The 269,233-nt window shown below is 39.9% G+C and overlaps 5 protein-coding genes and 2 long non-coding RNA genes across 11 annotated transcripts; 4 read left to right on the top strand and 3 right to left on the bottom strand.

Annotated features, from left to right (window-relative positions):
- Positions 1-33,874: 33,874 nt before the first annotated feature.
- tiparp (TCDD inducible poly(ADP-ribose) polymerase) lies at positions 33,875-52,617 on the top strand. 2 transcript variants are annotated; one of them, XM_004075883.4, is made up of 7 exons: positions 33,875-34,183; positions 35,101-36,151; positions 42,876-43,065; positions 43,447-43,634; positions 47,374-47,676; positions 48,775-49,032; positions 51,330-52,617. In XM_004075883.4, exons 2-7 carry the CDS (start codon positions 35,127-35,129, stop codon positions 51,517-51,519), a joined length of 2,154 nt encoding a protein of 717 aa, XP_004075931.1. In that variant the 5' UTR covers positions 33,875-34,183; positions 35,101-35,126; the 3' UTR covers positions 51,520-52,617. The 2 variants fall into 2 exon arrangements, with proteins under 2 accessions (XP_004075931.1, XP_020564088.1); XM_020708429.2 differs by lacking the exon at positions 33,875-34,183 and adding an exon at positions 34,442-34,706.
- Positions 52,618-86,737: 34,120 nt separating this feature from the next.
- On the top strand, positions 86,738-173,666 carry lekr1 (leucine, glutamate and lysine rich 1). The gene is made up of 12 exons (XM_011482854.3): positions 86,738-87,573; positions 89,297-89,400; positions 111,711-112,174; positions 128,661-128,738; positions 130,693-130,856; positions 136,220-136,280; positions 144,535-144,612; positions 145,833-146,036; positions 157,279-157,354; positions 162,788-162,907; positions 164,146-164,346; positions 172,801-173,666. The coding sequence occupies exons 1-12, from the start codon at positions 87,570-87,572 to the stop codon at positions 173,245-173,247; spliced, it is 2,001 nt and encodes a 666-aa protein (XP_011481156.1). The 5' UTR covers positions 86,738-87,569; the 3' UTR covers positions 173,248-173,666.
- Positions 135,671-144,432, bottom strand: LOC105355498. Its single transcript, XR_909891.2, has 3 exons — positions 141,706-144,432; positions 138,422-138,543; positions 135,671-136,435 (listed from the first exon to the last, which is right to left on the bottom strand). It is a non-coding gene; the product is annotated as an uncharacterized LOC105355498 (long non-coding RNA).
- Positions 151,567-152,380, bottom strand: LOC110016250. The gene is made up of 3 exons (XR_002291566.2): positions 152,119-152,380; positions 151,953-152,049; positions 151,567-151,810 (listed from the first exon to the last, which is right to left on the bottom strand). It is a non-coding gene; the product is annotated as an uncharacterized LOC110016250 (long non-coding RNA).
- A 5,569-nt stretch (positions 173,667-179,235) lies between the features above and the next one.
- ccnl1 (cyclin L1) lies at positions 179,236-188,766 on the top strand. 3 transcript variants are annotated; one of them, XM_004075833.4, is made up of 10 exons: positions 179,248-179,553; positions 179,789-179,863; positions 180,678-180,787; positions 182,488-182,608; positions 182,754-182,818; positions 184,826-184,925; positions 185,017-185,121; positions 185,319-185,572; positions 186,579-186,677; positions 187,482-188,766. In XM_004075833.4, the coding sequence occupies exons 1-10, from the start codon at positions 179,314-179,316 to the stop codon at positions 187,936-187,938; spliced, it is 1,626 nt and encodes a 541-aa protein (XP_004075881.1). In that variant the 5' UTR covers positions 179,248-179,313; the 3' UTR covers positions 187,939-188,766. The 3 variants fall into 3 exon arrangements, with proteins under 3 accessions (XP_020564087.1, XP_011481155.1, XP_004075881.1); XM_020708428.1 differs by lacking the exon at positions 179,789-179,863 and having other exon boundaries at positions 179,236-179,553; XM_011482853.3 differs by lacking the exon at positions 186,579-186,677 and having other exon boundaries at positions 179,244-179,553.
- Positions 188,767-192,559: 3,793 nt separating this feature from the next.
- On the bottom strand, positions 192,560-265,656 carry veph1 (ventricular zone expressed PH domain containing 1). Of its 2 annotated transcripts, XM_023961681.1 has the most exons (15): positions 265,447-265,656; positions 258,310-258,504; positions 257,904-258,122; positions 248,332-248,506; positions 221,533-221,696; positions 220,787-220,996; positions 215,108-215,328; positions 213,341-213,559; positions 212,465-212,823; positions 209,904-210,043; positions 208,073-208,207; positions 203,042-203,159; positions 197,278-197,414; positions 194,723-194,776; positions 192,560-193,878 (listed from the first exon to the last, which is right to left on the bottom strand). In XM_023961681.1, the coding sequence occupies exons 2-15, from the start codon at positions 258,445-258,447 to the stop codon at positions 193,696-193,698; spliced, it is 2,472 nt and encodes an 823-aa protein (XP_023817449.1). In that variant the 5' UTR covers positions 258,448-258,504; positions 265,447-265,656; the 3' UTR covers positions 192,560-193,695. The 2 variants fall into 2 exon arrangements, with proteins under 2 accessions (XP_023817449.1, XP_020564086.1); XM_020708427.1 differs by lacking the exon at positions 265,447-265,656 and having other exon boundaries at positions 257,904-258,174; positions 258,310-258,421.
- On the top strand, positions 232,371-241,696 carry ptx3 (pentraxin 3). Its single transcript, XM_004075832.4, has 4 exons — positions 232,371-232,607; positions 234,527-234,686; positions 236,183-236,601; positions 240,033-241,696. Exons 1-4 carry the CDS (start codon positions 232,475-232,477, stop codon positions 240,668-240,670), a joined length of 1,350 nt encoding a protein of 449 aa, XP_004075880.1. The 5' UTR covers positions 232,371-232,474; the 3' UTR covers positions 240,671-241,696.
- Positions 265,657-269,233: the final 3,577 nt, after the last annotated feature.

Below are 269,233 nucleotides of genomic sequence, written 5' to 3'. Positions count from 1 at the left end.
AAGCTGGAGGTCAAATACATCTCTGCTTAACAACGGAGATTTCATTAACTATTTTACAAGAGAATGGGACATGTCCAGGAACAGTGCTGGGAATGGGGTGGGGGTTGTACCCCTATAGGGTCTCTGAGTTGGTGGTGTGGGGGTGGGGTGCGAGCGGGTGGGGGACCCTGCTCGGGCAGTGGCGTGCCCCTTGTCCGGGCGCCGGCATAGGTCTCGAGTGCTCGAGGCATTGGGCAGGGGCCCGGGACGGCTCCATGCCTTTGGCTCTGCGCGCTCTCTGTTCCTCCTACATTTCGGCCTGGGGGCTGCCTGGTCTTGGTCTCCAGCTCCGTCTCCATGGTGGAGGTCCAGTGCGTTTATACAAATATACACTCTATCTCAAGATCCATAAACCCCTATTGTAACAGTAAAATCTGTCTAACACAAGAGACCTTCAACTCTGATCTGCTTGCTCAGCTGCTGGACTGGAAAAGTAAAAGAAATTGTTGTTTGGGGTTCGCCCTTTAATACCTCTTTAATACCTATTTTTCCTGTTCGGTTGGATCCTCTGACTAGGGGGTTACAGACGTGTATGCTTGCAACAAAAGAATGATTTTTTTAAATAGAATGTGTGATGCAAATGCCGGCTCTCCGTGTTCACCGTGTTGCTGTGTGTTTCCTGCTGTGAGATCAAATCTCCACACAGCCATCTCCTGCTGTGAAATGCATGAGCAGCAACTGCGACACAAACAAAGACGCAACTGTTGACGATGTGGATAACTCCAATTCTGAAGAAATCCTTCAGTTTGCTTATATAATTGTCTTTTAGGGTTGGGAATGGGATCGATGTTGTCTGCTCGTTGAACTGAGTCAGAAAGTGAGATGTTTCCGGTCAGCCCACCGTCCTGCATTCATTTATGGTCTATGGTTATGGAGAGCAAGAAAACTAAAACTAGATTTATTTTGAAGGGCTGCTGGATTCTCTCTTAAAGATAAGACTTGGTCTTCTGGGAGAAGTTTTCAGTGAAATGTCTATTCTGATTAGAAGGACCCAGCTTTGGTGTTTCGGGCATCTGCTCATTTTGCCTCAGGATACCTTCTTGGTAAGATTTTCAGGGCATTTCCAAGAAAGCCCTTTGGTGGATCCAGGACACACATTTGAGATAAGATCTTTTGGCTGTCCTTTGAAGGACTCCGCATCCTCCCAAAGGAACTGTGGGAGGTCTAAACCGCTGCTTAAGAAGCACAGATGTCAACCCGAACACAGATAATTAAAAGTTAATGGGTAGATGATAGGTTAAGTGCTGTGCATGAAAGTACCACGGCAAATCCAGACAAACTCAACATGGAGTTAGGAAAAAAAGATCTCAGAGCTGTGGTTTGCAGTTTGAACTTTTATTTTTTTTTTTTTTACACAGTCTTAAATAATACAACTAACCAACTTTACGGTCCTGGCAAAAGTAAAGCTTCTACATTGGATTTGCACAACCTTTATTTTGAACATCAGCTTCCTGCTACGCTTTTTCCCAAAAAGCTTTAGGTTGGGAATGAAAGAGTTTAAACAAAAACAAAAAAACAATAGAAAATCAGTACTGAGAACAATAAATGAAGGATGTTAAGCCATCAATTTACAAAGATCAACTTTTTTGGCCGCTGTAAATTAATGCCACACAAAGTTGCTTTTGACACCTAAACCAGTAGATCCTTCAACCAGGAAGCTAGAAACAGAGACCAAGGCTGCGTGACACAATATCAGACATGTCGTCATTATCTAGATAAGATCAGTGAGTTTGGCTTTTATCAAATTCAAAGGCTGCAAAGTGCACTTTCTGGAATGCGGTGCTGCAGAAAAGGTGCAAAATAGACAAACCTAGCTGATGCCGCTGTGATGTCCTCCACCATGTTCCTCTCCTTCTCCCTGGGTTAGTAAAGAGTTATGAGGATGAACTAGCTTTGAAGTGCGCACCCATAGTCAAGCCCATTTGTTAACCACATTTGAAAGGAACAGCCTCAGTCGAGACTGAGGGTATGATGTAACCCATCCTTGAAACACACTTCAGAGGGTGCAACTCCTGCATTTGGACACAGCTTTCGTCTTGAACTGAGTTATGGGCAAAGAATAAAATGTAAAGGTTTTATGGAGTAGAAGAGAAGCTTCACTTGTTTCCTGGCTGGATTCAGCTCCTCTTATAGTTCACTAACACAAACACTAACACAGTATGTTTAGAAATAATTAAAATTAGTTAATTTACCATGATAATTAAAAAGAAAGACACTGAGCATCAGAAGGTTTGATAAGCAAAGGGTCACAAGAACAGGCAGACGGCTGGAACCAAATGCAGCAGGTTTATTAGCTCAGCTAAAAGTCTACAAAGCTAAATCAGGGTCAGGCAGGCAGGAGTTGATGAAAGGCATTAGATCGTCAGAGGAGAGACAGGGTAGTCAGAATCCAGGCGAGAGTCAGGGCAAGCAGCAGGCAAACACAGACAGATACAGGGTCATGAGACAGAATATCAGCCCCAAACATACCGCTCTGAAAGGAAGGCATAGTGACAAAGGAAGTATCCAGGAAGTGCACACTGGGATTGCTGGGAGATGAAGTGCATTCAGTACTCTAGAGATAGTTCCCGCTGGTGACCAGAGGGGGAGACAGAGTTCTGACTTTTGACACAAAGAAACTACCCAGGATTTGTTGAACTGTTCCATAGTCACAACTGCCCTTACAGGTGGATATGGGCTGTTGTTGGGTGAAAAATGGTCAAACCTGTATGGGGCACGCAGGTGGCCTGCACAAAATAACAAGTTTGAAGACTGCTTGCTGAACCAGTTGAGGGAAAATGTCAATGCACATTTTTCCAATGGGCATGCTGCGTGCAACAGGTTGCAGAGAATACTTAAGCAAGAGTGAATGAAGTAGGTGAGACGCAGGCATGTGGCACAGACTTTTCAATTGTGCTGTTCACGTGACAAGTGCATGCTCCTTACATGCAGCTTGACTGGTAGAGATTAGGATATCAGATAATCAGAGTGCAGTTTGTGTAGGGATTCAATGGCTGTCCTGCGGGGACCTACATATTATGTTCCGACCCCGTGCACGTGGTATTCGTGTGCGCTCAGTAAGGGGCCAATACACTCACCTTACTAATGACTTTAGCGTGTCGTAGGGCCCCCATACAACAGCATCACCCATTGTTATCCTTACAAATACTTCACAATACACTTACCACACACATGACAATGGTACTTTCCATTTTCGTGACGTCCCTTAATATGGCCGTACGAGCCTCAAGAGAACCGGTCAACCCTCTGTACGGGTGCATGTGACTGAAGGCTGAAGTAGTAGAAAAATGTGTTGAATTTATTCTCTCTAACAGAACATAAAAAGTATGATATAATTAATCCACAACATTTATGTTCAAGTTTCTGTACCTAACAGTGTATTGCTTATCATACCGTACAATATTACAAAAATATGGGAATCAAATTGTTAAGTAAAATAATACGTTTGTTAAGTTTGTGTTTTACTTGGTCTTTATGTCTATTCTTGTTTTAGCATTTTTATATGATCTCTATTTTATTGGACCATTATGACTGTTGTTGCTTTTTATTTGTTTGTATGGTTTTGTCATTTGGACCTTGAGTCCATACTAAAGTATTAATTCATTCAATAAGGAAGCAATTCAAAGTAGGTGGATCTTGTAAAGTCTGATATATATTACAATGGGAGATCTGCAAACTAAATGGAATGGTTAATGTCCTTAGACTTCCATGTTTGATAGAAAAGTCTTTAAAAAAAAAAGAATAGGCTTTTGTTGTCAAGATAGCTAAAGTATTTCACATTTTGTCTTTATTTTCCGCTCATAAACAGCACACGTGCTGATTTGTACACATCTACACAGACACACAAACGCAGACATCCTGTTACTGCTACAGCTGTATTCCAGATGGGCAGAAGCTCTCTAGTGAATCATACAATCTCTCTGACTTAACCGTTTCACATAGACAGTAGCCAGCAGCACATTTTCCATATTACCACCTCATCCCAAGGCCTGCTCCAGCACTGACCTTTGTCTGTTATTTCATGTATTTTCTTACCTTTTCTCTGCTTTGTCCATTTGTTGATATATGTTACTTTACCTACATCCATCTTTCTCTGCAGGCGTTTGTCTGTGGTGGTTTATTCATTAACCAAATATTTGTTTCCCTCACTACAGCAGCCAGAAGTGTTCGATAATATTATTTCCTCTCAACTTCATTTACTTTGAACCTGCTGTCCCCTCACTGGTGTTATAAACAGAGTGATTGCATATGTTGGGTGTATTCTTGTTTCTGGAAAGGCTCTAGTTAGATTGGATGGAGGCAAACAGGAAACAGAACACACTGTAAAGTGGGAAATTGACTTTTCGACCCAGGGCGCAAATGGTGTTGTTGGTTACTGTCACCTAGATGTTAACATAATTTACCCTTTGAAATCTGAACATTGCATCCTGTGTTTTCTGCCTCAGTCCCTGAAAGTTTTGCATTTGTCTCATATTCACTGTCTTTGTATATAATAAAACTGTGCAATGGGGTGTGGGCAGGAATAGTGGTTCTGTTAGGGGTAGGGATGCTACAATTCTCGGTTTAAAACCGAACCGTGTCTTACACCATTAAACCAAATCATGGGGGGAAATGGAATTGTTGCATCCCTACGCATACCAGTATGGTTACGCTGAAAGGGTCAAAGCACTGATTGTATATAGAGAAATTGACTGAGTGACCCCTCCCCCCTCATGTTCCAAATAGGAATACCCCGCTGGCTCCAAGAAGCTAAAATCCCATAGACTTCTATTGAGAAATAAAGAGCTATTACTCGGGTAATTCTATTAGTCAGAGTAACCGTTCTTGCCCTGAAACCTTTCTTTTAATGTCTTTTTGTTAATACTAATTTTTCCTTTTTTCTGTTTTTATGAAATTACATTAGACCTAAGGCAACTGAAGATTTTTCGCCATTGCTACTTGCTTATTTGCAAATTAAAAAATATTTTTTCTCAATATTTTGTTTTTTTGTTTTGTGAAACACACATCATGTTGAACCAAAGCAGAGCCATGACCAAAGAATCGAAGTTTGAACCAAATCGTGAGGAAAGTGGATCGTTCCATCCCTAGTTTAGACAGTGATCCCTGAATGTTTTACTTCGAGGAGCACTATCTGTGGTTCGTAAGCCTTGGTTTGGTAAATGTTAAACTTCCAGTGTCATAGTTGTCTCATTGTAGGACTATGATTGAAATGAATTAGAGATGGTCTATAGACTGGTGGACTAACAACAGTGGTTTTGCTGTTTCCTTTGCATTTCTCCTCCACACTCTTCCAATCAAGTGTAGAGGATTTTGTGTTTCCTCTGAAACTTATTATTTTTTCAACTTTATTGGTCTAATAAAGACATTTCCTAAATCTCTTTAAAATACATTAACTATAACTGTAGAAAGTGTTTAACCTAATTCTGACAAGTACACAATGAGTGAGGTACAGCTTACCCTGCTAACGGAAACATGTCAGACGGTGATGCTAAGGTTTTTACATTTGTCTAGGAATAGACAAGTTGGATTTTGCTGATAGATTGAATGAACAGTTCACAGCATGGATCCCACATTCCTACGCTTGAAGACAGTTTTTATGTAAAGAAAATAAAGCTTTTTTGTCAAGAATGGAAAGTACTTCTCATAAACAACCCAACCCAAAGGTTGAACAATGTCTTCCTAGAAAATAGCCCTTTTTGGTTAGGAAAAGTTATGGGACGTCGACTCAAATAGGTAAGGATTCAAGCAAGCCTTTTCCTTTACAATACGTTGTGGAGACTGGATGAAGGACAACTTGTTGGATATTCGAGCACCCTTATGACCACACTTCCTGAACGTTGTGCTACAAAAAGCCCATTGACACTCCTGTTTTTCCTCTATTGTCCTTTATCGGTCCAGCTCTCCTCTGCTTTGCTCTCCTCATCTCTCGCGCCACTGTTCCGTCTTGCCAGGAAACGAGGTGATTGATTTGGTTTTTAAACCCTGCAGCAAAACAAAGGCAACTGCTGCACACATGTTTCCTGTGCAAAAGCAAAGTTCAGACAGGGAGCGGGCTAGTGTCCTTACAACCGACACACACATATGCACCAGCGGTCATAAACGTGAAACATGCTTCCCCAATAAAACACAGAAGTGTTCATCTTTAAATCTATTTCACATAGTTTCTTCTCCACCGCCCTGTTGTTTTGTGGCATAATCATCGCGGCTGTTATGCAAAGGAGAACAAATGCAATATATGGAATAAAGTGCTGTGTTTCTTTTTTGTACATCACGAAACAGAGACAGCGAGGAAGCAATAAATGAATAATCCATCCTGGCACCAAGCTGTTTTCCTGTCAACATCTCTATGTATGTGTGTTTGTGACGCTCAGGCAGGTGACGTGAAGGACCATTCTTTTGTTATTCTTCACTACTGCCCCAGTTGTTAGGGGAAATGTCAATGCTAACAAACCACCTTTTGTTTCATTTTCCCATATTTTTTTTTGCCTTCTTCTCCTTACACAGTGCAGATGGTTTCATACCTGTTACTGGAATGGTGTTTGGTTTTAAAGGAAGGAGGAAGCAAAGAGATGAAATGATATGATCAGAAGAACAGAAACAAATAGATAAAGCTGTCAGTTATTTGTGATGAAAAAGAGCAAGGAAGGACATTTATATTGAAGACCCAAAAAGTTTGTGACGCATGTTTGGGGTGTTATATGTCGATGATCAAAGAAAGAAGGAGGTGCAGATTTGCAGCAGCACAATGTGATGACGCCCAAAGTGCCACCACAATGAATATTTGCATTGACAGTTTGAAAATAACATGCTGTAGTGTAATCACTGCCAGCAGAATGATCTCACAAGGAACAAACAACACTGTGTCCAGAGGAAACCTGTGTGTTATGTTGGGAAAGACTGGAGTCCAATGAGGTCAGTCAACATAGGGCGTTTGCAGAGAAGCAAACATTTTGCAGAGAAATTTGCCCAAATACAAAAGTATTTAACCCTTGTGTTATCTCAGATGACCCCACCCTTACATTGACGTGTTCTCCCTACCATGACAAAGGTGGATAAAGGTGGAAAGATTTCATGTAATCCATGGACACCAGTGAAGATCTCAAATCATTGAAGAAAAAGGTTCAGCGCACTGTCTAGTGGGTCTAGATGACCCAACTCTCAATGTTAAAGTGCCTAGGATAGCACAAGGGTTACAGTGAGACGGAATCCCTTTGTTTTAGTAGTACTGGGCAAGTGATTTTGGGCCCCCAAGAGGGCTTAATGATTTCCGGGTTATTAGTTTCTCTTACTGAAAAGCCACGTTCACACGACCACTTTCAATGAAAAGTCTATGTATAAGCGCGTTTCAGGCTTCACATTTAAAACACTCATTTTTACACGTAGGTAGGTTTTTAAGACTACACACAAAAAATGTTACGGGTTGAACTATGACTGATCAGGGACTAGATAAGGAATTTGGTAGTGACACACTGTATATAGGTAGTATCCCTTTAATGAAGTGGCAACCGTTAAAAAATTGATCATGGAGCAGAAATTAATAACTGTGGTTTGTGCCCCCGCTGGCACTCTATGACACCAAGTCTTTCATATATCAAAAGAGAGCTGTGAAAGAAAAAGCCTGGAGCAAGATTCACAAAATGTTCACCTCTTTGACATTTCGCACAAAGCCTCTTCCAACTGTAGGTTACTGATAGTATCAGGAAGCAACAGTCCAGTGTGAACACCGTGGGCTAAACACATGTTCAAAAATGGGCATTTAGTGTCACAGGGCCACTGTGAACGTAGCATTAAAGACTATCTATCTGTGCTCCTGTTTCATCAATTTTTTCTGAATGCATGGTTGGTTTATATTGGCTCATGCTTCCCTCAGGAAGCTTTAATATTAAACCTGTGGCAGTACAGTTTCAAGATTTTGCGCTTGTTGTCCTACTGTTGTCTAACTGAAAACTGGAAATGATAGGTGCCGAAGTGCCACAACTAACCTACAAGACATTTTTTGTTCTATAACCCCTTACCATGATTTTGTTCTTTGTTCTGTTTCCTACATGAGCACAGTTTCATTAGTTACTCCAAGGCAGAACCTCGGATAAGGGCAGAAGGCCATCCAAAAGTGAAACCCTGCAGATTGACTGCAGCACTTGTAGCACTGATAGTACCCGTGGCAACCACAGCAACCCGTACAGGTCAACCCTCATACAGGTACATGTGACCATACCTTACATTGCTCATCTGTGGTATAGTTGGCCCCCTGCATGGGAGTGCTGCCGTAATATTAGTGTGAATGGACAAGTAGGACCATGACTGTAAAGCGGTTTGAGCCATGAATAAGTGAATAAGAAAGTATATGCATGTGTAATGTAAAATCTAGCCACAGGGGTTGCAAGCCAGTAACTTCTGTGCCGGTCCCAAGCCCGGATAAATAGAGAGGGTTGCGTCAGGAAGGGCATCCGGCGTAAAAAAATTGCCAAAATAACCATGCGAATCATCCACAACACTTTAGACATACCGGATCGGTCGAGGCCCGGGTTAACAACGACCGCCACCGATGCTGTTAACCTACAGGGTGTCGGTGGAAATTTGACTACTGTTGGTGGAAGAAAGAGGGGAGGCAGAAGGGTCCGTGGCCAGAGAGAGAAGGGAAAAGGCAGGAACATAGGTTTGAGAATAGGGACTCTTAACGTTGGCACAATGACAGGGAAAGGCAGAGAGCTGGCAGACATGATGGAGAGAAGGAAGGTAGATGTACTGTGTGTGCAGGAGACAAGGTGGAAGGGCAGCAAGGCACGTAGTATTGGAGGAGGATACAAACTGTTCTATCATGGTGTTGATAGGAAGAGAAACGGGGTAGGAGTGATTCTGAAGGGGGAGTTTGTAAACAGTGTTCTAGAGGTGAAAAGAGTCTCAGACAGGATGATGAGCCTAAAGTTAGAAATTGAAGGGGTGATGGTGAATGTAGTCAGTGGGTATGCGCCACAGGTTGGCTGTGAGTTAGAAGTGAAGGAGAGATTCTGGAGTGAGTTGGATGAGGTCATAGAGAGTTTTCCCAGAGGAGAGAGAGTTGTTATTGGAGCAGACTTTAATGGGCATGTTGGTGAGGGCAACAGAGGTGATGAGGAGGTGATGGGCAGGTTTGGTGTGAAGGAAAGGAATCTGGAGGGACAGATGGTGGTGGACTTTGCGAAGAGGATGGAAATGGCTGTAGTCAACACTTACTTCCAGAAGAGAGAGGAACATAGAGTGACATACAGAAGTGGAGGTAGGAGTACTCAGGTGGACTACATCCTATGTAGACGAGGTCATTTGAGAGAGGTTAATGACTGCAAAGTGGTGGTAGGAGAGAGTGTAGCCAGACAGCACCGCATGGTGGTGTGTAAGATGACTCTGGAGGTCAGGAAGAAGAAGAGAGGGAAAACAGAAAAGAAGACCAAGTGGTGGAAGCTACAGAATGAAGAAACTTGTGAGGAATTTAGGCAGAAGTTGAGGCAGGTCCTGGGTGGTCAGGATGAGCTTCCAGAGGACTGGGAAACTACAGCAGAGATTATCAGGGAAACAGGTAGGAAGGTGCTAGGTGTGTCATCTGGAAAGAGGAAAGACGGTAAAGAGACTTGGTGGTGGAATGAGGAAGTACAGGAATGCGTCCAGAGGAAGAGGTTGGCTAAAAGGAAGTGGGATGTAGAAAGGACTGAGGAAGGTAGACAGGAGTACAAGGAAGCGCAGCGTAGAGTGAAGAGAGAGGTGGCAAAGGCCAAACAGAAAGCTTACGATGAGCTATATGACAGGTTAGACACAAAGGAAGGAGAGAAGGACTTGTACAGGCTAGCCAGACAGAGAGACAGAGATGGGAAGGACGTGCAACAGATAAGGGTGATTAAGGACAGAGATGGAAAGGTGCTAACAACCCAAGAGAGTGTACAGAAAAGATGGAAGGAGTATTTTGAGGAGCTGATGAACGAGGAAAATGACAGGGAAAGAAGGGAGGAAGATGTGGTTGTTGTGGAGCAGGAAGTAGCAGAGATTGGAAAGGATGAGGTTAGGAAGGCTCTGAAAAGGATGAAGAGCGGAAAGGCCGTTGGTCCTGATGACGTACCTGTGGAGGTATGGAAGTGCCTAGGAGAGACAGCAGTGGAATTTCTAACAAGGTTGTTCAATAGGATTTTAGAGAGTGAGAAGATGCCTGAGGAATGGAGGAGAAGCGTTCTGGTCCCAATCTTTAAGAACAAGGGTGACACGCAGAACTGCAGCAACTATAGAGGAATAAAGTTGATGAGCCACACAATGAAGCTGTGGGAAAGAGTAGTGGAAGCCAGGCTTAGGAAGAAGGTGGAGATTTGTGAGCAGCAGTATGGTTTCATGCCCCGTAAGAGCACCACTGATGCCATTTTTGCTTTGAGAATGTTGATGGAAAAGTACAGAGAAGGTCAGAAGGAGCTGCATTGTGTGTTCGTAGATTTAGAGAAGGCGTATGACAGGGTGCCGAGGGAGGAGCTGTGGTACTGTATGAGGTCGTCTGGAGTGGCAGAAAAGTATGTCAGAGTAGTTCAGGACATGTATGAGAGAAGTATGACGGTGGTGAGATGTGCTGTAGGTCAGACAGAGGAGTTCAAGGTGGAGGTGGGACTACACCAAGGATCAGCTTTGAGTCCTTTTTTGTTTGCTATGCTGATGGACAGGCTGACAGACGAGGTAAGACAGGAATCTCCCTGGACAATGATGTTTGCGGATGACATTGTAATTTGCAGTGAGAGTAGAGAGCAGGTGGAGGAACAGCTAGAGAGGTGGAGGTTTGCTCTGGAAAGAAGAGGTATGAAGGTCAGTCGTAGTAAGACAGAATACATGTGTCTGAACGAGAGGGATCAAGGTAGAAGCATTAGGTTACAGGGGACTGAGGTGAAGAAGGTGCAGGAGTTTAAGTACTTGGGGTCAACAGTTCAGTGTGATGGGGATTGTGGAAAAGAGGTGAAGAGGCGAGTGCAGGCAGGTTGGAGCGGTTGGAGGAAAGTGTCAGGAGTGTTGTGTGACAGAAGAGTGCCAGCAAGACTCAAAGGAAAGGTGTACAAGACAGTGGTGAGACCAGCTCTGCTCTATGGGTTAGAGACGGTAGCAGTGAGACAGAGACAAGAGGCTGATTTGGAGGTAGCAGAGATGAAGATGTTGAGGTTCTCCTTAGGAGTGACCAGGTTAGACAGGATAAGGAACGAGTACATCAGAGGGACGGCTCATGTTGCCTGTGTCAGCGACAAAGTCAGAGAAGCCAGACTGAGATGGTTTGGACATGTTCAGAGGAGGGATAGTGGATATATTGGTAGAAGGATGTTGGAGATGGAGCTGCCTGGCAGGAGGGCAAGAGGACGGCCAAAGAGGAGATACATGGATGTCTTAACAGAGGACATGAAGTTGGCTAATGTTAGGGTAGAAGATGTCCATGATAGAGTGAGGTGGAAAAGGATGATTCGCTGTGGCGACCCCTGATGGGAAAAGCCGAAAGAGAAAGAAGAATGCATGTGTAATGTAAGCATATGCCATTTTAGTGGCTGATTTTACCCAATTTCAGCTTTTAAGAAGTGCTCAGGGGACACCAAATTTCCCTCCACTTCACTAATTCCCATGGATTCATGGTTGAAAGCTCATTTTTTGAATAGAAAAGCTTAAGAACAAAATTTGTACCCAGATTAAATCACATCCACCGTGTGTGACAGCAGTCTTTTCCCTGCAGTCCAAAGCGTACTTAATAAATTATGTCGGAAAAATTAACACTAACCTAATGTACCATCTGCCTATCATAAGTGAGCAGAAGTGTTAGAATCTACACACAGCACACCATCTGTGATAAACTGTTCTGAAAACTTGACAGGGAGTCGACTTTTTGCCGCATCTTGCTGCACTTTAAGTAGTCCTTTATCGTTACCACTCAGGTTAGTACACAGGCTGGTACAGTTGCTAGCAATGTTTACTCTTTCCATCCATAAGGCACTTTACAGCTTACCTACAGAATGTCACCAATTATGTTTGTGGCCCAACTATGTTGAGTCAAGCAGACTTTACTTCAGCTCCCCTTTGTCATCATGTTTGTAAAATTTGTGTGGCAATCTGAATGGTCTGTTAGCCTATGTTTTCCCTTCACTTTGAACCTAGAGGTTACAGATGGGCTACAGTGTGTCCACATTGCTCTCACAGCACAATTGTACTGTCCGTGAGTCCAGGGAACAGGACCATAGCACACCTCTGCATGCAGGCAAAGCTGAAACAATTGTGATCACAGCAATCAAACAAAATGTACTTGGGGTCAAATGTACTATGAAACGAAATATAGGGTATTCTTTGAGTAGGACCGTAAACAAACAAGCTCTTTCTTAACATTAGAGACCTTATGATTCTGTCACCTACTTGGAGAACTCAGTTTTCAGTTTTCAGCTTTCTGGTTCAGCCAGACATGTAAAAGATGGAGAAATACAAATTCTACCAGTTGCGCCAGTACAGAAATAAAAGGGAAGAACTAATTATGCTGAATTTTCATATTTAGCTGACTCACCAGTTTCTTTATGCTAATAATTTCAAGTTAATGTTTTTTGTTACATTTTGACAACTACTTATTTTTTTTCTTGTTCCCTTTTCACTGGAAATGTCTGTAACTCTTATTTGGTTTTATACTGTACTGTTCTTTCATTAACAATTGTTTTTTAATTTAAGTTTATTTTTTATAGAAACAGACCCCAACAAAGTGAAAGCAAAATGGCTTGAAATAACCTTTTACACAGTAGTCCAACTAGGATCATTTTTTCTGTTCATTTTAAATTGTTTATGAGGGTAAATTGATTCAGAATACAATAACAATTTAGTCTTGCAGAGAATGAACTAGCTTCCTTAAATTCTCTGTAGTAAGCATGCGCATTACAAATCACAAATCAAAATCCTCCTCATCCCACACATGAAAAGAGCTAGTAACCAAGGAAACCATGTCAAATTATTTCAACATTTGCTCTGAACATGTTTTTTGTGATCTGTCAAATTAGGAATCTGCAGTATGTTTAACCTTCATAAACCAACACCTCCAGTTCTATCAGAGTTGCTCTTGTCTGGCAGTGTCTGAGATTTTTGTTAGTTGAGGGTACACAACTCCTGCTTCTTCTTTAAACACCTCCATTGTAACTTGTTGTGAGGAATCTGCTTGGACGGAAGCCCGGGCTGAGGTAAGCAGAAGACATGAAGCCTGACACTTAAAGCATGACCTTTTCAATCTAAATTTAATAACTGCTATTTAAACGCATGTGCATGAGTTTGATGAAGATCTGATGAGCTTGGGTGTAATACAGCGGAGAAACAAACAAGCCAGCAGGGTAGGGTAGTGATACTTGGGGACCAGGACTGAAACACACAGTATAACTTGTAGAATGCTGGCAGTGGATCCTGTTAGTCTATTTTCTTGCCTTTTGTGCAATGTCTTTGTTCTAGTTTGCCAGAAAAATCATTTGAAATCAGTTCATTCTGAGAAACCCATTCAACCTATTATGCCTGAACAAACATTGGGATCGGGAGAGTCATGATGACAAGGCTGAATCTATTGTCTAATCCCTCTGAATTCCCATTCGGAGAGCCCATCCAGTCAATGAAGGGCAAAGGCAGGGTACACCCTAAGCAATGTGGCAGTCCACTGCAGGGCAACACAGAGACATACAGCCATGCACACTCACAGCTATGGGACAATGTAAAACCACCTGTTAACCTACCAACCGATTAACAAAGCTTATACCATGGTGAATACTCGATTCTGATTGGCTGCTAGGTGTGCATTAAAAAGTGATAAACCACAGGATAACTGCACTGTGAAAAAAGAAGTTCCGGTCACCTAGCTTAAATGTTTTGTATCACTGCGCCAGCTTCTTTAAAAAGACCTTTTGCTTCATCATTTGGACAAAAACAAGTGGTAAGAGTTGAACTTTCTCTCTGAACTGATGCTATAGTTCAAATAGTCTCTGGACTATTTGTTATGTTACCACATAACATATAATTCGCTTTTTGTGAGAAAAGTGATCCAAATTGGAAAAAAACAATTAAAAACTGGTTACTATTTATTTATTTTATTTATTTTGTAAGTGACCATGGTATATAAGCGGGTTAATGGCCTTAACGCCTTCCATTAACGCCTTAATGGCCTTCGCGTTGGACGGTTCAGGCTTCCACAGCGTACGTCATAAAGTGATAATGCATTATTCGTCGGCCATTAACCCTTACATGTCTTCCTATGGCATATCTAGCAGGAACACCCAGAGAAAACCAAAGCATGTAGAAAAAGAACACACAAACTTCACACAGAATGCACCCAGCTGGGATTCAAACCAGGGTGATCGTGCTGATAGGCAAGAGTGCTAACTACTTCACCACCATGCTACATGCCACACGTATTAATTCCATCATTGCTTTTAGCAGTAGTCCTTATGTTTTTTTTAAGTTATGGACACAGCTTCAGAGACTGAGATGTGATTGTAGCTTTAATCTGAATAGAAAAAAAGAATGAATTTGGCAAACGGGTCATTAGGCATTGCATGAGGAACTAACAGGAAAAGTTATTCTTCAATGGTTTCACTTTTTTTTTAATAAGACAATGGATTTAAAGTCCTTCCTGCACTGTCATTTTAAGTGTTATCTGAACCTACCTGTCTTCCCGTTTTTTCAGCAAAAAGAATAAAAAAATCAGCATTGCCAAATCGCAAAAAGGCTTTTTTTAACTGTTTGAAAATGTTATTAAGATTAATGTAAATGTTTTTTTTCTATGTATAAATATATGTTTTGTGTATTTAATAAAAAAGCTTAAATTGTTTCATACCCTGACATTGGTGTTTCAAAACTACTTCAATAAATCCCAAATGTAGGTCACCTGTGTGGAAGAAAAAGCCTCAGTGCTGTCATCTTAGTGTATAAAAATGATGGGAGTGACACATGGGACAAGTTTGTACTCACATCGGTACTGTGTTATCGAGTAAACTACAAAGAGCAGAAACTCCAACCATCCTTCCTCCTCCCAAAACAAAGACCCTCACAAAAGAATACTCCCTTTTCTAGTGAAATGACAGCTTCACCATCACTGATTGACCAAAACAACAAAAGACCAGTAGATTCCTGGGAGTGAAATATAACCCGGTGTCTGACTGAGAAAGGAAAGCAGCAGAGTCACTCCATTTTAAGAGTGTGACACTTAGTCAGACAAGCTACACACATTCAAGTTAAGCTCAAGAGATAAGTTAAATAGGGAAAGGGAATGGCAACAAGTGGATTCTTGTAACTAGAAACTCAAACAAATACTTATCTTTTCAGAAAAGAAACAGGATCTTAGGATTGAAATATGTGGAGTTGCAAAAAATAAATGATAACAAAGGCAAACCGTCGAGTAAGAAGTCACACTCACACACAACTCTGTATCCGTCTGAAACCACAGGAATGCTGATTTGTCTGGTCACAGGGAATAGTTTCACTGTCTGAGGGTCCAAGAAAAATGCTTCAGAGTCTAGAGAAGTGAACTTAGCCTAAGGAAGAACCTCATGCTGCCTTTTTTGTAAAAGACATTTGTGACTTTACCTCAGTTTTTCACCAAATGTTTCAGGAAGTAATCATGTCAAGATTATACATTTTTGATTTTACACTAGCACAATTTGCTTGATAACACTCTGCTCATTACTTCAATCAGTAAGTAATACACCTCTAATGCAGACTTTCTCCAAAGAGCTTCTTTTTTTAACAATTCCAGTTCTCTACTATATACTACTATTTTTTGACAAACTGATCATCCTCTTTATTCAAAAAAAATCTACATTTGCCAATACACACTACAACTATAAATTCATATTCATTTCATTGCATCTGCAAACACAATTTGTGTGTCTGTAAAAAAAAACCAGTAATCATGTATTTTTAAATGCTGATTTATCCTGTCTGTCTGCTAAATGCTTGAGCACATTTTTAAAAAGGTGTAAAAACATTTTTGCACACTTGCAAAAAATGTTTTTTTGTGTTCAAAAACATTTTTCGGGACAAAAATCCAAAGTTGTAACTTGATTGTGCGTCTGTACAACTGCTCAAGACCACTAAAAAGCACTTATGCGTGAGACACAAGTGCGCAAAACATTTTTATAGCTTGTATATCTACATCTATTTAAACATGCCCAAACATATTTTGATGCCATAAATCGTTTTTGTTTAAAGGACAGCTCATTTTGCAGAAGCACATAATAATTATATATTTACAAATTCATTTTCAGATGTGCAGGCTTAATTTGATAACTGCAAAATACTTTTGATGGGAGTATAGCTCCATAACCCTTTCTCATTTAAAAAGCCATTATTCTATTAGCATTTGAAACGCTTTGTCTTAATTGTGGCCCTAAATCAAAAAATTTTCGAAAAGATAAATGATATGTCTAAATAGCAACAGTAAATGTGTTGTAAAGCAAAACTTAAGTTGACAAAAAAGGCAAGGAATTATCTCAGTTTGTGTTGTCAATGGTGTAATCAAATCTGCAATGAAAATAGAATTCCTTGTTTTTTATTTTTTAAAGTTTTTTGTTTCAACACCAGCTGGAAGGTGCAGGAGTTAACTGTTGCCCTCTCTTAAACCAGTGACGATAAGCAGCCGTTGCTCTCTGTGTGAGGTAAAGGAGGCGCCTAACATTCCACCCTCTGGACTTGCTGGGCTGGTTTCTGGGTCATTGACATTCCTCCTGTCTCACCCAATGCCACAGTTTCTCCCCAAGTGACAAGTTGGTTCACGTCCGCTTCTTTCCCTCCACCTCCTTACCTTACATTTGTTGTCTCCACAATATTTTTTGAGTCGATTCAAGAAATCCTGAGTTTTCCTTGGGTCCCTGTCAGTTTCACAGTAACACAACATTTTCTCACTGGGTCGGACTATTAAAGTTATTTCTCCCTTTTTCAAGTTTTGCCTGCAAATACCTAGTTTATTATAGACCTTTCACGTTTCAAATATTTTTTATTTATTAAATAGATCTTGATGGGTCAATCTCTGATTGGAGGATCACAGGTTCGGTTCCTGCCTTGCCCGTCCATGTGTCAAAGTCTCCCTGGGCAAGACGCTGAACCCCCACATTGATCCAGGTGGTTATAGGTTGGCACCACTGTTAGGCAGTAGAGCCGCCATCATTATGCAAATATCTCTGTGAATGGGTGAAGGGACAGGGATTATAAAGCCCTTTGGGCCTTCTAAGAAGGTAAGAAAGAGCTCCATACGCTATTTAACATTTTGGTGAAATGTTTTTAGCTCATTGTCACTCATTGTTTGTTTGTTTGTACTGAGCCTAGATACGGTGGCAGCAACGACCCAATTTCCCAAGCTGGAATCAATGAAGTATTTTTATTGTTTTTTTTAATAAACAAGATCTGAAGGGCATTTTCTGACTTTCAGCATTCTGAATATGACTTTTTAGCAGTTGTAACTATCCATGAAATTCCCAAATGAACTATTTTCTTTATTTATGATGTAGGACGTGATTTCAGAAGGATTTGAATTGCCTTCATTTCAAGAGGATGTTTATAAGTCCCAACATGAGCCAAAGAGGTGTGGTACAGCTAACCCTGGGCTTAATGCTTACCAAATGAAAACTGTCTAGAAGAAAAGCCACAACACTTTGGACACGTGTGCAAAACGTTTTTGGGTGTAAAGGCTAGAGCTTGCTATTGATTTGAAAGAATTTTTAAACCAAGCAGCAGTGGATGCAGTTTATGGACAGAAACACTAGTGTGGATGTTTTAAGTTGGTTAAGGGAAATATTTTAAAATAAAACTTTGTGCAAAGATGTACTGTACAAATAAAGGCAGTTATATGTTCTTAAAATTCATTTAATGATTCAAACATCAAAACTATTAAAACTCCAGTCACTTATTTTCCATAAAGCAATGCATCTGGTTCTCTCTGAATATGAATCAGGATTTAGAGTAAACTAGGATTTAGAGAAAACTAATCTGACAAAAAAAAGCCACGCAGAAAAAATCTTTTTATGACATTTTAGACAGCAGGTCAACAATTAAATAACAGAAAGGTTACGCAACTCTTAAAAAAAAACTTTGGGTTGTTGCAGTACTTATCCAAAAACTAAACATCACTACAAAACAACACTTTTAAAAAAATTCTATTCATTTTAAATGAAGTTAGAAGTGGTTGGGTTTGTAGGATTTTTAGGCTCCAGCTGTGATTATTTTACCTTAAAAGTCTGTGCTAAATGAGAGGTCGGTGAGAAGCTTGTTTTTTTTTTGCCCGCTTGAAAACAGGGGAAACTAGTGTATGATGGGAAAATTGCTTGAATATGTCATTAATTCTCTCATAAATTGAATTTGTCCTTTACTTCTGAGTTAAACAGGTTATGTAGCTGCATAAAACCCCTCCCTAGGTCTTTTGCTACTTTCCAGCCTGTTTATGAGTAACTCTGAAACCGGGACGTGCCCCAGTCTCCCAGACATTGATGAATGTTAGGATTTGGGGGAATGACTCGAAACCTACTGACCCACAACACACACAAACACACACATGAATCCCTCCTGGGCTTTTCCTTCTCATTTCTCCCCCACCACAGAAGTTAGAGCTTCTTTGATCAGTACATTGTCAAGACCCAAGAGTGAAAGAGCCTCAAGATTGCCGGGGGTGGGGGTTGTAGGTCCTAACCTGAAGTGCCGGATATTGTTCCACTACTTCCTGCCCTCTAAGCCTTGACCCAAGGAACAGCAGCCAAAGAGCCTTTTGTTTGGCTGACCTTCAACCTCTCTTCTGCCCCTCCCTATCTCTCCTTCCTCCACCTTCTTTCTTCTTGTGCCTCCCCCCCCCCTGTCTCCCCTTGAACCTCAAACATAGACTAATGCCAAACTCTTGGAATTGATCATCAAAGAGACCACCAGAGCACAGGTTTATACAAGCAGATGCATTCCAGCCGTGTTGCCATGGTAGCAGAGATCCCGGATGCCATGCTTTGAATCAGTGTTCAAGTAGGTCAGTCTCACCTTTAGGGGTCCACTCAGCCAGATTGCATGTGACTCTCAAACAGTTCCCTCAAATGTTAATATGTGGCTAAATCTGTCAGTACTGGAAGGAAACTGGACAAATTAGGATTTTGTTTTTCACACTTTGTAATTTAACCCTTTTGTTTAGACCTGTCCCGGACCTAATTACTTTAGGAGACTAATATGCAGGCTTTTCACAATCCTATCCAATAATCCAGGATACCACAATGAAGGGAAGAAATTCAACTTTTTGTAAGGATTGTCATCCACACAAAACTGTACTGAAACTACATGCAACAATTTTAGAAGGTCAACAAACCCCAAAATATCACAAGCAGTCTTAAGTGAAGTCCTCAAACATCACAATCAAAAGAAAGAAAACCGTACAGGATCTCAATAGAAAGCAGGAACTCTCCAGATCTCACAGAAATGAAAATAATAAAAACAGCACAAAAAGGTTTTTCCCTGCTTTGTAAACATTAGCGCTTTTAGAAAGGGAAAAGAATGCCCATTCAGAAATAACTCAACATTTTACAGATGAGAAAAACGCCTCTTTTTTTGCTCTTAGTGAAAAACCTAAATTTAAAAGTAAACAAATCATAACAGTTGATTCCGTTTACTGTGAAATACCAAAAATTGTAAACTAACTCAGTAAACAGAGATCAAACTGTGCTGAATCCCAATTCTATCAAGATAATTCCAAATGGATACAACACATTTAAACTACTAAAGAACGCCATAACTTTAGTAAAAAGCATCTTTTGTGGACACACATTCAGTCTGTTGTTCCATTCAAAAACTCCTCTTTGTTTACTTCTGCCTCTGCTGGTGCAGCTGCCACACCTCATGCAGTTCTGGTAGGTTTTAATCATTGACTGTATAAGAAGACTGGAGCAAGTAAGTGTGACGTCATTCATAGAAAATGGTTTACTTGCTGCTCCAATGAAATTAAGTCATTTCAGCTGCATTGAAATTACTCAATTTGGCTCTAATACTGTTGACATTGACGTTTCTTTGACAACTTGAATAACTCGCATTACAGAGAAAATATATGAAAAAAATAGGATTATCAAGAACATTTAGTAGAGGTAGTAGAGCAAGAATGGTTATACTGACAAATAGAATGACAGAGTAATAGCTGCTTTTTTCTCAATGGAAGTCTGTGGGATTTTGGCTTCTTGGAGCCAGCGTGTACTGCCTGCTTGGAACGCCAGGGGGGGGAGGAGTCACTCAGTCCAGCACTTATACACATTCAAAGGTCTTTAAAAATTACTCCGGCTGCTAACGGGTTGTTGCAGCTGTTAATCAAGAAATTTGACCAACAAGGAAGACAAGGTGTGCTTTTACTTTCAGTCCCCGTGGAGAAAGTGTGTGTCTGTTAGCCTGGGGGCAGTGCTGGCAGCGCAGTCTCTTCCTGGAAGGGGCGGTTCCTCACATATCTATGTCACAATGTGAGGACCCGCTCGTTTTGGTGGATTGGGAGGTGCCGGTGCTCAGAGAGCAGGGTTTTGGAGGAAAGCTCAGAAATATTTGAACAGATCAAAATACCGCTTTGGGGTTATTTATGGTGAGGAATTAACATTATAATACACCTAAAAGCTCAAAAAAGTTGTTTTTTCATGATACAACTAATGTTTATTGAACTGATTCATTAAAAACGAGCTTCTACCCTTCCAATCAGGGGTTGTTTTTTGCCAAAATAAGGAATTTGTTACAATACAATTCTTTGTATTGTATCATGTTCTAGGTCAATTTAAAAAGAAAATCCAAAATGTATCGTTTTTACAGATTATTGTTCACATCTTACTTTATTTATTGAATTTTTAGAAAAATGCTTTTTTTTGTTTTTGTTTTTTTACAGGTGCCAGAACGTACAGTGCACAGCCCAATTAATCATTAAAGTTAAAACAAATTGATCAAATTGAAAGACCTTAAGACCCATTATGTTAATAACAGTACTGACATTTAGGGTGTAAAACTTTGGATCAAACTTAAATTAGTTTGAAATAATGATTGTGATACCTGCAAATTAAAAAGGCATGATTACTGGTTTTCCAAGCAGAGAAAAGTTACAGTGATTTTACCTTTCACTGACTCCCAAGGCCTGAAAACCACATTCCTGCAGCAAACGGAGCTTTAATACACATGCTACCGCATCTGACCGAGCTCTAAAAATGTACAAGGGAATTTGGTTTGCTGTGTAAGAAAGTTCATTTCATGAGTAGCAACTGTGCAGTCAGCACACAAAAGAAAGTATGCACAAATAAATGACGCGCACAAACGCAGAAACAAATAAAGTTATGCGAGTTATTTTAAGTAACCTATTGCTGTCAAAGACAGAGAGAGTGATGCATTTGCAGGTACCCTGACTGGTTAGATCATAAAAAAATGTTGGTGTGCGTTTTGCATTTCTAAGTGACAAAGAATGGTGCGCAACACAATTCATGTGCAGAGTGATCCTGAGCCTTCCTGCAGAAAGAAGGTATAAAAGATGAGAGAAATTCCTGGTGCCACTTTACTCCAGCAGGAAGGGAAACACTGTAATGGGTCTCCCCCCACCTGGGTTCCCTCAAGCACTTTAAGAGCCATTAACAGCTGACTGAACCTTTTAGTTGTTCCTTTCGCTCTGTTTTCCAGTTTGTCTCTCAAATGTGGATCTTGGTTATGTAAATAACACTGATAACTGTCATTATCACATTACAGTTAAGCAGAAGAAGCAAAAAAAGGGAATACGATATTTTGGATCACCTTTTCACCTTTTTCTTGTTGATTGTTACTGCAGACAGGGAATTTTAGAAATGGCTGTTCATGTACGTGTGTCTTTTTAATTGGATGTTTGTCATTTTTTTGGTACTACCAACAAAGGTCAAACATACCTGTCTAAATATAGCTCCAACAAAACAGGAAGTATTATCGTGAGAAAAATTCTTTACAGATCTCAGACAGCAGTTCACTGATTTCAAGATCGTTCAAGTTATCCCTTGTGCTATCCTAGGCACTTTAACGTTGGGAGTTGGGTCAGCTAGACCCACTAGACAGTGCTCTGAACCTTTTTTCTTCAAACATTTGTGATCTTCACTGGTGTCCATGGATTACCTGAAATCTTTCCACCTTTATCCACCTTTGTCATGGTAGGGATAACACGTCAATGTAAGGGTGGGGTCATCTAAGCCAGCACAAGGGATAAGAAGACGTGTGGTTGTTTAAAAAGGTCTCTAAATCATCTTTGAAAATACAGGAAAAATACTTATTACATTAAAATCATTGACCATAAGTATTGTTCAGAAACTCACACTTCTTAACAATTGGTTGTTTTTGTTCACTCCCAGTCTTTGGTCTGAAGAGTAGTCAGTGAGCTTCCACACTAATAGCCAACTGCTTCAGCGTTCATCCACATTAGCATGATTTGATGCCTATCTCGACACATGGTGCTCAAATCAGTACATTAACGATTCCTCTAACATTTTTGCAATACGAAACAGCCCAATTCTTTTAGCTAAATGTATACAATCCTGTTGTATATTACAGTTTTGCCCCTGCGTATTCACATTTCACTATCCACAGATTTTTAATCCGTCACATGACTCCTCCTCCAACTCTAAACCCCTGTTTGAGACTTTTGCAAGAGGGCGAATTTCTGAAGAGGGGTGTGAAGAAAATGACTTTGCCGGCCCGTCTGCCTCTTTGTCGGCCGCTAAAGAATATTTCACAGTGAGTAATAGCTGGTTCCACTAGTCCCTGAATCGTTACCGGCCGAAGTTTGAGGCCCTGCATGGAGAAATGGTATCAGCTGACTCAGAAGCGGACGGAAAACTTCCTGATACGCTGAGGAAAATAATTGTAGAGAATAATTATCGTCCGGATGAATGAATGATGGATGAAACCGGCCTCTTCTGAAAGAAAAACACACAAAACATGCTGCTGCTGGACTGACGCGCCGTGCCCGATGCTCAAAATGCTCTGCAGAACCTCTCGCACAACTCAAATAGGAGAAGCACGGGCTGGGAGATGGAGTGACACTCCTAATGTGCGTAATAATGTGCGTAATAAATTGACTGTTTGCTCTGAATGAGTAAGGATCAGTAACGGACATTCTTTGGCCGCAGGGGTTGGTGGGGTTCTTCCTATTCACTGATTTTGTGGATTTGCGGGTGTCTCTGCCTCTGACCAACGTGAAAATGGGGGGAATACTGTATTCATTTGGCTTTTAAAATAATAAATGAAAAGTTTTTGTTTTTTTGTTTTTTTTACTTTACTGGCACTTTTCATTTTAATTCATGAAACCACAATGTCTTTGACACAACATCTTCAGACATAGATACCTGGATTTTGGCTTTAAGACTGTTTTGTTCTTTATGCTGAAAAAAATTGTGTCATTTTAATATATTCCGGCATTGTTGGCTGGATTGTTTTATTTTATCCTTGACTTATCCTGGTAAAACTCTTAGTTTTAAGATCTGGCTTTTTGACAGATCTTTTGAGATAAAAAAGTGAAAGGATATACAAAAGACACATTGACAGCAACAATCAGGACAAAAAAAGAGCAATAACACAAAACAAACACTGTTATTTTGTGTTTAGTGCACGCTTCCGACACTTGTGATTCAGACAATTGCGATTCAGCCAATTGTGATTGACCTGACATGGTAGAACCGAGCTTGTGATTGGACGTCTTTTTGTTTGCATCACATGTACATAAAAAAGCAGTAGAGAGAACATGAAATTAAACTGAAAATGTTTGCCAAAATTCGATTATTTACTCTCCTGTTGATTTTATACCTATTCACCAACATAATATTGTTTGTATCCGTGATTTTCAACTTGTGTGTCTGCATCTTTTACCTCCCTATCTGCAAGTGATTGGAGATCCATGTTGTCAAGAGGACCAGGGGTTACGTGTTTGGTTCACACCAGAGTGCAGGTGTATTTTTTGCTCACAAAGTTGCCTCGGAACTGAACCGTAACCAAACATGCCAGTTAGTAAATGTGCTGTTCCTGTTTGGCTAATTCCAACTAGCACACCAAGGCTTCCAAATACTGTATTCAAAAACATAACAGTGCAAATCATCAGGTTTAAATAACTCCTTAGGACCTGCGTGCACATGCGTGGACATCCCATTTTATGATATTTTACTGAAGTAGTTAATTCTGCTTAACTATAGCACTGTGACTACATGTTTAGAGGGTTAACTCGAATATTAGCTTGTGTCTTAACCCTTGTGCTAACCTATGACCCCACCCTTACATTGATGTGTTCTCCCTACCATGACAAAGGTGGATAAAGGCGGAAAGATATGAAATTCATGGACACCAGTGAAGATCACAAATCATTGAAGAAAAAAGGTGGGTCTAGATGACCCAACTCCCAATGTTAAAGTGCCTAGGATAGCACAAGGGTTACAAGGTTAATATAGTAATGGACCAAAACCATGATATGACCAGGTGGCTGTCCAAGCTTTGTGAAAAAACTTCCCCTTCCAGTGCTTTTAATTGGGCTTTACTGGATGGAAATTAACATAAAAGACAAAGTGATGATTCATCACAATTTTAACCCTAATCATGTTACCAGTGCATACTAAGTACAGCCAATCATTACATAAAAAAATGCACTTTAAAATCACCAAAGCGAGCCCATTTATTCATTTTTTTCTTCTTCTTTTTAGTCAGCAGGCTTCAAGCGGTACAGCAGTGACAGTACCTGTCTCACTTACAGGTTTGCTTGCATTCAAAAGTCATCAATTCTGACTGGTTGACAGGTGCTGCAGATATGGTTCACAGTGCATACAATGACAGGCAGGTGCTGTTTTTTTTTTTTTCCAAAGGGCAAACCACTGACCCGAAACTGTGTGCTTCAGATTAGACTCATCAGACAGCATGTGGGCTTTCTTTTGAAATACTTTGTGAGGCCCCTTCTTAATGTTGCAACCACTAATCTGTTCTGCTATCAGCAATAAACAATATTTCCAACGAATGTGTTCATAGCTAATAAGAAGGGAAAAAAATAAGAAGGAACAAGTCTTTACGTTTTTCTATTTGATTATACTTTCTTTGTTGTATTCGTTATCACATCAACACAAAGAAGCCTTGAGAAACTAAAAAGATCCTTGTTTCAAGAAAAATTATCTTATTTTCTGTCTTCCAAGAAAAAATATTTTATAAGAAAAAGTTTTTTTATGATGCTGTATTAGGGCCACCAAAAAAAGCTACTGTTAGGAGATTTGAAGTAGTAAATTTATGACTTTTTTTCTCTTAAATTATGATATTTGAAGTTGGAAATTTATGACTTTTTTGTCATAAATTTACGAGATTAAAGTGGAAGTGAGCAGCAAGTGAACGCCACGCAGCAGCAAAGCAGACCGACTTAACTTAGTTGAACAGGTAAGCTGAATGTTTATTGATAATGTTACAAATGTTTGGAAGCTCATTTGTTTGATTTACAACTCATTAATGTTTTGGTAGTACTAATATAAAATACTATTTTCGTTCATCTTTGGTGTTTTATGTTGAAACGAAATGTTTCATCTGGTGGAGGGGACGTATGTAACACTGGGGTCCTTCTGCTTTGGTGTTTCTTGTGTGCATGACAGGTTCATGACGTAAGGTGACAAATGGACTTCTGGGTATGTGAAGGAAAAAGGCAGAATAAAGGAGCGGTCCTCGACACCCAATCGTGTCTCTGACCTCCTTATTTTACACACGAAACTCCACTATGCACACACCAAGCCCCGGAAAGCCGGCTACACTGACAACAGCTTGGTTTTGAGTCCCCAGAAGGTTCTGAATGTCTTTGTTTTTGAAACCTATCTGGAAATAAAGCTTGAAAAACGCTCCACATCTTTCATATTCGAGCATGGTCTCAGATAAACAGACAACTTTGTTTTTTTTTTTCTTTTGTAAATTTATGACTTTTTTTCTTGTAAATTTAGGACTTTTAAGTTGTAATAAAAAAAACTGGCCCTAAAACTCTGGCAAAGTTTCAATAATCTCAGTTTAAGAAAACATGTCTCAGTAGCTAGGTATTTTCCTAAGACAAGAATTCTTGGTAAGAAAACTTTTTTTGCCCCACTGGCAAAATGTTTTTTGCTCTTTTTAAAGAAAGTTTTTTCTAATTTCAAGAATTTTTGACTTATTTCCAGAGGGCCTGTTTTTTGCAGTATAGCTACTGCAGCAATAACCTGCATGATGATGGACAATACAAAGTCTGACTTTTAAAACCCATAAAGAATTTAAAAGAAGAGAAAACAGACTGTTAATGAACTCAAGTCAAGCAGATCACCTTATCAGGCCAGATGTCACTTACAAAGTTATTGTTCATAAAGGTCGCAGCCAAGCCTATAGCTGCTTTTAAATCCAAGCAGATTAGGTTTCGATCAGAGAGTATGACTCATAAACTCGGGCTCTTGCCATCGGTACTGACGGTATCTGAAACATTAGTCACAATCAGGCTCAGGTCGTTGACACTGTAACATTCATTGATCTCAGAATCATTCATTTAACAGAATGTAAAACTCACAAAGATAATACCTTACAGGTGGCTGTTAGCAGTAAAAACTAACACAGACAGATAAGGACACCATTAGGTGTGTAATATGCAAAGAAATATGTGAGGAACAGGTTTTTTTTATATATTAAGGTGCAAATCAATAACCATGGAGTGCTTTTATTGTTTGACAAGAATTCATTATAATTTCACTTACAGTTTTGTACCTAAATAACGGTTGAAATCAGAGTACATGGTTTTTCCATCATATGCTTGATTTAGCTAAAGTCATTTGATCCCCTTTGGTGTTAGTGTTATAATCTTAGCAGTTTAAATGAATGTATGATCTGTAGAACTAAAAATAACTTTTTCACACAAAACAATTCCGCTAGAGTTTTGAAATGGATGAATACAAAACAGAACAGCTAGAATATTCTCTAGAAACTCTCTAGCAAATATTTTCTATGTTTTTAAAACTAATTATTGTTGTTGTTCCCTTAGGCTTTAGTCACAAATGCCCTTACGGGTGGGAACGGGCTGTCTGCAGACGAACAATGGGGTAACCAGCACAAGGCACACAGGTGGGCCTCACAAAATATTGAGGTCATAGACCGCTCGCTGAGCCCTTACACAGAAACTGTCCAGGCACCTTTTTACTCTACATGCATGCTGCGAGCAACAGGTCACAGCAATAACATATGCAATACGTAGTTCAGTTGCAGGCGTTTCATTTTTTTAATTACCCCACCTACTGCAGACTGCAAGGAACTCTCTGGTGAAGTTCACATAAGTGTGTATTTTTTGAGCATAGCCTGACTAGGGAATTGAACAAATAAAGAAATTAAACAATCAGAGCGTAGCTTATGTGGGCATACTGCAGACATTCTGTGTGCACTTAAGCATTACGTGCACACCAGGCCAGTGTGAAATTTGCGCATAGTCATTAAGGAGTAAGTACTTTCACCTTACCAATGACTAGAATGTGGCATAAGGGCACCGTACGACAGCATCACCTGTACGTCATAGGTGTGTGCAACTTACATCATCCTTGTTAAATCTCTTGTGTGGAAAACTGGTTGGTGTTTTAACTAACATTGGTTGCTAAGTTACTGAATTGAGGAGAATTCTCAGTATCATATATACATTTACCACATGCACAACAATGGTACGTTCCGTTTTCATGACCCGGGGTCCCTTTAAGATGTGGCCTCTCCTCTCTACGACCCTCCATGGGCCTGGACAAACCAAAAACCCGCAGATCACAATCGAGTCAACCCCCCATGTGGATGCTGGTTACTAAGGCTATAAATAACTTAATAACAAATGACAGAAAACTGGAGTTAGTTTTGCTGAGTCTGTCCAAGGCGGAAGATTCCCCAAAGTAGAATTTGATTCTTTAATGCAGCTTTTGTCCAGTATGTGTGTAAAGAAGACAGCATGTCTGAAGAAGAGTTTTACATTTCTAAACCAAAACAGGACCTAGAATTTTTTTACTTAAAAACACAATAAACTTAAATGTCATTAAACTTTACGTAACTCTGGGAGAATCTGCATTGAGTGTAACGCAAAGGCTCAACAATGAAAAAAACTGAGCTAGATAGACTCAAATGGCTTGTTAAAAACGAGAAGCACTTTTGTAGGTCTTTTTTGCATATTCCAGGTGTTAATCAGGTAAGAGGCTGAGAAGAAACAGAATCATAAGCACTGAATGAGATCTCATGAAGAAAATGGAACAAATTTAACGTGACTTTTAAGAAAGAACAATACCTGAAAATGTAATCAAAGTCATTTTAGTGTAATAATATCAGTGTGTTTGTGCTTTTGTCTTAAGTGTTTCTTGTTTTCATGCTGAGAAACCGTTGTGGGAGTTGGACGAGTTTGTCAAGCCCGCTGGTCTGTCTCTCGTTTGCCCAAACTGACTGTGCTGTGTGAAGGCTCGTAAAAAGGAAAATATTTGAACGATGGAGGTTAAAAGACGTCACCTGTACCTGTTGGTTTGTTGAACTGGTTTACAGCTCTTTTTATTGGGAGTTAGTCCTTGTAAAAACATAAATTAGGGTTGTGTTGCTGTTTCTGACTACATCCTTCTGCCTCCTCTGACCTTTTACCTCCATTTGAGGGAAACAGAGGAACAGAGACCGGTTTGACACCAACACAAGAATCCAAGCATGAGAATGAACCCATGTAAAGACATGGAGGGGAAAAAATGGTAAAATAAATAACACTGCATGCTGTTACACAACAAGAAATTATGTAATCTACAAAAAAATAATTAAAAAATACAAGGGGTAAACAATACAACCCCATGATTTAATTAGGTTCTGTTTAGTGGCCATTTTTCATTGTACATTAGAAAAATCAAGTGACTCTGTCAGCAATGAAGGAAATCTTTTGAGCGTTTTCGGTCAAGTAAATGTATTTTCTCTATGGATTATTCAACCAGTAGTGGTCATTAATTTCTCTTTTTATTCTTTTTTTCGAGTATGGTACCAATAGATAAGACTTTACGATTAGATTGGAGTCATGTTGATGCCCTTTTTTGGTTTTAATTTCAAATCACAAGTTATTTTAATCAATAGAAATCAGCTGGAGCAAAGAAAGTTACTTTACATTGTGTTCTTCTGCTTCTTAATAGTTCCAATGATGTGGTTTACACTGAGAATTTAGTGAATTTGAAAGTTTTTGATCTTGTGTCTCCATAAACCAACCAAATCTCTTTCACCAAAGTTTCTGTCTGGTGATGTTTGTGCTGCTATAATCAGCTTGGTTTGTCACCACTGCTTGAACCACACAATTTGGCCAGACATCACAACTTTGGTTTTGTCTGTCCAAACACCATTTATCCAGAAGTTGTGGCTTGTGCACTCATGCAACTTTGCCAACCTCAGCCATGATGCCTTGTCCTGTGTGCTGGCAGATGACATTTGCCATTTTTTCTATCAATTTATAAACTTTTATTTTCAATAAAAAAACGTGTTTCCATTTTTTTGAGGATTGCACGGAGGGATGTTGCTAAAAAGTTGTTTTTTTTACATCAACTCAACAAGGAAAACTAGACTCTTCGTCCATTTTTTCTTTAGATCATGTTATTTTGGTGACAATGGTTTAGTGGTGTCCCCCTTGGTTTATAACCCTTTACCTGCTTTTATAATAGCACTCCTCCCCGCGTACACGAAAGGATTATCCTGTTCTTTTTGTTTCGTGTGCTGAGATTACTCACTGATTTCTGTGAAACAACAAGCCACCTGGAGTTGGCAAGCAGGTATCTGTTTTACAGGGCGTCCTCTGAGACGTGTCCTAGCTTGAACAATGGGTCGTCGTTATGCATGTCAGCCAGGTAGGAATGCTCACGATCCATCGGTATGCAACCAGGCAAATACTCCTATGTACGTCAGAGATTCCGTGTTTCCAGCAGCCAGGTTGTGACTTCCCCTTTGCTAAGCTTCAGTCAAACCACTGCGGCAGTAGTTTGAAAAGGTGCTTGTGCATGCATTTCCCATCACTTCTAATCTATTGATCTATTATCTGTAGCCTCCATACATAACCAAATGAAAACTTACATTTGGAAACACAGCGCTTTGTTTCTTGTCACTAAAGTTAATGTGTTGTATGTTCGGAGATGAGAAAACATTTGAATATTCAAACAACTGAAATGCGATTCTTGCCCAGTGATTCCGCTTCTGGATGCCATCAGTTCCTTCAAAAAAGTTCTGTTGGGGAAAGGATAAAAAGTCATTGTTTCTGCCCAGAATGCATTCTTATTTTAACAAAAGGGATCTCCTTCATTTTATTTATTTTAAGACTTTTTCTGAATCAAGACAACTCTCTTCAAATTTTGCAAACTAAAATATTTTTCATGCTGTGGATGTTGTAATCTAACATCTGCAGCTGCAGGCCTGCTTTGAATATGACAACCAAAAATGAGCCCTTTTGACATATCTGTGTGAGATATGACCCCCTGAAACTGGAACCAGTTATGCTAAGCAGGCTCAATTGACGAAACTGAGGCCGGAAGGCAGCGCAATACAGCAGGTTCCTTAAAAAAAACAACTTCTTCTGGTAAAGCAGACAGGAGTGGGAAGCTGACTCAACACACAGTCAGTAAGCTGATGGAAATGTGCTTACTGCTCATGACAGAGTCAGGATTTAAAAATAATTCAATAATTAATGAAAATTGTGTGAGCATTTAACATAAGGTATATTTAACTTGAACAAACAAAAATTTACTGAAAAATCTTAATTTAAAAGCCTCTCCTTAGGAAAAATGCATGTATCTATGCACTGTAATGTAACTAAGCTTCATCAAAAATCAGAAACATATCATTTGGACATGGCTATGCTGGTACAAAAGTGAAATTGGTTTTAACACATTTTAACATGTGAAGCTTTTAAGGTAAATGTGATGAATTAGTCGGTGAATTCTGTGAAATCATTTTCGGTTTTTGTGAAATTGGTAAAATATATGTATTTTTTGCTTATGGACTCCAGGAAGACTAGCGACCACTCTGTGGAAGCTAATGGAGTTCCAAATAAATACACAAATAACTGGTGTGATCAGAGGTGAGACGTTGGGCCAGTACTTGAAGTATCTTTTTCTAAAACAAGAAGAAGAAAAGAAAAAACAGCCCCAGCGTTTGATACCAAGTGTCAAGTTTTGAGGTGGAGAGATAATACCTGATAACACCTGAGAGTTGTTTGACATTTATGCGTACACACGTAAAATCGATGTATGGTATCTAAGAAAGTGCGAAATCGGACTGGTTTAAAAATGAGTTCTTTTACCAATCCATGTGTCTTACATACACTGGTAAGCCAAATTTTGTAAGTAATTGCAAAAAAATGCAAATAACAAAACAAAGATAAAACAGAAAGATCATAATAAAAACATGAATTTAAGTTAATGCTGTTAAGATTGTTATTACGACCTTCTGGTAATAGGTTAGTTACATCACTGACATGGAAAATCTAGATACTCATTTGTGTTGGAGCTCTTAAACACCCACTTCAATGATAATATCTCATAATATGAGATATATTAAGAAGATTAAGATTTTAATTTCTAAGAAATTATTTTTTCAAATTGTTGTATATCTGGAGCAGACGTAAAAATGCAATTTGAAATAGCTTGTATTTGTTATATAGAAAATAAACTGGGCGGGCCACAAGGTCCCAGCTCCGCTCCGTTCTGATGCATCCACTCTTAGTAAGGACTGATGGGAAATGAGGGCAGGCTTCCTCTAGTACTAGTGACAACTAGTACCGCCCCACAACACAAATTTCCAAGTCCCACTTGAATCATCTTTTGATCTATTGTAAAAGCATTCCTAATGGTCTTTTAGTAATGATTTTGCCGTTTTTAGCCAAAAATTTTTTTTTAAAAAGTGTCGTTTTCTAGGATATAGTTTCTGCAGAGCGGCAGGAGTTCAGAAATTCACCTCTGAGTTGTGGGTGGAACTGTTGGCGCACAAGTAAGCCTGCGCTGATTTCCCATCATCCCTTAGTTTACACCCTCCCACTAGATTACAGCCTCTCACAACCTCAAGCTAACATTAGCGGTGCAAAGAAAATGCAGAGCAGTGTTGGAGCTATCCAGCCGGTTAATTTACAGCCAGAAGCCAGCTTCGATGCGGAAAGCAAAAACATGCATGGATCTAGTCGCCTATAAAGTGGATGCATCGGAATGGAGTAGAGCAGAAAGCTTGTACCTATGTCACTGCCACAAGCTTTTTTCAATAGTGTTTTTTGTCTGCCCCTGATTCACAATGATGCTCAGAAACCCAATTGTGAGCTTAATTTTCTATATCTCTTCTATCATTGTTAAAATACCACAAGAACATATTAAAAACAGCCGAAACACGATTTTTTTTTATTGGAGTGGAATTTTAAATGTATATGAATTAACTGCAAAAACTTGTAGGTTTTGTATTTCTTCACAAATAAATTTCCTTTTGCGGGTTTGATTCTTACGGAGCCCGTGTCCTGACATTAAAAAACTAAAATATATCTCGTTCCCACAGATTAATATCTTGTTTGCACGAAATAATATTCCGTTCCCACGAAATACTATTTCATTCACTCGCAATAATTAAGTTGTGAGAACGAAATAGTATCTTGTTCCCACAAAATAATATTCCGTTCCCACGCATTAATTAATTTGTGCGAACGAAGTAATTATTTACATCATAAGTCATTCATAAACATGGATTACTGCTTCGCCTACCGGACATAGCTCCTAGCTTCATAAATACGGATGTGAGAAATAGTTGCACAATGGGACACGTAGCATGTAGCCTTCTAGCCTTCGGGTGTAAAGTGACTTCTAACGAGTATGTTGCTTTTGTGCTTTTTAAAATAAATAAATGTGATCTCTAAACATCGTCCGTGTCTTCAATGCAATGTAATGAGACACACACAGACAGAATGTAAAGGTATCTGCTGTATATCCAAATATTGCTCACATCGGTGTTTATGAATGCCTTATGAAGTGAATAACAGGTTTATGATGGGCTAGGTAGCATGTAGCCTACTAGCCTTCAGATGTAAAGTGACTGCTAAAGAGTATGTTAATAAAAGACAAGTCCTGAATATTATTATTCCTATTCTACCCTAAACTACAATATCCCATGCCACACCTGGCTGGCAAGTAGACGGCCAGCCGTCCCGAATGCCGTCAAGACAAGCTAAAGAGCTCCGCATTGGAGCTAGGTGCTATGTCTGGAGAATCGCTGCAGAAACAGCAAGATTGGGCATCTTAAATATTATATTCAGTGAGACAATAATAAATTGATCATTCTTGTATTTCTTTTTCCTTTCTTGAATGTATGTGGGTCACAGAGACACTGAAGTTATCGCTGAAAGCGGCTATTGCGGCCGGATGGAAAGCATATCCGTGTTTATGAATGACTTATGACGTGAACAATTATTTCGTTCGCACAAATTAATTATTTAGAGGGAACGAAATAGTACTTCGTGGGAACGGACTATTATCTTGTGGGAAAGGAATATTAATTTATGCGAAGAAGATATTAATTTGTGGGAACATGATATTATTTGTGGGAACGAGACATATTTTATTTTTTTTTAATGTTAAGACATGGGCTCACTAGATTCTCCTTGCTTAGTCATTATGAGTACGAGAGGCGCTCTTCTGAAGCGTTTCCAGTATGGCCGCCCCTGCGCGCGCCCCACGCTCCAGTGCAGCTTCCTTCCATCACCGCCAGACGACTCTCTCTCTCTCTCTCTCTCTCTCTCTCTCTCTCTCTCTCTCTCTCTCTCTCTCTCTCTTTCTCTCTCTCTCTCTCTCTCTCTCTCTCTCTCTCCTGTTTAACCCGAAGCCCCGCCCCTGACAGGTTACGGGGGCGGGGCCTGGCAGTGCGGAGCCGGGAGTCGAGCAGCCCAGCTTTCCCGTCTTTGTCGTTTCGTGCTCCCTCCGTTGCGGCGCTTTCTTGTCCCGTACAAGAATACAAAGAGAGTCCTGACCAGTATGAACTAGAGACGGAGGATGAGAGCGGCGGGGGGAGCAGCGGGACACGAGCTGCCGAAGTGGACGAACCTGTAGCCCCCAACGGACTAAAAGACTGGAAACGAAGCTTCGCCGATGTACACACTGGATTCTACCCACCAAAGAGTGTCGAAATCTGTCGAAGAGGGGTGGCTTTTCTCGCTCAGGTAGGGGTTTTGTCATGAAGACAAAGCTGTTGGTCTGTTGATAGATCACAATTTAAGAGGCTGCGCTGTAAAAAAAGAAAAAAAACCCTGCTATTTGGGAACGTTTGAAGCCAACGAGCTCCCGTAGTTGTTTAAAAAAAATATCGTTGGGTTTAAGTGCGCGAGCCCCGTTTGTCTCTTCTCCCCCGCCGCTCAAGTGTGCGCGTGCCGTCGAGTGTGTCAACTGTAGCCTACGTGCAAACTTGCTCGAGCGGCGATGTGAGCGGCACGTAGACGGCGGGGGCTGCGTATCGGACTCCCGTGATCAAAATATAGTCCTGGGAGAGAGAGAGGTGGTGGCGGCGGAGAGGGGGGTTGTTACGCGGATGATCCTATCGCTACCGTGCGGATACGCAGCTGTAATTGCGGGCATGACGTTAGCAGAGACCAGAGAAGAAAAACAAAAAATACCCGACAAAGTGATATTACATGTCCTCCTAATATGATTAATCTGGAGGTTGTAACGTCTCTGCTGCAGGATTAGGTAATTGTTCTCCAACCTTCCCTTCTTCCCAGTTGGCGAAACAGGCTGTTCCTGTAATATTCCGACAAAGACTAATGTGTTTGTGGCAACAGATCGCTGTGGTGACTGCTGCTCCAGTTACTCCTGCAGGCCTGACCCTGGAGTCACACCAGTCTACCGTTCTCGCTGCTGGTGGGGGTGTTTCGTTTCAGCGCATAAGGACGGAGCAATGGTTTTTTTGTTTTCCTGGAAGGGAAAGGAGTGTTTTGATAGTGACTGTATGGCATAATAGCTTGCCTAGCAACATATTAATCACTGCTCTTTTTCGCCAGCGTGACTTCACTGTGGAAACAGATTATGGGATGCTAGCAGTTACCTTTTTATGACTACCTTTACTTTTGTTTTTGTTTTTCAGGATTGCGGGGCTTTAAAGGGGAGATCATGGATAAAACTTTGCACATACTCCAGAAATCCGCAGACAGTGTTACAACTGGGATCTCCCTGGATATGAGTTTAAACGTGGACGAAGGGGAAGATTTCCCGGAACAGCCGATCATGGGGTTACGAGACAAAATACCTCTGGTGAAACCTTATTTCAAGAAGAAACAGAGGAAATTGGATGCCAAATGCCTGCATCATGCTCTGGAGGATCCTATACTGTCCAGTTTGCTGAGCACGGACACGCTGGTCCCCGGAGACATGGTATTTGTTCCCCGGAGCCAGCCAGGCCGGACGCCTGGAAATCTGTGTGCGGCCGCTGTGGTGAAGCAGAGCTGTGTGGGGCAGGTGTGCCTGAAAGACCCAGGAGCTACTGAAGACGCCACAGCTGCAGCAGCAGTGACCGGCTTAATGAGTCAGGATGTTGATGTGGAAATAGCTGATACTACTGCAGAGCTGGAAGAGACGGAGCGGCGGGGAGAGCGTCCCAAGGTGGCCGATTCTACCGCCGACTGCTTTCAACTGAAACCCGGCCTTGGAGTGGTGGGTGCCACAGAGACAAATACACCCCCAGGAAGGAATATACCTCCCATAGTTGCACCCAAGGTTTCTCATCAAGAAGAATCCATCAAAAACAAAGAACTCTTAGCCTCTGTTGGTGGGAATCTTCCAGTCAAAGACTGCACTGGAATCCAGGACCCTCATCCGCTCCTCCTGCAACAGCCTGTCAAAGGAGCGCTATTTCAGGATAAAAGCGAGGAGGCCTCCCTGGACCTGGTTTTTGAGCTCCTCACTCAGCTCCAGTATCACACACACCAGGCAGACTCAGTGGACATTTGTGTGGATTTTCTTCAAGGACAGTGCGCTTATGGCAATGACTGTGCCCACCACCACACTGTCTTGCCATACCACTGGCAGATACGCAAGAGCAGCAGTCAGACATGGCAGAGCATAGCAGACGACTCCCAGGAACAACTGGAGAGACTGTATTGCAACCCGGACACTGAGCACGCTAGGCTTAAAACTCAGTAAGTACCTTCACTGTCATTAGTGTGCTGTCCAACAATGTCCGTGTGCGTGTCCATGGTTAAAACCAGCATCTGATTTTGATTCGTGCATTGTGTATGTAGGAAACGTCACTTTCAAATCCTTCGCCTTAAACAGGGAAATGAAACCACAATCTAGCAGTTTTATTTTCTCTGTATTAGCATTAATTGGAGTAGAACAAGTCTTACACAGCTGAGTAGGATGGGAAATGTGGCGTTGTGGTCAATTGAGATGCATACATGGTAACAAACGTGAAGTAAGGATCTTTGTTAGCCTCAGCCACCTTTAGTTTAGGGTGTTAATAAAAGGATATCTTAGGCCGAGTTCCCTTTTTTGTTTTCACCTCTCCTTACAAACTGAAAGCACAGGCTCTGCAGCTGTTCTGCACTTGCTGATGGCCGACCTATTAAGCCTGTTGTTTGTTTTCAAGAGCAGTGTGAGTGTGAATGCTGGGCCTGTTTGGCCTTCACGTGCCTTCTAGTTAATGTGCACACTCTTTGTTTGAGCAGCTTTCATGCCCTGGCACTCCATCTCCCAGTTCCGATATCTGTTATCTATTTCCTGTATTTCCCTGCTCCCAAACGCAGCCGTGTGATTGGCTGTGCCGTCAAGCGAAGCCGAATTTACAGCCCTCATGACCGAAAGCAGTGAACCTCCCTGACCCACCGTTGAGCTGTGTGGTCAGTGACACAGCCGCACTTGGCAGCTCTCCTCCCCTCAGTCGTAAACATGCACGGTTATGGTGTGCAGCTGCACGCACGCACGCACTTTGTCATGCAGACACTTGCACGAAAAGACTGCAGTAGGAAGCTAAGTGGCGTGCTGTGCTAACACGCACGCCTTTTAGGGACAGAGATAAACCTCCCTTTCACTATCTCGCAGTAGATGAACACACACTCATGCAAGCATTTGGAAAACCTCAATGGGTGGGGGGGGCGTGAAGGAGCATGTAGTGCTTCCTCTGAAACTGTCGCATGCAAGCATGTTTACACATGACCACTCGCACACAATGAGAGCGTTCAATTTTTATGACCTAAAATCTGAACACGGGTTGTGATATTCGATCAATATTCTCATTTACGGTACTTGCTGCTAAAACACTCCCCTCTTCAAAGCAATCTATGCAATTTCTGTCACTTTAATTTAAAAGGAAAGTTCAGGACAAACACAGCACTATGACATTATATCAGCTGCATCGACACCTTCAATTACACGTGTTGCCTTTGAGCCACAGTGTGTGTGTGTTTGTCGTTGTTTATGATTAAGTTGACGCACACAGGTTAGTCAGAGTATGGATGCGTCTGTTTGACTTGTTGGCTTGTATATTGAGCTGAAACTCAAAGTGCACATTGCTTCACAAACAGGATATGCACCTGGTGAGCCAACCCAGATTTTTCAGAAGCTTTTTGAGGGCAAATCTCACACAGTCAGGCTGGATCGGTTTGGAACCCGGAACCGAAAGTGCCATTGAAACTAGAAATGCCAGAAAACATTTCTCCTACCAAATTTGACCTTTATTGATTTTTTTGGAGTCACTGTCTTTATTTTGAATTGTTAGTTTGTGCTGCAGGAATTCTTGTTAGGTTTAGTTGTGCGCCTCAAATTTATAAGCCAAAAAATTAGATTGTATTGCTGATCAGTTACAAGAGTTGGGACTTTAAAAAAAAAAAGGTTTGGCTTCTCTCAGCTCCCCTTTTGTAAGCATTTTGTGTTTGTTTGGCATTGTGATATGCTGACACAGAGTTTTTAAACTTTTTATTTACTTCGGGCTTCCTTACAGCCTGTGGAATAAGCCAAACAAACCCTATCCTGGTTGTTCAGCTCCACAAAGCTTTGTGTTGTGCTGCTTGTGTGACAGCGCTCTCTTGATATTTCTCTTTAGAAACACAGCTTGTTTTTTCATGCATGCGAGACCACGAACGCGACATTAAAAAAGAAGGCATCACAGCAGTTACCATGACCCAAATGATGACAGCCTCAGTGATCTAAAGAGCAGCAGATGACTTAAGAGGCTCTGTTGTCGGTATGGCAACGGCCATGTTTGGTGTGCGGTGCAGGAAGAGTGGATAGAAAATAGTATCTGTATCTGATTATGCACTCCTGTATAGCAGAGCACACACATGAGTGTGAGCTCTCTCCATGTGTGTATGAGCCATAGCTCAGGTTAATCCTATCCATATGATAAGCCGGAATAGGAGTTTTACTAATCCATGTTAGTCATGAACTCAGCAGGAGGGAGAAGTGTCATACAGTCATATACTGTAGTAATCTTTTTCCAAGATGTTCTTTGTTAAACCAGTTTGTGTATTCTGTATGAATATATACCCTGTGGTTGGTTTCAGTACTTTATGATATATTTAATTTACGGTAATAAAACATTGTCAGTCATGTTGGTTTCCTCTTCAGAAGGGCTCGCTTTAGGACCTAGTTTTTATCTTTACATAGCTATGAGGGCACTCTCATAATTTGAATGTGCGGATTAGGGACAGATTCTTTTGTCAGCCATGCGATAAAAGCGTCGCTTGTCATTAACCGGCATAAAAAGTCACTAAGCTGTGAGTACCAAGGGCAGAGTGACCTGACACCTATGTGTGTGCCTTTGTGTTTATATCACAGGAGATTGTGTGCTACCTCGTTACCTAGAGCAAAATGAAAATATGCACGGTGTAGATTTCAGGAAGGCGTGCATCCTATGCAGCCTGGGTGTGTGCACGTAGTGTTTGTTGGGCTTATCACACAGCTCACGCTATGAACCAATGGAACAAGGTCCTGTCTGTAGTTTGACGTTCATCCCTCCTTTTTTCCTTAATCCTGTACTTACTAAATCCTTTTTATTGCTTTTTTCGCCTTCAATTGTATCTCATTCTGTTGTTTTTGCTGCACTCACTTTTAAAGTCCCACTCTGATCATCGTTTTACTTATCAAAGTGTTCTCATTGGTCTTTTAATGATGATGGCAGAGTTTTAGGCAAAAAATAAATAAATTGCTCCACTCCATTCTGATGCATCCACTTTTAGTAAGGATTGATGGGAAATGAGGGCAGGCTTACTCTGGGACAATGTGACCAATACTGGAGCCATCCAGCCGTACAGTTTTCAGCCAGATGCCATCTCAGATGAGGAAATAAAAACGTACATTGATGTAGTCGTCTGCAAGTGGATGCATCAGAATGAAGCAGAGTGGGGAGCGTCTGGTCCTTGTAGGTAACAACTACAAACTTTTTCAAACGGCATTCTTTCGTCTGCTTCTGATTCACAATGTTTTGAATAAAAAATACTCTTGAGAAAAATGCTATAAGAACATGTTGACAAAACAACTTTCATTGGAGTGGGTTCTTAATCCCTTAAATGTGTTGTAGTTCTTTTCATCTCTTGTTGTTTGTGGATTCAATGAGCAGAGAAGTGTAAATATGTGTTTAATTGTTCCTATGTGTTAATAATTTGTCGTTCCCTCTACTTGTTTATCTTTGCTTTGTGCTTTGTGTCCTTGTTTAATTTGTGCTGTCAGATTATCTTAACACGGGGTTAAAGGGTTCAGGGACGCGGTCCCCTGAGCTCCAAGCTTTATTACAAAGACGGGTAGAAACTTACAGGAACAGCTCGGGACATGCAAGAGTCAGCAGATCCTGTTTTCTGTTTATAAGATTTCTTTTTGACTATCGTTCTTCAGAGCCGCAGAACAAGATTCAGATGAGGAACACCAGAAAGTCAGCAAGGCCAACATGAGCAAATGGGGCTAGCCTATGACATCAATGAGGTGGAGTGTGAGAAAGGCCTTTGTCAGCAGATTTGGTTGACTGACTGACTGACTTATCAAGGCGTGGCTGGATACGTTTTTTCATGTGTGTACACGAATCTGCTCAAAGAATGTGTTTCTGCTTGTGTGTGACTGCCTCTAATCTTTTTTTTTTGTTTGTGACGTTTTCAGTGGCGTAGCTGATGAAGGAATGCGGGTTCTTGTTTGGTTGGCCATAGAAAAGCGAAAAGTCTATATCTATGTTTTGACATTATTTATAAGTAATTTTGACACTACTGTGACATTTTCTATTTTTATAAATCCATCTATCACATCTTTAAGGGTTTGTTTTTGTTTATGTGTATGCTGCTGTACTTAGGTCCATTTCTCCCAATCAGATTTGGAATTTGCTGTCTGAGCTTTTTCTGCAAATCCGTATATTTTTTAAAGAGTTCAACATTTCTAACATGTTCCCTGATCTTGCCAAACAGGAAGTTCTTGCATGCCTTTCCAACTTTTTGACTTGAAAACCCAGAATCTCCTTTTGCTTAATTTAACTGGTGGAATTTTATTTTTAGAACAGTGCCAATGTAGGTTGGGAAGCTTTGCAAGTCATTGTCTGAAAGGATTTTAATGGCATAGGGAAACCAAAGTGAGAGATACAGTAAAGATTATTACTCAGAGAGGCTTATTGTAACTTCCTCATATTAAAACGTGAATATTTGTGCATGCATCATAAGTCAGAGGAGAGTTTCACACACGCACACATAATCTTTTGTCGCCATAACAAGCTGTTGCTAGTAGAAACTGTTCTGCACTGAGAGAAGGGACTATGCAGGTGCACAACATGCACATTCCTCCCCACACAGAAAACACAGAACATAGATTTGTCGAGATAATGGAAGAAGCAATAAAACAAGAACCAGTGCAATGACATGACGGGAAAAATTGAGAGTAGACTCTATTGAACTACCAAGGATTTAAGTACCAGGTCATAAAAAATATTCCTTTTCTTATTAGTTCTCAAAGATCAGTAAATAAAACCTCATGTGAGCTCTACCTCATGATTATCCTGAGCTTTTATTACTCACAGCGAATAAAAGCTTTCAATTTGTAAACTAATTTGCTGCTAAAGGTGGTTGTTCTGAGGCCGGTTGTATTAGCTGTTCAGAAAAGATGACCCAGCCTAGTGTGTCATGTTTTATTGCTAATGTCAGTTTGTGTTCTCCTGATTTTCCAACCTGATAAAGACCAGGTGCTTTTGCCTTTTTTTTTTATCAGGTTTTGACTCATGAAGCCTTAGACCTGCGGAAGGGGTGTACGATTCTTTTTCTTATGACTCCAATTAAGCAAACACAGTGCACAGAAGAGAACGAGTTGTTCAGAGATAAAGCAGAAGAAGTTCTGTTTTTGCCAGTTAATTTGTTTTTACATTTTCTGTTTCCTGCATCCCTGCCATGCATCGTTTCTCTTCTGTTTTTCTCTTTTGTTGCTCACTTCACTTCAAATTTAATACTTGTGCTTTTTCTTCTCATGAAACCAGAACACCGGTTAGTTAGATACAGAACAGAAACTCCTGTAAACACGAGCATTTATCTACCTGCCTTGTTGTTCTGGTTTTCTGCTTAGCAGATAATAATCTGTAACTTATTCCTCAGTTACTGTTTTGTTTCTGCACGTGCTCAGTGAGCAAGCTCTCGTTTCACTTCCTCTTAGAGATACAGTCCTGCTATGACTTAGCAGAAACACTGACTGTAAATATAGTGTGAGAAAATACTATTCATAAGAGCATTTTTCTGTAAGGTTTTAAAATATGACTCAGGCGGTTTTAATTATCCTCCTGACAGTAGCCAACGTGTGCCGTCTTTGAATCTGTGAGCTTGCAACCTTAGTAACCGGCAATTACACTTACGGTACAGAAAGCTGAATTCTTGTTTACCGTGTACTCATTCTAAGACGAGGCGTCAGTGCTCCTCTAGCTTAGCGTCTCTCTGTTTTAGGTATTGAACGTCTTAAAACCTGCTTGTTTCATATTTACACCCAAGACAGAAGCTCCTTTGTAGACATCCAGCACGTGTCAGTTTGTGTTTGGGTCTGTTTTGTATTCTCTTTTGGAATTTGTGTGACTTGTGGGTGTCTTTGAGAGCCTAACCTACGCTTGACTTCCGTACATCAGCATGTCAGTGTATAGTGCATATGTTCACGTGTTATAGCTGACCCAGAAACGATTTCCCAGAGGCGGAATAGAGGAATGATGTGAAGAGTGATACATGATCTCACAGTCCTACATAAAATACATTTCTGAGGCACAACATGTTGAGACTGTTTGTACTTGATGATGGTATGCATCTTTTTTATTCATATAACAGATGGATCTGAAATCATCTGAAATATTAGTACATAGTACCACACCCAACTGCAGATTCTCTCATAATCGTCGGAAAGCAACCAATTCCCTCAATTTTATAATCTGTTTAATTGCCATACCTTCATGTTACACTGGGCGAACAAGAGAGGCAATACATTCTGTCGAAGTCCGCTTTTTATCCGATTAATTTACAAATCAGTGTAATCTCTTTGCCAGTGATCTGTTTTTGCTTTTGAAGAGCCATTTAGTCATTCTGGCTTTCTGTATGAACTTATTTCTCTTGTTTCCTTTTATTTTCATATTACATGTCTCATGAAAGTCATGTCTTTGTTTTTCATGGAAAGCTGTCATCCTGTATGAGTCATTCTGTTTGTGCAACTGGCGATTTGGTCGTCTTGCTCCAGGGCACATGGGTTGAATTAAGGTTCTATCAGCAGCCATATGCTTGGTCACATGGCTGCTGATTGAAATATAAATACCAGTTAACAAGGTCACCATGTCACAGCTGCATGTTAGCGGGATGTGAGCGAGATTGCCGTTCAACCGCTAACTGCAGCGTTTTGTCTTTCGGCTGATTCAATGACTTTACCTCTATCTTTCAGGGGCCGAGTGTTTACCCTAAACTTTGGGACAATGCAAGTGTGTGACCTCGAGTTTGACTGTGTTCGGCGGCTGACTACTCCCCCCAGCCCTCTCCCCGTGCCTGCAACAACCCCAAACCCCACACCCAGCTGTCACACAGTGTGGAAGTACTACTGCAGAGACAATTTTGGCTGGAGGGAATACTCCGAGGTGAGCCACTGTCTGCTTTCATGTGCTTGTGTTTGTTTGCATGGATGCCCAGGAAATGAGGCCAGACGCATTAACTTTGCCCACTCTGGTCAATTGTGTGGCCACTTTGATCGAATCATTTAGAGGCGCATAGTCACTTGTGAACATGATGTAATCCCCCTTTGCGAGTCAGCTTACTGCAACTGCAATTCATTTCACCAGAAAGGAAACCATTTAGCGACTTTAAATCTATGTGGCAATTTTATATGTTACAGTTTTCGTCCTGTTTTGGCTGCCATCAGCAACTGCACCACACCCCCTCTCTATCTGTAGAATAAGAATTCACTGGTCGTTTTCCTGGAAAACTTAACTTAACTTATTATATCTTCTTCTCATTTGCAGCCGGTGGTAAAACTCATAGAAGAGGCGAGTTCAAGAGGTCTTAAAGAAGTGCGATTCATTACTCTACAGAACCAGTACATCCTCAACATCATAGAGGGCTTCCAGCAGAACGCAGTCTTTGGATTCCGGCGTCAGATCAAGAAGCGGCCCATGTTCATGTCCTCTGTGATGCTTACACCACATCTACAGTGAGTACACAAAACTAATTCTCTATCCATTTTTACCGCTTGTTGATGGTTGGGAGTTGAACATTGTTGAGTGAGGGTCTAAAACAGTGTTTTTCAACCAGTGTGCCGCGGCACGGAGATGGTCAGGTTTGCCGTGGGAAATTGCCCTCATTAACTGATCTAACAATATTTCCCATCTCCAGGATTTCAGCTCTGTGTTCATCCAAACAGGCCCTAATAAAACACTGAGTTGTTAGGAATATGAAAGATCGTAAAATACTTTTTTCTTTGTGTTTATTTGATTCTATTAAAGACATTTTGATAAGAATGACGGTACCGCGATTTAGTGATTTTGCACTACATCTCCCATGATGCATTGGGTTAAAGTGACAGCGTCTCAGCGCACGAGTCGTCCTTGTTAACCGTCTTGAAACCACAACGAACACACATCAAACAGTTTTAAATCTTTTAACTTAACTTTTATTACATCTTTTAGAAAAAACAGCTGCAGCTTCCAGCTTTTTCTGCCACAATTATCACAAAAAATGCATGTGAGATTGTGGAGGGACTGTAGATCAATTCAGACGATGAGTTTCTCCTTTTTTTAAATTTTTGAATGCTGTCAAGGTTAAAGTGTGCCGTGGCTCAAAAAAGGTTGAAAAACACTGGTTTAGAACATGTTGTTGGTTGTGTCAGAGCTTTAGCATTACCAGCTGGTGTAGTGGCTTATGAAATAAGCTGTAGCCTTTCTCACTTGAAAGTGAACTTGGGAGAATTTATCAATCAAACCTTTCGAAAGTTGGACATAAGGGGTCAGCAGGCACTTCATACTTTTATTTAGGCATCTGATTGGCCAGTTTATAAATTAATTAACTTGTACTACAATAAAAATTATGGAAACATGTAGGATTGGCAAGTACATGTTAAAAATGGCAACACAGCAAGAATGCCTATTCCAACAGATAGAATGACTGAGGAATAGCTGTTTATTTCCCAATAGAAGTCTATGGGATTTTGGCTTCTTGGAACCTGTGGGTACTTCCTGTTTGGAATGCCAGGGGGAAGGGGTTACTCAGTCCAGGTCTCATTTACACTTAATAAGTTAAACTTTTCGTAACATAGAACTAGAAGATGGAGTATTTAACTTTTGAAAAACAAGATGATCTGGCTTAATTGAAGCTTGTCTTTTGACAATATAATAAACAAATGATATTGAAATCTTTCTGTGTTGATTGTCTTTCAGAAAGGCTTCAAAGGTAGAGGTTAGGTTAGGGCCAACCAATTATTTGATACATTTTCACATTAGTTGCTGACCTGCTGCACACTTGTTATAAAACAGGACATCATGCATCTCTCGATTATTAAAAATAGGCTTTGTGTTTCACCTGACTTATGGTTCCTGGCAACACTTCAATGAAACACACTCAAAAAGTTGGCTCTCCAGCACGTGACACTCTGTCTCCTCTCAGATCTGCCTGTTCTTTGCACATTTGTGTTTGGAGATATGCCGGCACACTGAGGCTGGTACAGGATGCCAATGTCACAGTCAGGGCTGAATACTCGAAAGCCTTCGAACACTACATCTACCTTTGATCCATTCAGCGCCGCTGCACACTGGCAGTTGGAGCTAAGCTTGAAAAGCACATTAACACTTTGCAGCTCAGATTGTTGGCGAGTCACACCGAGCTGCTGATACACAGGAGGTTGTCCTGTCTGAAATAAAGGCCGCTGGATACGAACAGGTGGAGGATGAGATAATGGGGCAAATGCAATAAGCCAAGAAAAAAAATGACAATGCCCCCAATGCACAGAATAGTATTTTTCTGAGATAAGCCTCTGTATGTGATTGAATTTGCTATTTTAGTCAGGGCCTTTCAACTTGCCCTAATAACAGTGGAGTGATCTGCCTTATAGCACTTTTAGGCTTTTACTTGAAACAAGTGGTAGCAGATTGGAAGTGAGTGGAGTCATTACACCCCACTTGCAGCTTTTCTTTTTCACTCCATGTGCCGAGCAGTCTGTTGCAGTATTGTCCTGCCAGTTTCCTCATGCAGAACTAATGCTAGAACGGGCCTGTTCCTACCCGACCAGGAGAGTCTAGTAAGCAAAATGGAGCCCGGAACACAGGAAGACTGGATGGAGACAACAAAACGCACAAGAAAAAAACCAAAGAGAGGGTGATGGGGAGAGCATCCGGGGAAGCCTAAATGGTTTCCAGACTCGGATTGCAGCACAGCCAAGCTGATGAGTGTGAACCATTACTGCAGGGAACTGGAGTTGCATGGAGGGTTTTGTTCATGGGGTGAATCACTTTATCTGATCACAGTTACATAACGGGAACAGAAAGTCAGACTCAGAGAGGGGAACCATAAAACCCTCCAGTTTGAGAGGCACGCTTGTTTTTCACTTTGTATTATACATGTCAATTATTACAGTGTTTAAAACGGTGTCCTTCTGGAACAATCTGTGCTTGACTTAGTGATTGAGGTCATTAGCTTGATTGGTACTTTCCTCTGCTCCCCCCAATGATTTTTTCAGCTGTTCCCCCCTCTTCTATCTTTGCTATCTTTCTCCTTTTCAGAATATTCTGCCCAACTCCATCACGCCTCTGTTATCGACACTTTTCTATTTCACATTTGTTTCCCACAGCAGACTTCTTGATCTTCTTAAAGCTCACAGGGAATAGAAGCATCGATTTGAAGGGTGGGGGGAGGCGACAAGATGAGACAAAGGGATAGAAAGAGATGAAAAGAAGTGTCACACAAACTCAAAACATCTTGATAACACCGGCAGACGCACACTTTGATACGGTTGATAGGGGTAACGGCATTTACACTTAGAGCGTGATAACTTGACAGCCAAACTACTGTTATTGACTCGTTTGCCAGACATGATCATTTTTTTTTCTGTCACTTCAGAGACAGCTCCACAATTGGCATTTAATTCCCCACCTTTCCCTCACTCTCTCTCTCCCGTCTCTGCCTCCCCCTTTCACCACCCCCCACCCCAGTGTCTCGTCTGATGTCTCGGTTTAATTTTCACATGCTACTTTTGTTGGGTCTGGTGTCTGACAGCTGCTGTTGAGCATCCTGCAGTGCAGGGCAGTCATGGGTGACAGTTGGTGAAATGTGACTTTTCTATCTTTTTTCCCCTTTTTTGCAGCACGGTTGAGCCTTTATTGCTACAGTTAGTCATGTTTGTTTCACATAGGAATCCTTTGAGTTTGTAACAAAGGGAGAAAAGCAATGAAAAGACGCCATACTAACTAATTAATTGTTGATATGAGAATTGGACTACTTGATCTAATTTAAAATGGAATTTTGAAATTAATTTAGATCATTTTTTGTTAAATCTGTTAAATCACTGGCCTATAAGTGGCACCACAATTAGAACCTTCCTGCATTTGCATTTATAGAAAAAGTTGTTTATTACAAAAACAGGCCCTCTAAAAATAAGTCAAAATTCCAACATTTTTAACAACATTCTTTAAATAAGCTAAATAAATTTGCCAACGAGGTAAGAAAAATGGTCTGACCAAGAATCGCTATTTAATAAATACATTCTATATTTTTTTAATGATATTTCTTCTTGATAAGACTATTTTTCTTGCAAGACAGAAAATAAGATATTTTTTTCTTGAAACAATGGTCTTCGTTTTTGCTGTGTTACACATTAAAGACAACAAACATTAGTAATTTAAGACCAATACCCTAAAATCTCTTACTAAATCAATGTCATTTTCTTTTGCCAATTCTTCCAGGACCTTGGGTGGCCTCTCTACGTCTCCTCTCGCCGCCCCCTCCTCCCTTTGTGCCTCCACGCCCATGGATACCTCGGCCTCGCAGCCTCTTTCACCAACAAGCACCAACCAACCCAGCCTTTTTCCAGAAACGTGGCTGCCCATGCCAGTGAGCCAGGACTTCCTGCGGGTGCCCGTGTCTCGGGAAGACCGCAGCTATAGGACCGTTTACAGCCTGTTCCACAAGACGGTGTCTGAGACCAAGTTCAGGATCATCAAGATCCAGCGAGTACAAAACCCATTTCTCTGGGAGAAGTACAAGAGGTGAGAGCGTGACAATGTAGAGGACTTTTATTTATTTTTTGGTTGGTGTGGGCTAATTTCTTCTACATGATCTGTGGTGCATGTGCTGTTTGACTTTGATGCTTTACAGAAAGTGTTTATGAATATAGACTCATTTAAATGAGCTGTAGCATTGTGTCATTCTTGTGTTTATAGTCAGGAGGTTCTGCCATATCTGAAGATAAGATAGTTGAATTCAGAGATGAATGTTTATTACAGTCAGTCATGGATTTGTTTACCATTACAAGGTAAAAAATCAGTAGTCTTGAAAGAAGGGAAATAGACTGAACATTAGCAGCTGTGCTGAGGTTCGTGAGAACAAGTGGATGGGAGTGTGTGAACTCAGCAGATGAAGAGATGTTTGGTGATGATGATGTTCCGCTTGTGAACGCTGCAGGCTTACCGCTGTGGTTGGCCCAGAACAGGTCCCATAAGCTGAAACAGTAAAACTCTACCACACCGACCAGTACCACACGGTTTCACAATGACTGTCTGTGTGTGTCTCTGTGCGTGCCTATCACCAACTCTGAAAGTGATACCCCCCTACCAATTGTCAGTCAGCTTCCCTTTCCCACACTTCAGCAGCGAGCGCAAAGCCCACAGCCTCTTTGCATGTCAGGGTTTGTGTGCATCTGCATGCAAGAGACTGTCAGTTATCGTGAAAGGAAGCTCAGCAGCTTGGCAATAAATGTAAGGGGTGTAGGAAATGAGTCGCATGTTTGCAAGTGGGTCATGTGTGATATCAGGTCACAAGTTGTTGAAGCAGGGAGGTTCATGTGTGGGTCACAGGCTTTGACACAAAACACTGTCCTCGCTGTGTCTTTAATTGATCTATACGCTTAGGTGGTGTGTTTGAGACGTTCAGGAGACTGATAAGCCCCAATAGTTCTATGCAGCTTTGAAGCAAACAAAGATGAATCAATAGAAACGCTACACTGGATGTAGAGTCCTCAGACAAGCTCTGGGGAACCGATCTGTGTTATCATACACCTTATGTACCTTCAGCATAAGTCTGCATAATGACTTGTGACCCCTTTTTAGTACACACTTCTGATCCAGTATCTCTGTCAAATCCAACAGGAAGAAGGAGTACATGTCAAGGCGTATGTCGGAAATGGACCGCCTGCTGAGCGAGCGCCACCTCTTCCACGGCACCTCAGCCGACGTGGTGGAGGGCATCTGCAAGCACAACTTCGACCCGCGCGTCTGCGGGAAACACGCCACCATGTTTGGCCAGGGTTCCTACTTTGCTCGCAAAGCGGTTTACTCCCACAATTTCTCCAAGCGCTCGCCCAAAGGAGTCCATTGCATGTTCCTGGCCAAAGTCCTCACTGGGAGGTATGTGCAGCTTTGAAAAATCACAAACATAGATCTTCCTGTCCACCATGCCACCCGAAATTCTAAATGTACTTTATTAAGACTAATCAATACAATGAATGAATGTACATTAGCAGGGCCTACTTATTAAAGTAGCCTTCACTTTGGTTGGTTTGAGGGATTTTCTCATTTCTTGTGATGAATTTTCTTTTATGGAGATATTTGTATATACCATTGACTGTGTAAGAGAACTGGACTGAGTGACCCCTCCCTTCACACATTCCAAACAGGAAGTACCCACAGCCTCCAAAAAGCCAAAATCCCATAGAATTCTATTGACGAAAAAACTGCTATTACCCAGTCATTTTATTTTGTCAGAATAACAATTCTTGCTCTGATAACTTTTAATATGTTCTTGATAGTCGTAATTTCTAGATTTTTTTTCTGTAGTCCAATTTATTCCAGATACAGTCAGGACCATAAATATTTGGACAGAGACACATGTTTCTGTACATTACCTCAGTGAATTTTAAATAAAACACTTACGAACCCATCAAATGAAGGGATTGTGTTTAAAAAATGCTTTATTTTTTCACATTTTTATGCAATCTTTTTGTTCAACCCATGGAATAGAAGCTAAAAGTCTGCACTTCAATGGCATCTGAGTTGTTTTATTTAAAATTCACTGTGGTAATGTACAGAAACAAAATGAGAAAGAATGTGTCTCTGTCCAAATATTTATGGTCCTGACTGTATATACTGGCAGATTTCATGTAACCTGCTTTAAAGTGGTAGGGGTGTGGACTTCCAAAAAACCTATTCCTGATTGGCGAGAGTGGTTACCATAGAAACCAGGGGTGTAACAATTCATTTAAACAATTTTTCTATTCGTGTCATACGTAATTTGTGGTTGATGATCCGCTTCATAGCCTATAGTGGTTCCTTTTGAACCATCCGATCCAATTCACTGACCTAAAATCGATCCATGACATCTTTAGCCAAAAAATCTCAACCATGGTGACTGCACTTCAGTGCAGGTGAAGTTTTCCAGATTTCTTCTATTTCTTGCAAGATAATAATATAATATAATAATAAGTAAATTAAATATGTGTACAAAGAAACAAGTAAAAAAGTGTTAATGTCAAACCCATTCACATTTTAAAACCATTTTAATATTGTTTAGGTCAATTCCATTTGATTTACAACTTGCCTCAAACAGACTGATCTGGTTGGATCATAAGAATAGTAATCAATTCATTGATTAATCGTTACACCGCTAATTGGCTCAGATTGACTCGGACCAATCCCTGCTTACTCACGTTTATAGGCTCTAACATGGTGGCGTCACTATCATGGAAAAAAGGCTACAGCCCATATGATAGCTGAACTGCACACGATATGAACTCAAAGTAAATTAAATTCACAATTTCAATTCAAATCTGTTAACTAACTCATGTCTGGCCACAACTCCACCTTTTCAACATTATGATTGGTGGGAAAACAGAGAAAAACTTCAAAAACTTCCCAGTTTTCATCCCCTTTATGAAACTCTTTTTTGATCCAATTCCACGTATGCGTCACATAGCTTAATCTAGATCAGATGTATGTTAGTTTGTGTTTTGTACGGGTTTAACGTATAGTTTGGTGTTTGACAGTTCTCTTCTCCCTGAACACATCCTTATAAACAACTCATTTCTTTGGGCCAATTTTCTGCAGGCTCCCTCCTTTTGGACTAAATTTACAAAACCCATCAACATTCATTTGGATTATGAAAATCCTGAGGTTCCTTTCCATAAACCATCTTTCAGCCATGCTATTCTTCAATGCAGCTCCCATCTCTTTAAGAGCGAGTCAAATCTGCAGCTGCATATGTAAAACAGCTGATTTGGCTGGACGCATCGTACATCACTACTTTTGTTCTGCTCTCCACACACACACACACACCCACACACACACACACACATAGCTACACGTCAAGCCTTTAAATGTGTTCCACAGGCATCAAGAAAAAGCCAGACTTCTACTCCAGCCTCTGCCTTTGTCTCTAATGGGCTCATTTTTGTGTTCTTTATTCATGATGCATGAGAAAAATGTTACTCAGGCTGATGGATCTTGAAGATGTGACATTAATTTTGAAGAGTTATGCTAACAGCATGGGATCATGGCATACACTCACAGCCTTTTGTCCGAATTAGTCCTTGAAATCACTCAAAGGATTGAACGTCACATTTCCTGAAATGTTGACTTAGAAGTTGCCATGCCTCCATGTGTTTCCACCAAGATAACAGAGGTTGTCTTTGCTGTGTTTTTTTATTCAGGTTCACAGTAGGAAATCCCTCCATGCGACGGCCTCCTCCCATCAACCCCCGTGACCCCTCTAGTGACCTTTATGACTCCTGTGTGGACAACTGGGTGGACCCCCAGATCTATGTCATCTTCAACGATGACCAGAGCTACCCTTACTTTATCATCCACTACGAGGAGGTTCCCAGCACAGTGGCCATCTAAGCTCTTCACCGGAACGCAGCTTCTTTACGTTGCAAAGGCTTAAGTTATAGTCTGTTTGTGGTCTGTCCAGGCGGTGGCCGGGTGGAGCAGACGTTTTGGAAATTGCTTAAGTGTAACCAGTTGGAACGGTTTCATCCACCCGTTTGCTGTAAACAGATGAAACTGGAGTGTGTTTGCAAACACGCCGTTCGGCTGGACTACATGGGAGAGCAGGACCGACTCCACTGGACAAAACTGGAAAGGACAACGCCTGTTTCATGAGTGGACCCTCTGATAACTGTTATAGCGATGGGGTCGTCTTAGGGCACAGGAGGATTAACATTATTTTAGAGACAAAAACAAACCTCATTAGCAGTTCAACTCAGCCGTGTGTCTGGACATGAACTTGTTTCCCCAACAAAACACTGTTCAAGGCAGTATCCTGCCAGTAATGTGAATGACCAGCTGGCTCTACGGTTAATCTTAGGAATCAGCAGTCTGGGGCCTGCATAGAGAAACCGGGTCATCGTTGACCCGCTTGTCATAAATTCCAGTGAGCGACCAGCTAGCTTCTGAGCAATACGTCATTTTAAAAAAAAAAAAAAAAACATCCTTCCCTCACTAATCTCTATGCTGCGTGTTTGAATCTCAAATTCTGTGGCCATTCATTTTTGGCCTCTTCACGCAGACGGTGGACGAGAGCCTCAGAGGGACATCTGCATACTGTAAACCTCCTGGCAGAGGATTCAAATGAAGCTGCTCTTTGCTGTTTTGTTCTTTTTTCTTCCATGTTTGCACCCTTCACTGCGGTTCCTCTTGAAGGTACTAAAAGGTGTGCGGATTGATGCTAAGACCCGGGACTGGAGGCGACGCCGCTGGCGGCGGCGGCGGCGGCAGCGCTGTCGCATTGTGTCAACACGTCAGCTGAAGCTCATCTCTTTGTGGAGCGTGCTCTTGTTCAGACAGTAGACTTTTGTTTTGTTCATCTGTTTTCTTTGAGACAAACTGTACAGGTGTTCGCTTTGTTTATAGTTGAGCTGTGTGCCTTTTGTTGATAAAAAATGTTTATTTATGTTAGTTTTAATGTAACGTTGATTAAATAAAGAATCGACTGAGGAACGGCTGTTGCATTTTTTCAAATGAGAAGAAGGCACAAAATGTTGCTTAATGACAAACATTTGTTGGATTTTAGCCCCATATTTGAGTAATCAGGAATCATTAGTAGTTAAATTGTGAAGTTTTTTAAACTCTTTCCAAGATGATCATTAAACTTGAGTTACGTGTGAAGAGTGCTGATGTGAAAGCTGAAGGTTTGGAACATGTAAGGCCGGGTTCTGGAGAGCTACCACCCTGCCCGTTTTCCAGTTCTCTGCACTGCTGATTAGCTGACTCAGCTGTCTCTTCATTCTGATTGACTCAACACATCTGAGGTAGAGAAGTGCAGGGGGGTAAATCTAGAGGATCATTGGGCAGCCCTGATGTAACGTCTGCTCTGAAACCATTTAAGTCTCACTCTGATCATCTTTTGATCTATTTTCAAAACGTTCCCAGTCGTCATTTTTTAAATTAGGATTAGGCCATTTCAAGACAAAAAAAACCTGTCATTTTCTTGGACATAGTTTCTGCAGTGCGGCAGGAGTTTCTCAGAAATTCCCCTCAGACTTACGGGCGGGACGTTGGTGAGGAGTAAGCCTGCCCTGTTTCCTATCATCCATGTTTACACACTCCTGCTAGCTTACAGCTCCTCACAACCCAACCTGACATTACCGGTGAGACAAAAATGGCGAGCAGTATTGCAGCTATGCAGCCGTACAGTTTTGATCCAGATTCCAGCTCAGACAAGGAAAACAAAGACGAACACGGATCCATTTGTCTGCAGGTGGATGCATCAGAACGAAGCGGAGCAGGAAGCTTGCAGCCTGCCCAGCATATTTTCTACTTAACTAAAATCGACTAAAAACAGTTTTCATCTGATTCAGATTCACAACGATTTGAAAAAAGAAATACTCTGAAACGCTATCGTAAGCTTGATTTTCTTTCTTAATTATCTTTGTGTTTGTTCTCCATTATCACACAAAAATTCCACAAGAACATGTTAAAAGGCCCCAGAAACACTTTTCTTTATCAGAGTGTGCATTTAATGCTGCTAGATTTCACAAATGCTGCATTCTTGTGTTCTCAGATCGAATGATTTCTTAGCCTTGTCTCAGCAGCAGTGCAGCAGAAATATGACTGAAGACGAGCTCACAGCTTCATTGATGAAGATCATTTCAAAGCTGATGGAATGAAGGGCAATTATTTCATCAGCACTGACAGACCGTCTGTCAGTCAGTCAGCTGTGGCATGGGGATTTTACTGATGACATAAAGTGAAGGGAATGCAGACTTGGGACTTCAGCGCCTGGATTTATTAGGAGCTGGACTGATGTGAGCGGGCGGCTTTGATGGATGAGAGGAAGCTCTGCCCACACTCACAGTGGACTGATGTTTAGACGGTGATGTGGATCAGCAAAAAAAAGGCAACTACATGCCAAAAAAGACTCCATATTGGGGTTATTTGTCATGAAAACAAAAAACGGGATTTTTTTTATAGAGTGAATTATGTTTTATGCGAAAAACTAAACCGTTTGTTCCAGGAATCTGTTACAGCTGAGCTTTTTTTTATCCATTTGGGTGAAAAATCAAGTGTTTGTTGTTTTATGCCTTCATCGGTGTGAAATCTTTTAAGATTTTTTTAACCGTTTGGTTTGAAATGTGGCTGCTTAGTATAAAATAGTCTGATCTCACAGGAGAGCTCTTTTTTCTGATCCTTTGTTCTCTTTTTGGTCCCGTGGGATGAAAACCAACATTTGAAATGATTTCTTCCATGTCAAGTCCTTGACATGTTAGCCATGTCTCAAGGCTCTCCTCTCTCCTCGCCTGCAGCAGTGAGTCTTTGGTATCTAAAGCTCTCCAGAGGGGTGGGGGGTCAGAGAGATCAACACCTTCATCCTGCTTGTTCCCTCCTCATTTCTTAGGAAATCAGCTGCCCTGGTGTTTTCTCAGAACTAATCGATCAAGGCAGGAATGGAGGATAACAGTTTGGAATTCAGAAACTCACCGAATTAAGTTTTTTTTTTTTTGAGGAAAAGGTTGCTGTTTTCATGGCCTGAAACACAAATGTGACCATAAGCAGATTGAATTTAATGTCATCTTCCGTGGTAGTTGTCCTTCTTCACCAACACTTGATCAGATTTGATCAAATTACTGACTTTCCAGCCGAGCTGGAAGACTTCTGTTTTCTATGAGCTTGATCAAATACCGCAGTTAAATGTGTTATTTCACATAGTTATGCATATTTTCTCCTGCATGCATAAGATTCATTTCAGACACGAGTGAATCTGTGGTCCAAGAAAACTTTCTGTGCTTGAATAACTATGAATTTGCATTTTGTCTTTTTTTGATACCATTTTGACTGAATTAGACCGAACTTACTAGCTTAAAGATTCAGGCCTTTTTTTTTTTGCAGATGTGGAGCCTGTAGTGACTCTTTGTTTTCATTATTACGATGCCATAACAATATAAATCTGAATTTAATAATATAAATCTGAAGAGATGCTGCAGCATGGAGGGGGTTACAGAGAGAATCTAAACTGCAGACTTTATTCAGCCTTTGATAAATCCAACTTTTAGTCATTTTGGTGTTATAAAGGCAATCAATAAATACATTTATGCATAAAAATCTTTTTAATTGCCAAAGGCACTGAGCACAGGCCGGCCTCAAACATCCCATCAACCTAAAGAAACACAATTTTTTGTTGACAAGAGTAAACTAATAAGAGGCAGCAATAAATAACAGTCTCCTGTTCTGACAATAAAGATAGAAAAAATGCCAACATGTTTTTGAGTTTAGCACAGACCTCTCAATGGCAGGATTCTCTGGTTTCTGTGCTCAAATTCAATCAGCAAACAAACTAACTTCCCATCATTTTCTAAAAGAAATCTGTCAAATCAGTTGATCAACTCATGGATCATTAAAAAATTACTAATTATTTGTATTTAAAGATCTATGTAAAAGTTGCACAAACTGTATTTAATACATGTGTTAATAATCTTTGATTATAAATATTTAACTACTTTATAATTTATTTTTAAAAGGGTATCAGGAGATTTTCTTTAAGGGTTGTGTGGTCTTTATAACAATAATAATAATGATAATAATTATATTTATTATAATTGTTATTATTATTATTATTATTATTATTATTATTATTATTTAACTTGCTGGTGACCTGTAAAGTGGGAAGAAATTCTTTAAATAATGTAAAATGTACAGAGGTTACACTCTTTGCACTTCCTTGGTGTAATTCAAAGGAAAGTTACATCCAATGTGTTTTTTGTCTCTTTAAGTCTGGAAGTCAAAGGAATCTCCAATAGTCAATATAAAGCTGAATTTAGCAGGAAAGAGAAAAGAAACTGAGTAAAAGATCCCCATTCTGATCATTTTGGTCCAATTTAAGTGTCTAAGCGTACCATGACGTCCTTTTTCTGGTGTGCTGTGGCCGACTGTGTCCCTTTGACTGACTGCCATCAATGCTGGAAGTCTCTTTAGAGCCTTTCTCCCCTCAGTGTTTGTTGTTTCTCTGCACGCAGCTGCAGCTCCAGATGACTCTCCTTTGGGCTGAAACCGTCAGGCCGAGCTTCACTTTTTGGAAGGGAATGCAAGACACTGAGAAAGGGGGGGGGGGGCGGGTTTGACAAGGTGATATAAGAAAAGGTATGAGAACACTACCTTTTTTCCTCATCCCTTCTGCTGAAAACTGTGCAGGTTGTCCTCTGTTTGCCCTCTTCTGTTTCTTTTTCACCCAAACTCACCACGCCTTTATCGTTGAATCAGTTTTTCCTTCCATGTTGCTTCTTCTATCTCCCCATTCCAGTGCACCCTCCTTCATCACTTCCTGACAGTTTGAAAGGCCTCATCTTAATGATTCTGCTCCCTCCGTCTATCTCCGTGAGTCATGCGGCGGGCACTGGCTGTGTTTGTTTGCCTGACCGCCCTCCAGGAACTGCCTCTGGCACGCAGACGGCCCTACTTGACCTGGTGGCTGAGGTTAGAAGAGGCGAGCAATGAAAGAAGCAGATAGGGGGTGGGGTGGGGGGGGATGGGGGCAACAGAGACAAGAGAAGCCGGGAGGGCTAAAAGAGGGGAGATGAGGCTGCAGAGAAGCACACGGGGCTGTGTCTGCAGGAGAAAGATAAACTATAGCCGTCATAGGAGCATCCAAGAGAGCTTAATTATTCAAAGGAGTGTGCTGTTGGATGCAAACAGTTGTGCAAGGGTGCTGTCACTCTGCTTGTCCTTTGAATGTCTGGAAATGTCCAGGCTATATGGCTTTGCATAAAACTCATGCAAATCAATCGTTTTTTATGGCTTGCTGCTAAAATGTTGCACCAACAGAACCAGAAACCCGGGTGTCTGAGGAACCTTTTGATTCAGTCTTACTGTTTGGTTTTTGAAAGGTTTCTCTATTCCACACCGTAGGCCTGATCAGACCCTTGAACCTTGAAATGTGCACAAAGACAAGAAAAATCCTTGTTTCTCTGGTGCATTGGACAGCTTTATAAACTTAGCAGTAGCTGAGGCAGTTGAGCAGGTCAGCGAATGATCAAAGGGTTGGCTTTTTGATCCCCGCTCCCCCAAGCCAACTGTCGTTGTGTCCTTGGGCAAGGCGCTTCACCCTCCCGGCCTCCAATTTACCACCACTGGTGTGTGAATGTCCAGGTGATGGTCAGAGGGGCTGTAGGCGTGAACTGGCAGCCACGCCTCTGTCAGTCTGCCCCAGGGAAGCTGTGGCTACAACCGTAACTAACCATCACCAATGAATGAGGAGTGAATGAATATTGGATACACATTGGAAGCACTTTGGAAATGCACAGATCCCCCCCACCCCCCCAAAAAAAGATAAATATTTTAAAAGACATAGATAATTTAACATTGTAGGAAATAGTTTGATGATACTACTTTAAAAGATATTAACGTTATTTTGTAATATTTAAGGTACATTTCTGGTTTCCTGGCCAGAAAGGAAAACTATTGGTAACTCCCATGTTCTTTTTCTGTAGAAAAAAGAAGCTAAAAAAAAAAATTTTCAACCCATTTTTCCCCCCCAAAATTATGGCTTTAGAAATATTTGAGATTTTCTTTGTAGAGTTTTATTTTGCCTGCAAAAGAATTTAATACTGTAAAAATCAGAGCTAGAGTTTTACAAGCCTAGAAATCAATGACAAAACAAGCAACTTCCTCTCTCTCTCTCTCTCTCTCTCTCTCTCTCTCACTCTCTCTCTCTCTCTCTCTCTCTCTCTCTATATATATATATATACAGTTCAGACCAAAGGTTTGGACACACCTTCTCATTCAAAGAGTTTTCTTTATTTCCATGACTATGAAAGTTGTAGATTCACACTGAAGGCATCAAAACTGTGAATGAACACATGTGAATTACATTCATAACCAAAAGTGTGAAACAACTGAAAATATGTCCTATTCTAGGTTCTTCAAAGTAGCCACCTTTTGCTTTGATTACTGCTTTGCACACTCTTGGCATTCTCTTGATGAGCTTCAGGAGGTAGTCACCTGATGTCATGGTTTGGGTTTCTTTGTATTGGCTCTTGCTTTCCGTTTTGTTTCTGTCATGTTCGAGTTCTGTTTCCTGTTTTATTTTGAAAGGTTTACTGTTATGTCATCATTTAGAGTTTTACTTCCGTGGTCCCAATCTCTCCTGATCGTTGTCACTTGTGACTTGTCGGTCCTGTCTGTATTTATGTCTTGTCTCTGCCTTCCTCTTGGGCTGCTCCATTAACGTCTCTTCCCTGACTCCCTTCTGCCATGTGTTCATGCTATGCCCACAGTAAGTTTAGTTTTGTTTTCCTGCTCTGCAGTGCTTTTAGTTGGTTGAATAAATCCCTTGGCCTGGAACCGCGTGCCTCCCTTCTCTGCATTTTGGGTCCTTCATGGTCACCAGCCCTCCCTACCTGACACCTGAAATGGCCAAATTTATAAAAGCTATTAAAAGAAGCAATTCTATATGTACAAACAACTGTTGGAATAGAATCCAATGTGAAACTATGCAGGTTTGAAATTGTGTTGAGGTTTTGAAGTCTGAAACTTTTAAAACACTACAGGTACATGTTAGTTTCTCAGACTGAGATGTTTTGTTGCTAAATGGTGTTAAAATTACACCCCTTTTAATTGTTGCTCAGCCTCGGTGACTCACCCCAAAAACCTGACACTGAAGTTTTTCAGTTTGCTGCTTTAAATTGACTGACTTGACCCTTTTTTTTTTTTTTTTCCTCTGAAAGCTGTCTGTCATTCACACTCTCTCGCTGGCATGCATGCACGAGCTCACATGCTTATTTTTGGGCTTGTTTTCTTCACACACACATGTCTGAAAATGTTCAAGCTTTGGTCTGCTTTAACCTAATATCTCATAAGTCCTCTCTCACACGCATGCACTGACTGGTAAACACACTCTGCATGCACACACACTTCCATACACAAAGATGCAGAGAAACACACCCACTTCCTGCTTCAGGCTTTGCTCTATATTGCTCCAGTGATGCCCAGCTGCATCCAATGAACATTCCTGTTGCTGTCTCTTTCCCTTCCTCCCTCTAGATCATTTCAAATTTCAGCTCTGAGCTTTAAAGAGTGTAAGTCTCCAAATATGGCTTGGCTCATGTCCTGAACTTTGTGCGACCCTCTAAAGCCGCAAAGAGATCATGACCTGAAAGACCCTGCTTAAGACTCAGCTTTGGGTGGGTTTTGCATGACGGAAGGAAATCAGATGACAAACCACCATCTTTGAAAAATCCCTAATTCTGCGAAATGATTTTCGAAGAATTTATTGGTACACTTCTACAAAAAAAATAGTTTTGTAGCGACCGAAGTTTAGCTGTGTTCTGTTCTGTGCCGCTATCCTCAGTTAGCGTTAAGTGATTCTGTTGTGTTCTGTTTACATTGGTGCTCAAGTCAGTTAGATGAATGTGATTGGATAAGTGGGGGTGGGGGCACGGAGTGCCGTGTTTGGCGTGGTTGCGGCCGACAGCAACCATTTAAGTGACATTAAAGGCTTCACATGTGGAAATGGCCGTCTCCAACTTTTCATCATGTCCAGCCGGACGTTACAGTAGTCAGCTCATACAAAGACGTAAGAATTCTGTCCCTCACAGACCTGTAGATTCTTATGTAAGAAACTCTTCTACCCTCCACTTCTTACCTGTATTAATGTCTTACCTGTATTAAGACCTGAACACGATTGGATTGAACCGACCTACAATAAAAAAGCAGCTTTATGAGACTGGATCAACTATTGCAGCAGTTATTAGAAAAATGCAAGATCTCACCTGGTAGAGAACACATGATTTTTAGAACGGTGAGGAAACAGCCCCAAGAACCACATGACGGGAACTTGTCAATGACCTGAAGGGAGCTGAGACCACACAACAAAGATTACTATAGTAACACAACATCATAGATTAAAATCCTGCAGAGCTCCAGAGGTCCTCCTGCTTAAACCAGCACATGTCCAGACCTGTCTGAAGTTCTACAGGAGCCATCTGGATGATCCAGAGGTGGAGTGAGGGAATGCTTTGTGGACAGAAAAGACCAAAATTGAACTCCTTGGTATAAACTTCACTTGCTGTGTTTGGAGGAGAAAGAATGCTAAGTTCCATCCAAAGAATTCTACTGTGAAGCATCAGAGTGGAAACATCGTGCTTTAGGGCTACTTTTCTGGAAAAGGAATATGGCAACAGATTTATATTAGGGAAAGGATCTATGGTGAGATTTTGGTCATTAATTCCTTCTATCATTGAGAGCATTGAGAATGAAACATACAATGACAATAATCCAAAACACACTACCTGGGAAATAAAGTAAAGGCTAGGAAAAAAGCATTTTTAAATTTCTTGAGTAGACTAGCCGGTCTCTAGACCTCAGTCCAATCTGTCTGGGTTGCTCCAAAACATCACAGCTCTTGAGAAGATCTGCATGGAAGAATGGACCATAATAGCAGCGACAGTGTATGCAAACCTCCTGAAGACCAACAGGAAACAATTGATCACCATCACTGCCAACCAGACAATTTTATTTTTGAACAAACTCTTATTTTCTGCTTCATAGCACAAATAAAGTCTCATAAAATTCTGCTATGTGATTTTTCTGGATTATTCTTTTAAATTCTGTCTCACAGTTGTAGTTTACCTATATTACAGACCTTTCTAATCTTTTTAAGTGCAACATTTTGCAGAGTTATTGATGGCCAAATACCCTTTCCCCCCACTGTAGAGGTATAAAAATATTTCTGCCACAATTTTATCATATGCTAATGTCACAACTGTGATACTTACAGTAGTATCCACTGGAATAAAATAAAGTTTTATTCAAAAGTATCTGACATTTTTAGACCTCATGTCTGTCTTTTTTAGTTCTCTCATTCTTCTGATCCATCTTGCTGGCTCTGATCCATCAACCCTTGTTTACCTAATTGGGATTCAGAGAGCTTGAGTCAAACAGGGAAAGGAAGACGGAGATAAGCAAGAGGTGAAGGAGCGAGACAAAAAGGGCTTTGGGTAAATTAAATTCTTTTTAATACACTAATTTACTGAAAGAGTGCAGGTCTGTGCTGCTGGGAATGTTTCAAGGTACCGGTAGATGACTTTCTGGAGCCAGGAACCTCTTCATGTTTGTTATTAAAGAACAACACATAATGTATAATGTTGTATGCTGTCATGATGTTTCTGGTTTAGCTTAATTTTGCATTGGGAACATTTAGAAATCTTATTAATTAAAAGGCCATACCCTCATTATCATTAGAATGCAACTTTGAAATCTTAAATTATGTAGGAAATAAAAATGAATTCATGTATTATCAATCCAACCACAGAGGAGAAAAAAATGGTTTTAAAACTGATGTGTGCCTATTAATGTGTTGAATTTATTTCATGTCACCAAGGCGTGTCTTTTGAAATTTGGTGAACTGGTTTAGATTCAAGTAGGTGGCTGGATGGGTTAGTTGGCTGCTTGTAGGACTAATGCATGGGAAACCAGTGTTTGATTCCCTGGTTTCATCCAGTCTGGGCCCTTAGGTAAGACCCTTCATGCTACTGTCTAACTATATAGCCACAAGTGGGTCCAGGTCTTGGTCTACCTGTGCCGGTCCTCAGCCCAGAGAAAACGCAGGCTTGTGTCAGGAAGTGCGTAAAAATCTCTGCCAAACCACCTGTGCGACTTAGTGGAAGCTGATCCGCTGTGGCGACCCCTGAAGGGATATGCAGAAAGGTGAAAAACAACATTTAGCTGCAGGTAATTTTGCTTTCGAACTTGGCTTGAGGCGTTGGCAACCCCCATTTGTTTTAAGTAGAAGAAGTTCCCAAAATAATTTTCAGAATTCAGTTTTGTTTTTGTTTGGTATTTTTGCAAGATTGAGCTCCTTGAGCAACCAGTCCAACCTTTAACTGCTGCACCCATCTTGAAAAACTATTTTTAAGAGAGCATTTTTATTCTATGCTGAGTCTGCCAGGAAGTTCTGGTCACTTTGACCATTTCTGAAAGCCCTGTGTCTTTCAAAGGACTTCTATCTAGTGCACCGCTGTACTTTGAAGAGGCATTTCAAAGCAAAGGAAATATGGTTTTTACCACTCCCAAAGACACAATCTCTTTTCTCCCCTTAGCAACAACAACTTTATGTGAAGTTGAGAGAAATGGGTGTGGCCTGCCTTTACCATTATAAGAGTGTAAACCTTTAAATGACTGAAACAGAAAGAAAATGCTAATGAACCCCTTTTTGGGATATGTGGCTTGTTAAAAACCAGAGGTTGTTTGATTATCTGTGTATGTTCAGGTGCATTTGCCAGTAGGAATATGTTTGAAGTTCAGAAGTTATAACTGTCCTTTGGAGGGTGTGAGCGCACAAAGCTGCACTTGTAATGTTCATTCAAGTAAAACTTGTCTGTTACTTGGAAAGTGTCTTCTTTTCTGACAAGTCACAAGTAGATGAGAGCTCCTATGTGTTTGGTCTGACTCCAATGTGCACCAGTTCCTCTGGTTCTGTAATCTTAGAGTCTTCTCTCGCCTGTCGTTTGTTTTTTAGGGTAGATCCGTGTGAAGCTTAAGGCTTCCAGCTTCTTAACTTCTAATCTGCTATAAGGAAAAAAAATCATTCTTTTGAAAGCTCTAAGCCTTTACAAAATGAATTTGGAGAGGTATCTGACTAGGCTCGACCTCACTTGGCATCATGACAACACCCCAAGCACCAGTCATGAGGAACTAAGGAGACAGCAGGCCTTACCTGCCAGGGGTGTTGCTTTAGAAGAACACGGCAGCCACACCTAACGCTGATATAGATTTTCTACTCTGCCATCAGAAAATAAATGATCACGAAAAGCCCCTCATCTTTAAATAACAGTACTGCACCTAAAAAAGCTCTGGACAAACAGGAACAGAGTGGCCCACTCGTCACTGAATCACCATGACCACCATCAGTCTAATTACATCTCCTTTCACGGAGGCCGAGTGACATTTGTGTGAAACCAAGGTACTGATGGTGTTTTTAGATTACCAGTGTATGGTTTTATGTTGGCGCTTATGTCAGAGTGTATTTCAGTTTTGATAAATGTCACATTTATTTCCTGTGGAGACACTGAGTCATGTACCTGCAGCGCCAGTCTGAAATTCCACAGTGTTAAAAAATGTCTCTCTTATGGCATCTCCAATCTGTAGGATTTCCCTTCAGCCACATGACCTTAGAAGATGAGAAAACCTCTTCGCAAATGAGACAGCTGGACCAAATCAAATAAATTATGTAAACCCGAGAACTGGGAATTAACAAACAAACAACAAAAAAAAAAACAACGGATCAAGCTGTAACAGTGAATTAATCAACTGACAAAAGAGAAGTTGTTGAAAAATGATGGAACTGGGTGAAAGCATAAAAGTTGATGGTTTTTGCTATGCTTTTTCCTCAGTTTTGTAAGATGACCTTGCTGATATTGGTTTGTCTTCCTGTTTTCTGTAGATTCATGTCTTGTTTGGTGTTTTATTTTGAAATGTTGTCTTTTTTACAGCGGTGGTACAGAGGTTGAGCGGTCAACCTCTTGACGGACGATGACAGGTTCAGTTCCTACCTTCCCTGCCCATGTGTCAAAGCGTGCTTGGGCAGGACCCTGAACCCAACACTGCTCCTGTTGCTTATAGGTTGGCGCCAGTGTTAATGTGTCTGACGGTGAATGGGACTGTAACTGTTAAGCTATGTTCACACCGCCCTCAGCAACACGCATTTGAGCGACTTTTATAAATAAGAAGTCTATGTAAACACGCTTATATGCATGTTTTGAGCTTCTTCGATTAAAACTCATGAGTTCATGCGTCGCCACGCACGTTTCTTTGACCGTTTTTGGGAGCAAACACGCGTCCATGGAAAGCACCTTGAAAATTAAATTAGATCAAGCTTTGACCAATGAAGGTCTCGGAATTGGTAGTGACGTATGGGTAGCGTCCTTTTTAATTCATTAAAGTACCAACCTTTTGAAAAATAATCATGAGAAGAAATCAATAATGGCTGTTTGTCCCCGACTGGAATTCTATGACACCAAGTCTTTCATTTATCATAATAGAGCTGTGAAATAAAAAGCCTGTAGTAACATTTGTACCACTTCAAATTTTAGCACCAAACCTCCTTTAACCGTAGAAGGTGGATATGTGTTATTATCGGGTACGGCAGTCCAGAGTGAACACCATGTGCTTAACGTGCGTTCAAAAACGCCCTTTTTTTTTTTAACCACATTTTCGGACACGTGTGACATGCTCGGTGTGAACGTAAAGCGCTTTGGGCATTCAAGGGAGCTAGGAAAGCAATGTATAATTATACTCAATTTACCATTTTACTTTCATGCATATTTAATGTTTTTCCTTTGGTATCTTGCTTTTACACAAGCTCCACTGGGGTACTTTTGACTCATAATTACAACAACATGCTGCTCCTACTTTGGTTAATATTTCTTGTACTTTTATGACTTGTTCCCACAACATCTTGGTATTTGTATAATTTGGAAAAAAACAATAAAAAAAACTATTTTTTAAAAATTAGAAACTGCTAAATGTAATTACTAATAAATTAAGGTCATTTCTGTATTGTTTGTCTCTCATAGCCCTGGTCTGACAAATGGTAAACCCAAAGTTCGCCTCTTTTGAGGACTACTTTCTTAATTTAATTCAGTTGCTTGTCTTTGTGTTACAGATATAACTCCTGCATGCATCGGAGAGAATGGAAATCCAACTGGGCTTTAGTTTTTTTTATTGGAATTAACATCAAACATTAGTTTGTGTGCGCGCGCACAGCTGGCAACACTTCAGCTCCACTCGCCGAGCCAACTCTCATTCCCATGGCAACATTATCAATAGTTCAGCAGCCATTTGGCAGCTGTCTTGTGTGTCCCAGCAAAATCGCCATTCAGATGTTGATTTGAATAAATACGCTCATCCCGTCCATTCACAGAAGGACATGTGGAGCCGCAGCTCAGAACACGGCGTGCCATGAGGAACAGCTAGAACAGAAGAGAGTGGCCTGGTCTCTTTGGGTTTCTTTTTTGGAAGGCCTGTATCTGGAGAATTGCAGTCAGAGAGGGGTGAAAGGGGGAAGAAGAGAGCCAGCATGGGCTTATTCCCAGTGAGTACAGGTGGTATTAATGGGAAGCAATAGAAAAATACTGAAAACATTTCCAGGGGTCTCAGGATAATAATTGTGAACACACACACTCGCTCTTCCCTCCGTCAGTTAAAATCGTCTTTGCTCATTATCTCTCAGGTGTTTGTTCATGGGAGCATGTTCAAACAAATGTTTGATTTTCCGTCTCACACACCCAGAACATAATAAACCTTCCCCACCCTTTTTTTTTTCTTTTTTCATACTTTGCAAATTTACAGTAACTGAATGATACAGAGACCAAACGTCAGCTGTTGCTCCATAGTGACTTTGATTCATCATGCCGTCTTTTATTGTCACTCGGATGAAAGGTGTCCAGCAGGCTAGACTGGGATTTTTAATCTGGCTTTCAGAAAGATGAACTATTCCTTTATCTGAAGGAAACAAAAGCATTAGTGAACAAGCTTTGTTTCCTGTTTAACCCTCTTGAAAAGCCAGCTTTGTCAGTTCACAGTCAGAAAAATTAATTCAAAAGGCAAATCATTTTAATGTTGTAATCAGGATTCTAGCAAAAAATCAATGTCTCAAAAAAGCTAGTCTAGATTACCCACTTTGAGCAACATAAGAAACTAATCCATTGAACATCCTGAGTGAGTAGACATTTTGGTAGTTCCGGTGGTTGGGCATCTGTTGAAGGACCGTTTCCACACTCGCCTTTATGGGAAGGGCCTTCTTGCAGACCTGAAACATGCTGAGATGATTGTCCATTCGATACCCTGACATCCTACGGAATGACCAAGAGGTGTGAAGAGGTCCTAGTAACTCTACTCAGTTAGAAACTAAAGAATCTTTTTAAACCCTTGAAAAATCAATTCTAACAACATTTTTAACTCCTTAACATGAGAACTACGGCTCTTGTGTTTACATTCTTTCAATCACCGTAACTCTTCAACCTTTACGCAATTGATGTCATTTCAGTGGATTCTGAAGCATAGAAAAGCAGCCTGGCACTGATATTCGCTATCTTTTCGCTGCGTCAGAATCCCCGATTTATGTTTGACACTTATAGTACTATTGTAATAATGTCTTCAGTGAAAACATTTGAAATGTGATTCTGCCTCAAAAAGAAACTCCATCTATGTCTGTGAAACATGTTTAAAACCAAACATGTTGGTTTTAAACATGTTTCCAAACTTTTAACACTAAATATATTACCCAAAAAAACAACAACAACAACCATACATGTACAAATATGTTGACATTTCAATCTACAGCTGTGGGTATTTGACATGTGGATATTTGACGTGCTAAACAAAGGTTCCTAAATGTGCACATAGCATAGTCTTTACATTGGACAGCCAGGGAGGGGCTTCCTTTTTATCTTTTTCTACTGTTTACTAGAACATGTCCACAGTTGGAAGTATCGTACTCCAGACTTTTTGTTTCACACCTCTTTTCCGATAAATAAAAGATTTGGTGTCTGTCATATTTCGTCTGGGCACAAACCGCAATTATTAATTTCTTCTCCATGATCAAATTTCAACGGTTGGCATTTTCGTGAATTAAACGGGACGCAATCCGACGTCACTACCAAATGTGGTTTAACTTTCTAGAGTTTTGTACGTTGAGCCCAAAACGGTCAATAATCTTGCGCAGCTATGCGTAAACACTAGGGTTTTCAATGCAGAAACCTGTTCACATGAACTTTTTATCGGAAGTGGCTGCTTAAACATGCGCTGCCGGGGGCAGTGTGAACGTAGTACAGGAGAAACGGTGAAAGGTTTCATATGAAGATGAAGTAGACCTAAAATATTAATCTCTGATGGCAGTGGAGCCTCCATCAGTGTGTAAATGTGTGTGCATGGGTGAACAAGACTGTCTTTCTGCAGCCACAGACTGTCTTTCACTCTTCTGAACAAGACTATCTGACGCTTTGGGGATTCAAGGAAGGTATTCATGGGAAGTGCTAAATATTTATACACCATTTGCCATTTATAAAAAAATTAAAAAAGGTCTCGTCTCATAGGCACCTCAGTTTCTTTTGCTCTTAATGTTATTATTATTTTATATTTTTGCAGGAAAATGTGTTCATAGTCAGACTTTAATATTATTGTATGCTTTTTTTCTTGGTGTTTACAGATTTTTGATGATAAAATATCAAATCGGTCCTTGAAAACAATAAATCTCAAGGCATCAAAAGAAACTGTATCAGTTTAAATTACGGACTTTAAATTCATGATTATGATACATTTACACACTTTAATAGGAATTACAAACATGTTAAACATGGTTTCAAAAGATGAGTAAAAACTGTGCATGTATTAAACTTTGTTAATCTGAATCTCTCTTAGTCTGCTTCTCCTTCACTGTCTCAAAAAGCTTCAAGCCAAATTATGCAACATAAGGCTGCAGGAAGGGAAAAAAAAATCAAGGGAGGATGGAAGACTGTAAACTTGGCTTATCTAAACGTTTTGTTCTCCTATCACCTCGGCTGGGATTGCATGTGGGTATAATGGGAAACAGCTCTGCCTATCTGACAGCAAAGAAAGAAAGAAAGATTATTATTTCCTGTCATGTGGACTTTTTTGGTGGAGGAGTGGGCACCATCTGCAGGAGGGGCATTGCTGAGAGGGGGGTGTAAACCTATGTGTACGTGCAGTGTGGTGTGTTCGGCTTGGTGGAGGTGGGGGCCGGAGAACAGGATGCACAGCCCTTGAGGAATGTGTACAGCTTGGTGGCACGTCTGCGAAAGTCATCCCTCCCTCCTTCCTCTGCTTTCTTTGCTCTGGTCTCTGACATCAGTCACAATGGCACCACGAGGGAGATGGGAAGGATTAGATTGTGAGGAAAATTAAAGGAGGGCGCTGATGGCTAGAAGGAACAGAGAAGGCCTTTGGGATGTGGTGTACAGAGGAAGCTAGCAGAGGTTAACCTGCCAAAGGGCCTGATGGCCTTGAAGATGGAAACCAGCATGTTGAACATTTGTCAAAGCTTCTGTAGCCTGACAACTCAGTATGTTGTTGCATTCCTTCAGAAACAAATTTTTCTGAATTACTCACATATACAAAGAAACATTTATTAAGCTGTTAAAGGCAACTAATAACAGTTCTGATGATCTCTTTGCAGCTGGTTCCTCTCATCTCTTACGCGGCTGAATAAACAAGAATTCACAAAAGTATGAAAGGAGTTTCCTTTTAATACCCACTCCGACGTAAATCGTGTTTTAACATGCTCTTGTGGCATTTTTCTGATGATATATTAAGAAACTTAAGTTCAAAATTGCATTTCTTCTGCTAGCTTGTAAGCTGAAAACAGAGAGCTCTCAGCAACGGGGAAGGGAAAGGGGTGGTGGTGTTGCTCCACGGTAACGGTCCTGCCCACAACTCAGAAGTGAATTTCAAATAAACTACTGCCGCTTTGCAGAAACTATGACCTAGAAAACAACACAAGCTTTTAGATTTTGGCCAAAAGCAGCATATTTATAATTAAAAGACCACTGGGGGCGGTTTCAAAATAGATCAAAAGATTAATGAAGTGGATCTTTAAGCAAAAAGCAACCTGTATTAAAATTGTTTCTATTCCACCTGTGCACCCCCTTAAAGTCAGCTGCTGTGCACCAAAGCAGATCCTTTATTTTATTTTTTGGCCTTAGGCATGTTCTCTTCCCATCCATTTTATCCACATTCTTTTGCCGTGTAAAAGTGCTGCATTCTCTCTTTCACACACACACACACACACACACACACCCACACACACACACACACACACACACACACATACCCCTTCCCCTTCCCTCTGCGTCTCTTCAACTCCACCTCCACCCCCTTCCCAAAAAAACAGCTGCTCTCCATTTGTCCTGATTATTCTTGAAACCAGAACAAAACACACCATGTAATAGAACAGCACGGACTGCACTTCATTCGCTGCACGCTGCTTGCTGTGACTCTGAACGGCAAACCAGCCACAGCAGGCCTGCATTCCAGCCTTCTCTAGCCATGCACTCTGCTCTGTGCCACACCGCAGTCTGGGGAACTAATCCACCTTCCACATATCCACCCTGTGACGTAGAAAACACATGCTCATCTTAGTTAGAATATCCCTATCAATCAACATCATTACTGTTTTATTTAACAGTTGCCGTGTGACTGGGATTTATCAGTGTTTGTTTTTTATTTGTGCTAATATAAAACATAAATATGATTTGAAGAAACCTATGAAACGTGACAAGTTAACTGGTTTAAGTCATTGCTGTTTAATAAAAGTCTTCAGGACATTTCTGTGCTACACGCCCAAACAGATCTGGCACCAACTTAAAGGGCAACAATGCACTGCAACTCTGTACGTTAAGAAAAAGATAAGAGCTGTGGTTGACAAGACAGCTGTCACAGTGCATTACACCGTGGGTTAAAGAGTTTGCTCTCAGCAGTTTATTAGCTGGAGCATACCTTAACCAACTTGACAGTGCAGCTCTGTGGCATTGTGTTGTTTTTTGTGTTGGGTTGGACGTCCTTGTGCGTGCCTGATGTTTGTGAAACCGATGCCTGCAAACTGACTAATTTCTGAATAAATTTCAAGCATTCATTAGAAGATTAAAAATGCCTTCTAGCCATCCCCGCTGGAATCAATACATGACAGTCAAAAGAAAGCTGAGTAAAGCAGCACATGATCTACAACATTGATGTCTATCTCTGGCTTAAAGCCGATGTCCTTTCATTTTTTGCTACGTCTGCCCTTGAAGTAGACCACACCTTATCCAGGTAAAAATTGGAATATGTCTGGAGGGGGGAACAGGGTGGGGTCACCATGGAGCTTCATGATGCACTCTTGCCGAGTATAACATCTTTTAGACCAGGGGTGTTTGACTCTAGGGCTTGAGGGCTGACATTGTGCTGGTTTGCCAGAAACCATTATCTATCTATCTGTCCGTCCATCCGTCCGTCTGTCTGTCCGTCCGTCTGCAAGCATGCAAGCAAGCAAGTAAGCTCGGGTCCTCTACCAGAGGCCTGGGAGCTTGAGGGTCCTGCAGTATCTTAGCTGTTCCTAGCACTGAGCTTTTCTCGACTGAGAGGTCTGAGGTCTTTCCAGGGATCTGTTGTAGCCACTCCTCCAGCTTGGGGGTTACTGCCCAGAGTGCTCCAATTACCACAGGCACCACTGTCACCTTCACTTTCCATGCTTTCTCCAGTTCTTCTCTGAGTTCTTGGTATTTAGACGGCTGGGTAGCTCGGTTGGTAAGGTGGGAAGCTACCACGCAGGAAACCAGGGTTCGATTTCCAGAGGGGAATGAACAATGGTACTGGAGGCAATTACCATATCAATGGCAATCAACATCGCACCCTTAACGCTACTGCGTTAAGGGTGCGCTGCACGGTTCGGCTGCAGCTCACTGCTCCCCCAGGGGATGGGTCAAATGTGGAGACGAATTTCCCTTCATGGGATAAGTGCAGTATAATAAAAATAAAAATTCAATTAACTAAATTAAATTAAAATTTCTCCAGTTTCTCATGATCCTTCTTCATGATCATTCTTCCTGATGTCTCCGTCACTTGGTACCGCCACATCCACTACAACAGCTATGTAAATTTATATATAGCTGTATGTATGTTTAACTTTATATATAAAAATATATTGTAACTATTTATTGTGCAGTTGAGGTAAATCTATGATGAAAATTACTGGTCTTGCAAAATTACCAGACATTACTGGAATATATGTGAGTGATCACCTATTTTATTGTAAGGTCTCCAGCATAAAGCTGCTCAGTTTTTCACTGCCATCAGATTTCCCCCCCCCAAAAAATGCAAAATTTGGAATTTTCAAGTTAAATTCCTTCCATTGCTGACTTATGATACCCATGTTACTGCTAATAGATAGTTTTATTCTATTATCGTATTAAGTTCTGCATTGAATTTTTGTCTCCGATTTGTCTCCGATATCATAGGTGTGCTGAATAATACCTGATAAAAGCATTATCACTGATAAACACTGTATTAGCAGCAATGATCAGTCATCTACTTTTACAAATATTGAATGTGCTGAATGGTTTATAAAATGAACAGATTTGTTCTGGGCTCAACGTTTTAAACAGAAAAATAGGCCAGTTGTGCCCATTTGTCTGTGATGTGAATGTTTAAATCGTGGTGTGATTTCCTTTGGTAACCCTGGCAATAGCCCTTAGGGGCGTCCTGCTTCCTAATCATCTGACATTGTTCTGGCAGTCACGATTCCTCGGTCTTACCTCATACATTGAACTGTAAATGTCCATCTGTGGACCCAAACTGCAGTTTGATATAAGCCTAAAGGCGTTGTTGTTTTTTTTTAGATGTTAGAGTGTGCAAGGCGGCAATGTCTGGTACTCTGCTCAATCTCTAGCACAGTTCAAAGAAAGGAGAAACGAGAGTGTTACTGTTTTCTGTTTCTAACTCCTTGCATCTCTTTTCAACTTATTTTTGGGTACAAGAAAAAAAAGATGTCTATATATGCTTACGCTGGAAAGTACAGCATGGATTGTCAGGTTGTAAGGACATTCATTCATTTTTAATTTTGTCTCTACACTGCAAAAACATAAAATGTCACCAGGTCTTTTGGTCTAATTTCTTAATACAATTGATATGAGGCAAAACTAACTCTTCAATAGGATTTGAGCCATTTTTTCGACAATGATTAAATCTTAAATATCTTGTTGAGTCAATTGATCTTGAAAACATCTCTTTGGAATGTTTTATTTTATTTGTAAATGGTGAGTGGTCTTGCTTCAAGAAACAGTCATGCTTGTTTTAGGGAAACTGGATTTGACTTGTAACACGATACAAATGCATTTAACAAGAGTGGGACAGAAGTTTGAAAGTAAACATACATTTATGCATAATTTTTAGGACAAATTCATTTAAAAACATGTAATTTCTGTCTCTCTTTAAGAGGATTATTGTCTAAAAATAAAAAAAAATAGTTAGACTGCTATAACACCTAAGATAGGATGTATTAAGGGGTGGGGGGTGTTTAAATATGCCTACTTGAAAAATGTTTAATTTTATTTTTTAGCAATAGACGCTTATTTTAAGACATATTTCCAATTATCAGAGCAATATCCCTAAATATAAGTGTTTGTTGCTACTTTCAAGATTTAATTTAGTCCTAAAAGGGCAGGACATCACGATTTATTTTAGGAAATCTTACAGAGACAAATTCTACTACTTCCTTTTCCCACTAGTTCCTTTTTCACATCTTCTATTCTATGTTTTCTAACTTACATTTTTCCAGTGTAGACCTCAGTCTTGACAGCCATAAATATACTGGTTAATCTAACGTTGTCCTTCCTAAATTATCTTGTTCTGAACTCTTTTCTGATTTCTACCTGTGGAACTTGGTGGGAATAAATGGCTCCAGAAAAACATGCCAAGTGCAGCAAACACATCCAGTTTGTAGCAACACTTTTGTTTCTTACTGATCATGACTTTCTTAAAACATTTTTTGCATTTATGCCTCTATGTCACCGTTACTAAATGTGGTTTACTGTGAATTTGATCTTCCTCGTCTCCTAATCTCTATAATTTATGCATAAAACAGATCATGCACGAAGTGTAAAAGCAGACAGATGACAGCAAACTGCTTTGCACTCCTCTTCTTTTTTTGTCTATAGAATATTTAGTGCTTTTATAAAGCCAAAAAAGGTACATAAAATCTTTAAAGGCAGCTTTGGTGCACCTTAAAGACGGACTGCTGCGTCCTGAACTCCTTTATTAGAAATGTTTCATGAAGCAATGCTTACAAAAAGAAACACAAAAAGTAGCTTTTTTTTGTTTTGTTTTTTAGCCTTGAAGCATGCATGCAACTTCTAGTACACCATGTACTCACATTAATGAGCACACTATTGATTTTTTTGTAAAGAAATAAAAAAAGACAGTGACCTAATTCCATCTCAACATACCCACCAACTTATTCAGAAAGTTGCAGTTCCTGTCTCACACATTTCAAAACATGCAACTATTTCTGCGAAGCATGGCTCACAGAGAGCGGTACGGGAGTTGGTTTGCAGCACAAAGATGAAGCATCCTGCTTTCTGCCTTCCCTGTGGAAACATCACCACAATCAGCCCACGTTTGTAGCATGACAGGTGAAAGCAGGTGGGAGAGCCGTGGGTGTTTGTTCGCTCAGAGAGGGAAATGAAAAAAGCCTGGGCCGGCGTCCTTCGCCGCCCTCACTCTGTTCCGAATTCTGCTCCTGCGGTGGTGTGAGTCCACTGTCTGCTCCGAGGGCAAACAAAAAGGGAAACTGCAGCGGGTTGTCATGGCAACACAGGACACCCCCGCCACCCTACAGTCCCTCAAACGCACACGCAGACAGGCAGGTACAGTGCGTGGTTTGCTGTTTATGAGTTGCTGCGTGTTCAGACACGTGTGCTGATCACGTCAATGAGCTTCTTTTTGCGGCGTGAGTGCGAATACGTAGGCTGGGACTGAGGAACCTTTCACGACTTCAGCAGATGAGTGGGCAGCAAAGGTTGGCAGAGTGTCACGAGCTCTATTTATGCCGCTTTAGACTCACTGCTGGTGTCCAATCCTAATGCAGGAAGGATGCACTAACCCCAGCTGCGTTCATATAAAAGATCCATTTTTAACCTTTAACTGTTTATCTCTAAAAGGGAATCTTTATATAAAAATAAGGATGCTTCTCCTTGATTTGGCAACTTTCCAGAGTTTAAATAATTTCCTTTGACTTTGTCCCCCCTGTTTCTTTTTTAATTTTGTGTGTCAATCATGTGTCAACCCCTCCAACCCCCCCCAAGAGCCCCAGGATGGTCTCAAGGGCTGGGCACGCTCGTGCCCCACAAGCAAATGTGGGAAAAGCAACTACAAGGCGAAATCAAGAGAAAAATACAAAACAAATGCTTAATTAGTAGCTGGGGATTTAAATAGAGCCAGCGGCACCGCAGAGGGAGAATCGGTTTGAGTGTGTGCCTGGGGGGAAGGAGGGGGGTGACATAAATGTCAGGTTTTAAAGATGTGTTAATGTGCACTTCTGTGGCACGGAAAAAGCATTCATGGCTTAAGACGATTTAGCGTGTGAGAGCGAGTGCTCTGCGCGAATGCGGTGTCAGCTCTTCCTTATGTGTGCGGCCGAGCTGTAAAGTGTTAATTAACTGCAAAATGAGGAGAGTATTATGAACGGGGAAATGGATATGGGAGCGCTCACCTTGCCTAGCCATGCAAGAGATCAAAGTGATACCGTCAAGTTGAGCTTTGTAGAATTAACCATCAAAGGGTTATTGATTTCAGATCGCAGCCCAGGGTTAATTAAAAGTTCTCATGCTCTGCAGTCATGTGTGGTAACTACCACAGAAGAATTGTCAGGCTTTACAGCGCTTCCTTTTTACAATTTTTGCATGAAGTAAATAAGTTGCATGCCTTTCTGTTGGGTGTCCCACCCAAATCTGCAACAGACAAAACAACATGGATAGCATAAAAATGAATACGTTTGTATACAAGGCCGGGGTAGATCCCTTTACGCCCTTCAAGATCCCAATGCTAATTAACTCTCCCGTGATCCGTGCCAAGTCTAATTTGCTCTTTCTGGTTGTGTGTCTGCACAGACGGATCTTGATTAAGACACACACCCTTTGAAAGGACCACGCCAACTCCTTATCTCACAAAAGGAAGTGAGAACAAACTATTGAAGCTCAGCTGGCAGCACAAGTCAAGCCGTGTTCGGTTTACGTAATTTCGCTTTGCCGCTGTGATGTCAACACTTTGCTGGACTTTTAGATTCTTATTTAAGAAGCAACAGAAAAAAAGTTTATCTAGCATAAAGTTTATTTAAAAAAAACAAAACATACATGCTTGTAATGTTTGCATAGAGCTTTAAAACTGGAAACCATGACTGTCAGTGTAAGCGTTTATTTTATATTGTCATTTAAGTGCCATAACTTTGAACTTTTTAACACCAGATATGTTGCTGGCGACACTTAGATAACACATGCTCTTTGACGTAGCATAAATTTACCTTCTCCATTTAGGTCCACAAAGACTACCCTGGCGCGATCAAATGTGAATCCGCTTATTCTGTTGCGGAGAAAAGCGACTTTGCCCCAGTATGCAACACTTTATATGAATGATGTGCTGTGTACTGAGATACAGTCAAAGCCACTTTTCTCTGCAAATCAGCTTATTCATTAAGGGTTAAAAAGGTACTGTGCTCATAGAAATGTAAACACTGGAGCTAAATTTCAGATGTTAAAGGGTTAACAGTTTTACAAATCTGAAAAGTTTTGTTAATATCAATTTTGAAAGAAATGAATTAAATTACTGTTTTTTTGCCCCATTTTAAGCTCATCTGTCACATAAAACATGTATTTATTCACATTTAGCTCATTTAGGAGGATTGTGTAAGTACTTTACTGTTAAAAAAAAGTGTTGCATATCAGTGGAAGGCTGATTTTCTCCCATTCAGAATCAGCTGGAATTATGCCAATTGCGTAAACGGTTGAAGAGTTAGTTGATAGAATGTACATACTGGTTCCGGTGTGACAGGGTTAAGGTTCTTCACACCAAGAAAGTCCCTCGCTTGGCCATCTTTGGTCCAGGTTGAATATGGACTACACTTTTTTTTTGGTATTCTAAAATTTGGAATGAAACTTGTCTTTGACTTTTCACTACACCTATTGGCCATAAACCACAAGAGTGGGGAAATGCACCATCAGAAATTCAGTCACTTGGTTTGATGTGCCGCACATGTTGGAGGGAAAACAAATCCACACATTTCTGAAAGTCATTTTGAATTTCAAAGTCTTTTCTCAACACACTTTGTTTTTTATTTTGCAACAAAAACACTGAAGTCTCATCTGTAGGGCTGTTGATCTCCAATCTCTACTGTGTTCACAGCTCCAGGTTTGTCCGAAGCTCCTGGCGTGACTTCAACAGCTTGTTTATCTCTTAATGCCTAGGTCTGTTAGGTCCAAAAAGGCTGATGGGGTTTAGATTTGGTCCGTATCGGTACTGGTACATGTTCACTCCTGAAGCTAAATGTCCAAACCAAACTATGCATGCGTGGATTAGAAAATGAGAACATGGTGAAACATGGGGGGGGGACTGTAAAAGTCACATTTTACCAGGACAGGATTATAAAGAAAACTGTCAGAAATTCCTTGTTTACTGGTTGTGTTGACGCAGCTCATGAAAATCAAAGCGCTATAGTTTCACTGCCTTTATGAAGTGAAACGAAGGGTTCACCATAGAAATTAATTATTTGGTTTCTGTTGTGTTTCCAGAAACCTACACAAAATACACACTTTTTTATTCCAGCCACCAAGATGTAAAGAAGTTGCACATGTGCAAAGTCAACTTTGGAGAAAAATTCTTCTATCTTTGCTGAATTTACTGTTTTTCCTGAAAAAAAACCACAGTCAGTGCATTATATTTTATGTAGTTGTGTCTGATTGTTTGCATTAGTTTGCTTTAAAATGTTTAGTCATCGTCTTTTTATTCTCGGGAAATCACAGAGGAAATGGTGTATATATACCAAACTGTCAAAAAACGTTGGTCAAAAAAGAGAATATTTGTGCATTTCGTCTCTTCTAACGGACGTTTTACTCCCATTAAGCAAAGCTATTGTGTGACGGCTTTCTGTAGAAAATCTAACTCTTTATAAATGAATTGTGCATTTCCCATCTAAAAAAAAGTAAATAGCCCTTTGGCTAAGGCTACTTCTTTATTCTTAAGCAGGTTGAGACTTCTATGCCTGTCTTCAAAAGTTCATCTAAAGAGGATTAAACATTTCTGTGGTTTGCCCAAGGGTTCAGTCTTCAACCTTTTCCTTCCTGCCTGTACATGCAGCCATTAAACCATATCATGCAGAAATTCAAAGCTCTCTCACACCCCAGGATTTCATATCATTTAGACGGCCTCTGAATAGGCTGTAAGTGACAGTTATGATAGGTCTGCCATAGCTGACATAGTTGACCAGTGAAACATGTCTGAATTAGCTCCAGTGAGTTGGGTATGATTGATGTTTTATTCTACAGTTTTGTGCCTTTCTAGGTGTTTGTTACTCATTTCTCTATGTAGTCTTGGTAAATATTTGACAAATGTGTAAATTTTAATCACAGAATGTAATGTAGCATGGTTTTATGCGTGTACAATGATTTTTGAGTCCATATTTTCAGGTTTCTGTTGGTATATCCTAAAGTCTAACATTGGGATTCTGTTCTTCAGTCCACATTACCAACTAAGACCACCTCCATGGCTCAGTCATGGGTGCGTTTAGTCCTTTAACACAGGAGCTTTAGCTCCAGTGTTGACATTCTTTCAGCTATAGTAACTCTTCAACTGTTTACGCAATTAACGTGACTCCAGCGGGTTCTGAAGTGAAGAAAAGCAACGTTGCACTGATATGCAACACAGTCATGAAATGCTTACACAACCAATGTAGATCAGCTGATTCTGTTCTGGCCGTTGCGCCATTATGCAACACTTTATGCTAGCAACGTGTTGCAAAGCCAATATGAGAAGCTGCTTTTCTGTGCATCAGAATCAGCCGTTTCACATCGATTGTGTTAAAGAGTTCAGGCTGATTTCCACTGGTCTGTCTGCAATGCGTCTCCGTTGCGTTGACAGAAAAAAATAAAATGTACATTGATCAATCAGACGTCTGACGTCTCTCTCTTTACAACACAACTCAAGCAGGAGTTCTTTTTCTAGTCGCGTCAATTTCACAGCAAAAAGCTGAAGAAACAAGTCTAGATTTCCAAATAAAAATTTCTATTGTATTAAAAAAAATCTACAATAAATGTTTTAAACGCACGTTGACCCTGCAGATAACACCATCCATTTTTGCCATGGATGACAAAAGGTTAATTTTAGAAGTGAAAAATCTATTTATGACATGTATTTTACAAGGACATCAGGACACCCTAGGCAGGAGGTCAATGATCGACTTCGTAGTTGTTTCAGGCGACCTTCGGCCCTGTGTCTTGGACACTCGGGTGAAGAGAGGGGCGGAGCTGTCCACCGATCACTACCTGGTGGTGAGTTGGATTCGCTGGCGGGGAAGGAGGGCGGAAAGACTTGGAAGACCCAAACGTACTGTGAGGGTCTTCTGGGAACGTCTGGCTGAGCCCTCCGTCAGGGAAGTCTTTAACTCCCACATCCGGGAGAACTTCAAACAGGTACCGAGGGAGGTTGGGGACATTGAGTCCGAGTGGACCATGTTTTCCGCCTCCATTGTCTCTGCTGCTGCTCAGAGCTGTGGTCGCAAGGTCTCTGGTGCCTGTCGCGGCGGTAACCCCCGAACCCGATGGTGGACACCGGAAGTAAGGGATGCCGTCAAGCTGAAGAAGGAGTCCTACCAGGCCTGGCTGGCCTGCGGGACTCCAGAGGCAGCTGACAGGTACCGGCAGTCTAAGCGAGCTGCGGCCCGGACTGTTGCGGAGGCGAAAACTCGGTCCTGGGAGGAGTTCGGTGAGGCCATGGAGAAGGACTATCGGTTGGCCTCGAAGAAATTCTGGCAAACCATCCGGCGACTCAGGAGGGGAAAGCAGTTCTCCACAGGCACCGTTTTCAGTGCAGGTGGGGAGCTGTTGACTTCGACTGGGGACATTGTCGGGCAGTGGAAGGAGTACTTCGAGGATCTCCTCAATCCCACTGACACGCCTTCTTTTGAAGGAGCGGAGAGTGAGGACATTGGAGTGGGGCTGTCTATTACCCGGGCTGAAGTCACTGAGGTAGTCAACGAGCTCCTCGGTGGCAAGGCCCCGGGGGTGGATGAAGTCCGCCCTGAGCACCTCAAGTCTCTGGATGCTGTGGGAGTGTCTTGGCTGACACGTCTTTGCAGCATCGCGTGGCGGTCGGGAACCATACCACTGGACTGGCAGACAGGGGTGGTGGTTCCCCTCTTTAAGAAGGGGGACCGGAGGGTGTGTTCCAACCATAGGGGAATTACACTCCTCAGCCTCCCTGGGAAAGTCTATGCCAGGGTACTGGAGAGGAGAGTCCGTCCGATAGTCGAACCTCGGATTCAGGAACAACAGTGCGGTTTCCGTCCTGGTCGTGGAACAGTGGACCAGCTCTACACCCTATCTAGGGTGCTGGAGGGATTGTGGGAGTTCGCTCATCCAGTCCATATGTGTTTTGTGGATTTGGAGAAGGCGTTCAACCGCGTCCCCCGTGGCATCCTGTGGGGGGTGCTCTGGGAGTATGGGGTCCGGGGAGCCTTACTGAGGGCTGTCCGGTCTCTGTATGACCGGAGTAGGAGCTTGGTTCGCATCGCCGGCAGTAAGTCAGACCTGTTTCCGGTCCACGTTGGACTCCGGCAGGGCTGCCCTTTATCACCGGTTCTGTTCATTGTTTTTATGGACAGAATTTCTAGGCGCAGCCAGGGGCCGGAATGGATCTGGTTTGGGGACCACAGGATTTCCTCTCTGCTTTTTACAGATGATGTTGTCCTGTTGGCTTCATCGAACCGGGACCTCCAGCGTGCATTGGGGCGGTTTGCGGCCGAGTGTGAAGCGGCTGGGATGAGGGTCAGCACCGCTAAATCTGAGGCCATGGTCCTTGACCGGAGAAAGGTAGTTTGCCATCTCTCGGTCGGTGGAGTGTCCTTGCCCCAGGTGGAGGAGTTTAAATACCTTGGGGTCTTGTTCACGAGTGAGGGAAGATCGGAGCATGAGATTGACAGGCGGATCGGAGCGGCGTCCGTAGTTATGCGGTCGCTCTATCGGTCCGTTGTGGTGAAGAGAGAGCTGAGCCGAAAAGCAAAGCTCTCAATTTACCGGTCGATCTACGTTCCAATACTCACCTATGGTCATGAGCTATGGGCCATGACCGAAAGAACGAGGTCCCGAATACAAGCGGCTGAAATGAGCTTCCTCCGTAGGGTGGCTGGGCGCTCCCTTAGAGATAGGGTGAGAAGCTCGGTCACCCGCGGGGAGCTCGGAGTAGAACCGCTTCTCCTCCACATCGAAAGGAGCCAGCTGAGGTGGCTCGGGCATCTAGTCCGGATGCCCCCTGGACGCCTCCCTGGAGAGGTGTTCCGGGCATGTCCCACTGGGCGGAGGCCCCGGGGAAGACCCAGGACACGCTGGAGAGACTACGTCTCTCGGCTGGCCTGGGAACGCCTCGGGGTCCCCCCAGAGGAGCTGGAGGAAGTGGCTGGGGTGAGGGAAGTCTGGGCATCTCTGCTCAGTCTGCTGCCCCCGCGACCCGGTCCCGGATAAGCGGAGGAAGATGGATGGATGGATGGATGGATTTTACAAGAACTCAGTGAGGAAGATTGCTTACCTTTTTTGATGAGCAAGGAGAGCGGGACAAACTACTCAATCCAGGGGAGGGAGGATAAACCACTCTTCCGGGAGCCGGGGGAGACGGAGCAGAAATGCAACGGAAACAGTGTAAATAAAGTGAGGGTTGTGAGATGGACTCCCCACGCAACGCAACGAAGATGCACCGCAGATGGACCAGTGTAAATCCAGGGTTACAGTGTGTCAAAGATTGTGTGTCATTTAGATGTTAAAAGTTTAAGAATCTGCAACATCCAGCTAAGAGTCGGAGAAAGCCTTTTTTTTCTGTTGCAGACCTTTTCATGCCGTTTTAAACGGTTGCTGTAGGCCACAAACGCGCCTGATGCAGTAGTAACAACTCTTGATGCTTTCATTCATTCATTCAGTCATTCACACTTTGCTTATCAACCCCCCCAACCTATATTTGCTTGTTCCTCGAGCCGCCATCCGCTCTCACCCAATCATAATGCCTCTCATAAACTGCACCAATCTGAACCCACAACACAACAGGATTCCAGATCACTAACAACACAGAACACAATAACACTAATACAACGCTGGTCGCTACAATACTTTGTCGATCAGTGGTGCTGATCGATAGCACATTTCTACTCTGTCATACTACTTATGAGTAAGCAGTTTGAAGAAATTGTATTTTGGTTGTCTGCAAACTATTAGAATTGAAACAGAGACTTATCTACCGGTAAATGGAGAAAACAAAGTAGAAAACGGAGAAGACTTCATGCAGTATAGGACAGTAAATCCTGTTTCCATGTTCAGTGGTCCCTAGCTATATCAAAGTTTACCTTTCACCGTCTCGCTGTTCACCATTTTCTACAGTCCAAGTCTGAATGCTTTTTTAAAAACATATTTTTACAACACTTTGTGTTCTGCGTCTAGACTGGCTGTTGACATCGTAGATCAATCTCCTCCGTACCGTGTCTCCTGTTCAAAGTTTGCCACATTTACACAAATGTTTGATCCCGATCAGATCTTTGTTTTCATTCTATAATACTAAACATACTTTTCTATGAAGGTTTGAACTTTGAGAGTTTAAACAAGAGAAAGAAGTGTGTTAAGAAAAGTGTATAAAGTGTGTAGTGAGGAGTTTAACCTATCGTAGGTTATTCTTTACAGCCTGCAATAAATGAGGGACCACTGTATATTAATCAAGTTTTGTTTGCCGTTTGTCTAATCTCTTTTAAAAACTCTGAATAACATTTAATCTTGTCTAAATAGCACTCAGGGGATATGTATCCTTGTAGAGCCACAGAGCCTGATACTTCTATATCTATTCAAGGATCCATCTTTTCATCCCTATTACCTTTTCTGCAGGTTCCACCTCTTAAAAGGTTTAAGCACCCTGGACCAAAAGGGTCTTAACTGCTTCCCAATCCACTTTGCACCAGACTCTAATGGTGCCTGAACCTTTGAGGGCACATACGGTTTTTACACCATCGACAATGGAAGATTCTGTACATCAAATATTAGGACTATTCCTCAGGATTCCTAACCCAATGAAGATGTCATGGTATCTCTTTGGTTTTGTTGCAGATAATTTTTCAAAAACCTATGATCTATGTTGGCTGTTGGAAAAATGGTTATAAAATCATCAATCCATGTGTAATGTATCAGTTACAGATGAGTTCTGTTGATTTTGTCTCAAACAAGAACATTGAAAATGAAAGCAAATACTGGTTCCCTTTGCCTATAAACACAACTCTGGTGGATGAAGATTTAGCTAAATTTATGAGAGATAAAAAAACAAGTTCATCGCTTCAAACCCATTTTTGGTTTTTATTTTATGACAGATTGCATTTTTTCGTATTTTTCTTTGTATGCGACAATAAATAAAAACTTTTACTGCTAAAATGTTGACATAAAGCAAACATGCAGCTTTCAGTTTTCTCACATTATGCTTCTTTCTTATGAAGCTTTGTTGGCCAGTGACCCACAGATGTGTCTCCATTTGCAAAAGTGTTTTTTAAGCCATGCTTTTGTGAAACAGGCTCCAGATGTTCAAAGAAAACATAATGACACGTTCCAGCCTTTCCCTGCTTCATGTGACTTTGCCTTGTCAAAGCAAATTTATTGAAGAAGCCTGGAGAAACCACAATCAACACTAAAGACGGCTCCAACATGTGTGCAGCGTGGGATGTTTGTGCCTGGATAAAAGGTGCCCTTTGTCTAATGATTCATCGCGGCGGCCTCGTGTCCCGTCATTGCTTCATACATGTAACTGTGCATGCTGCCGGGGCTTCATGAGCCGCAGTGCTGACAGACAGAACCGTGCAGTCCTGTCAGGAATATATGAGGACTAGATAACTAGTCCTCATATTTTTCGGTCCACAACACCTTCCTTGCGAGGATCCCTCCCAGCTACCAGTGAATTTGTGTGTGCGTTTGTGTGTGCTGTCAGTGGCTCTCCTTCCCAGAGGTCATTGTTTCTGGGTCCAGACGGCTCCCACTCAGGTTCTCAGTGTGGCTTCACTAATCTGCTGTAATTATGTCTCTCAGCCAGCTCTGTCGCAGTCACACACACATTCACCGGCTCCCTTTCCCTCCTCCTTTTTGTCTCTTTTATTTGGTCCCGGGGGAGCAAAGTTGTAGGGCGCCTCTGGGGATCTGGCTGTGCACGTGTGACACGCTGTTACCCATCCATTGAGAGTCCTGTCCTGCCAACACAAAGCTAGAAGAACTTCCCTTACTGATTAAGGGGAGAAAAAAAAAGAGGGAAATAAATTCCATTGTGACTGGTCACATATTGAAAAGGTCACTTGGAGCCAAAAATGCCCCTTCCCTTCCCCTTCAACCACTGTCATGCAGCTGTGATGCCTATTTTCAGTGTGTCATCAGCCATCACGCCTGCAGGCGTTTTGGTGAGGCACGTTCGCCGCTTTTGAGGGGATCGCCTCACATATGAAGGAGTTTCCCTTTAACATAAATAAAAATACAGTGACAAACCTCTTCAACAAGCAAATGAACTCCGACATCGTAAATGATAGAAATTGACATCTGTATCACATGTATCATCTGTTGCATTTTGCAGATTTGCCTTTTTACCAAGCTTACACAAATCATATTTGCACAACCATTCTATTTTAAACTACCCTGTTTGGAGAGCTTTTGTTTGTCGTGCATAAATTTGCCTCTTTTGCTCTTGTAACTACAAGTGATGTGCAAATGCTAAATCTGACTGAAAAGCCGGGGATAAATAATCTGGTAGCTGTCACGGCACTCATTTAACTCACAGGAGGAAACTAAGCCTTTTGTTGTTTAAGCTTTAATTCGACTTGAAAGGGTTTGATTTAATTCCAAGCTGAATTTCAAGCGAGGACTCAAGTAACTGCAGGATTTGGCACTTCTACAAACTGTGGCATTCATTCCCACAAGAGTTGCTACTTTAGTCTTCATTTTTGCTCCGGAAAAGCTGCTTGACTTCTACATCGGAAATTTTATTTTGCTGATAAAGTGGTAAATATGATCCAATTATCCCTTTTCTGGGACAACATGTAAAGTTTGTGACACTTAATTTAGCTTTGACTACAGTTTTTTTTTCTTCTAATCCTCAAATGTTTTGGCTCACCCATACACCACTCCCTACCCCTAAATACCACAAAAAAGTTTTTATTTTAGTTCTGCCACAAAACAAACATTTTTCATAGCACAATAAATCTAAAATAAGAATACGTAGTAACAGTACCACAGGCACAAAAACTGTAATCACACAGTATCATAATGGGCACTTTTCCCACCACTCAAAAAATGCGTGACAACACGTAGCATGCCAGCACAGATTTGAGGATTTGTTGAGCGGAGCAGACAACTTTCAAAAAAAGAACTTTTTTTTTTAAATCCAACGGAAGACATTTGATTATTTGTCCTGGTTTAACAAATATAAAGTGCTTTCAAATCAATATGATTTCTGATCAATAAAAGATTTAATGTAGCTTCTAGAAGTTTTGTCATTATTCATACATCAATGCATTAAAAACACACTTAAATGTATATATTTTGACTACAATATTTAAAAGGTTTGATCTGTAGTGGCAGTTAAATGTCAATTGAATCATGGCCACACAAATGAACCCTGTTTAACCTCACAACAGCGTTCATTATGAAAGAGGCAGGTTGGCCTTATAGCAGAAACCTGTTCCTCTTCAAAGGAGCTCTGTGGAGTGTCTGTGAGTGGATGTGTGTGAACCCCACCAGCTCATTAACTCCTAATATTCATGTCTTCCTCCCCACAAAACCTCACAAGATATTGCGTGCTCACTGACACACAACACTGCCCCCCTGCACACACAGATGCACATACAAAGCTTTGCAAAGCCTCCCACACCAAATGCTTGCCTAAACACACACACACTAGCACACCCACACACAAACACACAACTGCTGCACAGCTCTCTTATTTAAACTGATGTGAGGGCTGTCACGACATCCGACTAGTCCTATTTGTTCCACAGAAGCCTTGGCGTGAGAGAGCAGGGTCACCCCATTGGCTCCAATGCAAATCCATTCAGCGCTGTACATATGCACGCACACGCGCAAACACACACATGCAGACTTTAATAGTGCTGCAGATAAGAAAAAGACAGACAGAGACAAACGTTGAAGCAACCGGAGACGTTTAAAGAAAAGTAAGTAGCATATGGAAAAATAAAGACAGTGAGGACAGCAGTCAATAAAATGTTGACATTTTTATCTATTCCCAGCTATGTAACTAAATCATAAAAGTTACATGAATCATTGATGACCTTAAAAGGTAGAAAGAGGTACTTTTTAATAATAATAATATTCTTTAAATTAATAATTCTCTGCATCACATGAAGGTTCAATGTTAAATGATTGTTGTGTCCTCATTGTCATACATAAGGCACACCGACCTATAAGGCGCAATTAACAAGGCAAGATTCAGAGATAAGTCCGTCAGTTAGTCCGATTTTGTTAAATACATTTACAGTATCTTTTGTTTGTAAGATGCCACACGTTAGACGCGTTAGCCACGTTAGCTTAGTTAGCGTATTTACAATACCTGCAAATACCAACCTTGTTTGTAACACGTAAAAAATATAATGATGGCCTACCGCTAAGACAAACGTTACCGTGATGTAGCCAACTCTCAACTTTGTTGGTACTTTAAAAACACAGTCAAACACCGCTACATGTGAGCCGCGTTAATCCAAATGTAAGGTACTGCGCAATATTAAGGCACACTGTCACACTTGGGTTGTTAAAGTGCGGAAAATACGGTATCATGTTGTCTTGCTTTTCCATTTGTTCCAAATTTACTGTTGCTTTACACTTTAGCATATATAGTGTTTGCTTAAGGTTTCTTAAAACAGCAAAGTGTGCAAAGACAAACGTTGATTTAGAATTGTGGTGATGCTGCATAAAAATTCACTAATTTATTTGTTTATTTTTACTGTCAGGAAATAAGAATTTTGATATAAGCAGTACTGTTTTCAACATAAACCCATTTATGAACATTTGTAGTCAAGTGTTGTGTGTGTTATTGAGAAAGGGTATTTTTGACTTTTGTATCCTCTAAAGCCAAAATATGTCCTGCAAAGAATATGATCGTATCAAGCAAAACATAAATCTAGTGGGCCATGTTCCAGCCTCCACCCCTCTAAATTCTGCGCATGAATGAACACACACATACACACACACATGCACAGAATGATGCCCCTCCCCCAGTTTCCCCTTCTTTGCTCTCTAGTAGAAACTTGCACGCAAGCTTCCTCTCAGCATGCTTCATTATACACTTGTCCACATAGCATAGCGTGCCGGAAACAGATTCAATACATGCCAAGCTCCTGGTCCCTGCAGGCTCGATGCCCTTAAAACACTGGATGCACCTTCACAAATTAGGTTAATTTGCTTTTGCACCAGAGACTGTCCAAAAAAAAGTGCCCAAACGTCTGACAAACAAGTACCAGGAATGAACAAATTTATGGATTTTCTCTATGAACCCACTAATCAAATAAGCAACCAGGACATGCTGCCGGGAATGCTGAAGGTTAAAAGAATTAAAATGATGCATCGTTTTGATTTTGAATTCGGTGACATTTTAGACAGAAGATTAGGTGCGACACCCACAAAAGAAAAAAATTCCAGTTTTTTTTATTTGATTTTATTCAACAGCTCTATTTTATTGAGATAGTTTTAGCTTATATCTTTTCCAAAGGGATTTCCAGGATGTTCTGGTTTCTGAAGTGGAAAAAGACATATAGAGGTGATGGGAGTTTTTTCTTCCAGCACATTGACACCTACAGTTTCTCATTTTATGGTTTTTTCCTGTTTCCTTAAGTTCACAAACTTTCTGTGGATAGAGAAGCCGGGATTTGACTGACTACAATTCGCATCCAACTAAATGCTTCTAGCTGATTTATCCTCTGGCCCAGAGCATGCAATCGAGATGATCTACGTTAATACGCTCGCACTCACACGCACGCATGCATGCACACGCACACGCACACATACAACTGTCAGACACCTGTTACCGGGAAAGGTTTATCCTGAAAAGCCCCCCCAGCATGAATGGCTTGGGCGCATTTGACATTTGTTGTAAAGGTTTAAATGAGATGCATGGAATGGCGAGTGGCCTGTGCACCCAAGCTTTCAGAGATCAGATAGCGTGACTTGGTTTTATTTTAGAGGGCTTCGAAAGTCTGAACTTGCTTGAATGATAAATCTACAAATTAAATTAATGAAAGCATTTTGTTTCAGTAATTGATGTTCAGAAATCTGGTTATAGTTCTGCTTCTGCCATGAAAGTATAATAGAGAGATTTATTTTATGTTTTGTTATTGATGTTCTTAATAACTTTTAATAATTACCCATTTTTTGATCGCTTAATTTAAAAGAAGTCATTTAAAAATGAACAGAGACAACACAAACAAAGAAAAAAACAACTGGTTGCTTTCAAAACGTGCCAATGAACGGTTTTTAATCAAGACCTTTGATTGCTGAAGGAAGAAAAAAGGAAAAGCGTCTGTGACACTCCGTGACGTAACATTGTTTTGTCGTTGTCATAGCAACAACTGGGACAACCCCCTTCCTCGAGTTGCTGTGAATTGAGCCTTCTCGGATTCCTGCACTTTCTGTATCTACCTGATAATGGGTGAGTAAAAGTTTGTGTTCAGGTCTGTGAAAGTAAAACATGACAACTTGACAAATGTTACTTTAGCAAGCTCCTGATTTGTTTACTGAAACAAACTTCTGAATCGAAGCCCAATGTCACTATCAGTAGTTCAAAGAATTTATTTTAAGTATTTTTATTGTTATAAACTAAAATATTGTCATTACTTATTGATTAATTAATAGATTTGTTATGTATTTAGTATTTACAATTATTTTTCATTCAGTTAGAGCATGTGACACGGTATGTTTTTTCTTTTAAATTGAAATGTTTTCATTTTCCAGTTTTTCAAGTTTAGACAACAAATTCTGACAAAGTAACATACACAGATTAAACTTCTTTCTTGGTTTCTTTTTTTAATTAGTAACATGAACTTTGCTTTCTTCAATGCATCCATCTTTAGTAATGGGTTAACGTAGTGTCATCATGGTGCTGCCTTCTTTGTTGTGGTGGACAAGGATAGAGGGTCTCCTCAGTGTTTTAAATGCAGAGCCATGAGACCGCATGCAGAGAGGGCATGAAGTCTGTGTTTATTAGAAAATAGAAGCATATAGTGGGTGGTACCTGCTGGCCTTGTTTGTTTGCATGCATCAAGAAAAAGCTGGTTATTGTAAGGATGTGCAAATTCATTTATGTATCACTCCAAGTTATATGAAATTTTTTATGTATTTCCAAGTAGTGGTTAATCTCTGTGATGTTGCTAAGCACATGGGGGTGTAAGTAGGAGAATGAATGGCAGATTTCTCCTTGTTGGCAATGGGAATTTATTCAGAGTTCAAGTGTTGAGTTGATGTTCTGCATCCCGATGACCTCCGGTGAACAGATGGATCGATGTTCTCAGAATGTGTACACACAAACATACAGAGGTTGGATCTGCCCTGCATGACTTCAATTCAAAATCTCCTGGACATGGAGTCAGATCCATGACAGCACATCACACTGCAGATGTTAGATACCATAACTGGACATAACCAAGGATTGGGAAATTATTAGAGTATAACAATTAATTTTGTATCACTAAGCTGTAAACCTAAAATGACTTTTTCTTTTAATTGCAAAAAAAAAAAAACTCATTAATAAGCTATTCTATGATATTTAGCAGAAATCTGGACTACTATCTTTCTTTTCTCATTGATGCATCTGTTTGTTGTGTTTTCTGCACTATTTGTTTTTTTATGGTTGAATAGTATTAAACAGTTTTGCTTTTAATAAAAAAAACGCACACACACATATGCACACACACTCACACACACACAGGTGATCTTCGTTCCCAGCCTGTTTGCACTTCTTTGCTTTTGTAGTTCTTAATAATATAAAACTGAAAAACACAGAAAAGAAGTCATCGAAAAATCCCTTCAGTTTAATGTTTTTCTACAGATGAAAACATTGTAATGTTTTTATGTGAATGCAGTACGCCTCCATTCCAAGTGACCTGGAGGTTTAATTGTGACAACAAGTCAACTTTTGACAAATTTTGGATGCTTAACTTTGTTGCTCATTTTCTGTTCTTTTTTCATTCCTAGATTACTGTTCAGAGGAAGACATTTTGGTCCTCCAGCATAATTTAAAAAAAAAAGAAAAAAGACCATGGATTTGACAAAATTATGTCTTTTATGTTTACTACTAAATGAACAATAAATTGTAAGTCAAAAGCATTCGTAAAATCTAATGTGGACTATTTAAGAGCCAGTTTTGTGTTATTTAGGCGATGAAGAAAAATCTGTGGAAGCTGAGCGGATGGAAGAGGAAAATATCAAGGTGCTTCAGCACAGAGCTGCCATTCACCCGCTGCCAGAAGGGTTAGAAAAGGTACGTCTAAAAACAATGTTTTTCTGTTGTTGTTTTTTTAATGTAATCTTTAAAAGTTATTGAAATTTGAAGTCTTTCAACCGACTGTTGTGTAAAACTGTGAAACATAAAACGTGTTTCCTGCTGCTGCTGATTCTTCCTCTTCATGTGCTGCAATGATCCATATGATCGTAGGAAGAAACAGGAAAAGCCTCTTCTTATTTCTAGTCTGTTTTGGGAGAAAACACACAAAAGTACCATGGCAACAAAGCTGTGCTGACTCGTATCATTTCCAATAAAGGGTGGGAGTTTCATACTCCCATTAAACGTGTGGCATGTCTGTTTGCCATGTTGTATAAATAAACAGTGTCTTATCTCGTTCATTTAAAAGGGACTTCCTGGATGTTTTTAATCGTAGGACTTTTGGAAAAATCTTTGCATCCACTGAGTGACTGCTGCAAAGTTGTTGTTGTTGTCTTTTTTTTTGTGAGAACACTACGGTGGCCCAGAAGGGTCACAACACAACACGTTAGCTTTACACACAACGGCGGAGAAGTACTGATGTGAGCTTGTTTAGGTGCAACTGGTCCTGAGAGCCTTGTAGAGAGTGCAAAGTAAACTCAACCTTTCAATGTTTTTCAGTCAAATATGAGGTAATTTCTAAGATGAAGGTTACAAACACACCAGCAGTTTAGTGTTCTATTCACTCCCCCACACCTCAACCTTATTAAAATGCTGGAGAGGCTTCTAAGGAGAAATGTGCACACGAATGACTGTAAGTCTTAAAGACCCACTCCAATGGAAATTGTGTTTTTTTATATGCTATTGTGGCATCTTATTTTCATTAAAACTCAAACTCAAACTTTATTTATTTATATAGCGCCTTTCATTTCAGTTAAAAACACAAAGCGCTTAACATAAAAGCAGATAAAACAGTCAAAAAACCCGAAAATTGTTAAAAACAGCAAACTAAGGACAATCACACAAAGATGGGACCCCTCCCTCACCACCCCCCACGCCACCCACACCCACACCCCACCCACCCAGTTCCCCCGTAGAACCCTGAACAGAAACAAAGAACTGCAGCTAAAAGAAGGTCTGGCTTGGTTCTGCTGCGAGGAAACGATATCATGGGGATCCATTTATTCCAAGGCCCAGCCCGACCACAGGGGTCACTACCACAGCGCCCGCCCAGCACAGAGCAGCCCAGGGCCCACTCCATGGCTATTAGACCACAGAGCGGGACCCCAGCCCGCCCAACCAGAATGGGCACCGCAGCAATAGCACCCCCTACAGGTCAAGCCGGTGGTGCCCCAGAAAAATGGATCCCCAAGAAAATAATAAATAATAATAATAATAAAAAAATAAAGTGTCCTTGCCTGTTTAACAGCGTGGTTGTACGTTTTTAGTTGATCCTTTAAAAAGTCATAGTCGACTGTGGAGGATATTTATTCAGAAATAAGCCTTACTTTGCATTTCTGAGAATAGTTTTGTTCAAACTGTTATGAATCAGGAGCAGAAGAAAAAACGTCATTGGAAATAGTGCATTTGTGACACAGGAAATACAGTGAACAGGGCTCAAGCTCCCTGCTCCAAGCTTTTTGTAATGGGGAGGGGAAGGGGGGCGGGGTAGCTCTGCGTCAACAGTCCTGCCCACAACTCAATGACGAACTTCTACTAGAACCACTGCAGAATCTATGTCCTAGAAAATGACAGGTTTTTGGATTTTGTCTAAAGCCGGCATATTCATAGTTAAAAGACCACTGGGAATGCATTCAAGACACCTCCAAATTTGAGTTGGACTTTAATAGACTGTAGCACCATTATGCTGAACATGAACAGAAGTCTAAAACTTTTGGTTTACAGTATGAGCAATTGATGGTAAAGAAACCCAAGAAGTTTCAAGTTATTACCCCAACATGAAGCTCAGTTCTGTTGCAGTTTAATGCATTTTTCACATAATTTATCCCATTTTCCATTTATGATTGCTTCTTCTTCTTCTCCTTTAGTCTTTTCCCTTCAAGAGTTGCCCAAAATCCATTTCCTCCATCTAACCCTATCTTCTGCATCCTTTACTTTAAGACCAACTACCCTCATGTCTTCGTTTTCTGCATCAACAAACCTCCTCTTTGGTCTTCCTCCTGACTTCCTGGCTAGCAGCTCTAGACTCAGAATCCTTCTACCAAGATATTCACAGTCTCTCCTCTTGACATGTATGAACCATTTCAGTCTGGCCTCTCTGACTTCCCTGTACAGGTCCCCCCCCAGACAGTCCATATCCACCCATGAGGGCAGTTGTGACTAAACACACCGGGACGAATTTCGCTCGCGATATTCGCCGACGTTTAACGCCTCGTGACTAAACAAAGGGCACCAATGTGAGTGTGCACACCGACGCGAAAAAACCCCGCGCGTCAAAGCGTCACTTTTTAAAAAACGCTCCGGGTTCGTTTTTTTGGTTTTTGAATATTCGTCCCGGTGTGTACGGGCCTCAAGGCTGACTAGGCCTTTGTTTTTGGAGTCCACAGTAGCTAACAGCACTGTTTGCCTTTTTCATTATCAGTTGCTCACAAACACAAAGCAGGTTTGGCAGAGCACATCCCATGATGACAATGATCTCACAGGAACCACCCTGCGTGAAAGTCTTTCAACAGTTTGTTAACAGAAACATGACGTTTAGGGATGCTCCCTTGACGTGACTCAAAGAAATAATAATGAAAGAATTCCTTAGTGAACAAAATGAGGATTGGTAGCTCGGTCTGCTCAAAACTTGAATTTAGTCCAGAAAAATGGCTGTTTTTTTTTCTCTGATCTAAGGACTCTCTTCACGTTTGTTGTTTCATTTCCTCCGTCTGGTGCTCTCTAGTAATTTTTGGAATTTCTCATTGAGGCCAGACGAGGACTATAAATAATGCATGCCCTGGTTTTATGCTGTGTTGGCTAGTCTTTCCTCATGTGCAAGTATTGTCCACTAATCTTGCTGTAACAGTCTGTTTGGTGGCACACAACTAATACAAGTCCCACCAACTCGACTGTATGTTAACCTTTTAACACAGCACCACTGATACATTTAATTCGATATCCATTAGTAATTGACTTTCCTGGTACAAAAAGCTACTTTTGTTTTGTGTGTGATTGCCCCCAAACTCTAACTCTTGAAAAAATGAGACGTTATTACTAACAAATGAAGGAAGGAACCAAAATGCTGCTGTCTGTGTTTATTCTCAGGACCTCCGCAGGCATTTAACTTCATGTATCGTCTACTCAAATTCCAATAGGCCCCTAAAACAGTGGATGTTGTGGGCTTAGCCTCCTGCTGAGCTCACTTCAGCACCGTTTATTGGAGGAGGCTTAGGTAGCCGGGGTCGTGCAGGGAACACAAACCCAACAGAGGGATGTCTGCGTTGTGAGCATAACACTGTGGGCAGCGCCATGTGTAATGGCTGGCGTGGGAGGCGAAGAGGAGGCAGTGTACTAACAGGCCCATTTAAGTGCTGTTAATCCTGGTGTGCTGTGAGAGGGCTGGCACTGAGGTTTAGTGGTGGGCTGCTGTGAAGGAGTTCTGCGGTTACACACACAATGTTTTCCACCCACACACTCAGACTGCACTGAACCTTCAGGCCCGCAGATATTTATTGTGACTGTACACCGGGCCTGATGCAACACAATCAGGACACAAACATCACATTTTCTAATTTCGCCTCAGGGATTAATGAGGTATTTTTGAGTTGAAATGAATCTGAAAATGCAAAGAGAAAAGATTCACCCACAACTGGATGAGGTGGGATTTTTACAGACTAGATTTGCCCTCCTGTTGGCCATTAGAAATTCCGAGGCAGGGATGCTGTGACAAATGTGTCATTATGAACTAACTTGATCTGGATATCATGACATGATCTGCGTGTCATCTTCTTATGTCAGATTTCGATTTGGAATTATTTTATTAAGAACAAATTAATACTTCTTCAACTTTTTCAAGAAAAATTTCATGCTGATCTTAAAGCCAAAACAATCAATAAATCATTTCTACAGCATCTACCAACTGTTCCAATGTACTCAGATATTTTTACTCTTTCCTTTATTAATATTTTTTCATATTTATTTAAGTCCCATTTTGATCATCTCTTGATCTATTGTAAAAGCGTTCACAGCGGCCTTTTAATGATGAATACGCCTTCCTAGTTTTCAAGAACATAGTTCCAGATTAGAGTAGGGTACTTCATTAGAAATTCTCCTCTGAATTGCGTGTGAAACTGTCGGCATTTTTCTTAAGTTCCCATCATCCCTTTGTTTACATACCAGTTTACAGCCCCTCACTACCCGGACCTAACATTAGCGGTGCACGAAAAATAGGGAGCAACATCACAGCTATCCAGTTGTACAGTTTTAAGCCAGATCCTAGGCCAGACAAGGTGTGAAGGAATTTGTTTTATTATTATCATTGCTTAAATGTATTTGGTTAAATGTATGTTTAAATGTTAACTCAGATTGACCTTTTTACCTCTTCTGAAAACAGTTGTGTGTTTGTTCATCTGCTTCTCATCCCCCACCCAGGATGAGGGGTTTACGACACACTGTCCTCAGCTGATAAGGGATACTGTTTGAACTTAGAATCCAACCAAAAGGGTCATTTGACGACACCCCCTAATGAACTTTTTGTCTTTGTCTTGAATTGTTACCTCCCACTTGTGTTCTTAATAAAAGCAGCACAGGGAGAGGCAGACCTTTGAGAAGAGAAACGTGGTGGACCTTTACCAACACATTTGCTCCTCTCCCTCGTGCATGAGAAACTTGATTCTTGTTGTGGTTTGTTGTTTATAATTGTGTTTTTCTTTAATGTCTAGATGCATTTATCTGACACAAGGCGATTCTGAATCTAATCATATGTAAGTTGATGCATCTGAATGGAGCGGAGCAAAGGATTAGTGGCAGCAGACTGAAGCTTCTACATCGGTGCTACAATCTTTTTCTACTGCAAATTTATTTCTCCTCCTGATTCAACTACTATTGCTTTCTTTTCTTGTCACCATTCAACATCTTTAGTCCTTTACAATCTACACCAGGGGGGTCAAACTCATTTTGAGCGGGGGCCACATCAGCATAGTGGTTGTCCTCAAAGGGCCAGATAAAACTTATACATGTAACTAAATGTAATGAAAAATAAATGTAACTAGAGTGATCCCTTGCCATAACGCGGTTTACTTTTCACGGTTTCGCTACTTCACGGATTTGCATCGTGCATTGTGTTCTGCATTCTGATTGGCTGAAAAAAGTCATTCCGCTTCTTCTCTACCTGTGCGTCAATAACGTTGGAGTTTAATATGTACACGTACGTAAAACAGCATGCCAAATTTAAATTACATACGTGCAAATTCTCTAGCAATTTCGAGTTTCTCTAAAACCCATAGAAAAAGAGCGACAACAACTGCCTATCACTATGTTCTTCTCCCGACCAAACACAGCTGCACCGCGGGCTTCAAAAGAAGAAAACACTGCAGAGCGGAGTCAGGATGCAGCGGCTCAGTCTGTAGAGCAGTGAAATACACCTGAGTCACTATTTGTCCGACTTTTTTTATAATTATTTTAAATTTTCTCCCGTTTAATCCAATTACTCGGGTCTCGGTGGGTGGGGCTAATCTCTGCAATTTGAAGCCTTATGTTCACATCGATGATTAAAATTATTATTTGACAGTACAGTACAGAAGTTATTTGTTGAAAAAAACGTTTTTAAAGTACTTTGATTTGTGAAACAAATGCATGAGCCTGTAAAATGGTTTGTTCTTTCTTTTCAATGTATAATAGAGTATTTAATTGTATAATAATTGTAAAAAAAAAAAAAAAAAAAAAGGATTCTTCTTCACGGATTTTGCCTATCATTCTTTTTGGAACGTACCCCCCGCGAAAAACAAGGGTTAACTGTACTCCCTAATGTTAAATAACTCATTTATTTATTTACTATAACTTTTAAAGTGACAATAACAGTTGCATAGAAAACATATGTTTTCTTGTTACTCTAGCATAAATCTTTTTACATTTGATTCTGTCAGGTTAGGTTGTATGGAGAGTGTTTAAGTCCTAATGTAGTTGCCCAGTCCGATAGTTCAAGTCTGATTCTCCCTAGATATGAATAAATACACACCAATTTTTATTTTATTATTCTAAGAATTTAAAAACTTTCCTGCTCTTGCGGGCCACATCAAATGACATGGCGGGCCACATTTTGCCCGCGGGCCTTGAGTTTGACACATGTGATCTACACTCTACTCACTAGATGTGTTAATATAGCCATAAATTAAACATAAATCCTACATTTAATCCTCTAATATTGTTTTTATCAAAATAAAGAGATTAAATTAAAATGGAAACAGATGTTTAATGAGTAACTCCACTATAGGCACATTATTAACCCAGAATTTTATTTTAACTTCATTAATGTGTTTGAAATGCTCTAAAAATGTTTTTTTCTAATTTTATAATGTAAATGTGTGTCTGCAGTTGTTCTGATGTGTCTTTATTGATCCAGGGATTCTATCTTTTATTAAAGAAAAAGTCTAAATAATTTGCAAGGAGACAATAGATTTACTTTTTCTATTCTATTCTTTCTTTTTTCATCTCTTTTTTTTCTGTATTGTCTAGAGCATAAACCTGACTCCACATTAGGAAAAATAAAAACATTATTCAATGTACAGGATGTATTTTTGTTTTTTATCAATTTATATGACCAGACAAACAAGTTACTTCTATGTCCCAACAGTATAAGTATTTTTGAATTTAGCGCTTGTTAACGTGTACTTCTATCTGTCTGATCTGCACAGGCGGGAAACCGTAAAACCATTAATGTGTAAAGAAACCTGTACTAAATAATAGACTATGAATGAAAAACCATTAAATCCTGCACTTAGGCAGCTTGTTTGTTCTTGCAGGTTCTATTAGGAAAACGTGTGATTAAAGCAGACTATGTGCCAAAGCAGTAACAGAGAAATTACAGTGGTCTGAACATGAAGTTCATCTTGGTAATGTTGCTTCTTTGATTGATTTATTTTTGTTCCTTCTCAGTGTGATGGGTTTTTCCTTCTCTGAATTGTCAAAGTGACTTCAACTCGAAAGATGTGTTCTCCGTGTCCTGGCACAGTGTTCCGGTCTAAATAGTGCCGGGGGGCCCACCGCCAGCCCAGCACAGAACTTTTTCACGCCACAGCAGAGCACCTCTCGTTCTCCCCGAGATGCTGATGCAGCCCGTTTATTCGTCAAATGTCACAGACTGTCTCAGAAGTTCGAACACAGAGTGTAACAGGACAAGACGTTCACCATCCAAATGGAGAGGAAGCACGGCGTGAAAGAGACACGGGGAACTCACGGGAAAACGGGCGGAAGAAGGGACAGTTCTCGTGAATAACCTCTGACACAATCAGGTCTGGGAAGTTCAAGGAAGGACAGCTTATTGATAAAAAAATATATACTTTAAGCAACAACAAATGATGAAAAAACTTGTTATTTTTCATAGTTAAACCAGAGGAAATTTTCATTTAATCAACAATAGAAATGTTAATGAATGTAGATTAAGAGCACACAAAAAACTTCAGACACTACCTTCACTTAAATTAATTTACTTAAATGTCAATAAACATTTTCTAAGAGTAATTCTAAATTTACTATTTTATTGCAGGTATCTATTACAATAAATTGGGATTTTTTTGTTTTGTTCACAAACCTTTAAACTTAGCTTGATGACACTGTTTTGTCTGTGTTTCACTCAACACCACTGCCTAGTTAAGGTTAGATATTGAAAATTGACACTTTAACAGCGGAGATGTGACCATCAATAAGTAACACACGCTCTTTGACATGCCTCGCTCTAATGACTGTTCGTCCTTTCAACGTGATTCAGATGATTTTGACGTGGAGAAAAGTGGCTTCTCTTGTCAGCTTTGAATGAATATGCAACACAGTACCAACATAAAGTGTGGCATTGCATCCCAAAGCAAAGCTAATATGGAAAGCTGCTTTTCTCTGCCACTGAATCAGCTGATTTAGGTTGATGGCGCACACACTTCACTACTGTAAAGTGTTGCATGTCAACACAAAGCTGTTTGTCTCCGCTTTAGAAGTAGCTGATATTACATTAATTGCGTCAAAGTAAGGGTTGTCAAAACAATGTTGCTCCAGTGTGTAAAAAGGTTCAGATCAGAAAATCACGGCATTCGTTTAACTTTATTGATGAATCCTTTTCTGGATAAGTCCCCCCCCCCACCGCCCCCACACACACACACACACACACAAACACAAACACACAAACAATGACTCTTTCTTTCCCTGACACATGCACACAAATCGAAGCAAATTTTTCAGACGCCACCTGTCAGACTCTGGTTTCATTCATAATTCAGGTGAGTGTGGTAGATCATCTGGGATTCATTCCCAAGAATTACAAAATAATAATAAATTATGAAGGGTTCGTTTACATGCCATAAACGTCGACCTATGAACTTTCAAAATGCATTCCATTAATGCCTGCTGGTTCTCTTTGTAACTTTCCAAGAAGGTGACTTCTGGTAGTTTCCCATCTTTTTGCTAGTTGCTCAATGTTGTAGGCTTACACCATTTTTATCTTCTCCATCCCTCCTTTAGTCCATAACCACTACTTAAAAATGTGGCTCATTGCTTTAACAGGATTCAAAATGTCGGTTAGGTAGAGGGGTAGAATCAAATGTTGTATTACAGTTGCCTTGTTCTTGAAAGTTAGCTTTTATTTTGGCAATGACTCTTTCCCAAAATGTAATTTCTCAACTCATCCCTCATGTCAAATCTTTAAGCCTCTTGACCAGTGCCTAGAGTGTACCAACTGCTCATCGGAAAGTGGTTGAAAGTGGAGAATAAACCTTTTATATTTAGATTTTTGGTTTCCATCCATCTATCTTTCAATATTAGGATCATGAGCTGCTGGGGCCTATCCCCAGCTCCTATTTAGGGAAGGTGCGGTTCACCCTGGACAGGTTGGCAGATCTCTGGTTCCCTTGTTCTTTATTTTTTTTTTTTTTCGTATTTCTAACAAAGCCAAGACTTTTTCCATTAGCTGTCATCAGTCATATTTTTTCACAAAAAACTGTTTATAGGATTTTACAAAAGAAGCACAATGAAAATATGGAGCACATATTTGCAAAAAGCAAAAACAAAGAGATGATCTTGTACAGTTAACATTACAGGTGTTGTAAGGTGTCATCAGCGTAGCATAGAGTGACATTATCTCAGTGGTTTCTGTTTAGTTTGGATCAGTTTCTTTTATCTGTGTGGATAACTGCTTGACTGTGATACATTGAGACATTCTGCCACAACATAATGGCTTTTCTGAACAATTTGAGTGGTTTTTTTTTATTAACTGCTAATGTCACAGTCTTGGGAGTTTTTGGTTTTTGTTGTTGGAGGCTGCTGTGCCCTTGATTGGGTATTTAGGTGGCACTTACAATATCATTGGTGTTGGAATGTTCTGTTGGTTTTCTGTGTTAGGTATTCAAGCATGTGTGGAAACTGGCCTTCATGCATTTGAGTCCTTTGTGTTCATTGTGACATCTAAGCTGTACATTTATTTTAATTTTAATTACTGAAATGAACCTTGAAAAAAATATGATCCTTCTGTACTGGAAAAGTAGAAAACAGTCCATTGAGTTTCCTCCTTGTTTCATGGGTTTTCTGTAATCTACACTGCTGTCGTTTATGGAAGTCATTTGTAATTAGTCTGGCAAAGAATTATGAATATTTTTCAGTACTACAGTAAAATACAGTTTTTTTTTAAACCAACAACAGTAAAACAATACTTTGATTAACTTTATGACCTTTTTTTGCTTAGATATTTGGCTCTGATGAAACATTTTTGGATAGCTTAAAAATGTAACGCTTCAATTTTACTCTTATTTTAACTTTGTTTATTTACAAGGAACTGTTTACTACTTAGGAGACATTTGAAATATGAAAAGTAAATAAAGTATTTGGGGCTTTTCTCTTCAGAGGCATTACTAATAATCTTAGAGACACTGGCTGCTGTCTTGTTTTCCCCCGATGGAGGGAGTGCGGTTAAAGCTGCAAACAAAGGGACACCAAAGAAGAACAAATAAAAACTAATTCACAGGGTCATTGGCCTCAGCTGACAAAATAGAAAATACACAAACCCACACCGTTACCCACACCGTGCTGAGCTGTGTTGTGATGCTCGTTCTAGTGGGGCTAACGGAAGCACATGCACTGTCTGCTAACTCTGATTAATGTAACAGACTGAACCCCCACCCCATTGTCTCTAGTTTTTTTTTCTTTCTTCCTCCTTTCTTTCATTGGCTGTCCTGCTGCCCTGTTTTTACCTCCTCTGTCTGCACGGTGTCTGGCTTTCAAACCTAGGCCCAGAGAGGGGAATCATTAAATTATAATACAAGTAGTTCTCTTGCTGTGATGGCACTGTATATGGCTGACTGTCGTCTATGCTGTAAATAATGTAGAGGGGCTGTTTCAGTGCTGTCTATAGTTTTTGTTGGAGAGTTGCTTAAACATGATACACTCGCTTGAGGAACTTACTTGTGTTTCAGAAGCTTGTGTCAAAGCAGAGATTCACTACATTGGGTTACACCATTAAAAATTGAGCGTTGTTCTCTTCATTAAAGACTTTTACACATCTGTTGCTTAAAAGCAAAAAAAAAAAAAAGTTCTTGCAAAGGGAAATAAAAAGGAGTGAAGGAGAAATGGCACCAAAATGATGACATCCACAACATCTGCAACATCTGAATTTTTGCAAAGATGGATGTGCACATTGTGCATTTAAAAATGAAAGCGATCACCGCTAATTCCGCTGAGAAAGTGGGTGTGTGCATGTGTTAGCCTCTTCCTGGAAGGGGCTGTTCCTCACTAATCTGATAACCCACTTGTTTTCATGGACTGGGAGGGGCTGGTGCTCAGAGCGCAGGTTTTTAGAGGAATACTCTGAAGTGGGGTTGTTGTTTTTTTGTGAGGAATAAACATCATCATACACTTAAAAGCTCAAAAAAATTAGATTATGCATGATAGTACTGCACCACCGGGCTGCACGGTGGCGCAGTGGTTAGCACTCTTGCCTCACAGCAAGAAGGCCCCCGGTTCAAGTCCTGGCTGAGGGACCTGAAACAGAACATCAATGGGGGACCTTTCTGTGTGGAGTTTGCATGTTCTCCCCGTGCATGCATGGGTTTTCCACAGGATTTCTGGCTCCCTCCCACTGTCCAAAAACATGCTTCAGAGGTTAATTGGTTAATCTAAATTGTCCCTGGGTGGGAATGTAAGAGTAAATGGGTGTGTGTTTGAGGACATTCTACCCTGCGACAAACTGGCGACCTGTCCAGGATGTCCCCTGCCTTCACCCACAAGTGGCCAGGATAGGCTCCAGCAGCCCAGTGACCCTGAAAGGGAAAAACGGAATAGAAAATGAATGAATGATATAAGCCCTTTAAATACAGACAAATATTCAGAAACAAAATGATCTATAACCTTTGGAGGCTAGAAATGGGATAAACTCAGACCACAGATGGTGGTCAGGGGCCAAACCATGCTAATACATCGTTCCAGGTGGGGAATGAAAGGCTGTGAAATGCTCTGTATTAACCTTTTAACACCGGAGATATCGCCGGCGACACCTAACCATTCAGTGATTAACGTCATTCCAGCGGATTCTGACTCAAAAAAGCTGTTTTATATATTTTTGTAATTTATTTAACCTTTATTTACCTAGGAATTGTCCCACTGAGATTAAGAATCTCTTTTCAAGGGAGTCCTGGCTAGGGGGAAACAATAAAAATAGATTGGCTTTGCACTGACAGCACAAAGCTGCTTTTGTCTGCATCATCAGCTGATTTACATTGATTGTGTAAACACTTCACTACTGCAAAGTGTTGCATTTCAGAATCCAATGGAATTATGTTAATTACCTAAATGGTTAAAAAGTTACAGTGGTTGAATGTCAACACTGCAGCTACAGCTTTAGTGTTAAAGGGTTAAGGTAAAAAATTTGATGGTGATGGATTGAGGAAAAAAGGAAGACTGTTGGTTCATAATGAAGATGTAATGATGAGTGGTGAGTAGAGTGAAGGAACCCAAAGTTTCTGAAACTGAAGTAGTTCTTCCTTATTGAAGTTTGTGCTAAAAGCTTCTCTACATGACTAGGTCTAGCTGTTTCAGAGGATTTGTCACTCAGTGTGTCCTTCCTCCGACTATAGGGCAGTGTCAATCTTGATGAATAAACTCACCTGTAGAACTCTGATGTGGATGAAACAGTGACAGGTGGAGCTCTGTGAAAAGAAAAGCCTATACGTGTTCTCTTACTACATTACGGTTCACCTTACGCAGTCTCTGTGTTTTGCATAATTTGTTTGTTTGTTTTTTAAACAGACACTGCGTTCTGCGTCCTGATTGGCTGTTGACCTTGTCAATTAATCTCCTCCATGCTGCTGTACAAAATGCGTTATAATTCCAAATCTATATAGATTTTTTAGCTCGAGCAGATTTTTTTTTTCTATAATATAATAATAATATAATTCTATATAATACTGGACTTATTTTTTATGAAGGTTTGAACTTTGAGAATGTCAACAAAATAGAAAAGTGTGAAAATGTTATTGTGTGTAAATGGGTGACTGTAAAGCGCTTTGGGCCTAAGGAAGCAGCAGAGTGCTGTATAATTCGCCATTTACTATTTGTCCTTTACCTCAAAGCTTCAATCACATTTTGTTTCATTTAAGACAGTATATACCGGTACCTAAAGGTATTTGGAATTTTGCTTTGTCACCTTTAGCTTACCATTAAATTGGCAATTCAGGTTGTAGGCTAATTTAAAAATAAAAGAGAGAACATTTGGTAGTAATAGTATTTAACTCTTACTTAGTCAACAAATGCATATGGAAATCATTTAAATGTTTTGTATAGTGCATTGTTAAAAAACTGGGGGGGAATTTGCATGAATTTTAATGGATAAAAGGCAAACCTTGAGCCTAAACAGCATTGCATTATGATCCATCACACATCAAAAGCTGCTCTGGAGCATTTTATTTTTCAATAAAATGCTCCAGAGCAAAGATTAAAAAAGACCAACCAGCCCAAAATCAAAGAAATTGTTCATAACTGTTCAACACCGCAGGATTCAAGATGACATCAACTTCTGTTATCACATCAGTGCAAGGATGCAGCCTCAAAGAGTAAACAGTGCTGGACTGGCCTTTCTGCAGTCCCGATCTGTTCTCAATGAGGAATGGAATTTTTCATATGAGAAAGTTGACAACTCTGTGTTGTTTAAAACCTTTAGATGTCTGGTATGTGACAAAAAACATCAGAAAAGCACAAAACCTGGTATAGATTTGTTTGATTAAAAACAACTTTTAAAAATCAATCACAGGAATTAAAAGCTAGAACAGATGTATAGACTAAAAAAATGTATTAGAAAAATGTTTTATTAATAATAACACATTATTTGAGTTCATATAGTGTGCATTAAACAAACATGGTTTAATATTTGGGTCTTTTTATTGACTACAGAAGTGAAACCCTTGTGCAAAGGGCACCCAGTCAGACCTTTTCCTGATGCGGGTTCCCCAGGCTAGTTGTTTGTTTTTGTGTGTGTCATGCCGTGCCGTGCTGCGTCTCGCCCATTGTTTTCTGGGTGATGTCATGCGTGGCCGAGTGTTGGTCGGGGGAACCATAGGTGATTCTTTCCCTTCCACTGCCCTTTCCCTGCTTCCACGCACATGGGCGGACACGAAAAGGGAAGTGGGGGCAAGAAAAGATAAGATATGCAAACAGATGGCCAACGAGTCACGCGACAAGCATGCAACTCTGAATCCTGGTTTGCCATCCAACGCCACACCTTAGAACTCTCCTACCGTTTACAAACCCATTCCGACTCCTGACATATTTCAAACCTGAGTACTTTTCCTTTGTCTGCTGCCCTAATTCCGTCTTAACCCCTTAATAGTTTGTTGATCCCTTAAAAATCTTTTATTATACAGTATGTTTGTAAAAACATAGCAACTAGATATATTTTTTAGTCTATCTAGACAAACACAACCACAGATTTGGTCATATCCAACACTCTTTAAAGCTATTCAGTAAAACCAGAGCTGTCTGATCTCAACTACTTAAACACTTATGCCTTCTCTCTTGCACATCTGTGCATCCCTTGTGCCTTATACCCCCTCCCCTCCCGCCTTTCCATTCTTCCACTCACAACTATTCACTGAGGCACGCACACCCCCACACCCTCAGAAGCACAGACACGGGTGAAGACATCAGGGTGGTACAAGTTACACACATCTACACGCACACACTCACATGCATTCTTGCCGTGTAATGTGTGCTGTGCTGTGGGGTCCAGATGAGTGTCGGTTATCGCTACACTGAGCAACACAGTGGGGGTCACGAAATTCAACAAAGCCACAGATAAATAAAACACTCATCTATAACATATATTTTGTTTTGAAAAACCAAATCTGGGAAATGCCACTAATATCAATGATTAACAAGTTTTAGGGACAAAAGCATGGTTTAGTCTTTTAACTGCATGATCCCTCCTCAAATGCTTGCGGGATCCATCGGGTGTGTTACTGCGCAGGAAACGATTGAAGCAGGATGACGTACAGACAGAGAGAACAAAGCTTTTGTTCCATTCAAAGAGAAAGAGCTGAAAGAGTGACTGGAGTCAGGTATGGTGTGACGCAGCACTTGTGTCTTTTATGTCTGCAATCAATCCAGTGCCAGGCTTCATGTCAAAAGGCCCTCATGCACTTCATCCTTCAACCAGAAATCCTAAAAAGGCCACAAAGAATCCTGTTCATTCAGCACCCACCTCAGTGAAAATAGTATTTTTGCTGTTTTTAACAAGTTTCTTGTGGCATTTTTCTGATGATGGAGGACAAAGAAAACTGATCTCAAAAAGTGCATTTCTGAGTATTTCTTTATTCAAAATGTTGAGAATCGGGAGCAGATGAAAAATACAGTTTAAAAATGGGCGTATTTGTGACGTAGAAAATACGCTGGGCAGGCCACAAACTCCATAGCTAGAGCATCATCATCTACTAGCGGGGGAACATGTGAACAGAGAAATCTCACCAACATGGAAGGGAAGGGGGGCGGCGTTGCTCCCCACCAATATTCCTGCCCACCACTCAGAGGTGAATTTCTGTTGAACTACTGCCGCTCTGCAGAATCGATGTCTTAGAAAAGCTGCATAGTCATGCTAAATTTAATTAATTAATTTAGTGTGTTAATTTCTGATAACGCCATTAACCCGCCTATACCATGGTCACTCACAAAAGAAATACATATTAAATCAGTTTTTAGTATTTTATTCTTGTTAATTTTTTGGTTTAAATCGATTTTTCACAAAAACTGACAATTTGTTACGTGGTGCTGCCGCTTAGCCGGCTGAGCCGGCACCGACCTCGACTGCAGCGGCAAAGGAAAGCGATATCTATGCTGGTCGCCATGGTGGGTCAATAAAAGCGTCACTTCAGAGAAAAAGTTCTCCTTTTACCACTTGTTTCTGTCCAGATGATGAAGCAAAATTTTGTTTTAAAGAAGCCAGCACAGAGATATAAAACAATTAGATGTGACCGGAACGTCTTTTTGCATTTTCACCGTTAATTATCACTTTTTAAACCACACCCAGCAGCCAATCAGAATCAAGAATTCACATGGACCATAGTATAATGAAAAGTTATGGAGTTTTGCTCAGGTAACAATCCATGCCCTATTTTAGTCAATGATTTGGGTTAAAACATTGTGAATAAATGTTTGTAACATATTGGAAAGGATTTATTTTAAATTGTGGGGTTTTGTCATAAAGCCTAGCCAGGACTGCCTGTTCTGCCTTATTCAATGGCTGCTTGTTGAGTCAGGTTTGTTCAGGAGATGTGTTTTCACGTGTGCACGGCTTATGATAGTAGACTGCTCTGTATTTGAGAGTGGTGGGGGTGTTTTCATGTGTGTGTGCGCATATGTGTGGAAGGTCTGTGTTCGTGACAGTGACCCACTTCTGGGGTTTTTGATGAGCCATATGGATCACGGCAGCTGGAGCTGAGGAGGCAGAGGTGGATGAAGGAAAAGACAGGAGGATTTAGAGGACAGCGAGGGGGGGAAGGGGGCATTTTGGGGGAAGATCGGAAGGCTAAAAGGGAGAAAAAATGACTGGAGATAAATTTTTTTATGGAAAACCAAAAGAATATCATGGAAATGTAAAAATGAAGGGGTTGTTTAAACGCAGAAGTCAAAGTGTAAAAAATTGACACGCACAATATTTAAGAATCTGCAATTAAGATTTAGATGCATGTAACAGATTACATCTAACAAACCAAAGAGATAGAGATTTAAAAAATATTTTTTCAGTGTCATTTTTTGTTGTGTTTCTTGTCTGTAGACCATAACGTGTTTCCATTTTATCTGGAAAACGCTGAGTAAATCAGTGCTCAAAGATTTGGGGGCATTTAGTGCTGAGTTTTGTTCTGCTTAATATTTAATCTACAGCTGACTTGGAGAGCCTGTAGCTGCCACAACACCAGTAAGGAACATCAAAGAGGTACTTTGGAGGTCAGCTCTGCAGAAGGGACAAACTGTTAGGCGTTCAAACTTGTGTACATTCTTTTATATTAGCAGATCTGAAATTGTAATATCAGAGAAAAAAAAGTGTCCTGTCAATATTTGTTTAATCCACCAAAAACTGCATTTCCCAGAGCCCCACCCCTTCACATTTGGTATCACTCAAAACTTCCAAATGTCATCAGTAGTACGCAGTGGATGAGAGATGTTTAGGTTTTTTTCACATTTACATTCTGACAGTCAGGTACATGAGATGCAGAGGATAGACGTTAGAATGAAAAACATTAGAAAATTGTTCCCCTTTTATTTAGATCAACATAGTTTTCCCTGCTTTTCTCGAAAATGTAAAAGTGTCTTTTGCTCTCTAAACTATTCCTTTAGAAGCGTGATCACATGTGTGTTTTTGGGTGCATGTGTGCCAGCAAGAAGAAGGTTCAGCTTTGTGGTTTGAGGGTTAAGTAAACGCGTTGTGTCAGCAGGGCTGAGCTCAGTCTCAGGCTCACACGATCTATGAGCGGCGAGCAAATGTTCCCCCCTGAGGTGTGCACAAAAGTGTGTTTTAGGCCTGAGCAAGTATTTGAGTTATGCATCAGTCCTCATCAGTCTTGTTGGATCCTTGCTGTCTTGATTTTGTGACTACATCTTGCCCATGCACGCTCTTTCTCCCAAACGCACATAAAAATGTTCTTAAACAAGCATTTTTATACAAACCACAGTCATGCAATACACACTTGTGGACTTGCTGCATATTTGCTTGAAAGAACCATTAGAAAGTCTGTATAGTAAACACCTAAACCCCCGGGGGCTCAGTGCTACATTTTCCTCACTCGTTCATGCCGTCACCCTTACTGACTCTCTCTGTTATGCACACGATGTTTGTACAAACCCATGCACATACACACACATATCTAGAAAAAGATTATTTTATTGTCAGAAGTGCTATGTCTACACAGTTCAATATGTTGTCATCTTGTTGCAGAGCTTTTTTATTTTCTACTTTGTTTTGTTTATCTGTCGTCTTGTCATTTCTGCATATCTTTTAGAAGAAAGTTTTAATCCATTGTAAAACCGTATTATTTGCAAGTGGCTCCAGCTGTCCTCCAACAGCAAAATCAGCGCGAAGCTGCAGTAGTCCTGAGAAGCTGTGTAAAATCATTAGAAGTTCACAACCGTCACAAAGCCGTCTTCTCTGCTGCTAACACAGAGCTCCACTGCTCCTGGTGTGTCTGTGTCTCTTAGCAGCCGGACACATGGAGAAAGCAGTGACGTCATCGCCTTGCCTCCCCGCTGGAAATGCTTATTCGAATTGAGTAATGCGACAATGTTTGCAGGGTGGATGTTAAAATAAAAATGCAATCCCCTCTTTGAGTTTTCGTTTTAATTATGACACAGAATAAGCGGTTTTTAAGTAGAAATGAAAAAGCATTTTGAAGTATTGATTTTTCATTTGAATTTTGAGTCATTTGATGCAGTTACATTGTGAAAATGAAAAAAACATTTCAGTCAATGCATTATAAATGTCAAATTAGACATTTCTAAATGATTTTTGCTACACATTTCCCTGAGAACTTGTTGAAAATGAAATGTCAAATTCCATTTTCATTATCGTTTTAATTAAGTGACAGAGTAAGCGGTGTTGAAGTAGAAAATGAAAAAGCATTTTGGTGAATTGCTTTTTCATTTTAATTTTGAGTCAAAAAATGCAGCTTCGTTTTGAAAATGAAAAAGCAATTCTGGTTTTGACTTTTATTTTTAATTATGCTACAGAATCGCTTTCGTAGATTGTGGTTGTTTACACGCTCCACTAGGAGGGCGTGTAAACAGATGGATGTTGGAATAGGGGCGGGCTTACTTCCACGCCAACAGTCCCACCCACAAATCTGAATTTCTAATGAATTATTGCTGCCCTGCAGGAACTTTGTCATAGAAAACGACAAAGGCTTTTTGATTTTGGCTAAAAACACCACAATCATAATTAAAATATAATCACTTTCACAATATTTCAAAAGATGATTGGAGTGTGACTTTTATGTGAAAGCATATTTTGAAGAAAGGGACAGTTCAGTAACCTTAATACTCAGAAAATCCCAAGCCGAAATCCATCCTTAATCCATTATCCTCAGTCTGAAGGATCTCAAGTAAAGAATTTTAGTAAAGTAAATCAAAAATCTTAAGTTTAGCACTTTTACTTTAAACTTTGACAATATTCTGGTTATAGTATGTCTGCAGTCTGTCCTCCGGTCAGGCAATGCTGTTAAAAAAAGACTCCAGCAGTGTTGAAGACACAAGGCAGATGAGATTCTTACCATCACCTGACAGGGACAGACAAGATGCTGACATGGCGCAAGAAGGCCTTTGATAGGCCTTTGATAAGACATGAAATGCGTCCAGGAAGAAGACAGAGAGAAGCCTGTCTGCAGCCACCTGTCAGTCATTTGTCACACTAAAGGCACCACCAAAAGGCTCTTGGGGCTTTATCTGTTCACACTGTAGTAAGAAAAAATGTAAAAAAGGTTGAAACAAATGGATTGGTGGATGGTTAAATAGTGTTAAAGCATTGCATCTTTTTATGTTGGTCTAATTCCTTTTGCATATTTGGAGAGTTCTGACATAGACTCTGTCTACATGTCACCTACATATTGCGTCCTTGTTGCACATACAGGTATAGGGATGAAAGCTAGATTGAATTTCTTCCCTTTTAAGCCTAAAATAAATAAAAGCTGCTTGTCAAGGATAGAATGACAAAAAAGGAGAAAGCGAATATATGTAGAAGAGAAGAGCAATGCTGTAAGAAAATGTGTAATGGAAGGATTAGAGGATTTGTGTTCCTCTGCTTTGAACCCCTGAAAAATGATGTTCCTGAAAACAAGTAAATTAGAATTCTCATGCAAAGAGATTGTTTCAATGCTCAAAGAATAACCTTCAGAGAACTTCATGCTATTTTGGATAATGCGGAGGCTGTCTCCTGTCATCTTTTTACCAAAATAAGGGGAGAACTGCGTTCTATTAAAACGCAAAAGTTAATGCGCTGTCTTAGAACTGCATCAATGACTTTCACAGCTTGTTATCCATCCAGTTGTGAAGAAGTTGTGAATTCTTTGTTTTGAACTTTTGAAGCTTGCAGTACCCTTTACGTAAAAGAAAAAAATGTTTTTTCCCCCCACTAAACTCACAAGTACTATAAGATCTTCTAAAAAACAGAAGAACTTCTTTTAAGCCTTAATCACATGTGACCACATGGGGGGGGGTTGACCTGTACAGGTTCTACGGGTTTTTGGGTTGTCCAGGCCCGTGGAGGGTCGTATAGAGAAGCGATCACATCTTAAGGGGAGCGATGGTGTGTCTTGCAGTTCCTTTGAGCGTTGTATGGCCACCTTAAGAAACGTCGTAAAAATGGGACATATCATTCTGAGTGGGGTTAGAGTGATGGTGAAGTATTCCTGAGGCTGATGTGAGTTGCACACACTTTTAACGTATGGGTGATGCAGCACTGGTGAGGTGTGAGTAAATGCACTTAAGATGCCTGTAGGATGCCCACAAACTTCACTCTGTCTAATTTACTCATTTCTGATAGCCAGGCTGCTTGAAAAGAGCGTGCACAAATCAAGTAAACAAGACTTGTTGTGCAGTTCAAAGGATTCAAGGGGGTTTAAAAAAATAGATTTTTACATCCCTGCACCACCCCTTACTTACCTTGGCATTAAGATTTTTCTTGCGTAGTGACTCACAGAGCGGCCCACGATCCTGATATTTCCTGTTTGCAACCTGCGTGCCCCATTTAGGACACGTTTGTCCTTTTTCCAACTGTAAGGGTTTTATTTGCCTGCTTAAAAAATGGTAAAGCAACTTTTAAAAATGTTTTTTAAATATTGTGTATTTTTTACATCTACAGCAATAAGATGAAGAATGAAAAATGTTCATTCATTTTTTTGTTCTTGGTGCGGTTATTATCGGATTAATATTACAGCACAGTCCCACTGCCAGACCTTCTATTAGGATGTGATCACACTGAGTAAAGTCCTTTGACTTAGCTATCTAGTTTCCTGTCAGTGTACCCTTCATAACATTATGGCTTTGTCCGAATTCCTGCCCTACTCCCTAACTACTACAAAACTATATAGTGAAGCACTATGTAGTAGCCCTGGATTTTAAAAGCAATTCGGACACCATGCTGACTACTTTATTTTCTTAAACCGCAAATATGACGCCATTGAGTTCACAAAGTGAAAATCTAATCTATATGGGCATTTTGCGACAACCATTTATGAATGCACTGTGTTCTGAAGATGAAAATATTGATGGTTTATTAAAAATACATTTAAATACATTTTCTTTGCAAAAATTGTTTAAACACAATACATAATGGTATATATTCGCCAATCTAGAAAGCATTGATGAACACTGGTTTTTTGCAGAGACTTATGGGAAATTTCCAGGGCACTCGATTTTGGAATTGTAGATTCGGACAGCACTACAAAATGGCAAAAGGACTATATAGTGCACTATGTAGTGAATAAGGATGGAATTCGGACACAACCTTAGTCTTTTAACCACCAGTCCAACCGGTGATGCTTAACGTGAAACACTGAGTCCTTTTTCATTGTTTTTGAATTTGAATTGAACCCACATGCTCCCAGTCTCAGGGCGGGCACTCCTCCACTTCGCCATTAAGGCCCGTGCACACCGGGACGAATATTCGCTAGGCGTTATTCGCCAGCGTTTTTCGCCACGTTTTTTGTGTTCACACCCAGGCGATTTTCGTTGACAATGAGCCGAGCGAACATGCAATTTCATTCCCTGACATTAGATGGCGCTTAATGTAAACAGAAATACTCCTGTACACAAGGTGGCGCTGTGCAACTTTACGCTTCTTAAAGTCGCTTTTCACTCAGAAGAAGAAGGCAAGTATTTACGCGCTTGTCAGAATCATACAAAGAAAACATGAATATTTCAAGCACCAGTAGCTCCAATTGGTGCTTGGTTCGGGGATATTTTAGAATGTCTGTCTTTATTTCTTCGCGGCACTGTAGACGCTACTCGGCGTCTATCTTCTTCGCTGGTATGTGTGCTCAGCAAGGCAGTTTTGTGTTTGAGCGCCCCCAAGTGGTGTTTTACTGTAACTTCAGAAGCTCCAGACACGTGTGCAAAAGCGCCATTCTCATTGGTCGAATAGATCTCGACGCGAGGCGTCAAAAAAAAAAAACGAACCCGAGGCATTTTTTTTTAGACGCTTTGACGCGTGGCGTTTTTCGCGTCGGTGTGCACACTCTCATTGGTGCCCTTTGTTTAGTCACGAGGTGTTAAACGTCGGCGAAAATCGCCGGCGAAATTCGTCCCGGTGTGAACAGGCCTTTAGGCTGAAGAAAGATTAAAAACAAACCGAAAAAAAACACATATGGTATGTGGTTCCTTGTTTAAATAAAGAAAACCAAGATTTTTTTTTAGAATCCCATTTAGTTTAAAAATTGCGAACATTTCCCCTTTTAACCTGAATGCTTTAATTGTGCAAACATTTTTTTCAGCAGTTAAAAACAATGATAACTCAGATTTGTGATATGTATCATTCAGAAGCATAACATTTAAGTATGTAACTAAGTAAGCAACTTTTGAGCAGAAAATTCATATTTTTATGAAAATATTTCATTGCCAATATACTGTCATTTGACTGTGAAAAACGTATGCTGTTCTGACATAATATTTTGTAAAAATCCGACAAATTGTTTGTATTTTTCCCTCAGATGGAGTGCAGTGAGACAGTGTGTCGTTACTGCGGTGTGAGCTATCTAATTTTCCACGAGTTCCATCAGCTCCACAAACAGCTGGCACAGCTACAGGCCGAGCTTGAGGAACTCAGAGAGGTCGGCCAGAAGGAGAAGGAGCGTCGGAAGGCGCTGGAGGTGGACAAGGAGGAACGGGAAAGAGCCCTTCAACTTCAAATGAAGAGAGAAGCTGAAACCAATGAGAAAAACACCAGAGAAACCCTGGAAGAGATGAACCGAGACATGGAGAGAACTCTCAGAGAGGAGTTTGAGAAAGAAAGTGAGACAAGGAGGAGACACTTTGAAGAGGAGTGTCAGAAAACATTTGAGGAGAAGCTAGAAAAGAAAAGCCAGGAGATGGAGAAACTTTGGAGTGCTGTCCTTCAAAAGTCCCGTAAGGATTTAGAAGAGCTGAGAACTATTCTTCACCAGCTGGAGGAGAGGTAAGCCATACATGTCACTGCTCTTAAGCAGTTGTTGTTGTGTTGTTAACACCAAAACACAATCTATCCATGTTACACATTTTGCTTGGTCATTTTTAGACTGCAAACTGCAACTGCAGTTTATGAAGTTGTTTTTCCCCCCCAGATATTTGTGTGAATTCCTTTACAGAACTTGCACAAGCTGACAACAAAAACTTGATTTGCTGATTCTGACTGAAGACATATTTGCGAATCTTTTCATGTATTTAAAGTTTTGTTTTGCTACAAAGATTACTTACAACTAAGTTTTTTTGCACCTAGAAAACAGATAGAAGAGCTTTTCGAAGTAGGAAGAGTTTACATTGTGTGTGACTTCCTGTTGTTTTATAAACAAAGACGCTCACACATCTAGGTATTAGACGTTTTTGGACGTGCAAAACAGCAGATTAAATATTGTTCATACAGAGCAAGGTCATCAAGGAGCGATGATGACTCATGATTCTTAAACTGCTTTGTCATGTTGTAGAAAAACCAAATAATTTGTAAATATTAGGGAGATTTGTCTGACTATAAAACCATTTCATGATGCAAGGATCAAGTTAGGTTAACTTAACATTTGATATTCACAAACATTACATTTTCTATGTGTTTCTGCATTATGAAATATGGTTGCTTTGGAAGTGTGAGTATTTACTATACTGTGATCACACCTACATGTTCACACCAGCTGCTGAGGGTTTCTTTTGTGTCTCTACGTTCAGTCTATATGTCAACAAAGAACTTGTTTTCAGGGCAGGTGGGCTTTAAAATCCCACTTCGATCATCTTTTGATCGCTTTTTAAAGCCTTCCCAGTGGTCTTTCAATTAGGATTATGCCGTTTTTAGACAAAATTAAAAAACTAGTGTTGTTTTCTAGGACATATTTTTTTCCATATTTTTTTGGTAGTAGTTCATTGGGAATTCACCTCTGAGTTGTGGGCAGGACTGTTGGAGTGGAATAATCCCGCTCCCCTTCCTCTCCCTGTTGCTAAGAGATTCTTTTGAAGCATCAAAAATACACTTTGTTTTCCAATGGCATATTAGTATCTATGATTTTCCTAAAGAAAATATTAAAAAATGCAATTTTGAGCTTAATTTTTTCCCCTTACGTTTTCCATCATCAGAAAAACACCAAAAGACCAGGTCAAAAACATACACAGGTTTCATTGGAGTGGCTCTTCAAAGGTTGATCAGGAGGAAGTTGGCTGTGTAAGGTTTTCAGTTCTAACTGCTGACAGGGAATTGAGTTGCTAACTGCTTCTAAGGTGTGGTAAAAGTGTTAACCAGATGTTATGATAGCAGATGCAAATGTCAGGGGTCCAGTGCCTGTCTGTAGGGTTGGCTGATGTCTTGTTAGTTGCTGTGGCTCAGAGGTGGGAGCACTTCTTAGTTGTTCATTGTATCTAGGTGGAAGGTGTGACTAGAACACTAGTCTCTTGGGTAAAGTTGTCAAAACAGGACTGTACATGTAAGACAGCAACCTCTGCTGTGGGAAGGTTTCTCCGTTTTGGCTTATGCTTCCCGAAAGTCCACTGTCCTTCAGGTGAACTGCTGAGTCCTGCCCTGTGGCCCGTCTGTGCTTTAGAAGAGATTCTGATAACCGCTGCTGATTCCCCAGCGAACTGCAGAAGCTACATAGATGAACAAAAAAACATCTTCTAGATCTGCCTTTCACCCTTTAACATCAGAGATGTCGCCGGCGACACCCACATAACACAGGCTCTTTGACCTACTATAACTCTTTAACCGTTAACATGATCTACATGAAACAGCTGATTCTGAGAATTATGTTATTTGCGTAAAAACGGCAGAAGAATTTAGGTTTTCAAAAGATTGTTAACATTGGATCTAAGGCTCTGGTGTTAAAAGGTTCAGAGTAGAATCCTACGGGAACATGATATGGATCACAAACATAAACAAAGAACAGTAGCCTGTAAAAAAAAAGCAGCCATAAATGGCTCAGTTCAGGATGTTACCAAAAATGGAAAAAAAATGAAGTAGCTGTTTGCATGTCATAAATCCTGATCGTGCATAAGGCAAGGCAAGGCTAGGCAAGTTTATTTGTATAGCACAATTCGTACACAAAGTAATTCAAGGTGCTTCACAAAACAGAAAAATGCATTAAAATCACAATACATCATTGAAATCAACGTAAAATTTACTTTAAAAGAAAAGAAAAAATTTGAAAAATGATTTAAAAATAAAGGAAGGAAAGGAAAGAAAAGTGCAGATAGGACCTTTCAGTCATATACACGGCTAAACAGAAATGTTTTAAGTCTAGATTTGAACATGAATACAGAAGAGGCCTGTCTTACGACTTCAGGGAGGCTGTTCCAGATTTTAGCTGCAGAATATTGAAACACTGATTCCCCTTGTTTAGTTCTGACTCTGGGAATCAACAGGAGGCCGGCCCCTGAGGTCCTCAGAGTACGAGATGGTTCATATGGCACTAACATGTCAGAGATGTACTTTGGTGCTCGGCCATGGAGAGACTTGTACACAAGCAGAGCTGCTTTGAAGTCTATTCTTTGAGGTACAGGGAGCCAGTGCAGAGACCTGAGCACAGGCATAAATGGTCAACAATGTCAATCTAAGGACTCGCTTGTTGAAATGGAAAACACGGACGTTACTCCAGAGAGGGTTTGTCATGGTAAATGACACTGCATCCACACCTGCAGCAAAACACAACACTTCCTAGTGTGCAGTTCAAACAAAAAATGTTTTAGGAACAGAATAACAAGACTCCTATTCGCTCTCAGCTCTCTCCAGCCAACCTTCAGTGACTTCCAAAAAAAATAGTAACCTCATGAGGAAATGTGTTTTATCTTTGGAGCACCAGCTGCTTTTTGGAAAACTTTTGCCATTAAAAAGTAAGACAACAACAAAAAAACGTGATTTAAAAAAAAAGGCAACATCATTATTGTACAAAACTGTTAACACGGTGTAATTTACAGTTGAGGGTAAAAAAAGTTAAAGTAGCATACAGGCTATTAACTGACATAATCAAATGATGTTACTGTTGCTTACGTCACACAGCCACTACCTCGATTTTGTGCATATTGCACAGATGAAAAATTGGTCATACGTGAATAGACGTGGAAAAAGTGAGAAAAGTTGTGGCCTTTACGTGAAATCTTCACAGATGCAGATTAATGTACCAAATTAAAACTATGGATGAAGTAGGAATAAACCACACAAAGAACACGTAAAGCTACGTAGAGCATAAACCGTGCTTGATTATTGTGCTGTTTATATATAATTCATTAGTAATTAGTGAGTCAATGACATCATTTTAACGTGATATGTACGCCGTATATGCAATGTAAAAGTTATACATTGGTGGTACATGTGTGAAAAGTCCATCAGATATACGTGGAACGGTCACAGAAAGCCACAAAGGCGTTCATGCATCTCGTAAAAATCATGAACAGTCGCATAAGATTTACATAATAATTGCGTATAAAGTATGTAAACTATGCATAAACTGCACAATTCTCAACCGACCAAAAATTTAAACAGCTTAAATCTGAATTCCTGTATAGACCCATCGGCCGGAACTGCACACATCGACTAATGACGAACACACAACACTTATGAATTGCATGAATTACGCATGTATCACAAAAGGCCGAAATTAGATACGTGGAAAATGCGCAGAAATGTATGTAGTGGCTATGTGACATGGCCATAATGTTGCCTGTGAGAACATCAACTGCATTGAATTGCATCTGTCACAAACTGCTATAAATATGTTGAAGTAATATTCCAGCTCTGCCTGAATTGATTATTCACTTGAAGGATGTGGGCAGCATGTTTACATTAACAAAATAAGTCAACTGGATTCAGGGACCCAAAGTTTAAAGGGGGAAGTCAATGTACTAAGCTACTGAAATCCCAATGGATCAGTACCTGACAGTTATACAAGAACTTGAAGTCCCCCAAGAGCCTGGCTCCTCATATACATTTTGATTCCAGTTTTTCATACTTGTTGTCAATGCACAGAAGATGGCTCACATGTTCACGCTCTTAACTAAATTTTAGTCTCGGAGGAGAAGTTGTGCGGGAGACTGACTGTACAAGGTCTGTTGATTGAGGATTGTGTTAGCCCGCGAGAGAAATTGATAAATAATGAAATATGTTGTTTGGAGGGTATAGCTTCATTTAAGATTCCAGGCCACCTGTAAGGTCTAGGTGACCGATGTCCAACCATGATCCACAGAGGCAGCAGGTCAGATAAAATGATCTATAACTTGTTCACCATAACATCCAGCAGTACAACAAAAACATTGTTTTTATCAGTTTCGTCCGACATGTGACGTCTCCAACCAACATGGGGACGTAACTGCCAGTCTGTGCATACGTTCTATCTCCTTTATGGTTCCACAGATTTTCCAATGAGCTGCTCTTTGCAGAAAATTAGGATATCATCTGCAAATGTCAGCATTTCTATAGACACATCAAATGTCATGAGCTAGCTACACTTGAAATGTAGCCGTTTTAACTCTTAACTCTAGAGAGAAAAAAGTTAATACACTTCCAGTCTTTCCAGAAGTGTATGCCCTATAAGTTCAAACAAATGTCACATATTTGAACTTTACAATAAATTGCAAAAGATCAAGACATTGTTTTAGTACACATCAACATGCCTCAGTTGCTATGGTGATTGGTTAAAGCAATAGAATAAAAAGGTTGATAATTAAATAGGTTTTTAAAAAAATCTTCTGTTTATAAAAAATCTGATTGCCTGAATTTATAGTTGCATCTTAATAGGGTCCGATAATCAGAGAGGTCTGATATTTCAACAAAAACGATCAAAAATGTTCCCATAGTACTTAGAATGTGAGATAAAGGACATTAAGGACACTTTCAAGACCCACTCCAATTCTGGTGTTTTTAACATGCTCTTCTGCAAATTTTTCTCATGATGGAGGACATGTGGAAACGAAATTGAGCTTAAAATTGCATTTCTGAGTATTCCGGTATTCATATCATTGTGAATCAGAAACAGATGAAAAAATGCAGTTGGAAAAAACTTGTAGCAGTAACGTAGGTGCTACACTCAGTGGGCCAAACGCGGCCTGTTCTGCTCCATTCCGATGCATCCACTTACAACTAGATCCATGTACGTCCTTGTTTTCCTCGTCTGAGCTGTCATGTCACTCAAAACTGTACAGCTGGATAGCTCCGATATTACTTGCTATTTTTGTTGCACCCTCAATGTTAGGTGGGGGGTGTGAGGGGCTGTAAGCTCGCGTGAGAGTGTGTGAACAGATGGATGATGGGAAATGGGGGAAGGCTTACTCCATGCCAACCGTTCCTCTCACAACCCAGAGGTGAATTACTAATAAACTTCTGCCGTTCTGCAGACACTGTGTCCAATAAAATGACAGGTTTTTTGGGGGTTTTAGTTAAAAACAGCATCATCATAATTAAAAGACGACAAGGAACACTTTTAAAACAGATCAAAAGATGATCAGAGTGGAACTTTTAAGTATTTGTGTTATGCTTTTAAAATCAGGCATTTATATCATTGCTCAGTTTCTACTCTCTTTGCCGTATGAGGCACAAACGTCCCTCATGGTTTGGATTAATCTAAACATTTGGCCTTTTCTCTGTAGTGATTGTGTCATTATGGCAAACTCATCTGCTGAGCTGAGTTTTGGGCCGTCCGTATGGTGTCATGTGTACAGTAAACTCATAAGCCAGTACACTGACCTCATGTAAGCTGATTATCCTTCTTTATAACTTTACCTCTTCATTGCATCAACAGGATGTGCACATACACACACACAAGCACAGTGCACACAGGGCTGAGCGGCCCACAGGCCAAATGTTTGTCAGAGGTTGGAGTTCAGGTGGAGACGACGGAGCGGGACACAACAATGAATGGTAGAGCCTTATTTGCTCTAAAAACACAGAAATTGTTTTGGGCTTATTTATTGACCTCTACACAGTTTGACATATTTGACACATTTTAGACAAAAAGATGTGAAGAAAATACAGAATGCAATGCCCCTTGGGGGTCATGGGGTTGGCAGAGCCTGTCCTGGCTACTGTCGGGCGAAGGCAGGGTACACCCTGGAAAGGTCCCCAATTTTTTACAGGGCCACATAATTACACTCACACAGAGTTGCACACAGTTACACTTAGGGACATTTGAAAATTAATTTGCATTTAGGAAAATTTGATTTTTGAAAAAAGAGAAATTATTTATCATTTATCATACAACATTTATGCTAGCTTTAGTTTAAAATAATAAAATAATTAAAAAAAAAAACAAATAGTATAACCCCAGAAAAAACTGCCTAAAAATAATCTCCTTAATGGTAAAAAGAAAAAAAGAAAAACTGTTTACTGTACAGATGTGGGCAGAAAAGCTTCAGCATGTGGTTGCCAAACAACAAAGCTTTTTACCGCATGACATGGTGTAATATATCTAAATATAAAGCAGGATAAGGTTCCATGAAGAAATCATGCATGACCAATGTAATGATGCTCAGTGAAGCTTAGCATAATACACCATATGAAAAGATGCTTAACTTACATGCACAATGTACCATAACATGATTGGATTAAAACTGAAGACTACACACAACTGGAGACGTAAGAGCATGTAAAGTTTTTTTTGTTGTCAGCTCGTAAAACAATTGCATTTTTCATCCCACACGGACAAACATGAAAACCTATGCTTTGTGTTTAACACTAAGAACATAAAGAAATATAAAACAGTAAAACAGTGCTAGACTTGGAGGTTTGTTTTCTGTGATGCGAGAATTCATTTTCACCACAATTTGGTTCAAACCTTGATTTTTAGATCACCGTTTTGTTTCAGTTCAACAAATGATTCTTGTAATGATCATTGTACATTGACTGTATATGAGGACTCGACTGATTGAGTGTGACATCATCCATAGAAAATAATCTGTCCCCAGTTCCAGTGAAATGAAGTCAATTCATTTGATTTTTCTTTTTTTTGTAATTTGGACATCACTATGTCTTAACCGGAAATCATTAGTGAGGAGTGAATGATTGGAGTTTATCTGATTCAACGTTTCTATGGCAACCACTCTCACCAGTCCGGAGTGAGCTTGTTGGAAATCCACACCCCTTCCACTTGAAAGCGGGTCCAGGAGAATATGTCAAATGTTACCACATACTTTCATGGAGGCATCTGATTTGTCAGTTTATACCCTAAATAAATTGGACTACAGAAAAAAAAAGATCATGAAAAAATAATGCAGACTAGCAAGAACATGTTGAAAAAAGGTAACAGAGTGAGAATAGTTATTCTGATAAATAGAATGACTGAGTAACAAGTATTTATTTCTCAATAGAAGTCTAACTTTTTGGGGCCAACGGATATTTCTTATTTGGGCGTGGGGTGGGGGGCGTGGGGTCCAGTTCTCATTTACAGGCAACGATTATGAAACAACAACAAATCTAGAAATTCAGAATTTTTTTTCTTTTATTACATTTGCTAATAAGCAAGTAATAATGAAAAAAAAACATTTCAGTTGGCTCATACTGAGCCTCTTGTAATATAATATAACAATATCAGATTCATTGAATTTAGAACATTTAATGTTTTTGACCCTTTCAACATAAACATAGGCATACATTGAGTAGGGATGTAACGATTAACTTTCCCCACTATTTTGGTTCAATGGTGCCATGCTGTTTGGTTTTAAATCAAGAACTGCGGCGTTCCTACTTGCCCCATTCCTTCAGGAAAATCAAATATATGTTTTTAACATTGATCACTTATATAATCTGAGGATGAACAAAGGAAAAGGAGCAAGCTGCGTAATAAGCAGTAGGACATTAAAGCTGTCTATCTTTCATTGAGGTAGGTGCTGCCTTTCTGAGCGATGTTCGGTTGAAACATATCACGTAACCTCTGCGCACGCTTCCAGCTGCTAGAGAAATGTCTGGAAATTCAATACACTATCCGAGGTCCCCTCCCTGGTTGACCAGGTCCCGTTCCTGAGCCGAGGAGCCTCGGACTGAGTCTGTAAATGCTCAGAGGTTGGCCCTGCCTGCGTGGGCCGTGCGCTTGCCTTCGTGTCAGCGTGTGGGTGTGCACATGCTTGCATACGCTTGTGTACATCTGCAATGAATAGGTTAATCAAGCTTGAGCTTTGGAAATCAGACTTGGCTGTTGGGAAGGAGAGATCGTGAAAGAGTGGGAGAGCTCTCACAGACATGTGAACCCACCTGGGGCAGGTTTGTAAAGGTGATAAGAAGACTCACTGGTGGTGGAGCAAAGGTGAAGCAGAGACAGGAAAACAAATGTAAACACATCCATTTGCAACGAGGAAGTACCGAAACAACGAATATCCTAAAGCAACTTTATATCAGTACTTGGTTACTATTAGCAACCTAACAAACAAATACACAAATCGCTACCCTCCTCAGTTGTACAAGCTTGTTCCAGTTAGGCAACATGTCATCTGTCCTTCAAAGAAGCCAAATTATTAACCATTTGGTAAGGTATTAGAGACCCTATTCAAGTTCATATTACCACATCCAACGGACACTCCCTTTTACAGGCTCAAAAGCACTCCAGTGAACCCACGTTGTGTATTTTATGTGTCAGGCATAAAGTCTTTGTTCATCTGTGCGAGCTCAAATTTACAGTGGGGCTCATGACAACAAGACAAACACAACAACACTGTTGTGTGTGCGTCCGACCAGTTCCTCACACACATAAACAATCCATCCAAATGTATGTTGTAATCGAGTATGATGTTGTGAAGCAGCAGCATAGCAACCCATGCATACACAGAGAAACTATTGTATTTCAGAGTTTAACAAAAACAGACAAGTTGTTTGAAAAAATGTATAATTTAGCTTTCATAATTTGACTAGCTTCTGTGAATATTGAAATGAAAAATAATTGGATTTTATGTGAGATATTCTGTCTTTCCAGCTGAAGGTGTTTCTTTCTTTTGGTCAAAGTAGAACGTCCCTTTGTGCCTCTGATCAAAACGCTCTTTTAACTTTTAACTCTGGGAGGAGCAGGCGACACTTTTATGTGGCTGCTTTAATATCAGCTCCAGTGTGGACAGAAAATATCAACACAGACACAGATATTCTTCAGCTTTTGCAGGGCTGCTGTGAATAATCCTTTTACTCCTGAGCATCTGATCATCGAAATCCACTGCAACAGAATCCCCGCATGAACATCAGAGCCCTGATCGTGTTCTCTGTTAGCAGGGAGTTGCACTCACTTTAATTAATTTGTGTTTCATAAAACACAACATAAAATGTGTTGAAGTCCCACTACGATCATTTTTTGATCTGTTTTAAAACCGTTTTTAGACAAAATCAAAAAACCTGTCCCGCTTTCTAGGACAAAGTGTCTGCAGAGCGGCAGGAGTTCATTCGAAATTCACCTCTAAATTGTAGATGGGACTGTTGGCACAGAGTAAGCTCCGCCCCTTCCCCATCATCAATCTATTTATGTGCTCTCCCGCTGGCTTCTACACCCTCACACCCCCACCAATGTGAGGGAATGCACCGATATTACATCAGTAGTACAAAAGTGGCGAGCAATATTGTAGCTATCCACGCGTACAGTTGCCAGCTCAGACGAGGAAAATAAAGACTTTCATGGATCTAGTCGTCTATAAACGGATGCATCTGATTGGAGCACAGCAGGTAGTTTGTGGTTTGCTGTAGTAACTTGTTATTCACAATTACAAGCTTGCTTATTTTACTCATAGATGTTCTCTATCGCGAGAAAAATGCCACAAGAACATGTTGAAAACACCAAAAACACAATTTTCGTCAGAGTGGGTCTTTAAATACCTTTGAAAGAGCAGTAAAGTAGCAAAAATAAGAAGGGAATTGTGACATCATCTCAAGTTTTGCTTTAAAAATGTTTGACTTTACCACAAATCTGTGAAAACCTTAAACACACAGTCACCCGAAAATCTGAAAGCTTTTGACCAGGTCAGTCAGGGTCACACTGAGGCAGAGATTAGAGTTGTTGATGTGAGAGCCTCACTGTTGGTGTATGACGTATCCTGCCTTTGTGTGTGTGTGTGTGTGTTTATGACGTGCCCCGATGAGGCAGTTGATTTAAGCTGCTGGTAGGGGGTACTCTAATCTGACATGCACTCACTGGCACTGCAGTACCTAGTTATTCTACTGACAGACATTGCCCTGGGAGCAGGAGCTGCGGCTCACGCACGCAAGCAGAATCCACACACGCAACGCACCCCCCACACGCCGGGGAAACGTGTGCATTCTCGCAACAACCCTCCGAGGCAGCAATCTCCTGGTTTTGCTGTGGGACTGGTGGGGACAGATGGAGGAGCAGTGGGAGTCTGGTGTGCTATCACTGGAAAAAGGGGGAAGGCGTGCATCCACAAGCATTTCACACGGACGGGATCACAGACTCGGTCAGAAAGCGTCAAAACGTGGAGAGACAGCTTCAAATAATCACGGAGCACTCTCACTTGCGTGTCAGTGAGACCCACACAGGGATGGCACAGTCACGCATGCTCCAATACTCCTACAACTCTACCATGCATGGCTGTGGCTCCCACACTCACACAGGATTAGAGAACATATGTCCACTCTACCCATTTATACCTGTTCATGTCTTTCATTTAAAAGGATATGAGAGGAGGACCACATGTGAGTCCAACTGCCTCTGGGCTGCCATCTCCACAGCAGTGTTACTGGACTGCTACCTTGTGGCTGTGTGCGTGTCCACATTCCTGACCTTTGTGTGTTTGACATACCAGAGGTGAAGCCGCTGCCTTCTCTTCTATTTTCCTGTGGCAAAAGGTTGCTTACAAACATAAATATGCAACATGTTTTCAAACTATATATTGTTAGCAATATATTTATTTCTTTATGTTCTATCTATGATGAAAAGTGTATTCAGGCTAAGATCAGATCAATATCCAAACTGCCTTAGCTGCTTATTTTACCCAAAACTGCTTCCCTAACAAAAACAAGGTGCCTCTGCAACTTTTACTCTTTTGTTGCCAGTCACTCATAAATGCTTGTTAAAGGCATTCCGACATTAATTTCTGCGCTGCCCTTGAACTTTTTTGGGTGAAGGTGGCAACTTTGGCAGTCAAACTTATTTTAACATCGGGAATTCAGTACTTAAGGTTAAAAGAAAACAAGTTTTTTTACTTTTGAATAATTTGTTTCACACAACAAAAACTCTGCACTTTCACTGTACAGAACAGCTAGATCTCAACAGGTGTAAAAAAAAATGAATATGACCACTAAATGATACCATTTTTCTATTTGATTTAATGTTTTTCCATTGCAGCTGTAAAAACTGGAAGGAGGGAAGTGTTGAAAAAAGTTCAACAACCTGCCAGTTAAAATCTTTTTTTAAAATTTTAGAATTGCACAAAATAAATGACCAATTCTAGATGTAACTGGGTCACATTCCCTAAAACACTTTTCTTTGTGTTCTGGTGTTGATCAAATACGAGTATGAGTTGATGTCAATGGGTCTTTTCTTCTGTTTGACGCAAAATTGATATGGCCACCAGCTGTCCTGACTTCTGTCCCCTTTGTATCATTTTAATGGGCCTATATCATGCAAAATCAACATTTTTGAGCTTTTAAATGCATTATAATGTTAATTCCTCACTATAACAACCCCAAGGGGTATTTCGAACCATTCCTGCATTTCTGAGCATTCCTCTAAAAATCTGCTCTCTGACAACCAACCCCTCCCAATCAACATAAACGAATGGGTTCTCACGTTGTGACATTACAAAGAGAAGAACAACCCCTTAGAGCAGAGGTGGGCACTGAGGGCCGCATTCCTGCATGTTTTCCAGCATACCCTGCTCTGGCATGTTCTGATTGGCTGGACACACCTGAACCAGGTAATCAGCCACGAGTAGGGCAAGACTATCTGGAAATCATGCAGACACACCGGCCCTCGAGGCCTGGAATTGCCCACCCCTGCCTTAGAGGAAGAGTCTGCACTGCCAGGACCGCCCACAGGCTCACACACATGCCCAATGTCTCAGCAGAAGCGGTGGTGTGCATATATATAAGGAAAGCGTTTTTGCCAAAGTTAGGCGGGGCCTCAGAAAGGCGGGGCCTCAGAGATCGAGGAGTCTTACTTCCAGGTAGCAAATGGAGCTGCAAAACTAACTCATATTTTAATTTTAAAAATCGTTCTTTAATGTGCCAAAGATAATATATTATTATATATATTTCGATATTATTTACTCTGAAAAGTTTATTAAGAATAGCATAATATAGGCCTTTTAACAAAATTGAACTGCACAAAATAAAGAAGAATGAACATTAATGCGTGAACTTAAGCTAGTTTTCCTAAAACTGCAAATACCGGCTTAAAACGAGTGGCTAAGCAAAACTGAAACAGCATGCACTATATGGAACACACTAGTTTATAAAAAATACAATAGTAAGGGACAGACACAAAAACTAGCCCTTCTCCCCTCAGTCATAGCCGGCTTCAGTCTGCACGCATGCTCCTCGGCATGATACTACATGAATGCAGTGACCATCAGATAGACTGACAGACATACAAGTGTTGACTGTGCAGAATATATTTGGTTAAAATGAACCACTCAAAACAAAACATTTGTTATATCGACCTGTATTTTGGTCTTTCATCTTGGAAGTTACTCAAAGTCTGGAGATTATCCGTCATTCTCTACAGATCTGGGCTATGTCCGAATTCCCTCCCTACTCCCCAACTACTAAAAGACTGTCCAGAACCCTGTAACAGCAATGCGGACACCATGGTCAGTTATTCTTTTTTCTTTTTGGCAAATATGACGTCACCAATTTCACAAAGTAAAATTTAATAAATGGGAGCATTATACAACGACTGCTTATGAATCCACTGTGTTCTGATAATGAAAAGGTTGATGGTTTATATAAAAAAAAAAGCATTTAAATACTTTTTTTTTGTGCACAAATTGTTCAATTGCAATGCATTGTGGTCTGTATTCTCTGATCTAGTGAGCATCAATGCACACTTGCCGAGACTTCTGAGAATTTTCTAGGGCACTCAATTTTGGAATCGCAGATTTGGACAGCGCTACGTAATGGATCAAAGATTTCCAGATATGGACATCTGTAGCCAGTTCCTCTTGCAAATCGGGGATTTTTTCTATTTTGCTTATTAAAACTTTTAAAAATACTTTTATGAACTATTGGGTGTTTTTTGTTGTTAATTTTAGCAATTTTTTTAGCAACATTTTACATTTATATTGTTTTTTTTCTTTATCTGATTGTGTAAATTGAATGTGAAATTGTTCAAAAAAATGTTTTTTACAGATATGAGGGTATGTCATGGGAAATCTTTCATCTATAAATGAATTCCATTGATATAAAGACACATTCCTGGATTAGTTCAATCTGTAGATTAAACAGAAAGCAGTTCATGGATGATCTAAATTTACAGAAATCCCTTTTCATATCAGCAAGTCTGACTCAGTCCCTGTTTTGTTCATGCTACATGTCTCACTTTTAAATGTCTCTTTCCCGCTTGGTTGCTTTGTGCAAAAAGGAAAAAAAAAAGTCAGATGCAGGTGTTAGCCTGTGGCGCTGCAGTAAACTAGATGTAATCTGAAAAACTCTGCATAGAAAAACACGGATCTCTGAGACACTGTCAGTGTGGCTACCATTACATAATCAGAGCATGAAGGACATAAATCCGTTTGTGGCCTGACCTGACCTGCAGAGCCAGAAATAGCAACTGGAATCTATCATTAATAAATGAATGGTTCAGCTGAACATCTAGATAGCTCTAATTCCCTCTCATGTGTTCTGCACTCTTTAGTGCTGCAACATTTAGATTATATTAAAAAATATATTGGAGAATGATTTCCTATTGACAGTAAAGAGGATACGACTGCGTTTGTCTTTCTGTTGACTTTCAGTGTGTCCTTGATGTTACAGCCTGTCCACCTGATGTGGTTTCTGTAACTGAGTGAGCTAGATAGCACCATCTGTTTTGCTGCATGTGGCGTTTAGTGTCAGTTTGAAAATAAGAATGTACGTTGTGTTTTTTCTGCTTCTGCCTTTAGGCCCGCATGGAAAATATCTCGCCTCTATTTTGCTGCCTGTTTCAACATTTTAATTTTATTCAGCTAAATAAGAGAAACAAGGAAACGTCCACTTGTTAATTTATTTTTTATCAAATGCAGTTGATCTAAGATGCAGTTGGTCTAAGAAAAATGTTTATTACATTGCCAATGAACAAAATACACAACACAGATCTGTTAAACTGTACCACACTTCTGACTGAAACACATCTCAAATTCTTGGGAATCGTAAAAAAAAATTTGATACTTGTAAATGAACTCAGTGTGAGCTGCAAATTCTCCACTGATTACATCCCGGTTCACAGAGTCTGCGTGTTCTTTATTGATCAAAAATGATGTTATGCTAAAAACCGAGTTTTCTGCTTAGTTCAACCCCATTTTAACCTCCCAAGATGAGTCCACTTTAGCACACATTTACAGTATCCGTTGTTGTTATCATTTAATATTCACAATGAGCGAGTTTTAGGATTTTCTGCAGTGGTTGTCCTACTTCTCCATCTCGCAGCTCCATCTTTTTCTGTGGTGCAATTAATCTTGTGCTACTCACCTGATACCTCACCCCAATATTTGTCTCCAGGTGTCTTAGCACCTCTTTCTATTTTCCTGCTTGTTACAGTTTGTGTCCATGTTTGAAGACCACACTTCAATCCACGTTGGCTCTAAAGGCCGTGTCACACAGCCACCATGTTTATTTAGCGCATTTTCCACATATGAAATTTCGTTTTTTTGTGATGCATGTGTGATATACATGCTTTTTTTGCATTCGTCAGTCATTAGTGTCCGCAGATGACCGTCGAGGGTTTCGTGAATTTGGTTTTGAGTTGTTCAAAATATTTGTTCGGTTGAAAATGTTTTCATTTTTCACCTCAATTTTTTTATATTTTTTATATTAGTTGACCTCCTATCAAAATGTCCAACATTAAGTCTACCAATAAAATACAAGCATTCTACATAAGAAAATTTCAACACCTTAGAAATTTGTCAACATACTTTTAATTTACATTTTTCCAAATATAAAAATTGTATAAACAGATTTCTCACACGTGACTTATTCATATTGTGTTAATGTTGTTGGGTGGTTTTTACATTTTCAATTTGGAGCTTCACATGAGATTTTACTGTATAATTCAATCATGTATAATTAAAAATCTCAATGTTTGTCCTAAGTGAGTTATTGGCCATGTTTTGCATGCTGCAGTTAGGTGATTGATTATCCCATTAACCCATAAGAACCTATGGTGACATCAGCGTAACAGAAAAAATATCAGAAATTGATTCTGTGTTCCATTTGGTTTGTGGTAACATACACATAATTTCATTTTTAAGAAAAAATGGGTCTGGGTTCTTATAGGTTTAAATCCATAATTGAATGTTTGGAAGTTTTAATGGACCATTTTAGATTACTTGAGATATGGTCACAACAAAATTCAGGCTTTCACTGTGATTATTACTGATTATAAGTGGTTTTTCATTCATTCTGTTTTATTTTCTTTGTTGGTTCCTTTTTTCTGCTTCATTCTAAATGCCTGTAAATATCTGAGGGTCATAATAATATTATCATCTGATTCAAAAGATGGTCCCCTGATGAACCAAAAAGGCAGAACCCACCATTTCTAATCAATTTAAAATCTACTTTAAATTCAAATAAATATGTGTTTGTGTTTCAGAAACAATTGAAAGACATACGATAAGATTTGTTTGTTGGCTGCTTTTCATTAGGCTTTACCCCGCGTTCAAAGGGTAATGCGGGAAAACAGATGAACGTTAAAAGCTGGCTCAATGCCAAGACAGAAAGTCAAAGTTTCCTTTCATAAGCAAAGAGGTTCATGTGTCAGCTATTTGCTGTTCCCTGACATTTCACTGTAAGAGGACAATTGGTTGACTTTGCTCCTGTTTGCCTTCAAATCTTTGTCGATAAGCAGCAAATCCCTTTTCCATTTCATTATAAGTTATTCCATTTGCATTTCTGGATGAAACTGGATTATTATTCGTGGTGTTGATCTCAATGAGTGTCACTGTATCTGCTCTGAGGATCTTGTACTGCTCATCATGCCTCCATGTCTCACTGTCAATACTTATTTGTGGCATTACAAGAACAGGATGTGCTGTGGGATTTCTAAATGTCCCCGTCACACAACTGGAATATTGTTTGATGGCTGTGCAGAAATCTGTCGGGGATCTTAAGCAAAGACAAGAAAATTCAATGTCTTTGTATCTGTCATCCATAAAGGTCACTTACATGTTTTTGTCGTCTCATTCTAGGTCATCTCTATCATAAACCCATCTGTCTTTAAACTTAGATTGTCTCTTTTCTTCTTGAGAGAGTTTACTGCTTTTGCATTGTGTGTATTTATTTGATGGCTCCCATTCTTCAGTCTTTGCTCTTCTTCCTCTCATAGGCTGGTGACTGCTGCTGCTATGAAGGACGAGGCTGAGGAGAAGCTGGAAAAAGAAAGGCAGGTTGTTGAAACGCTCAGGTTAGGAAACGAATGCAAACACGAAAGAGAAACCTACATTATTAAAACAAAAACAAGTCAAAAATTACTAAAAGACCCACTTCGATCATCTTTTGATCTATTATAAAGGTGTTCCCAGTGGTCTTTTAATTATGATTATACCGTTTTTGGCCAAAAATAAAAATATCTGTGTCTTTTTCTTGGACGTGGTTTCTGCAGAGCAGCAGTTGTTCATCAAAATTTTGCCTCTGAGTTGCGTGTTGGACTGTTGGCATGGGGTAACCCCGCTCCCCTTTTCCTCCCTGATGCTGAGAGCTTTGTGTTTACATGTTCGCTTACCGCCCCACACCTCCAGCATAAAATTATCTGTGCGACAAAATAGGCAATCATTTTATTATTTTAGTTATCCAGCCATAGAGTTTTGATCCAGAGAAAAACATACATGGATCTGTTTGTTTGCAAATATGTTCTTTTTCCAGCAGCATTTTTTTTGTTTGCCCCTGATTCACAACAATTGAAATAAAGAAATCCTTAAAAATTCAATTTTAAACTTAATTTTCACAATAAATACTCTCCATCATCAGAAAAATGCCACAAAAACATGAACTTTTTTTTTTTATTAGGGTGGGTCTTTAAAACATCTGTTTTCTCTAATATTGAGACAAGAGCAGAAGATTAATAAAACAATTTAGGGTTGCGGTTCCTTGCTTGGCTGTCTAGTACTTTAACAGATGCGAGGCAGGAAGTCGGCGACTCAAAGGAAACACCTGTAAGAGGTGATGGAAGCAAGACAGTAAAAAAAAAAAAAGAGAGTGGAAAACACGGGGGAGAATTTACTCGCCTGACCCAGAGGTTAATTCATGGAGGGACAGCTGGAGAGACATGAGAAGTTCATGACTGTGGGAGCAGAGGAGAGAGGCACAGGTGAAATGAATGGGAGAGAGGCGATGAGATGTCGAGGGAAAAGTGGTTTTTAATCAACCGCTTGAAAGATTCAAAATAAGTTAACCAACAGGAGGGCAAATGCATGCAGTCTCTTTGTCTGTGTCTCCCTTTTTCATTGCTGTCTTTATCACAGATGACAGATCTGGCTCATATCTGTATTCCTCCATTTGGTGTTGTCAGCCCTGTGATTTATGACATGTGACATAAGAGAAGTGGCTGTCGTGACGAGGAGTGCCCGTGCTCCCCAGCCAGTCTGCACGCACGCACTCCGAAGCCCTCCAAACCAGGCAAAGCCTACCCGTCCATCCCTTTCTTTTTTTATTTTTCAAATGTTTTTGATCCCCTCAAGTAACAAAGCCTAGAATAAAATTATACCGACTACATCCTTTACCTCCAATAAGACCCAGCCATACAGGAAGTCAATGAAGTGCAAGTCTGGAGGCTTACAGCTGTCCACCCACCTTATTTTTTAAGCAACAAGTCTTGGTATGTCTTGCAATCAATTTCCATGTAGTTCATTTTGCAGTCATTATTGAAAAAACAAACTAGTTTAAAACTTAGGCCACTAAGATGACGTATGCGTCTGATATTTTTTTTTGTGCATCATAGCCCTTAAAAATGCAACTTTTTATGAGGCAAAGACGTAAAAAACCAGCTGCTCCTCGTTTCAAATTTGCCTGCTTATTCTTGCCCATCTGACATGAGGATAAATGTCACCAAATTAATTACAGCATCAGTTTTTATGTCCCTGATATGCTGCATAAATTAGGACTGTGTTTGCCAAGAGGAACATTTTCAAAAAAGTTTTAATTGGCTCAGAAAATGTTGCCAAACTGGAAAAAAAAAGTATCCTAAGATCATGTATGCGGTAAAAAGTCTGTTTGAGGAGGTTAAGACAAGTTTCTAGATCAATTAATGTTATTAGTTTACTGAGGAAAAATCAATCAAAATCCTCGCTAAAATGTTTTTGCTATCTTTCTGTGGTATTTAAACTGTTTCCTTGCAGTTTTTTTGTGTTTGTGTGTTTCAGAGGTGTGTGTGCACGGCAGCAGAAAGCCCTGGGTGCCACCCGTTCCCTGCTGCACCTCGCTGGCGACATGCTCGCCGATGTACAGGGTTTCCTCCGCCAGCTGACACCAGCTTGGCAGACCTTTAGATGTCAAATAGAGCAGCACAGCATGCAGGTGTTCTCAGGTAACAGACCTTTAACAAACACAGAAAAGGACTTTTTACAGGATAAAGCAGGGAATGTTTTCATGTAGAACTGGGGCTGAGATGAAAGGAAAGAGATGGAGGAAGTTGAACCAATAATCTATCAAGAATAAATATTAGTTTAACTGTGTGGGAGACTCTCCTTTTAGGTGTTTTGTGTAGTTTAACTTAATACTCAAAGTCCAGCAAAGAGGATTTACCAGAATCGAAAACATTGGTCGAGTCTGGTGAAGTTGTAGTAAAATTGAAACAATTTCGATTGTTTCAAAATGCCAACCAGACTTAACAATACTGCAATGTGCGTGAACATGTGCACGTGTGTGTGTGTGCGTGTTTGTGTGTGTTGGTGTTTAACTACTGACAGTAAATGCCTGGAGCAGTCTAACCTCAGGCTCACCTCTTGGGTGGGTCTTTCTCTCTGATGCATACTCCAAACAGCTGCCAAGTGGAGATGCGTGTTTTTGTGTGGGTGCGTGTGTGTGCGTGTGTGTGCGTGCTGAAGGGAAGAAAAAAGAAAATAAAAGAAAGAAGTTTATCTGTTTGCATCGATGTCATGTGAGCACGTGTTTGTTCAGAGGTCTGATGACAAAAAGCAGCCGCCTTGAGGACCAACTAATGGAAATGAATATGGACGGTCACTTTACTGCGCAATGAATCTCATGATCATGTGGTCTGTGTAAAGCACTTTCATTTCTTTCCTTCTAAACACAAACATAACACTTTTAGCTGTTTTTACACTTTTCCCAAAATACTGAAAAACATTTTTGTATTAGAAACCTTGTCAACATACAGTCTGTCTGTTAGGCCAAAAGCAGCTACAGCCTTAATAGCAACTGTCCTTACGGGTAAATACAGGCTGTCTGCAGGCAAAAAATGGGAAAACCTGTATGAAATATCAAGGTCGTAGTCTGTTTGATGAGCCCGCAGAGTGAAAATGTTTATTCATCTTTTTCTTTGGGCAGAATGCAGGCAACAGGTCGTAGCAAACCGTCAGACAACACGCAAGGATGAGTAAGGGGGGTGTTTCAGTCTGATTTTTCACACTGCCCAATGTGTTGTTGACATAATAAGCGAGGTATCTTTGTGTGCCATGCACAGGTTTGCCCATTTTGTGCCTGCAGAAAGCCCATATCTAGCTGAAAGGTCAGTTGTGACTATTGACTGTGTATGGGAACTGGACCAGGTAACTGTGACATCACCCATAGAAAATGGCTTACTTCTGGCTCCCAGGAAATCAAGTCAGTTCAGTCGACTTTTTTTTCACAATATGGGACCCAGAAATTGTCAGTAACCAGTGTTAGGTCCGTGTCAGTCGGAGTCAATGTTTCTATGGCAAGTACTCTCGCCAATCAAAAGTGATTGGTGGAAGTTCACACCCCGACCACTTGAAAGTGGGCTGAGGAGAATCTGTCCGTCAAAAGTTTGGAACATTGGATGTGGGGCCCAGCAGGAGACACATACTTTTTGTTGAGACATCTGATTGGCCAGTTTAGAACCTGAATAATATGCACCACAAAAAAATTTTATGAACAAAAAATTAGGATTAGTTGTTTATGTTTTTAACATTTACTTGTGGGGTTGTTTTTCATGATGGAGGGCGGACATTTAGAAAATTAAGTTCAAAATTGCATTGCAGGGTATTCCTTTAATCAAAGTGTGTATCAAGATCAGACAAGAAATGCAGTTTAAAAGGGAACATGAAAAATACACTAGACAGGCCAGGATTTTTAATTTTATTTTTGAGTCATTTGATGCAGTTACATTGTGAAAAGGAAAAACGCATTTCTGTTAATCCATTTTAATGGTCAAATTAGATTTTTGTAATTGAACTTTACTACACATTTAGTAGAGAACTTTTTGAAAACGAAATGTCAAATACCATTTTCTTTATCAGTTTAGTTAAGTGACAGAATCGGTGATGTTGAAGAAGAAAATGAAAAAGCGGTTTGGCAGATTGATATTTCATTTTAATTTTGAGTCAATGAATGCAGCTTCATTTTGAAAATGACAAAGCATTTCTGGTATTGACTTTTATTTTTAGTTATGCTACAGAATCGCTTCCATACTTTTACAATAGATCAGATGATGATTAGAGTGGGACTTTAAAAAACGTCTGTGTATCTGGTGCTGAAACATTTTAGCTGCCTGTCAGCCCTTAGTTTTGTGCCAAACACGTAACAAGGAATAAGTATAGTTGGTTGTATGATGAAGTGGGAAAAGAAAGACATCAGAAATGAAGAATGAGAGTGAATCCAGACAGACAAGATGAAAGCGATGACGCCCATTGAGCTTTTATCTTGTACAGATGTCAGCAAACAAGGTGGATGAAATCTTTTAAGGTTGGTTTATGGGAAAATCCGCGTCTTCACTGAAGGTGTTGGAGAGGTGATAACGGATAGAATGGCGGTAGCCACGCCCTAACGAAAAAAGGGGGTGTGTATGTTTGACCGATACATGAACCAAAGCCATCTGCCAACACAATGGGTTGTCGTTAGACGGCTGTATATGGGATCTTTTTCCCTCTAGCACACTTTTGTATACCTGTACGTCAATCCTAATGGCAGCAGTTTTAAACTGTTAAATATATTTGCACAATTTGTAAACAGTTTAGCAAGGAAATGTGCTTCCCTGTTCTTGTCTGCATCTGTGATTCTCCCTGTTTGTCTGACTCAGACAAAAAGAGAGATATGTGTGGAAATAATTGAGATAATATTACATAAACAGGATGCACTTGAAGAGGCAGAATCTAAACATCAGCACAAACTTATATTAGATTCTCTAGAATGATCTGAAGGATCAGTGATGTTAACCTGCACATCCAGACAAGCACACATCACTCAGTACTCAGCTCGCTTCACTGGCTCCATGTCAGTTTTAGAAATCATTGTAAACGTCAACCTCACTTTGTTTTTAAAGCTCTTTAAGGTCTTGCCCCTGCTTACTTAACAGGAGTTTGAACTGTTCACCTCCATTCTAGACTTTTAGGGTCTGCCAACCAGCATCTGATTCATGTGCAAAGGTCACACTAGAAACACAGCAGTGACCATGCTTTTTCTTTTTTTCCTCCTGAACTGTGCATAACCTTGGATCTTAACATCAACTAAGAATAGAATAGCTAGAATAGCTTTGAATTCTCAAAAAGCAACAGTGCTTTTTGGAAACTAAAATGTGAATGGATTTCCATTCATTCTTGTTTACTCGTTTGTTTGTACACATATTTAATTTACACTTGATTATCTTGCAAGACACACAAGGAATCTGGAAAACTTCACCTGCACTGTTCAGTACCACGTATTTATCTCTGAGTCACACTGGTTGAGGTTTTGGCCAAAGATGTCCTGAATCCATTGTAGGTCAGTGAATTGGATCATTTAAAATGAACGAAAATCAAGCAATGAATCGAATTTTTAAAATGAATCATTACACCCCTTGTAATAAGAACTTGACAGCTTCCATCCTGTGTGACTCAGTGTTTTTTTTTTAATAATGGCAATTAACTGCAAAACAAAGACTTAACAGTCAGACAGGCCGGTTTGCTTTCAGATCTAGCTTTTCCCGCTCTGTTTTTTGCTGCGGGGATGTCACTTAGATGTAATTATATCTGCAACCGTATCTGTGCATTCTTGTGTTTTTTTCTGCGCCTGAGTTTGAGTGAGTGATTGTGCATGCTGCTTTACCCTGGCAGACCTTGTCATGTCACGGTGACCAGAGAGCAATTATCAGTCTATTGCCGGTTTAAGAAGGACCTCCTATATCGCCGTCTTCCTGCAACGAGAGAGTGAGTGAGAGGCAGGCGAGTTGAGAGAGCGGACAGAGAGGGCGGGAGAGAAAAAGGAAATCAAAACCACAGAAAGAGAAGAAAAAGAGACTGAGAGAGGGGGGGATGAAGGAAGGGAAAACCTATGAGGGAGAGCAGGGGAAAACAAAGAGCTGCAGGAAGAAAATGTCAGCCTGACATTGCTGGATCATTTGAGAGCTCTCCAGGGCCATAGCCACTGTGCCCTGCTGCACCTCTAAAACCACCCTCGCAGACATCTCTCCCACTACATAAATATAACCACTTCTTCGGCATGAAAACACTTTGACTGGCTGAAATCTACATTTTTCGATCAGTTGTGTTAGCCCACCGGTGGGGACTATTTTTTAAAGATGCTTTGATTTAAAATTCACTTTGTTTAAAACTGTTAAGTAAAAAACACAGATTTAATATTTCAGTTCTATAGTTTCGTTTTTTAAATTGTTTAAAATTTACGGTTTTGCTTTAATAGTTTTCACAAAGTTAGAAAAATCTGAGTTTACCTTTTTAAAGTTTTGTTTAATAATAATAATAACAATAAATTTGATTTAGAATGTGCTTTACATTATAGGTAAAATCTCAAAGCGCTATATATTTACATGGACTTCAGGTGATCACTTTCTGAGTTCAGGACTTTATTTTGTTGAGTTTTTAAAGCTAATGTAGTTACTTTTAATTGCATCTTTTAAGTATTTCTTAAAAGAAAATCTTGGTTTCTAAACTTTCCATAACACAACTGACTTTTGTCAATTTTTGATGTAAGAACGATCTGCAATAGTAAACGCATAATAACAAAAAACCCAAATACTGACTTTATTATTAATAAATTAAGACTGGCGGCCGTGGTGCAGTGGTAGGGCGGTCGACCTCTGATCGGAAAATTGCAGGCTCGATTCCTGCCTTGCCCGTCCATGTGTCGAAGTGTCCTTGGGCAAGACACTGAACCCCGCCTTGCCGGTGGTGGCAGGTTGGCGCCAGTGTTCGGCAGCGGAGCCGCCACCAGTGTGTGAATGTGTGTGTGACCGACGCTACCATTCTGTCTTTTAGCAGAGCACTTAAGGAAAGCAGACCTGTTTAAGAACCACCATTTATTTTATAAATGAAAAATTTTATGATTGAATTTATTTTAACAACAACATAAAAGTGAGCATTGTAAGATCCTTTTTTTATTTGAAAAGGGATAAATAATAAAGAAGGCCTGTTTGCTCATCCCTAGCTGTAGGTCGTTGAAAAATGAAAGTTTATCTATTGAGCTCATTTTAGTTTTATTGTGTGTGTTTTTTTTCACCTAGACAATTATTTTTACATGCAGTGCAATGATTATCTGACTCTGGGATGGTTGTACAGTGATGTGTCTCAACTCTTTGAATGTGCATAACAAGAAACAGGGAGAACACAAAAAGTTATACATGCATGATTCTTAAATTGTAATGTTTCTGTATCGTCCTCCGAGTCCAAGCTTTGGATTGCCGGTGTGTGGACACCAGCGTTGCTGAACATTTGTCATGTCATCTTATCAATAAACTCTTTTTGTGTTTCTGTTGTACAGCGTTAAATGAGGAGTTTCACCAAATAAAAGAAGAAAAAGAACTTCTAGCTCAACAGTTGATGTAAGTATCGTACACCCACGCATGGAAAAACAGGTGCGCCAATGAAGAGGCAGGTGTACGACATCTGTGTTGGCTTAGGAACAGGACACTGCAGGCCTGGATGGAGGATTCGGTCACCTTGCTGACTTCAGGTGATCCAGGAAAGGCTCTTGTTCCTTAAACAAAATGAATACCAAATTATGCACATGATAAATGTGTGGGCTTAAAAAACTTCATAAAACATGATGAACCACTAAAACCTATTTAAGTACTCCCTAAATGGGTCGCCAGTTGGGTGTAGTTAACAATTTCATGTTTCAATGTTTACTTATCATATTATGCTAAAGCTAATCTATATGTTTTTCTCAGGTGAATTAAACCCTTACTATTCAGCTGCAGATCTGATACTGTCTTCTTGAAGGGTCTTATGGCAATGCTGCAAAATCTTCCAGAAATAGTTGAAAAACACAGAAAAAAACTTTTAGGCTTTCAAAGTATGTCTTATTGGGAAACAGGTCAATTCCAGTGGAGAGTTATTTTTCAGTTTTTGGTTTTGACATTTGTTTGTCCAAAGCAATGATGACCATTTTCAGTCTCTGTGTTTTCCTGTTCTGAGTTATGGTTTTGTTCTTAAGCACCAGGGATTATGACATTCAACGAATTAAAATGTCAGCCATTTCAAAAGTGCACTCAGAGATGCAAAAAAAGGGAGTAAATGTTAAATGAGTCCTCTGTCTGATAACAAACACCTTAAGGATCTACTTGACATGACAGACTGCAGATGAATCACATTTTTATTTTTACAAATGTCAAACCCTCCTCTATCATCCGCCAGTCTTTTATCCCCTCCTTTTTTCTTCTTAAAGGAATTTTGTTTTTATTTTATTTATTTTTTTACTTTTAAAAGCAGTTGCCTATAAGTTTTTATTCAGATCATGTAGCTCACATATGTGGAAATACACATGACCTGTTATTAAATGTGTTTTTGTTAAGTCTTATTTCCAGAAATCCTCGGGAGATGATGTTGATTACTGTTATGACCAATTTTTGTTTTTTTTGCGTGTTTTCCTTTTCAAGTCAAATTGACTAAGATTGTCTACTTTCTTTGTTTATCCTCTGCCTATTTCTATTTTTTGTTTTTTATACCTCATATTCAGCTTTTTGGTCAAATAGAGATAAAAAACCATCATGTTTTAAGCCTCTGTTACTTATTAGAACTATTTCATGGTCCATGCACATTTACAGCCCTGAGTACTAAACGTTTCTGTGTTATTCGTAATGCCTTCTGTATAAATTGAGAGAAATTCCCCCTTCAGTTAGACAGAATAATAATTTAAAAAAAAAAAAAATTGGTAACATTTTATATTAAGATTCCTTAACAAGCTTTGTTAACACATTACCAAGCATTATAATAGAAGTCTTTTAAGGTTTATTGAATTACTTAGTTGACACATTGGCAAGCATTATTGTTAGGATGTTTTTAAGATGCTAATGATACATTTATTGGCATTATAGATGTCTAAGAAATGTGTCAGTGTTAAAAAGCTTAATAAGATTTATTAACACCTTTGTTAACAAATTAAGAAGGATTATTATTGTTTGAGGTTCTAGTAAGACATTAGCATTATAGATGTCTCACACAAGCCTAAGTTTTAATAAGCTTAATAAGTTTTATTAACTAACTTAATAAGTAATAGGCATTATTAATGTGTAAGATGCTAGAAAGATATTTATTAGCATTATAGATGTCCTGAAAGTGTTAATAAAATTCATTAACATCTAAAGTCAGACCATTGTCTTCAAAGTCCATATTACTAAACTGCTTATAAGTTTAACAAGTGAATTAATTAACTTTGTTAAAAGTTTATTAATTGTTTTGCACCTAGATGTTTTGGCCAATTTTTAAAATATACAGGTTGCAGTAAAGGGTTTTATTGATCTTCCTAACTTTCCAGACGATATTCCAGGTATGGAAAAATCAATTATCAGATTTGTTAGGCCTCTTGACAGTGATTTGTATAAATGATTTGACTTTGGTTCTGTGTCCCTTCCGTTTATTGACAAATTCTTATGCATGAGAAACTACAGTTTGTGCCCCTAGGGATGCAAAGAGCTTCATCCAGTGTGGGTCCATAGGCAAGACCCTTCATGCTACCTCCTACCTATGTAGCTACAAGGGGGCCCAAGTCTGGATCTTTCTGTGATGGTCCCCAGGCCAGGTTGTGTCAGGAAGGGCATCTTGTGTAAAAATCTCTGGCAAACCACCTCTGCAAATCAGTGAAAGCTGTAATGTGAAAAGTCCATGTAATCATATTAGTGCAACAAACTGAACAAATATTACCCAATCATGATAAAAATTTTCATTTTACTTTTTAGCAAGAATATTAGCATGAGAAACAGCGGCATGAAAGATACTATAAACACCATGAGTTTAGCAGTATTGTAAAATAGGATGCTCTAATAGAAATGACTTGACCTATACTGATGATTTTCTTTTTGCAGCTGATATCAGACTGAGCTTCATGCTCCATGTGACAGCTGATCAGGCCTCCACTCCCTGTCTGTCTCTTGCTGATTGGTTGCCTGTTCAAACACTCAGTCCTTCTTTGTGCATCTGCATCAGTGTTCTCTTCACTCTCACCATGTATTACATCAGAACTTTCCCAACTTTGATTCTCTCCAAGAAGTGAAAAACAAAACATTTGTTTGTGTAAAAGAAGTGTTGCCATGACAACTCCCCAACCTTTGACCCCTCCCTCCCACCTCCGCTGAACACTAGTCTTCAACACCTGTTGTGTTTCTGTGGTGCCGGCCCGTTGCCTGGGAAATGCAAAACACAGAGGCGTATCTGTGAGACAGCTCGAGGACTGTGCGTGGCTGTGGAATTTTTCTGATGGTAGCACAATGTCTGCGATGCATTCAAGGACTGCACGTCTTTTTTTTTCTTATACATTGGCAGAAGCACTGTTCAGCTTTTTTTGAGTTGGTTTCCAGATTTCACAGTTCTTGCAAGTACTTGTTTGTGTTCACTGTATGCACACTTGGACTTTAATCTTGTACGGTTTACCTTGAGAAATATTGTGATCACATGACAAAAATGTGTTTATGAAGTTCCCTGTACAAATCTTTAGGTGGAAATTTTAAAGACCCATCCTGTTTTTAACTATGTCCTACAAAACAACAGTGGTTGTTTTATTTTAAAATATGATTGTATTATGATCAAAATTAAAATACCTTTAGGAATGTTTTTTACAATAGATCAAAGTTGATGATTGGAGTGAGACTTCGAAGCTGCCCTGGTATTGATGCCTAAATGCTTTATGGACTTCCCTGGAGGCAAACAGTGCCTGTAAGCTTCAAAGCACTTTAAGATTGGCACCAGGCGCTGAGTTTATAAAATCAAATAAAACTTTACTTATGAAGCACTTTTCATACACAATTAACACAAAGTACTTAACAGAATTAAAACATACTCCAAACTTCTTTTTTTTTTTTTTTTTTTTTTTTTTTTTTTTTTTTTTTATGTAACAGGACCACTGAATGTATCTGAGAACTGGCCAGAGGGAGTGTGACGTCACAATGTCTTACTTCCAGAAAGTTGAAAGTCAGTTTAGTCACCATTATTTTTGCGATATGTACGTTGCCATTTTGGAGCCAGACGTCATCAGTAAGCAGTGATTGGGTCGAGTCTATGTAAGTCAAGATTTCTATGGCAACCACTCTCACCAATCAGGAGTGAGCTTGGTGGAAGTCCACGCCCCTACCACTTAAAGCGGGCTACACAAAATCTGTCAATCAAACGTTTCGAACATTGGACGTGGGGGCCCGCAGGAAGCACCTACTGTTATTGAGGCCTCTGGTCAGTTTATTACTAGAATATCTTGCGCTATAGAAAAAAACTTCATGAAATAAATTAGGATTTACAAGAACATGTTCAGAAAAGGTGGTAGAGCAAGAGTTGTTATTCTAACAAACATAATGACTAAGTAACAGCAGTTTATTTCTCAGTAGAAGTCTATGGGATTTTAGCTTCTTGCAGCCAGATGGTACTTCCTGTTTGGAATGCCTGGGGGGAGGGCTCACTCAGTCCAGTTCTCTTACAGTCAATGCTTTAAACTTAAAAACCAACAGTAGATCAAAAACCTTCATATTTAAAAAAGAAAAAAAAAAAATTATCACAGAATGTCCTCAACCCTCCGACCCCCACACAACCAACATTATGAAACATCAATATAGATGACATTCAACATAAAAACAGAAATCTGGTTAAAACAGAAGTGAGGAAATAGTACAGTGGGTATTTATCCACACTATAGCGACCTCTCCGCCGATCATCCCAGAGGAGGTCACCGCAGCGTTCCTTCTGATCAAAGCAGGCAGCCTGACTCTGGAGATCCCACAGAAACCACCCTGTTCATGTATGATCACCAAAAATAAATGTAAACAATATTCTTAAGATGGGCAAGACATAAAAGCAAAGAATGAAGACATAAAATAATTTTAAAATGAATTAAATACACTTTTAAATTTCAACTAAAAGCCAGGTTTGAAAAAAGTTTGGCCATTTGTTCATCCTTTCATCAGCCACCACAGGCCTGGTTGAAAGCGTAGATGAAAGAACTGATGGATGAGCCGATTGAGAGAGGACAGATGAAAGATGTGATGGTGGAATGACTGAAGGTCAAGAGCAGAAGAGCAAAGGTTGGATGTGACTGATGTGAAACGACTTCATGAAGCGGATGCTGGCTGGTTGCTCTGTCTGTTACTCCATGCTAGTATGTTTTTAATTCTGCATACCTTCTTTAGTCAGCTGTTTATGTAGTTAAATGAGTCTTAGCCCCCTTTCCCTTTAGTCAGAAGCAATCCCACTCTTCCTCTTTCCTGCTCCTTCTGTTTTTGTTAGGTAACATTCAGCGAGTGAAGTTGTTCTGACATGCAGAGTGGACTGTATCAACAGAAAACTATGCAGACTCTTCTGTAAAGTTTTTGGAAGCAGTGATACACGCCAGCTTCATTTTTTATTCTTCGATTGATTGAAACATCTGATTACGCTGAAACCACATGTTGCCAGAGTGACAGAGGATTTATGCTTGAGTCTTATTAGCATTTTCAACCACAGCAGCTGATGAAGTTTTGGATGACAGATGAAGGCAGCAGGTATGCTTTCCATCTAGTCTGTAACTTGAGCGATCATCTGTGCCAAACCCACTGCAGCTCAAACTGGGCAACGTTTTCCCTCCTTTTCCTATAATTTGTCTTTCATCCTTTTGTGTCTAAATTTAAAGATACTTATTCAGAAAAATACATAAAAATCTGCCATTTCTTATGTAATATTATTATAAAATATATGCTTTTTTTCCCCAAAACCTGGCATTCACAGCTGTGATCAATGCCAGTTCCTGCAACATCTTTAAAGGCTTGAAAATGAAATTATTTATGCTCTTACCTTATTTCCATGTGCATGCCACATGACTGCTGCCTGTCGAATCCTCAAAGAGCTCAGCCATCCCTGCAGTGCATTGTGCTCTTGAAGTTATTTTGAACCCCAATCATTTCCCAGGGATACAAAAAAAACCTCATCCTGTTCTTATTCGTCTTTTACTCTGGAGACACAAAAGAGAAGAAAAAACAAAGCTTATTGTTAAGAATAAAATGCAGTGCTAAATAGACAGCTTTGCAAATTACTTGCAACTGTCACGTAATGGAAGACGATTAAAAAAGAGGTTGGAAACAAAAGGAAGAGAATTGGAGAAATGGTTTTGACGCTTTTGGGGCCTTTCTTTCACCAGACTTTGCTTGAAGGTGTTGTTTCTGATGTTTATCGGAAAAAGCCCAGGAATGTTGTTGTGCTAACAAATGAAAGCACCGGAGTGGCAACAGAGTCTGTTGTGATATGCTCTCACAGCAAATGACAAAGACGGTGATGAGCTGTATCGGCCGATTTACTGAATCCGCTTTTGGCGAACGCACCAATTCCGCACAGTTGTCAGAGAAAGCTGTGTGCTTGGAAGTGAGCTCAAATGCGCCGGCCTGCCCTCTCATGCTGTGTCCTCATTGCGTGCACTTGCAAGGTCACAGGGCTAGACAGTCCTCAACACACACACACGTTAACTGATCATTCCCTCGATGAGGGGATTAGGTTTAGAACTTGCACATGTTGGCGGAGTCAGGGGGAAAGTGATTGTGTGATTGTGTGCAAAAGATTAACCCTATAACCATTCATATCATATTTGATACATGCATGTCTGAGACCCCTATCTTATTAGCATGATTAAAACCTGTCTAAAAAGCTCACTGTATATAACTTGGTCGACGTTTTCTGTCCTGTAGTTCTTCATCATTCCACTAGAGGCAGTAGAAAGGACTTTTCCTGCCCTTTTCAAAATGGGTGCTTCAGTTCAGATGAATAATTGTGATCAGGGAAAGCAGATTTAAACAGATGGGTTTTCAGTCTGGATTTAAAAATTGAAAAGGAGTCAATGTTACGGAGGTCTGGGGGGAGAGAGTTCCAGAGTTTGGGAGCCGAGCAGCTGAAGGGAAGAAGAAGACCAGAGAGCGAGAGGGAGTGTTTATATGGAGGAGATTAGAAGTATAAGAGGGAGCCAGGTTATGGAGGGCTTTGAACGTGTAGAGAAGAAGTTTGAATTGAATCCTTACTGCTACTGGAAGCCAGTGCAGCTGCTGGAGAAAAGGAGTGATGTGATGGCAGGAAGGAGTTCTGGTCAAGATGAATTCGGGCAGCTGAATTCTGGACCCACTGAAGTCTATTAAGAGTTTTCTTGGGAAGACCAGAGAGAAATGCATTGCAATAGTCAATGCGAGAAGTGACCAGACGATGAACTAAAAATGGAGGCGGAGTGGACGGTGAGGGAGGGGCGGAGACGGTTAATATGGCGTAGATGAAAGTAGGCAGACCGAGTAATGAACGACCGTGGGAGAATTTCAGGCAGGCAACTCGAGCAGTGCGTTTACCTGGTTACTCCTCCCTGCGGGCGGTTCAGTCTAACCAACTCACCTGTTCAGCGTCCTACTTAAGTTCCAGGTATGCGGTCCAATCCCTCTTCTTCCTTTTCCGCGAGCTCTGCGTTCGTCATCCCACCTTCCTACCCGGCTTTCACCTGTGAACGCCATTAAGGGTAGTTTAATACCCAAAGTTTTCTATGGAGATCTTTGTTTTATGTATCTGAACGGAGCCTTATGCCAAACTAAAAGAAATATGGAAATGAATCTTTACTGCATGAGTTGTCTGACTGAAATGCTATTGATGTGAGATTGAAAGGATAATGTGCTGTCAAGGATGACACCCAGACTCTACCTGAGGGGTGGAGGAATCGATGGAAAGTTTCAAATTTGGAGCTTTGGAAAGGGAGGATTTGGAACCTACAAGGAGTAATTCGGTTTTATCGCTGTCAAGTTTGAGGACGTTTGAGGTGAACCAGGTTTTCATTTCAGACAGACGGGAAGGAGTAAAGGAAGGGAAGGTGGAAGAGAGGAGTTCGGTTTACTTGACAGATAGAGTTGAGTGTCATCCGGAAAACAATGAAAATCAATGCTGAATTTACGGAATATACTGCCAAGGGGTAGTAGGTAGGAAATGAAGAGGAGGGGACCGAGAACAGAACCTTGAGGAACACCAGAGAAAATAGGTGAGGGTTAAGATTTAAAAGAATTGAGTTGGATAAATTGAATGCGGCTTGAGAAGTATTAAAGTTTTCAAAACCATCTTAGTTTAAAAAATCTGTCAATTTTATTAAGTAACAGGCTTTACGGGGTTAAAATTAAAACTTTGACAAACTTTGTAAAAAATGAGGCACATCTTGCAAGCAAAAAAAAAAGAAACTCAAAGTTCAAAAGATGATTGGAGTGGGTCTTAAACGAATACATCCCACTCTAGCATTTCTTTGTTGAATAAAAGTTAGCAACGCATGAGAGTTGCACGGTTCAGGAAGCTTTTCTGAACTCTTGCTGATCCCAGAGGGAGGATCCATTGTTAAGCCGAGCTTCTTCCTCGTAGGGGTTGAAGTGTAGGAGGGCAGAATAGCAGTTGTATGGATTTAGTGTCTTCCTTAGCGACACTTGAGAACGTAAAAACACACTCAGGAAGAAAATATATTTCCTACAGACTGACAGTGAAATAAAGGTACAGAAAATGTAAACTCTAGCTAAAGGAAGACAGAAAGTTTATCTTTATGTTGAGCTATGTCTGCTTTTCTAATTATACATACATTGAGGGGAGGAAGGTGAGTACTGAGAGCCCCATATGCTGTGTCTCCAGGGAACAGAAGAGGCATCTGGATGAGCAGCTGTCTCAACAGGAAAACTCAGAGAAGGAGAACAGAGCAAAGCTATTCAGGTTTGTTGACCTCCGTTTTCTTATATTTTACTCACACAAGACATTAAAGTGACAAATTTCCATAACATCTTCAGCACAGTCCCCTTACTCATCCTCCTCATTCTCCCTGTAATCATCCACCCCTGCCCTATGGGTTGTCCAGATCTCCTGCCTCCCAAAGAGAAATAGGTATCTTAGCATTTCTTGGATCGGTTGAGGAGATCTTAGAGTCTGGAAAGTGCCAGTGACACTGCAGGAGTCTCCTGTGAGGCTTTTGCAGCAGATGGAAGCATTTCTTAGTTGGCGAGGAATCCTGTTTCTAACGCATATGCTCATCAGTGCACGAGGGTGCACACACAGCACAGACACTTTGAATAAAGTGCATCGCACCGCCGTGCGTGTCACGCACACACAAAGCTCTCGTGGGCACGCACAGACAGACATCAATGCAAACGGCCTCTTATCTACCCTTGAAGGCAAAGATGAGTTCAGGGTGTGCATTTTCTCACACTGTATCTGCTGGTATTCCTTTCTGACCCACTGGCAACCTGATGTGTTCAATTATACTGTCAATTTATTTCCCTTCCCACACAGCAGCCTCTGATCTATCCGACCCTTTGGCTCCTACACAACTCAGCATATCAAAGCACCAGGGGTGGATGCTATTTCAGAGGGGATGAGAGGCTGGGATTAGGGAACACAACAATTTACCAGATTTTCTGAAATAGAGACCACAGGTGCCAAATGATGGCATTTTTGAGGTAAACGCATTGGTTTTTGCAGAAAAAAAAATCCCTAAATGGTTTTAAAAGCTCAAAAATCTAACCAGAAGCAGAAAAGTAAATTGTAATTTTCACAAATTTTCCTACACCTTCTGATAACCTATGTAATTAACTAAAATAAGACATGTTTGCTGTCAAGGAAACCACTTAAGGGAAAAAAATCTGAACAACTATTTTCAAACTTTGAAAGGTTTTTTAGTGTTGTAGGTGTTTTTCAACATTTTCATTTAAATTAAATAAAGAAACAAAGGAAAAAGTGTTTAAAAACAGCTTTAGGCCTCAGTGTATGTCCAAGGTTTTCTTTTATTAACCAACTTTCTTTTATTAATCGCCTGTTGAGGTTTCAAGCCGTGTGTGCCCGAGCGCCTGGTAGAAACATGAACTCACATGTCTCTGATGGAAAGGACACTTCCACCTTTATGCCGTCATGACAGACAACCTCTGTGTTGTTTTCAACAGATTACAGGCTGAAACGGAGGAGAAACACAACAGGTGGTTGCTATGTCAACAAAACTGTGATGCCCTACAGAAGCAGCTGTTTTCCCAAGAACAGAAAGAGAAACAATTCAACCAAAAGTACAGCACGGCGGTGCAGGAAGTGGCAGACCTGATTAAAGACCTCAATGAGATCCAAGACGAAAAGAGGGAACTCACAAAAGAAAGGTGTGTTGTAATGTAACAAAGCACCGTATTCTCTGATGTTCTTGATCTTCACCATGGATCTCCAACTTTGTGTGACGTCACCCATAGAAAATAGTTTGCTTCTGGCTCCAACGAAATTAAAATCAATTCAGTCGCCTTTATTATTAATTTTTTTGCAATATGGCCGTCGCCATGTTGGAACCAGAAATCCTCAGAAAGCAGGGATTGGTCCACATTGGTCTGAGTAAATGTTTCTGTGGTAACCCCTCTCGCCAATCAGGAATGAGCTTGTTGGAAGTCAACACCCCTTTCCCTTGAAATCTCTCAATCAAACATTTTAAACGTTTAGCATGAGACCCCCTTCTTTTATTGGGGCGTCTAATTGGTCAGTATATAATTTGAATACAAAATATCTTGAAAAACTATGTCGGAATAGTAAGAATGATTATTCTCACAAATATGACTAAGTACCATATTTTTCAAACTGTAAGGAACACCTAAAAGCCTTAATTTTTTTCTATAATCTGGAGTTGATTAAAGGGCATATATCATGCTACTCTTAAGCATTTCAGAGTAAACTATATCCATATATATATATATATATAATCTTTGGCTAAAGGTAATATGATGACTCATATTGTGAAATATAAGTCCTTGTGGGTGCCGCCTATTTCATAACATCAACCTAGGGTAGGCCTCGGCAGATGGAGCGTTTAAAATAAAAGTGTTTCGCAAATCGCTGCTAGCTCCACGGAGAAAGTAAGTGTGTGAATGTGGGTGTGTGTGTTATCCTGGGGGCGGTGCTGGCAGTGCAGACTCTTCCTGGAAGGGGACGTTCCTCACTTTATGATTTCATAATGTGAAAACCCTCTCATTTTCATGGCGTGGGAGAGGCTGGTGCTCAAAGAGCAGGTTTTTAGAGAAATGCTCAGATATGTGTGAACGGATCAAAATACCACTTTGGGGTTGTTTTTTTGTGAGGGATGCAGAAGAAAAGGGAATTTTGAGAGGTATAAAGCTCTCTGGTCAAAATGTTTGGTTGGGTGTATGGACACGCCCCTTTCCCCAGCTGCAGGCAGAATTGCCGGGCAGTTGAACTGATTCATCTGACCTATGTGTTGCAGCCTATTTATTTAGCAGATGCTGTTCTGCTGCTCAGTGCCAGAAAGTTGCCTGCGCCCATGACGCCACAGCCAGAGTGAAGTTCCCTGTTCTTGCCTGTCCAAATTTTGCTGCCATTATTTTGTCCTCTGCCTTTGTTAGCCTCTCTGGTGAGACTGAATTTAAGTGACTTTGGATCCCAAGACCCTTGGGACCCCACTCAGTTCAGTCAATGGTCACTGTCTGTTTTCTGTGGCGATTATTCCCGTATGTATATGCAAACAAACGGATAAAAATGATGAGCCAGCACTTATGTGGACACAAGTTAGCTACGACTAAAAACTCAGCGGAATTGACGTCAGGTGATAATAGATGGTCTGATTTACAAGGGACCACTGTCAGTGCTTGGTGTTTGAAGCTCACTAAGAACCAAACCCACTGTTCGTCTTGGCTTGACTTTTCTCAACAGGGGGACTGCAGACTGGTGACCGTCTGTCATGATCTAATGCTAAATATTTTCAGCTCTTCTCTCGCTGGGAGGATGTGGGGTGTGGAACAGCTGAAACCAAACCCCAGGAGCTGGGATCTTTAGCTTGAGTGATAAGCAACTGTAGATCTTGGTGTTAAGGAGAATGCACAAATTGTTTTGCAAGGTGATAGTTCTCCCTTTATAGGGAACACGCGCTGCTCCAAAACCGAGCATGGATGTTTATCTGTTTTGCATCTTCTCCATGTCGCGCGTGGAACTGTACCAGATGGATTCAATCACACCAGTATCATACTGTAGACCACTATGTTCATGGCTGTCTAAGTTTTTGCTGAGCTTATTTAAAGTTTGAGTGAAAGCTAGTCTCCATTTCAGTTCTTGGAAAATGCAGAACATTTTAGGAGACTCCACAGCTGACAAACAAATGTTTCATCTTTAGCGCCTTCTGTGCGTACATGCTTATTTGTTCCTCCTCCAGTTGATTTATAGATTCTGCAGCATGTTAACAGCACGTCTGCACTCATGTATGGGCAATTCAATAAGCCTAGGATGCATGCGCTGGAATTTTAGGAACAAATCAGCTTCTCCAGAACAGATTCTCACCAAGATAAGGGGGCGGGCTCATATCACTCCAATTTTAAAATCCCTGCCCATACTTCAGGATTGAATTTAAGATACTTTTGTTGGTTTTTAAATGTCTTGATGGTCTTGCCCCTTCTTATCTATCAGATCTTTAGGTCAAATATGAACCCTCGAAGACCCTGAGATCCTCTGGCACTGGTCTTCTAACCATTTCAGCTGTAAAACCCAACACCCACCGAGAGGTATCTTTTCAGCACCATGGCCCTAATTTGTGGAACAGTCTGCCAGAGGACCTGAGAGCCACAGAGAGCATAGTTGCTTTTAAGAAAAGACTAAAGACGCACCTTTTTAACCTCGTTTTAAGCTAATTTTACTACTTTTATTATTTATTTATTTTATCTTGTTTTAGGAATTTACGCTAGATTATTAATCACTTGTTTTAATGTTCCTTACTTCAATATTTTATTGTTTATATCAGTATGTTTACTTTTTAATTCTCAATTTTATTTTAACTTTAATTTCCGGTTCTTCCTCAGTTGGATCTTCTCCCTCTGGGTCGCCTGCTGTTCAGCCGCTGCAGCTCTAATAAAGAAACAAAAAAATACATTTTGATCTGATTTAGATAGGGACCAGCCTCACCACTTAGCTGTGGTGAGGCTGGTCCCCGCCTCTGATGCTGCATTTGGCCGGTTATGCAGCTGTTCAGAGAGAGGCAGGACCCAAATATTAGCGTTTCCAAAAACCAACATTTTGTTTTCGTGCTCAGCCTATTTCTCATTGTCTATAGTATACCCATCAGTTATGGGGTGGGAGGTGTGAGAGGCGCAGGGGGTTGTGTGTAGGTCTGGGGAGGGGGCTCTTTTAATTTTCATACTCGTTTTTACTTTTTTGTTTTGTCTCTTTGTGTTATGTTTTCATAGGGAAAGTGCTATATAAATAAAGTTGGATTTGATGCAGAACATGCAAATTCATGTGAGTTTGCATGTTCTGACCTGCAGATTTCACTTTGGGGGATGCTTTACATCCCCACTTAAACAGATCCCCACTACTAATAGTTTGTAGTGATCTCTGAGTTCTAAGTACAATCAAATGCAGATTTTATTTTGTTACTTTAAATATATATGGTTGTCTGAATAGGACAAGGCTTTCAGGGTAACACTACCACACCAATAGCATAGTGGCATTTTTTTACTTTAACAAACTATGGCTGACCTTAAGTTGAGTTAGTGGGCTTGTTGTCCACTCTTGTGCATAATAAATAGTTCTAGTTTCTGCAGTCATTTCAATTTAAAAAGGTGTGAGTTGACCTTACATAGGAAAAAGTGAACTTCTTGCAGAAATTACTATCTATGATGTTCACTGATCCCTGACAGACGTTCTCTGCATAGAGCTGTTTGTTTTGCATTAAATTTGCATCACATTGACAATAACATGTTGTACTCTTTTTGCCAAAAACATTGGAGCTAAAGCTCTTTTGTTAAAGGGTTAAAACATATCTAAGTGGAAATTAGCCATAATGCTATAGCCTTGACGATAACCCCAAACAGCATGGAGACCTGGCAGTTATTCAGTTGACACTTTATACTCCTGTATACTGTTAGTCATAATATACTTCAGTAAAATTTTAAGGGGTATTTCCACTAACTAGGTAATGCCACCCACCTCATCACAAACATTGAAGGCAAATGGCCCAGTTCTGTTCATGCCAGCATTTTTAGGCATCCCAGTGCCCCAACATTCACCTGGGTGTAATTTGCATTGCTTCTTTTTTAATACAATGTCATGCATTTAATGTTATGTAAATGATATAAAATAACTGCCATTATTGGACATGTCAATGGCTACTTACTGGAGAACAGGGGGGTATCCTTGTCTGCCATTTCTGATTACCCCCCCCCCTACCCTGAACCTGGACCACAGGAACAATTGGACCTGGCTCACAGAACACTGGTCAGGGTGGAGATGACTATAGGCATTCTGTAAACACCATTTCAGCTCTTACGTGGGCTCAGCGTCACACCAGAGAGGGCATGTGACATTTCAGCTGCATGCGTTCTTCATAACATCGCCACCATGAGAAGTGAGAAGGGCCCGCCACCTAGAATACGGAGATTGACAGAGATTGCAGGGTGGTACGGGACATGATTAGCCTACATTACATCTAATAAAAAGCGTGACTCAAAGGCCGATTGTCCTCTTCATTTCTTTGTTTGCTGTAATAAAAAATAAGCATTTATTGCTTTAATACTACAAACAGATTAAATGTTCACATACAGTTTCTCACCTTAAACTGGTGCTCCAGCATTTCAATTTCAAGTCTTTTTGTAATTGAGTTGTATAAGGTCTCTCAATGTCACATCTTCTAATTTGGCTTAAAAGATAGACCTTATACAGCTCTGACAGGCAGCTACAAAGACAAAGTAATCCCACATAATTGGAATTTGACATTTGCAATACATACCACATATTAATGTGAGAAATTGTAGCTGCAGAAATGTACACTGCCAAGATTCATGGAGGTACACTGACCATCATCTGCAGTTACATCACCAGTAATATTCTGTTAAATTGCAATGACAATATGCATCCCGTTTAAAAAACGAATATAAAAAAGTGGCGGCCCATTATATACACCTCAATGGGTCTAGCCGTGTCAATTTCTATCACTGCAGAATTAGCCTCTTCATCTTCATCCTGCAGTGTAATTATGCAAAGATGATTGATCTACCAAACAGACTACTAAAGATCTAAAGACCTTAGTCACTTACAATTATGACAAACTGGTGATGCAGGAGGTTCCAGTAATACAAACTGACCATTAGCATCTGCAATACAATAAACTAGTAAGATACCCCATGTATATTCTCAAGCAAACACCTAATAAAGGAGGATCAGTATACGTTATATGCAGCAATATAAAAATCTAAAATAAAAATGCATGACACATTGAAGTAATGACTGTAAAATGCTTTCTAAATTTCTTCTTTTAATGGATAGTGTTGATTTTATTTATTGAACACTGATGCAGTGAAATCATCAATACATCATGACTTGTGTCATACAGCGACATTTGACTTAGCCACTTATGTTTGTAGCAGAGTCTGATGAACTACCCGCTGGAATCCCACCAATTACAGGTCGCCCTTTAAGAAGGGATTGTGCCAGCGACTCAGCCGGGGTGAGAGACCCCCACCAGTTTTACTGCCTTGGCCTATATTAAAATGCATGAAAATTCAGTTAGTTATCTTGATATTAATTATTAACTAATAACTTTACTAATTTTACTTTTATTACCTTGGAGAATTTTTTTATGTGTCATTTTGACTTGGCTCAGTTCTCATTTCAGATGCATTACACCAGATAAAACAGGAACCACACATGTTAATATATAAAAAATTAAATTTTTTCAAATAATCATTTTGTATAACAATGGAAATACGATTAAAAAAAACTCACTTGTTTACACCTTCTGTTATTTTTCACCAAGCAGACAAGTCTCTTGCTGATGCAGCCGTAATGCTTTTAGTTATGATAGCCTTATACTCTTCATAGGCCACCATTGAACCCTCCAACTCTGTCTCACTGAAGTATTGCATTCTTTTCTCGATGAGTTTCCATTGTGACTCTGGAAATCAGAAATCCATTGAAAATGCCCATTTGTACTCGAGCAGTAACCCAGGGTTACAGACAGGAGGTTACTCAAGCAAACTCAGCTCTGGTGTTTTGGAACCAACATACCCAGAGTAAGCAAGTTTAGGCTTACTTACGCAAGAGTTCAGGGTTAAAGTCAGGGCAGGTTAACTTCGCTTTCCGGAATACCCCTCCGGTGGTAATGGAAGATGATACTGCCAGATGCAGCGGAGTCTGTAACGGAAACAAGAGTGTTAGGGTTTGTCGGGTGCCAAGAACAATACTCAGGCGAAAGAACTCCACCTCCAGGAAATAGCCTTTTGCGTAGAGAGGCACACTGGAGACATCAACATGGGGAATTGGAGCACCAGAGAATCCATGTAAAATCCAGACCAGGGTTTGCACATGAAGTTCTATCCAAAACTAAGGCATACACCAACCAGAGGTAGACTTGACTCGATGTCCAAAAACAGGACTGGGATCAAACTCAGCAGGCAGAAACGTCAACTTGATAGGGCTTGCTCGAGGGTAGAGAACACAACAAACTGGAGTGCAGGTGAAGACTCGGAGCTTAAATACACCAGGATCCAGCTGCACTGAATGATCAATCAGTGAAGTCTGGAGGCTGAGCAGGTACGGCAAGTAATGAAAGCCAAAAAGGCCCTAGATCCTGACAGTGAACCAGAGTGTTCAACGGTTTTAATCTGGTTTTAATCCACCAGATGATGATGGTTTGTCATGCAGTAGGACAGAGTTGTGAGCCAGCAAAGCTAAAACGGAAAAGAAAATGTTGGTCCAGAACCCAAATGATATGGTTACATCAGCAAACACAATGTTTGACACTACTGTTTATTGAGTCGTACATTTTGTCTACACAGGAATAAGATTTATAACAATACAACACTATTTTTGTTTACCTAAATTTGTGTTTTCCACATATTAAAGACACACTAGGAGTTTAGTTTCACAGTTTTTTTGTGTGCATGTTTTGCCTTGAAACCAAACTGTGTTTAACTTTTTACAATGAAATATGCCTTGTGGTCAGAGCTAGACTGAAATGGATGAATTGCTAAGTAGAGAAAGAAATGGACAAAAGAAGAAGAGGCAGAAGCAGAGAGGATCATGATAAAGAAAAGAAGAAGGAGCAGAGGAAAGGAGTCTGCAGCCGTGGTTTCGGTGGTTACTTCACACACTGTCTGGCTCTCTCTCATGCACACGTGGTAACATTGGCCGCAAACGCTCACACACACACCCACACATGGGTCAAATGTGAGAATCTGCCTTTGATTCACTAAAACTGACGTGGAGCTATAAGCGGAGGGACAGAGCGAAGGAGTGAAAGCAGCAGAAAGTGGATAGAGTAAAAGATTTAAAAGTCAACAGAGGTCAGGAGTATCTTTGCTTCCTCGTCCAGCTGTTAAATGTGAAAGGACTTGCTTCAAGTGGTTTTAAGCTGCAGAGTTTTCGTGACAAAAATGATGATGGAAGCAGCTCTCCCGCCTGCCTGCTTCTCCACAGAGGAAGGGTTCTTAGGTCCTTCTGCAGACGAAAACCTCCAACAGTTGATGTACCATTTCTTTTCCACCACAGCCCAAAGAAATGTGAAATTTAAATGAAATTAAATGACATTTTTTATTAAATTAAGTTTTAAATGAAATAATAGGAACTTATGTTTTATCTAATTAGCTTCACTGTGGCTCAATTTACTGTTTTAATCCTACTTTTTAACCACAAACATTCATTCAAATTAAAATAATATTTTGTATTAGAAAAAAAAAACCTGAAAGTAACTTTTGTGGAATCTGTTGATACTTTCATACTTTTCTAAAGTGTCTTATCGACCCCTGGATGTTTGGTCCTGTTCTGTTAAAGTCCCACTCCGATAATCTTTTGATCAATTTTAAAAGCGTTCCCAGTGGTCTTTTAATTATGCTGTTTTTAGCCAAAATAATAAATAAAAACTATGTAATTTTCTAGGACATAGTTTATGCAGAGCAGCAGTAGTAGAAATCCCCCTCCCTTTCTGAGAGTTCTCTGGTTACATTATCTCCTACTATCTTACAGCCCCTCAAACCCTCTACTATTAGATCTATTTGTCTATAAGTGGATGCATCAGAATGGAGCGGAGCTGGGAGTTTGTGGTCTGCCCGGCATATTTTCTAGTTCACAAATATGCTTTTGTACAAACTGCATTGTTTTCATCTCCTCTTGATTGACAACCGTTTGAATAATGAAATACTCAGAAATACAATCCTCTTTGGCTCTGAACACAGGGGTCATTTCCTCAGAAAGCAAATGGGAGCAGGGACATAGCACTGGGTAAACGGCATATCTGGTATATAATTTATATCTGCGTCCAATGCTGTACTCTTAAATACTCTTAAATAACATTGTCAAACTTTGCTTTTTGATTTTTTTTTTGGGACAATCTGGAGATCCTCTCCACATCTTTGCTGCATTCAATTTCACCATTAAAGGAATTCTAACCCTCCATCGATATCCTAGCGGAAATTATTCCTAACTTGTTAAACTATTCCTAATTACCCCCATCCTAACCTTAATAGCTAATGGTATCAAATGAAATCAAACTGACAAAACAGAAAAGATCTTTTGCATTTCCTCAGTCTGATTGACTTAAATGGAAGAATCGTCGTATTTTTGATTTGCTTTTTTCATACTGTCCCATCTTCAACATTTTCCATGACCTAAATTCTTGGTGGAAAATATTAAATCATCTTTTTCTGGGACTTGGCTGTGTTATTCCGTTTTATTCACGGTCCACAAATTGCCAGTATAAAAATTTTTAGGCCTTTTTTTAATTTTATTATTTTATTTCTGCTTGGATTTTGATTAGATCCTGAGTGAATTTGAATTCATGATCTCCTATCCAGGTGGAGATGTTTGTCCCTTAGAGGAAGGCTGAGGAGCGTGTGGCGGTCAGCATTTCCAAGTATTGATGCACATTGTGACTCCTACGCACTAACAGCTCTTTAAAACTGCCCTTAAGCTCAGCCATCGTGCATTTGCTTGCGCACACAGATTATATCTGCAGACAGAGAGAATGTGCCTTTTGATGAGGGAGCAGCCACTTGCGCTGCACGCATACAAACTGGCGTGTGAGCAAATGAAAGAGTGTTCCCAGATTTTCCCATCATTCCTCCCTGTAATCCCACCAGACTTCCTTCTGCGGGCTGAATTTGCACGCTCTTGTGTGTGTGTGTGTGGGGGGGGTCACGTGCACAGGGCCGCTCGAGCCTAACACATGCACGTTACTCAGAGATGGTCTTAAAAGTGCCGCCGCGCTGTCTTTCCAGAGATCTTACTTTTTTGATAGTCCAAGGGGAATTACATCTGACAGGACTCTCGCACACGAGCACTCAAACACACCCACATGCAGACATATACAGACACTGCATGCATCAGCAGTTTGTTACATATTTTAAAGGGCTCCAGCTTTATAAATCTGCCAAATCCTCAATTCCTGCCTTTATTTAGTTATTTTTAATTGGCAACATCATCGAAAAAACTTTTCCCCTGAACGAAGTGTGCTTCAGAAATGCATTCCAAAAAACACAAATGATGCTTAATTTTATTCTTTATGGTCTGCACACTCCACTGCACCCCCTCCACGAAATGCCACTTCTTAACAATGCTGGAGTTTATTTAAATGGAAGTCAGATTTTGGCTCAAACTCCCCGAGAGAACCCATGCATGGATGTCTGGCTGCATCTATTTTCACTCCTCTCGCCTCGCCTATTTGCACGTGTGCATCGAGAAGGCTGACATAACCGGCCATCACCAGTGGAGTGAATCATATTGTGTCTTCCCCGATGAAGAGGAGGGGTTGGAATACGGCTGCTGTTTCTTATTATTCTGTAGGTTATCCAGTCCTTTATCAGATGTGAGTAAAGGCACACCTGTGCACACAAAGCGCCGCCTCACGCAGACATTTCTCTCATACAAATGGCTCAGCCTCCACATATTTCTGAAATGATGTAATAGTGAGGAAAACTTCAGTCTGACTTTCCACACTGCAAAAACTGACTTTTAAAAAAGTAAAGACTTTTGTTTAAAGGAAAATGGTCTTGTTTTCTGTCTTGCAAGAAAAAGTAGTCCAATAGAGAACGTTTTTTCTACTTAGGACCCAGAAAGGCCCATTCCAATAAAAATAGTGTTTTCGGTGTTTATCATGTTCTTGTAGTATTCATCTCATTGTCAGAAAACTAAAATTACAGTTGGATTTCTTAGTATTTCTTTATTCAAATCTTTTAAAATCAGGAGCAAACGAAAATATACAGTTTGTAAAAGAGCTTATTTGTGATGTAGAAAATATGCTAAGCTGGCCAAAAGCTCCCTGCTCAGCTCCATTCGGATGCATCTCGCAAAAAAATAGATCCATGTACGTCATTGTTTTCCTCGTCCAAGCTGATATCTGGATGGCTTCAATATCGCTTCCCATTTTTGTTGCACGATTTTTGTTGTGGGTTGTGATGGGCTGTAAGGTAGTGGGAGAGAGTGTAAATAAAGGAATGATGGGATACCAGCAGAGGGTTACTTCTGAACCAACAATATGAGACCTCGACTGAGTGAGTGTGACGTCACCCATAAAAGATGGTTTACATCCAGCTCCTATCAAATGAAGTCAATTCAGGCACAGTTTTTTACATATTCACACGAAGGAGGGTCTCAGGACAGGGATGCCCAGTTTAGTTTAGTCTGTTTAGTTTAGTTTAGCAATCAGATATTGAATTCTATGACTTTATTCTTTATGGTTCATGTTAATAACACAATTACCAGCATGAAGCCCATTGAAATGACTATTGTTGTAAATATTGGCTACCGGTATATAAATAAAATTGAATTGAATTGAATTGAATTGAATATTACGGTAGCGCCATGTTGGGCCCAGGTGACGTTAGTAAGCAGTGATTGTTTTGAGTCAATCTGAGTCATTGTCTTTATGGTAACCATTCTCACCAATCAGGAGTAAGCTTGTTGGAAGTCCACACCCCTCCCACTTCAGAGCGAACAACATGAAATCTGTCAATCAAACTGGAGGTGGTGGTGGGGGGGGGGGGGGATTACACTTCATTCTTTGTTTTTTGGGTCTTCTTGCATAAAGCAGCCGGCTCACTGACTCCAGACATTTCAGTTAGTTTTACAAGACAACATTAGGCCGAGTACAACTAACTTCCATATTTCCATATTTCCAATGGCCATCCATCAGATGGCCATTTTCTTCTGTTGCGTCAAGAGGGCTTTATGTGTTATTTAGCCGCTGCATTTGAATGCTGCAGTTGACCTGATGCGTTTGTTTCCCCCAGAATAGATTTCTTAAAGCAGCCAGTATTCATAAAAATTGAGAATAAATAGTCTTCGAATCTGGAACACTAAATGTCAACAAAAACCCATTTTCAAGTTCATTAAATATAACTAGTCAGTCTGTTATGTGTGTGTTTGCAGGGATCTTTCAAGAGAATCTCATCATGCAGCCCTAACCAAGATGAAGGCAGACTACGAAAAACAACTCGGCACAAAGGTAACTTCACTCTTTCACTCAGTGGCCTAGTGTTAGTGTCCACCCTAATATTGGAAGGTTCAAATCCAGGGTCAAGTCATACTAGGGCTGCGCGATATGGTCAAATAATAAAAATGTCAGATTTTTCCCTGCCAAATGTGATTTTTCACCCTCCTTTACTTTCTATAATTTTTTTTTACAAATGACTAAATAAATGTAACAAAAAGGATTTTATTTGTCCATCTCCTGTTGGCCGGAACACAAGGCGCAATTAAGAAAAAGCTGTAAAATGTTTGGAAACAAGGTGTGTGGGGTAAGACGACTGTCAATAAGAAACATATGCAGAAATACACAATTGTCCAAAAAAGGAATACTTTGTGTACAACTTGAAAAAAAAAATGTGAATACAACATTCAGTTTTACGTTTGACATGTCTGTTTTGAACACGATTTGTCTTTGTTTCAAATACGACTCTTGCTCGTCTTAAATAAGAAATTTCCCCGGTTAACAAAAAGTCCAAAATATATCACGGGGTCACAGGTATATACATCGAAACCTCGATTCAACTGAGTAAAGGCCCGTACACACCGGGACGAATTTAGCCCGCGATATTCGCGACGTTTAAGCCTCGTGACTAAACAAAGGGCACCAATGTGAGTGCGCACACCAACGCGAAAAAACGCCACGCGTCAAAGCGTCACTTTTTAAAAAACGCCTCGGGTTCATTTTTTTGGTTTGACGCGCCGCGTCAAACACTATACGACCAATGAGAATGGCGCTTTTGCACACGTGTCTAGAGCTTATGAAGTTACAGTAAAACACAACTTGGGGGCGCTCAAACATCAAACTGCCTTTCTGAGCACACATACCAGCGAAGAAGATAGACGCCAAGTAGCGTCGACACTGCCGCGAAGAAATAATGACGGACATTCTAAAATATCCCCGAACCCAAGCACCAGTTGGAGCTACTGGTGCTTGAAATATTCATGTTTTCTTTGTATGATTCTGACAATCGCGTAAATACTTGCTCTCTTCTTCTGAGTGAAAAGCGACTTTAAGAAGCCTAAAGTTGCGCAGCACCACCTTGTGTACAGGGGTATTTGCATTAAGTGCCATCTAATTTCAGGGAATGAAATTGCATGTTCACTCGGCTCATCGTCAGCGAAAATCGCCTGGGTGTGAACACAAAAAACGTGGCGAAAAAAGCTGGCGAATAACGCCTGGCGAATATTCGTCCCGGTGTGTACGGGCCTTAAGGATGCGCATTAAGACTCATTTATTAAACTAAAACAGAATAAAACTTTTTAAAATGCTATTGATCAGGGAAATTAGCTTGATACCATACCTCTGTTGAATAAAAAAAACAGATTATAACAGCGATGTCCTGCCACATATTTTGTCGCGAACAAAATATATCAACCAAAGCTGGTCTAATGAACAATGCACCGGACCCGGAAGTATTTTGAGTTTTTTAAGGATAATATGGCGAATTTTAAACAAGGAAAAATCAAAACACAAAGCAGTTTCACTTAAATAACAAAATTGAGAATCCCAAAAAACAAGATCAACACAAAGGAATTAGACATTCACAAATCACAGATGTAGAGACAGAATATTACTGCTAACTTGAGCATCTTGTAAAGAGAAACACTTTTTGCCTTCTACAGAATATCTGTTTTTTTGGTATTGAAAGAAATACTGTGTTTTCCCACTTTTGGCAGAATCTGCCTTCCGAACAATTTTGCAACAGAAGCCCAAAAAAACAGAGTGCTGGGAAAATAAAAGCCAGATAATCAACAAATTTGGATGAATTGATAAAACCGATTCATCGCCCAGCCCCAAGTCACACCAAATGGGGATCCAGCTCCCTGCCAGACACTCAGCAATAAGGGGTTGGTTAAAACACCAAATGTGACAACAATGGGACTTTCCCTTTAACTTTACGAGCTATTAACCCTTTCCAGGCTTATAGAATGTGAGAACTTGGTGGATCAGGTGGGACTTTTCATTTCATGGACTAAAATATGAATCCAAACTATGGGTTAACAAATGTGTCCCATGTGCTGCTTTAAAAGACACACATCAAAGAGAGAACACTTGAATCCAACATATTTAGATTTCTTGAAAAATTCTCAGGTATAAAATTACTGCCTCCCTTAAGGATTTGGGAAATACTAGAATTTTTAAATAAAGACTTAGTTGGATTTACAATATGCAGATATTGACGTCTCAGTGCGCTCGTGTTGATGTGATGCTTAAGACACAATGCTTTAATTATGTACCATGAACTTAAACAGATCAGAACCGGCCCTTTTGATTGCAGGAGTATCAGTTTACGACTGGAAGACGGCGGGCGCAAACAGCCGTTCGGGGTCCAAGTCGCTGTCACAGTTCAGAACGCTTTTGATGGGGAGAATCCTGACACGCCATGTAAATGAGGTTATGAGGTCCACGATCCACAAGTCTGTTTAACTCTAGACAAACACACACAAATGTCCACACGCATAAACACACAGCCACTCTGTGTTGCATTACGCAATTAGTGTTGCGATGGATGTTTCCCTCTGTCTGCAGGCAAACTGACGCAAACTGATTACGGTTTGGTTGGATGTTTCACTAAAGAGGACATTTCGCAATAACAAAGGGACATTTTGAAGATTTAAGTTTTCTTTTTTTTTTCAGTATTTCTTTTAATTTGACAAATAACTTGCCAAAGCTCGTTTGTGAAAAATGTTTTACTGCTTGGAGAAGTTAAACATATAACCGGTTGCAAAAAAACAAACAAAAAAATAAATAAATTGTGTCGATTTGATCATGACATTGTATTAAGACCTTAGTGATATCATGTGGTAAGTCTGACCACCAAAAAACCGGACTTCCTGTCTGCCGCTTGTGTCTTCTGAACTCTTTGACAGCAGAAGATTCAAATTCCTTTCAAAGTAAAAAAAACATCCTCGTCAAATAAGATCCTCCTGCTGCAGTAGATACTTGAAGTAAAAATGCAAGAAGACTAAGTCAAATATGAAATTTTCTTTCATAACATACTTGAGCGACATCATTATTTATTTCGTTTTAATATTGAATATCAACATGTCAACTTTGGCGTGGAATCCTTCTTTTATTTTAATTTATAGGGACTAACATGTTAATGCAAGGGGACTATGTTATAACACTAAACCTCTCTGACAGTAGACTAAACCTTTAATCATCATTTTTGATCAGTTATCTGATAATGTCAATGACAAACCTTAATTAACCGAAATACAATTGTCACCATTTTGCTTTCTTGGTATTTTTTTCTTTTAATTTTTCTACAAATGTCATCTCATGAACAACCTCAGCTGTGTGTGACACTTCTCTGGTGGGGATCTTATTATAACTTAAATCATTTTTGAGGTATTTCTTATTTGTGTTGCTGAAGTTTATCTGGTTTATGTGGGACTTCATATTTACAGTTGAGTCGGTCTGCACGCATGCGTACATTAGGCAGGATTGAAGGCCCTCCCCTTTTTCCTCATGCTCGGAGACAACTTCCTTTTGACCTCTAAATTAAAAAATATGTCTTTTTTTAAAACTTCTGCATTCCTTTAATCTTGGAGTAAGATTAGTTTTTTCCTCTAACTTCTCCCCCACTTTTTATTTTATTTTTGTTTTACCATTCATCTGTGTGTTATTCCAGAAAAAAGCCCCCTGACAGTTTCAGATTTGGTAAAATGTTGTAAATTTTTCTCTGTCTCTGTGCAAAAAGGAAATTACGTGGAAATCACTAAACAAGAAGCTCAGAAGTGACATCGTAGCAAATTTCTAAATGTACTTATATCTAAAAGAAATAGAAAAATCACACTACACTTGAAATTTAAATAATAATAAAAACATTTACAAGATATTTGGTGTGAAAAATCACTCTACCCTTTGTGTTCTGCCTATTTTCCCACACAAATGTTTAAAATAATGTTTTTCAAATCTACCCTTACGTGAAAGTTAAGTCCAAACCTGACTTTACTAACATCCTTTAAAGTTGAGAACTTTTTGCTAGTTTTATGAAATTACCACTGAAAATTTGGGTGCAACATGGGTTCGCTTGAAGGCACCTTAGCTTTAAGCGGGTCAAAGCAGCTGCGTGGTGAGAATGCTTCACTGAGCAGAACCACATCAAAAATCAGAAGAAGAAAAAAAACCATGGGGGTGGGGTGTAAATATTTGGCTTTATTTTCATATGAGTGCATAAATCAGTCAGTCTGTTCCTGGAAATGGCATCTCTACAGTAATGCATGTGTTCTTAAAGCGGAGGACATGCTTCTTTTTTTGTGCTTTTTTCAAAAGATTTTAATCTGATCTGGAACATTTGTCCTCAAACTTTTGCAGCTTTTAAACTAATTTCAAGTCAGGAATCAAAACACAAACAGAAGGCGTGGCTCAAGAGTTTTTGCACATTTGTTTATGCTTTAAGATGGCTAATTCACGAGCACACACACACTTATCTGAGCAGGTTATTGTTCCCTCCGGGGTTCCTGACCTTGCGGTAGTTTATACCTATGAAAAGAAAACGGTCACTCTGATTATCTTTTCAAATACAAACTGCAGCTGTGTACACATGCTGGCTCGCACACAAAAGGATATAGACACTCACACAAACCATGGTGCTCCTCACACGTACATTCGCCCAAGCTAAGAGGAAGTAGTGTTTTCTCATTTAATCTCCCACACGCAATCTTAGCCTCTCAAACCAAAACCATAACTCACACGCACGCACAGGGTCAAATATACACAACTTCACACGCCAATCTGACTCGTTTTTTTTTTCTAACACCCACATCCAGAAGTTTTTTTCACACTTGCAAGCACAAGAGCACGAAGGCACGCACATCAGCACACAATTACAATGGTCTCAGCCCACGGCGTTCACACTCAGCTCGACTGATCCCTGCCACTGGTAGAAAAAAGCAAGGTGGCCTTGACTGAGCATGACTAAAATGTGCTGCAGGCTGTGTGCCGTCTTGTATTTGTATACCAGACAAGTCTTTTTTTTCCATCGTGAGAATGTAATGACAAGCTGGCCCACATTTTTCTAACAATGCAGGAGACTTCAGCCAAACAACATGGTGAAGTCACACGGATGCACACTGGTATATATTTTAAGAAATCCTTAGCCAGCTGTTTGATGCAGCCATGTTTATTTCTGTCTATGTGTGACATGTTTGCTAGACTGACACGGCCTTGCGTCTCTTTCCTGTTTATATCACGAAAAAGTCAACAATTGGTGACCTCTTTAAACTCTGAAGCGGAGACAGGCATGGCAGAGTGAAACAACACACCATGTCAGTTTAGAAACTCAAGGAAAAGTCCTCATCGATCAATTGTGTCGAATGGGTCGTGTAATCAAAAACTACCTGACGCTTGACAGAGTGAACATCTAAACTGGAGTTTTGTGAAATCTTTGTTTGTCTCCTGTAGACAAGAGACATGAGGGAGGAGCTTCGTGAGGAGGCGGAGCTTCGTCTGGAAAAAGAGAAGGAAAAGAACCAGATGCTGCTCCAACAATGTCGACAAGAAACGTCACAGCTACAGCAGAAGGTGAACAAATCAGTTTGAACAAGATAAAATTTTATCGTTTTGTTTTTTTCCAAAATTTTATTTCAATATTTATGAAAAATTGTATTCACTATATATTTGGGAGTAGCTGGCGAATTGAGTGTGGGTCCTTGGGCAAGACACTATGTGCTACTGCATAACCATGTAGTCACAACGGGGGGCCAAGTCTGGGTCCCCCTGTGCTGGTCCCCACCCCAGATAAAATACAGGAAGGGCATCCCGCGTAAAAATCTCTACCAAACCACCTGTGCAAATTCGCTATGGCGACCCCCTGAAGGAGATGCTGAAAGCGAACAACATTTTCGGAAGTAGCTTAGTGAGATAGTTTGGAGTTTAATTTAAATCAATAAACCACAATAGATTTATTAATAATTAATAATTAATCATTCTTTTTTACAATCAGGGTCAAGCAAAGATCCCCCAGTGCTTTGTTAGCATGCGAGGGACCAAATGTTTGAAAACAGAATTCTTAATTGTGTGGTTGATGAGTGAGAGCTGTAAAAGACAGCTTTATCAGAAGAGAAATCCAGGCGGTGACACATGACACAACAGAAAACATCAGCATCTGGCAAACAGGCCCCATGTTGCCTCAAGTTTGCTCTTATAAGGCTCCATGAGTTTTTCTTTTTTTTTTTTTGGCTTACTTCATGAGCAAGAAGCTGTTGGAGGTTCAGCAAAACTTCAGATCTGTAATTTGACAAACAAGAATTTCCATTTAAGTTCCCAATTCTGGACCTTTTCTCCTTCAAAGCCCCACTCCAATCTTCTTTTGAACTACTTTCAAAGCGTTTCCAGTGGTCTTTTAATTATCTTTATGCCGTTTTTAGGCAAAATAAAAAAACTTTTATTTTTTCAGGACATAGTTTCATCAGGAGTCCATTCGAAATTCATCCCTGAGTTGTGGGTGCGACTGTTGGTGAGGAGCAACCCCGCCCCCCTTCCCCTCCTGTTGCTGAGAGCATGCAGGAGGCAGCTTGTAACAAATACAATTGTTTTTCAAACGTTTTTTTTATCTGCTTCTGATTCAACACAATTTGAATAAAAAAGAAATACTCAGAAATGCAATTGTGATTTTAATTTTTTTTATATGTCCTCTGTCATCACAAAAATGCCACAAGAACAGAATGTTCTTGTGGCGCAGCGCTAAATAAAACATCTGACAGCCCTTCTCATAACCTGTGAGTTTCTGTAAAGGATCATCTCTATTTCGCCTTGTGAAGTTTACAGAGAAATCGCTGGAGGTGCAGGACCTGCAGGAGGAGCTGCGGCGGGAAAGGAGGAGACAGAAAGAGGAGCAAGCCCAGGAAGAGGAGAGAAAGAGGCGAGAGGAGGAGTCCCACCAACAGGAGGCACGAGAGCTGACCCAGGCTAAAGCTGAACTCCAGCAGGCGAGTGAGAAGAATGCTGAACTAATAGAAGAGGTGTGTGTTCCTCCGCATGTGCTGCTGATGTTTCCGTGTTCAGCTGGATAATATTGACAGAATGCATAGGAGAACAAACACATACTTCCCTTAGGTGGTAGCACGGCATCTCTCTGCCAACACTGGGTGCACTGAATTTATCAAGTGTGCATTTTTATGAATGTATTTGCAGACAAATAACATTGAATGAGCTTTAAAGAAACAGAAAGACACACTGGTAGAGTAAATATTAGGCTTTTTATTAATTATTAGCAGGCACAGAGACGTACATCCCTGCCAGCACCACCAGAAACTGTGAAATAAAGATAAAAACATGGAAGTGGTTCATAAAGGAAGGAAGATGGTTCATGTTAGGAACCAGAGAGGAAGTGAGAATGAAGGAGAGTCACTGTGGATGTGTGTGGGAGTAAATGAAAGAGCGCAAACACTTTTTTATGAAGGATATAAAAAAAAAATAACAGGAAGGACAGCTTCCCTAAACCATGAGGAGTTTTGGTTTTCGGGAGACATTTGTTGTGGGGGTGTTTTCACAGTCTTTCCATCTGAGGGTTTTTCGTTTACAGACATGTTTGTGTTTGTTTGAAACGTTTTTTTAAGTTCAGAGAGGGCAAATAAGCGGGCACATCGACTAAAGGTGTGACTTCAGAAGTGTTTGAGTTCTTCAAAGGCCAGCACTCATGTCATTTTCTCAGCAGTATCATGCGGATCTCAGTTACTGCTCTGCTTTTTTACAGAACTGTCCTGACTACAGTACACCTCTATAACACTTCAGCAATTGCACTGCATTTAATTATGCAATAGCTCTCACACCAATAAGGTGTGTAATGACATTGATGGATTTGGTTTATTGTTAGCAATTTATGCAATAAAAACAAAGTAAGAAGACCACGAATATAAAATACATCGATGTATCAAATCCGTTTAGGATAACAATTTATGAAGAAACTGGTGTTATCTTTCTTGACATTGTAATTGGGCCAAATCATACACTAACATCTGCCTGAAGGTATTAATACTTTTTCAGTCCAGGTGCAGATGAATTATCAAGTAACAAAGATGAAGTGCTTGATTATTATCATGTTAAAATTGTTGTTTACATCATGGCTACCAAACACTAATGATCCAATGACAGTGATGGATTAGGTGAGGATGCAAGTCAATTAAGTTTGAATCTGAGTTTTCCTTTGACCTTGTTTGATTGTGGATTTACCCTGAGACAGTCCCATTCAATCTTAAACGTTTTTGTAGATTAGCTTTACTTTTTTGGTTAGTTTTCCAATTACTCTTCTTTTTGGAATCAAATTGGAATCAGATCAGGACCCAAGAAGCTGTTAGTCAGACAAGAACCCATTGAGATCAGGATCTCTTTTTTAAGGATGATCTAGACTAGAGGTCAGCAGCACACAACATTAATGCTAGGAAAGTTGATGAAAGGCAAGTTAAAATACAATTTAAAACATAAAAAATAAAATAGAAGCAAAAATATTCTAAGAAATTTCAGAGTATGATATTCAAGAAACAGAAGCTTAAGCACAGTTCAAAAGATTCATTTCTTTAAGATACTAAAATTAGACAGCTTTATCTTTGTTGTTCTCCTTTAGCATTAACAGGATTCTGCTTCTATCATCCAAAACATTCCTTTTTGTCTTTGTAAGATTTTGCAAACACCCACAACTTTTGATAAGCTTCTTATAAAAATTTAGGTTAACTTCTTTATTTATTTAACTTTTTTTCTTAATCAGGATGGCCGCAGATCCTTAAAAAGTCTTGAAAGGTCTTACATTTTATTTAACCAAAAGAAGACCTTAAAAAGCATTTACTTGTCCTAAATTCAGGTGAATTGGTCCTCATGTTTCTTATCAATCTGATGTGACTTCCTGTCACTAAAGAGAAACCTTTCCAGGATGCGCTGTGTCATAAAGCCGTGAAATAGTCGTAAATCGATCAGCTAGCTAATTAGCTCCTGGTCGGGGAAAATGGGAAGGTGCAAATTAATGGAGGAATGGCTTGAAAATATGCATCACTTGTTGTGGTTTAAACTGGGTAGTGAAAATCCTTGTGAAGCAAACTGCACAACTTGCTAAAAAAAAAGGTCTAAAATTGGGGATGAAGGTGGTCAAATCGCAGACTCCAACTGATTCATCTTCTTCGTACATTTTCTTTGTCCTAAAGTGGATTTTAAGTGTTCTTAAAAGGTCTTTAGATGCCTTAAATGTAAATCAGTTGATGCCTTTTTCTTTTTAATATAAACATCATTTTTCCTATTATCATCGTGTCAGAAACATTAAAATGTTGATTTTAAGAGCTTTTTAAACATCTTTACGTACTTTTAAGATTTTCCTACCCTCCACCTCTGTAGCTATTATTTGCAGTGGCAACAGAGCAGCAGTAGTCCATTAGAAACTCACCTAATGGTAAGCCTTCCCACACTTCCCATCATTCCTTTTTACGCTCTCCCTACAGCCAACATTATCGGTGCAACAACATTGGTGAGCAATATCTGAGCTATCCAGTCGTCCAGTTTTGAGCCAGATGCTAGCTCAGACGAGGAAAACGAAAACGTGAATCTATTTGTGTACAAGTGGATGCATCAGAATGGAGTGGAGCAGGGAGCTGTGCGTATTTTCTACAGCACAAATAAGCTCTTTTTCAAAAGACAATTTTTCATCTGCTCTTCATTCACAATGATTTGAATAAAGAAATACTCAGAAATGCAGTTTTGAGCTAATTTTTCTTTTTGTATTTGTCCTCTATCATCAGAAAAATGCCATAAGAACATGTTGAAAAAACCATAATCATTAAAGTGGATCTTTAAGCATTTTAGTATCAACAATAAAGCTACATAAACTTAGTTTTAACACAACCTTAAAAATAAGCTGAAACCTAGTGTGTATTAAAAAGTGAGTTTATTTCTCCATGACCTGATAGATTGAATAAACTTGACATTCTTCTATTTTTCAACTGATTCTGCCCCTAAAAACACATAGATTTAATTCTCCTCCTACTCATTTTGGCGGGTTTAGGAAGGGGTTACTGAAAGCTTCAGACAAAGCAACTAAGTTGCAAGGTGTGAAACAAAAAGAGCAAGATGAAAAATGCTGAGAGGCTCTCTGGAGGCTGAGGAGATCTCCACGTCAGGCAATTTATCTGCGTGAATGACATCTCACATCACAGGGACGGTGAATCTCTGTAAAATTCTATGTAAAATTATTCATCAGTGCAAAGGGAGAAAAAAAAAAGACTTCCATCAGCATGCATGGCTTAATAAGAAAGTGCATTGTGTTTGACATGTGGATCTGTCATCCTAACACAGAGTTCATCTGCAGTCTGCTGCCAGTAACACAAACAATGCCAGTGGAGTCATGCATGAGGGACCAAATGTGTCCAGGATTCATTTATTTTGCTCTTTACGTTTACAGTTTCCTCTATAGACCAATGATTGAATGAAACATAAAACAATCTTCAGTTCCTTTAAATTTCAAAAGTCATTTTCAGGTCAGAATGACTGAAATGTCCTCAATCCATCCTAATCTGTCAAGGTCATTAAGCCATTTCCTCTTATCCTTTTCTCATCATTTGTTCATCACCTCATGTGACCTCCTCCCCCTGTTCTTCCATTCATCCTGCTGAGCTTTGAGATGCTGCAGTCTGACAGCCCTCAAACAGCCCTTCATCTGCCTTTTTAACTGCCTCCCTTTCAGAGCGCCTGTCCAGATTGGTTCAGCCAGTTCAAGGTGCCCCGATGCCAATTTCACAGCTGACACGCTCTTTTATGTCAGCTGGACCCTCAGCATCACAGCTCCTTCCCCCACCCCTCTTTATCTTTCTTTTCCTTCTCGTCTCAATTAAAGTGACTATTTTTGTTGTTCTGTGACAATAGTTGAAGCAGATCAGTTTTTTGCAATGCTTTCAGATATGTTTTCTTTCTTTTTTCGTCTCTTTTCATATTTCATTTTGATCTTTCAGCTCGGTCTCTCATCATCTTTTTCTTTGGATCCAGTTCCATCCAAACCTTTAATGCATCGTTTTCTTTTGAAAACTTCCATTGATCTGTGAATGTTTATGTGTGCTGCTGTGAGATAACGAGACTCTGATCACAACCTTGAGATATCACTCTGTTGCTAAGAAACCGTGTCCGACCGTTTTAGCTCGAGCTCCTCATCGACCTTTCACCTGCTATTTTCAAGACAACATAGCGATAATCAGTATCTGCAGATCAATTCGCCATTTCAAGAACCCAAAACGAAAATGATGTCACAAACACTTCTCTTGTTTGTGTCTAAAAAAACTTGTTTTTTCTACAACAGCTGAGGAAATCTTTAGAGATTTCACATCCACTGTCCTTTAGCCACTGTTCAGGAGGAGAGCTATCAGAACCTCTCCTCCTGCGTCATCTACGCATCACAGACAGCAGCTGAGTCCCTTATTGGTTGGCATGACGCGTCTTTTTAGCCAAAGTTCAGATATTTCAACTCTGAAAACACCCTGCTGTGACACAACGCCCGAAACGTGCTGCTGCCAGAACGCTGCACGCGAAGCACAAAACGTGCCGCACGACCTCTAATTGTGTCTGAATATTGACTTAACATTGAAACTGCACAACCCTGACATGCAAATCGCATTTGGTTGGAACATAGCTAGAGGACTGCTCCCAGTTAGTGTGATGTCATCCATAGAAAGTGACTCACCTCCGGCACCAACTAAATGAAGTCAATTCAGTCGCCATTTTTTCCCCAATAAGGACACCGCCACGTTGGACCCAGGCGATGTCATTAAGCAGTGTTTGGTCCAATTCGATCTGAGCCTACATTTCTATACGCAACCACTCTTGCCAATCAGGAGAGAGCTTGTTGGAAGTCCACACCCCTACCACTGAAAACGGGCTCAGGAGAATCTGTATATCCGGTGTTTTCAAATTTTGAGGCATTTGATTGGCCAGTTTATAACTCTTGAATAAATTTGCACTACAGAAAAAGATATTTAAAAAAGTATCATGAATCAGCAAAAATGTGTTAAAAGAAGCAGAGCGAGAATATATTCTGACAAATAGAATGTCTGAGTACAGAAGTCTGGGATTTTGACTTCTTGGAACCAATTGCAACTGGCTGTTCTGAACACCAGGAGGGACAGGTCACTCAGTCCAACTGTCATATACAGTCTATACTTCTTGCCTAATTAAGAAGTCTGTTCATTTGTACTTATTTTAAATAATATTTTTATTGTTAAGGTTGACAGAATCGACAACGTTGCAGTGTTCTTTGTGGCAGTTCTGCAGTGATGTTGTACAGACAGAACTGTGCAAATGAGAACATATGCAAACACTCCTCACTGAGGCCAATTCTCCTGTTATGCATTCACTCACATCTCAGACTCCGTCCTTCTGCCTGTCACTCTGCCCCCTACTAGGATCTCTACCCACCCCCCACCCGTCTGACAGGAGCTTCATTGATGTCGACGAGTGCGTGTCTGGAGGAAAATATGCTTGACCTTTGATCTACTGCTGTGGATTGAGGTCAAAAAAATGCGTGTGGCGTTTGCGAGTCTGCGTGCGCTCCCATCGGAATGTGGTTTACAGTGTTAGATTAAAAGCGGAGGCTCTTTGAGTTTGTGTGAGGCTTTCATCTAATAGCCTTGTAATCCTGCTCTCACCATGGGCCCCTAATGATGGCTGCATCTCTGCGTGTTTAAACCGCCACGCACAACATATCACACACATACACACTCCAACACGTGCCAGCATATAAACTAGCAGGAAGGAGATTTACTCTCTTAAGTATTTCATGCAGGCACCTAGAGGAAGTGGATTAATGTGTGTGCGCCCCACACACGCTCCTGGAATAAAAAAACTTTTTAAAAAAAAGAAAACTGCTGAACGTGGCTTTTGTGTCTCATCCAATTACAGTTTTATTTATGTTGACGACAACACAACTTTTGTTTCATTGTACAAACACACATTGAGAATGTGTGCTTTTATCATAACTGACTCTTGTTGCTTATTTCAACTGCACAGTGGGAGGAGTTGTGGGCATACCAGTGCACAGGAACATCACAAACTTCTTTGAAATGACTTCCACTGATTAAACTTTCCTAACCAGCAGCAGCACTGACGTGTTGGGTGTCCTGTAAATTGTGTGCGTGTGCTGTGGTAAGATGAGGAATGTCAGCTACATTCCAGCGAAAGATTTTCCAAACAAGTCTATTTATTATGAGCTTGGAAGTTGTTGAAGATAGCAGAAGAAAAATGCTCGGAGTTTCTTCATTTTTAGCTGCATTATTTGTTTATTTTGTAATACTGGTATTAAGGTATTACAACTTTTTTTTGATAGGATCTACCTCTCACAAATTAGCCTGATTTCAGGTTGGTCTTTCTGAGCATTACTAAATATGTTAAACCATATGTGATAGTCAAGATTGGCAACCATTGGGCCACCTTAGTCACAACTGCCCTAATGGGTGGAAACAGGCTGTCTGCAGGTAAAATATGGGTAAACCTGTAAGGGGCACATTGGTGGCTCGGACAAAATGTTAAGGTCGTAGATCACTCTGTGAGTTAGTACAGCTAAAGTTTTCGTGCATGTTTTTCTACGGGCATGCTGCAGGCGACAGGTCATGGCCAACACCTAAACAATACAAATGCTACCGGGCATGTGACCCGCAGTCAAGACACGCTAAAAGTGCATTCAAGAACACGTGTTTAGCATTTGGTGTTCACACTGGACTATCGCGATACGAGCGGATGTCCACTATCTATCTGCAAGAAAATTTGTGCAAAATGTTAAAGCGGTCCAAATTCTGCAAATCTTGCTCCAGGCTTTCTTTTTCTCAGCTCTTTTCCTATTTACGAAAGAATTAAATTATCCTCCATGATCAATTTTGAAAAGGCTGGTGATTTGGTAAATGAAAAGGGACGCTATTCATCTGTCACTACCAAATGCGAGTCCCTGATTGTTCAAATTTTGACCTGGTTTAACTTTCGATGCACATAGAGCCCGAAAACGGTCGTGATAACTTGCATAGTGATTCCCGAACAGAAGAGTTCTGAATGTGGAAGCTCAAACCACTTATTCACAATACATCGACTTTTCAATAGAAGTGGCTGCTTGAACCCAAGTTGTTGAAGGCAGGGTGAACGTAGCTTGAGAGTAAGTAACCCCGAAAAACCTGAGCACTGCACAAAGGGGGAATTCAAGTGATTAGTGTGTCACTAGTCCTTGCGCACCTATTGCATGCTCCATGCTTGCAGCTTGAATGTAAGAAATTAGGAAATAAGACAACCAGATTGTAGTTTATGAAGGAATTGTACGGGTATCCAACAGGCACTTGCGTATCACCTGCAAAATGCGTGCAGCATTAGCGCGCAGTCAATAAGGAGCAACTGCACCAACCTTAATGACTACAGTTAAGCATAAGGACAATGTACGACTGCATACCCCTATGTTACAAGTGTGTGTAACTTATATTATCTTCATAAATACTTCACAATACACTTACCGGTTATCCATTCCATTATCATGATGTCCTTTAAGGTGGCCGCACAAGCCTCAATGGATCTGCCAGACACTTTAAATTGGGGCCGCTCCTCTCTCATCAACCCAAAACCCTGCAGCACCCGTACGGGTCAGCCCCCATAACGGTGCATGTGACTAAGGCCTTATCCCAATGTTCCCTATCTGCTAAATTGCAGCTTTGAGGAGTTTTCATTGTGGGATGCAAACAACACATGTCCGTTATCCAACGGCAGATGGTCTTAATAATGTAAACTCTTCAAAATGGCACATGTTTGTGATTAAATGAGCCACTGAGTAGTATTTCTGAGTGTGCAGCACGATGGAGGGGAACACATGTGAAATCCCGACGACAGCCATGACAGGCTTTTTTTTTAATTACAAAATTGGTTTTGGATATAACCCCCGCTCCCTCAGGCTTACAGTTTGTTTTAGTCATATTTCATCAAAAAAAGTTCCATGTATGCATCAACCTGGACTTGTAAACATTGTACTGTTTCCCACGTTTCATCAGACAGATTGCAGCCGCCGTTTGTTCCAAACTGCTCTGTGATTGCGGGGGAACAAACTTCTCATCTGTGCATTTATCAGTCAGCCTGCACACAGGTTTTCCTGCGTGTCTTTCAGCGCTTTTCTGCATGTGTGTTGAGCACTTTTGTTATGTGTTTTCTGTGCTGGAACAGCTCGCCTGATGGGTCTTTGTGCTTCAGTTTTTTTTTTGTTTTGTTTTTTTTCTAATGACAGTCCAGCTTCCTGCAGCACTATTCATTATTGACCAAACAGCAGTCTTTTCTGGCCTTCTGTTCTTAATTGGCTCCAAAAAAAAACACATTTAGTGTCTTTTTGTTCACTTCCTGTTGAAACTTTACTTGGATTTACAGCTGGGCTTTTGCCAGCGTTGCCCGTTCAGATGGTGCGGTTTTATGCTCGCTGTCTTGTCATTTTCCAGGTGAGGTTTCTCCAGGAGACCGTGAGGAGGGAGTGTGAAGAGAGAGAAGAGCTGACTGCTGCTTTGTGTCAAGCTCAGCAGGAGCTCTTTGGGCAGCGATCTGTAGCATCCCATCCAGGATCTCCCAAGCACGTTCCAGACGGAGTGGATCGACAACCACCCTCAGGGCACAAGAGGTTTGATCTCCAGCCACAGGTCAGAGTACCGGTACCTCTAACTCACTCTCCAACCAATCCAAACACATTCAGACCCTCGTCTGCCGACCCAGAAAAGGACAGAGGCCTGGGCCCAGACAAAGAAAGAGCAACGAGGAGGGTGGAGGCCAGAGGCAGATGGGTGGTGCTGGGTGGAGATGAAAGGCTTGAGCCGGTTCTTCCTCACGTAAAAGTAAGAACGTCCATGGGTGAAGTCAAAGATAAGTCCAATTTAAGGGGTAGGAGAAAATAGAACTATCCCAAATTTATGTTTTTAATTATTTTGCACCTTTTCAAGATAAAATACACCCTAATCAGTGGGCATCGACCTCCAACGTGATAATGCTATTATATTCCTGACTTAGATTTTATTACTAATTTTCTTTTATTTTCATTTAGCTGTGAGAATCCAGGTACACTTTTTTTATTTGTTTTCTTTTTAGTAACATGCTAATGTTTATCATTAAAAAGTGTAAATTAAAAAAGATTATATTCCTGATTTTGCAAAAAAAGAGAAGAACTAGGAGAAATTACAATATTATTAAACTAATGTTTAATATTTTGTTAAATGACAGTTTTAGAAGGCATTTAAAAAGGGAGATAAAAAAATGTAAACCTGTTCCATTCAGAAGAATGTCACCTATTATTTTTGTCATGTACTGCCAATAACATTTATCCATTCAAAAAATAATATATGTTGTACAAATATAATACAAACACATATAAATACATAAAATCCACATACATGCTCATGCTGTATACATGCACTTATTAACAAATAGTGACAAACATTTTCTTCTACTTTCGGGATTTTTATCATTCTTTTTAGAAATTGGTTTATATTTGAATATTGCTTTATGTTTGGTTGTAAACTATTCCAGTTTTGTTTTTTTTGTACATATTGTTTGTCATTGTTTTTAAGTTGTAAAATTACTCATGTCCCAAAAAATAAAAGCATTTCTATAAATGTGTGGTGAGTCTGGATTCATTTTAGCATGAAATCCTGTTTAGTGCTAAAATACTTAATAATGACATCAATGTGTTAAATGTTGCATGCAAACCAGCAAAATAAAGAACATTATCAGACTACTCAGGCAGTTACGTGAAGCTTCAGTTAGAGACAGTTTGGCATCTTTTTTATATTTCCATTCTCTTCAAAGCAAAGATGGAGATTGAGGTGAAGATCTAGCCTGAAGAGAGCAACAGTGAGCTAGAATCAAGTGAAGCTGGCGTTAGAAGTCGTGTGAAAGTTGTTTTGAAAAGCACTGAGGTGCAGGTTGACCCCAGCCTGTCGGATCATGCAGATTTCCAGCGTGAAATTTGGCGTGCAATTCAAAAAAAGAAAAAAAAATACGTACTGACACATTCCATTTCTGTGTTTAAGTCTTTGTGTAACATCTTGAAGCTGAAGGTAATAAGCGTATTTTCTTGTTCTTTGATAGCGTGCACAGCAAAAAAACTTCTTTCAGACCTCCATAAGAATTATGACACTTTTTTTTCTGGCTCGTTATCCTGCAATCCGACTCTGGATCTCTCATTGGACTGAGGGGCCTTGACAGCAGGTTTTGCCCCGCCTGTGCAAACAAACAAAAGAAACTGTACGCCCGTCGCCCCCCGTGCACACACAAACAGCGGTCGCTCAGCTCCCTCCCCTAGGGCTTGGAGTGTTACTGACATCACCCTCTCTCTGGAAGGTCTTTCCATCCATCCCGTCTTTTCCGCTCCTCTACATTTGGGATGAATTGGCATGATGGGAGAATGCATGAAGTGTGTGAGGCATGGAACTCATTTCCCAGCTTACTGGCACACATGCACACAAGATTTCACTCGGCCCTCCCCTCCTGCTGTCTATCTGTGAGACAATGCACTCTCCACTCACCCATTAAAGGTGAAAACCTCTGGCAACACTTCCTATTGCTTAAACACACACACACACACTTTGAAACCTTTGAGCAAACTAAAACGGCCATGAGAGACATCTATTTTATTATGTTAGAGTTGAATGACACAATAGCTGAGAGATTTCGCAAACGAATAATTTACAAACTTGTGTTTCACCAAAATAGTCCACTTTTTGCCATTCAAAAAGAGCCCTAGTAACCTGCATCCTAACCAGGTAACCTACACATTAACATATAACAATCTGATAGCTGCAATATCTAAGTTACACGTTTTGATTATGTACTTTATTTTGAAATAAACAAAATCAGTGTTTATATCTGGGTTGGCTCGTTTTGCATTAGTTGCAATGCTGTAATCGTTTCCACATCCCAGCAGTGATGAAAACATGACACCCAAAAGCACAATTACTACGATCTGCAAAAGCAGCGCCGACAATGGATGCTTTATGTTCCAGAAACTCAGACTGAGGCGTTAAAATTCTCAGAAGGAGGAGTTTGTTAACAGAAAAAGGTCCCAGCAGTCAGTCTGCCCAGCTTAGACCCTTTCTGGGATCATTTGGTGTTGGATTAGCTCCCAATGTCTACAGCATAAAAATTCTGTCAGTCTCGCAAAAGCCTGAAAGGTTGTGTAAAATTGTGTAACAGTTAGAGGCCTTTTGGAGCTTTTTATTTTTAAAATTATTCTTTAGAATTTCGTCTATTAAATTATGCTCAAAACTTGTTGTGACGATGCTGGATATCCATCTTTTTAGTAGAACTCCAGCTTCTTTTTACTACAGATATATATTTTTTATTAATATATTACAAAATATTTCCACAATGAACCTGAAACTGTCCAAAAATATATTTTGCCATGTTTTTACAAGACAAATAACAAAAATTGAGATCAAACTATTTTTACAAAAAATGGTCAGACTTGTAGAAACAAAATAAAAAATGTACAAGTTCATAACCAAAGCTAAGATAATGTCATAAATAAATAATGTCATAAATAAATAAGAAAAATGTCTAAAAAAATTCAGATGAAGTTTCGAGGAGTTCTTCCAGGGAGAATCTCATTTATGTGTCATAACTCCAGTTATGTTAGTCTTAAACTAAACGTTTCAAAGCTAAAAATCTTTTGAATCCTTCACATTATTTTTTGAATCACAACTTTACTATCGAGGGGGGGGGGGTCATTTCTACATCATTGTAAACAGCTGATGTGACTGGTGAGTTCAGGGACCACTTAGGGTTAAAGTTGGTGGCCTAAATCTGACAGTTTGATAATTAATCATGACTATTTCTCTGTTTTATTAAAGTTTTCTGTTTCATGTCTACTTCTGTTTGAGTTCAAATGTAGAGTTTTTGTGGTTGTTTTAGATACTCAAAGTGAGGTGGATTTTATTTCTTTGATTGGTCTTCGGGGTTTGTGTCTGGGGATTTAGAGTGACACCTTGTGGTTTCCTGCGGAAGTGCATTGAAAACTCAGTTTTGCAGTAAAGCAGCCAAAATAAAATCATAGTGAAATGACAACAAAAGGATAAAAAAAGGTTAGCACAACATGATGGATATGTACTGCTTTTTATATTGCTGAGGGTGAGAAACAGGTTCTCCTTATGTTATGGAAACAAACAAAAAAAAGCATAAAAACTCTCAATTTTCTACTTTTTCTACACACTTTGCTAAATTTGGGAAGTATCATTCTCTGTGACAGGCCTGCTGTCGTGTCCCTGGGGAGTCTGCATCAGCAGCTTGTAAACACACACACTAGAAAAAAAAAAAATTTAAAAAAAGGAGGGGGGGGGGGTTCCTGTGTGAATAACTAAAGCCTTGTTCGTCACTGGGTGTCCCTAAACACCTCTCTCCTGCGTGGTTATGGTCTTTTTGGAATTCTGCGCTCCCACAGCCCTCCCACACCCTACAATTAGTGTCACCCGGGGCAACTGGAGAAAGAATGCTCAACGTTCTTGTTGTCGTGGTAACTACGTAAGTGAGGGGTGGAGGTGCTGGTTGGAGGTATTGGTTGATGACGAGAACAGTAAGACTTTTTGGCAGAGCATTAGTCAAACGGAGGCCGGTCTGAACGAGTGGGCAGATCATTAAGAGAACTTCTATGAAGTTAAAAAGTTGGATGAACAAATTACCCTTTTGATAAGTTTAAATTTACACAACTATATGTAAACAATACAAATGCTGACCATAGGTTAGATGTGCTTTATTTAAGATTACTGTACACAGTTTTTGTTGATTTCTTGACGTATATAACTTTATAATGTTTTTTTTAATTTGCTTTATTTTTTGATGTATTTTTTAAGATGTTTGCTTTTTTTCATATTACAGTAGAAAATAATGCAGTTTTTTTGTTCATTAAAGACCCACCCAGATGAAAATTGGGTTTTTGGCGTTTTTAAAATGTTCTTGTGCGATATAAGTCTTTAGGTCTAATCTTTCATATCTGAGTACTTCTTTATTGAAATCATTGTGAATCTGGATCAGACGGGGGGAAAAGAATAACGTTTTAATTAATTTAACGTTCTGATTCATCTACTTGCAGACAAATAGACCCTTTTTCTTCATCTGAGCTGGAAACTGGCTCAAAACTGTACAGCTGTATAGCTCTGATATTGCTCTGTATTTTTGTTGTACTGCTCATTTTAGGCTGGGGGTGTGAGGGGCTTTAATCTAGTTGGAGTATATGTATGCAGATAGCTCTTAGTTCTGGGTGACAGGAAGAGGGGCGGGGTTCTTCTGCACCAACGGTTCTGTCTATAATTCAAAGGTAAATATCTAATGAACTCATGCCGCTCTGCAGAAACTATGTCCGAGGAAAACAACACATTTTGGCCAAATAAACGGCATAACCATAATTAAAGAGACAACTAGGAACTCTTTTATGATATCTCATTATACGTTTATGGATAGCTCAGTTGTCTGATTGTAGTACTTGCATGCTTACCAGGGTGTGCAGTGAGCTAAAAATCCAGCGTGGGTCCTTAGACAAGACTCTTTGCGCTGCTTTCCTGTCCCTTGAAAATACAAGCTTGAATCAGGAAGGGCATCTGGTGGAAAACCTTTCTGCCAAACTGTGGCGACCCCTGACGAGAAGTGCCAAAAGAGGAACAACTGTTTATAGTAAAACTTTTGGGGGGGAACAAATGGACTATGTTTCAATAAAAATTCTTGCCTTTATTTACCCTTGGAAAAAAAATCTCTAAATTACTTGATGACCCAAATGAATGGCAAGCTACTTTAAAATTAACTTTTAGGGTACTAAGATAATAAAAAAAACTCTGATACGAAACTAAGAATTATTCCGACATTTATAGATGCTGATAAGCCAAAGAAAAATGAATTTTATTTTTTGGGTGGAGATTTAGTTTAGGCCCAAGGTCAGACGGTTTCTTTTTAAAAAAAAACCTGTAAATCTCCAGCTTCACATTGCTTTACTTCTGGCAGTTTTTCCGGGACGATCCCAAACAGGTGGACTTGTACAGACCTCTGCTCACATTAAAAATGAACAATAAGCTTTGTGCCATGAAGTTGGGGGGAATTAAATGGGATTGTACAATTTGTCAAAACTGACCTTTTTGACACCAAAATGCAAACATTTTTTTTAAAAGAAAAGCGCAATGATTTTTTATTAATTTCATATTTTTTTATTTAAAACTTGATATGTATACTTTTAAAAATATTTTATTTTATCTTTTTTTATTTTATATTTTTATTTATTGTTTTATTTTTATTTTATCAATTGTTTTTAAACAGCGGATGGATATGTTCCAGTGATTGTGGTGAGACGTCCGAACTTTCCTGTAAAACACGTCACAGAAACTGTTCGCGGTGAGTAGTAATTTGCCAGTGTTGCCTTTTAGGAACGTCGGAATTTTTAGTTTTAATTTCTGTTATAAAGAAAAATTTACTAGAATTTTTTAAACAAGAATTTCCAATGTTTAGCTGCATAAATTAAAATACTTTTTTTCATCATTTTACTCTTGAAGCGTGTTTTTAATAGGACAAACCTTTTTTATCATAGATATCTACTTTTACATTTTGTTTTATACAATCAGTATTTTGCTGGTTGTAAGTTTTAAGAGTCCCTAAAATCATAGACGCTTAACGTTTTGTAAAACAAACAAAGAAACAAAAAACAAATAGGCGTTAATATAAAAAAGTACTGTACTGTTTGGTAAATTTGTCAGTAAAATATATAAAATTTAGTATTTAATGTGTTTATCTTTCATTTTTTTAACATTTATATGTTTGAATCGCATCGTTTATGTCTTTATTGTTTAAGTGGCGAAACTATTTTACCACCGCGGATGTGCACATACGCTTTGCGTCTGAACCTTGGGCGGTTGACGTCAGGCGCTTTGTTACGGTCTCCCTCTTCCGCCATCGTTCCGTCGAGGTCGGGCTCAGCCGTGTGTCTGTTGAAAATGGCCGCGGATCCACTCTCTGTTTCTTCTAACGCGTCCACAAACAATGAAGGTATTCTTATAGGTGACAAAGTATATTCGGAAGTGTTTCTTACCATCGACAACTCGCTTGTACCGGATGAAAGACTCGCGACGACACCGTCGATGCTCGATGGCCTCGACCTGAGCACGGAGACCGACCTCCGCATCCTTGGATGCGAACTGATTCAGTCAGCGGGTATCCTTCTTCGGTTACCTCAGGTACAGTATTCAGAGTTGTAATTAACACTTTAACAAGCTGTCTGTGAAAGTTTACGTATTTTTAAATTACATTCGATTTGTACCAGTCATTGAGCGGCCTGGTTAGCTGCAGGTGGCTAATGCTAGCTTCTAGACGTCGGCATGGTGGAGTCAAAATGGCTGCACTCCATTGTAAAGACAAGGCCGGCTTATGTAAGAGCTACCAACAAGTAACACCATCAATTTCTTCTGACAGGTGGCCATGGCAACAGGACAAGTACTTTTCCATCGGTTTTTCTATTCCAAATCCTTCGTGAAACACAGTTTCGAGGTACGTAGCGCGCGAGCTGCTACAAGTGACCAACGTTACAGCTACGTTCGCGGTAGCCATATTGTTTCGTCATCCGTAATTACAGGTTTCTGTTTTTCTAAATCAAAGTGTCATTCGATATAGAAAAAAATATGTTCTTGTTGAAAAATCCCGAGTCACATGATAATACTTGAGCCGTTTTGGGTTAATGGAAATAATGTTGCGTAAGCTTTATAAGCCCAGTGTGAATAATAAGGAAATATTTGTCATCAGTTATTTAGTCAGTGTTGTCAGGACCAACTATGATGCTTTGTTATTTTAGCAACAAGCTGATACAAAGAGAACTTGTGCATAGATACGAGTTGAGAAACCTGATCAGCAGACGCGTCATTCTTTTGTAGTCGCCACAACAGTTTCTAAATACATTTCAAATATGTGTTTGTAAAAGGAGCATAGTAACTCATGGGTAGGAGGGTGCTACACTTTAGCCCCAAATGCCCTTGTTTTGCGTCCTTCAATTCTATCAACTCATGTAGGTGTCAGTTGTGACAAGGATTATCTGACATGTTACCAGTGGCTTTTTGTGATCTTTGTTTACCAGAATTTAGGGTCATCCACAGCACTGGGGGGTTCTTGGTATTCCTTTTACTTAATATTAGATAATTTATTATATTAAAATGGGTAGTTTAATTGCTCTTTGAGTGGATCATCAATATGCAAAAGTGCTCAATAACAGACTAATCCATTTTTAGTTAGCTAGGTTGTATACATGCTATGTTGGTGTTTATGTCCTTTTTTTCAAACTCTTTGGGTTTCTTTTTCTTTCTGTTTTTAGATTGTTGCTATGGCTTCCATTTACCTCGCCTCAAAGATTGAAGAAGCGCCACGGCGAATACGAGACGTCATCAACGTTTTCCACCACCTGCGACAGCTTAGAGGCAAAAAGTAAGTTGTCTTGTTAAATCTGCACTTCTGTGGTTTCGTGTATTTCACATGTTGCATCACTTGTTAAGTATTTTATTCTGCCGATCTTATTTTTTTCTGTGAAAGTGCTGTTTTGCTTATCCATGCACTCTAAACTTTTCAGTTCCAGCTTCACTGGTAGTTTCCAAACTGTTAAACTTTTGTTTTGGCATATGACTGAAACTCCCAGAAAGAAATTTCTATATTCAATTCAATTTGAAGTTAAAGACGAGGCACATGTGCTTTGTGTGTGCCTGATGTCTTTATGACAGTATTGTAGTTCTTGATATTAACTTAGATTCTTTTTTCCCTTGCAACCAACTAACAGCGACCAGCTACATTTACCAAAGCCTGGGTGATGTGGAATGGTACGTAAGATGAAGCAGTCGGCATGACAACCATGAGACGAGGGGGTCTCTGTCGTCCCCCCAGGCCCAACCCACCCCCTCCTGTGGGAGACTCCCGTGGTCTGAGCCACCGCGGGCACTGGGAACGGGGATGACAGGTTGGCCGAAGGTCCTTGGCCCGTGGGGCGCCTTGAGGACTCCTGTGGTTCTTTCTTAAGCTTTGGGTATCTATCTGTCATTCTGCGGACTGTTGGGTAATGTAGATTTCTTCTGACTGCTCCTCACCATGCATTGTAATCGCGCAGTTTGCACACTAGTCCATTCGCTGGCTGTAGTTCATGGCTTTAAAAAGAAATCTGTCATTGTTGGGTTAATCTCTCATTTATCTAATCCTCATTTATTTTATTGTTCTTTTTTATTTTTTTGAGAATTTAGTTTTTATTGAGGATCAGTGCATGCATGCAGTGTTCAGTTCTTATTTTTTGAAGTCTAATTGTGGCCAAGTTTAAACATACTGTGTGTCACTTTAAGTTTTAGGTTGTTTTTGCCGTCCTTATTTTTGTATTTTGTTCCTTAATGTTTTTGAATGTGTTCATTTAATGGCATTAGACACACACATCAGATTTTCTAATGAGCATCGCTTATGCAGAGAATGGCTGATATGATAAGGACGGGGCTTTATTGCTCTTCATGCACACGGACACTTGTTTTTGTTAAGCAACACTAAGCTCTTACATAAATAGAGGTGATGGTTCATGTCAAATTGACTAAAGTCTGAGAATTTCTGTATTTAAAATGGGATTTGTTGTGAATTTCTTAGATTGAACTTTATATTTTAAGTCTGGTAGATATTTATTCAAATGTTTGTACATCTAAGCATTTTTTGTTACAGTTAGAAAACGTTCTGAATGGTTTGTTGATGGTAATGTCTTAAAGGAAGGTAAAACATTGGTTACATAATTTTTATAGCGTTGTTTGTTCTTGTAGACTTTAGTTTGTAACGTAGCACTGACCCATGCTAATTTTTACACTGCATTTAGGTTGTTAGTCATGGGGACAGCTTTTTTCCGGTCCTAGGTTTAACACAGGTTACATTTCTTTTAAAGCTGTGGATCAGGGCGATTGAGATGGGGGCAGTCTACAGATTCCTAAAGCTTTGTTTGAAACCACAGGAGTCCACAATCCCACCACACTGTCAGGCATGCAAACAGTGTACCTAGTTGCTTTGAGTTGGTTGGAAAGGGAACCAAGAGTGCAAGGATCCAAAAAAGCACTTTCTTCTCTTTGTTACAAAAAGACAAAACCCCTTTTTTATTTGAATTCTTTTAAAAATAGGACCCCAAGTCCATTGATACTTGATCAAAACTACATTAATACCAAAAACCAAGTGATCAAAGCGGAGCGACGGGTCCTTAAGGAGCTGGGCTTCTGTGTTCATGTCAAGCATCCACATAAGGTGAGCCAAAGCCACACTTTTACTTATAGCCTCATTTTAACCCATGCTAAGGCAGCTGCTCAGGACCATTTGTCATCATTCAGTTCTTAATAAATACACTTCTCTGCAAAGGGCTTTCTACTGACATGTTTGCTGTGTGTTCTAGATAATCGTCATGTACCTCCAAGTCCTGGAATGTGAGAAGAACCAGCCTCTAGTTCAGACGGCCTGGTAAGTTCTGGCTTTTTTATAATCTAGTTTTTTTTTCCAAGCACCCTCCATAATCATCCCCACAGCGACAGCCTTTATCATGTCTGCCAGACGTACCGCCAGACCTAGGCTTAATGCGGAGTTGAACAAGTTTCAAACAGTTGAATTCCTGGTGAGGACTTGATGACTCCTCAGGATCTTGTTACGGTGTCGCTCGTCACATTAAATATAGCAGTCGGACGTTACTCAGGTGCTCATACTGGAAGCTAGCATTTTGAAACGTGCTCTAAAACAGATTCACTCTGTCCTGACTGCAGCATTTTTCTAAACGACTGAAGCGTTTATGCAGCAAAGCCTTTTTTAACGTGTCTCACTCTCGTCTGCCCTTGCATAGCTTTCTGTGTAGTCTGTTTGATTTACCCAGAGAACTCGGTTTAACTTTGTCCTTTCTCTCTACTCTTTGATTAAAGGGTAGTCCATGCTGGTAAGTCACATAAAGAACCTCTGAACTCTGCCTCCTCCAACCACATGACCTCAGGAAGCTCCCCCCATTGGTTGGCTGCCCTTCTCCTGACAGCCATTCCCAATGCCGAGATTCACTGAAGGGGGCGGGCGAGCCTTTCCCTACAGCCAGCATCGTCTTGTTTTCTCTTGGGTGTCCAAAAGGATTTGTATTTTTTGGTCTTGCTCCAAGATCTCGGTTGTGATTCCTTTGTCCAAATAGCTGCAGATAGATTCGTATGCTGTCTTGTTTTTAGTTTACTTGCATTTAAAAATGAAGTAAACTTAGCCAGATTAAAATATATATTTATATATATTTTTTAACTTGCCCATTTTACCTGCCCAGTTTAACATTGAGAGTAGACTGAAATTTCTCATGCCCAACTTACATGGTGTGTAGACATGTCTGTCTTGCAGGCTGATCCAGTCCAAAGATTTTGGCTCCACGGATCTGTTCCAGCCGCGCAGCAGTCAGAATCCAATGGCCATGTTGTTTCTTGAGGCTTCAGCATGTCGTTTTGACTATGACCGGTTCTCTAGGCCATATTTCAATAACGTTTGAACTTAGAAAAAAAGATTCTGACTGGAACCATGTAAACACATAGGTATGACATGACACGCCAAACATGCTGCTTTCAATCAGGAAATGAAGCAACTTTTAGGATGTGGGCAAAGTCTCCAGAGTTTACAAAACACCAGCAGCGTTTTTTTCTCTTCACAAGTTAGGATTGTGATATTTTATAAATGATATCATCCCCCCCCATTTTTGTATTTATGACTTCTATGTTTCTGGAGAGCATAGACGATCCCATCACTGTTTAACTCACAGTCGTGCATTTTATGTTGTAGACTTCACCACTAGGGAATTCTTGGACACGCCATCTTTATGTTTATATCACTCACCTTAGGTAGTGAAGACGATTGTGTGACTGAACACACCACACACTGGGGATTGTTGCCTAACTCGATCTGTGGGGGCCAGTTTTAAGTGTGACATCGTGTTGATGTCCGGTCCATTCATTAGCTCATGCATGCTGACAAACATGCTCTTCATGTTTGTACCTATCAAACCCCAAATCTGGAACTGCTGGTAGCTGCTTTCTTTTCCTGCATTTTCCCCAAACTTACAAGGCATGTATCATCATTTGATTCCATCTCTGTGTCCTAAAGTTTCTTTTGTTTTTTTTATTCTTTGCTATTACATTTCCCGCATTTCTTTCTGTGACATGCTGTCTTCCTGTGGATGCCCGAGAGAGAAAAGGACAAAGTTAAACAGGATTCACTTTAAAAGGCTTAAGTGTGATGTTTGTATTGATGGATCAGGAAAACTCTTTATTTCTCCAACCCAAGAAAATTGAGCTTTGTTTTTTTTATTTTTTATTTTTTTACCAACACATTACTGAAGTAATTACTGATCATAAGACATTAATCCTGCAGTGCGTAGTTAGGGGCGGTTGTAGGAATGAAGGAGAAGTGGCTTTGGTTAGAGATGCTATGTTTTTGTTGGTCTGTTTTTTTCCATTACAGGAACTACATGAATGACAGTTTAAGGACCAATGTGTTTGTGAGATTCCAGCCGGAGACCATCGCTTGTGCCTGCATCTATCTAGCTGCCCGAGTTTTGCAGGTACCACCACCAGCCAATCACTTCAATGCGTTTTCATTTTATGGGTGCATCCCTGTGTGGTGAGTGTTTATTCATTTGTTTTCCTTCACAGATCCCCCTGCCATCCAAACCTTACTGGTACCTGCTTTTTGGGGCCAGTGAAGATGAAATCAAAGAAATCTGTGTGACGACGCTGAGACTGTACGCGAGGAAAAAAGTAAGTGTTGCCAATTTCCTGCCTTATCTGTAATAAATCCCACATAAATGTGCAGGGAATTTGGCTTTGTTCTCAATGTAATTTTCATCCAATATTAAGAAACGCGGAACAGGTGAAGTTTTTGATCATAAGTCTTGAAAGCAGCACAAACGTAGTCTTTAGTTTTCTTTGACTAAACGGTATTTTTCCTCTCCCAGCCCAACTATGAGCAGCTGGATAAAGAGGTGGAGCGGCGGAAAGTTTTCCTGGCAGAAGCTAAGCTGAAGGCCAAAGGCCTGAATCCTGATGGTACTCCTGCCCTGTCCACACTGGGGGGGTTCTCCCCCGCGTCCAAACCGTGCTCCCCGAATGTGGCCAAATCGGAAGAGAAGTCTCCAAATCCTCCCACAATCAAAGCGGTTAAAAAAGAGCAAGACAGCAGAACCCAAGTCAACAAAAGTCCACCCAACGGGTAAGAAACTAACATGACTGATCGAGTCATGCGTGTGCTGCAACACCAGACGATCACTCAGCTTTGATTTCAGTTTTGGACTTTTCCACGAGCTGATAATTATAAATAGGTGGTTAATATACGTTTATCCAGAAGCAGGAGGAATGGTCATTGTGGTGACGACTTCTAATGTGAACATTTATCATTTTTACAAACAAAAGTTACACATATAATCAGCTAAATTCTCAACAAACAAACCAAAACTTCTCTTGGTGGATATTTGACAAATGAAGCATTCTGATGTGATTCTAAATGAAGTCTAATAAATGCCTTTATTCTTAATCCATGACACCATTTATGGGGGAGCTGGATGGGTTGATGTTTCAGAAGAATAAAACATTTCATGATCCAAGCACAAATTTTGGCCTGCATGTCCCCTCTTTCAGAAAAAGACATTAGCCGCGAGAAAAATCCTAAATAGCAGCCGTTTGTAAAGTCGGCGGCCATAAACGTCATTGTTACCAAAAAATGTAGTGTCTTTTAGCCCCAGTCTCAACAATATGGGCTGTTTGTGCACCAGTGCAGCCTCTAAACTAGAGGAGTGTTTATTATCTATTTTGTTTTCTCGTGGCCACTATGCTTTTCTGAAAGAGGGGATCCTTCAGTGTGTTCATGCCAAATTTTGTGCCTGTACCACAATTACTTAAATAATTGCTCTACTATCAGAACGGAAACTATTATCCAAAGTTCCTTTCTTAGAGAAATGTTTCATTTTCTTAAAAGAACAGGACGAGAACTGTTTTTACTCTAGCCAGTCTGAGCTTAATATAAAACTTTTCTTAAAACTAGATCAGATTTTCCTCAGACCTGCAGTTTATGGATGAATAAATGCCCCATTTCAAACGTCTGAATGAATGTCTGAGTGCAGCTGTTTCAGAGGAGTTCACGTCGTCTGTTCTGATTTAACACTAAATATCAGGAACTAGCCTTAACAAACTTTAAGAGCTTCTGTTTGTGGTCTCTACAGTTTAAAAAAGGAGGCAAAGATTGGAAGGAACAGCAGAAGTGGAAGTCGTTCTCGATCAAGAACGCGATCGCGCTCAAGATCCCGCTCCCCTCGCAGACAGTAAGAAAAATTCCTGAAAGTTTTAACCGCACTCACCAGCTGGGATTGCTGTGCATCACTTTGCTAACCTAGACCAGTCCTCGTGTTCCTGTTCTTAACATGCTTCAGTCCAGCATTTTGTTTCTGTATGTTAACTATCATTGACCCCCCCCCCCCCCCCCCTATCTCTCCCGTCCATTTTTTTCGTTTTTTTTTTCTCTTGCAGCTGTCAGACTCATTTAACAACAGTTACAGTTCTTTATGACACTGTTGAAAAGGAAGCCACTCGAGTGGATTTAGGCTTTTGTTTCTTTAACCAGCTAATGATGCATGCAGAGCCGCCCCATGAAACTGCTTTATAAAGAAAAAAAACTCAGTAAAAGCAACAAGCTGGTCTGGATGGCTCTATAGATCTATATTTGGCATACGTACAATGAAATTAAAAGTGCCTTCTGGCTTTAAAAAAAAACACAAAACCTTCCACTAAAATAATACATAAAACTACATTAAAAAGTGCTTGAATATGTGTTAAAATAGTTAAAAACCAGAGAAATAATAATAAATATATTTATTATGAAAAGAGCTCCTAAACTATAATTTATGAGAAGAGATCCAGGTTTAGTGTTTGAAATGTTTATGACAGTTGGATAAAAACTGTTCTGGAATCTTTTTGTCCGTACTTGACCTGCAGCGTTTGCCTGAAGGCATCGGGTCAAGCGGGGACTGTCCGGGGTCTGAAGCGTCTTCACGCCGTTTGGTTCTGAACGTGTGTTGGAGGCGTACGCGCTGATGTGTGCACCATTTGCGTCTGTTTTTCTTCTGCAGTTATAACAGCAGAAGGAGCCACTCTGGGACTTACAGCTCGCGGTCCCGCTCCCACAGCCGCAGCCCGTCACCTCGCCGACATCAGCACTCGCCTCTCGTCCCCCCTCTCAAGTCCAAATCCAGCCACCATAGCAACAGTGACTCCAAGCTCAGTGGCCGCCACAGCATCAGCGGGGGCGGAGGCTCCGGGCACAAGAGGAAGCGCTCTCGCTCAAGATCCCGGACTCCTGTCAAAGTGGACCGAGAGCGCGAGAGGGAGCGCGAAAGAGACCGCGGCTCGTTTGAAGTCTCCTTAAAGAAACACAAACACGAGCGAGGAATGGGACACAGAGACCGGAGGGACAGGGAGAGGTCTCGCTCGTACGACAGGGACAGAGACAGGGAGCGGAGCCACAAAAGCAAACACCATAGCAGCAGCAGCGGCGGGCACTCAGGACACGGCCGCCACAGGCGCTGAGGCACAGCAACGGGCAGGTCTGGGGCTGATGCTCGCACCATTCGCGACACTCTCGGTCAATTTATTCTTTTTATCCATCAGGAAAATAAAAACACACTGCCTTAAGTTCAACAAGCTGTTGAGATTCCTAGACGTGTTGACGGCAGCTTTGTGCTGCAGGTTAATGTGATGAAAACAAGGCAGACTTTCTCCTCAATCATTTGATTAGAGTTGGTTCTCTGCTATCCATTACATCCCTGAAAAAGCAGATAGAAACATTCTGGTTATTTGATGGAAGCCCTGCAGAACTCACGTTAACCACGAGTGTCATGGCGTAGAGCAGCATCAGCCCCAGAGCGGCCTCCTTCCCACGCAGTTCTACTCTTCAAACACCTAAGAAACCATCAAGCCGCTTTTTGTGTTTCGGGGTCAAAGGTGTAAAGTTACCATTTTTTGGGGGAAAACAATTATTTACAGTGTAAACGATTGGTACCCACTGACTAAATATGAATGCTTTGATTTATAAAAGCGAACTCTTCAGTGGAAAGGTGGAATATGTTCAATGTTAAAAAACCTTCAGGAAAAGTCAACATGTTTGCACATGGAGGGCTGACAGTGTTTTTTGGTTCCTTTTGTTTGTTTATTTTGTACTGGACAGGTTTATGTTGCTTCAATAAGAAAACTGGTTATGCTTTAGTTATCTTTATATATATTTTTTCTCTTCCAGCAGGAAAACCGGACTTGATTTGGAAAAGAGAACTTTTAAGATTTGCTATTTGTAACACTGGTTTTTAGTCTGCACGTCTCTGCCCAATTTTTATTCATGAATAAAAGAGTAATGCCACTAAACTTTGACCTGTGCTGAATGTTAAGTCAGAGAAACAAAACTGAGTGAACCGTGACGGAGCAAGAGGAATAGGAGGCAGAACGACAGAAGTGCAGTTTAGTCTTTCTGTCACCAGATGGCGCTGTCGGTCTGCAGTCAACTGCTTTGTGCAGCAATTCAAACTTCACAGCGGTGGGTTTAAAAAAAATAGTTGAAGCAGAGATTAGCAGATGCATATACATTTAAAATGGCCTTCAATGCTGATTTAAAAAAATATATATATAGTATAAATAGTATGTAAACAAAAATAGTGTAATCTGGGATCACTGAGGTGACAGCTGTACAATCTGCAGGAGTAACTGACGAGATTGATGTATTTTCTGTGAGGATTTTATGAAAGGAGGCATTTTGCGTTTTGCTGGAAGAAAAAATCAGAACTATGTGACAATGTTGGTGTTATGACTGTTTATCAGAAAAAATGTGTCTCCAAAAATCCCCTTCTGCCATTTCTATTCAGATGAGTTTTAAAAAGCAGTTTTGGTTGAATCATTTGAAAAGTTCCTGAGTTTTGAAGATAAAACTGTCAGGCACCCTTCTCAATGTTCAAAAAGTTAAACATTTTAAAATTTGAACCAGTTAAATAGGTAAAGGTTCCAGATGTACAACAAAACAAAACCCAATAAAGGGTCACACAACGAGGCTTCTCCTTCAGTCTGCGCTTCCACACGGTTCATGGCTGCAGATCCGTGTTTTTCTGAACATTTGCTGCTGCAAACTGCTTTCAAAAGGAGCCGAAGAACGAGTTCATCCTTCAGATTTATTTGACGATCATCTCAGAAGAAAAGTAAACATGCAACAGGCCAGTGTTACAATCAAATTCAATTTCACATTAAATCAGAGAAGTGAAACACAAGTCCACACATGACAGCAATGTTGCAAAACAATAAATATAAAACAAATCACACGAATCCAGTGACGTAAGAGAAACATGTATAAATCAGATCTGATTTGTTTAGCTCAATCCCACCCGCTTCACACTGTTTTGATGGTCCAGCAGTCTTCCGGTTGGATGGTTTTGTGCTTCGGAGCAGGAGGAGGCGTTCACTGCCCTCCAGTGTCGGACACTCGGCTACAGTACGACAGCTGCTCCCTGAACGGCTCAGACGCAGAAAACCGTTCATGCCAGCAAGAACAGCCCTTCCAGCCCAACATGGCAGCTCCACATTCAAAACACAAGACCATCAACAGGAAAAGGATGCTGGGCAGAAAAAAAATGTTTTTCACATTATGAGTTGTAAGTATTGACCTAAAGACCTTTCAAGTGTTCAATGTGAGATCTTATTGCAAACATTCATGTTTATATCCCGTTTGGACTTGAGCCGCCCTCAAACGCTTGTGGGTCATAAATGAGAGGAATGAGGAGGGAATATAGGATGACAAATTGTGTATATGAGAACTGGACTGAGTGACTCCTCCCCCCTGGCGGTCCAAACAGGAAGTACCTGCTGGCTCATAAAAGCCAAAATCAGAAACTAACAGGTATTACTCTGTCATTCTGTTGGTCAGAAGAACCATTATTGCTCTTATGCCTTTTTTTTTAAACATTAAACATTGATAATCCAAACATTTTGTCATATTTATCTGTAGTAGTAATAATAACATTGATACATTTTATTAATTAGGCTTCTGGACACTCATTGCCTTCCAAAAGAAAAGAGTCAAAGAAAAAATAACTACAACAATTGCAATTAAAATACACGTTAAAAAGCAGAGTGGGTGGTAGAATCATGAGTCAGCTTTTGTAATTAGAGAGGTTTAGAGCGACTGACTGCTCTGCCCCCCGTGGTGACCATGCGACTGGTAGAAACAACCAGCTGGGGGGGGGGGGGGGGGCAGATGAGGAGTGCAAGCTATGCAAGTCATAAACTGACCAATCAGATGCCTCGATAATAAAGTAGATGGTGCCTGCTGCTGATCCCCCACGTCGAACGTTCAAAGTGTTTGATAAATTCTCCCAGTTCTCATATACCCCTTGTGCTATCCTATGGGGTCCAGATGACCCCACCCTTGCATTGACATGTTCTCCCTACTATGACAAAGGTGGATAAAGGTGGAAAGATTTCATGTAATCCACGGACACCAGTGAAGATCACAAATCATTGAAGAAAAAAGGTTCAGCGCACTGTCTAGTTGGGTCTAGATGACCCAACTCCCAATGTTAAAGTGCCTAAGATAGCAGAAGGGTTAAAGATCTCTGATCAGCTGAACGGGCTTACAGCGCTGCATGCCCTCTAAAGTAATAATGAAGCTTTCATTAAAACGGTATTTAATCGGAGGTAACTTCATCAGAAAATCCTGCAGAAATAATTTCATTTGTGAATTTATACGTACGTTTCTTTTTGGCTCAAAAAAAAAATAGAAAATGAAAAAAAAATAGAAATTCCTTTTCTGGCAAAAACTACAGCAGGTTCATTCAGTGATTTCGATTTTTAAAGATAGTTTGAGTCAATGAAATCATCATCATTTCTAATCATCATCACCCATCAGATCACAGATTTAATGGGCTTTCTTAAGTATAAACACAATCACAGATTTAACACTTGGAAACAAAACTTCTCAAAAGTGCAGTGTAAAACTTTAACATTACTAATATTTTTCCCAAAACATAAAAATAAATTAACGGATCGCTGAAGATGAAGCAAAAAACCCACTGAAAGTGAGGGGATTTTCACATGGAAACCATTATTTCTTTCCTTTTCTTTTTTAACTTTTTCATCAACTAAACAATTGGATAAGAGCATAAAACCTCAGATTTTAATGTAACAATAAGGGGTTATTTAGCTTCAGACACATCAGGTGCATATTTGTATAAACCCCTTTTGTATTTGAGGCCAAAATTTATTTTGAAAAATTTAATGTTATTTTACCCAAATGCGTCAGTCTGGACAATTAAATTACAATTTGAAGTTCTGTTAATCCCTAACCCTGGAAAAAGAATCTGTTATTTTAAAACAAAAAAGCCTACAGTTGTCTTAATTAATGAATTCACAGATTTATGTTACTGTTACTAAGCCATCAAACTCTCAATGACACTTTGGCGTTTCTTATTTTACTTTAGGTTTAACCTCCACATTGGGTAGGACTACTCTAAAAATTAGTTAAATTTACAAGTTTGACACGAAAACATGATCTAACAGAAATTAATTCACATTTTAGAACATTTTGTCTCTATTTTTATTGCCTCTGACTGAAGCAACGTTTTTACAGAGAATTGACACAAAAAACTTCTTAAATAACCTGGAAGTCTTCAGTTTTGCTGCTAATCGATTGTATTTCTCACTTTTTAGGTGTTTTTCTGTGAGTTCATGTTCAGTGTATCAGAATCTGGCGCCTCTGTCAGTGTTTCTCCTTTACTTCTACTGCAGAGGAAACAAAATAAAGTCTGCTGTATGGACCTTGGCACTATGAAAGGCTGCACTGTAAAACGGCTGGAGATGTTATACTAAACCACAGCTGAGAGTTGACCCAAATGTTTAACATGTCCCGTTTAGCTGTGAGCAGTTTGGTTCCTTAAAAAACTATTGGAGCAGTTTATTGCAGCTTTGCACCTATGGACTCATCCACTGAATTCACTGTGGTGTTGCTTAGGCTTGGCTGGGAATCTGTTTCTCCTTCAATGCATTTGCACAGTGCCATAAAAGGTGGAAGAGTCAAAGGTTGCATTCAGACTGGACACATTAGGTTTGCCTAAGGTGAACCAGAGTTTGTTTCCCCTGATAATCCGGAACAAATCCTCAGTCTGAATACAACCAAGTAGACCCTGGTCCGGGACCAGGAACCGCTCTCTGACCCATCTTTGGAGGTGGTCTTTGGTTGTTTCCAATCGGACTGAGCTTCGGTTCGCTCTGAGATTCCTCTGTCTGAATATGTTCCGTGCTCAGAGCGGAACAACTGAACCAAACCGGCCACCGTAGCCGGGCATTGTGGAACGTAAACAGGGTAGGAAGGCAGAAAGCATGAGCAGGAGACAAATGTGGAACAACTTTGAGACAGCGACTCATTGAAATGTGGTCGGATCAATGCAGGCTCATTAAAACGACTTTTAACGTGACAAACATTGCTTTTCACACGGTTTTCCCAACAATCTATGTGTCATAAACCCTTTCAGTGACCCTTATCGGCCTCCTTGCAGCATTCTTCTACTGAACCAAAGAAGCAATAAAGAGGGTTGTACTTGGGGTCAAAATCAGTCTGTGAGATGTACAGTTTGAACAAGTGAACTATCCCGACAAGGGCTGCAGAGCGCAGAACTTCCATTCATTTTTCCCTGGTTGCTTTGCCCCGCCCTCATAAATCCTGGCCAATGACTAAAGAGATCTTTAGTCAAGTGGTTTTGTTTACAAGCTTCAGGAATTGATCCGGATCAAATTAAGCAGACCTGGTCAGGACCAACTGACTTTCCCAGTGTCAATACACCCCAACTCTCGGTAACGAAGATAAAATCCCTTCTGTTGCACTAAAAGATTTCTTTACAAGCTTTCCTCCTAAAAACTAAACAAAGTGCCCCTCCTTATCTGATCATCACAAAACTTATTTTTGTTTCTCTTAAACCGACCAAAATCATGGGTTCTACAGAAACAGATCTCATCCTTCCAAGATTTCAGCTGTTGTTGTCAATGCCAGGTTTGAACATTTGCTGCTTCTGTTTGTGTGGAAATCCGAGAAAAACAAACTCCCATTTACTCAGTTTGACCGTCTAGTGAACCTTGCCGACTGTAACGCCGATCTCTGCTGCATAGATACTGAAAACCCTTGATACTTGTTGGGCTCGTCCATCCAGAGTCTTGGTTTCCAACCTGCATCTCTTCAGGATTGTTGCTTGGTTTAAACAATCCTGCTCCATCGTTGTTGAGCACCACAAAGGGGAGGAACTACCTGTGTGGACGTGGCTCTCACAGGTAGGTGGTAGCCTCTCTGTTCTCCCTCTCTTTGGCCTGAGCCACGGCCACATTGATGCACTGCAGCCACTCCTCTGTGTGCTTCTCGTCCTGCGCCTTCAGCACGTACGTCTTGCTGTCGGTGAAGATCTCGAAGGCCCGCGGCAAACCCCGATCCCTGCGCTTTTTTGTGACCACCTAAGATAAAAAAAAACACAACGTGAAGGCGATGGACTTATCTTCACTTTTGTGTCAGGATTTGGAAATATGATGATATGTCATTTCTCTTTTACTTGTGCTTGTTTTTGTGTGTTTTATTATGAGGGGTTTATTTAATGATTTTATTTCATATGTGGGGTTTGTTTTTATTGTATTCTTGTTTGTTTTATATGGAAAGCACCTTGAGCTGTCTGTTTGACATGAAAGGTGCTTTATAAATAAAATTAATTTGAATTTGAATTTGAAAACGACTAATCTTTGTAGACCAAGTTGACCATAAAGCAATAAGCTTTAATACTGCCAGATGTCTACATTAAATTGTTAAAACTAACATTTCTTTTATACAATAAAATTCAAACAAAGGATAGACAAAAAAAAGTTAAAACAAAAACAAAATAACAAGTAAGCCAGCATATTTAGCAATTAGGCCAGCATAATATATAGCAAATGTTTCATCATCAACATATCAGACTGTGCTTTACGCATATTAGAAAAGATGGCATTAACTGCCATAAATGGTTTCATACTAATTCTAAAACAATTTATTTAACAAATAACATGGAGTTTTTTAAGCATTTGACCAATCAAATGGAGCCCTGTTATGGTAGGCGCCAACCTCCTATGCTGACATGGTCATTTGGAGAATAATTTAAGTTATAATGACTTTTATTTAAACACAACTTGGAAATGATGTATTAGTTTTAGTGTTTTGCTATTTGTCTTATTATCTCATGTCATATCGTCATTGCAATATTGATTACTTTTCCTCATATCATGCAGCCCTTTTAGCAATAACTTCAAAAAAAAGGAGGATGTCAGTCACCTTGACACTCTGCACTTTGCTCAGCTCAATAGGAAAATCCTCCAGCTCGTCCTTCTGTGGGGAGAACAAAAACGCTTCACACCGAGCAGCAGAAGGCCCAAACCCCTCGAATTTGCATCTGGTCCCGTTTTGCACAATCGGAGCACAAAGAAAGATTTGTGTTCCTGATTACTCCATCACAGTCAGCATCCTTACATTGTTTCCAGGATGTCTAACCTCAACACAAACCAAAAGCGGAACGAACAATACAACCTTTTTGTTCTGTGGGTTTTTTTTGTTTTTTTTTGGGAAGGGGGGCAGTAAATTCAACAACACTAGTCTTGCCCTCCTCTGGTTTCTGTTGAGTGTTTGTTTTCTCAAACGTGGTTCTCTTTTTACCTCAGTTAGTAGTTCCAATCAAACATCCAGAGAAAGCTGCAGGACCCAGTGAAATGGTCCACATCCTTGCTGGGGTGTGTTTATGTGATTTCTGCGCGTTCACATGAAGCCCACTTAGTTCCAGCTGTGCTGAAGGTCTGTTTCCTACTAAAGTCTTATTGTGAAATTGTTGTTATGTGGAAACTACGGAACTTAAAGCTGTTGATCAGCTGACAGACTATAAAAAAAATCACAAGGACCTCATTTAAACTGTTGTGTTTTCTCAAAATTAAGAATTCGATTGAAGCAAAACCTTTTTAGAAACATGTTTTCCATAGACATTACAGACATTGCCACATTAAATATTATTGTGGGGGGAAACAACTAACTGATATACCAACAGGTCCTGTGCCGGCTGATTTTTGTCAGTCCCCCGTAAAAAGATCAGAGAGGTCTGTAATGTTCATCATTGATACACTTCAACTGTGAGAGACGGAATGTAAAACAGAATCCAGAAAATTACATTGTTTGTTTTTTAAAGAATTTATTGCTATAATGATGCACAACAAGAAAAAGAATTGTTCCACACAGACCTGTTAAGAAGCTCTTCTATCCTCCACTGGTTACCTATATTATTGCCACCTGTTGGTTCTCTGTTTAACCCTTGTGCTATCCTAGGCACTTTAACATTGGGAGTTGGGTCATCTAGACCCACTAGACAGTGCTCTGAACCTTTTTTCTTCAATGATTTGTGATCTTCACTGGTGTCCATGGATTACATGAAATCTTTCCACCTTTATCCACCTTTGTCATGGTAGGGAGAACACGTCAATGTAAGGGTGGGGTCATCTAAGATAGCACAAGGGTTAAATGTGCTGCAATATTGACTCCGTCACAAGAACAGGCAGACGGCTGGATCCAAATGCAGCAGGTTTATTAGCTCAGCTCAAAATCCACAAAGCTAGATCAGGGTCAGGCAGGGAGGAGTCAATAACAGGCATGACATCATCAAAGGAGAGACAGGGTAGTCAGGATCCTTACATGTGATCAGCTGAAGACAGCTGTAGTCCCAACTCTCTTCAGCTCACTGACCAGTTTTCCCCCATATAGTTCTGGGCTGCTTCCTCACCAGGTGAATTCTTGCATGGCGGAGAGAAAATTGTCAGTGATCTTGCATTTCTTCTATTTCCTAATAACTGATTCAACAGTTGATCTCTTCTCATTACTTGTCCCTGGTGTCCTTTGACAGCTCTCTGGTCTTGGTCATGGTAGAGAGGTTGCAATCTGACTGTTTAGGGTGTGGACAGGTGTCTCTTAACCCTTGTGCTATCTTAGATGACCCCACCCTTACATTGACGTGTTCTCCCTACCATGACAAAGGTGGATAAAGGTGGAAAGATTTCATGTAATCCATGGACACCAGTGAACATCACAAATCATTGAAGAAAAAAGATTCAGAGCACTGTCTAGTGGGTCTAGATGACCCAACTCCCAATGGTAAAGTGCCTAGGATAGCACAAGGGTTAAACACGTGGATAATGTGTCAGTGAGTGAAGTTAAGGGTTCCCAGCATGACTTGTCTTGTGAGTCAGTGGAAAATAGGAGTCAATTTGTAGTTTGATTTTGGGATGTTTTAAACTTTCCAGAATTTGGAAACAGTTAGAACTTTGGTAGCGAAATTCCCAAAAGAAAAAAAAAAAATCGTCTTTCCAAACAACAAAAGCTTTTGTCAATCAAAATAATATACTGACAAACCCTGAAAACATATTTTTGCACATGTCCAGAAAGTAATGATGGCTTTTTTTAAACCACATTTTAACTGCTAGAAACTAATGTGTTTGAGATATTGCGCCAAACTTTCCAGAGAAGTGACACCTCCAACACACTTCAGTGTGATTAAATCATGCTGTAGGCCAGAGAGCAGCTCACTCCTCCTTCCTTTACTCGTTCGAATGCGCAAAGATGAACCCTTTTTTTCTCTGCTTCCTAATTGTTCACATCCTTTTTGTTATTTAAGGGTGAGAATGACTTATTGTTGCAGCATCACTCTTTGGCTTGAGGACCCCCCCCCCTTAGACTTAGCAGAGCCAGAGTTTGCTCCAGCTAGTCCCACTGCATCCTCCAGAGGGAAATCAAACCTTTTCATGCTGTCATGGAGTTTCTTAATGTGGGAGGTTTCGCTTTCAGCGCCTACGTACCGATTTGCCCCGGCGGAAAAGCAGCTGATTTCCCGCCAGGGTGAAGTAGTGGGTCTTCCAGCGCTTGATGAACTTCCAGCGGACCTGCTTCTCCTTCAGCTTCCCCTCAATGAGAGGTTGACCTTCCTGGTTCACAACTGACAAAAGACGGAAAAAAAAGGGACATATCATGAAGAATTCTAATTTACTCCTAGTGAGAACGTTACAGCACGGTACTCATAAGCTGGTAGAAGTCCAAATCTGCAATTCATGAAAACCAGAGTAGAAAACACACTTATTAAACTTACACTTTTGATTTATAAGGTAAGACAATCCATCCAAAACCTGGCTGGCCCCAGGTATCTCCCAATCCCCCGCCCCATTGAATCATTAATGAACTGCGATTAGCGTCATTTTGTGGAGAGTGTAGTTTGATTTCCTAAAACACACCCAGACGTTTTGCCTCCAGAAATAACTAAAATGGAAGCATGATAGAAGATGGAAAGGAAGTTGTGTTCATGTGTCAGCCTGGAAAGAGTTTTGTCCAGTTCTGAAGCTTTGGGACTCGTCTGAACTCCAGCAGAAAGTTGGCTGACAAACATCTATTAGTCGCTTGTCAGCTTCAGTGGCGTCTTCTTCAGCCAAGACTGAGACGAGCATGGAGGTAAAGAACTGCCTTCAAGAACCAAAGGGTCACATGACCACATCTAACATCCATCTCCATCATTACCTTATGCTGCTTACAATCAGTATAATGTCTTCATGGGTGGTTTTTGCGCTTGTGTTGGGTGAACTTATAATGAGCTTTGCTTCAAGCTTGTTATGACAAAAAAAAAAAATCGGAATAACCCGATACCTTTACCCAGAAATGTATCAGATTTATAGTTCATCGAGGCACGTCCTCCCATGAGGGATTCAATGTTTAAATTGTGGTCTAATTGTGTTTAGTGGCATCATTTGAAATTTTCTGTGCTGACTGAGCTCACACACATTTTCCACACTTGCTTGATCCCGTTTTGGGGTTTGTGGAGCCTAACCAGATACTGCTGACCAAAGGTGGGGTCCAGTCCATCATAGAGCCACACACAACCAGACATAAAGATAATAAAGGTTCACAATGTACTTTATTTTATGTATTTATTTAAAAAAAAAAGCAACGATGTCCTAAAGCCTTCATCAATAGCACGGGCGGATGATGACCAGACAGACCCCGTAAAGAAAACGTTTGTGTTACAACAGCAGCAACAACAGCAAAAAAAACATAAAAAAAGGTTAAAAATAGAAAGAGAGGAAAAAAAATAAGAGCGTTTAAAAAAACTTTTACAAATGAGTCCATCTCTGAACCTCAGTGCCCTGAGGTGCCCCGTGATGCTTTATTACTTTACGGGTTTCTTTCTTTTCCTTAATTTTTTCACTTTTTCTTTTACTTTTCTGGTTTTATTTTTGACTGATAATCCTCAGACAAATAGTCTTCCATCCAAGACTCAGCCTATCAGGCCTGGATTTAGCCAGCTCCACTATGGGGTGCAGGTAGAATATCAGGGGGGCAAGTCATCCCTAAAATGTAAAGAAGCCACACAATCATGTCAGTTCATCTTTGCATAGACATCCATCCTCTCCTTTGATCTTTTTGAAATGTCTTATTTGTTTGAGGTTAACTGTTCTTCTTGACACTACCCTCTGAATCTACCGGGCTTGGGACAGGCACAAGCAGGACACTGGTTTGTGTCCTGTTGAGACTGCATTTATCTTTTTTTTTTTCTTTTTATGTCTGTCTATTTGTCTATCCGTCCATCCATACATATACCTTTTATCCTTATTTTATGAATGTTTCGTATTTGTCTTTGTTTTTTGTGGGGGGGGGGGGGGGGTTTGTAGTAATTTTCATTTCGTTATTTAATTTAGGATTTTTGCAGGGCGTCACATTTTAGGAGGGCACTCATGGCATTAGGGGGGGGGGACTTGGCACATATTCAAAACTTGGAGTCTGTCTAAATAGAGGTGGTTTTTTTGTGGCCCTTGATAAATAAAAAGAAAAAAATTCTTTCAACCCAATACATAGTCCAAAACTGAATGACACACTCCATCAGGTAGGCTCACATTAAGATAATCAAGCCTCATTCAGGAATTCCTGTCATTCAAGTCCTCGCTAAGTTGACCAGTCCTCATCCTGAACTCTTTAAACAACCCTCTGTCCTGACCGTTTACTATAAATTACCTTTAAACCTATTTAATTATCCTCTTGTAGGTTTCCATGCCTTTGCTCTATGGTCTGGATGTACATCTGCAGATGTTTTTGTGCAAATCCACATGTTTACAGCTTCCCTGGATAACTATAGACTCAAGCAGCCGTCACAAGTTGATCTGGAAAGAAGCTCAGGTTGAAAAAGGTCTTTAATATCCGGACAAAGTCATTTTTTAAATTTCAGATGATGCAGATGAATTTGGACACATCTGTTCTCCGTCCTTAAGGTCCACAATCTGAAGCCCCTCAGAGTGAAAATGGAGCAAAAAACCATAGTACACACAACACCCACACACACACAGGTCATTAGCGCGCACTTCAAAGACATTCTGGCCATTAAAGTCGGCAGTATAACATCAAGTATAGTAGAGTTGCTGTAACTACTGGCTCCAGTCTGTCCTTCATGATTGAAAAAAAATTCATCATCTCAATTTGGTTTTTACGTCATCAACCATTAAAACATGAGTCATTTACGCTCATTCTGAAAGACTTTTGAGATTCCAGGTCAGGCCAGAAAGCTTTTATTAGAGTACTGCATTAAAAAATCACCATGTTGGCTTCAAAATAAAAGCATGCTTTTGTAAAAGAAACTGAGATGTCTGGAAATTATGGAAAAATGACAGATTTCTCCAAGACCGACTCCAAATCCCTTGTTTGAAGAGATGATTCACTGATGTAATTTAACATAGTTGCCCTTATTCACGTGAGTCACATGAGCTGCTGTGCTCTTCAGTTTATGGACATTTTCATGTAAACAAACTGCGCTGTAATCCTATCTGATTCCTAATTTTAGTTCCTGCAGAACCCTGCCAGATGGTTTATCCAAAAAGTGATGTTTCACTGCTGGTAAAGTTCCTCTTCAAGTAAACATTTTCTATTCAGGTATTAAACTTCACTTCATAGCTCCCCACTTTGCAGCTGTGTATAATAAATCAAATGAAGTTAAACAAAGAACTGAAAAGTGCATCATTCTCAGAGACTCAAAATATTGCTGAGATAAAGCATCAGCTCACTGTTCTTCATTTTTGGTTTAATATTTAGATTCTGTGAGCCATTTTTAAAACCATCATTCAACTTTGGCCCTGAAGTGCAAATCAAATCAACAAATCACATAATGCAGACACAAAGATCACAACAACAACTTAAAAAGATAAGCAAATAATAGAAAAACATCTTTATATCTTAAAAAAAAACTAATAAAAAACAGAAACCAAAAAGCAAAAAAAAATGTTGTAAAACAAAAATAAGTGAAATGTTAAAAAAAATTAAAAATAAATATTAAAAAAAACAAAAGTAGGTATTATGTTACATCACTGGTTGGATGATGATGTTAGAGTTTTGAAGATGAGGGAAAACAGAAGGATGTTTAACCCAAACTGTGAAGAACAGTTGATTAAGGAATCACTGAACTTTAAGCCAGAAGCTTAAAGAAATATCATCTGTTGGAAGATATTACCATGACTGACTGAAAAGGTGAATAGACGTTATCATCCAACCAGCAATGTCCCAGAGTACCTACCTTTAACCCTTGTGCTATCTTAGATGACCCCACCCTTACATTGACGTGTTGTTCCTACCATGACAAAGGTGGATAAAGGTGGAAAGATTTCATGTAATCCATGGACACCAGTGAAGATCACAAATCATTGAAGAAAAAAGGTTCAGAGCACTGTCTAGTGGGTCTAGATGACCCAACTCCCAATGTTAAAGTGCCTAGGATGGCACAAGGGTTACAAATTAAACCATTTTTTTTTGTATATGGGAATCACTTTTGTTAATTAATAAAGATAAAAAACACACCTGAGCTAAGCTTTGGTGCTTAAAGTAAAATGAAAATGATTTCAAGTGTTTGGAACATTAGCTCCAAATGTGTTGTTAAGTGTTCCTAAAGCAGTGACGGCTAGCTGCTGAAAAATAAATAAAAAATCAGGAAGCAAACCTTAAATTAGTAAAAAATAAAAGATAGAAATTCAGAACTTAAACAATGAATATAAAATAATAGTAAATGTTTGATGACCCTCCAGTTTTAAGGATTTTTCACTTAAATTAACCTTAGAAAAAGGTTGACTTATTTTTTTATTTATGAGTTGACTTTATTATTGCTGACAACTGTGAGAGATTTAAGTGACCTGGAAAATAAGTGTACTCACTGAATGAAGCATTTATTCTGAATAATAGGTATAAACAAACTACAAGTCCTGTGGAACCAATTAGGGTGTATTTATTTTACCCTAACTGAGTTTTACTTAAGGGTCCATAGTTTTCCGTTTTATTATTTATTAATTGTCATAATAACCTTCATTTAAGTTATGTAAAGACATTTATAAGATCTCTTTTTTACCTCCTGCTTTAAATCAACAAGCAAAAAAGAAGGTTAACTAAAACTTTTCCTGAACCTTTATCCCAACCGGATTCCTCTCTGCCTTTGGCCTGAAAAACCTGCTGGCTTCTTATTAGCTGCCATCAAAGATCTGAGCGGTCATGCAACTTTAAAGCTACTCATTAGTGAAACGTCATCTTCATTCCAAAGCCAGTCCCACTCATTTTTACCTCCATAATTCTTCAGAACCATCTGTTTAAAACGGCCTTACTCTACACGTAAAAACTAAGAACTGTTTCCATTTAGGCTGAAAAAAAACAAAACAGATACTGGCAGATTTAAAACCTAAAACCAGTTCCTGAGGCTGAAACCATAGATCTACTGTAGTTTTACGATCATCACCTCTGACCGACACACAAAAATTAAATTAAAAAGAAATGCTCATCTTCTTACAAAAACAAAATCAAGATCACATCTTTCTTTCATAGCTACAATCATAATCCTAAGACATAAACACTTTTACACATTACAATATTTATAACTCAAGCCACAAATTCTTCCACATGTAGGCTGAAATACATTTTTAAAAAGAAGAACCTTATAACAGTTTCTTCTTTTGAGATCAGAAAATAAGTTTTTCTCACACAATGTTTTGGTTCAGGGTTTATGTGTACAACTCTTTCACTGTACATGACTCCAAATTCATCCAGCTGCTTCTGTCTTCGTCCCTCTGTCAATAAAGGTTAATTACCCAGTGCCCCTTAAGCTATACTTATGTTCCCACTACATGTTTTATTTTATTTTTAGTTTTATTCTGTTATTATACTAAATGCATACAAAGAAAGAACTTTGATTCCCTTTCATCTTTTGGTTAAATGTTCTTTAATCTAATTAACAGCAAAAGTGGTCCATTTCTGAAACAAAAACAAACACAAACAGCAAAAACATTTAAAGTGAACATATATACTGTTTTGACAGTTTGAATTCAATAAAGTGTAAAAAGAATTACAATGGAGTCACAGCACTGAGACTGACACAAAACCATGGTTAAGCAGGTTGTCTTTGCTCAGGTATCCTACGTTTTTTTTTAAAGTAAAATGTTATTTTTCATGACCGAAACAGCTAAAAGTGAAGTGAAAGTGTGTTCAATCGCATACAAGCAAAAAACATGTTGACTTCTGATATTCAGAGGGCAGCTATTGTGTAGGTGTGTGGGCTACCTGTGGCCTTCTCTGGGTTGTTGCACATGAAGCAGAGCCAGCTCCGCTGGTCTTCCCTGTAACCAAACAGGTCAAAGAATCGGACCTCCTCCAGCTGGATCTGAAGGTTCTCCAGCTCCTGAGTATGAAATAAAGGATGCAAGTTTGAGATGAAAATGTACTATATTCCATTGATGGAGATAAATATGAGCATCATATATACAGTGCCTGCTTCATCCTACATGGCGTCACAGGCTTCTGGAGCTCATCTTAACCACTCAAGTTTGCCTAAACTTGTTATTTCTACATAATTATAGTTTTTTATTCAGAGAACAACATTTTAAAAAAAGTGTTTGCCAACTGATGAAAAAAAGCTCCAAGAAAAAGAAAATTCAAGGGAAGGAGAGGGGGAAAGTTAAAGCATGACTCAGAGGTTGAGCAACAACGTGCGGGACTTTCTTTGGAGCTCAAACCCATCGCAAAGCATTAGAACAGTAGAGCGTTTGTACCCCAACATGCCAAAGCTTGCTTTCTGCACAGAAAACATACGGTAACCAGTACATTATCTGACTCATCCTTTATGTTACTCCAGGACCAAGATGCTGCGGAGAAACAGTCGAAGAGGACAAGCATGACCCCGCAATAATTCGTTTGTCTGTTCTCACTTTCCTTTACCCAATCAGAAAAAGTTTGAAAAGGTACATCTGGACTTAGTTAGTTTGCCCTTCTGGTATTACAGAACCGGTATACAATCCTGGATGATTGAGATTCTTCACAGATATATCTGGTATTAAAGTCACAGCGTCAAAAACAAAGATGGAAACAAACGTGGAAAATCTACAAGAATAAATAAAAAAAGATTCAGACCCCTCCTTAGACTCTACTAAAGCTCTAGGGTGGCTGACCTGTACAGGTCAGCCCCCAGGGGGGGTTGGGTTGTCCATGCCAGTGAAGGACCGTAGACATGAACGGCTGCATCTTAAAGGGAGGTATGTCTTGCAGTTCATCAAAGTACCATTGTTGTATGTGTGGTAAGTGTATTATGAAGGGTAATAAAAGTTGCATGCACTTATGACGTATGGGTAATGCTGTCGTACGGGACCCTTATGCCACACTCTAGTCAGTAGTACAGTCATCAGTACTGACCCCTAGTACTGATGCTACCCGAAACAAGCACATGCACCTACAGCTAGCAGAGCTTGGTGCCAAATGTCAAATCTTGCAGGGCTTTTTCTTTCACAGCTCTATTTCGATATCTGAAAGACTTAGTGTCAAAGAATTCTAGCGGGGCACAAACTGCCATTGTTCATTGCTCCTCCATGATCAATTTCAAACAGTTATAACTTCTGCAAATTTAAAAAGGACACTACCCATTTGTCACTACCAAATCCCCGATTGATCAAAGTTCAACTGGTTTAACGTTCAACGTGCATTCAGTGAATGCACGTTTTGTTTGTAAAGCCCAAAAACAGATTTTTTCGTAGTGATGCATGAATGCGAGAGTTTTGAACACGGAAGCCCGAAACGCTAATATACATGCGTTTCACAAAGACTATTCATTGGACGCGGTCGCCTGAAAACATGCGTTACCAAAGCCGGTGTGAGCGTAGCATAACAGTCAGGTTCCTCGCAAGGAGAGAGAACTTATCACTTGATAAGGACTCTGTGCGCAATGAGGGGTTTGTAAAATTAAAAATCCGTACGACTGTGTTCTCGCCTACTTCACTCTTACTTACCCTTACATGTTGTTTAAGTGATCATTTTGAGCTGTCATCAGTATGCTTGTAGAAAACAAAGTACATGAATGTTATCGCAGACTCACTGAGCTGTCTACAACTTTGCCATTTACTGGGCCACCTGGGTGCCTTTCACATGTTTGACCATTTTGTTTTTGCAGACAGCCCATATTCCCCCCTGAGGGCAGTTGTGACTGAGACCTTAGTTTCAAAAACTTAATTCTGTCTTGTTCATCTGTAAGTGTGTTTGTGCACAAAGAGAAGCCACGCAGGAAATCCAGTATAAACAGTCACAGGAAGGGGAAACAATTTCCTGTTTTCCATCTTTAAACATCTTTATCTAATCAGCCTCTGCCCTGTCATTAAGTGGCTGCAAGTCACTTTCCTCGACTCTCGCAACCACAATTTTGTATCAACAAAAACTGTTGGAAAAACAATTCATGTGGACTCTCTCCTTTTGCATATCTCTGCCCTCTTTGCCTTTTCCAACTTTTTTGTTTTTTTTTGAAAGTTCTCACCCTTTCTTTTGTTTCTTCAACTGTTTCTCTAACTTCAAACCGTTTTAAATAAAGAGTTTTCCGGGTTAATTGTCGTTTTTTTCCAGCTCTATGATTAACTTTACTCCTGTGTGTTTTTCTTATCCACGTTTCACTGATTTAACCATAATGACCACCTGAAAATGATTTAATACAAAATTGTTTATTGATGTTCAGACTGTGATGTCTTACAGAGACTGGATTTTCATCTTTTTCAACCCACATCTTTCAAAGTGAACCCCCCACTTTTTTTTGGCACACATTCCCCCTTTTGTTATCCATCCTGAACTGGGGTTTTTGTTGCCCTTACCTCCCTCCACGCCTTCCCTTCTCCCTTCCATCAGCTTTCTATTTTCTCTGTGTCATAAAAGAGCTAAAGTGAACTGTCAGGAGCCGAACATAAATCCAGCTTAAATCACGGAAGCCTCGTAAAACCCCCGCCGTCTCCGTTTAAACCTCCTCGCCGGTCCAGAAAGCGAAGCCTTTCTGCATCGTACTTGTCGGACATGTGTTTCTGATTGGCTCACGGAGGCACGAGTGAAGCTTCTCTGATTGAGAAAAAAACCTCATATGGAGGAAGACAAAAAGGTTGTGACCTTCTTCTCTATTTTTCTGTAAAACTCCGTCTTCTTGTTGTGATGTATTTGTGTTATTTTTGGCACTCATTGTCATTAGAGTACACACATTAAACATCTATTATTGCCTTTTTTTAACAGGTCTGCTAAACCACTTTGGGACAAAAAAGGTAAATACTGTCAGTGAAATACACGACTGTTCCATTCCAGCAATGAGCAAAGCTCAGATGCTAAATACAGCTCAACTGTTTCCCAAAAATCTTTATGCAAGCTGACGTGCTCCTAATGTTCTCGTATCATCTGACACTTTTAAATGGTGCAGCTCTTCCCACAACCCACTTTCTCAGAAACCTCTGGATTTCTTGTTCTGTTCTGGTTGGTCAGATATCGAGGTCACATTCAACAGATGTGTGGCATAAATGAGTGACCTTGTTGAAATGAATTTGTGGTTTCTCCATTTGGTTCTGTGCTGCTTATTGTGGTTCACACGGCTGCAAACTAACTTCTGGTAATTCTGAATGAAAGCTTGCAGGAGCTGGTTGTTTGACAGGGCGTTGTTATGAACAGCTACAAGCTTTACAAGACTGATATAAATAATATTTCTGTTGAAAAGGCAAGCAACTATAGGCGTTTTCTTTCTGCTTAGATACAGCAATCCCACTCTTTTATTGGAAATGTTCCTCTTAACACTGCAACTCCCCGACCGCATACTGGTACCAGTCCGTGGGTCGCTTGGTACCGGATAGCGGACAAAAAATAAAATTCTGTAATTTAAATCATTTCTGTTTTGTTTATTTTCTACAGCTGAAGGTATTATTTTGGAAAACTACCTGGTTCTGTCCATATCCATCTATGACTCACTCTTGATGCATGTCAAGTCGTTCACTTCCGTCACATGTCTCAAAGATCCACTCAGATTCTCTTTTCATCTGTTTTTAAAGCATTCCCAGGGGTCTTTTAGTTATGATTCTACTGGATTAAACCTGTTGTATTCTAGGACACAGTTTAAACAGGTGTTCATCAGAAATTCGCCTCTGAGTTGTGGAAAGGGCTAATTACCCATCATCCCTTTGTTTACACTCTTTTCCGTTAGCTTACGGCCCCTTACAATATCAACCTACTATTACCGGTACAACAAAAATGACGAGCAATATTGGAACCATCCATCCGTCCAGTTTGGAGCCAGAAGCCAGTTCAGACGAAGAAAACAATCTAGTCAGCTATAACTGCATCGGAATGGAGCGGAGCAGGGGGCTTATGTCCTGCAAGCTTATTTTCTAGTTAACAAAAGATGTCTTTTTATGTCTGCTCCTGATGCACAACGGTTTGAATAAATACTCAGAAATGCAATTTTAAGCTTCATTTTCTTATATCTGTCCTCCATCATCAGAAAAAGCCCACAAGACCATGTTAAAACACCAAAAACATAATTTTCATCAAAATGGGTCTTTTCCCGTTAACTCTTTAGGTAAAGGGATTCACAAACAAGAGCGGGAAGCAATCAGAGAAAAAGAATTTATGAGGCTATTAAAAGGCAAATTCCTCAGGATTCATATTTGGTTTGTTGGTTTTGGTCTGAACTGCTGCGGCTCACAGTAGTGCTCAAGGTCATATTATACATCTCAAAGTGAGTTTTATAATAAAAGCTAAGAATGGCATGAGTTCAAGAAAACATTGTTGGTGTCATGGGGTTTTTGGAATTGTGTTCTGGTTTCTGGAACTTTGTTTTGATTTCTAATATGTAATGCTGTTTTTCTTTTTTACATTTTTGTAAATTATTTGTTTTGTGTTGAGTGATTTTTTTTGGTGTGATTAGCACTTCAGGGCCAGCGCAGGAAACAGTTGTGATGAAAGCAAGAGAATTTGAGTCTAAATAGGTTTTGCAGATTCTTTGGGGTTGTTCAAGAGTTGCAGCGACTGTTGTTGATGATGAAAACTTCCCCCTGAAGTTATTCATGATTTGTCACCAACTGCATGCCAGCTCAGACAGTACTTAAAGCTCATTTCTGTAACACATGGACGGAGACAATCGCAGACATGGAACAGTACATAGGTTTGACTAATAGAAAATCCAATTAGCTTAACCTAAACACAACAAATATCAGGGTTGACACCCCCTATTTTTGACTTCCCACTCGGGCAGTGACTTCATTCTCTTTGCTGGAGACATACGGCCTTTTTAAGAACGTCAAAGCCACATAGTACCTTCCTGTGTGGGGTGCTGTGCTGGGTCATGGCCATGAGGAAGCTGTGGGAGCCCTTAAGCTGCGTCTTCTCCCAAAGAGCGGCCAGTTGTTGAATAGACTCGTCTCTGGTGCACAGAGGGACGCTGGATTTACTCTGATCGAGAAAGAAACGGATATTAAAATGATGCAAAAACAAACAAACAAACAATCTTAACAAAGAGAGGGGCAGAGATGAAGGTGAAACAAGCATCTAACATCTAACGCAGAGGGTCTATAACCTGAGGCTCCAGAGCGGCTCTTTTGTTCCTCTATTTAGGCTTTTTGGCTTTGACGAAAAAAATTGCAAATAATTAGAATAATTAAAAAATAAATAAAATAAAATAAATAAATATGTAAAGACAAAATATCAATTGGGAGAAGCAAAAAACATTATTATCACATGAAGAAATAAGTTCATAAAAAGACCCTCCCCCATTAGGCTTTATTCTCTTCAGAACAACTAAGACGTGCAATTTATTTATGACTCTCTTTTTTTATGACTATATTGTATCGACTGCCCGCCACCATCTCTAACATTCCCACTCTCTCACTCTCTTCCTTTTTTCCGTCCATTCCATCAAAGAATGCATATAAACATAATTATTATAACTAAAGGTTAGCCTCAAATACAAAAGGGGTTTATACAAATATACACCTTGTTTGTCTGCTTACAACTTAAAGAAGACATTCTGATCATCTGCTGTGTCAAATTGCTGTTCAAAGGAAAATTTATAGAATTACATTGGTTTTTCACTTATGTCAAATATTTAATAGTATGAGGAGAAAATGGATTAAGAACCTCTAAAGTCTTAATTTTAGGAAATTCCATGTTTGAATTTCTTGCATTTTTATTTAATTTGCTGCAACAGGAAGATTTTAATTTAACACATGGCTTATTTTATTTTAAAAGGAACTTGTTTTTGCTTTTCTCAAAAGTAAAAACAAATTATTAAGGATGTTACATTTAGAAAAATGTAACACTGTTATAATTCAATGATCGGTAGTGGAAATATTTGAAACCATCATATCATAAATGAATCGCTTAATGTTCACAGAAGCATGAATAAAGTGTATTTTTCTACAAGTTGAAATTGGCCCAAATGGCTCTTTTAGTGTTAAAGGTTGCAGACATGTGATCTAACCAAAATAAATGAATGAAAACAATTTTTACGCCTTTATTTTCCCGACATAGGTGTTCTCAGTAGACCAGTAAATTGGAAATAGAATGTCATCAGCAGATTTGCATGTAGGTCCGAGTGCACATGCATCACTGGGTCACAGTCATGTGGAGGACAGATGACTCGGGCTCTGCCAGTGGCAGGTAAACTGAGAAAACTGTCCTGCCCAAAATATTTATACTGGAAAAAGAATCCCATCATGCACTATTTGACTGAAAGTAATCATTTCCAGGTGTGGGAGCCTAAACTCAACTTAAAGCACATTTTAACCCAATTAAACCTTCACTCTTTCACGAAGATCCACTGCTTTAGATTTGGAGTTTTTGTCTCACCAGAATTAAAAAATAATGAAGAAAATGCCTGACAATGCTCTCTTGTCTTCCAGCAGAGACAACAGGAAAAGTGAGCTCCAAAACTCTCCTGACCCCTTTTGTGGCTTCTCGCTTTTAATTTAAAATGCATCACTTTATTCATTTTATTTTATTCATGAATTGAACAAACCACTTTAAAAAAAACACAAGGGAGACAGTTTACTAAAAAATTACAATAGGAATGTTTCACTTTCTTTGAGGAATTGCAACACTAGTTTCGGAATCATAGCGTTTAATGGCACTGCGCTTGTCAGCCACGCACCTGCAGATGCAGCAGCATGATGTGAATCCACAGGTGGGGTTGTCGGCTGGTCAGGTGGAAGCTGGATTTGGCGTAGAGGCAGTAGTGGCCCTTGAGAGGGCAGGAGAAGGACAGCTTTGCCACGCAGCCTCCGCTGGAGTCTGTTTCACGTAAAAGCACAGGATGAGAAAGTCAAATTTCTTTTTTTAAGCTTTTTTGCACGACCTAAAGCTTTAGTCACAGGGTTGACCCTGTCAGGTCCGTGGAGGGTCGTAGGGAGGAGGGGCTGCATCTGAAGGGGAACGCAGGTCTGTCTTGCAGTTCTCTTGAGGCTCGTATGGACACCTCAAGTGACATCATGAAAATGGAACGTACCATTGTCGAGCATGCAGTAAGTGCATTCTAGGGTTAATGGAAATTGTACACACAACATCCAGTTAATACTGTCGTACAGTGCCCGTAAATCAAACTCTAGTCATCATTCTGATCCTGATTCACAGCGTTTTGCATAAAGAAATACTCAGAAATGCAACTTTGAGCTTAATTTTCTAATTTATGTCCTCCATCATCAGAAAAATCCACAAGAACATGTTAAAAACACCATTTTCATCAGAGTGGGTCCTAAGTGAAAATGCTCAAAAGTGTGACTTTATTTTAAAAAAAAATGTCAGATCCTTCTGTTAAAGGTGACCGTGGAAAACAGTGTTTGAATGATTTAGATAATAATTGCACATATGCAGGGACTTTTTTTTTTCCTTTTTCGCTTGCTTGAACCCCCTGAACCCTTTTTCTGCTCAACATGCACCGCTGGTTCTAGGGCATGCGTGCCCCCCATACATAAAATGTGCAGTTCATGTGTGTACATCATGTCAGCTCTGCATTCATCTGGTTCAGCTTAATGTCACGGGTTTCGCTCACGTCGCTCATTTTTCTCCGCGCGTCTGTTTGTCTTTACGTCACTGCAGACGGTGAGGTTACCCTTTCAAGTGACAGCAGCCGAGGATTTGGATCTGCAAGGAAAACTGGAGGCGCTTTGAGGCAGACTTTCAACGCATGCATCATAATCCTGTTCTCTGCATGCATTATTCAACAAAAAATGCAGAAATGGGTTTCAGGGGTATGACTTAGGGCATCACTCTCTGCAGTACAGATTTAAGAGACAGCCCTCTCAACGATTTCCGCTAGAAAACAAGTTTCACTGCAAAAAATCCCCAGTCTCATGAACCTCAACATCTTCTGCTAATGGATTTAGGTTTCAGTACTAAAATCTCACAGCATATGGTGACTAACTGGACTAAATATCTGACAGGAAAAAAATCAGCAGATATGTGTAGACGTAACTGATATGTTCACAGCAAGAATAATCCTAAACATTTGCCATCTGGACAGCATACAGACCCTTTCCAAAAAATTAGAATATCATGGAAAAGTATATTCATTTCCATAATTCCAATCAAAAAATTAAACTTCATGGAATTTAGTTTTCTGGCTCACTTTTTAAATTGATTTTCTTTTTTTATTTGATCATTTTTACACAAATTGGAGTTCCAGCTTTTAAAACCCGTGAAAACAGGATTTCAGAAGATTTGAAAACTGAAAGATTTTGCCCAAATTTAGCAGGACATTAATATTTTTTAACTGAGTTTCACCAACAAATCATCTACTAAAGTGAAAACAGAGATTCCCCACATGTCAGTAAATTGGTTCAGTGGATTCAATACGGGGAAAACAACAGACTTGATTAACTATCCAGAAGACCATCATTGATCCCCTCCTTTGTCTGGGTAAGACACAACAGTTCATAACTAAGGAGGCTGGCTGCTCTCGTCAATCCAAAATCTCTGCAATCTCTCTAGCAGAATGTTCTAGAGGCATTCAGGATTCCTTCTGTTAAGGATCTGGATAAAGATTTCCTCTTCCAGCAGGACATGGCCCCTGTCCACACTGCCAGACGCACCAACACCTGGTTTGATTGTCAGCTATTAGGTCTGCCAGCCGGCCAGACCTAAACCCTCATTGAAAATGTGTGGGATATTATTGAGAGGGAAACGAGGACCAAACAGGACCAAAAACAAAGAAGAGCTGACAACAAGCATCAAGAAAATCTGGGCTTCCATTATTATCATCCAATGCCACAAGCTTCCATCAATGCTACGGTGCATCCAGGCAGTTATTAACACAAAAGGATTCCCAACCAAGCACTGAGGACAGACATCATTTAGAAAATACTTTATTTTGATTGATTTGTCTCTATCTTTTTGCAAAAACTGAGAAGTAAATGGTGATTTCTCAACAGTTTTCAGATTGATTAAAATCCGTTTTTTTATTAGGTTTTATGAGCTGGAAGCCCAATTTATGTTACAATAAACAAGGACTTGAAATCAATGAAACAGTGGGCCCTTAATCTACATTCTATGAAAGTTTACGTTTTTGGATGGAAATGAATACACTACTCCTTGATATTCTACTTTTTTGGTAGGGTCTGTCACAAAATCAAACAGAAAAAGAAGCGTTTGTGTCTTTCGGGTTTGCAGGCTGCTTATCTGCGGAACAGAGAGAACATGCAGCAACACTGACATTACCTTCAATCACACACTGGTCAGGTGTGGGGACCTGCTGCACCATGTCTTTGCAGAACTCTCTGATTGTCTCCATATTGTCTCTTAAATGGAGGAAGAGTTTATCCGTTTCCACCTGCTCTGCATCTACTTCTCCGTTTTGACACTTCTCTGCTTCTTTGTGGGACTGAGCAGCAGCAGCAGCAGGTGGGGCGCCATCACCTGTCTGTTTCCTCCCGGTAGGAGATACTTCCTGGTTTTCAGAGGGTCGACAGGGCAAAGGGTTAGATGTTTCTGTGCTGAACTCCACCCCTTCACCGTCCTCCCCAGCGTCTGAGTTTATGGAGCGTGAACAAACTTCATGAAGAGCCAGGCTCTTTGATCTAGGAGAAACCATCAGTTGAGAAAAACAAGATGCAGTATTTAAGATGAGTGACAAAACAAACGTTTTAGATATCAGTAAAGACTGAAAATCAGCAGACTGTGGAACACGCCCATACTACTATCCCCCCACTCCTATGCACGACCACTGGAATGAAATCTCTGAACTGAGATGATTACATTTTTGATTAAAACTCAGTATTTGATAGTGACTTTTGGAGTCTTTTTTTCAACTTTTAAAGAATACACATTTTGGAGTGCAAACCTTTGTGAATCTCTGTCTCTCATTTTATTTGCGCAAATAATCAGAAAGAAAACGTTTTTTTTTACTTCAATAGAGACAAATCAGCAGATGCTACCAATCCAAATCCTCAACCACAAGATAACAGAAAAAGTTAGTGTGTTCTAAAACCCCCTCAGGTACTAGAATAGTTTTCCAAGCAGCTCTGTTCCTATTAAAAATAAAAAACCTTTTGATCTGATTCAATCACCAAACCCATAAATGTTAAGGTAAGTCACCTGTTAAACCTCATCTCTCTTCTCTCCTCTTTGACAGCTTGGCTCAGGCTGTAGTGCCGCTGAGGAGCAGGGGAGTCCGCCAACACCTCCTTCTCCAACTCTGCCAAGTTGTCTTCCTCGTTTTGGATCTCCACCTGTAACCTCTGCTCTAAAATGTCTCCTCCTGCTCCGCCAGCAGCAGAATGAGATGCAGAGGGAGACAGACATGCCTCATCCAGCCTGTAACATGGAGAGCAAATATTGAGAATCAAACTCAACGTTCATTTATCTTTCCTGCTTTACCTTTTGTCTTCATTTTCATGTAAACAACTGTCGGCTCATTTTCTGTCTCAAGTTCCTTCTGTCACCTCACTCTTTATGGGCTTGTTTTATTTAGGCAGGTGGACATCATGGAAACATTTGCTAAAAAAAACATGGTCCCCAGTTTAGAATTCTTGCTCCTTAACTTTTTTTTTCCTTTTTCTTTTTGGTCCAAAAGACCCCAAACAAAGATTTTGTAAGTATCCAGTTCTGCACATACTGTTCCTGTTAAAAGTGGGACATGGCATTTCATTCTCACACTGAAGTCAGAAGAACTTTTTAATTTGAACATGTAAACTGAAGCACACATACGCCCTCACACGTTTCTTTACTGCTTTGCTTAAGCAGTTGTTATTACCTTATAGACTGACAGAACTCCATTGAAACTGATACATTCAAGAGCAAATGTGAATTTTCAAAGTTATAGTTAGAAACATAGTGTGAAATGGAAAAAATCTTGTTGAAAACAATGATCTGATGTTTTCTTTGAGCAGTAAGACAGAGTTAAAATGATTTGTAAGATGTTTTTAAAATTTCTAATTAGTTTAAGTGGGTCCAAACAATAAAAAAAACTAAAGATTTTGCGTACAAGTTTAAGCTAAAGACTCATTAAGTAAACAGGCTAAAGTCCAAAAAGGAAAACTGTGCCTCTGTCTTTGGCTCATCCATCCATCCATCCATCCATCCATCCATCCATCCATCCATCCATCCATCCATCCATCCATTTTGTTCAACCCCTTAAGTCTCACTCTGATCTTCTGTTGCTCTGTTTTAAAAGTGTTCCTAGTGTTTTTTTAATCATGATTAAGCACTTTATAGCCCAAATCAATAACCTGTGTCGTTTTCTAAGAGCAGTAGTAGTTCATTAGAAACTGAGTTGTAGGCGGGACTGTTAGCGTGGAGCAACCCCGCCCCCACATATACGCTCTTTTTCAAACTGCATTTTTTTCATCTGCTCCAGATTCCCAACGATTCGAATAAAGAAAGACTCAGAAACTCAATTTTAAGTTTATATTCTTTGTATACGTCCTGCATCGTCACACAAAACAATGCTACAGGAACTTCAAAAACCCGATTTTCATTATAGGTTATTAAAGGTCACGGGGTTGCTAGAGCCTATCCCAGCCACTGTTAGGTAATGGCTCAGTAGACCCTGGACAGGTTTACCACAGGGCCACACACTCACACATAAGGGACAATTTAGGGTCATTAATCAACCTATGAAGCTTTTTTGAGAAGAAAACTCACGTGCATAAGGAGAACATGCAAACTTCATACACAGAGGATCTAGATGGGATTTGAACCAGGGCCTTCTCGCTGTGAGGTGAGGGTGTTAACCACCAGGCAGCCCTGCGTTTCTAATTATGATCTCATATTATATCCCCACTTGTATAGCAGGGAGCCCTCACACAGGTGTAAAAATTCTGCTCTAGTTCTGCTGCTCTAGTTAACTCTGCGTCTCCCAACCTGCAGTCAGCAGCCGTCCTGTCCTCGAGTCGTCTTCCCAGCTGCTTGGCTATTGCAGTGAATGAGTTGCTCATCCTGTAGATGTCTTTCCCGCAGCCCCCCAGCAGAGATGGGTATCGGTCAGTCAGTGCCCTGATCTCCAGTAGCAGGGTGTGGTGAAAGCTGTGCTCCATGCTCCCCAGAAGACACACCAGGTAGAGCAGAGAGCTGTGAGCATGACTCTGGAGAAACAAAGAGCAACAGATACAATCTGTAGCCCTCTATAAACCTTTGTCTGGCATTCCGAACTACAAAAATAAACATATTAAAGACCCAGAAAATCAATTCCTAGTAGAGTTATTGTGACGCAACAAATTCAAGCTTTATCCACCATGAATGTCTGACTTTATTCTGACCCTTTTACATAAACAGAATTTAAGCTAAGGTCAGAGCAAAAGTTCAACTTATTTAGTTTTGGGCAAAACAAACTCAAATGAAAAATAGTAAATTAGTCTTTTTTTTTTTTTGTTTAGCTCTAATTTATTCAGTTAAAAATAGAGTGGAACAAATATTAGGACAAACTACTTTGGTCTTATCTGTCCAAAAGACATGTTCCAGATAAGATGAGCTTCCTCAGATGTAGACTTCATCCGTGCTTTTATGCTCTTTGTTTAAGATGAAAAAGAAAATTCTTTCCTGGAAGAAAGAATCCGGACTTGTTTAATCCTCTAAAGTGGACGTTTAGATTTTGATGGAGCTGGAATTATGTGTTTGAAGCTAAATCACAAAGTTTAAACTCAGTTTTTCCAAAGTTTAAAATGAAGAACTCCTTCTTTTAACCTCCCCAGGCTACATCTAATGAAATTTCAACATTTGTGGTTAATTTTGATTCAATAAATTCAAGACAACAACCAAAAAAAAAACGAAAAAACGAAAAAAAATCTCATGTTGTCTAAATGAGGTGAAAAGGTTTTCAGTTTAACTCAATCTCTGGAACAACAGATGAAAAAACTGTTTTTCAGGCAAATGTCTCCAGCTGTGGGCATAAATAAGGCCCTTCGGCTTGTAAAAACTCAGTTTGACTGATAAACTGACACACTGCTGGAGGAACAGATGGAAAAAAACAGAGCCCAGCTCTGCTTACAGCTGTCACACAGTCTGAAATGAGGAGACAAGAATGTGGTCGCCAGGCAGTTTCTCAGTAGGTTATATTCGAAAACGACCGGGAAAGGGTCGGGTTTTGACCAAACACGGAGACTCCATGCCAGGCGGGAGGTATTCTGTCCAAAAATGTATCAGGACCTCATCTGGGACTAAGAGCCGTGTCATTTCCAAAAAGATTTGACTCTTTGAGGACTTACCACAACCTTGCTAAGCATGAGACCACAAATGGAACTCTTCTCTTTTTTTTTTACCCTCAGTAATACATTTGTTGCGTCACTTTAAACTTTTCCTCAGCAAAACATGATTCACTGAATATTTTTTATACTTGTTTCGAAATTGCCTACATTTCATGTTATGGGCCATTAGCCCAACATTTTATGAGCAAAATGTTCTTAAAAGTGCATCAGTGTTCAACTCTTTCCTTGTCTCCTTATTCTGGAAGATATTTGCATTTTCTTTCATTATTATTTGACTTTTCTTGATGTGAATTCCAATCAAATGCTGTTTCTGCTGCGTAAAACGGACGTTTGTTAGTTTTAAGTTTTGTTGCTATTATCATTCATCATATGTTAAACTAAACTGCAATAAAAGTCAACAACGGCACCTAATTTTCACTTAGTTTTTCTGTTGTGTACTTTAATTTACATTTTAAAAACATTTTTAAAATTCGTTCAAGAATTAAAATCACAATAAAATAAAATTAAGCGTAGTGTTAAAGATAATCACAGACCAATTACTAAAAAAGGCTTCTTCATTCAAAAGAAATGTGGTGTAGCTTTGGTTTTCAAAATTCTCTAAAGAAATCAAATAAACAAACAAGCAATATAATGAACAGTTTTAGTTTAGGTGAAAATCCAAACAGCTATAACCAACTCTTAGACATGGCAGTGGAGGGGCAATGATTTGGGCTTGTTCAGTGCCAACAGGAATACGTTAGACAAAAATGTTTTCAGATGTCAAAATGTTTTAAATGTTAAATGTCTCAGACTTTTTGGCTTTCTGAAACTGGGCCATGAAAAAGCAGTTCTACAAAAACAGAGTTAAAAAAAGGTTAGCTTCACCGATTAGCATAAAAACTTTATTTGTTGTTGTTAATATGTTTTTCCATCATTTTATCATTGTGATCTAAATTTTAGAGTTTTGTTCTATTTATTGGGATTTTTTAAATGTTCTAAACACTTTAGCAGCATGGAATCTTTACTGACACTTATGGGGGATCAAACAAGGAACTTCCAACAGCCGCAGCTATCATGCACACAAAACCTGGCAACCCCTGAATGTACTGTAATAATCAATTTTTGGGGCTTTTATGAAGAGTTCGGACTCTGGTGAACACAACTGAAGCATTAATGTTCTAAATGGGTTTTAGCAGCACAGAGGAACTATTTTTATGTTCAGATGGTGCATCCAACAGAGTATAGAGTTACATTCACTGGTGATATTTTTTGATTTATAAAGAGTCCACATGCAGACTATAGACTAACCCCTGAAGAGGGGAAAGAAGCCAAGGAAGTTGTGCAATTGCATCCAAATGCATCCACAGATGTGTGTATGTGTGTATGCAGTGCACAAACAAAAACCCACAGGAGGTATCCTCCACTGCCATCACCAGGAGGCCTCTGCAGGGGCATTTTCCTGACAACCAGGGGGTATTTTCTGAGTGATTCCAGTGAGAACAAAGACATGACACTGAGGTCACACACACTCGAGGAGCCCATTTGTGTGTTTGCTGGAGCTTGCTTGGCGGCTTCTCCTGACAAGAAGATTGAGAAGGAAGCCGCATGTGGAGGAAACTGGAGTTACGAAAGATTTGATACAGCTTCACAGTTTTTGTGTTTGATGGTGGCTGTGAGAGTGGAGGCATGATTAAAGTTTGGCATATGTTCTTCTTTTGGGACATTGCTGAATAGTTTTTAAACAGTTTCAAACGCAGAAGCGGGGAAAAAAAAGGCTTCTGTTATATGTTGTTTTTTTCCCTAATTATCCTAACATATTTGTTTTCTATGATGGGAATCTGCTGTCATGCAATAGTACATTTGATTAGTCCAGATGACGCAACGTGATTGGTTGGACCCTTAAAGTCCCACTCACATCATCTTCCGATCTGTTGTAAAACCGTTTCCAGTGTTCTTTTAACTAAAATTATGCAGTTTTCAGTCAAAATAGAAAAAAACTTGTGTCGTTTTTGAGTTTCTGCAGAGCGGCAGTAGTTCATTAGAAATTCACCTGTGAGTTGTGGGCGGGGTTATTGGCACGGAGTAAGCCCACCACCCTAAAATCACCAAAAACATGACTCTAATCATAGTGAGTCTTTAAAGCTGACATATAGTAGATTTAACATCCAACCCACTTTCTTTCATCTGGTAAATAGCACCTTTGTGCTTCTGTCTGCTGTAATAATTCGCATCACTTAGCACATGTTGGTTTAATAGTTTTCAGGAAATCCAGAACATTACAGCAACAACTATTATAATCTGGGTTTAGGACAGCAAAAAGGAAAATTATTTTCTTCTGAAGATGTTTTAACAGGAAACGTTTAATCCTTTTGTTTGTTTCATTTATCCTCTTCTACTTTGACAACAGTTTAGAAATTTTTTGTGTTGTCTTTTTCAGAACTGATGTAGGTGTTAGACTGCAGCCAACTCCCCAAACAAAGCCTGTTTTTTTTTTTTTTGGAATACTAAAATTGGCAGAAGAACAGAGAAAAAAAACTATAATCATGCACTCTTTTCTGCTTTACACAATAAAAAATAAGCCCCGCTTGTTTCTATGAAGGTGTTTGCCTGTACATGTAAGAGCAGTCAAATCACCTTAATGTGAGCCAGAAAACCTGGTTTTAAAAAGAACCAATTGATGAATTAAAGTAGAGGGATTTTGTTTTAATCCACCAGAAAACAGAATTTTGTAGGATACATTATACCGTTATAATTGACCCACTTAAAAAAAATGAAGCATCAGTTGATCACATTTTTTTCCCCGACAGAATTGTCATTCTTAAATATCTAAGGTTTTATTTATTAAAGTTCCTCCTTTTCTTATTTTAAACTGTTTGTTTTAAAAAGAAAATCTGACAAAGGAGTTGATTTAGTATTAAGTGTCCTCCCCTTCCACTGCATCCTGGCTCACAGCTGTTTGCTTTGTCCTTCTGATGCCTTAATTATCACTTCAGTCATCGCCCAACCATTTGACCTAAGAAATTAAAACCCTGCACCTTTTTCAAATGAAAAATGTTCAGCTTTGTTTACATTTTAGTGCATATCAAAAATTTATTTTTTTAACTTCAAATAACTTCCAAATTCTTCTTTGGAAGTTATTGGTTTCAATAACTTCCTAATGATTTCCTTTGGTATGTTTTTATACAAATATAGAGCTTATTGATAGAATTTGTTTCAATAAATGAACATATTTAATATTATGGATGTCCCGATCAGATTTTTTTTAGGCCCCGACCCGATTCCGAGTTATTTGATTTTGAGGATCAGCCAATACCGAGTCCCGATTCGACACTTTCGTAACATATTTAAAGAGGAACAAATCTTACAAGCAAACAGATCCAGGTTTTCCCCAATTTCTGTTTAATTAACCTTCTTTTATCATTTAGCACATATACAGAGCACTTCTGTGAAGTAGCTTCAACAATCAAGTATAAATGGCGCAACAATAGATAGAAATAGTTCATTTACTTATTTTGTTGATAAAGAATGTCTGGTAACTTAAACTTTAATATCTTCAGAACTTATAAACACATTAATTTATATGTGTTTCAAAAAAAATGTAAAGTTTAAAGACAACAACTTTTTTCCAAAATGTTTGTTGTAGTATAAATATGGTAATGAGTATTTATTCAATGTAATTGAAGTTTTGGCTGTTTTTGAGAGATTATGGATTGTTTTTTATAAATCCCCCTTTTCCTTGAGCTTTACTTTGTGGACGGCCCCTTGGCAGCCGTCTCTCAGTCATTAGCATGGAGAGAGCAATTCTTAATAAAAAGAAACAAAAACACGACCTTTTTTCTTTTGAAATGCCTTTGTAGAGCGCTGTCAAGAGCGAGTCCAGACAAAACACAAGAGACACTTGCTGGCAGTTTTAAAAGTTACTGAACCCGGAAGTCTGAATGTGTGAATATCTTTCTAACTTAACCAAGCTGTTTATGTGCGCCTCCTGCTCAAACTAGTGGATTATTCTGCTGAGTTTTATGACAGAAGAATGTGGTGATCCATTCATGATATGCAGACTTCTTATAGAATATTTATCTGTAATGATAAACCTGAAATATACAGCGCTGACTATCAAGTCTCTGATCGGGATGCAACATCAACTTCTGATCAATTTTCAATTTCTGATCTCATGATTGGATCAGGACTTCCCCAGCTATAATACACACAGTGAGGTATTATGTTTTTTTTGTCATTTATAGCTTTTTACCATTTATAGGGTCCAGTTAGAGAACACTAAAAGAATTTACATGAATCCATCTCCTCTCAGTCACGTAAGCTTGTTCAGGTAAGCTGTCAGAGCCGCTTGTGTTTCTTTTACCTCACTGATGATCCCTACAGCTCCGTGGATTTTGGCGACATTTGCGAGGTAAGCGGAGGACCGCTGTCCCAGCGTTCTCAGGGCTGGAAGGAAGCTGACCAGTGAGGAGGGGCAGGCCTGGGACACCTCCACCAGAGCCCCCAGCAGAGCCTCACTCAGACAGGGAAGGCTCAGGTAATTAACCAGCGCAGGCACGTGCATGCTCAACATCTGAGACAAAAAAGCAGAGACGACCATGACTCCTTACCGTCCGGAAAAGCAGCTTTTCAGTATCTCCTTTCTGATAATGTCCTGTCATTTGGGCTTCTCCCTCTTTATGAGTCACATATGGGAGCATTCTTGCATCCGCTCTGACAGAACGAAAGTGACGGCTGAACAGTTTTACCGCCTCATGACTTCCAGTAAGTTGTGTAAAGATGCAGAACATCTTTGGGAACAGTTGTGACAAAAGTAGACTTCAAGCGCAACTATTTTGTAATGTGTGAGAAAGCAGAGGAGACAAATTCCAGAGGTCTTTTAACTAGGCATGCTTTACCACCATGATGGATGGTAGTTGCTATGTGGTCCCTAGCTTTCTCCAAAATAGGCAGAGAAATGTGCTGTGCTCCATAATTTATTGGATTCCAGTAAAAACAAAATGAGACCAACTTATATGTATAAAGAACTGTTTAAAATTTTCTGTCAACTCATACGAGTTATTTTCAAACTAGACTCGCTTATAGCTCAGAAAAACCCAAAGCACTTACGATGGGATGTTGCTCTGCAACCACCTGAATGAGTCGAATGAGGTGCTGTTGTTCCGGGGGCTCCAGCTGTGGCATCACTGCTGTCAGGTCACCAAGGTAACGGTGGATGGTCTCTGGTCTTTTGGGGTAGACTGAGGGCAGTACTCGCAGCAGCATGTAGTTTCCTGTTAGAAGGAAAAACGCAAACAAATAAGCGTCAAGTTTGTTTTTGCATGACAGTCTCACTGTCAAATACAGTTCCTAGTGGTCTTTTGATCATGGTAATGATATTTTCCGGAGAATAAGTCGCGTTTTTTTTTTCATTCATACATTGGCTGGTGCGCCTTATACTCAGGAGTGACTTCTTTGTGATTTTTTTAAACATAAATAGGCTCATATATTCTATATTTTCCCACCAACAACCGGTTGCCCTCTAGCGGTTGTTTCCCACTAACAACCGCTAGAGGGCACTGTAGGTCCATGCAGCAATATGTGCTGCTGACAGCAACCCAGAAGAAGAAGCGCCGTTCAAAACAACCGTGGAGGAGAATAAAGGACAGTGGAGGACCGAGCATTACACACCTGGGCCTTTCGGTGGTGCTACGTCTGAATCTCAACCCCTCATTATCATTCTACGATGCAGAAACGAACTTTGCATAGCGTATTGAAAATTCCTGTAGCCACAACAAATGCCTCTAAGTAAACTGAATAAACAAAACAGTATACAAATCTCATTATGAACCTACAGCCAGCAAGAGACACTGAAAATAACCAAATGTATTATTTCAAAGAAAGTAACCCTCCGCCAATATCTCATCATCCCTTTATTTACATTGTCTTCCACTAGCTTTAAAGGTTCATTATTCTTAATGTTTTCAACAACATTGTTAAATCTAGAAATTTATGAACATTAAACCCGATTAACATTTTCATGTATAACAGAGAGGGCATGGGGGTGTGAACTTATAAAGCTTTTACTTCTTTTTCTCTGTATTTTTTTGTCCTATCTTTCCTTTTAAAGTTGATGTCTGAAAATATTCTCCTCATCATTATCATAAACAATATATATGTATCTAATTAACTGTTTAATAGCATCAGAAAACAGCTCAAACCGGTGAGACGTCCTGTTGGTCATTAGTGCTGCAGAAGGCAAAGCCAGGTTGGATTTCAATAATCTCAAACTTTCATGTAGGAGATTTTTTGACACCTGGTTTCATCCTCTTGTTCATATCACCTTTCGACTCTTTGGTGTTGACTAATTTATGATGAAAGATTGATGCGGGGAACTGAGAAAAAAAAAGTTCAAATCCTTAATTTTTTGTTCTTTGTGGTATTTCAAGTTCTCCTTTCAAATACAACAAAAACAGAAAACAATCGGTTAGAAAAAGTGATCTTCTCAGTTACATTGTGTTTGTCAGAAAAAAAGATGGCCAGAAACCAAAAAAAGAAAAATCACTAAATGCTCAAATTGTATAAAGTGGAGTTTTAGCTAATACTGATGGTGTTGAACCTGCATCCAGGTAAGGCAGTTCTTAGCCGTCGCCGTTGCTGTTTGTTTGGATGGATCACTGCAATGGCTTTGGAGCAACACTCAGGCAGCAATTTAAAGATGACATTGTTACTGACGTGCTGATTACTGTTCATATGTAGCGGCAATTTGGAGAAACAAATGCTTCTGCTTTCAAGCAATGAAAGTAAATCTTTATGTATTTGTAAATGTTAGCTTTTTGTTTTTCTATTTCACAATGAAATAAAACCCTCAAGTGTCCTACCTACATGAAGACTGATAAAACACAGGATTGAACTTTTTTTATTTAGTTTGTCAAATCATTTCAATTCAAACAATTTATTTTCTTTTTTTTTTGTTTCGATTGTAAAAAGGAAACTTGAAAGAGCAGACTTCCCTGCCTTCCTGCCTCAACATCAATTGAGTTTATCAAAGTTACAACAATTAACAATTAAAAATCCCCTTTCGCTTCCTTTTTATATTTTTGAAAAAGCAATTCTGGTATTGACTTTTATTTTGAATTATGAGACACAAATGCTTCCATAGCGTCCAATAAGGGAAATGATGAACACATCTCTGTGATGTAGCTTAAGTCTTCATGAAGCTTGCACTGCCATAGTATGAAACGTATACATTTAGAAACAAATCTTTCCCGCTTTTCGTCGTTAAAATAGAGCTATAAACAAGCCAGTGGTGGTCCACGACTGAACAAGAATCTGTTAATCCACCCCACACAAGAATGAGTCAACACCCCCCACTGGTTCTTGATTCATGGCTGAATTCAGAGATTTTATACTTTCAAACTGTGGAATCTGCGTTTGGAGAGTTGGAGGTATGTGTTGTTTTTTAATGGAATGTTACACTTATAGAAATAAGAAGAAGAAGAAAGAAGAAGCAAAACAAGGTCTGAGGATGAAATAAAACTGGAAACGTGAGAAAAGCAAAGGTTAAAGTTTCTTTTTTTTTTTTTTTTACTTTCAGCTCTTCTCTTATATATCCATAAATCTCTTCCTCTCTTATAAAAATGATAAAACCATTTCTATTTTGATTTTCTGCCTTTTTCCAACTTTAGCCACCCTACTGCTGTACTCATTGTGGACCCTTTCCTTCCTCCTCCCTCCAAAAGAGAGCTGTTACATCCTCATTGTCTCTAAACTTTTTCTTCTTTTAAAGTTTATTTGGTTCTTCAATCGTAATTTTTTTTACTATTTTTAAAGGATAATCAACATTAACCAAAAGGGACTGGGGTGAAGCATCATGCTTTATGATGCCTGTTCAAAAAAAAAAGAAAGAAAAATTAACACCGAGTTGACAAATATGCCACAGATAAAAATAAAAAACGTAACCATGTTTACTAATGCATAATTCACTAGTATCAACCAATAAGTCGACATTTTGACAGCAACCTTGATCCAAACAATTCTAAAGTTTAGTTTCAAAAATCTCCATTTTATCTTTGTTCTTGCTTTGCATGATTTTAACATGAATCTCAAATTATAATGTTATTCTCTTCTTTACTGCACTCTCAGAAGCAAACTAACTTAAAGGCACAAAATAACATTTACAACATTCTTACATGCACCATTTCTTTTGATTTACATTATTGAGTCGAATACTTGAACTTCTCCTCCTCCTCTTTTATTGTGGTTGTTTATTGCTGTCAAAGTACTGATTTTTTTTTTTATTTTATCTGCAAAAGTTTACAATTTATTATATGAAATATTTATGTAACTAACGATTGATAACCACAGGTTCCAGTTATGAAAAAAAAATGTTTTCACACAACTGAACGAAGGTGGAACTTTCATGAATAGAAATATGAATTCCAACAATAAAGAACTGTAACCAAGTTTTTGCTTTAAGATAATACAATAATTACAATATAGCAAAACCAAATAATTGTTTTTTTTAAACCTGACCCAATTCTTTACATCCTACCCCCAGCAACTTCCCCATTTCACCGGCATCTCATTTATCCAAACATATCCGCTTTTTTCTCTCCTTTTTCAGACGTGTTCTTCACCTGCTTCCTGATCAATAACACTGTCATCTGCAAAACAACAGTCTAAAGTCAAAGTCTGAATATGAATCCAGGTCTTCAGAGGTTAAAGAAGACACTGTGGCCTAGCCCTAACGTGAAGAAAGACCATCTACCATGGGACAAGTTTGACTTACTCACATCATTTTTAAAGACATAAATCATTCACTAAGTCTTTCCAAACCTCCACCGTCACAATCAAATCTTTGGCATGTTGAAAACTCAGAAAAATTGTTACACTTTAATAAATAGCCTAATAAATGCAGACAAAGCCAGAAGGAAAAACTTAAATAAAAGCAGACGTGAATGTCATCGCCTCAGGTCACAGATCACACCTGACTGGGATCTAAAAGAAATCAAACATACGATCCAGACGGAAAGGACAAAGGGGCCACGGACAAGAGTGAAATCTGTCATCCATGACTGATTGTTACATTAAAAGAAAATCTGGCAGAAGGCAAACAACTGCTGTTTGTCATTATTCACAGGTTGTGTGGTCACAGTGTAGTATCCATTCTTCTATAATGTAGAAAAATAATACCCAGCAGGTTGTAACTGCCCTCATGCGCTGTCCTGAACCACGCCCAGGACAGCATCGCACACCATAAAAAGCAGACGGCTGCAGTTCACGCACAGAAAGGGATAGTTGCAGATTCTCATAAAGCTGGAGGTGAAGACCTAAGAGGTCTTTTAGGAGGAATGTTAAAAGGCAGGTGGCGACGAGAATCTGCACTGAAGGATTTACAGCCTTTGACTGTACGCCGCAGCGCACGGCAAGTCATCCGAGTGGATAATTCCTGCACACCGTTTATGGAAATTCTTATCAAAAAGGCCTCTAAACTTCACAAATTTCTTTATGTGTTTTTGCAAAATCTGACCTTCATGCCAACACCCAAATCCTGATGACGGCTTACAAAAGAATGAAGTGACCTTTTATTCCGTCCTGCAGAAAGGTCACGCCCCCTGACAAGTTTATCCCAACAGATCTGATGTTTTTGTGATGGTGGAACATCGGATTGTTTTAAACAAGTTCAGTCACAAAGAAATACCCAGAAGTTTTTTTTTCACTCCTACTTTAAAAGACTGTACACTTTTAAACAAAGAACCAATGAACTAAAACGCTTTTCTTAACATTTTAAATTGTTTTGTCAATTTCCATAATGGGGCAAATTACTTTGTTTAAATACTTCAGAGAACCTTATCTCCAAAAGATGCTATATTTGAAAAGAACAAAACCTTAAAAATTGTAATCAAGTTCAGGAAAGGCTAGAAGAGCTGGAACAAAAACACTGAAATGTACAGGATTCTGTAAAAAAGAAAAATGGAGGTTTGGCGTTTTGAAAATCAATTATCAATTACAGGGATGTCAGTTATTGAGGGAAAATGTTTGGGAACCATCCAATCATAACTAAAAATGCATCCATGATGCCAAAAGTAACTGAACGCCTGTAAGGGAGGTAACAGAACCATAGAAGACACATCCAGAGGCAGGATCTTGGAAGGTTTTGAAGCTCAAACATGATTTCTGTGACTTTAGACACTCACTGAACTGTCCTGGGAGGCATTCATCATGCAGTTTAAATCACCTGTGGAAGGTGCAGTGGGCGGGTGGTTGGGGGTATGGGGGGCATAAAAACTGTCAAATGCACAGTAAGAAGCAAGTCCTTCCAAAGTTGCTATGACATTTCATGACCCCCTAAAATTATGTATCTGCAAAGCTTTCATCAGAGCGTAAAGATTTGCCAAACAGACTCATAGAACTGGTGCCAGCTGCTGTCTAGTTAAAGCAGTAATCCCCTCAACATCCCCAAAACACGTCCTGGATGTTCTGACTCGTCTGTGCCCCTTATCTCACCTCCAACAAACAGGACAGTCATCGGTGAAGCTCACCAGCAAGCCTCGCGGACATTTGACCTACTCCTCCTCTTCCTCTGCTGAGTCAGCATCTGATTAGGAACAGCTGGACTCATGCTCGTCAGCATGTTGACTTCTTATATTCCTTTGGCGAAAAGCCATATAAAAGGTAGGATCAAATTGTGTCACAAGCATTTCATCACAACATTATCATTATTTCATCAAATCCTCATGATGAATGACTGCTTTCTCTTTTTATCATGGTCCTCAGTATGAAGGCAGACCAGCACGCTGTCATCCTGAAATCAACGCTTTGGTTTTCTCCAAAAACAGGCCCAAACTCGACCCCTTGAACGTCATCGCAAATCTGACTACATTCGGCACAAAGTTCAGCCTGGATAAAAAGACTCAAGACGTCACCCTTCTATAGTGTGGGTGCAAAAACAGGGACAGCAAAGCTGCCAAAACAAAAATATGCATGCAATTATGAAGCTCAAAGAAGTTCTACATAGATGTATCCATGAGCAGGAACAAGGGGAATTACTCCGACAACTTTGCTGTGACTTTAGTTTTGAATATTTGCAACCAATTGAACTGAATGGAGACAAGAAAAAAATAATTTCTTGAAACAAAAACATATTTTCACACATATAGTGTGAGTCACATGATATCTGAACAGGCGAACTTTAACGAATCTTCATCTTTGTCAGTCCTGGAAAAGATTTGTGATGAAAAGTTCTATCTATACGGGCCAGGGGAACTCACAGGATTTCCTCATGGCCAAGTTGGCGGTTTTGGAAAATTGAACTCATAGCTTACTAGTCACCTAGTAATTAACAGTACAAGGTGGAAACCAAGGATGTGGAAGATGTAAACAACGCATAGGGGTAAGTAAGGGTGAAATAGGTGAGATAGGCCCGTCGTGCCGATATTTTCTGTTTTTTTAATCCTTCCAGAACCTTGAACATCGTGCAGGAAGCCCATTAGTGCTGTTCAAGTGAAAGGTGAGTGCTCCCTGGGACCCCCTTGCTATGGATCCATTTGTCTACGAGTGGATGCATCAGAATGCGAGTGGAGCAGGGAGCCTGTAGTCCAACCAGCAACCTGATCCACAACAATTCGAATAAAGAAATACTCAGAAATGCAAGTTTAAGCTTAATTTTCTTCATATATGTCCTCCATCATCAGAAAAATGCCACAAGACCATGTTAAAAACAACAAAAAGAGACACAAAAAATTGCTAGCAAGCGGCAAGTCATTTTCTTCAGAAGGAGCGGCGTATGGACTTTATTTACAAGTAAAGGTAAGACGATAATAACGTTTGTGCTTTTTTCTATGCTGCAGTTTGTATATGAAAAAAAAACACGTTGAAATGATATTTTAAATAAAACACTTTAACTGTTGTCAATCAAATGGTGAATAAGTTACTCAGTATGGTTCATATGTTTGTAAATCTGACTGATGACGTCAGTGCCTCACCAGCCATTAACCTCATCGCACGTCACTGCATCACAGAGACAGCAGCTTTGTTTTCATAAAAATGACCTTTTCATCCCACCTTCTTGAAAATGAGTCTCAAGTTGTAAAGAACAGAAAATGCATTTCTACAATGACACAATCTAGAGGGATTTCTGCTGGGTGAGAATTCCAGATGCATCCATCTTCTCCTAAGTGTAAATCTAAAGGTAAAGTCAATATTTACATTACGTGCATTAAATGTAATGCACACACACACACACACACACACACACACACCACGCATGTGGGAACATCTGTTGACCTTCTGCTTTCTTTCTCTTGCAATATTCTCTGGGATAAATACCATTGTTTACATTAGGCCACAAAAGGCCTCTATTCTATGCAGTCATGCCATGCATCTAAAACAATGGCAGTGATTATAAAGAGAAGAGAAACTCAAAGATTGACTGATTCAATTATTTGTTTCTGTTTAAAAAAAAAAAGTTTTGGCAGTTTGGACTTCAATGTGGAATTAATTAGAATTCAAGCCTTCCCTGCTTTTCCCTTTTGTTTTCAGTTAAGAGACAGATGCCTGTCCTCCTGTGATCCCAGCCTCACATCTTCACCCACAACAAGAGAAAGAAGGAAATTTATTTGACAGCAGAGTCGAAAGCACAACCACACAAGGTTAAAGTGGATAATAAATTTATTGAAAACTTGAACAGAACCTCTGGAATCAGACTTGTGATTGCAGCCAGCAGTGACGCCACACTATGCTGTGAGGGTGCAGCTTTTATTTTAATTTTAATAGAAAGGACAATTCGTAGCACATTGCTCTACCTGACAGGCTTCACTGGACACACAATGGATTTTCCTTGATGTGCAAACATACATTTTCTTCAAGTGTCATTTAGCAACATCTTCTCTTAAAGCTACACCACCATGCAGTCCCTCATTTTGGTTTTACAAACCTATACTGTTGTGCTGCATTGTTGTAACGTTGTATTTCTCCAGTATGAATGAGGATTATGACTTTCTCTGGTTTCTACATCCCCTTTCTGGAATTGTCCTCTGCATGGTCATCCAGCTGAAAGCCTTTTTGACAGTTGGCAGTGGACGTCCCTCTGATTTCATCTCCAGTTTTGTCATTTCAAAACACATAATGGTTGACTATAGATAAAATAAAGCACCCTGTGTTTTTGTCTCCTGCATGATTTGTTTTACCAGATGGAGAAAGTCAAGATCTTAAAACTTTACAGTTGGCAAAAAAAGGTTTGTGTTTGTGAAAGATTAACGTGTCAAATTCCACACTTCCTCTAAAGATGCTTCCTCCCAAAACTTAATGCACTTAGAACAGAGATGCTGTGTGTCTATTTGTCCCACACAACTCCCCCTGTCTGTCAGCGCAGCTGTCAGCATGAAAAGGCCTTTCCAGGCAGATAACAAGCGGACAAGGGTGTTCCAGTACGCCAGACAAAGAAAAGGCACAAAGAAAACATTTTTGGCAGACAGAAAGATACGAGGGAGGACAGCAGGACTGTGGGCATATCCTAAAATTCCCTTCAGAAAGGAATTATTTCCATCCCATTAGAAAAAAAGACATAAACAAACATAAATAAATACATCCAAAGAAAATCTAAATACAGTCTGGGCTGCATTCAAATTTCCTTAACTCACACACACACAGAACTCTGCATGAGGCAAACATTTGCAGGAGTGGGTTCTCTCTGCGCTGCACTCATATCTGATTACGACATATACCTCCAACGACGCATGACTCACGCGCAGGATGAGGCGCTCCTCCAGCTCTGAGGAGATCCAAATGTTTGCAGCAGGACAGAGATTCGCAGAAACGTCCTTCCTTTTTCTCTACAAGCATTTAGGGTTTGTTTGATGTATAAATCTGTGCAACAACTGGAGTTTAGGCTTAACGCTGTAAATGCTGTTACGATAAATCTGTCACGGGATGGAGGCTCGAGAGCCGGTAGGACCCAGGCGCAGAGACGGGAGGCAAACGGGTTCAATGGCAAGGGGTTTAATTATAACAAATAAAAGGCGCTGCAGAGCAGGATGACAACAACAAAACAAAACTCACTGTGGCGTGGAACAAGAAACGAGGAACATGGCATGACAAGGACAACCAGGACAGGAATAACTAATGGACCAACACAGGAGGAAGGCAGAGACAAGACTTATATACAGACAGGGCAGACAAGACACAGGTGAACACGATCAGGGCAGATGGGGCCCAAAGTAAGTAAAACCCAAGAAAACAGACAAGACAGGATACTTTCAAAATAAAACAGGAAACAGAAACAAGACAGAACAAGGACCAAAAACAAGACAAGTTCAAATCATGACAAAATCTGCTTAACAAAGACAGTTAGAAGTGGGATTTTGGGAATAGAGGTCAGGTTCTACAACAAGAGTTTCCTATGAGTGAGCGGTCATTACATTTCATTAGAATCCCCATAAGTCCTTTTGCCTTGCTACTACCTACTTTAATAATACTGACTTCAAGCAAATCCTAAAGCCTTGCCCCTAAAGGGTTTCTGAAGGTCACTTGTTATAAACTGGTACCTTTATAGTCTGGCCCAGCCCAACTCCTTGAAAGCTAAGATTGTGTTTCTATCTATCTGTTAGATAGTAATTACCTGGAACAGGTGTGTTCAGTCAGCCAGAAAATCAGCAGCAAAAAGTAAATATAGCTGGAAAAGTAGCATAGTGGGGGCCCTCAAGGACCAGGGCTGGGCAGCCTTTCATTTCAACAACTGGTGGTTTCCTCTGAGTTGAAAGTTTTGATTGAACTAAAATCGGAAAGAGCTGATCAGACAGCTACCAACATCATCTTTAAAGGTTCTTTGTCTATAAAAGAATATCAGAAGTCCAAGGATTTTGTCCTCACAGATATCATAATTTAAAAGCTCTGTTTTTGTTTACCTCGACAGAAAACCTAAATAGATTTTCCTCAGATTTATTACTGAAGATATGGCCAAGATATAGGAGGATTTAGAACCAGTTCTCGTCTGCTACAGCTACAGGTTTTAAAAATGTTTTAGCAAGAAAAAATAGATCATTGCTCCACTTAGCATTTATTTTATCCCTTAGGGACCCACATCAATGAAAATTATGTTTTTTGCATTGTTAACATGTTAACATGGCCATGTAGTAAGAAAATTAAGCTTAAAACTGCATTTCTGATTATTTCTTTAGTCAATCAGGAGCAAACGTAAACATTTCGTTTCTAAGCTTGTCAAACAATGATCGGAGTGGGACTTTCAAAAATGTGTTTAGATTAACTTACAATTGTCCTGTCATCCATCTTTCCTGGTCATTTGCAGATGTACAAACGGAATATTAAATAATATATATTAATTGCAAAAAATGAATCTTAGGAAAGTAAAAAAAACCTTCGTTTCAAGAAAGAAAATGTCTTATTTTCTATCTTGCAAGAAAAATAATCTTATTATGAAAGCTTCTCAATAGCAAAATAATCTTACTTTGTGAAAGTACATCTCAGAGACTAGACATTTTTTCCTAAAATAAGAAGTCTTGTTAAGACAGTTTATCTAACCCCATTGGTAGATATAATTTGCTTTTTTTAAAGAAAGCGTTTCAACTTTTTTACAATTTTTGACTCATTTCCAAAGGGACGGGCTAAATGTAGGATTTACCTTCAGAACACACAAAAACTGGCCCACAATCAGAGTACAAACAGCTCCTTTTCATGACCACACCATAAATGTATCTCCTTTCATAACATACCATCAGAAAAATCTTTAAGATGCGTGCAGGAATGGATTAAGGCAGACAGGTTTTGTGTGAACTATATATGTTATTAATTGTGTTGAGGAATGTGGAGAAACCACGAGGCTATGAAACAGTGGGCTTCCTGACAAAGGATTGCTCAGCATTTAGCTGGAGAAAAAAACCCAGCAGACACAGAGATGGAGGAAGAGGTGGAGAGTCATTAGGAGGAGGAGGGCTGAATACAGTATGAGGGGTTGAAAAACAGAGAGGTGGACGTGTGAGGCAGCCAGAAAGCAGACGCTTTTGCTTACTTTCACAGGTAACCAGTCTCTCCTAAAGTCCCGGGCGGCTTCAGCATGTTTTCGTGGAGGCTCTACCAGTTGCTGTGTGTGCTGGCCAGGTTCATGAGCGCAACTCTTGCCTTTGAAGATGATATTGAAGTTAACTACTCTTACTTCAATGAAATCACAGATGGAGAAACACCAGAACGTAAGTGTTCAACCTCTTTATGTGGCTAAAAGATGCTTCTTTCTATGCATCCTGCAATGTCGAGCAGTTGTAAAGCATCAAACTGTTGTTTGGGGTTTTTCGTTTTGTTGAGAGGGAAAAGCAGGGCATTGATTTACATCAGGGATTGTCGTCACTGACAAACAGCGCTGCAGGCAAGCAGCAAAACACAAATTACTTCAGTGTGGGAATCAAAAACCCATGTTGGACAGAAACGGCAAGAAGTGGCCAAAAAACAGATTTTTTTTCTTATCATTCAACTATATGGATTAAAATAACATCCCCAGCAATACTCTTGCTTTTGTAATTTGTTGAGGATGCTGGAAGAAAAGTCCTGCTATTTTAGCATCAGTGCTGTTTTTATTCATTCTGCTGATATCTGAACTCTCACCGATCGTTTTGCTGCAACCTCTTCCCTGATCTGTTTCTAAAATCAACCGTTTGGGTGCTGAACAAGAAAGCGTGAATGTGTTGTGGAGGGGTGACTGCCTGGGCCCCCCCCCAGCACAGCTTCCATCCTGCATTTGTTTGTTGTTTCAAGTCTGGCAGGAGGTATAATTGCAGCCCCAGAGGTTAACAGGCAGGGAAACAGTCACGTCGTCCATAATATGACTGGAAGTGATTGACATTTAGAAAAACGAAGGGGATGTTGGCGAGCTTTAAATTATGTCCACAAATTAAAGGGAAAAGAGGGAAGGAGGGGATTGAAAAAGACATCAAAAATGTTGGACAAGGGGTAGAATAGCTCCGATCACGTCTGCTTGCAGGTGTGTGAGGGAGACTGGAAGCGTGGGGGGGGATGCAGGTCACTGCATCTGACCCCTTCAAACATCAGAATCTGTGAGTGGAATCTGAATTAATGGCCAACGTGAAGGAGGTCATGACACAGTTCAGTTTCACACGGATGTCAGGCTGACATTCAGCAGACATAATGAAGCATTACATGTATGTTCTCTATCCAAGCTTTATAACCAAGAAAAAATACAAAATAAACATTTATGTAGATTAAATCTCTTTTTGTTTTCAAGGATCAAGCTCAAAGCAAGTATTGACCCATGGAGACCATCGATTGGCGTTTTAAAAACACCAACAGAGCCCAGAAATAAAGTCCCTCTGGAATAAGTGAACAATGAAAGACTCAGAGCTTAACCATACCAGCATGTGTAAACTGCACCTCCACTCTTAGGCCCTTTTCCCCTCCCCAGCTTTGTCACATCCCTCCACCTTCTTGTGTTATTTCTCCCCATCTCTCCTCGGGTCCTCCCATCTTTTTCCTTCCATCCCTCTCCTCAATCGCAGCACAGGGATAAGCTCACAGGAAAAGCAGGAGGCTGAGCTTCTGGTTGCTGAAGCGATTCTTCTGCAGCTCTCATGGCTCTCCCTGCAGTTTGAAACCCCTCTTTGTTTCTTCATTTTACCTGCTTGCTGAGATTCTTTTCCTGGACTAAGAACCGACTGTTCCTCCAACAAAATCTTCCCTAAAGTTCAGTTGATTTACAATGAAAAGGGATTTCTCTTCTCATCACATGCAAAAAAGAGAGATAGAATCATAGTAAATAAATGATGCCTTTGGCAAAGAAATAGTAGCAGAGGTTGTGGGAAGGAACTCATAGATTTTTTAAAAATTCCATAAATATTCTACTGTGATCTAAGTGTGTATTGTTGCATCACTGCAAAGATCTCTCTTCATGAGTATGAGTAATTACACTGATATTTCTTCTTACATTCTTATTAATTTTTCTTCTTTTTTTTTAAATCAAGGCATTTCTTTATTTCTGATAAGTTTGATATATATGTGATTTTTTTGTTGTATTGTCAGTTAATGCTTATTATAAACTAATTGATCAAATCCAATATTTGAATTCTTTTCTAACCAACTCTTAAATGATTCCTCTCTGTAGCGACCATGAGTTCCGTCCCCTGCAGTTCTCAAGACCTGACTAAATGGGATAAAATCTTTACCATGCTGGAGGACAGTCAGATGAGGGAGAACATGCTCCTTCAATATGCCGACGACATGGTTAAGGGGAAGATGGATTCACTGCTAAGTGAACTTATGAGGTTGGTTTAAGAAATAAAAAAACAATGGGAATTTTAACAACATGGTCAAAAAAATTTGTCAGAAATGATTTTATGTACATTGTTAAAATACCAACATCTAAGATTTTATACTTAAAGATTTCACTCTGATCATTTTTTTGGTCTCTTTTAAAATCATTCCCAGTGGGCTTTTAATTATGCCATTTTTAGCCAAAAAAAAATCCGTGTTGTTTTCTAGGACATAGTTACTGCAGAGCAGCAAGAGTTGATCAGAAATTCACCTGAGTTGGCACTGAGAAATTCTGTCCCCCTTACCTTCCTCGCTGCTGAGAGCTCTCCGTTTACGCGACCTTGAGCTAGCTCACAGCCCCTTATGCTCCCAACCTAACCTTAGCGGTGCAACAAAAATGGCGAGCAATACTGGAGCTATCTAAACGTACAGTTTTAACCCATGAGAACAATTTTCCTGAAAAATGAAATGATGTAGAAGACACTACAGAACAAGTGGACCACTAAACACATTTCTGATATTTTTTTGTTACTACCGATAGCACAATGGGTTCTTAAGGGGAAAACTAAGACGTACATGGATCTATTTTGTATACCTACAATGGAGCGGAGCAGAGAGTTTGTGGCCCGCCCAGTACGATCCATGATGTTCTCCATCATGAGAAAATGCAACAAGAACATGTTCAAAACACCAAAAACATAATTTTAATTGGAGGAGTCTTTAAAAATGGTCTTTTAATGCAACTTGTTTCCAGTTTTATTTATTTATTTAGCTAAAATGTTAAAAGTTTGCTCCATGTATTTGGAGAAAAACATTAAAAGTAAATAAATGTATGTTTATTACCTAACAGCTTAGTGCTCCTATAGACACCGAAACAAGGAGAACTAGCAACACTATAAATTCCAACTAATAGACATTGGAGAGACAAGTAATTAATAAAAAGAAGACAGTTTTACTTTGCATAATTATTGTTCCTGTAAGCGTTTTATTTATGTGTCACTTTTATTGTGTATTGTTGGCGATGTTTTATTTTAAATTTAAAGAACAAATTTTGATTTTATTTTGAAGTTAGTAACTTTCCTTGAGAGACTGGACATGTTTTGTTTTTTTGATGCAATGTGCCACTGGTGAATTCTGAATAAATGAGTGGAGCCTTACAGTCGTTTTACCCTTGTTGGTAAGGATGGCATCGTTGGCACCTCTACAGAGCCATTCAAACGAAAAGCACAGTCTATTGTCGTTCATTGGGTTGGTTTAATTTAAGATTGAATTCAATCCATTTCAATTTTATTTGTCTAGCCCAAATTCACAACAGTCGTCTCAATGGCCTTCCAAATGAGCGTAACATGAAATTTCAATGAAGAAGAAAGATTAACAAAGACAAGTCTACAGTTCCCTTTTTTCATCATTGTTTAAAATCATGTGACAGTTGGGCCATTTTACATTGCTCAATATTTTAAAGATGAAAGTTCCTGAGCAGAGAAGATGTGTGTGTGTCTCCGGTCAGGTTTGTGGCCCAGAACGCTGGGTCCTGTGGGGCGGAAATGGAGACAGCAGTAAGACGGACAGCCCTGGAGCTGGAGGGCCGTCTGAAGGAAACCCTGGAGAGCTTTAAATTCAGAGACTTGGCCTCTGCTGCTGACCATTCCAACTACGTGGACACAATGCTGCAGCAGCTTCTTTCTACAGCGCAAACCCAAACGTCCCGGCTCAGCAAGCTAGAGAGCAGCTGCTTCGGCGGCCCAGGAAGTGGCACGGGGATCAACACCAAGGCTGGGTTTCAGCTCCCAGGAGGAGGAAGTGGACACAGAGATCAAGAAGTCACCTCACAGTGTGCTTTAGATGTTGTGGAGACTCAGCTGCAGGAGCTTCAAGCGAAGCTGGAGGATGTGCAAAACTGGTCGAGGCAAAGATACCTACCAGCAGGTAAGACATCCATTATTTTCACATCTTTCCCCGTTTTTTATCTCCATGATCGTTCTACATCTAGGTGCTTTCTCTCCCTGTTTTGACATATTGAGGCCAGTTCCTCATCTCTGTCTGGGCTTGCTTTGAAATTAGGCATCAAACATGTTTGTGTCCAAAATAGTTCTCCTTCCTCTGTCTCTGATGTCCTGATTAAGTAGTAATCTACCTTTTAAAGACCCACTCTGATAAAAATCATGTTTTTAGTGTTTTTAACGTGTTCTTTTAGCATTATTCTGATTATGGAGCACATGTATAAAAAAAATTAAGCTTAAAATTGCCTTTCTGAGTATTTCCTAATGTGATATTGTTGTGAATCAGGAGCAGACAATAAAATGCTGTTTGACAAAGAGGGTATTTGTGACGTAGAAAATACGTCAGGCGGGCCACAAGCTCCCTGTACTCTGAGCTTTTAACAACAGGGAGGGGAAGGGGAGCAGGCTTGTAGAGCTGTGACGGTGTGGGATTTTTGATCACCGTGGTGATGAACCAGCAGAGGGCAGGGTGTCGCGGTTAACCGCAGCCCCCCCTCCGCCAAACCCAAAATCCCCTTGCGGCCACGTCGCAAAAGAATTCAATTGCAACGCAGTGTTCTTTATTAACAAATAACAGTAACAACTAACTACTACATATCTAAATAATGAACTAACTATATAGGTGTTGTAGATTACTATGTGTGTGTGTGTCAGCGCTGCGTGTGTAGGAGGAAGGAGAGCACACAAGTGTGTTGGGGGTGTGTGTTGATTCTTCTGCAGTGGACCGCTCGAGAGCTGCAAGCGAGCCTTCACCTGTGCTCTCTGGTACAGACATCCACTCAGAATATTATTTATTGCCCAGTAATAAACGAGACTGCAGACACTTTGTCACCTTTCCGGTAGCCATGAAGCCTGACACCCATGAAGAACGCGGGACAGGAGGCTCCGCCTTTGTTTATGCAAACACGTAACGTTGCGCTGCACAAAATAGTTCCCAAAACAAAACATGTAATGATATTCACCGCACTCTAACAGTGCGCGTTCATGTTTGGTGTTACAAAGTGAAGGAGTACAGCAATAAACCCCTCCCCCAACACAAAATCCTCCGGCGGGGGGCCGCGTCGCGCACTCAAGAACGCGCGCAGCTTGTAATGAAAATGAATACAATGGAAATTAATAATTAGAACGCAGTAAATTTGTCGTATTTCCTCGCAAGACGGAAACTTCTGTTTTAGAATGAGGACGTGTATGTGCTTCTGAAACCGCACGCGTGTGTGTGAGTAGAGGGAGCGTGCCGTGTGCAGCGTAGAGGGAGTGACAGTCGCGCAGCACGGCGCAGCGCAGGGAGTGAAGAACAGTAATAAAAGGTTTCCCCCAGAAACCCTTGAAGTCTGAACACAGGACTAGCAGAAAAAGTAAATTATCAGCAAAGATGAATGTGTTTAATGTGTTTATTATAGTTCCAATCACGCACCACATGCAGAACTTTCAAAAAAAAAAAACTTTCCAAAAGAAAAAAGTGCAGTGATGCGGTTATCGTCACACCCCTACGGGCTTGCTGTGCACCAACAGTCCCACCCACAATTTAGAGGCAAATTTTTAATGAACTCCTGCCACTCTTCAGAAACGATGTCCAAAAAAAACGACACAGGGTTTTTGATATGCGCTAAAAACAGCATAATCATAATTCCCACTTCATGGGAATGCTTTTAGAATAGATCAAAGATGAAAACCCATTCTGACAAGATGTTCATCCATGTAGGCATTGTATTTTTGTTACTACTATCTTAGATTTCCTTTTTTTAAACGACAAGAAATGTTGGCCACCACAGTTTACAGAGCTCAGAGGAGTGCACTCATTAGCCAGTCCCAACAGAAACCTCATGGAAGCACCAGGGGAAGCAGAGAAAAGCAGAAACAGATGGAAGCACACTTTCGGGTTTTTTCCCCTCCATATTATTCCTGAGTGTAACCTGAGCCATGTGCAACATCAATATTTGGGACCTACAGCTTTAGGAGGCTGGAAGTGTGTCAGCGAGCGGTGTGCTAGCCAGAAAGAGCAAAAAAAAAAAAAAAAAAACAACAAGCAGAAAGTTTAGATGTGTGGAAGTCAGAACTGTACTTTAAAAACTAGAGCGCAACAAATGAGCTCTTGTGAGTTTTAGTTAGGCAAAGACAGTCAAAAGAGTGCACAGCATACATTCACAGTGGATGACCCGTGTCCTTTTCTGTTTAGTCTCCAGGCGATAAATGTGGCAAACCTGGGCGGGTCATTCAGATGCCCCACATTAAGATCGTAAACTGCTGGGCAGCCTCTTATTTTACCGCCAGTAGAGAGAAAATATTCATGCACACTTTTTTCTCCAAGCATGTTGGCAACAAGTCATGGCGAACATTTGTACAACACGCTAGGTAAGGGTGACATGGGTGAGACGTAGGCGTGTCGTACTGATTTTTTAAAGGATTTCAACACCCCAAAATCCTGTGCAATGTGCAAGGAGCTCATTAGTGCTGTTCACGTGATAAGTCTGGGCTCTTTGCGTGCACCCTGTTGGAAATTTGAAAATTAGACAATCAGAGCTTACATTTGTGTAGGAAACCTACGCATCACATGCACACTCCGTATGTCTAGCATTTGCATGCGTTCAGTGAGGAGCCAGTACATCCACCTTACTAATGACTGCAGTGTGGTGTAAGGGCACCGCACAACAGCATCCACTGTAGGTCATAAGTCATATGCCTTACATTAGGAGTTCTTCACAATACATTTACCACATGCATGACAATGGTACATTCCATTTTCATGATGTCCCTTAACGTGGCCGTACGAGCCACAATGAAACTGCATCGGTCAATCCCTGTACAGGTGCAGGTGACTAAAGGCATCATTGAGGAAAAGCTTCCTTTAAAACAGTTTTAAGAGTGTTAAGACACAAAGACAATTGCCCATTTTGTTTTTCAATAAATCTCAATAAACTTCTCAGTGGGCTAAATGTTGTAATTAATCATATGGAAAAGTGTGAATACTGTGTAAATGTCAAACAATGAACCAGAACTTGTGATTGATTTTATTGATTTATTTGAAGCATTGTAGTCAAAGCAATAAAGAATTTACACATATTTATCAAACTCATTACAGAAATGATGAAATGCATAGATTAAAAAGACAGAAAACAAAACAAAAAAGTAACAAAAAAGTCACTTAAATCATATATGCTTAATTAAATACAATTAATTAAATACAGTGATAATTAACTGAGGTATAAGTAGAGTTTGTTGTTTGTATAAGTAGAGATTGTTTCAAGAGATCCAGAACCAATCTTGCTGTTCATACGTCTTCTGCTTGTGGTTTTTAAATAATGTTTAACAAAAAAAAGAGTTTATTTAATAACCGTTCTGACCATTTATTGTCTTCAGGCTGTGAGATGGCCCTCCTGTTCCCAATGCGCTCTCGCCGGATCTACGTTATGGTGGTTCCAGATGCTCCTCTCTCCCTGTCCTCCTTCACCGTCTGCATGTGGGTGAAGCTGACAGCCACGTCCAACAAAACCGTGCTGTTCTCCTACGGAAGCCGTCAGAACCCGTATGAGATCCAGCTGCTGCTCGCTCAAACCTCCCTCCTCTTCACTGTTGGCGGAGAAGCTCACCTGGTGGAAGCACAGGGCGTGGTGGTGCCAGGGCAGTGGAGCCACTTGTGCGGGGAGTGGTCATCCGAGCAGGGTCAGGCAAAGCTGTGGGCGGATGGCAAAAAGGTGGCCTCTACACCTGGAGTGGCCGAAGGACACATCTTACCTGATGGCGGGTTGGTCCAGCTGGGGCAGGAAAGAAGCAGCTGCTGCGGAGGCAGCTTTCCAGGATTCGAGGAAGGATGCAATCCTAAACTGGCATTTGTCGGGAAGATGACGGGGGTGAACATGTGGGACAGGGAGCTGACAGAGGAGGAGATTTCTCAGCTTGCTCAGAGGGGGGGCCAGGGCTGCCAGCAGAGAGGTAACATGGTGGCCTGGAGCTTTAGTGAAATGGTGCCCCACGGAGGTGCACAGTTTGTCTACTGAATCCCGCCGTCAAAACAGTGAAACTAAAACACTGGGATTCGATTTTAAGCTCATGCTGAAGCTACCACTCCACCGTTTCTCCTTGTACTTTCATATTTAGCATTTCCATGCTACCCCCCTCAAAGAAAGAGGCTTCAAACACCACCAGTCCAAGAAACAAACTGCCTTTGAATGTTTTTCAAACATCCATCGCTGCGAGAGACTGAAGCAGTTACTTCAGAACTGATGCCGCGACACTGAGACGCATTCAACAAGACAAACCTACATTTCAGCAGGAGACAAGCCACAAAGGTTTAATAAGAGTTTGCCTAAAAAACAAAGAGTCCTTTGTAAAGCAGAGCAGCTTCTGAGCCAGCAAACAGAGCAGTCAACTGACAGCCATGCAGAAGAGGTGAGGAGGAGGACACAGACTGTGAAAAGAAATTATCCTGTAATATAGTTTCCTTATAATTTAAGGTTTACATACCAATGGCATCAAACTGAAACAAATTCCCTTTTTATAGGGCTCATTACCACAGTGATGCAATGAAGTCTTGCAGAATTCTTAGTCATGACATCAATGCCGCTGCAGGCAAAACAAAGTTTAAAAAAATGATTCAACAGCTTATCTTTATGTTGATCAGTTCTCCAGTGACTGAAAGCTGCTGTATTTTTCCTTTATTATCCCCTCATTTATAACTTTAATAACTTGAGACATTACTATTTAAAATGAATTTTCTCTAAAGTCTTTAAAAGTAAAGGTAAAACTTGTTTTTATTTCTTTATTAGTTGGTTCATTTAATTTAGAGTAATTTTTCTGTGTTTCTTTTAATGTAAAATGGGTAAACTGTTCAGTAAATGAAAGACAGTGAGGTGAATGTTTACAGTGTCTTTGTTGTGCTTTGTAACATAATGTCGATTTCTTCTTGTGGAAAAAAAGGATCTGAATGTAATTTGTGCATAAACATAACCTGTATTAGACGAGAAGAAGATTAGAACATTAGCAATCAATGTACATGTAAAAATAAAACTGCAGTGTTTTAGAAATATTGTTTTTATTTTATTTTATTCTACTTTGTTATTCATCTATTCCTGTTTGCAGTGAAATAATGGACTTCCTTTGTTCTGTCAGGAATCAAAAAAATGAAATAACTTTATTTATATAGCACTTTAAAACACCTTCAGGGTGCCTCGACAGTGTCAGAGTGCTATATAAATAAAGTTTTTTTTCCATTCTGTCAGGAATAAAAAAAACATAACTTTATTTATATAGAACTTTATAATTTCATTAGGTTGCCTCGACATTGTCAAAAGGCTATATCAATAAAGTTATTTCATTTTTTCATTCTGTCGGGAAGGAATAAAAAAATAAAGTAACTTTTTTTATATAGCACTTTATAATATAATTAGTGTGCCAAAGTGCTTTAACTGCATGACTACCACAGAAAAAAAGAAAGTCTATTCAATTTTCTTTAAATACCACCAAACTCTAATTCCCAGAGCCCCACCCCTTCACATTTAATATAATTGGAAAGCCCCAAATGCTTCTCTAGATAACAACAATAGTTAATTCAGTAGCAAGCAGTAGTTGGGAGATATTCAGGTTTAGAAATGTCCTCTACAGACAACAAATTTACATAATAAATAAAGAGAAGGCAAAAAAAGGTTAAAAAAAAATCAAAGGAACCAATACACCACAAACTCCTGAATAATAATAGCGTTAAATAAAAGTTTGTTTGCGTTGTAACCTGAGCAGATGAAGATAAAAGTTGGCAGACCTCAAAACTTGGGCAACACCATTAAGAGCTTTGACGTCCCACACATTTAGTGATTATGCTGGGACACATTATTTTTGTTTGTTTTTTTTAACTCAAGGAGCAAATGTGAGTGTTGCTGCTTATTATGATAATAACTCTGTAATTTCAACTAAAGCAGCTGGGAAAAAAAGGGTTTTATCGTGTGAATCTAAATAAATGTAAATCTCGTGTATCAAAGGCCAGAAAAACTGCTTATTTTCCAACTAAACCAGGATTTGTAGCTTCTTACCATCAAAACAAACAAACCTGTTCCAGGTAATCAGCAGGTAAGGAAAGGTAAAAAATAAAAATAAATAAATAACAAGATGACAGCCCTAGAGACATGGAGTTTAGTGACTGTAGTGTAAATGAAGAAGTGGGTAATTGTTTGGTGGATAAAGATGGTCTAGACTAGGGGTCGGCAACCCAAAATGTTGAAAGAGCCATTTTGGACCAAAAAAAACAAAAAACAAACAAACAAATATGTCTGGAGCCGCAAAATATTAAAAGCCTTATTTAAGCCTTGTAATGAAGGCAACGCATGCAATATGTATCCACATTGGCCTACTATCAAAATGACTAAGTTGCTACAAATAGATTATGAGCATTAACGATTAAATGTTTATTTGCCCTGCAGTGCATTCTGCGGAGAACGACGAGTCACGTGACTTCTCTGTTGTGCAAGTTTAACTTCATAACAATATTAATGAATTATGTGTCATTGCTTTCATAAAATAAAAGAAATATAATAAAGAAATCCGATTTTTTTATGTCATTTTTATTTTGAGGATTCGAACAAAAACAACAAAATGGAACGTGCCCCTCTCTGGGAATTAAACAGAGTGCAATAAATCGCAGCCTGCGTTTATAAAAAATAAAACAACAGCCTCTTGAAAAGGTAAAGTATATAAAATCAAATTAATACAGTTGACTTTGATTTCTGCGCAAATGCCAAGCAAGTCAGTGCAAGGGTAAAACACAGCCACGCATCCTCTTCTCTTCTTCGCTGTACATCTCTGGTAAAGACAGTCAGTTTGCGCTCGAATGACAAAACAGCTTCAAGCATTTGCGGCACCTGGAGACTTTCATTCAGCTCGTTTAGGTGGCTTGTCACAGCTTTTCGAGCCACAGTATCCTCCAGTTGCGGGTAGTTCAGCAGGTCTTTGCTTTTCACGAATGTTTTCACGTGTTCGAAACGAAACAGACGACAAAGTGACACAAAACGTCACCCCTGGACAGTCATCGGACTTTGTTGTGTAGCAGGAGGTCAGAATATTCGCTTTCAACTTCATCAAGCAATGCACGGACCTGACGGTGGTTCATTTACATCAGCCACCTGCCTAGCAGTCCGCTGCCCTGCTGGTAGAAAGGTGTGACGCAGGTTATGACGCAAATCTTCGTTGACAGAAATGTTGAAATTCCATATTTATCTACACATTCTTGTAGGATTGAAAAACGTTAAGAATATTTGTGTCTTCTACAGAAATCATATTAAAACAAAAAATATATTTCTCTCCCCCAGCTTTTTACATTTTCAAACATTTTTGAAAATGCTCCAGGGAGCCACTAAGGTAGCGCTAAAGAGACGCATACGGCTCCTGAGCCGCGGGTTGCTGACCCCCGGTCTAGACAAAAAACCAGCTGGTTTTCTTCTTCTGTTGTAAAATGGCAGTTGCCATACAGCTTTGTGGTTCATTACTGCCACCACACAGTCTGGAGTTTAGATCAGAAATCATTTCATTTTTATTTATTTATCTATTTTGATTTCTTCAACTGTCCTTAGAACCTACACCATTATAAGTAAATTTGTTTTGATTAAAAAGAAAAATCACAATTAACTTAATTATATTTCAGTTTTCTGGCTGGTTTTCTTCTTCAATTGTCTTTTTCATTCCTGGTCTAACTAGTTTAAGGCAATACTGCCTCCAGGTGAGGCAGTATTGCCTCACCTGGCAAACCTGCACTTCCTGTCTATAAAACACAAGCTTACAGAAGTATAAAAGCAATCAAACATCTGCCCAGCATTTTATTCATTATTATTGGTTGGATTAGCAGTAATTAGAGCAAAATCATAGAAACGTACCTGTCAAGTGTCACTTTAAAAACAAATCGGTAAACTAAAACAACTGTAGTTAGATTAAGCAATAATAAAAAATGCAGAAATCATTCTTTAGATTTTTTTTTGTTTTAGAAAAACTAGAGATCTTACCTAATAATAATTTCATACCTAAAGTATTTCAGCTTCTGCACACTTAAAAAAGAAGAATAATCTAAACAGACATATTTTACAGATTTGTGAACGCCTCACTGTATAGTGTGCCAATATGGGCTCATTAGTGAAACTTATTCTTTTAGGTGGAACAAACCCCGGCCTCTAATTCTGCAAAAGGCCAAAGGAAGGCCTCCTGAAAGTCTGTCTGTGTGCAGGAGGCATCCCATGATGACTGCTGCAGCCATAAAATCTTCACTGTATCCTGCTGCTGGCGCCACACCTGCTCTTAAACTCACTGTACACTGAACTTAAACAACATCGTACAAAAATGTTGCTTTAAAACAAACATGTTGCATTTAAATAATTTGTTTAAGATATTTATACATGCGTGTGTGGTCCGTTTTTTTTTCTGAACACATAACCAACCCATCAAGCTCACCCTTGTGTTTATGCTGAGGTTTCAGAGCTGGATTGTACAGAAGGCCAGTTTAAGAAACACATTGTGAGGTTGAAACATTATAGTCCCTGGACCTGGACAGGGGGACACAAAGTGTTGGTTTCTTTCACCATTAAAAAATCTTACAGCAGAAATCTTTGGAAAGGGTCATTTGGACTTAGTTTTTTAAGTTAAACCTCTTGTCCAAAAGACTTCATGGAACCATCCTGAATAAATAAGCCTTCATAGATATCTCACAGCAGGATGTGCCAGCCTTAATCCTTTAGGAAATCTCTCTGAATTTTTTTTTTAGGCGCTGAAAATGTAAAATTCAGAGAGATTTCCAATCAATTGGTTAATCCCATCCATCCATCCATCCATCCATCCATCCATCCATCCATCCATCCATCCATCCATCCATCCATCCATCCATCCACCCATCCATCCATCCATCCATCCATCCATCCATCCATCCATCCATCCATCCATCCATCCATCCATCCATCCATCCATCCATCCATCCATATGGGGATAGGCAAGATGCCCTGACTTCCTTCTTCCTGTTCTTCCTCCAGAAGAATCTGGAGTTGAAGTTAATTCATATTGCTTTCTTTCTTTTGTTAATGTTAAAAGATACAATTTTAGGAATTTTTACAAAATTTTCATAGATACTAACCTAATATATTGTCACCGCAGTCAGTGAGTGAGTGTGTGTGTGTGTGGGGGGGCACGCAAAAAAAAAAAAATCCCGGGGGGGGGGGGGGGGACCAAAAGACAATGACATTTTCTCTATTAAAATCAAAATTGGATTTTATGTAAATTATTGAAATACACCCAACAATGCCAAATATGTAGATCAATTCAGTATACAAAATTCTGTCGATCAACTGAATATTTAGAACTTTCCCAACATGCACTCTGACCTCAGTTATTAAGATCTACTTATCTTTTAAAACATTCTTTTTTTGTAGATGGGTCTACAATAATTGATTTTTTTGAGCGGCTGTTCTAATTTATTTTGTAGAAGTTCATGATCTTTTTTTATTTCAAAAACTGTTTCACAAAGAATACAGAAGAGCCCCAAACTACACCTAACAATAAAGTAGAAGCAACTTCTGCAGAAGCCTCATCCGTCAGAAAACAACGTGTGAGTGTGTGTTTGTTTGAGGCCTGGGGGGTAAACACATCAAAAAATTCAGAGCATTTCAAAGAGCCAGAAGGAGCTGTGTTTTTAGAGATAGCTCCTTCACAACAACTGGCTCAAACTCTTGAGTTTTTGAGCTAAAACGTTTTCATTGTGCGTTTAGTGCCATCCATCCAGTGACGAGATGACAACAGATTTAAGGAAGTAAGTTAAGACGTTTTAAAAAAAGTTTGAATGTACTGTTATTTTCTATTTGCGGTTTCACATATTCGCTAGTTATTTCTCCGTCACGTGACTGCTCCGGTTCATCACAAAAACTCAGCTCAAGACGCTTGTATGACACTTGTGCGTCTGAAAGAGGTGCTGCAGGGGAGGATGGGAGCGCAGATGAAGAGCACACCGGTCTTTCGGCTTCCTTGGCGGCTGCTAAGGAATACTTCACAGCCTATTTCCACCACTTTCTGAATTGCTGTTACCAAAGTTTGTATCCCTGCATGGAGAGATGGCATCAGCTGACTCAGAAGCCACCAGCAAATATCCTGAAATGCTGAGGAAGATGATCCTAGAGAATAAATATCATCCGGATAAATAAATGCTGGATGAAACCGGCCTCTTCTAAAAGAAGATGCCCTAGCAAACTTAAGTGATGAAGAAGAGGTACAGAGTGAGATGACACTTCTAATGTGCGTTATAAAGTACGCTACAGTACAGTCAATTGCATTTAAAAAAACAAAACTATTATGAGCAATAATCCAATGTTCTTTAATAAATGTTTCACAAAGCATCAAAAATGTTTTATAAGGATTTTGATGAGTAAGGATTCTCCAGCTCCTCTGGGGGGACCCCGAGGCGTTCCCAGGCCAGCCGAGAGACGTAGTCTCTCCAGTGTGTCCTGGGTCTACCCTGGGGCCTCCACCCAGTGGGACATGCCCGCCCAGGGAGGCGTCCAGGAGGCATCCAGGAGGCATCCAGACTAGATGCCCGAGCCACCTCAACTGACTCCTTTCAATGTGGAGGAGAAGCTGTTCTACTCCGAGCTCTCCGCGGGTGACCTAGCTTTTTACCCTATCTTCAAGGGAGCACCCAGCCCCCCTACGGAAGAAGCTCATTTCAGCCGCTTGTATTCGGGACCTCGTTCTTTCGATCATGACCCAGAGCTTTTTGGCTCAGCTCTCTCTTCACCACAACGGACCGATACAGCAACCGCATAACTACGGACGCTGCCCCGATCCGCCTGTCAATCTCACGCTCCTATCTTCCCTCACTCGTGAACAAGACCCCAAGGTCTTTAAACTCCTCCACCTGGGGTAAGGACACTCCACCCATCGAGAGATGGCAAACTACCTTTCTCCGGTCGATAACCATGGCCAAAGATTTAGCTGTGCGGACCCTCATCCCATACAGTCACCTAAAAGAATAATGGTTTATATTTTTTGTTTTTTTTTAATTGTAAAGGTTTTTTTTTTTGCTTTTGGTTTTTTGGGTTTGAAAGACTTTTTTATTCTGTAAAGCATTTTACATTACTAGGGTATAAAAAGTCCTTTATAAATAAAGTTTGATTTGATTTTTAATGTATTATTTATAACTGAAGTTCTACTCAGAAAGACAAATACCCTTTTTGCTAAATTTGTCGGACCAAAGAAAAACAAAGAACAGATGCTGATATATGGAAAAGTACTTTGTCATATTAATAATTATTTTAATTGAATAATTTGTAAGGCCTTTTAACTTACATTTAGACATTTTAAGCATTCGGGACCACCTGTAGACATTCAATGAAATCTTTTTTGCTCATTAATTACTTTTTTTTTGTTTATTTGCACTTTCTGCATCGCCGAATAGTAAAAAGTGTAACAAAATTTGCTAAAACCAATGCTAACACATGACTAACATTTTCTGCAAGTTTAACGTCAGCTAGCAACAATTAAACAGAATTTTACCCATAATGGACTTATTTGGAAATCTTTTAAGGTAAATTAAAAAAATGTTTTTCACTAAAATGCTCCACTGTTTGAGTGACTGACTACAAGTTGTGTAATCTGCGACTGTCTCTGGGGCAACAAAACTGGAGGAACATGTGCGACTGCCCCCTACCTTCAAGCACACTGACCGCGATGGCCTCAGTGTGTTCAGCCAGCAGATCCGCCTTGGCGATGGCAGCAAGGGAGAGATAGCTGGACATGTTCCTGCTCAGCTCTCGGTTGCCCCTCTGCAGGAAGCGTACCGCCACCGGAACAGCCAGCACCATGACCGAGGGACTGCTGTAGTTCTGAGGAAACATCAGAGGGCAGGTGATGACACGCATTGGAAAAAGCACATCTTTCAAGGTATATCAGACATATGGGTGATTTTTGTACTATCCACAGATGAAAAGGCACACATCAGGAATGCAGCATTAAAGTTTTTGCATCACACTAACATTTACTTTCATGCTAATTGTTATTCATCCTGTATCTGCACATAGAAAAAGCTAAATGGAAGGAACAATAACCATCCAAAACTTTTTCTGAATGAAAGCTGATTTAGTGAGCTGCACACTTAAAACAGATGAGTAAATTGTTGTTGATAGTGATTAATTTGAGTTTTTACTTTCCATTTCTTTAGAAATGTGCATGTTTCATTTAAATGAAACAAGTTTTTAAAATAGTTTCAAACTAAGAATCTGTGATTAGACAATCTGCACCAATAGATAGAAAAATTGCTAGAAAGCAGGTCAAGTATGGACAGCCCATATTTATGATATAGGACGGTAAAACTCATCAGGCCAAACACCATAACTGTTACAGCAAAAAGACATTTATCTAAAACTTTATGTAACTTTAGTGGTCTTCAGATTGATGTTGCAGGCATTTTTCCCTTCAGTGTAGCAAAAATAGGGAACAGAAAGGAGTGGAAGCTGTAGGGAGGTGGAACACATGCACATATTGGTTCTCAGAGGGATTTTGGAAGAGGTAAAAGAATGGGATTTGAGAGGCAATTGCACCCTCTACAGGACAACTTGATAACAGTCAAAGCTGTCTCTTTCAAATACCAAAAAAATCTTGTTCTATCAGTTGTTTTCAAAAACAGGCTGTGCTGTGCCTGTCCTCTGTCAGCCTGATCTTTTACCTATAATATACTGAATATCTGTTTAATTGTTTTTCAGTTTTGATTTAGAAAGGAACAAAATTGTAAAGACAGTAAAGACGGCAAAAAATTGTAGAATTCTGCTGTGAATCTTTCCATGTGCATGGATGTACAGATTCTTCCTTCCCATATCTCCCACTTTTACACTTTCTTCCCAAATGTCAGACTCAACACATTTCGAAAATGTCTACTTGGTGAAAAAAAACACAGTGAGTCAAGAATTTCAGTCATTGGATAAGAGTGCATGAAAAACAAGTAACAGAATAAAAAAATAATCTGTTGTCCCGTTTTAATGAACTAGTCCAATGACCATGGACCTCATTTATTGACCTTAACTGGAGATGTCTGGAGAACAGCTGAGGTGGGAGAGTATCCATAGGACAACAATCAGTCATATACTATACTCAATAATAATAATTTTATTCTATTTATCCCACAATGGGAAAATTCTTTCTCTGCATTTGACCCATCCCCTGGGGGGAGCGGTGAGCTGCAGACTAGCCGCGCTTGGGGGGGCGACTCTGGCTGGGGAGAGCAAGGATTCGATCCGCCAACCCTCTGGTTGTTGGACAACCTGCTCTACCCCCTGAGCTAAACTGCCTACTTCTCTGGCCTTTTTGGAAGAGTGGCAAGAAGAAAGCCATTTCTTAAAGATATTCATAAAAAGTGTCGTTTAAAGTTTGCCACAAGCCACCTGGGCGACACACCAAACATGTGGAAGAAGGTGCTCTGGTCAGATGAAACCAAAACTGAACTTTTTGGCTACAACACAAAACAATATGTTCGGCGTAAAAGCAACACAGCTCATCACCCAGAACACACCATCCCCACTGTCAAACATGGTGGTGGCAGCATCATGGTTTTCTTCAGCGCGAACAGGGAGGATGTTTAGAATTGATGGGAAGATGGATGGAGCCAAATACAGGACCATTCTGGAAGAAAACCTGATGGAGTCTGCAAAAGATCTGAGACTGGGACTGAGATTTGTCTTCCAACAAGACAATGATCCAAAACATAAAGCAGAATCTACAATGTTCACAAACACATCCAGGTGTTAGAATGGCCTAGTCAAAGTCCAGACCTGAATCAAATCAACAATCTGTGGAAAGAACTGAAAACTGCTGTTCACAAACGCTCTCCATCCAACCTCACTGAGCTCCAGCTGTTTTGCGGGGAGAAATGAGCAAAAGTTTCAGTCTCTTACAGCTGTAATCACAGCAAAAGGCGCCGCTACAAAGTATTAACTTAAGGGGGCTGAATACAATTGCACGCCTACATTTCAGTTTTTTAGTTGTTAAAAAGTTTGAAATATCCAATAAATTTCGTTCCACTTCATGATTGTGTCCCACTTGTTGTAGATTCTTCACAACAAATTACAGATTTATATCTTTATGTTTACAGCCTGAAATGTGGCAAAAGGTTGAAAAGTTCAAGGGGGCCGAATACTTTTGCAAGGCCTTGTTATGTATATGTATCTGTATAGGTATATGGATATGTATATATATATATGTTTCCTTGTGTTTTTCAATTGTCTGTCTGCTCAGTTGTCCTCCTCTGTTAAATTTAAAGCTTCATTTTATTTTTGTTACTTTGACCTCTTTAAGGGCTTATTTTGGTTAGTCTAGATGTTTTTCGAAAAATAAATTATATAATATTTTTTATGAAATTTTTGATGTCCTTGCCTTACACTGCATGGGCAACCACATTAGCTGTTTGATGCATTGATTAATTCACATGAAATGTTCTCCCTTTTTAACCACAGCCAAGTTATTGAGTGATTGTTTAACTTGCATAACTTGACTGCATAGTTTTCTATTATGCAACTGATTCTCTAGCTATATTTTCTCTAGGCGGCGTCCAATTATACTTTTCCTTTTTCTATCCATAGAGTAAATAAAACTTTTCTTTTTTTCTTACCCAAAACCTCTTGATAAATAAAAAAGTGACGGAAGAAAAGAAAGTTAAAAGAGATTAGTTGTAAAGGAAATGAGAAGATAAAAAATGATGGTGCTCAATCAAAATCTGGTCTTAATAATGCATATGTAGATGGAGGTATTGGTGCATGTAAATATGTGAGTAACAGAAGGAGTAGCTTCTTTAGAGTGATATTGCATTTCTGTTTCCCTAGAAGCAGACGAAGAGAGAGGTCAAAGGTGAAGAAGGCGTCCCTCAGCTTTTAAGCCAATTAGCTTTACAGGGCTCATGGGGTAAGAAAGCAATTATTCAATGTACCTGTTATAATCCATCAGAAAGAAATACAACATAAGATATCAGTGTGATTGTGCAGTAACTTTAAACTCTTCTGCTTCTCTAAATATGTTGAAATTTCACCTTTTCTCTTTTGTTGTTGTTTTTTTGTAGTTGCACAACACTGATTGCTCTCTTTTCATTTCCAATCTCCTATATATTAACTTTTTTAATCTAAAGTACAGAGCAAGAAGTGGTTGTCTCTTATTTATTACCTCCAAAAAACCTTTTTGTTTTTATTTATCCTTTTGTCAGTGCTGCAAATAATTTGATCAGTTCTGTAATATAGTAATAACATACTTTAAATATGAACAATTAATCAATTTGTTTAGATCAAAAAACTTAATGCAATTAGAAAAATAGGAAAAAAAGACCTCAGGTACAGAACAGTTAGGATCTTGATTCACTTTTTGGGATACAGTAACATCATTAAAAACTAATTTTAGAAAAGGTTAAACTATTTATAAAACACTGCTTCACCTGGAATTATTTAACAATAATGTAAGTGAATCAATTCAAACCAACTTGAGGTCTTCTTTACATCTGTGACCAGATGTACCTGATCCAAAAGGTGAGCAGTGTGGAGCAGACTTACTGTAAAAGGAGTATAAAATACTTTGCAAAATATTAACACAACTGTGCAAACAATAAGCTGCTAAATTTATAAAGAATAAATTAGCATGAGTAAAGGACAAGGATTTTAGAAGCCTGGCAGACACTTGAAATGACATATTGTCTCATCAGTCGACCTCAAAGATAGACATCTGGATGTGGCGTTCTAAACCTGTAGGGACTCGCCACGAGCAGCTTTACTTTACATCCCACCAAACATTTAGTATGTTAAAATAGAGGATAGGCTAAACTCTCCCTAGACTGTTCAAAGACCTACTCCAACTAGAATTGTGTTATTAGTATTTTTAACATGTTTTTATAGCACATTTCCCATGATGGGGAACAAATATAAAGAAAATTAAAATTAAAACTGCATTTCTGAGTATATTATTTCATTGTGAATCAGGAGCAGATGAAAGAATGCCGCTGGAAAAAGCTTGAAGTTGCTACGTACAAACTACAATTAGTGGGCCACAAGCTCCCAATTCTGATGCCTCCACTGTCAGACAAATAGATTCATGTACGTCTCTGTTTTCCTCATCTGAGCTGACATCTGGATTTAAAGTGCTCCAATATTGCTCAGCATTTTTGTTGCAACTCTAATGTTAGCTTGGGGTGGGGAGGGGCTTGCTCCTCCACCAACAGCCCTGCCCACATCTATAATTTCTAATGAACTACTGCCGCTCTACAGAAACCATGTCCTAGAAAACGACAGATTTTTTGATTTTAGCTTAAAACAAAAGCCTTGTGACTTCTGAGAAACTCTTTTGGACATCTTACATCTTCTTGCTTTTTAATTTCATCTACAATCAAATTTCTCTTATCAGCTGCAGACGCTCTGTTCCATGACAGCTGATATGGGTTTAAACCAAAGCCAAAAGCATCCCTGCTGCCCCTCTCCAACAACATCTCTCTGGATTTTTTTTCCTGCAGACATTAGGAGCTGCGGTCACCACAACGTTATCACTGGACTGTGATAAAGTCATCTTCAGTCTCTCCTTGAAACATTCAAACTCCACCGTTAGCCCCTCTCAACATTCTGTGGCTGATGGTACAAAGAAAATTAAGCCAGTCATAAACCAAGCCTCTCTTTGTCTGCACCCACCCTACAGCTCTATAAACACAGGTTTCTCAGCCAGAAACAATTTACTTTTTTTTCTCATCACACAGTTCCATTAAACATATTTGAGCCGACGGCCCTATGACGTGTCACCATCAGCTGTTTGTGATGAATGTGGCCAGCCAAACAAATCGTTCAGATCTACCCAGGACACCAGATCTTCCTCAGTCTGGTCCGAGGAGAAAAGTTTTCCAAGTGAGTGAGGATGTGGTTTTCTATAGCTTCTTTCGAGGGTAAACCTGTTTCTGTTCCTGTTACTTTGTTGACCCAGTTCATGATGTGATTACTTTGCAGTTATTTGAAATTGCTGACTTGAAGTTCTATTTTTTTTCTTTTTTTGCTAGTATTCCTGTTCTCACCTTCTCACAATCTGTTGTGCTCCCCTTTCTCATGTTAAAGACCTGCTCAAATGAAAATGGTGTTGTTTTTTTTATCATATTCTTGTGATATTTTTCTCATGATGGAGGATATAGAAAGAAAATTAAGCTTAAAATTGTATTTCTGAATATTTCTTTATTCAAATCGTTGTGAATCAGAAGAAGAAGAAGAAAAAATGCTACTATGGCAGGCTCTGATGCATCCACTTGCAGACAAATAGATCCATGTCTTTCTTGTCGTACAGTGTACGTCTTTGTGTCTCTGTACGGCTGGATAGCTGCAACAATGCTCAATATTTTAGTTGCACCGTTAAAGTTTAGGGTTGTGAGGGGATATAATCTTGTGGGAGAGAGTGTAAACAGAGGGGTGTTGGGAATTTCTAATGAACTACTGCTGCTCTGCAGAAACTATGTTCTAGAGAAATCACACTTGACAATGACTTTTATGTAGGCTAAAACTGCATAATCATGATTAGAACACCACTGAAAACGCTTTAAAAATAGATCAAAAGATGATTGGAGTGGGATTTTAAGCATATGTACTATTTTTAATTAACATTTCATTCATGTCCTTTTTCTATTTTGTCTTTAGGATGAACCAATTTATTGAGTTTTATGTGACGTTTAGTTGCTGAGTTCATGTTAATGGTTCTTTGTATTGGTTCTGTTATTATCAGAATGTATAGAGCAATTATATTGTCTTTGTAGCTGTTCTCCCCCTTCTTCTTGTGTTTCATGTTTTTTTCTTTGGTTCTTTATCTTTAATTTTCCACCTTTTGTTCTGCTTTATTTATTGCCCATCCGGTAGCATTCTAGTGTACCATGGTGCTGTCCCCTTATCCGTGAAGATGCTGGTCTGTTCGTACAGAGTTCTAACAGCAGCTTGTTTTGACAACCATAGCAGGTGCTGGTCTTGGGCTATGTCCAAACTCACTCACTACTCTTGGTTAGTGAACTCGATAGTCTGTTTGCCATGTTATTGGACGGTCTGAATCTACAATTTTAAAATCCAGTGCCCTGAAATCTCACAGAAGTCTCTGCAAATAACCTGGGGTGCATCTATGCCCAAGAGATTGGAAGATAGAGACCGCAATGCATTGGGTTTGAACAATTTTTCATTTGAAAGATGGCAGAAAGCATGTGTCCAAATTGCATTAAAATCCAGGGCAATAGTCCCACATTATACTGTCTTTTGGGGGTTAGGGAGTTAATTCAGACATAACTTTAGTCTGTGGGTTTCCCACATACTATTATTCTTATCCTGTTGTGTTGGACCTTCATGTACATGTTCATCCGTTTGGTGCTATTAGTATAGCTACCTTTTTTTAAGCCTAAAATAGGTGGATTTTCAACAAACCTCATAAAGAGGACAGGCCTATCACAAACAGCTGATAGTGATGGTGAAACATGTCAAAGTAAACCACCTCTTTGATGCCTGACAAAAGGAAAAATTATGTTACCGTATTTTCCAGACTATAAGCCGCTACTTTTGTCACCAACTTTCAACCCTATGGCTTATTCAATAAAGCAGCTATTTTATGCTTTTATTTATCGGCCACCAGGAGCGCTCCAGCAACCTCAGAGTGGAGTCTGCCTCCATAATTCTATGTCCAGCAACAAGCACGATTGCTTTGACACACACTCAAGCTGCCAAACAGCATGGACCTAGCTTCAGCTCTTAGACACTTCAGTCATGGTGCAAAAAAAGAAACACCCATGCTCAGCCGCATCCCACAATCCTTTGGTGCCATTAGACCCAACGTGCATGTGACCGCCACTACAATATGTCGCAGTTTTCAAGTTAAAAGCAATCGTTAAAAGCAGTGTAAAAAAATCCACCATCACCAACTGGACTGGAAAAGCCAGTCTGCTTCGTGCCAGAAGTTTCCTTCACTGTTGTGGGAGGAAATACACCCCCGAAATACACGCACAGAGCGCGTGCTTATAAGTCATTGCTGCTCTCTTTTACTGGTATGTTTTTTAACCAGCCCGGTTATTTCCACATTGCTGCCGTGTTACAGGCGGAAGGAGGGGAGAGCTGCTCTTGCGTTCCGCTGCAGCTCCCTGCTTCTTCTTAAACACGCACGCAGTTTCAGCACATATACAGTGAGGTCAATAAGTATTTGATCACCCTGTGATTTAGCAAGTTCTCCAACTTAGAAAACATGGAGGGGTCTAAATTTTTAATCATAGGTGCATTTCCACAGTGAGAGACAGGATCTGAAGAAACATTCAGAAATCACGTTGTACGATTTTTTTAAATAATTTATTTGTGTTTTACTGTGACAAATAAGTATTTGATCACTTGAGTTAAACAACTTTAATATTTGGTACAGAAGCCTTTGTTAACAATTACAGAGGTCAAACGGTTCCTGTAGTACTTCACTAGGTTTCTACACACTGCAGCAGGGATCTTGGCCCACTCCTCTATACAGATCTTCTCTAGTTCTGCCAGGGTTCGCTGAGCAACACAGAGTTTCAGCTCCCTCCAAAGATTCTCTATTGGATTTAGGTCTGGCTAGGCCACTCCAGAACCTTGATATGCTTACGGAGCCACTCCTTGGTTTTCTTGGCTGTGTGCTTCGGGTCATTGTCATGCTGAAAGACCCAGCCACGACCCATCTTCAACGCTCTGACTGAAGTAAGGAGGTTTTTCACAACACAGAGTCCTGTCATCCTCTCCTTAATACAGTGCAGTCGTCCTGTTCCCTGTGAAAAATACACCCCCAGAGCATGATACTTCCACCCCCGTGCTTCAGTGTAGGTATGGTGTTCTTGGGATGATGCTTCTCCTTCTTCCTCCTCGAAACACGCCGAATGGAGTTAAGACCAAAAAGTTCTATTTTGGTCTCATCTGACCTCAAGACTTTCTCCCATGACTCCTCTGGATCATCAAGATGGTCATTGGCAAACTTCGGACGGGCCTTGACATGGGCTGACTTCAGCAGGGGAACCTTCTGTGCGATACATGGTTTTAAACCATGACGTTTTAATGTATTACTTATTGTAGCCTTGGAAACGGTGGTCCCAGCTCTCTTCAGGTCATTGACCAGCTCCTCCCATGTAGTCCTGGGCTGATTCTTCACCTTCCTTAGCATCATCGATACCCCACGAGGTGAGATCTTGAAAGGGGCCCCAGTCCGAGGGACATTGACAGTCATCATTAGCCTCTTCCATTTTCTGACAATTGCTCCAACAGTTGTTCTTTTCTCACCAAGCTGCTTGGCAATTGCCCCGTAGCCACTTCCAGGTCTACAATTTTGTCTCTTGTTTCTTTTGAAAGCTCTTTGGTTTTGCACATGTTGGTAGTTAGACTTCTGACTGATTGTGGGGTGCACAGGTGCCTTTATGCAAGCTAACCACCTCAAACAGGTGCAACTAATTTAGAATCATGAGCAGAGTGGAGTTGGACTATTTAAAAGCATAACAACATGTCTTTGTTGGTCGGAAATCTATCTGATAATCAAGTGATCAAATATACAAATAAATTGTTTAAAAAAATTGTACAACGTGATTTCTGAATGTTTCTTCAGATCCTGTCTCTCACTGTGGAAATGCACCTATGATTAAAATTTTAGACCCCTCCATGTTTTCTTAGTGGTAGAACTTGCTAAATCACAGGGTGATCAAATACTTATTGACCTCACTGTACATCCTCAATCTACAACACAGTGTGGCGAACCGGGGGGTTAGCCCCGCCTTAAACCCCTAAGACTCATGGGAAGTGGGGAATCTGAGTGTGAATTTCCACACCATAAGTGAGGGAGCTGGTTGCTGAAGTGAGGTCCATGCTGTTTGGCAGATGTGGGTGTGTTCAGATAACAAGGCTTAACCTCTCTCTCTGAGACCACGTTGTCTCAGTGATGTGCCTGTTGAACAGCAGCAGCTTGTAAACAATTGTGGCTTGTGAATGTATAAAGTGGTTAATCTTGATAGAATTGGGTGGGTGCGGCTTGTAATCAGGTGCGCTCTATAGCCTGGCAATTACGGTATGTGTGGACGTAGACAACAAAAAGAACTTAATTTCTCTTCAAAGCGAGAGCATAACAAAGTAGTTCTTGATGACTAGCACTAGGATATTGGACAAAGTCATACTGTTAGTGTTCGTTAAGAACTGTGTGTTACGATGACCATGTGTTGACAGCAATAAGCTTCAAGCATGTGTGGGACTTTGTTTAAGATACCTGCAGTATACAGCTGGTGATGTCAGAGGCTATCTTTGCATGCGGCGTGTCCTCTGTGTTTTCTCCTTGAGGGGTGAGGTTATGCTCCAAACACGACTCCCACAGTCCCACCAGAGCAGTGCTGTGTCGCTCCACAGAGCCTGTCTCCCTGATGGCTGTTGTGATGCGAGTTATGCAAATCTCCACCACAGCTTGGTCATTGTCATTGGTCAGGTAGTCCTGTCAGCATACAGGCAGCAATAGAATGCAAACTTAGGGACACAATGACAATCTAGGGACAAAAAACAGTAAATATGCATCAAAACATACATTATTCATCACTGCTGTAATTTACTTTGCATGTCTTGGGTCATTTTCAAGTTTGTATCAGTTTCAGTAAATATGCATGATAAATATGCATGCTGACCGGTGAGCAGGAGATGTTCTTTATCTGGTCCAGAGCTTGAGACAGGCAATCCTCAATGTCAGAGTCCTCTAGAGAGAACAGATCTCCTGCTCTGGACAGATCCCTCTGGTTCAGCACCTGGCTGAACAGCTGGTGCATCTTGATCCAGGTTCAGAGTCCTCTCAGTCAAGCTGATATTGAGTCATTTATGTCCCACTGGGGAGAGCAAATAGCAGTTTGATCAGAAAAACTCTTACATCATAACAGCGCATTCTTAACACAAACAATTAAAAAATGTTAGATTCTTCACATTTTGATCACAAATGAAAAAGTGTCATCCAATCATTCATTTTAAAGCGCTTTAACGTCAAAAATACATGCAATGTTAGAAACAGGTAACATAAATCCTGGGGTCAATCCCGCAAACTGGGAAAAAATCCTGATTCATCAAATACAAGAAGTCTTGGATCAGATGGGCTGGATGTAAAAGTTCTGTTCAGTCTTTTCTTTAACAGAACCTTTTCTGAGGAAGTCTTTCAACAGCAGCTCCAAGAAAGAAAAGCCAAACCCTACATGAATTTAAATAATAATATAGATTTGTTCATTATAGATATCATTTGGTGCTAATAAAAATAATCTTTACTAGATAAAAAATAAATACATTTCCTGGTTTTTGCAAAATATAACTTAAAACAAATATAAGTAAAAATGCAATTTTATAACAAAATTAGGCAAATTTATTTTATAATTAAACTTCCAAACATCTATTGTAATTTAGTTGGTAAGTTAAAAGCACAGCAATAAGGAAAAATTATGACAACAGGATTCAGACTTTTCTTTTCCTACATATAACAAGTGCAACACAAATTGAGGGATGAAGTAAAGAGAGGCATGATATTAGTTTTCTGAAGTAGATACACTCTAAAAGTCTGTGCATCTTTCTCACTAAGTGCCTGAAACATAATAAATGTGTTTTTGTGGACTGAAAGTCCTTAAAAATAGCAGAAACTCATTCAAATGCTTAGCTCTACTCCTTCCTGCTTATTTTTTACAGCAGTTTGAAGTGTAAGTTAATATGTGGTGACAAGATCTAAATGAACTATTGATTATTTGTCACAAAACTACACACCTACAGAAATACACACATTCACCTCCGTAAAAGAGTGTTTCTTTAATAAGGCTGTCCTTTTCCATTTGATAAGCATTTATTTCCACACATAATTTTACGAGACCATCATATCTTTAATTAAAAAGGAGTTAACAATCATTTATTCTTAAGGGCATTGTAAATAAGTACAGTAACTTTGTAGGCCCTGTGTCAAACATTTACATATGTCAGCTTCAATTAAATACTACAATGTTGGCAGCAAATTGGCTATCAGAGAGGAGAGCAACCTCCCACTTATAGATAGAAACACAAAAAATACATGCAATTTAATGCACTGATTGCTGAAGTTGACCTTTTTAGGTTTGTTCTCCTTGAAGCATGCAGGCCCCCTGACAGCAGGCTTTGCAATCAATTGGGATCACAGACATTGGCAGCTAATACATTTAACTGTGTCATTGTGTGTTTTCCTGTACACACTTTTTGGATGAGGCTTCACCTCATCCTAATAGTACTTCCCTAAAATAGACACTGTAGGGGGGAAAAAAGCATCAAGAGGAAGCACAAATTAGAGCATTTGGGAGACTTTTGTCGCCCAACCCAAGACGGTGAGGAGCATGCAATCCAAACTGTTGCCAGGCCAAGCTGGGCCTATAGAACCAAAGCATAAAGACAAAGAGAAAGAGGATTTATCTCTCACGCAGAGACATGCCAGAACACACGTATTGTCCCTTTTGTGAAGAGAAACAATGAAACTCTCTTTTCATTGTGCAATAAAACACTGGCACATCTATCAAACTTTAGTGCCCCCATTTTTCATGAGTGAAAGTTGGTACCATCCTCTTATTGTGCGTTGTGTGTAAAAACATCAGACAATATTTGATGGTGGTGAGTCTTAGTGTTAGGAAAATACAGTTAGTCACATGCACCCATCACATGCACCCATATGGGCTCTGCGGGTTTTTGGGTTATCCGGGCCTGAGGAAGATCATAGACCAATAGCAGCCGGCTCTTAAGGGGAGCGTAGGTGTGTCTCGCGGTTCCCTTCAAGCTCGTCCAGTCACCATAAGGGACATCATAGACATGGACTATTTAGGTGTTGTGTGTGTGCTAAGCATTCATAAGGCTAAGATGTACGCACTTATGAAGTACAAGCGATGCTGTCTTACGGTGCCCTTGCGCCACACTCTAGATAGTAAGGAAGGCTGCATGCATGGGGTGTGCATGTGATACGTAAGCACTTGATAAAAAACTACCCTCTGGTTCTCTTATTTCCTCATTTTTAAAAGTCAGGCTGCAAGCACCAATCAGGCAACAGGCACACATGAGGCCCGTACTTATCACTTGAACAGCACTAATGGGCCCCTTAGCTTTCAGGGGGTTCAAAGAATGAAATATAAGAAAGAAAAAAAAAACGTAGAAAAAATGTGGATGAACATGTTCGCTCTAGGGGGGCACTGAACGGGCAATGAACTTGCTACCTGCTTGCAACCTACAGGTTTGCCCATTTTTATGGGGTACGGAATCGGTCAACAAGAAACATATTCATATTCATATTCATATTCATAAACATATTCATCAAGAATCTGTCTTTGTGTTGAATACAAAATTTCCCCGGTTAACAAACTGTCAAAAATACGTCACATATGCATCGAGTCCCGAAACAGATTGTTTGAATTTGCTCATGCGTATTGAAGTTCATCTTTTTAACTAAAAAAAAGTACTTAACAGAATATTATTTATCCCATCAAGGGGAAATTATCTTGTTATCATTGCTCTGTTGAAAATTGAATAAAACAGCTTTATACAGATACAGTGATTTCTGGCAACATTTTGTCACTGCCAGGCGTCAACAGCTTATCGAGTAAACAATGTACCAGCGGATCGTTTCAGACTCAGAAGCGTGGAAAACTGCTCAGAAAGCGGTAGCAGAAATGCCATTAGGTGTAAAAAAGGTGCATGTCTGTCAAAATTGGTTGACATTAAGAGGATGATGAAAAAAGGTGCATTGCAACAACAAAAAACTAAAAATATAGAAAAATACTCTATATAATGTGCTCATAAGCAAGAAACAAAAAAGGAAAAACTTTCGATTTGCCTATACTAAGCCTAAAATACTGAATTGAACATAACATGTTTGATACTTTCAAAGTAAACATATGCAAACGTGTGTACTAGGGATGCAACGATTCGGTGCAACACGAGAATTGTGGCGTCCCCATTTTCAGGACACGGGTTGGGCAGACTAGATTCCAGTCAAAGTGCACCTCCCCCTGTGGCAAAATCCGAAATCCTATAGGTGTTGTTGAGATTACCCATCCAGTTTATATATGTCTATAACTCAGTGCTGAATGTCTCCTCGTTTGCTTTGACACCAGCAAAAACAGTCATGTTCCCTACATATATGTACCATGTTCCATATCACCTGTAGGGATAAGTAATTCAATCAGATGATCCAAAAAGATTTTCTTGTCTGTGTCTGCCTGTGAAAAGTACAGAAAACCTGCTGAGCTTGCTTCATTCCGCCCCACAGTTCCACAAAGAGTCAAGCTGAAAATCCCTGTCTGCGACGGTCGGTATGTCAGCATACCTGAGTCACTGAGAAGGTGTGCATTAGTGCGCTTGCACAAAAGCGAAGGGAAAAGAAACGGAGTCTGAGGAATTTCAGTTCTTAAACAATCAGCAAGCTACTATTAATCACCCAACTACGGCTCAGCGAGCACAGGAATGCAGCCTTTAAAGGAGCACACACTTGTAATCACTCTTGACACTCTATAAGAAGAAGAAGAAGACGTTTTTATTAACAGACTTAAGGTCCATTTGCCTCAAGAAACACAAAACAAACAAAAAAACTTAATTCTATAAAAATAAAAGCATTGATGATAGTACAAGGATAAAATAAAAGATGAAAAAAGGCGAGCATACCAAAACCTCCAAATAGAGGACTGAGTGTTGTACCTTACATTGATGAGAGTTAAAAAGATGATAGAAGACTTCACACTGACTTCAGTTTTAGATTAACACTTTCCAACAGAACTGTTATAATAATGAAAGAAGGCTTAAACCCTGAATATTACGTTTCTCTCCTAACATGATTAATGTGTTAACAGTATATATCTAAATGCATAAATCCCATCCATAAAGGATTTCTGCTCCTTAGTGTCTCGTTTTTGTGTTTCATGTCAACACTTCCAGTGAATTCAGCTGAAGGTGACCCCACAGGAGACACCTACCGTCTGCTGTAAATGGACCACTGAGAGAGAGAGGTGACATGTAGGGGGGGGGGTCATGCTAGGGAGGCCAGTGGGAGGGTTACAGGTCATGGGGGACAATCGGGACCGAAGGGCTCCTGTCCTCCCTCGCCATCCCTCCGCCTTTGGTCAGCACGCTGGGAGAGGTGCAGGAAAACACTGACTCTTTTGTACGAGCCGTAAGGACAGAGCAACCCTTCCCTTCTCCCGCCCCCTCGCCCTGCTCACTGGGCTCTGTCTTTCTGTGTAATGTGCACCTGCTCAGCCTGCACAAAGTCTCACACACACACATTCACACAAGAAAAGGAGCTGAATGAAAGAGACACTCAGAGCAGAAGAAAAATGCCCACATTCCTCAGTTTTTTTCTCAGAAGTTGTCTTGAAAAAGTCTGTCCTACTTAGCACACTAGTGGGATCCTGTGGATGAAATGAGCTTTCCGAGCTTTTATTTTTTAGCTTTTGTATAAGTTATAACCTGCAATACAGAACAAGAACAGAATACCAATTAAACCAAGTTTAACTAAGATCTGATTTTGAGCTTTACAAACAAATAATCAGGAGCTACATCAAGAAAAACGACTTAAACAGAGCCTGGAAGTGGAAAACTGTTAAGAGCGCTCAGCTGTCTGCTCCTTCCAAGTTAAATATTTTGTCCTGAAATATCCTCCTGCCGCCACGAGAATCGGAAACCACTTTGCGTTTAAAGTCTGGCTAAGTTGGCAGTTATTCTATAACTGGGCCGATCAGTTATGCAACTGATGCCTTGAATTTCATGAATAAGTAAGATGAATAAGCTACCAAGCAGAGTTTCCCTGAAGATGTTTGTGGAAATAGATTCACACACTGCAGCACGAAGACCGTCAGAAGACTTGAAAGAAAGACCCCCTGAGGTTCAGCACTGGAAAACTCTGTATGACTGTTTTAATGTGTGTGTGTGTGTGTCCCATGAAGAGGAGGAAGGAGGGAAGGTTTTTCATCATTTATGCCTCGCAGTTATGCGGCAGCGGAGGAGCGACTGGGAATTTGAGCCTGACAGGAGCGGAAAAAAGTAGTGACAGTAAAACACTCAAAGCTACAAAGATAGAAAAGAGTGAGATACAGAAAAAAGAAAAAGAACGGTGTGAGGAGCAGGAAACAAAGTTACTTGTGTTCACTCTAAGCAGCAGTTCCCATAGGTCAAGATCTGATCACATTCTGAGCTATTTTCAAAGCGTTTCCCAGTGGTATTTTATGACTGTGTCGTTTTTAGCCCAAATCAAAAATTCTGTGTCGTTTTCTAGGACATAGTTTCTGCAGAGCGGCAGTAGTTCATTAAAAATTCACCTCTGGGTTGTGGGCTGAACTGTTGGGGCGCCCTCATGTCCCATCATCCATCTGTTGACACGCTCTAGCGCTACAGTCCCTCCCAACCCCCCATATAACATTACCGGTGCAACAAAGATGGCGACCAATACTGGAGCTAAACAAAGACGAACAAAGATCTAGTCGTCTACAAGTGGATCCATTGGAATGGAGCAGGGAGCTTGTGGCCCACCGATTGTAGCTTCTACGTCACTGCTACAAGCTTCTTCCAACTTTTTTATATATATATTTTTGATATATCCCCCATCATGAGAAAATTGCAATCAGAACATGTTAAAAACAAGAGAAACACCATTTTCATCTGAGTGGGTCTTCAAAGTGACCAATGATCAAGCCAAATAAAAGTGCCAACAGTTTGATTTTTCTGTCATTTTAGGGACAAATTGTTTTAAAAGAAACTGTCTTATATTAAATGAGTTATTCCACTTTTCAATTTGGGGGTGTGCCATTACTACGGGTTTCAAAAGCGCCATGTGTGGCAAATTTTCCGCAGGCTCAACTCTGTTAAATGCCAGTGATTCCAATCCACTAGTCTCAGAAGGGGGTGGTGAATACTTTCCTGCAGCAGTTGGGGCATTTTGAGAAGCCGTACTGCTCCAAAATGCCTCACTCAGCCAAAATAACATTTTCAAAAGCATTCTTTCTTTACCCAAATCCTGCTGGCCAACCGCCTAAACTCCAAACTCTAGAAACATGTTCTGATTTCAGCCTGTTCCTCTGACCTGGAAGGTTACAATGATTAAAGGGATATGTTCTGTACCTGAAGATGGTTTTGGATGCTTCCTGTTCTCTTTTAAGTTCTCCCAATGCGCAGGAGGAGCACAAAATAAACACACACAAAATAGCAGGAGGTATCTGAGCTTTGTCCTAAAATGACCCTGGAAAAAAGACCTCCAGCTCTGTGAACTTCATGTCAGATCAAAGTAAAGTCATCAGAAATCCAGTGAGCCGTGAACTACACAACAGGACAACCTGACAGATGAAAAGGTTACCTGGATCATGGGGGATTTGGCAGGAACAAATTCTAACATTCAGTCAGACATGTTTGGAAACTATATTTACAAAAAAAAAAAAAACTATTCCACGGACACACTGTGGAAGTCTGTGACCTTGAAGGCATCCCACTCCATCCGCGCGTATGAGCGCATGCTGCGTGTGGAGCAACAGTGGATCTGGACTTAAACAGAAGCCGGGGGGAAACGTGAGCGCGTGTTTGTGGGACACGCACAGGTAGACGACAAGAAAACAACAGGGACTCCCAGAAAAACGTCTGGCCGTCGGCTCTGCGCCTGAGAGGCGCGGCTCCTGTCGATGTTCTCTCTGAACTTTCCCAGCATGAGTGTCAGGCTGGACGCATTCCTGCTGCCTGGCCGCCGTCCCTCGCGCGCGCTGACATGCTTTCTGTGGAGCAGCTGAAGCTGCAGCCTCCATCATGCTTACCTTCTGGACGTCGAGCGGGCAGGGAACGTCACGCCGCCTCCAAACTGCTCTCCGCAGCGGCTCATAGTCACACAGAGCATCCGAGCACCGCAGCAGATGCCCCGAAACAGCGGGTCTTATTATAGCCGTCCTTTCCTGTCTGACATTGGAAGCGCGCCACCCTGCGGTGGACTAAAGTACAGGGCAACAGGTGGAAACGGACACCCAGCATGCAGGCACGCCCCCACGTGGTGGCCAGAGGTGGCACCCTTTAAAAAAAAAAAAAAAGGGTCTGCACCCCTGAATTTTTTTTACAATTTTATGTTTTTTATCAACATTTGTGTACGGAGAAAGAAAAAATAAGGGCATTGAAAATTCTGACTTTTTTCTCAGAATATTCTATGCCCTTTTTTTTCGTCACGCTAAACTGAAACTTATGTGAGCAAAATTAAAGATTGGAAAAAAGCGAGATGAGGCAACCCATGCAAAAACATTTGTTTTGCAAGTGCAAAATATACAAATAAAATCATTTTTCATCTTCTTAACCGTTTTATTCCCTTTCGGGGTCACGGGGTTGCCGGAGCCTATCCCGGGCACTTGGGCGTAGGCAAAGGATGCCCTGGACTGGTCGCCAGTCTGTCACAGGGTGGAATATCCTCAATCACACATCCATTCACTCTCACACTCACACCTATGGACAATTTATAGTTGCCAATCAACCTATGAAGCATGTTTTTGGACAGTGGGAGGAAGCTGGAGATCCCGGAGAAAACCCACGCATGCACGGGGAGAACATGCAAACTCCACACAGAAAGGCCCCCCATTGATGTTGTGTTTTTTACATGTCCCCCAGCCGGGACTGGAACCGGGGGCAAGAGCTGTGAGGCAAGAGCGCTAACCACTGCGCCACCGTGCAGCCGTACAAATAAAATCTGAAAATGTTAATTCAGCATTAACAGTTTTTTCATCACATGTGACGATCAAATTGATCTCAATGTTTTGGTCAATGGTCATATTTAAAGTCATCCAGAAAACCTTAAGTAAAATGCCCCCCCAGGGCCATTAACCGCAGACAGCTTAGGATCAGTTGAGCACAAAAACCCCTTCACCACATTAAGGTGGTGGAGGGGTGGTGGAGCGGATTTTCTTTTCTCTCGTTCTTTTATGTTTATTTATTTTTTTGTGTTTTTTTATTTTGTTGTCTTTTTAGTTTTTTATTTTGTTGGGTTTTGTTTTGTTTTTATGATTTTGGTTTTTTAAGTTTGTTGTTTTTGTTTGTTTTGCTCGACTGAACCTTTGGTATTTCTCCAGTTTCTCATGTTCCTTCTTCCTGATGTTCCCATCGCTTGGCACTGCCACATCCACCACAACGGCTTTCCTCTGTTCTTTATCCACCACTACAATGTCTGGTTGGTTTGCCATTACCATCCTATCAGTCTGAATCTGGAAGTCCCACAGGATCTTTGCCCTCTCATTCTCTACCACTTTTTTACTTTAAGGTTTCCCGTCCATATTCTGCACACATGTTTCTGTATATTATTCCAACCACTTGATTGTGGCGCTCCATGTATGCTTTACCTGCCAGCATCTTATACCCTGCAGTTATGTGCTGGATTGTTTCAGGGGCCTCTTTGCACAGCCTACACCTTGGGTCTTGTCTGGTGTGGTAGATCTGAGCCTCTATTGCTCTGGTGCTCAGGGTTTGTTCCTGAGCTGCCAGGATGAATGCTTCAGTCATGGAGAAGGAATCGATGTATAACTCAATCAATACGTTTTAAACACATAATTGTATTGAATTGTACTTTACTTTACACCTGATTGATATTTAATACAGTTACTATTTTATTAATTCTATAATAATAGGCCCAATAATGGATGTCAATCTCAATATCAATGTCGCGTTAATAAAACCAACATTTTTGTGGTCAACAGGTGGCGGTATTTTACCTTTTATGGCAAAATACAAGCTGGGGAATGAACAATACAAAATAAATTCCCTTTAAATTTTTGTCTCTGTCTGTCTGTCTGTCTGTCTGTCTGTCTGTCTGTCTGTCTGTCTGTCTGTCTGTCTGTCTAGAGCAGGGGTCTGAAACCTTTAACACTAAAAGAGCCCTTTGGTCAGGTTTCTTAGAGACCATAACCCAGCGAGTGACGCAAAGTCCCACTTCACCTTTCGCAAAACCACAATAAATGTTCATTAAGCTAAAATGTAGCTTTTAAATACTTACAATAATTGAATTATACCTGTTTTGTATTAATCTATCAATAAAACTTTAATTACTTTCACTTTTGATTATGCATATACAAGTTCCTTTCAAAATAAAGTAGACCCTGTGTCAAAATAAGACAGTCCTGCTGCAGCAGATGAACATGAATTAAAAATGCAAGAAAGCCAAATCACACATGGATTTATCTATCATTGTGACTTTTTTTCACTGTCAAACCTTTTTGTCTCCTTATTCAGCAGCAATATTTGTCAAATTTGACAGATAATTAAGTTTTTGAACAACAGACAGAATGACAGACGGACAGATTGGTTGTGTTTATTTTTAGTCTTAAATTTCACTAATAATTACATGTTTGAAATGTATAGATCCTTGTTTATTGTGCTAATAGTTGTTTTTTGGTGCCACCCTGACTTCTCACAAGTTGCTGTGCATCTTCTGCACAAAAGCACACAAGGTGATCACCATAATTTCATTCATCTTAATGACGTGTTTTATTTGACACCTTATTTTTTTTATTTTCACTCTTTAGTGAAGACAACAGCTCTTATTTATGTGGTCCAAATATTGTGAGCTTACATTACCCCAGTTTTGTTCATTTTCAAATATACATACTACTTGCTCGTTTTTGTTTTGTTTTTTTGGAAGCTTGTATTGTTACATTTCTCCTCTCAAATAGATTTTTTGCATTTTTTCACTCACATGTTTTTCAGTAAAATCCTTTTATTTCCCCACTTCCTCCATTTTTTTTTTATCTCCCCCTGTTTCCCTTTTTAGCAACCGTGGTGTTTTTCCTGCACACACTTGATTCTTATCTCCCAATAGTTCAAAACCAGCTCTAGCAGTAGTGCAATACTTCTGGAGTGTGGGAATGAGTACGCAGTCCACAGCATCAGATATGTCGAACAATTAAACTTGAAGTAAACAGGGGCACTGCCATATTGGATAACTAGTGCTGCCATCTATGGGATGAAGCAAAACCCATGCAAGAGAGGCTCAAGTCCAGGAATTTTGCACTTAATGCATTTTAAATGTCAAGCATAGTCAATATATTAGAACAGACTTGGGACTTTTCTCCACATAATCAGATAGCTTTTCCCTTGAAGACCATAGAACATATAATATCTCTATTTTGAAAAATTGTGGACTTGGGCCCCTTTTGTACTAACCAATTCAATTAGTTAAGTTGTGGGCATAGGGCTACAACAATCACATTTAGCCTACCACCACACCTTTCAGTATTTCTAAAACTCCACATCTGGAGAACTGTGTGTGCGTAATCATTTTTTTTTTGTAAGTATGAATTGTATGCAAGCTGTTCGCTTTGTCAGAATGAAATAAGAACAACATGACTGGGACCTTCAAATAAAGCCACTAGTGTGTGTGGCACCGCACTCAGATGAACACTTAAAGCAACATAATTACTTTGATGTGTGAAGTTAAAGAAAAGGTTTCACACTGTGCCAGGAAAAGCAGTCATCCTTGAAAAGAATAGAATAGAATAGAATAGAATAGAATAGAATAGAATAGAATAGAATAGAATAGAATAGAATAGAAAATTCAAGGATCCCCACAATGGGGAA

Source organism: Oryzias latipes, chromosome 13, assembly GCF_002234675.1.
Source record: "Oryzias latipes chromosome 13, ASM223467v1".
In the NCBI taxonomy this organism is placed as follows: Eukaryota; Metazoa; Chordata; class Actinopteri; order Beloniformes; family Adrianichthyidae; genus Oryzias; species Oryzias latipes.
The sequence above is the reverse complement of the archived record's forward strand: the minus strand, read 5'-3'. Positions and strand labels throughout refer to the sequence as shown.

Bases quoted from the DNA above. Each gene is read 5' to 3' on its own strand.
- ccnl1 (XM_004075833.4), top strand. From the start codon at position 179,314: ATGGCCGCGGATCCACTCTCTGTTTCTTCTAACGCGTCCACAAACAAT. The intron at 179,864-180,677 runs GTACGTAGCGCG...TTCTGTTTTTAG, and splicing joins TCGTGAAACACAGTTTCGAG to ATTGTTGCTATGGCTTCCAT. The intron at 184,926-185,016 runs GTACCACCACCA...TTTCCTTCACAG, and splicing joins TAGCTGCCCGAGTTTTGCAG to ATCCCCCTGCCATCCAAACC.
- ptx3 (XM_004075832.4), top strand. From the start codon at position 232,475: ATGTTTTCGTGGAGGCTCTACCAGTTGCTGTGTGTGCTGGCCAGGTTC. The intron at 232,608-234,526 runs GTAAGTGTTCAA...TCCTCTCTGTAG, and splicing joins AGATGGAGAAACACCAGAAC to CGACCATGAGTTCCGTCCCC. The intron at 234,687-236,182 runs GTTGGTTTAAGA...GTCTCCGGTCAG, and splicing joins CTGCTAAGTGAACTTATGAG to GTTTGTGGCCCAGAACGCTG.
- veph1 (XM_023961681.1), bottom strand. From the start codon at position 258,447: ATGCACCAGCTGTTCAGCCAGGTGCTGAACCAGAGGGATCTGTCCAGA. The intron at 215,329-220,786 runs GTAAAAGAAACA...TTGTTTCTCCAG, and splicing joins CTGTAGGGATCATCAGTGAG to AGTCATGCTCACAGCTCTCT. The intron at 203,160-208,072 runs GTACTATGTGGC...TTTCATACTCAG, and splicing joins ACAGCACCCCACACAGGAAG to GAGCTGGAGAACCTTCAGAT.
- lekr1 (XM_011482854.3), top strand. The intron at 112,175-128,660 runs GTAAGCCATACA...TTCCTCTCATAG, and splicing joins CTTCACCAGCTGGAGGAGAG to GCTGGTGACTGCTGCTGCTA. The intron at 157,355-162,787 runs GTAACTTCACTC...TGTCTCCTGTAG, and splicing joins AAAAACAACTCGGCACAAAG to ACAAGAGACATGAGGGAGGA.
- tiparp (XM_004075883.4), top strand. From the start codon at position 35,127: ATGGATAAAACTTTGCACATACTCCAGAAATCCGCAGACAGTGTTACA. The intron at 36,152-42,875 runs GTAAGTACCTTC...TCTATCTTTCAG, and splicing joins CACGCTAGGCTTAAAACTCA to GGGCCGAGTGTTTACCCTAA. The intron at 47,677-48,774 runs GTGAGAGCGTGA...CAAATCCAACAG, and splicing joins CTCTGGGAGAAGTACAAGAG to GAAGAAGGAGTACATGTCAA.